The following is a 203,660-nucleotide window of genomic DNA, read 5'->3' as shown; positions in this document are numbered from 1 at the left end:
ACAGTGAAGTGCATTAATGAGAAATGCCACAAAAGAAAAACAGAATATGATATTATTAAGGATTTTTACAGACGGATTGTTCAATTAGATTCATACTTAAATATATAAGTCCAACTAACTGTGCATGGCGGACGAAGCTAATAGTTAGAAACTCGTGTGGAAGAGCCTCAAGGTGCAGTTCCACTAATAGCCACTAGATGTTGGCTTCAAGCAGAACCACTTGTTCGAACAGATCTCGTCTTTCGCGGCTTGTAGGAATGATTTAGGAGAACTTGCCCCACTCACCAACTTTTTTGTATTTTGAATTTTCTCTTGGCAACAAAGATAATATACGATCAGGCCGGACGCGTCGTCGCAGTCGTGTGCAATTAGTCTGCTGTAATCCAAGCCTACATTTTTCACTAACATAGTTTAAATGTCATTACTTTGATGCAATTTTAAGTTTGACAACCCCATTCAGGTTACACCTCATGATGTTGACGTTATCCTGTTTGACTCTGCAATCCGAATGATAGGCCAATATCATTCTGAATGTATTATTATAGCCCAACAATTTCACCATTTATTTAAATTGACTATTGATACAATTGTTGCATAACCCTACAATATCAATATGAACATTTCAAAGGCCAAAACGACTTAAATTATATAGTCATCGATTGGCCTGATGGGTTCAATATTAGTATCAGACTGTATTGAAATACGTCAACAAGAAAGACAAGAGGAGAGTTCTTCTACTAAAAGAATATCGGCACTTAAAAGCTAATATCAAATGTATTTCTGTATTAGTGTGGCTGTAAAGAACACACATTTTTACAGTCACATCAAAGCTCAAGTGCCAAATCAAGCTTTATGATAACTATGATTCAGTTTCATCCTTTTTCACTGAAGGATTTAAAGCTTATTACCAAGGCTCATTTCCTGCCATCTCTGTCTTCCCCCTTTCACACCATTAGGTTGTTACTCCTTATTGCATAACACATCTTGTCTCAAAGTCTAAATCTGCGGCCCCGCCTCTGTGACACGGCTACTCGTAGCATTAGCACTGTGGACGCACTGCTGCCCGAAACTGGGACAGACACGTTGAAGTGAAACCGGGGTGGCCATCTCTGCTACGAGAAATGACTGAAGGAACACTGGTGTGTTCAGTGATCTAGATTCTGGGAGCACGCTACATTACACTGTGCGCTCGCCCCCCCCTCCTCTTCCGATCCTCTGCTTTTTCAGCCCAGTTCTTTCACTCCGCCCCTTGCTTCTCATCCGTGGCCTTCAGTCACATTAATCAAACTGAGCAGAAAAAAAACCACGTTACAGTAAAATGCACCAAAAAAAAAAAAAAAAGGACAATCAGCACAAGTTATATTTAACAGTATAGCGCTGAAGTGCTCTGACGATGCGTTGGACAAATGCGGTATTCAATTTGAGATGTTTCACTGGATTTTAACGGGGGCGGGGGTTAGCCTCGAGGAAGACAATTGGGCTCAGGACTGAAGGGTTAGGGACTCTAAATAATTGCCAATGTATAGTTTTGAGCAAGGTATTTTACTTTGAATGGCTCAGGGCACCGGTGTAGTTGCTGACAGCAGAAGGCCGTGGATGTATCAGTCAGTGCTGAGGTATGTTTGTGTGTAACTGAGTGACTGTGAAGAAGGATGACGTTAAGATAATGCATTGACTTCTTTTACACTGTAAGGTAGAATGTTAAACCCAATCTGAAACTGACCTGTGAAAGATCAGACTTGTATCAATAGACTTTTTTTTTATTTTTATGTTTGACCCGTTTACCTTCACTCAGGGTTCAAAATACGAGTATGAAGGGTTTACCCAAGATGTCAAACTGATTCAGCAGAAAAAGAAAATGACAGATGCTAAAGCCTAGAGATCCGAGTGTAAAAGTGAACCCAATCAACTGGAGATTAAGACAGAAGTCAATGTTCCTGTGACGCATGGCAGATCTTAGTCATCTGTCACAATCATTCAAAAGCAAAAGCAGCGTTTGTATTCAGTAAACCTTCGGTGGCGAGCTTAGCAAAGATGATGTGCTTACGTATTCTACGAACCATATGTTATGACTCTGAAATGATCGCATGAGAGTCAATGGAGCAGTTGTGGGACCTTGGTTAAAGCTTGCCAATGCTCCGCTAAGATCAGCCATGACTGATGTTCCGGTGATGACCTCATGGCCTGGGATGGGTTGGATAATTGTGTTGTCTCGTTATGTTTAAAGAATTTATTCATTCAGGGTTTCAAACATGTGTTATGCATTTAACTAATATATATATATATATATATATATATATATATATATATATATATATATATATATATATATATATATATATATATATATATATACATGCACATTTGCCAAAGTAATAATTTAGGTGACATGAACTGACAAGTTTGCTTAGCAATCCTGCTTTTCTACCTCTGGCTACTGGAACATACATGTGACATCTTCTCTTTACTTGATTTCAAAAAACAATGTTGCACCAAGAGGAGGAGCAGTAGTGAACCATTTTGTAAGGGAAGCCACGTTCATTCTAATGTCTCGGCCTCTCATCAGGGAGGCATTTTCTTAAGCTGCCGTTCCCACGGTTCTGACGTGGGTTCGCTGTGGGGGGAAAAAAGATTAATCAAGTTGTTTGTATTTACAAATATCTTTGATGGCACTCTGCAGAAACCTTTTCCCGGCATCTCTGGCAATTAGCCAACTGCATATAACATTCCGAGAGAGATGATTGAAGTAAAGCTCATGCTGAAATGTGGGTATTTATTACTTTAAAATATCAAACAGCGGTAGGACGTTGAAGAGGACGAAAGGGCCTGTATGAATCATAAGAACATGCTCGTTCCTTCCTGTTGTTACTTGGAGACGGTAAAAGGTTGATTTGATAAAGATAACTTTCATCCTATCATATTAAACATTAGCCGAGTTCACATCAATTACATTTACACCTGCATATTTCCTTAAATCTACTTTTCCTATCATGCAAAATCAGATTAAACTGAACGGTGGATGTAGAAGTCTATTGATTGTGTTATAGATCCACACTTTTTCTCTCGGGACGACACGCACACACACGCACGCATGCGCGCGCTTGCAGAGGAATATCAGCTTTCACCACAACACAGTGTGTGCGCTTGTAATCTCATATACTGTATGCCATGCTATTCTCTCCATCTGCCAATGGAGCTTCACACAGACTCAACAATGCAGTGCAGGGTTTCAGCACTCTGACAATAGAGAGGGCAATAAAGCATGTTGGTAAAGGGCACACCGTAACAAGATTGTGTTTTATTAATGACCGGCCTGCTGATGCATAAAGATATATCCAAAATCCAGTAGTACCCGAGTCTGAAGTGAAATATGTATGAGGCCGATCTAAAGTTGAGATGACCTAGCTCTTTGATTGCAGAGGACATACGCAGGAGGCAATCTGTAATTTTTATTTTTGCACCTGCACCCTTAATCACAAATCCGTTGGACTATTAGACTACTGATATTATAGAGCCATATATTCATAACTTGTACAAGCCTCAATCGGGTGGGCAGAAAGACTTAGAAGAGATCTCTGACGGACAGACGTGCAATTACATGCACATCAAGGTGATCGGAAATACAATAACAAATGTCTGCACGCTGACTCTGAACCACACATTTATTCATTTCATAGTAACTGGACACGTCACTTAAAAACGCTTTTTTTTTTAAAAAAAAGGCGGTCGCCACACTCGTATCAGTATAAAACCCGACGACAACGGGGTCAAACCATGAAACGCCGCCAGGGAATTAAACAAATGCAATTCCACTGAATGCCACGTTGTAACAATTAGTTTTGAAGCTCGCTGAAAATCGACACTATGACCGTTATGCCTTTACAAAAGTCCTACACTTCCTAAGAGTATGAACCAAAAACCAGTCAAAGAGTCAAAAACCAAAAAGTGCTGGGCTCTTTTCATCCCGTTGGCATGATCCGTTCAAGCAGAAGGAAGCCATCTTTTCATAATGAACATCCACAGTGTGTATTCTGTACTTCAGAGCTCTTTTCACTACATTTGTGAGAGGAATGATAGTCACACTCCAGATCTCCCTCTTCAGCACTTTGCCAACTGTCATGACTCCTCTCTCTGGCACTCGGTTAAGTGTCTCAGTGGGCTTCAAAAGAGTCTTCCTCACTTCTCCCTCCTCACTGTACTCGCTTCTCCCTCCTCACTGTACTCTATCTGAATAAGTACTACAATCTACTTATTGATGGAGCCGGAGTCACGCTGAGACTGCTGCGTGTGTGTGTGTGTGTGTCTGTGTTTTGTGTGTCTACGGCGTCATTATTCAAGAAGCTTATTGATCGGCGGGTGTTTGGTTTCTCGGCGGCTCCTAAGCGGTGGTCTCGTTTCCATGGCAACCTAACAGGCTGGCCGCGAAGCAGCAGCCTTGGCTGTGATCAATGTTGCTGGAGAGACTTGCAAACGGCCGTTCACACACGCACACACATACACACACACACACACACGCAAAAGACCAGACAATGAGAGGTTTTATATACTGACTGTTTCCAGTGCTACATACATCCCCCTCCGAAGTGACAGACATGTGACAGACAGGAAGTTGATGCATGCACACAAGCGAGATGGCCGGTGTGTGACCATTGCAAACTAAATGGATTAATAAACAATGGAAGAATAATGCTCTGTATGCATCTCATGACATTAAAAAGTTAAAATTGTGCCACGCTGTTCCCGTGATGACGAAGATCAGGTCTGAACAGTACGATGAACACATGACTAGATAGGTAGAGCACGCGGCACTTAGAGAGCTAGCTGATGGTTGGTAAATACCTCTTAAATGCACCAATATTTCTTGATAAGGAAACACAATTCCAAATATTCCACGCATGCAGTTTTATGCACATTTCTCTGCTAAGATTTGAAGAAAATTGTTTCTCTGAAGAAAAAGTTTAGGCCCAATGTATGCACAAATTAGTTCAAATAAATAGAAACACGTCCACATGCAGCCTGTATTGTGTGGAAGGCATGCTGGTCCGCTGCTATAAATAACTTGGCTCGTGAGGTTGTCATAGCAACCAACAAACTGATGCCAGGGTGGGAGCGCTGAGCTCCTTGAAGAGAAAAGCACATTCAATGGAGGGACACACAGTGACAAAGGAGAGGGGAAGGATATAGAGCACGAGAGGGACGTCTGAAAGGATGAACTGGTCAATGTACAAGAGAGACAGAGGAGAGAGAATACAGAAGGTGAGGAATGAGAGGGAAAGGAAAGATGGAAATCATAAGCGAGGAGGAGGAGGGGAGAGGGTTGGACTGGATACAGAAGAACAGATGTAGAAAGAAAGAACTCGCGGTGATGAAATGCAAGGTCAACGAAAAGAGCGGGGCGAGGGAGGATTGGAGGAAGATCAAGTACGAATGAGAACAAGAAGATGGTATGAGGAGAGGATTGAAGAGGAGAGGACGGGGCACTAAGAAGTAGAGAGGAGGAGGAAATAAGTAGGACGAAGAGAAGGAAAGACGGAAGGAATTGGTGGCTGAAGAGAGGGAACATAGGACAGCTTCAAAGCAAAAAATAATAAAAAAGGTGGATATGGTATTGGCCTTTTAGTATGGCGTCTCTGTTCCAGTTAGAGGAACAGTTCGATGTGTTTTGGGAAATAACACTTTTTTGCTTTGTATTGCCATGAGTTAGATGTGAAAATTGACACGGCTCTTATTTGTCTGGTCATTGTGAGGCTTGTTAGCTTAGCATAACAGGTGAAAACAAATAGGGGTAAAGGTTGATTCAAAGGTATTTGATTTAATCCCATGCAGTCCTCTTATAGTATAACTCCCAGCAAGAAAGTGAATGAAAATGAAAAAATAAATAAGATATCATAAGTTTTCAAAAGGTCAAACTATACTCCAGCTTGCAAGGTGTAAAGTACAATCATCCTTACTTTAAATGTTACTATAAACCAACGAACAACCCACTATTCCTTCCCATTTATATTGACGGACAGATGCTGGTGCTGACCTCGACTCTTTCTGCCTCCAACTCCCAGACGCGCACAACTGCTGTCTGGCTTAATATGTGGCACGCCGCTGTGTGAACCGACACTAATGCTGACACGAGGCTTTAACAGGATCACAGGGAGAGGAGGGGAGGGGGTGGGTCGTGGCCGGGAAGCCAAAAGAGTGCAGAGGGCAGGATGGATGTGCGCGAGGGGCCGATAGGGGAGAAGGAGATGTTCAAATGAGTGGCTAGAAATCCGACGGGGGGGGGGTGGGGGGGTTAAAGGGGAGCGAAGGGCAGAAAGAGGGTGCATTCGACGGGAGAAAGATGTGAGGAGAGTGAGAGGGATGAGGGGGAAACGGGTTGAGGGCATGCGGGGAGGACGTGGGCTTAAGGAAGAGAGAGGAGGGGGTGCAGGGAGGATTAGTGAGGCAAGACAAAAGCCCAAAGCTTGCGGAGGGAGCAGCAGCTTTTCATCTGCATCAGCCATAAATCATCACACCCATTCTGTGGTGGGGTTTCTTTTTTTTTTCTGTCCCGCTTCATTCTGCGTCGATCCGTTTGAGCACCAACACAGCCGGTGGAGAAGTCCTCACTGTCGTGGTTGCCTCCGACGGATGAAGAGAGATGTAGAAACAACGTCTTTCACCTTTCTCCGGCTCGTTCGATGCCTCGCCACTTCTCGGCTTCTCCCCTGAATCCTTTCCGGTTCTTGGTCGCGTGTATCCATTTCAAGCTGAGGGGGGATTTCCCCAGAGAAATCCCAGAAGATCGAAGCCCTCCAGAGTGTTGATGTTAAGAAGCCATCTTCTTCTCTTTGCAACACAATGCCACAATTATAATCCCACCAGAAGTTGTGCCCCAGAGCAGCGTTAGAATATATCTTTTCAAACAGTTATCGAGGCCAATCGCGATCAAAAAGTCACGTTGCTGCACTTGAACTACACCCCAAACTATGGGATGGATTTCGTCCAGAAGATTCTTGCAGTTTACATTACGGCTTCTTTATTTAGGCTCAAAGTGTGGCAGGACTTCGCACTGTCGCAAGAAAACAGTACATTTTGCCACATGAATGCCAGTTTGTAGTGCTGAGACCACATAAACTAACGACTTTAATTAGAGATTTGGGGAATATTAAATAATTCACATTGAAAAGAAACACAGAGGTCAGTCTCTTTTATTCTCGGGGGTTACGCAATTTCCGCACATTGAGTGTAAAGCTCAGCAAAATCAAGTGGCCCAGTTTTCATCCTCATCAACGTGAAGACGCCGTACATTCAGAGCCAACGAAATACAAACGGATGCTGATGCTTTGGGCTCTCCTCATTTGGATGTTTTGTACTTTCTGTGACCGCCACAAACAAGTCACCGGGGTTAAAAATCAAGTTCAAAAGCTCTCTGAAGATCGTCCATTCGGCCTCGCTTTTCCAGTCGCCGATCTAAACCTCACTGACTCTGGGTCTGTGTGCGGTGAAGATGATCAGACGTCAACACTCGAGGCGAACAATTTGAACTGAATGGGAGCAGATGTTCTCTGAGAAGCCTAGCGTGGATGGGGTTGTGATGTCAATGGAAGAGGACTTTAAATGGTTGCCTTGGCAATGCCAATTAGGCTGCGCACTTTGAGTTATAATGAACATAATCGACACACACAAACAAAACAATTTGGGGGACTTTCTTTGACTGAATTCATTTCCTAAACTGCAGCACTCCATCACGACCCTGCAGGCTGAAATGTAATCTTAGCCCCAATCATCCACATCTTCATTCAAAACCCAAATCTTAAGTCTTCAGTATCCTTCCCTTCTTAACAAACTCATATCGTATGCTTAACCTCACCTCGGGCAAATTAGTCATAATTCTAATCTCATCCGTGACCTCGCAGTCAGACCCAAAAATATGAGGCGCTGCAGTATGCCCTCAAAACACAGATTACTCTCTCTCTCTCCCTCTCATGAGGGCCCTCATAAGTATGGAAATATTCACAGACATTTTGTCGTACACTATGTACATGTTAACACACAAACACACTGTGTCGCACGCTCTGGTGCAATTTCGTATGGAGGCCTTCTGGTGCTCTCTGTGCCATGTGGTTTGACCTAAACAATGCCTGGGGATTACACACACACACACACACACATACACACACACGCACACACACCAAGGTGAGTTGGGTTGCCTATTTGTGTGATTAAATCAGTGTTGTGAAGTGTAGGAGGCAGCATTCATCTCCATTAGAGAGTCAGAGGGCTGATAGCTCACTGTGACTCAACACACACACACACACACACACACACACACACACACACACACACACACACGACACACACACACACACGACACAGAGATGCAACCCCATTAGTAATGGAGTTTGCTCAGGGCACTGAAGTGTCCAAAACAAAAATTAAAAAATCGTGAGAACATCCCAAAAAAAACAAATTGCTTTGTTTTTGGAGAAGTTTGCTGGATTGAATCCCGCATTGTAAGAGCACACAATGGGCTTCCAGCCCCTCGCAGAGGATTTGGACTGTGATAAAAAAACTATCCTCCACACACAGGATGTAATTTATTGCCGGCCAGAGACGAAATGTGTTCCCCATGAGGATGAATAATGTAGACTTACATCTGCAGGAGATAAATAATACACCATGCAATCTTTTGTTTCCTCCCTCTTTCCGCATCTACAACCTTTTCTTCCCTTCCTCTGCTCTCGTGTTTTGTCACCTCTCCTCCCCTCACACAGTCTCTCAGGTCAGCGAACACAGCACAAGCACAAATGTGATGCAAATGTAGCAGCCACCCGTCTGTGCATGCACATCCTCCATGCTGTTACCTTCATGTGTCAGAAAAGAACACAATGGAAGAGAAGAGAGCGGGATATCAGGTCAGCTTATACATCTTCAGAAGCCCGGAATGGTGATCCACCCCGCAAAGGTCACTGGCGTCGCATTGAAATGACCGTCACCATAAATGCAGTGAACTGATATGAACATGATTCGTGATTGCCACGGTACTGTTTTCAGTCACTTTGACGTCACGCTGCTGACATTATGAATGTCAACGCCGCAGTAATTACAACACCAGTATGTGTGAGGTTGTGTAACATATTGCGAATGGCTGGACATTACTGTTCACTGACATCACCAATGAAAGGACTCCACTGGGAGACATTTAGGCATCCAATCGTCCATCCAGAAATATGGACAAGACCAGTCAGCAAACCCTGGACGATTGTTGTGACTCGCGGTCTCTCGAAACACAGCGAACAATTGAAACAGCGTGGTTAACACCTTCAAAGCCGTCTAGTCCGGTTGATGGAATCCCTGGAGCGTTGACGCCATTGGTGCTGGTCATTTTGAGCTGTGTGTATGCTGGACTTGAGCTCCGGTGCGGATTGGCGGGCGTCAAAGGGTTGGTCTCTGACCGCTGTCAAGTGAACTCCGGAGCAGTCATTACTGATGTAAATACCAATCCAACCAATCACAGAAAGATTCATATTTATAGAATTATCCACATACTCCACTCGCATTGAGGAAAATTTACAGTCCTACAATTTCTGGACAATTTTTGGAGTTTATGTCTTTTTGAACATGAACCAAACCGGTTGCAACATTCAAACAATGTATGATTCTCGCATTTATTTTGAGACTGATCTCAATGGACAGTTTGTGTGGAATTAGGTTTTTATCCAGCGTCACAAGGTGGTGACATTTAATGACCAATCTCCACCTGGTATTATCCTACCATTATGCTGTGTGCAGACTTTACTACTCTAATTATCTCATTCAAACATTTTCACCTTCCTCCCACACTCACCATGAATACAACGCAGGAGCTAGTTTTACTGGGATGTGGACCCTGAAATAAAAACAAAACGTACGCAATTTGTAATTTTGATTCTTTGATTGTGTCCTATTGCTGATGATTCACTCTCCTGTATGATCCAACCCAAGCAGACACTGTCTGAAAGCACCTTTATAGCATCAAGTTGTATGTGACATCACACCGACCTTCTCTGCTTTGTCTGCGTCCTCTGAACATGCTTACAGTCGCATTCATAAGTTGGGATGACTCCACCGACATCTGTGCCGTGACTCGCTGTGAAGTCATCAGCTGTAGTGTCAGTCTTCATTTAGGAAGCCTTGATAAGAAAGGCTGGATAATGATCCGTCAAAGTAGCACAGCGTTAACTCAAAAAGAAAACAAACCAGGCAATGGCTGGAGCCAAGCTAATGTTCTGCCAAGCTTTCTCTGGAATCTCTTCTCTGTTTTCACGATCCTTTGAAGACGAGTCGCAGTGCAGAGAGGAAGGTGTTCAACGTTAATTACACCCTGCTGCAAGACTTTGTTGTGTGTCACTCTCCCCAAAGCAACCACAGGTAACTTCCTCTAAGTGCAATTGGTATAGATATCATGACAAACCACCCTCCAGCAAAGAGACTGTAGATTTGCCGGCCACCTTCTGTCCACCTGTGTGCATAATGTGACAACACACTGACTGCATCATGATGTGGCAGCACCATGTGGCACCATGTGCTTCTTGCTCATGACAAGCTAAGTGATAGTGAGATGAGGGGTTTCCTGGTGATGTCACGCCAACGCTTGCAGAAATCTGACTGAGTGAGCTTACACGTCTTTGTCTCTGATTACGTCTGAGTGGCATCACAGCCTTTTGAGATCTAATGCTAACAAATCATCAAAAATAAAATACAGATGAAAAGGTTGTGAAATGACTAATAATGGACTTCACATATTTAGGTTGAAAACAACTGATCTTTTTTTAATGGACGTTGGAAGTGGAGAGACGCTTCCCTTGTCTGTGAGGATTTATGACAGCAAGAGAAAGAAAGCTGGAGGTGCGGTCTAAATTAGGGAGAGAGGATCAAAGAAGAAAGGAGAGGGGAAGAAAACAAAATAGATATGAAGGCAGGGTGATCCAAAGACTAGGATTATGCAGGCAGCAAAGAAGCAGTATTACGAAACTGATTTTTACAGCTGTGGCCTTGGGCAACGACGTGGATGTATGAGGTCGAACACACAAGTCTGGTCAGCCAACTGAAGAGCACACACAAAGACAGACAGAGAGAGACTGCAATAAGGTTCATTTAGGAGCAATCTCCTCTACCTCAAAGCTGCAGTCATCCTCATACCTTTTGTTGCAAACCACTTTGCTTGAATGCATTTCCTTTTTTTAGCAGAACAAACATGTACGTTACCCGGGATTCAAGCGTTTGGCCTTGAGGTTTTCTATAACATTTTAGTTTGACCTTTTTTTCGTTGCGGGTGTGTGGACTGATTACCTTTGCTTGGGCTATAAACACACAAACGAATGAATTCATTTCTGAGGGGAATCCAGCACGGGAACATTCCTCTGCTGTCAGACATAAATCCACCAATGTAAACCAGCAGGATAATGCATGAATGCAAAGTAAGCTTACGGTTGTCATCTTGCAATTCCATATACATGACTGCAGCATGAATGGATTAAACAGTGGCTTACGATTTTAAACATCACAGGGCAATTGCACAGATTTCTTTTTTTTTTCTCATCAGAGTTGTACTGACGTGTCACATGACCTTATTATCTTCAGTTCCCAAAACCTGATCAATATTTCTAAGAATTGGCCTGAATCGCTATAAAAAAAATAATTCTGGTTATGTCCATAACACTAATCATAAACAGGTGCACCAATTTTGGTCTTTCAGTCTTCCAGCACAATAATCAGACATACAGACATTAAAGATTATTTTATTAGGTTCCCGTTTAAAAAAACAAGCCAGCAGCAAAGAAAAAAATTTTTTTTTTTTAAAAAGTCAGCAGTAGCCAATGTTTTCAACCAAATCACGAAGCTAGCGTTAGCTGAATTATTAAGCTAGCTATAGCTGACAATTGTATTTTAGTTGAATCCACCAGCACCATTGTAAATCTGCCCGTGTTAACATTTTAAACTGCATATGTGCTGTGTGACTACAGGAAGCCTGGAAACAGTAACCAGGAGGGAGGGGCTTAGTGATTAACGTAAATTGAGAGGTCTTCCTCTTCTATAACTTCATCGTTATGAACATGTTGTCTGCGTAATCGTGCATAAAGAGTGCAGAATCGACAGCCAGTGAACTCGATGTTGGTTGTCTCAGAATCATTGTGGTTTCCTTCATAGTTAGATTAGTATTGACCAAACACATCGGAGTGGAATCTGGTTGCATGCAAGTAAACCGGCCGTATCCAGAGGAAAAAAGAAATGCACTCCCATCTCAAATCCCACCAGATGAGACACACACACACACACACACACAGCGGTGGTTTTAAACACATCACACCTTCCAGCACTGATGCAGAGGAACCCTACAACTGTGTGAGATTTTAAGCTTGCTTTGTCTTCATGTGAATACATTGTGTGTATGTATGTGTGTGCAGGCATGCAGTGGTGTGCTGCTCTCCATTTTAATGGCAATTCCAACAGAGCCTTCCCCATCTCCCCGTCGCCATGGCAACCGAGCGGGTAAGCGGCCACGTTTGTCTCGGGGGCCCTGGCCTTCTTTTGCGTGCCACAGCTGCGCACACATACCAGGACATACATACACACCCAAGAAATCACGATTATAAATACATTAAACCCATAATACAAACATTTACTACTCCACACACACACACACACACACACACACACACACACACACACACACACACACACACACAGACACACACAGACACACACACACCTCCCCAAAATCACTCCCACACGCCTCCCCCTCCTCCAAACCAGTGCTTGGGATTTCCCAGTTAAATGCAAAAAGGGCTTTCCCAACTGTCCCTCCAATTACAGGAAGCTCTATAATATCTCCATCTCTCCTTCTCTCTTGGTCTCTCCCACACTTATACACACACATACCGCCCCGGTGCTCTGAACTGAGCCATTAGCATGGTCTTTGTGTGCATCTATAGAAGCTGGTTGGCCAGTCAATGGACTGGAATGAAGAATTAGCATTCTCCTCTCTGATGGTTTATTCCCAACGCTCATGAATGGAAAATTGTTGAATGCAGCGTGGCGCCACCGATGACTCGCCCGACCTCGCACTGCACCCCGCGTGAGCCACGCACAGCACGCAGAGCACACAAGCTCCGTTTTCTACAAGGAGTGAGCGCGCAAAACATGATCAAGGATCAAATGGAAGCAGGAGCCAGAGGGTGAACTGGTTAAAATAATGGGTTAACTAACCACCTCCTGAAACAATTAAAGCTTGAGATCAATTATCAAAACTAAACAGGCATTGTATAAAAATATTAAAGCTACAATCAATATTTTATCAATAGTTATTATCTTCAATATTGTTATATTGTATTGTCCTGTTTCAAAGGCTTGTCTTTTTTTTTACTTATCCAACTGTTAGCTCTCTATTCACATTATTGTTTATCACGGAAGCCTGATTCTTTAACTACATGCCTATCCCTTGTTTTGCCAGACAATTTCTGAGAAACAGCTGTCATGGTTATATAGAGAGTGAAACGTGGAAGCAGATGCCAATGACAGCCAGACAGAAGCGAACAGGTTCATGTTGACATCTCACTCGTCACTTCTCTCGTGACAAGGTGAGCATTGTGACTTTTGCAGACGTAAGGCATTTGCATGCAAAGCCTTTTTCGAGACGGAGGAATGGGAATCTTCAGCTTCCCCCTGAATTGTTTTTCTATTTTCATTCCATGATAGTTTTTGTGGCTCTGACTTTCATCTGATTCAATTTAGGGTCAAAGAAATTGCCCGAGCTTAATTAAACCTCTTCACAACTGTTGGGATCATGTCCACAATGCAGTGAAAACAAGTATTTTTAGCATGTATTTATATTGCGACGGCAGTCTGGACCTTGAAACCAAGACGTGCGGATACACCTGCTGATAGGCTGAGAGTGGAGCTCTTTGGTTTAATATTTCATTTGTTTCAATAACTGTGCACTGACAAGAAGGATGTCACCGTGCTTCATCATCACCCAATTCCTGCCCAGGATGTTAATGAATTGTTTATCATCCCCATTGTTGCAAACACATAATTGCACAACTGAAGTGGGTCACAGAGCCGTCCTCCTTGGAATCTGTGTAAAAGTTTATATGTGAGGATAAACCTACAACTGAAGTAGTATTACAGTGATATGATTAGAATGAGGATTACATTTCCTCTATAACTGACCTCTATTGTGAAAGTCAAATCGATCCGTCTCCAGCCTCGGGGTATGTTGAATATGCTAATGCGAAATAAATTGCTCATGAATCTTTTATACATTACACTACGTTCTTCTTGCATTGTGCGTACGTATGTTTAAGACCATTTACAATACATGTGGATTCGTTCATTTTACCGGAGGAAAAAGAAAATGCATTTTGTGTTCATTAATTTTGCTGTAAAATACAGTATTGGGCTGTTTCATTGATATATGAGCCGTTTGAAGCACAATGTATGCTTTTAATTAAAGAGGAGCACCATACTGAATGTTTAAAGGCCTTGATGGAGATCCTGATCGGTAGTCATGCAATTATATTAATGTGCAAAGTGCTAAGATGTCTGGCTCTTAAGACTGTCCTTTTGAGACTGTTTTTAATAACTTCGATATAGTATTTGGATAACACACATTTTAACTCTTTATGGCTGTAAACCTATATTTGTATATGAATTGTAAATCCCACTGCCGTTTAACTAGTTAATTATTTGTTGCTACATGGTACTTGTTTTTTAAATGGTAATAAAGCAGAAGAAAAAAAAGACATTGATTTCAGGCTTTCTGAACTGAATGACATAAATACATGAAGTAATAGTCATGCATCATTTTGTACCAAACTTTTTTTCATGTTTAAAGCCTCTTTTGTCCCCCGTGTAGGGAGATGTCAGATATGTGCTGTAGTAAACCAACGTGGAGCACTTTTGAAGTGGGTCAGAGTAAATCCCAGTTGTGGCTCCCGTGGTATCGCTGGTTTATCTAAGCTGACAGACTTTCTGGATCAACGACTAAAACCCACTGGAGCGTGAACTCTGTCTATTTGCCAAAGTGTGTGCGTGTGCTTGTCTGTCTGTCTACCTGCCGATATGGCTGAACGTTTAGGAATCCGACCTGCCAGTATTGCTTGTAAAGACGTGCGCAGCCTGCATTCGAAACTAATGAACGAGACACAGCACAGGACACGTGGAATATATGAAGACAAATCACAGCAGGTGTACAGCATCGGATGGGAGCATCACTGGAGAGAGAAAAAGTCCTTTTGTGTCAAGACATTTTTATAAACATGTTTTTAAAGAGTTTAAAGTTTTTGATCCCTGTTCATTCATCAATTTATTTGCGGTAAGACAAAAAAAACTTTACTGGGCGGTGTTTTTATACACTTTCCACGATTCCCTTTCTCATGCTGAACACTTATGATTATGGCATCAATCCCCTCCAAAATTTTCAAACGGACAATAACAACAATATTTTCAAAAAGATCATGGCAAAGAGTTAGAGTGACCTTCAAAAAGTCTCAGTATAAAAGTATTAATGAAACACGTTATCTTCCCTTTTAAATATGACTTGCACCGCCCTCTACTGGATGTCCCCTGATGGTACAGTTACTGTGTAATTCCTTATTCATCATGTACATTTACTTCAGACCATGCTTACATCATATGTTGAATATGACCTACATTATTTCAAACGTCTTAGAATCCCGGCAGAATTATGAACAAAAGAAAGTTAATCGAATACACAGCACAGCTTCTCTTTTAATGTGCTTTCTGGTTACCAGCAACTTCACAGTTGTCACGGTCTTGGGTTTGGTTTAGTGTGCTGTTGTCTTATTTTGACTTCCCCTGCCCCCTGTGTCCTCTGTTCACTCCACTTCCTGCCTTTGTCGGTTTTCCCGCCTTTTTGATTGTCTGCCCCGCCCCTAATTAAATCCTCCTGTGTCTAATCACCTGCACCTGCTCAGTGTATTTAAACCTGGTTGTCTCTTGTCTCAATGTTGATTCATCCGTGTCTTTCCCTCAGTTAAGGTTTTCTAAAGTGCCTCTTCTGTTTTATGTTTCGTCCGTTCTGTGTTTCCTTCTGATTTTTTTATATATTTTTTGCTGTTGCTTCCCCCGTTGCCATTGTCACCCTAACCCTGTCGTGACAACAATGGGTTCACGCACAATATTTCCATCTTTGAGTGGTTTTTAGTCAATAAAGAATCAGGAACAAACAAACTCCTTCCACTCCAAAGACTAAACACACCATGTGGTCTATTTCGGCACTACTAGCCAAAGTCAGATTTTCATTTTCTTTAGTTTAATATACCACAAGATGGCAGTACACCCCATATTTAAAAAAAAAAAAAAAAAAACTTTAGTCGCAACCACCATCCCCATACTGGATTACACACTTTTCCAAGGCATAACATTCTCTGATTGCAACTCAATGAGGCACTATATATAACTTCTTTTTTTTTTTGCATTATTTAATTGAAATGAACACAAATTGTCCAAATGGACAACATTAAAACTTCAAAAGCAATCCACATTTGTCAAACAAATATGTTCAGTCAAAGGAGATCCTAAGCAAGTCAGTTATGAGGGTGGCATTATCTATTTTTCATTATCTTAGTGAGAATCCTTTTTATCCACAGATCTGGAATGAAGACGCACTGGATAACATACACATGATCAGATGTTAGAATCCCGACACATAACTTTATGCGGTCGGCACGGGTCAGTGTGGAGGGGTGGAGGATGCATGTGTGATGCCCATTTAAGGTCGCTACCTCGACCTGAAGAGCAGCTGAATAACTGGCATACCGAACAACATGATAACCATGAGCTCTCAGGGAAGAGAGAGAGCGGGAGCGAGCAGAGGGAAGGCAGATTAGTCCGGAAGAAACAGACTCTACAAGTGTAAACAGCTAAATGTGGGACAGGCAGGAATGTGAAATGCAGAGGCACTGGGAGATGTGACCTTCACTTTGTCCTTTGAGCCTGGGAATGACATGTGTTCTACTCTAATACTCGTACTAAACAATAAAGAATGAATCAACTGGTTTGATTTGCAATATTGGGCTGTTACAATACAATTTCAGCATTTAGTTAGTACTTTTTTTTTGGTATATTTTCAATCTAATTGCATTGATTTGTTGCTTCGAAAATGTCCGATGAGCCTAATGAACATAGACATAAGTAAAGTACTCTTTATGCGGGTTCTCCCTTCTGTATATCCCAACCTGGTTGGACTGATTCATCCCCCGTTTGTACACTTACGAGTCTGAAGAGTCCGACTACAAGTTCACTTCAGAGAAAACAAAGGAAGATGATAGGAATTGAGGGGGAAGGAAAAGAGAGAAGAATAATGATGGAGTGAAGACGGTAAAACAAAATCGAGAAAGTAGAAGAAAAATGGGTAGGGAAAGAAGAGAAAGATCAAAGAAGAAAAAAGACACAGGAAGGGCAGAAAGATGGAAGGAAAAGGGGATTCGGGCTCTCCCCTCCAGTCACTGCTGCTAAGTACTCAGCCAGCAGTTTATAGATCCAATAAAAAGTCAGCTGAGCTTCTTGTTTGGATAAGTAACTAGACTTAACTGTTCTCATTGTACTGCACCTGCAGTAGCAGCTGGATTTGTGTCTCTTTTATTTTCGGTATGCCAAATATACCGTACCATCAGCTAACTGTGGGTGTTGTTTATTCACTTTAACTCTGCTGGTCCTTGGATGATTGTGCCCAACTTGACATCCCCGCCACGTTTGACGACGACCGTTCATATGATGTCATCAGTCAGCTCAAAATGCAGGCAGGAACATATTGTTGTCGATGGATTGCCATCAGTGTGACAGAATATCTGGTCATGACCTCATAAATTGGAGATATCGGATGGTTCAGGCTACAGTCCGGGAAAAGACAGATCATCATTCAGCACGCGTTATCTTTTAATAGACTATACGCTGAGAATGCAAATTTCTCGCCAGAAGATCATCTGCAGAGTCGCCGGAATCCAGCTGTGAAAATCTGGCATGTCTGACGTCAACATGACAGCTCCAACTCCATCTGCATGATTTCAGTCTGAGAGTGCAGCCCTCCAAATCTGTAGGTCCGTGGTGACGTGTCCCAATTCCTGCAGACTTGTGTAGCCGTGGTCAAACCACGATTGTGAGGGACTGTTTTTTTTTAGGGTTTTTTTTTAATGATAATTATTTAAAATTGTTTCGAATAAAATCACACATCACTGACAGGCTTCTTGACAAATCCTGATCAGTATCACTCAGTCTATCCTCCATACCTCCATCCATTTTCTGTTATCCCGTTTAAAGTTGCAGGACACCAATTTTTTTTTAACAAAGGAGCTCTTTTTGAGGTATCATCTGGCTCTTTAAATGAATCCCTCTCCACTCTCAGAGGGGAAAGGTTCTCAGGGTAGCAGCAGGGAAGAGACACGTTGGCCACTCCTTTCATTATCCTGTAACTCCCCCAGGGCTCTCTTTCTCTCGTTGCCGTCCTCTGCTCTCCATCCGGCTCTCTCGTCTCGGCCATCTCATCCTCCTTCCCTCGCTCTCATCGCCATCACACTTGCTCCCATAGTTACCGCATCTTCTTACCTACAAATCCCTCATCCCTTTCTCTCATTGACATCATCACCTGGACATTTATACACCACTCTTTCTCTCTCTCTCTCTCTCACTCACACACACACACACACACACACTCTCTCTCACAAGCCATCCCCTCCTGCCGGCAGAGCAGGTTGATGCAGGAGCGGCGGCGGCAGCAGCTGCTCTGACACATTCTGGCGTGACAAACACACTGAAAAGACAAGAGGAACGAAGAGGAGGAGGAGGAGGAGGAGATAAGAGAGGAAGGGAGGGGGAGAGGAGGAGGAGGAAGAAGAAGAAGAGAGAAACGAGGTGGACACAACTGTCAGAAAGGACAGCGGTGGACAGGAGAAGGCGAGGAGGAAGAGGGGAAGGAGAGCGGAGGGTGTTGCAGTCATGTCAGACACACCTTTGCAGAGGAACGGCACAGCAACGGCCCCGTGAGTAGCAGATGTTCCTTATCCCTTTTTTTTTTTGGTTGTATTTCCATCTATCTCTGCCTCAATCTCTCCCCTCGCCTTGCCTGCATCCTTTCACCTCTCTCTCTCTCTCTCTCTCTCTCCTCTCCATCTGACAGACTGTGTTGTCATGGGAACGGGAGCTCCGTCATGGTGAGGCTGCTGCTCAGTCATGACTGGCGAGGAGACCCACCGTACATCTTGTACACTCCTCCCTCTACTCTTTCCTCCCTGTCGCTGTTTTCTTCACACACACCCTCTCGCTGCAAAACCTCTCACCTTACAACACATCATCCCCCTCATGGCTTTACTCTCCTCTTTTACTCTTCTTTCTACCTCTCTCTTCTACTCATCTTTTTACTGAATCAGTCTTGCAGTCCTTCCTTAATATCTCACTGTCGCAGTTTTTATAACCATGGTACATACTGTGTGTGTGTGTGTGTGTGTGTGTGTGTGTGTGTGCGCGTGTGTGTGCGTGGTGTATTTCAGCATAGTCAATGTGGAAGCTGCAGGCTTGGGCCAGCCTCTGTGTTCCAGCACAGTCCGCCATGCGGCAGATCGTTTCTTCCTGTGTGCGAAATTTGTGTGTCTGCTTGTGTGTGTGTGTTATGTATGTGTGTGTGCGTGTGCATGTGTGTGTGTGTTCATGTATCTCTCCATGAGAAACAAATGTCCATGCAAAGACAGAAAGACAAGTCGCTCTGTGATATGTCATTTCTAGTTTTCTCATCAGGACAGCGTGAAGATCAACCTAAAAAAAACGGACTTGCATTTGCATTTGTGACTAACGGATAAAATCAGAGCAAGACAACAACAAGCAAACACTGGCAATGCGTCGAGAATCTTTGTAACTTTGGGGGGGGGGTCTGGATTAAAAGAAATGTGCTGCTCAGCTCCTAACTGTCAAGTATTTGATGATGTGTCCCACAAGTACCAGAGAGGCACAAGATCAGCAGATTTTCAAACCAATCCGACCTGCAGCTGCATCTCCAGACTAAGAGTTCAGATTCTTTACATATCGAAAAGGCCCAAAAGAAAACCATATCAGTAGAAGATAAGAGAAGGACCCTTGTTTTTCTACAATACTTCTGTAACATTTGTGCTTCCCAATACGTTACAATAAAATACCATTGCTGTACTGGCCAAGTGTGATACTTTTCTTTGAAAACTATGATTGCAAGTGCGTTCAAAGACAAGATGTCTCTGTTTTCCTCTTCCTTCAGTTGCATGTTGTTTGTAGTCTCAATGTTGCTAGGCTAAATAACAAGTACCGGCGTGCATTTCTACTTTAGTCAGTCATAAAACTTTGAGTTTGACAGTTTAATTGTGAGTATTCTGCCAGCTCATGTAACGAGGAGAAACGAGCGCTCTATCGACACAAAATGACCTGGAGAGGTCAGTCTAAAATAAAAATGCTAGCAGTCCAGTGAAGTCGTAACGTGGGCCAAGAATTTAGCTTCCCTGAGCGATAAAGTTAGCTAAGCATCATGATTGAGACTCCCACACTATGAAGCCCACGCACAGGTGAGCCACAGTAACATGTGACTGTTGTGAAGACAAAAGCTTTGGGAAATAATCAAGCAGCTGTTTATTCCTGAGTCCCATTGACACACAGAAAGCACTGATATTCTTTTGTGGCACCTGAACGTGCTCCCATCAGCTGCTAACATGACTTAGTGTGGAGAGAAGTGGTGACGGTGATGCTGAGCACGGATGCAGAACAGGAGAGTGGGAGTTGTTCTTTACAATTCCAAGCGCAGTGGGTGTTTTGCATTCTGCAGAAGCTAAAGTTACAACGACATGGAATTCTAAAATTCTTGACTTATCATGTTTCCTATTTGACCGTGTGATGTGCTGATGGGTTTTTTCTTGAAATTCAAGAAAGCTAGATAGAGTCTTGTCAGTCACATCTGCAGCTGCTTTGTTTTGGAGGCATGTGCAACTTGAATATCCTATTTATTTGGTATTATACATATATATTATATACAGAATACACCCTCCAGATGTTGCAGATTAGGGGATGCTGAGCGGTAAGACGGTTTGAGTGATGAACAACTTGTTCTGCTGCGGCTCACCTACAAGCTGAGAGTCTCAATCAGCTGTCTGAACGCCAGTTTGAGTGACAGCTCGTAGTGACTTCTGCGTCCCTTGTGAGAGCCGCGCCCATGAAGCGGTGCAGGGGAGTGTGAAGCAGACACTCCTCCCTGATGCATCAATAGTTAATGTTTTAATTGGGACAATGAGACGGCGCTGTCGTGATTTAGTCGGTCCATCACAATCCTATCTTCTCTTTGCTCTGTCTGTTTTTCCTCTGTGCTATGGGATCATTTTTTCCTTCTTTTTTTTTAAATCAGCATATGCAGCGTGCTCTCTCTGGGTTGTCCACTGAATCAGCAGAAAGACAAGGTAGTATTTGTGGTCATGGAGAGAGCGCAGACACCACAATGGCAGATGGCCCATTCTCTGCTGCTATTTATTGCACACTCAGGGAAGTCTTACAGGAAAGAGGCTCTCAATAGTAATAGCTTGAATTGAGCAGATCCACTTCTACTGAGAGGCAGAAGAGCAAGGCTAACCGCCATATTTCCATTTTTCTATCTGTCATTATCCATTGTTTGGTCTCATTTTAAAACAAAGTACAGTTTGACGTCTTGAGGGTAGTTTAATAATGGATTAGTCAGTTATCAACCAAAGAAAATTACTGAAAAATGGCCACTTGGCTCCCAAGGGATTTTGATGAGCATGTTTCATTATTTGGGGAAATTTCCTTGGCTAAATAATTAACGATTAATCAAAACGTAGTCAACAAATTGATTGGTAATGAAAAAAATTATTAGTCTCATCACACGTAGTCCCCTGTGTATGTATGACCCTGAGGGCAAGTTCACAGGGTTGTGTGCGTATTACTGAAATGATATGATGACACAATAGGTTGTTTTTCAATTTCCATTTCGACTCCATAAAAAGAAGAACTGTAAATACTAGACAAACGATGGAGGAGAGTGAAAACGGGAGCAGAGGAGCAGAAAGAACGTGCTGAGGTGGCGATAATCTCAGTGTCTGGAGGCCAAAACATCTGCTTCTTATCTACAATGCATTTTAAGATGAAAATGATTAAAAGCTACTTTACTCAATAATGATTGTATTTTTTTAAACATCTTCTAACTGCATGCAGACTCACGTGCATGTACTTTATTTTCTTTCAATATGAAATATTAAGAATTAAAGCCAGTGAGAGAAATATAATACAGCAACAACAGACTGAACTGCACACAAAGTTCAGCACTCTTAACCATATGAAATGTTAATCAATATGCTAACTAAATCTCCATTTCGATCACTTGGTTAGTTATTTGGTCAATAATAGAGACCCTGTATCAAAGTTCTCTCTAATTTTTTTCAGCACTGAGCAATATTTTTTTGTTTCTGAGCGCACAATTCAGCACCGTGAGCAACTCACAACCACCAAGGTCCCCCTGAATGAGATTGCCTTGTGATTTTACTTTACAAATTCAAGGATCTCTTTTTTATAGCCATTTGAATATTGGAAATTGCGACATTATGAATACCATTAAGTCATTGAAGCTGACTTTGAAGTCACTTTTCTCAAAAACTGTACAGTAAAATCTCAAAGCCATGGACATGTGAATAGCAGAGGTCAGCATGAACAAGGCTGCATTGGAGCTTCACTTTACAAGTTTAAGGATCTGTTTTTATAGCTGTTTGAATATTGAGATATTGGGAATTTACATTTGAATGCTTTTTTTTGGCTATCTTAGCCACCGTACACCACCATACCGTAACACCAGGAATAGACGGTCATTTATGTTCATGAGCGCTGGCAGAGGTACAGAGACAGCGTGTCGAGAAAGGGGATGCTAATTGGCCAAGAAGACTCAACACGTCACACCAAATATCTTCTAATTGTGGAGATGGCTCACTCCTATCTCAGAAACACTGGCACAAAAAAATATTTGAAACCCCTGAAAAAAAAAAACGTTTGTGCGGTCTAAAAAATGTGCGGCAGAGGGAACACCGCCCTGTGTGTTGCTACAGAATGTAGTTGCTCCTGACACAGTTTAGGTTTTTTACAGTTTTTTTTTTTAGAAGCTATCAGTTTCTGTCTTTACATTGAAAATAAAACAATCTGCTTTGTGTGGCTGCAGCAGACTGAACTACTGAAGTGGAGTATAAGTTAGAAAGAAAGATGTCTGATGAGCTGCAGAAAGCCAGTGACTTCCAAAAGTTCAATCATCGTCCAACTTTTCGGCAAGGCTCGCCTGGACAATTTAGTTTTGTTGTTATATATTTCTGACCAATCTTGCCGTGGAAAAATAAAGAAACTTATAATTAACTGTGTGTGCAGACAGACAGACAGACAGACAGACAGACAGACAGACAGACAGACGAGCAGACGGGCAGACAGTGGGACACCCAAACAAAGCTTAACCTCCCTCAGTGATGTATAAAATATGAATGAGATCAACGTCTGGCACTCACATAGCCAGAAATATGTCTGTTTGGGTTACTTTCTCTTCCCCACAGCCCCCACCCACTTCTCTCTCTCTCTCTCTTTTCGGGAAGGGGGGGGGGGGGGGTAATTGAATGGGAGTACAAACACACATGTATAGTCTGACTTACGCTCTTTGTCCATATTTTCTAATTCCCCCCTACTCACCCTTTTGCATGTTGTTATATATGTGTGTGTGTGTGTGTGCGTGTGTGTGTGTGTGTGTGTGTGTGTGTGTGTGTGTGTGTGTGTGTGTGTGTTCCTGCCTCTGGTCCCACATCTGGAGGCCATTACCTCTGGGCCGGGATGATGGGGGGAGGCGGGCCAGGGCTGGCTGTGCAGTGAGGTCATTGCGTCGTCGTGGCGATGCAGAGGAACAATGATGCTGTTGTCTACAACGACGACCAACCAACACAACTGACGCCAGAATTAAGGAATCGGAGGGGGAGGGGGCCTGCATTTTAGGAGGTCGAGGAGAGAGTTAACAGAAGCGAGGTACAGCAGGAGTAGAGCAGTGTTGAAGTAAGTATGCTTTGTGAAGTCAGCATCACGACGCAATCGGTGTGAATCCAGATCAAACAGAGACGGGCCAGCAGTCCGACGGTATGAAGTCAGACAGCTGCAGAGCTGAGCCTGGTTTTATAACATAAAGTATATGTCGCTAACCCAAACAGGTCACGCTCTACAACCTGCATGTCCCCGCATTAAAGATGGAGCCCCAGGGGGAAACAGTCCAGTTTCTATAAGTTTGTATATATTAAAGCTGAACCACAGTAAGCCTACATGTTGTGTTTAACTTGTGCAGAAGAGGATACAATAATTCCCCAAAAAATACAGAAAAATCAAAGATAACATAAGTTATCGCTCATCAGTGCTTTTTGGAAATACTACAACAAGCAATGGCTGTTAGGTCCGGACGACGTGAATGTTTGTCACATGCAAACTATCAAGTGAGGGAAATTCCAAGAAAGAAATTCAAACTTAACCTCTATGAATTGTTTGGCCATTTTATGGCAGCGCAACAAGCAGCAAAGACAACTATATGTGTGTTTTGTCTCAAGTCCCGAGAGAAATATCTGGCAGTAAATGCTTCACATGTTCAGCTCATCAACTGACTTTGTCTGTCTGCTGTTTGGTGGTTTATGAGAGCTTTGTCACTGAAAACACAAAAACAATGAGCGGAAAGACGTTTAAACGCTCCACGGAGCCGAGGGGAGGGACTCCTCTCTCACACGTGTGCAAGATATTGATAGTGCAGCTTTGAACAGCACCGATTTAACTTGTCAGGACGCAAAAAAAAGTGAGGTCTAAAGTGTCAAAAAGTCTCATGATACAACGTCTCCTCAGCTGAAGGGTTGCACGGTCAAACAGAGTCAAACAGCGTCGGTTTGTCAGCTTGAGCTGAAACAAAAACGAGGCGTTAAATACAACAGATTAAGCCAAAGCATGTATAATTTATATTACATATGTTCGACAGTTCATTCGTTTGATAATGCCATTCATTTGAAAAGGTTTGGTTTTAACGATTGTGTTTGTTGAAAACTTCAACGTTCATAATATGTGTAAACTTCATTAAAAAAAAACTTACTCAAAAACTCAGAATACCACCGATATCGGAAATATTGAATAAACAAAATACATGATTACTGCCCTGTGCAAAAGGACAACATTTGCAGTAGATAACAAATGTCAGCACTCCTAAATCCATATCTGCAAGCCTGTGCATTGGTTTTGGAAACAATAATAACAACAACTTATGGAAGCTGAGGGGCTGAGAACGACATCTTTCTGATTTATTTTCTTTCTCGTCTTTCAGCTGCTCAGGGGCTTTACGGGACAAATGCTCTCCAGCTGCAGTTATTTATTGTACACCTTTTTTTTCCTCTTTCTCTTGGAGTAATGCGGAAGCTGTTATGTCAGTGTGTGTTTTTGTGAGTGTGTGTGTGTGTGTGTGTTTTTGTAAGTGTGTTGCATGCTTCTGTATTCCCAAAAGAGTTGGCAAAGACCGCGGGCTGCCGTTTCTCCTTATAAGGATGTCTGCTTTGTGGAAGGAGGGATGGAGAAAGAGGAGGACAAGAGGGAAAAGAGGAAGAGGGGGAACAGAAAGTGTGAGGAAGAATTCACACAGATGGGAAGGAGGGACATGTGGACGACGAAGAGGAACGGGGTGTACGGAAGGAGAGGATGAGAGGAGTGGGAAGGGAATCAGGAAGGAGACAAGGAGGGATAGGAAGAAAAATGAAAAGAGGAAGGATGGGTGGAGGAGTGAGAGTTGAAAGGGAAAGAAAACACAAGAAATAAGGAGGGATGACGGGCCGAGGATGCAGTTAAGGGAGAACTTGATGGATGTGAGGAGAAAGTGTTGGATAAGTGAGACAAATGTTGAGAAACAGGGCAGCAATGCAGCAAAGGAACGAGGGAGCAAGAGGAGGAACAAAGTGAGGGTCTGTAAGGAAGGATGGAGGAAGGAAAATCAATGTTGTTATAAGAGAATAAAATAATAAGGATTAGGATGCAGAAGAAGAATGCATGAAACCCATGCAGGTGAAACTCAAGAGTTAAAATGGGGAGAAACAAAATTGGAACACAGTTAATGACCCATTTACACACACACACACACACACACACACACACACACACACACACACACACACACTGCTTCTTTCTGTGTGTGTGTGTGTGTGTGTTTGCACTTGAAGATGTGTCTTGCTTTTTAAAGAGTTGTTTTTGGTTGCCGTTTGTATTTAGAACGATGTTCCATTGATGTTTACGAAGTGACACAATTATGGTCATTATTTTTTTTTTGTCTCTCGCCTGCTCTTGTTTTTCTAAAGTAGAAGACTTCTACTGATGTCTCTGCTATTGAATGAAAGGAACTTGAATAAATGTATGACCGGAGTGACCAGAAATAGAACCTGAAGAGTCAGCTGAAGGAGTGTGTGTGTGTGTGTGTGTGTGTGTGTGTGTGTGTGTGTGTGTGTGTGTGTGTGTGTGTATGTGTGCGTGGGCGACATCGCTGCATGCACTCTCATAGGATTGCATTAATAAAAGAGCAGAATATATGGAAACAATAGTAACGCGCTAAGTACTAGTTTGGGCCTTTTGTCTCGGTTGGCCTGTGATTGGCAGCAACAAAAGCACTCGTTGGCAGAGCAATGGCTCTCAGCAGCAGCAACTGGTTGCAATGAATAATTGTGTAAGCAGATGTTTAATTGTGAGATATACTTTCTTGACCATTGAGCAAATAAAAAACGTACCACTAAAATCTGTGAAACTTCTTTTTCCTATCTCACCTGCAACAAATAATGATGTCGTTCCAGATCATTTTTTGATTCGCCTCCTGCTTTGAGCCCAGAAGTGAGTGATCAATGTTTATGATAGAAGGGAGGTGTATTTCTATTGATGTACTGATTTATCAAAGTAATAATTTGCCTTAATCCATGGCGAGGAAAAGTAAAGCTGTGGGACTGAAAATGTAGGACAAAATTACGGAAAAGAAGAGTAATTTACTCTTCAAACTGTTCCTGTCCCATTCCCCATAGTCTCACCCCAGCTTTCAAAGATGACAAATGACTCCTCTCCTTCCCTTTTTCCTTACTTCTGCAAATCTTCTCCACTCTTCCTCCGACGTTCCCTCGTTCCCTCTCTATCTCTCCCTCTCTTCTCACAACCCCCTTTACCTTTGTGCCATAACTTCTCTCTTCCTCTGCTTCTCTCTCTCCCTCTCAGCTGCTCCTCCCAGCTGTTTAATCACACATGGCTCATGCCTAAAAAAAAAAAAAAAGGGAGAGGGAGGGAGGGAAGGGACAAATGGGAGGAGAGACGGAGCGCAGAAGAACGAGTGGGTGAGAGAGAGAGAGAGAGAGAGAGAGAGAGAGAGAGAGAGAATGCGAGCAGTGGGCTGAGTGTGAGGCACATGGCCAGTGAATGAGAGATCTTTGCTTTCCCCTCAGTGTGAGCTCCTTCTCCCACTGTCTCCTCGCTCTGGTTGGATTACCGCTGAGGAAGGACCTCGTCTGGATACTCCTCCTCCTCCTCCTCCTCCTCCTCCTCCTCCTCTGCTTCACTCTTCCCTCACTGCTCCACACTTCCCTTGCCCTCTCTGCCTCTCTTATCTCTCTCTGAGGGACCCCGGGGCTCTCAGTCGTCCCAGATCTCACGTCTCTTTCTCCTTTCGCCCCCCTCTCCCCTGCTTCCCCCCCCATCCAGGATGTCGTGTGAGGAGGCTCAGCTCCACAAAGAGAGGCTGCAGGCCTTGGCGGTAAGTGATTTTTAAAACTGTGTGCCTTTTTTTGTTGTTGTTTTCTTTGACCTTCCGTCTGTTGTTGTTGTGTTTCCCGCCCTCGTCTCACCTTGACGTCATCTCTTTCTGTCATTCACAGTACAATGTCATGCCAAACTGTGTTCGTCTCTCTCTGCCTCTTTCCTGAGTTCTCCCCCCCCCCTTCTCTCCTGTTCTCTACCATGCTGTCTCCGAACTCCTCACATTATCCACTCGCGTCAGTTCAAACACATGTACAGAGCGGGCAGAAGAGTTATCTGCTTGTGTCTCTTTGCCCCGTGCCAAAGTTCAAGTTTATCGAACTGTGCCGAATGAATTCCTGTGACGTAAACGGTAGAGGTGCTACACGATCACAGTGACCCCGTGGCTGTTAGTCCCGTAAGTGTGCAGCAGCAAACATGAGGTGAAGATGAATTAGACATTCAACAAGTTAGCTGGCGGTCAACTACCTGGGAGATACTGACCAAAGTGACAAAAGCTTGAATAAATGGTTGCATGTTTTAATCACAATTGCATTATTGTTTAGTTTAAATAAAAGATGAATAAGCTTACCTTGTCGGGAGCCCTATACTTCATGACATCATCGGCCCGCAACAGCCTCCCTCTTTCACTATCCCTTCACTATGTCCTAGATGCTGCTGTGTTTGTACATTTTCATCTTCCTTCCATGTCTTTTTTTGTGTAAACCAACTCTGAGGAAGGTTGGTGGAAAATCTGTTTTTTTGTGTGTGTGTGTGTGTGTGTTTTTTTTTCTACTTCTTTTTTGGCCAGATGTCTGAGATTTTTAAGGTGTTCGTGCTTTTCCAAGGTAGCATGATCTCAGCCGCGAAGGGGTCCAGAATACGTTCCGACAATCTCCGCCATGTTTCACGATCACGGAGGCATTTGTTGAAGCGCTCGGCTCGCTACTGATAGGACTTCAGAGCAACAGTTAGACCTGGATTCACTGCCTGGGACTAAATTTGGCGCCAGCGAGCAACCACAGCATACCACACACACTCAAGACGCACAGAGGCACAGGAACACACAGACACACACACACACACACACACACACACACACGCATTCATACGCACAAGTGGGGTGAACAGCAGCAACAGCAGCAGATGGAGAAACTATTTTGGCCACGTCGAAACATGGCAGCCGTACCAGGCTGCATGTACTTAAACCAGTCAGGCACTCAAGTAAAAAGAGAAAGTGGAAAGTTCTGACAGTTTTGAGCTGAGAGGAACAAGCGTTTCTGTTTCTTGCGTCATTCTTGCATGTGTATTGGACAAAGCTCTGGGTTGGAGGGAATCATCGATTACAGTATCGCGTAAATGCGTTTTGCTTTGGCGCACCAGGCCAAAAATAACAACAAATGTCGCCGAATTTTCTGGCGGCAGCTGTCGTGCCGCTACGCTGTCTCGTCTAATTCTGTCCTGAAGTACAATCAGAGGTCCTGCTGGAAGTGCCAAGAGCCCCGGCACAAAGCAAAGTCAGTCGCTGAACGCAAGTAAAAGTTTGTCTCCGTCAAATGAGCATCTGTCTCGTCTCAGCTCCGTGTGTGTGTGTACACACACTACATCAACGACAATAAGGGGCACTAATAGCCCTCAAGCCCTACCAGGCACTTGAATAGAGCAGCGTTACTATTACACTAATAGTACTCACAACCCTCTGAGGCAGCTAAGCGCTCTGTAAGCCACGGACTCAGCCAAACAACGCGGGGCCAGTGTAAATACAGAAGCTGGACAAAGTTTTCCAGAGCGTCTCAAAGGGAAAGGGAGAAGAATCCTATAAAACCTCTTTTGCCTGCCAATCAAAAGCAAGCGTTTCTTAATCCGTAGGCCGCTTCAGCATATCAGAATCCCTGGATTAAAGTCATTCAAACTGGTTTATATGGTGTTTATGATATAATATATAATGTCTGACTATTCTGAAGAAGTAGTACTGAACTCGTGTAGAGAGGTGTACAGTATAGACACACACACACACACACACTCACACACTGGCTCGGGTCTGCAGCTGACATGCTAATGATTTCATCAATAATGAATACTCCGAGACCTCATCAATACTTTAGCAGATCTCGAGCCAAATTGGAAGCTTCCGCTAAACTCCGAGCCAGAGGTCGGTCCAGTCCTCTGTGCATCTGAGGCGCCTGAACACACCACTGCTAAATGTCACACTGATTTTAATTAACGTGTCATTTTGACTTTGATAGCTTTGAGTTCTTTGCCAAGCTTCATTTAAGGGCCCCGATCGGAAGATAAGCAGCGTCAGGTAGCAGACAGACCAGTCTCTGTTGCAAATAACACGATGATGACGGCTGTGTGGCTCATGAATAAAGCACGGCCATAATGGCTGTGAATCACCTTTCTTTTCTTCTTTTTCGGAGCTTATCAAAAGGACAACATACCTATCTGTTCAATCACAGCGCTCAGTCACAGTGTTGGGAAATTACAGAAAGTCTTCTTTACGATTGCTCAAATCACATTGTACAGGGACTTATGTGAAGGTGCCTGCAGTCTGTCTGCTCGCTTATGATATAATCCCTATATATGTGACTTTTTTTCCTGTAAGCACTTTTTTTTTATTTCTCATGAAATATTGAAGGAGCAAGAGTGCAGCAACCCCCGAGTGGCATCTTTTCCACTTCTGCACAGTTAATGTACCGTCGGTTTACTGCATGCGTTCGTTTCCCACCATATCTTTTGTTAAGCTTGACTTAACTTAGCTCGCTCCTGTCTGTGACTTCTGTGAGCGGGTCCGTGTTAATCATTCAGGGTTTTAATCAAAGCGTTGATTAGTCAATTGGCACGTTTGTCCGCGACACTTGCAAACAGACAAAAGATTCCCACAGTCTGACAGTGATTACGGCCATGTCAGCTGCCAGCGGTGCGGGTTTCCATGGTTACTAATTGGCCAGATTAGGGAGAAGTTGTGATGTCATGTTGTTAACCCCAGACCTGTAATTGGTATATTATTAACATGTAATTACAGCCAGAGGATGGAGTGCAGCTTGGTCCGGGTTTCCCCCCAAAACCAGATAACGTGCGTGTGTGCGTGTGTGCGTGCGTGCGCGCATGTATGTTTATGTCTGTGTGTGTTCTGAAAATGTGTGTGTGTTCACCAAAACCCGGTGTGCGGTTTTGAGACCAGCCAATGAATGGTGAGTGCTTCAGCGTTCTAATTAGCTGTTGCCCTTGTGGCCTGCCAAAAGGCATCGGCGTGGCAGAAATACATACACTAAATTGTGTGTGTGTGTGTGTGTGTGTGTGTGTGTGTGTACCCATTCACTGACGTCTTTGTACTGTCTGTGACATGTATACACAGATGACATCAGCCCTTTGGACTCTCAGCTAACCCGCCAAAACACACTCACTCATTCACACACACCCACACACACACACACACACACACACACACACACACACATTAGACCGAAGATTGTCTGGGGCCAAGTCTAAGGGGAATTAGGAAGTGGTCCATGAGGATTGATATGATGGCGCTGTGTGTGTGTGTGTGTGTGTGTGTGTGTGTGTGTGTGTGTGTGTGTAGGTGTGTGTGTGTGTGTGTGTGTGTGTGTGTGTGTGTGTGTGTGCGTGTGTGTGTGACTGCTGCAGAAGCAAAAAATTAACTTTTAGCTCAAAATCTAAATCTCTGTGCCTGTTGTTCAAGGTTGTGCTCTTTTTTAAAAACCACGCAAGACTAATGTGCAGTTTTTAATGGTTTTATCACCCACAGTTTGATCTCTTTGGGTGATCTGTGTGAAGTAATCAAGGTCGTTGTGGAAGCTGGTCTCTGGTGCTCTGGATCCACTTAGTGAGGTCTGACAGAGGGAAGTGAGAGGGGCAGGGTGAAGGTCGGGGGGTTCTAGCTAGACCTTGGCATGCATGAGATTTGCGACTGTGGCATGCAGCGAGGGCCGGGGTAATGGGCTGCGTTAAGAGAGGTAAATAGAGTGGGGGGCTGGGCCAGCCTGCAGGAATGTCTAGTTTCAGTTTGTGCAGTTGACTCATAGGTTGACATATTGGCAGCATTTAACACTTGAAACCGATACGGACAATATTGATTCAGGTTGCCAATATGCGGCCGCTTTTCTACTTTCGGCTTTAGGCTGTGAATACAATTCTAAACCTGCTTACCCCTTTTTTCTGGTTTTACCCTGCCTTTGGGGTCCTGTTGGTGTGAGTGTACACAGTATACTCATCTAAAACTAGTCAAACTTTTGAAAAACCTGGAAGGACATGTAGCAGCTCTTTTGATGTAACTGCTATTAGGTAATGATGAGGTAACACAACTTTCAGTCCCTGGATAGGTGCAGCTGATTCAAATCTTTCCCGCCTGCATAACAGATGTTCATCATCCTTTAAGCTTTCGTTTAGTTAACACCAGATCTGGCTTATTTGATCCAGTTGGCAAAAAAAGGGTTGCCAGATCAACCCTCGTCTGCTTCCAGAAATACTGCATATGCAGATGGCACAATGACACAGCTGTTGGTTTATGATAAGTCACTGGAGTCGCTGCGTCAGTTTCAGTATATAGCCAGGTCCGACTGCCAGTCCGCGATTGCTCGGAAGGATTCCTGAATTCTGAAGGTTTGGAATATTTGTGGCTTTTGCCAACCGCCATCTGAGAAGATTGGTGTCCTGTAGAGGCAGGAGAGGATATAGGTGGCCAGTGGAGGCTTGGTTTATGGTCTCCAGCACTTTATGGGGGTGGGGAGTGTGCTCGGGGCAAAGTCATTTCAGGCGGAGGGGGGGGGGGGGGTTGTCGAGTAACAGGGGGTCTGGGGCACGCCAGGCATTACATGCCGTCTAAAATTAGCAGCAGCTGTCTTGGACCTATTGGACATTCTGGCGTTTGTGTTTGTGTGTGCGTGTGTGCGTGTGTGCGTGCGTGCGTGTGTGTGCGTGTGTGTGTGAGAGTTGCATTAGGGCTCACAGAGACTTGAGACTGGAATGCAGCTCTAGTGGGCACTGCCGGTTTTGAAATTATTGTCGTGACATTTGAGCTGAATTTGATAGTAAACCATGCAGAGTGACACAACACAACACAGCAACAGCGAGGTTGGCACACAGCGAAGGGAAATTCTCCGCAGAGACACAGCCATGAATCAAACACAACACTATCGCCCCAACAACAGAAAGCGGAGGAATTGTTGGTGGACTCCTGCAGCAGACGACGGGAGGCATTGAAAGGTTTTGGCTTGTTGTGTTTGCGTACGTCCATGTGAATGGAGGGGCACACGCACGCTTGTGTCTCTCCTCCATATGAACATGGTGAGTATAGTCACCAGCTGCTGCTATCGCATGACAGCGGCATGCAAGACATTTCAGCCACGTGCTACGACTGCATTTATCGACACCACCATCGGCTAAAGAGTTGCCAGGTTAGCCCGTTTGGAAGCCACAAATTAGCATCGTCTGGGGAGGACGTCACATTCAGACGGTCACCGCTCAGGGCAAAGTGGACGCTTCGATTGATCCATTGATGCATTCACATTAATTGGCATCGGCTCATTCGTTCATACTATTATCCGAAAGGTCTTCCCAGCACGGTAAGTGCAGAATCAAACCCATGACCTTTAAACCACATGTCCATTTCAGTCTCTGTTCTTGAGTGTTCAGACATGGCTGCCCGCTAGATGGAAGACGATCTCCTCAGTGAGATGTCTCCGCTGGGTGTGTTGGCATGGGCAGAATGTGACCCATCTGATCGGCAGCTCGCGCCCATTCCTAATCACAACGCCAGCACAACTTCTAATCCGACACAGTTGCATCACTGTTTTGTCACATTATAATCACGTCTGTGTGACCTCATGCCTCATGGCTGGGAAGCTTGTGTGCATCATTAATGGTGGATGCGGCTTTATACGCAGGTGTGTGTTTGCAATCAAGTGCCTGCTGGTACAAATTTACTTAATACACATTTGTTTTGCTAATTCCAAAAAGAGAAAATGGCATTTTATTGATGTGAAGAACGTATTTAACCTGTTTTACTCTACTTTAAATTTGGGACATGAATAAGAAGTACATCTTAGATTTTTGGACCTTCTGATCAAACTTTCCTTTAACTGATATTCTGTTGAATGTCCTTCTGTGTACGTCTCACGAAAACTGTGAATCCTCTTTAAGTCTGGAATTTGCTCAATGATTCATAGGTTGCATTCACACCAGTCCTGTCTGGATTGGCTTCTCTGTTTCCTGCTTTGTTCACTTTATTTCATTGTCCAGAAAGCGAGACCTTTTTCAAATCTTGGGGGCTGCTTGTATTCCGTGTGTTTATGCGACAATGATATTTGGAAATGTGAGTGTCAGTCCGCTTAACAAGAGTACCGTTGCACAATTTGTTAGGGCTGAAAACATTAAACAAAACAACAGCTTGTGTTTAGAAACGGACATCGGATCATTTCTGGTGTGGACACCAACGAAGAAGAGTGCGAGAACACCAGTTTACAGGAACTGTAACCAAATACTTGGAGGCTTGACCCGCTTTCTCCACTCCGAAAATGTTTAACCTTTTAGGATGGAAGGTTACTAAATTCCACGAAGCCCATGTAACTTTTCATTGGCTTCTGAAGCTAAAAAAAAAACATGACAGTAAAAATCTCCAATAAGGCTTAGCCATTTTAAATATAGAACACATAATTGTATATTAGTGTCTAACTGGTTGTAAGGTGTCCACAATACTGGGATGTCCTCTTTATGAGAGGTAAGCAGCAAGCCAAGTGGGGCCAAACTCGCAGTGAGTCAGAGTGTGGGAAGTCGTGAGTGTGTCGCCAAGAATGCCAACATATTTTCCAGAGTAGGACGGCTTGTTCTCCGGCGCCAAATACAGTGAAGAGAGCCTCCTCCTCCTCCTCGTGCCAATTCAACTGCACAAGGCTTTCATCTTTCAATTAACTCGTCAGTTTTAGTCAAAAACACTTCTTTTTTTTTACCCTGTTCTCGCAGACAGTGAAGATCCCTCCCGACAATTAATGTCTGTTATGATTGAGATGTGATAGCTGGACTCGGGAACGGATCCAACAACTTTTTCAGAGGAACTCTCTGACCCCAGGGAGCTGAAGAGTCCTCCACAGTGAAAAAAACTAAACACTATATTATTAGAAATATATTTGTAATATATATTTTCTACAGATAAAGTATCATGTGGAAGCTATATTGTGAAGACATTGTTATATATTATATTTAGATTTTCAACAGCACTCAACAAGCAGTAAAGTACTGTACGAGTAAGCAGGGCCTTAACCTCTGACTCTACATTCTGGGATGTTTTATTTAAGCTAGACCACGGTGGGTTCTCTTTTGAAGCATAACTGTATTGCAGTTTTGTGTTTTCCATACTGTGTTGCAAGATTATGTTGCATTGCGCTGCATAGAGCCTGTGTCAGCTTTTTTTTTTTTTAACCTCCTTTTGTTTTGTGGTTTTTCCACATCCCAAAGCACCCGCGCTGCTTTGCCTCATGTAATGAATGAAGAGTCTGTATTTATCTGCCGCAGAGCTATTGTCAACTTAAAAGTCCTGCGCTGTACAGCAACCGCCGAAAATAACTATTTTCTTTTTTGATACAATACTTTGTTTTATGCAGGGCTTGCCCATTCTACAAAATCCGCCTGCCGTACCAGTTGACTTTGAGAATACCGTGTCTACACTATCTGTGTGTACATATCCGTGACTGTATTTGCTTGTGTGTGTTTTCTCTGGATGTGTATTTGCATGTGCGTGCGTGTGTGTGTGTGTGTGTGTGTGTTTTGCCCCATTCCTCGACCACATGTCCTTTACAGTCCTTGACATCTGGGGACCATACCCCTGCACGGGCTCTCATACTGCCATGGGAATGCTGCTGCTGTGTGTGTGTGTGTGTGTGTGTGTGTGTCTGTGTGTGTCTGTCTGTCGGAGAGAGAGAGAGAGAGAGAGAGAGAGAGATGACCTCAGGTTTTCTACAGATGTTTTCACAGCCTTTGTGCAGCTTTGTGATGTCTTCTCCCAACTGGTCTGTTTTTCCTGATTTATTTTATTTTATTTTATAAAAGATTGGATCTGTTTGACCTCTTTGACTCCACCACTCTTTGCTGTAGACCCCTTGTTATCTTCCTTGGGGGGGGATAGCAGGTCAGAAGTATATGCCACATATACGATTGATGATGGTGTACATCATATGAAAACTGAGACTAATTTGAGATGCAGGTGTCAAGCTCTTCTAGTCATAAATCTGGCATCAGCATGGTGTTTCGTTCAGGCCCCTCATCAAAAGTTGAGGTTGTTCAGGCGCTTAGAACATTATGGAATTATATGATGGCCAAAAAAAGGTCTCATATTTTTAAGACATTTTGGTGTTTCGACCAATTTTTACACAGATGTGGTGCAAAGAGATAACAAGTAGTGGTCTCTCAATAATTGATGCCTTTTATCCTGATCTTCCACTTTCAAGGTTTGTTTAAGTTTCAGCAACTACAGCAACAAGGTTACAGGGAAATATTGTGTGTACTGCTGTATTACTGTCGGTGGGGGAAGGGATGCAAAGAGCAGACGGACGGTGTCAAAGTCAGATGCTTGCTATGACCCCAACCTTCAACCCAACCTCATCCATAAGCTATACTTTGCCAGCGTCATAACAATGTCACGCGATTACATTTGCTTCTGACAGGCATCAGTCATTATTCATACAACAGGATGATGAAGATGTGGAGAAAATGCATCAGTCCCGGCGTTTCAAAGTAACATAAATGATAAGATTCTCCTGTTTTCTGATCCATCAATAACTACTCCGTTCTGTTTTATGTTTCTACGATGACGTTCTGGTCAGCTCTGGCTTTTCTGCTTTGTTATTATATACACTCCGTTTTTCATCACTCCGTTTTGAGAGGTGGTCTAAAGTTTATACACATTTTGAGGTTTTCCCCTCAGAGCTAAATTTATCCAACAGGAAATGTCCCAGAAAAAGAGAGAGAAACACACACACACACACACACACACACACACACACACACACACACACACACACACACACACACACACACACACACACACACACACACACAGTATCCCATGCCCTCTAACCCCAAATAGAGCTGTCCTGGGATCTGCGTTGTTTATATTCCCATGCATTTTCCTCAAAGTATATTCGAAGATAGTGACTCCACATTGCTTCTGTCTGTTGAAAATTGTATTTATTTATGGGTTTTTTTTCAGTTTCAAACCTCCCACTCACCGTGCTCCCTACAGCCCGGCCTCCAAACATCAGCCTCATTCATCCACATGAAGTAGAGGATTGTTCGCCCCACCCCAAGTTCAATCTCAACGTCATTTAGAGGCTTCAAGGCCTAATCCCTCCTCTTTGGATAGCCTGTCCCGTTGACCCCTCGCAGTCCTCAATAAGCCCTGACCTCTAATACTTCATTTTCCTCCCCATCTTGGAGTACAGATGAAGTGACTGTAAGGAGGATAATTGTTGTTAATTATATATCCTTTCAGAAACATATCCTGGAAGTGAAATCCCAGTTTTAGTTTATGTTAATTTCTCGTTTGCTGTTCTGTTGAAACCACAAACAATTGGAAGTCTCTTCTGAAACTTTGCCCACCCAGTAGACTAAACAAGACCGTATCAGTTTAAATTGAGTTAGGCAGAACGTATTGTCGGAGAGGCCATTAAGTCTCTGCTCACCTTGTAAATTGAATGTATGAAAATCCTAATTGGCCCGAGGGGACGTTGTCTCGCCGATCAGGAGCATTAACATTAAAACACTCAACCAATACACCAGCGTGCATTAGGGAACCATCATGCTCAACTTCTTCAACTGTGTTTTCTTTTGTTGTTTTTTCACTGCCCGCTCATGAAATACAAATACGTTTTTTCTTTTTATACTGACAATATAAATCTGACGTTTACTGATAGATAATTGGATTTTCCTTTTGCCTGTTAGGAGAAGCGAAAACGGCAAGCTGAGATTGAAGACAGAAGAAGCCAGCTTGATGACCTGGTGCTACAACTCCAGCATCTCAAGGTTTGTGTGCATGCGTGTGTGCGTGCGCGTTTGAATTACAGAATTATGAAAAGGTTATGGTAAAGACTGCATGTTATGATGACCAGGAGGATTTAGGAGATTAAGTATTTAGTTTATGGTTACATTTGGAATTAGCACAATGACGGTAAACAACTACAGAGAAAGTCCCAGCATACGTAAAACATGAGGCTTAAATCACAGCAAGTCCTGCTTCGCTCCATTATCGAGATGCGAAGATTACATTAAAAAGAAGCAGCGAAGACCCATTCCGCCACGATGAGGTAATGGACATTGTCTGAATTCATTGTCTGAATATGTGATGACATATTTACTGCTGAACTTTGCTTAAGTCTGGGCTACTGTATGTGGGAGACAAGAGACGAAGCCTTGTCTCAGACTTGATGTTCAGTTAGTTTTAAGGTCAAATCTTGAGTTCAGGGTGAGATGTGAATGAGGTGATGAAGAGAATTCATGCGAGGGTTAACTAGAATGAGTCAATGATGTTGCTCACAGAAACGCTTTACAAGTGTGTGTGTGTGAGGCCGTCTTTTATCTCCCCTTATCCAATCAATCCCTCTATTTTTTTCGAATGATAGTTCTTGCCTTGACCTGAAATGTCATCAAGAGTTAAAGAGACAGAGTGCGCTCTAAAAGATGTATCGTGTGCCTTCCTTTTTTTTTACAGTTTTGCTCCATTCCTGCGTGCATGTGTGTTTGATTACCTGTGTGCAGGGTGAAATGTGGAAGTCAGTTTCTGGCTAACAGGTAACGAGTCCATTCCATCGAAGCGTCCAAATCTCAGTGCTCCTGCTGTGTGTGGGAGAGTTTCGTTTGGCCAAGCAGGGCAGGCTTAGATGTTTTCTCTTCTTTTTTTCCCCCAGAAAAACACTTAAATCCAAACGCACATAAACATATCCCCGTAATAATTACTGCCAGCCGCTACCGGTGAGCCAAGATTGTGTTTGGAGTAAACATTGATTTGACGTTCAAATCGTCGGTGAGTGCGTAAACGGAGACACTGCTGACGGATTGTGAGTTTGAAAAACAGCTTACAGACATCAGTAATTTATGTGCAGTGCTTGAACCTTTCAAACCAGTGACAAATTAGTCCCTTGACCTCTCGCTGAATCTACGAAAAGCACATGACCTGTCCTGTCAGGAGGAGACACACCAGATATAGGCATCCATACGTTCTAATATTGTCGTCTTCTGCTCATGAAGTTTATGAACTTTTAGAAGGCACACATGAGTAAATGTGAGTTGCACTTGTTTGTTGCAGGCTAAGGGGAAACTGTGCAGGGCGGGTTGGAAAACAGCTGTGGGTACCCCCTTCTACTACAAATATATATGGTGGCCCGCTTTAATATTTCCAATAAAAATACATTCCATTCTCTAATTAGAGTCTTTAAACACACTTGGCGTGAATGAGTCCTATATTAAATAAGTTTGATTCCCACATGCCGGTGTTTTCCAGCATTTAACACCCACTGATGGAATTATCGACAGGAGAGAAACAATGATTAAAGCCATGCATGAGGGTTAAGCCGTAGTACCCGGGTTTGATCACAGTCTTTAGTCCAGATTTATACAGTATGGGCGCAGCTGGAAAACATACAATTAAACTACTCAGCCGTACTCGTCAGGTTAGTGTAACTGACCCAGACCTGTCTGGATTGATACTTATGACTTTGACTTGTTCAAGCTGGTCCAAGAGGCTTTTTAAATAGTTTAGTAGAAGGATCTTCCCAACACATAAAGGAACACTTTAAAAAATGAACTCATTTGGAGATTCATGGTTTTCACTGGACAGGAAAGGGAAGAAGAAATTGTCAGACAAATGTAGTGGAGTAAATTCTACAATATTTACCTCCAAAATGAAGTGGAAGTTAAAATTAGCATAAGATAAAAAAAAACATTGGGTACATTGCACAACCCTCCTGGGGAAGTCAAGATAAAGTCATTACAAGCTGCATTTTCATAACTGATAATAATTCAACCAATATCCAGAAAAAAAGCTTTTCCGTTCGCTGTTTTAAAAGCCTAATGCTTTTATTAGTAAGCTGGCACTGGGGAGATGACAGGAAGTGAGGGGAGAGCGACGGGGAAAGATGCACCACAGTTCACGGTTCCTGCCCTCCAGGCCACGAGAATGCCTCACTTGGCTCGGCGTCCTGGTCGTCTCCTATCGATTCCCTTTGTACTTGCCGTGCTCCCTGGAGAAAAATTCAAAGTAACACACGCCATATAACCCAAACATGTTCGTGCATTGAGCTATCACTTGCTGAGCTAAACAGGGAGGGCAGGCCCCTACGGAGTCTAGTTTGCATCCATACGACACCAACCGGCTTGAACTCCAGATGTAATCAGCATCTGGTCACACAGTCCCATTTAATGGCCATTACCTCTGAGTGCCACGCTGCCAGGCAGCGTGAAGCAGGCTTTGTAGTCGTCTCTCCAGAGACGTGGTGGCCTGGGAGAGGAAATGGAGACTGGAGCCCCAGAGATTTGATAAGAACTTCTTGGCTACAGGAGTCAAGCCTTCCAGAATGGAGGCGTTGATCTGAGCCCAGCACCATGTAAACAACGTGATGGTTTCAGAGTAAAGTTATACCCAGCGCTTTCCATTGGAGCACGGTCCCCTCCGTTTATGTTTGATTCTCTCTGTAGCAGATATGCATTTTAGCGGCTTGATGCTAACTGTTCAAAATTGGTTATTTCGCTATCTGATGAATGGCACTCGGTGCACCCCCCCTAAAGCTTCCCTTTAAAGAGATTCCAGCCCAGAGTAGTTATGTGTTACAGTTCAACAGGAAATGGAAAGTATATTAAACAGCGTGAGAGTGAGAGAGCAGAGAGCAGGCTGGTTCTCAGAGGAGACAACTGGTAAATTATTCAACACAATTTTATTCAACACCGTTTTGACTTCTTAAATAGTCCAAAAATCCTCAATGTACATGTGAATATGCTTCTTTGTGCTTTATTGTAATAAAATGATCAAATTCCAGAGACGGGTCAGAGGTCAAGGTCAGCTACAGGCCAACGTTCTCCTTGGTTGAAGAATGTTTTCCAAACCCCACATGCAGAAAAAGAAAAAGCACGTCCATTCAGGCCAGTGAGTCTCTTTCAAAAATGTTCTTGACTGACAACACAAAACTAGTAATGAACAAGATCTCTGTGAGGTTCGCTTGGCTGTGTAGGTGTGTAGCAGCCACACTCAAACAAACAAACACGCAAACAAACGGCCAAGCTTCCACATTCTGACAGCAGGTGCTGAATTGCTTTGGAATCATTTCCGTGGTGTGTGTCGGTGTGTGTGCACGTACTGCTAATTGTCAGCTCTAAAGGCCTCGAGCCAAGCCGACAGTTTGACAGCAAACAGGCAAAGGTGAAGCTAAGTGTTCCCGCTCAGCTCTGTTGTGGTAACAAAACAGAGCTCCAGACAGAGACGAGACATTAGATACATAAACACGCTGCTCTGGCGTTCATCTTTAAGACATTAGAGACAAACACTAAACCCCGTGTGATGAGACGACTGCGGCTTTCACCTCTGCGTTTAATGCACCGCGATGCCGACAAATACATCAGTCTATTTAACAAGAAACTGTAGTTCTCTTGGTCCGATGCCGAGCGTTCATCAAGGAGTGTTTTCCTGTGAAAAACAGCTGAGTTTAGAGTTTATTTGTTGTTATGTGAGAACTGTGTGCATGTGTGGGACTGCGTGTTTGTCTCTTTATTCGTCGTAGCTGTGCTTGGCAGTCATCTCACAAATTAACTTCCTTAATGGCTGTTAATAATGTCACAACCAGGCTGGGGAAGAAGTGCTATTTGGAGAGCGTTGTGGTGTTGCTATAGATCCGTATCAGCAACTGTCAGTGTAACGGTCACAGTCACTGTCCAGCTGAAGGAGGAGGACCTCCGACATGGCCGCTCTGGTATATATAACATCACGTAACGTGTCTTTGTTCCCTCCACAGTCCAAAGCCACGCGTGAGCGATGGCTGCTCCAGGGAATCGGAGTGGAGAAAGAGGAGGTGCGGCGGAAACAGCTGGAGCAGGATGAAGAACAAGGGAAGAAGCTGGAAGACATAATACATAGGTACACTAACGGAAACCACAGTGACACTTGTTCTGGGCTGAGAATGAGATTTCTGGCATTGCAGATCTGGTCTGACGGACACATCTGTTTTTGTTACGGCACATCTGCTTCTCCCTCTGGCAATATGTAGTCTTGTCAGTGTTATAGTTAACACCTGGCACAGTTGTTTTTTACATCAAATCCACACAGTCCAAATTGGAAATACTAAAATAATATATCAATACATCAATAACACACAGCGTGCACCGCATTTTCTGCTACAAATGACAGAAGAGAGCTTCATTGCTATATCAAACACAGGGGACGTGAACAATAGCTTAAATTACATTGGCCACGTTTGAAGCGTCAAACCAAACTCCCTGTATATATGTAGAGCTCTAATTTAGTGAGACGAGGTGTGGGATGATTCTGCGGGACAGCTCTCAAATCTAGCAGTTCTGTAGCATTAGAGCGAAATCTACGTTTTCCTCGTGCACCGGCGCGAAAACCAACAACGAGAGCTGCCGTACGCATACTCGTCGTCTCTAAAAACAGACGCAACCAGAGTTGACAAGGAAAGAATACAGAGAAGGAAAAGGGAAAGAAAGATACGAGTGAAAGCAGGGCGTTATTGCCAGAGGAAGACAGGGGATATTGAGAATGTTGGAAAAGAGTGATGCGATTCCGTGGGCACATCCTGCGTTTGTGTCTCTAGGAGGAGCTTCCTGATTCCCATCAAGCATTGCTGCGTTTAAGTCGTTTCTCGTTCCCTAATGAACTTGGGGCATGAGATCATCGTCGCTCTGAAAAACTGACCCAGCCAGCTCTCGCTGTCCTTGCTTTTTGTACTCGGCTGTGTTCTCCATTTGCTGCGTGTGACATGTGGGGAGGGCAGCACTTTGTCATCTTTGAGAGAGGACAAGCATTTTGAGGGGTTTGGTATTTTTGAAACGACTTTTAGGAGCCGGCCACAAGCAGTACGAGGAAGAAAGAAAATTAATTAGATTCATTCCAAAGTGATGACTAGGCACTGAGGTCTCATGTGAAATTAAATGTAAGCCCCTTACCGGCACTTTTTCTGGTGGACTGGTGGCTATTTGTCGAGCATAGTTTCCTTTGGGCTGAAGACCGCACTATTTCTGACATTTAATGAACAGTATTTCTGTTTATTTGCATATCGGCACGTATTCATGTGCTGACTTGGCGTAATAGTGTATGCACGGGCAAGAGCGCCTTTCAGAAGCTCATGATATTCCTGAGAAATTAAAAATGAAGAGGAAAAGCCATCATTCCCTTGTGTGTGTTTGGCAAGACAACTAGCAAGAGCACAGCCTAGAGCAGCGCACACTGTTGGCCCCACGCAGAAAAAGAGTGGAGGAAAATGTGACACAGAGTATCATCGGTTTCAAGCAGAAGGAGCCGAGTCAATCAGCCAGCACCCAATGCAGATTCATTATTTCATACTTTATACATTCAAGCAATGGAGATCAAAAGCTCCCTGGGTAAAATTAGTCTCGTGGAGAGGCTCGGGGGTCAATTTGGCATCCGGCTCACGCTCAAACTCCTCAGCTATCAAATCTCAAGATGAGAGAGTCTCTGCCAGCCAGAGCAGCTACTGTAGCTTATCACCCGCTCTGGAAAATAATATCAACACCATACGTGGCCAACGAACACCGGGAGAGCATTGGCCCTGCCGTTAAGAGGGCGGCAGTGAATGGTCAAAGAGGGAGCATTGTGGCCCAAAGTACAGTTGTGATTGTGGGGCTGCTTCGAGTGAATCACTTCATTCAGCGGCGGCTGAATAGACTTGCTGTCTGGTGGTCTTTTTCAAAGGGGCAATATGGTAGTTTGTGGTTTTGATTACTTACAAAAGCAATTAAATCCACAAAGATGAATGCATTGCGACGCCATCATGTGTTTTTTTTAGTGTGGTTTCCCTTCTTTATTTTTTTTAAAGAGCGAACAGAGAGTCGCCAAATTCTGCTTTTCCCCATTTAGAGACAGGCAGCAGAAAACCAAGTCAAGTCAAACTAAAAAGTAAAAGTAGAAGTATACCACATAAAACTAAAGCTCCAAGATGCACAACCACGAAACCATCCATCATTGACTAGCAAATGCCTCAGTCTCCCCGTGTGTGTGTGTGTGTGTGTGTGTGTGTCTGTGTTCTGGTTCATACTCTCAACAGACCCAAAGTTTAGCAATGATCCGTTAACCTTGCCTTTTTCCTGCTTGTATATACATCATGCAACGCAGCGGAAGCCGATCTCCGGCAATTGCCATTGTAGACCAGGGTCTCAGATGTGTCCTGAAAATTGCTTTAAGTGGAGCTCAGCTGTCTGGGATTAAATTCTCAAGGCTTTCAGGGAACGGTCTTCTCCAGTGGGCGACACAAAGTCACAGAGCCCACGTGTGGGAGCCTAAGGAGTGTCTTCAGTCACACAAATATTAAACCCTGAAACCTTTGGACAAAACAGTTTTGCACAAAATAACCTTAAAACGCCAATTTGAGGATGTAAAATTGTGTAAATGAAAAGACTAAAGAATGTTATTCTTTGAGGTGTGTCTTGTTGGGAAGGCGGTTGATATTTCTGTTGCGATGTTTTGAACAGGAAGACACTGATAGACAGCTCACGCCTGTGTGTGTGTGTGTGTGTGTGTGTGTGTGTGTGTGTGTGTGTATTTCAAGCAGAGGGTGTGCCGTCTATATTTACACTCTGTGGGACACCATCCCAGAATATCCCACAACCAAGGCAACCAGATACTTTCCAATACTGATAGGGGCAGTGGTGGTTAGACAGGACGAATATGGACACATTATCTGTATGTGTGTGTGTGTGTGTGTGTGTGTGTGTGTGTGTGTGTGTGTGTGTGTGTGTGTGTGTGTGTGTGAGATATTATGATTCATGCTTCACCATCAGATGCGGTCTTCTGTGTGGGTTCTGTTCAATACTAAAGATCAAAACTTTTCTTTGTCATATAGCGTCCTTGCTTAAAGATTAATAACCGAGGCTTGAAACCATAATCACATGTAAACGTGGATTCCTAGTAAAAGAAACTCCTTCACCCTCCACCTATAAACACTTCTGAAACAGATTCCTCTGTCTTGTGACTAAAAGCACAGAAGCCTAGACGTCTTGTCCTTCCCAATTTTATGGCTGCTAGACTAATAACACATGCGCTGGTGGACATTTTAATGACTGAAAGGGACAAAGACGAGGCGGCAGCTCTTTTATGCACTGGAGGAGGATACAAAAGGAAGTTTGAAAGAAAGAGGGGGAACATCTGTATCTGTCCATGGACAACAACCGCACTGAAAAGATGCACGACACAAAAAAGAAACAAGCATCCATTCAGATTATATGATCATGCAATCCTGAAAAACACCTAAAAAACACAGACAACAGCAGTGTCTTTGTGTGGAGTTTTTTTTTTGTTGTTTTTTTTACAGTAACTGCTGCCTGCTGTTGACTTTAAACTGGAAATCGCATAAAATGACGGAGAAAAAGGAGAGAACAGTGCAATCTTTTAACTTTTCTTCTACATATACCTAAGGCCATCAAACCCTTGGAGCACAAAGTAGTAATTTCTCTCTCCGTTGTAACCCAACTTCAGGCCTCTCACAAAAAGCGATGAAGAAATAGCAGCCATTGTGTGCAGGCACTCTTACTTCTGACCTCGCAGAGCCCGGAGAGCAAACGGCCATCAAGAGACTGAATGAGAGAGCGTGGCGGCAGCAGCAGCGGTAGTTTTACAGACGTCCCTATCATTACATGGACAAGCGACGTAAACAGAGAGAGGAAGAAGCAAAATGAGCTGCAAAAAATGTGGCACTGACCTGACCCGTACCCACACCGAGCTACTTTTGGATTATTGCTCGTCTCGTGTTAAGCGAAGACGACTCCGTGCAGATGTAGCCGTCATTGTATGGGAGCGGGGTGGGTTTTTTTTTGACACAGCATGCTCTTTGCCGCAGCCACAGGTCAACTTCTGAGAGGAGCCGTTAGGAGCCATGTTGTTTCCTAGTTTTTCAGAAAATGTGGGATCATTTCAGACGTTCAAGTTTGGATTTGAGGGGAATTCAATTCGGTGTTGCACCAAACAAAAAAAGAGAAGTCCGCTGCAACTTTGCATTCCTGTTTATCCAGACAATTAATCGTAATTCCCCTGCTTAATGCTGCTGCTGCATTGACCTTTGTTGTGGTGGAGATCGATAGACTTCCATCTAATCAATCGGTTCCCAGATGAGAGAACCTCTGCTCTAAACTGTTAGTTTGTAGAGAAGGATGCATGAGGTCCAGCATGCACTGTGGCAACAGCAAGCTATACTTATTGCAACAAACTCGTTGAAGTGCCCTGTATCGTGTTACATAATGTTCTAAGAATACGTGTATTTTTCTTCACAGTGGCAGTATGAGAGCACATGGTTTTTTTATCTGACCAAGGAGAAAGAAAAAAAATGGTGCGGCAGTTTTCACTTCTGAGCTTATCAACCGTTTTAGCTCCAGCCGAAAGTAACTACAGTGCAAACAAAGTGAAGACACGCAAATTGTACCTGGAAAAAAAAGGACTTCAGAGTACACACCACACCAAATGAGGCGTAGGACACACCGAGACACCATGACAAGAAGGACTTGAGTTGAAGAGCACAAGATGTCTGCTGCAGATAACATCCGATCCAACACAGCCTCCTTGTTTCTTTTTTAGCTCTAAGCTATCAACGTGTTTACAACTGATGACTGATGTGGTAATGTCGTTTTGTTGGGCTAAACTTGCCATGTAAAACAGACACTTTCGTAAGGCAAATAATGGAGTTGCATCAGTGTTGATTTTTTTGTTGTTCAGCTTCAAGAACTAGTGAAAAATGAACGCCATCAGAGGATGCATTTCTTATATTTTGCACCCTCATGCTGTGAAAGAGGTAATTGATGAACTGCCATAGGGCAGTCCATCAATTACCTTCATGGACTGCTTAGAAAATCTCTGGCTCCTTGACTCTGCCAACTGATCTCTCCCTCAGCCAATCGGATGTGTTCATCACCCAAGCGGCTTCGCGTCTTGAAAGTGCACAAGCAAAACTCCAGAAGAGCTGTACCTAGAAAGCTCCTATCACACACACACACACACACACACACACAGTATCATGTATTAAAAACACAATGTGGTCAGACTTCCTCTCTTGTTCTGTCTCTGGGCACGCACGTGCACACACGCATGTACACACACACACGCACGTACACACACATAAAAACAGATGTCTGCTTTTCCTCTTTCTGTATGATGTGGAAAGTGGTTGCTCCCCCCCCCCCCCCTCCCCTCCTCCCGCCCCTCGGGCGTATCCATGGGAACAGGCCTGCGGTGGGACGGTGACGTCACTGGTCTCTTTCTGGATTGCCACACAGAAGATAGTAAAGGCCACAAGTGTAAGGAGAGGAAGTGGAGGATGGACAATGTGAGGTCATGGCCCCGAAACTCTCTCGCTCACACACATAAAACATAACCCATCCTGCAATATAGAAAATCTGAGACATTTCAGGTTGATTAGGTGTTTTATACACACAGCGGTTAATACTGTATTGTATTTAATTATGTCACAAAGTACTTACTGCATGCTCTGATAAAGGTGCTGGACTATGTAAGGAATTAAAGCAAGTATAGACAGAGAGGTGACGTCTAGTGACAGGTTGGGCAGCGAGTAGTGTGTTGTCCCTCCAGAAAGATTCCACTCCTAATAGGGAGCATTGGCATATGTATGTTGTAGGAAAGGGTAAGAAACAAGCCATCAATCATGTGTAGGTCTTCTGCTTCCGGTTCCAGTCATGTTTAAGGTTTGATCACTAGAGGGCGCCAGACTCAAATCTGGGCAGTGCCAGTATGTTTCTCTTTGCCCTGCACATAAGATGAAGACCACTTGGTGGGTGTTGGCACATCCTTTCGACCTTCTCGCTCACCTACTCAATAGCTTCTGGAATGGAAAAACTCAGGTATCACCGACGCATTTTGCATCCCTGCAAAGGGTGTTTGACAGAATGTTTTTGCATCAGCTGTGACAGGTCGTGCTCACCGAGAGGATTTAGAGGAGATTTGAATGTGTATGTATGATCAGACGATTTATTCCAGCGTTATTACGAATGTCCCGTTAGTGAACATTGCTAAGGCCGCGCCTTCGCAATGCAGTACATGAAGTAGCAGTGATGTAACAGGATCAGAAACCTGCGTCCTCCTCCGGTCACATTCTTGCCCATTTTGGCATAACTTCATGCAGCTTACAGGATGCAGAAGTAAAATCCATTTCCCTCAATCCCCCAAGAAAGGGGGGTAAAGGAAATGAGAGGGGGGGCGGGGGGGCGGGGGGGCGGGGAAGAGCAGCCACATGAGAGGCAACGAGGTCCAGCATACGCCGCAAAGTGAAAAGATATGAGGGTGAAACAAGACGTGGGGCATTTTCCCACGGCGACCCGTTTTGTGTGTGACGGAAACTTTTCATGTTCACTTTCCAGCAGGGTGTTTTTTGTTGAGTTTTGTGATTGGCTTTCAAGATGGCGGCTTAGTTTGTCTTAATGAAGCTGGGAGACAATGTTTTGCTTAACCTCCATCCTATTCGCCAGGGCAACATGTGTCAAGTGGGATTAATCTGACCCCACCACCTGTATCTACATATATATATATATGAAGTATAATCAGAGTTATTTCAGTTCACGACAGCTCGGAGTGAGTTGAAGATGAATTAGCTTATCACAATAAGTAAAGAAAGGCGCCTCAGGATGTCATACTTTGAAAGGATAATAAAAACTATTGAACAGTATATAAATATATATGTCAAGTGGTCTATTTACATGATCTGCGTCATATTGCGGTGTCCTTGCAATTTGAGTCCAACGTCGGGCCATTGTTTGAAATTCCAGCAAGGCTAGAGTTGACCGTATGTCCAGTCCTGCATTACTGTATTTATGAATAATTACTGTTCCACTCCTGTCATGACTCCTACAGGCCACGAAATACACTTGGATATTAAATTGGAGAAAATACTTTGAAGTTAAACAAGAATAGAGGAGAGCGCTGACAGTAGTTGTATCATGTAGTCACGGTTCAAACAAACTTCCACCTTCACACTACGATCCTCATACAAACAATAATTGTTTCATCATTCAGTCATCAGGGATTTTGGGTACAAAAAGGCTGAAATGCAAATATTGTTGACTGGAGACGTTTCTACATTACTTGGTACTGGTTTATAACCCCAAAGATAGCGGACAGTACAGTAGAGAAGCTGGCTCTCTTCAGAATTGACCGCAGTGTTAAATTAGCTTCCGTGCATGTTGCTATATTTGTTTTTACGTTCTTGCTGATTATTCTGATCCAGACAATGGCTCGAGGGCACAGTTATACGGGGCCAATTCCACGATAAGAAATCTGCTCTCCTTTTGTTCAGTCCTCCGATGCGAACTCGATGTCATCATTCAAAGTGGTGTGCGTGATAACATTCAGCGAGGACAAATGCCAGATTGGTGCGACAGATGCAGCCAACAAAAGCTTTTTTTCCGTACCGCAGAGCAACCCAACACACCACAGCTTCGGCCGTGTGCAGGCGCACTGCTCTACTGCACCCAGGCATCTCGTACAAAGGAGATCTTATAGAATTACAGCCATCAGAGCTTTGAAAGCCGGTATATCTAGTGCAAGCGCACAGTCTTCGGGTAGCATTCAAACCGCACACGGCTGAAAATGAACTAGAGTAGGAACACTGGCAGATGGTGAAAGTGCAGACTGTGTGTCTTTGCTTAGTTAAGCCTCAGCGATCGGCGCCAAGATGCCAGAAAAATAAACATTACACACACATTCTTTGATTTTCTTAGTACCAACAGATCGAAAAAATATCCCCTCCCCATGTTCCCTGTTGATATTTAGAAAACTCAACACAGTTGACCTTGGCCCAGTCCCGCTGACAGCCTACACATTTGTGTTCCTCCGAGATGCTTCAGATTTACGGCCTCTCCAATGGTCCAGTCATGAATGAGGCTTATGGTTTCCGAGTTACGGTGGGAAGATTGACTGTTTGCAGCCTTGTTATGAACCCTTAATATCTTTATATCTCACACATGCCCACAGACACACTGACGCACAAAATTCCTCTTGTCCCCGAGGAGTGCAACCTGAAGTATTGTGAGTGCTGGCAGTGAGCGAGGAAGCAACCCCCGGTCCTCCTCCCTGACTGCTTCCTAGTATTGTTGCTACATCCATGTCTTAAATGTCCACGCGAGCGTGCATTCGTGTGTGTGTGGGTGTGTGTGTGTGTGTGTGTGTGTGTGTGCAAGTCTGCTTTAAGTGCAGTTTTAGGAATGGTACTGATCCGGAAAAGAACCATGCAAACTGGTTGGATGGACATACCTAGGACTTATTGTATCTTTCTTACTGGTGCAAAATTGAGCCGACTGATCAAAATCAAGATGTAGGTGATTACTAAGCCTCTGAAAGACCAACACCATGACACATTTTAACCAGACGCTATTGTGAACAACCGCACACATCCTACAGTGAAGGAGAAATATATTATTATTGGGAAGCAATCTATGTCCTCTTGTACAAATCTTTACTTGACTTCAAGAACATGGCAACTAACTCCTGTATGACTTTGTGCTTGCAGGCTGGAGTTTGAAATCAGCACTCTGGAGGATGAGGAGTCTCAGATATCCGCCAAAGAGCAGGTTCTACGGGAGCGTCTGAAAGAGACGGAGCGCTCGATAGAAGACCTGCAGAAGGTGTGAAGAACATGGACCTTTGAGAACCTTTTGTAAACTTTTTGGGTGCTTTTACAGCTAGAAATTGGTGGCTTTTGGGGAGGGGACGTAATACTAAAATCCTTCTGCTCTAACTTGTGGAGGCATGGACTGGCGTCTGCGTTGTGGAGACACCAGTCCATCCCTCCCTTTGGGAGTTTTTCAACTCTTGTCATCAGTTTCTTGTTTGATTTCAGTTTCGTTTTTTTGTTAGAGCAAATAAAAAGCAGTGAAAATGGCATGGGTGGGTTTATAGACCTGGCTGCTAATTAAAAGCACAAGCGAGCTATAAAAGAGATGAAAGAATGAATGTTGTGTTTACAAAACAGAGCAGTTACTCTATAATTGCATTGTAAAACACTGATAACTTGGCACTCGACCTGATGCAATTGTTGAAGAGGGCAGCGCTGAAGAAGTGGGCTCGCTGGCATTTGCTTTTCAAACCGAGCTGGTTGTTTTTGAAGTGTGGTGAATACTGTATCAATCTAGCATTTATTATCTAAAATCCTTGAGCAAATATGATTGTATGAGGGTGGAAAACAAGAAAAGACAATTCATGTTGGCTCTTGAATGCTCTGAAAGCAGAAGTATTATGTCATTATTTAATAGTTTTTGTTACATCAAGCCTTTAATCATGAGTATTTTTCATAAACTATACCCCGAAAAAAATATCCCTCTGCTATGGCTCATATGGAACTTCTGTCTGTCTTTCAGAGTCTGATGACCCATGATAGAGGTATGACACACACATACACCAAACACACACAATGAAAACGCACGAACACACCTCTTTAGGACGATGACCTCCGCTGAGTTATTGTTGTTTCCGAGCAGTGGGGTCCCTCTCTTTCTATTTCTATGTCTGTGTGTGTGTCTGTGTGTGTGTGTGTGTGTGCGGGGGAATAATAGTCTCGCTGAGGCAGGAGGGATGCAGGCCAGAGCGCGCTCCTGAACGTCCAAATACACACTCAGCCATACCCGCGGACTCTCCCATAGAAATACATATACCTGCACACCAACACACACATGCACCAAAAAAGGCCAAATACATACACACACAGAACACGGCTCAGCGAGACTATAGAAGCACGCGCACACACACACACACACACACACTCTCTCTCTCAAACACACACACACACACACACACACACACACACACACACACACACAAGGCCATGACTCTGCAGCCTGCAGTCGCTGGCTTTATCCCTCCTATTCAGCCCTGTAAAGCCCCTAAAGCTTTGTCCCTGCAATCACATACACACACACACACACACACACACACACGCACACACACACACACACAGACACGCACACACACGTACACACACAAACACACGCTTCTGCTGCATAAGCACTGAACCTCAGGGGTGCTAGAGTTGCCGTGGACACAGAAACAGAGAGATGCAGAGAGTTAGATGTGTGTGTGTGTGTGTGTGTGTGTGTGTGTGTGTGTGTGTGGAATAGGGACGGGCAGGGTCACTCAAGAGGGTGTGGTTAGTTTCCCCAATAGGGGGCTGGGCTGTATGTACGTACGTGTTGCGCGTGTGTGTGTGTGTGTGTTTGTGTCGGGGTGTGGTTACACATCACTGAGGTGTGTGTTTGTGGCTCTCCCTCACGGCCTCTAACGTCCCCCTGATCATGTGTCATTTCCCCCCCGTTGCTCCCGCTCACTAGCTGCCACCGGCTGCATGTCCGGCCCGCTCTCGGACTGCACGGACCCCGATCCTGACCGCGTCGTCCTGGCCACGCAGCCCAGGACTGGCCCACCTGCCATACCAAGACCTGGTAAGATAGAGGGCGGGAAGACTAGAGAAGAGAGAGAGAGAGAGGGAGAGAGGGAGGGACGGAGGAAGGGAGGGAGGACGGGAAGATTTTGGGACGCAGCCAAGTTGGATTATAACCAGGACAAACTCACACGCACATGGAGGGTGGACGGGTCGCACGGTCCTACAAATTGCGTCAAATCTCATGCGGACTTTTAACGTAAAGGATATGCAGCCGACACAGTCATGAGCTCATAACGACACACACTTAATCAGTGTGTGTGTCCACATACTGTATATACTGAAAAGCACATGAGGCTCTAGATCAATATTTGATTTGACTTTGGAGAATGTGTGCTGTCTCCATGTTGGTACCATAATAACTTTATATATTTGGATACCACTCAGACTGTAGAATCAAATATAATAATGTATTTACATTACTTTTAGTCTCCGTGTTAGTTTTAGTATATTTTTTTAGTTGACTTTGACTAGTTTTTAGTACTACTTTGCTACCTTAATGCACAAGGTCAATCATGATTAGCTTTAGTTTTGATCCTAGGGGGTTTAAAGTGGAAATAACTAACCTTATCTTCTATGATTGTCTCATTGTACTCAGTGGTGCTGACTTTGCGGTGGGGAATAGCTGTACAAAATAAAAGCTCAGCTTTGGTGCCGTAGTGATGACATTGTGCTTATGACTTATCTACATACGATAAAGCTTATACGTCAAAAGACCAGTCTACGAACATGAATAAACCTCTTAATATTTTTTACTATAACATGCAAATGTTTGTAAATTATTTTATTGACAGTCTTTAAGGAAGGTGATTACTATACAGTAGTTGTCACTCTAACTAGCAAGGTATTTCATAGTGACTTAAATGCACAAAACACCTATAGTTGGCTACAGATAGTCCCATCTAGAATATATTTGTCTTCACTTAGATTAGACACAGCCAGGGAACGTTTGGTATTTTCATTCTGTGTTCACTCACCTGCATCTTGCTTCTCGAAAAGCAAGGTAACCTTTGGTGTTTTACTAATTACACATACAGCAGTTTGAATAAGAAACATATTTAGCAGTTGCAGATATCAGCTCATCAGAGAACACGTGTCCCCATCCTCATGCTTCACTCCCTCCACTTTGTCTCCCAACACCCTCCCCTCACCTCCTCCACTGGTTCCTCCCCACCCCATCACCTTTTTACTTCAACCCCCATCCCTTCTGCACAAACCCCTCCCTCCTCCCTTCCCCCCTTCCCCACCTCCCTCCTAACAGCACTGTTTGCCATGGAGATCAACGTGCAGCATGACCCGCAGACCGGCGAGCAACGCGTCCTGTCATCCAACCGGGTGAGCCCGCTGGATGCGGCGTCGCGCGGGGTCAAAGTCTACGATGATGGCCGAAAAGTGGTCTACGAGGTCACGTCCTCTGGGGGCGTGTCCACCAGCAGCATGGAGAACGGTTGGAGCTCCGCGCAGGTCGAGCAGCTCATCCAGCGGGCTGCCAGACCCGCCGTGCAAGCCGGTGATAGCAGCAAGGGTCAGGTGACGGTGACCCCGGCCACCCCGCAGGCTTATGTCCCCGTAGGAGATGACGATCTGTCTCCGCCCTCCTGCGCCCCGCCATCTGTTCCCTCAAGCCCACCAGCCCAGGTCACCCTCCAGAGGGAGACCCGTCTTGGCATGATGCCCCCCACCGCTCCCATCACAACCCAGCCCGGCTCCTCAGCCCACCCGGGCGGCGAGCTCAACTCCCCGCCGCAGGCCAGCGAGGAGCACCCGATCACCATGGTGTTCCTCGGCTACCAGGACGTTGAGGACATGAGCGAGAGCGGGCAGCTGCTCGGGTTCGACGGCGCCGTGAAGGCCGAGGTGGTCCTGATCGACGAAGACGACGAGAAATCGCTGAGGGAGAAGACGGTCACTGACCTATCCATCATCGACGGCACGGCGGCTGACCTCGTGTCGGGGCGGCCGGCCACGTCCGAGGCCATCAGCACGGAACTGTCATCCGATGGCCGCGAGCCTGACAGCACCTCCTCGCCCCCCGCCAATCCCGACGCCAACACGGCCCCCCCACCCGGCCTCACCCCCGCCACAGGTACAGACAAGAGGAAACGCTGCGAGTGCTGCATCCTCATGTGACTGAATCTTCTCCCTCTTCCACCCTTTTATTATTACCCACAACACCCCTCTCTTCTCCTCTGTCTCTGGATGGCTACTAACAGAAGCCCCGCCTTTCTCCTCCTCCTCTGGACTCTGATCGGCTGGCACACACATGCACGCACGCACACACTCTTGACTGACCTCTGACGTTTTACTCCGTTACGTTGTGACCTCTACATCCCTGCTGTTTCGTTACCCTCTCTGGCAACATGGAGGCTCTCCTCAGACGACACAGTTTATTTCATAACTCCAAATTACACTGGAATGTAGCTATTATTACGCTGCTATATTAATGGGGAGACGTACAGGTGGTGAAATGTGTTGTTGTTGACAAACAGCTTAACCCAGGTAATATATACAACTACTCAGTGGTCAATAAGAGCCATGCTGTCCAACCAAACCGTATGTTTGGACAATCATTCATGACAGTTTAGAAAGCATTTAAAAAGACAGACACAGTCTCAGTAATTTCATAATCTCTCAATTCGGTCACCTCCCAGTTCCTTTTCTCTCGACGGATTCTCTCCTGTTGTCTCCACACATACACAGACACACACAAACAACCGCACACCCAACCTACAAACTCAACCCCCCTCACCTTCCTTGTACCGACTCTCCCCCGACCAGGGCGGAGAGGAGGGTACTCGTTGCCTTGGTTTCTTCATGTGCCTCTTCATTCTTCCACATTGATAGTCCTAACAAAAAAAAAGAGAGATAATTAGAAGTTTCTATTAGGCTTTTATTTCAGTTTGCCGTTGTGATCTGAACTTCAATTTTAAGTTTATTTTTTTAAAGGCCATTGAATTGTTGCGACGGCTGTTTCCGTGGGAAACTGAGTTTTGTTTGTTTTACATTGTAGTTAGTAGTGACATGACTTTCTCTCTCTATCTCTCTCCGTCATGTTGTCCACTTACTCCAGCTATTCCACTGCTGAGGCCATTTCCTCCTATTCTAGTAATTCCTAGCTCAAAGAGCCAATGAGAAGCAGTGGTACACCACCAGTGGGATCTATACAGCCAACATTTCCAGTGTGTCTAAAGGCCGTGGAGCACAGGAAGTAAACGGCAGCTTAATGATTACACTGGCAGCGAAGGAACGCGTCTTTCCACCTATGAAAACAAACATGGGTTACTGCCACCAACAGCAGAGCACAAATATTTGCGTGATAAATATTCAGGAGCATTACCATATTACAAAACAATGTATGGGGAGCAGTGCTCAAATGAGCTTTTCGAGAAAGATTATGTCCGATTCATGTATATCTTTTTGTCCATTAAATTCCCTTTGTCGCTGCAGATGGCCACCAGAAATCCATTATACTCTTTCCAATTCAAAGAGACTGAGAACACTGCCAGCTCATGCTGTCGTCACCAACCAGGCCCTCGTTTACAAGGGTGCTGCAAATAATGTGGCCTGGGTGTCATTATAACATCCTATATAGTACACTTCTGGTCATTTACTTGGCTTTTTTTTTTTTTTTAAAGAAAAGCCCTGAGAAGCAGTAATCTTCCTCATTCCATTGAATAATGACGAATGCTCCGAAATAATTTCAAGGGTCTTTGATAATACATGGAATAGAGACGATGAAGATGCTGAATCTGGTGGATGGATTTTCGGAGAGTTAATGACTTTTCCGTTGTACACTATACAGAAGAAATACCTGTTGTTGGAGTGAGTATCAATAAAGCTATATGGGCCAGATGTGTGATCGAAGAAGATGTCCGCACATTTACAAAAGAGGTTTGAGAGGCCGTTCAGATTCTTATAATGTGATTTGATGTTGTTTGTGTGGCTCAGGTGTGCTTCACGGGCCGAGATGTCCTCGGCTCAAACCCATCCTGGGTCCTAAAATAATGTGTTTGCGTCAAAATGTTTTCATTCACATCGTGAAAAAACAAAACAGGGGGGAAAATGGCAACTAACGCTTTGCTTCAATAACCTGATGAGCCTCAACCTTTTTTTTCAAAGTGCGGTACATTTTCTTTCTTCCTCTCTCGACAGCTTTACTGGCCTCGGACATTTTGTAAAGAACATATTTCTATGCACCGTGTACTAACTCTGATAATACAGATAAAAGGAATGAAAGGTGGACACTATATTACTTGGCAACAAATAGGCATATTTCCAGCAGTGGAAGGTTTATGAGTAAATCAGTCCTCTCCTTACACGGCTCTGAACACAGCTCCATCCCACCTCGAAGCTGTCCTGTCGGAGCGGTCCTGTGCTTTCGTGTGATTGGCCACTGCTGCTGTCAGTCAGTCCAGCTGGCTGTGTGATTGGCCACCACCGGGCCCTGCAGGGTCTAGTTTCCTGTGTAGATACAGAATGTAAATACGCTCTATATTCTATTTAGTGATTTTATTTTCCACATCTATATAGAGATCTAGAGGTTAACCTGAATATTATGGGTACATTGTTCTGATGTCCTGCGATGCCATATGATGACTGTATGAGTGCACAAACGCCAGTTTGTATATTTTCATTCTCTTAGCTTCACTGCTTTGCTGTCTGTAACCTCACAATTAACCCCCACACAACCTGTCCCCCTCTTCTAACCACCACCTTCTCTGAACTCTTGGCGGCTGCTACCATTCCCAGACGTGTCGCGGTTTGGCCACGAAGGCATCCGGGGAGCTTTAAACATTGAGCAGAAGCGGAATCTTAAATGAACGTACTATTGGATTTGCATGGTAAAAATGTTAACCTTAAACCATCTGATATTTCTGCCACTGACTCTTTTCCAAAGCATGATACACATTTGTACACTTGACGCACTTTTTCCCCTTGAGGCAGCCAATGGTTTCATTTTGGTAGAACATTAACATCGATTTAACTTCAATTAGTTTGAGACAGGTAATTACAATTTTACTTTTTTAATTGTTGTTCACTTGCAAAATAATAGTTTTATCAACAAACTAAAAGGATACAATGCAAATTTACATAATCCTCTTCACCATGTTTATTCTCTTGGTTTGAATTTACCAAAACAGATCTCATGGGGTAAAAAAAAAAACACAGAGATGGTTCTTCAGAGCAGTTTACCGCTGTTATTGTCGCTCATTAAGATCATCTCCAAACTGCAAGTCTTGTGTAATCCAGGGACAATTGCTAACATCGTCCCGCTCAGTGTCCCAAAATCAGCCAAAACCTATTCTTTGCATGCCTGTTTGGTTTTAAAGAGTGAGGAAGCTATGCAGAAATGACAAAATGTGTCATGTTAGTTTCTCCAAGGTGTAATACACACACACACACACACACACACACACACACACACACACACACACACAACACACACACACAATGTACAATGGGGCGAAGAAGCACTTAACTGTTTGTACCCACAGTAGTAAATATAATCACAATCTCAAAACAGAAGAAGAAACGAGTATGGCTGAGATCTAGTTATCGGAGCCTGAACAATGCAGTGAGCCTGCACAAGTTTTTGATGCGATGGAAGGAGCTGTACGTGAACACCCGACTAGTTGAGTCTACCAGCCCCACTGCCACGCCTGCAGTACTCCTCTGAATCTGTAGGGGTCTCTCTTTTTCATGTCTGCCTGCCCTCACAGTTGTATGGACTGTTAAAACAAAAAAAGGAGCCATTTTCTATTGTTCACACTTCTCTCTCTCTCCTTCTTTCCCTTTCTGTGGGTATGACAACTCTCTCTCTCTCTCTCTCTCTCTCTCTCTCTCTCTCTCTCTCTCTCTCTCTCTCTCTCTCTCTCCTCCCCTCCCCTCTCTCTATCGCTCTCTGATGTCTGTATCCTCTCTCTATCTTTGGTCAATAAAGCTGAGTTTCTCCAGTGCCCTCCTGCCGTCTCTTGCTTGTTGTTCTTTCCATCTGTCTCTAACATTCACTTTTTCATTGGCTGCTGACAAAGAGAACACACGCTGTCCTTACCGCACCCCTATCTGTCTTAATACCCACTGCCACTAACAAACACACATACATGCACACAATTACACTTGCATTTAGGTGATACTTTCTTCAAAGTGTCCGTAAGACACAATAAAAATATTCAGGTTTGGGTTATCAATCACTTTCCAAGCTGTGCCACAAACTCACAAATGTGTGTCTGTCGTACAATTTATTCACATTATAATAAAAACACTTTGGTGTCAAATACACTAAACTAAAGCCCCAGTCACAGTGAGTCGAACATGAACTAATTACTGCTTGAGTGTTTTGACAATATTAGTTTAATAATTTCTTTTACTATATTCAGACAGCACATAATGCAATATAAGCTTGAAAACCATCAAAATAAAACATTGTTTAATAAGATTAATATGACAATGTGGCCTGATGGGGAAACAACTGTGGTGTTCTTGTGCAAGTCCCAGTGACTGCAGCTTTAGATGAAAGCCTGATACTGACATGGATAATTATATAAAGGTAAACTGTGACGTGGAATCAGTCTGCTTTTGCTCGACATAGGAATGATTTGCAGTACACAAGGACTTGGATGCAGGGCAGAGTTGTATTGCTCTCTTTCAGTATGACTAGTCACCGCTCATGAGAAATTGCTTTAATATCACTGTAACATTCCTGTTGGGACTCATACTGTGTCTGTGGCGTCTTGTGAGTTTACACACTACAAAGATTTAGGGGTGTAGGAGGGAAAGGACTTCAGGTTAGGGAGGCAGCTGGTGCTCAAGGAAGGAACAGAAGAAAATGTGCAGATAAACAGCTCCATAGATAACTGGATCGGTCCAGATACACCCATGCCGCTTTGCAGGAGCCCTGAGGCGCCCCCCAGGTATCAATATTAGGTATTGCAAAAAGAATATTTCACTGCATGCTCGCTCATCTAACTTTACTGATGCCACACAGCACTGAACAGAGAGGACAAGACAGAAAAGCAATACGCCCGCCACACTAAAACACTGCGCATGCACTCTATGAGACTCATTTAAAAGCACAATGCAAGGACATGAATGGCCACACACAGCCTTGTTCCAAGGACACGCCTGAGGATAACGTCCACATACGACACGTGGTGTACATACAATACACTATTCAGGACATCAGCATCTTCTAAAACCAGAGATAGATAAAGATTCCTTTGACATGTAGCGGTCTGTCCGGGACTGGCCGCTATTATTTCTGCTTTAAAACAAAAACCCACTCATGATCTGGAGAGGGGCAGCGACGGGAACATGACGCACACTTCACTCAGAGGACATAATACAAGGTGATAGATGATTATGTTACAGACGTCATGACAACCAGCATCTGAAAGCTGGGCTCACAAACACACTTAGACACACACACACACACGCACACGTTCTCTCTCTCTCTCTCTCTCTCTCTCTCTCTCTCTCTCTCTCTCTCTCTCTCTCTCTCGCTGTTCCTGCGCATCGGATGGGTGTGTTTTCCGTGATAATAAGCACTAATAGATTTCTCTTTTCACAATGACAGCCTGGTGTCTTTAACAGGAGCTATGACTGCAGATAGTTATTACAACCTCTCGCATGCACTCTCTCACACACGCACACACACACACACACACACCATCAGTGGTGGTTCTACCTTCCATCAGTGGTGTAACGTGTATTCAGATGATTTAAAATTAGCAATAACTCATGTGAATATACTACTTAAAGGTAAGTATTATTCGTAAAATGTATATTATTAAGCAGCATTTCTGAGTGTTATAGCTACTATGGATGCTGCAATATTATTAATGGACAATTATTCATCATCAATTACAATTTCATCAGCATTTCAGTGTTAAATCCAACTTTTAAGTTTTGTGTTTGAAGTCTACTTTGCAAAGTAAAACATTTGTTTGTCCATAAAATGTAGCTGAAGCATATAGTAGCATGAAATGGTAATACAGAAGCAAATTACACACACCTTCAATTACTGTAAATTGAACAACAGTATTGCATGAGTAAATGTATTTTCCTCCACTGGCTAATACTACTACTACTACTACTACTACTACTACTACTACTACTACTACTACTTCTACTACTATGCATACTTCTAAATACTGTGACATTGGCAGTAGTAGTAGTAGTAGTAGTAGTAGTAGTAGTAGTAGTAGTAGTAGTATTAGCCAATTTATGCATACTGCTAAATACTGTGACATTGGCAGTAGTAGTAGTAGTAGTAGTAGTAGTAGTAGTAGTAGTAGTAGTAGTGATCGTGATGATATCACAGCTGAAGTAGTATCGGTGCTGGTAGGCCAGTCACAGTAATAGTACTGTATCAACCTGTTTTGACAGATTCATGTTGATATCCTTGAACAGCGGTGTTATTACTTCAGCTGCAGTGAGTGTGGGTGTCAGGAGGCTTCAGATGATAAGATGAAATATGGAATCAAATGAACTTGACATCTTGAAGTGGAACTCAATGGAGCAGCAAAGAACATAAACTAAATAAAAATAATTACAGCCAGGGAGTGCGGTGGAGACTTCTGTTATTAGGGGTTTATGTTGAGTCATGCAGACACAGTTGCTCTGGTTGCATTACCAACAATTCTCAATTGTAATAACTAAGTGACAGATGATTATATGTGAACGTTACTAGCTCATCATATCATCATATGTACAAGTCAGATGCATGTTAGCGTCAGTAGCTTTTCACGGCGACACTTACAGTTAGAAGACAGATGGATTTTCATGTTTTCAGAATTGCAGGATTATATATTCCATCCTGTTGGGTGTTTATGAAACAGGATAAAATGGCCAAAAGGTCACCCATTGCTGCAAATGAAAATGAAAGGAGATAATGATTACAATGATGAAAATGGTGGCAATAACTCAATCTTCTTTTATCATAGGTTACGGCACAACGGGGGTTGCCCAGACAACAGCAAATGGGTATCAAGCTCCCATTTCGGCCAGGCATCCTCACACCGCCATGGTGAGTATCTGAATCCCCGCGAGTGTGTTTCTAATGTGCATCTAATAGAGCAATTCTTAAAAGTAGAGTTTAAAACAGATCATAGGAAGAACAAGACAAGCATGTACAATTGAACAACGATGAAGATTGAACGAGACAAGCATGTACACTCATCATCATAGAATCACAGATTGAGGACTTCTGCCATAGTTAGCTAATTTAGTTGATTATACTTTTGGGAATTTCCTTTTGGGTCTGTGATTTGCCGAAAAAATAGAGAGCATCGGGCACCTCAGCGCCCAACAACAATCACCAATAATACAAGTATATCAACTAAATGCAAGTGACACAACTACAGTCTCATATCTCAGATTGTTTTTGTTTTTTTTTGGAGCAGAAGATAAGGTTAATGTGTTTGCTTCAAGGGAGATAATCATTGGGTTTGTGAGTTCAGGCTCCTGCACAGTGTATTGTGTGTACTTTCACACAGACGGTTTGTGCTGAATTACATCTGCTAGGGGGAGGGGGCGGTCACATTGTTTCCTTTCTACAGTATTTCTGTAATGTTTTTTAGAACTACCCATTGTATTTATGGCACTCAGTGAATGTAATATGACCCTCCTGTACTTTTGGGCATTCATATCTTCAATATTCAATACTGTAATGTTCCTCCAGGGAGTTATGTTCAATCATAGAGTGTAGTAACTTCATAGTGACCATATAATACAATTGGGTTCTATAACTCGTATATATTGATTTAAGAGTGTTTTGGCACACAATAGCCGTGCTGTAATATTTATTCATTCATTAATTTACATCATTGTTAATCCATATTGTTTATTGTATTGGTGTCCTTATTTTTTATATCAGGGTAGGTCAGCTGTTTTAATTAAGTAAATGTAGCTAAAACAAATTATATTACCAGTAAAAGTTTTATGTTGTAGTTAGGTATCCTTAGCATAATGTATTTACATGTAAAACTGTTTCTGCAGAATGGCCCCTTGAGTGTTATTATTAAGTACGGTCTTAATCTGTAAAGTATAACAGTCAACATACAGTACACGGGGTGGGTAAATGGTACAATATTTCCCTCAATTTTCCCTATTTCCTGTACTTAGGCAATTTCGTTTCACACTTCCATAAAGCTGGGGCACTGATTGAAAATAGAATGAGTCTTACCCCCCAAAAATGTAACACTGGATCCAACATTTCCCATGATGCATGTATACAGCGAACTTGCCTTTATGCTTAAAGTCGATAGTGCCCCTTTAAATGTAGTGGAGCATGAACCGACTTTTATCTAAACAGAGTTGTTATAGGTCACCTGTGTGCCAAATGTTGGCTAGCTTTCTCTTCTGGAGGGTTCCGAGTTTGGTTTTGTTTGTCTAAAAAAAAAAAAAGCCCACCTGAGCACATTCGACTGAGGGAAGGTGTAGCCTCGAGGTGGAGGTGGGGGAAACAGAGAGGTGGGGTACAGGAGCGCTGGCTGGGCTGCAGTCAGATTGTTTTGCAGCTGAATAAATGAATGAAAGGCAGTACGGCGGTAACCTGATCCGTCCGGGTCGGCCGCATTGTGCTTGGCTGGAGCTCGCGCTGGCGGCTCGCTCTCTGATTGTCTCTGGAACGGGACAGAAAACACTCCCGGGACCTCGCGAGCGCTGCATTATTCAGCGCGCGTGCCTACAAAAAAAAAAAGAAAGAAAAGGGGGAGAGAGATAGAGAGAGAGCGAGTGGATAGAGAGGGAGGGAGAGAGAGAGAGAGAGGGCGAGTGGCTAGAGAGAGAGGGAGGAGGGAACCGCCGGTTGGAAAAGCTGGCGCGTAAAAAAAAAAAAGAGGAGCTCAATGTCATCCCAGAGCCTTCCGTAACCATTAATACCGCTGCTGAGGGCACGCGGACACCGGTTCCTCTACTTCTCCTGTACGGTTGTCCCCCCCCCATAACGTCCCGCCGGTCGGTAGTGCAGCCGCTGCGGCCACGGTTTGTTTTCTTCTTCTCCCTACCCCACCCGTGGTAAAGAAGAAGAGGACAATTAAGGAGAGGAAGCAGCAGGTAGGTTACGCCTCCGCCGTTAAAACCTAATCCCGGCTATGAGCCGCTTCGTCGGCCGCGGGGAGCTCCGGGGCATCCGCGTGTCGCTGCACCTATTTTTTTTTTTCTTTTTTTTTCACACAGGTGAATTAAATTAAAACTAAAATAATGCTCAAAGCGCAGAAGACTTGTATTTATTTGTAACTTAAAGTTACAGAAGGAAAGATAAACTCAAACGGAGGGAATTGTCGGTGAAAGTGTAACGTTGCATTTTGTAGGTGGTGGGTGTGTGCGTCAGTTTCGGGGTTCGTTTGGGGTTCTTCATCTGTCTGCTTTTTGCATGCTGACGATGTGTTTCACTTCGCTTTACGCGTGTTATATGTACTGTGTGCTGGTTAACAACACAGCCAGATCCTGTAATTACACTGATTGGCTTTAAAGTGGTGAGGACACAAGATACTGCACCGTTCTCTCCTGAGAGAGAGAGAGAGAGAGAGAGAGAGAGAGAGAGAGAGAGAGATATCCAAAGGACCAGACTGCTTGCTGCAGTAGTCTCTATGTCTCTCTTTGTGCTCCTCCTCTGCATCACTTTACCCCATATATTGAAGTGACCTTCACCTGGTTATCATCATCATCCACACACTGAGTGACTTGGCAGAGACAGCAGAGAGAGAGAGACAGCGTTGCTGGTGCTGCTACATGTTACATCCTCTCCAAAGACACCATTAACTTGCTGTTTTTACTGGATCGTTTTGCAGTTTACTCACTATTCATTATGTCAGGTTTAGTGGCCCATCCTGTTGGCAGCACACTGTTCATGCACTCACTGTGGTGGAAAAACTTTGATAAAACCTCAGCACACGGTCAAATGGCATATTGCACACCAGTTCAGTGCCCATTCCTACTGGGGAAAGAAGAAGCACTTATTACAGATACAAAAGAGTGGAAAAAGTAGAGTCCGCCACAAATGTGCAGCTATGTCACAGAGTAGCAGTCTATCAAACCAGAGAGAGAAAAAGAGAGAGAGAGAGAGAGAGGGAGAGGGAGAGAGACACCTGAGAGGCCAGACTTCATTTGTTTACTCCAGATTTGCTTGTTTTGAGTTTTAAATCTTTCTCTTTGCCTCTAGCTGTTGCCATGCAACTTGCAATTCTTCGGTTGCAGACTCCTGACAGCATTTGGACATTGCTGGGTTTAGTCGGATGATGTTATTTGTTTGCACAATGTTACAGTCAGGCAAAGAAATCCAGTGTGACCACTTATCCTAAAAATGCAGAGTCATGGTGCAGATTGAGTCAAATCAACTCTCCTTGACCCTGATTTCCCACCAATTCCAATCATGCTGATTGATTTCTACTTCGCTGTGAGAGCAGCTGACCGGCACAATGTCAAAGGGGGGTGGGGCGGGTGCAGGCCCCAGATATCAAACGTGGCTCTTTGAATATGCTTACGGTTCCTTCATACCGACAGTATAAAGAGTTCAAATCTTACTCAAGCTTTTATTTATTTGACACAGAGTTTACAACAGCAGTGTCCGTAAAACAGGCCAACACGTCCACCATGGATTATCGTTTTAATCAACATGTCTCATCCAAGGGAGGACAATATTAATGTGTCACTTTTTAAGTACATTTTTAGAAAATCTGTATGAGTGAAACGACATTACAAATTGAGGGGTTAAACAAAGTCGCTTTTTATTGTCCCCGCTCTATTTGGAATAGCTCCCCGTCCGTGTTACGTTTGCGGTTTTGTTTGGTCACCGTTTTGGAATTACTCGCTGATTCTGGAACTAACGAAGCGAAGCAGCAAACTGCCAATTCAGACAGAATATTTGCCAATACCTCTGCTGAGCCGGGGGACAGAACACTCATAACCAGCTCACCATTTGATTAGATAGTCAATGACGGGAAGTACCTGCCACACATTGAATGTCCCACTGAGACAGCCAGCGGAGCGTTTTTTCTGTGTTTATGTAGTGTGTGTGTGTGTGTGTCTGGTGGAAGTACGTTTTCCATCCCCACCCCTCTCAGCACCGTGGACTGTGAGAACATTGACAGGAACAACACACTTATCAACGATGTCTTCTTCCTCCAGACCTCTTCCTTTTCCCAGAATCCACACACACACACACACATAATCACAGGTTACATCAAAGTTGTGTGGTTGATGATGCTAAAGCTCGGTGAGCTTAGAGTACACAGGAGGTGGAAATGGGAATGAGGTGCAGGAGGAGAGACGGGATGAGAGAGGCCGACGTGATGACAAGGAGAGATAAAGGGCAGTGATGGTGTGTGTGTGTGTGTGTGTGTGTGTGTGTGTGTGTGTGTGTGTCTCGGGGGTAGGTGGGGCGTGGGATGTGAAGGCGAGTGAGGGAAAAGGGAGGGAGGGGAGGCAGAGAGGATTGCTCGTAGGAAGTCGGTTCAGCCTAGCACTGCTCCAAGCGTTGTTGACATTAACTGGCTGTTGGCAGTTCAATGGCCGCTCTGCGGATGGGCCTCTGCTGGCCGCCTTCCAGGAAGAGAGTGATACTCTCGCCTTGTGTTGTTGGATAAGGTCGCACAACGTTACAGTTCGATCAGTGCCGTTCAGATGAACACTACTTTCACAGATACACAATTGTGGTCTGAGTAGTACTACATTGTGGATACGCAGTAAGCCACGCCCTCCCAGTTAACCAATGTAATGAATGTGCAATCAGCTGACGATCAGTGGGTAACATGAAGAGGAATGAAAACTTGTGGCTTGGGTGTTTGTTATTGGAAATCATGTGAGTGTTCCTCAGGCCAGCTACGACACTGGGCCTTGAAAACGCAGCATTTTCCACAAAGCCTCCTCGTGTTTGTACGTCTGAAGTAGCGTGGGATTTATGAAAAGTTCTTAGGGCTGTCAATGACACTTTTCTTTTTCTTCTATTTTTGTTTTTCTCTGGGGAATGGATGGCAGCTAAATATGGTGACGGGAACACAGCAGCATCTGTGTGTGTCTGCCGAAGTTCAGGTTTATTTCTGGTGATTTCTTTGATAATGCAGCACAAATAAGTCACTCTAACAGCGAAGAGGCCCTTTTTTTTATAAGTTCCGAAAATGCCATGGTCATCATTTTAAAAAGTTTGGATTCTTCAAAGAAATTCATCATTATGTCCTTGAAAAGCACAATAATGGATTCCATCAGAGTCTTTGGCCTGGGAGCTGTGATGTTTTTTGATAACATTTAATAATCAAACTAAATTGCCATCTTGTTTCACTTCATCATGCAGTCTAATGATGCTTATTATTGTTGATCAGGAGGGACAGAAATGTCGGACGGAAGCTGCTGAAGAATGCTTAACTCATCATTAGTCATGTCAGTCACAGGATTATGTCGACGTATTGCTGCATTAATACCACCCGTGCTTGTGTGGAATGCATTCTGGCTCTGGCACAGGAAGATAACTTCCTCATTCATTCTTTCTACAAAACTCGGATTCACTCAGCTAAACTATTTGGTTCGTTCTTTTCCCTCCGCCATATTATTTTGAGAGTCAAGTCACTTTGAAGATGGCAATGAAATAAAAAGAAATCTTGAATTCAGTGCCTAACAAGGTCACATTCCGTGTTCTATCAAAGCCCTGTGTCCAGTGTTTTGGTATTTGTGTTCCAGAGAGGAAGAGAACTGAAGGGATGCAGGAAACGTAACAATACCACCCAAGCATGTGATGGCCGCTGTTACACAGCCCCCACCACCCGCTATTGTCTTCCACATCCACCGACTATTGTTTATGCCATGAAACAGAAGTCATTCATTTAACACAGAGCAAAGCACAAACCACCTGCTAGCACGAATACCGTGTTGACAACAAAGACGCACACGACAAAGTAAAACGCCATGCGAGAACACGGGGACACAATTAAGAAAACGGCCTTTGAACGGAACATTCCTAACTTTTAAAACTATAAAAGGCATTGGCCTATACTGCGAGAGAGCTGCATTGCTTTCATTTTTCCCCTCAATAAACAAGGAACAGTTTGATCAGATACCGTATCTGTAGTTCCGGGAAGTCAGAAGGGAGGTTGACCTCTTATGTGTTTTGGTAGCGAAAAGCTGCAGAAGATTCTTTATCACATTCCAGCTTTAGACTGGAATGTCAGAATGCTTCTTGGGCTTTAGGTGTATGGGTGGCATCGTTTCTTATTCTCTTTTTAACCATGTGAGAGATCAGGCAAGCTGTGGACCCACAGAGTCGGAGCATCTAGGAAGTGAGGTCATGTTGGCTCTTCGAGGGTTTCGAGTTTGCGGTTGAGGCTCAACCATCTGCTCTGTGGGAAATGATCCATCAGCATGTGATCCACTTTGAGTTCCCTGTGCCTCAAGAAAAGTCTACATTTCGTATGAGGCAAACAGATTTGCAGGCGGTAGAGTCCTGCAGACTTCGAGGGTGCAGCCCTTGTGTTTTTCAACCATAAAAAAAATGTCGCTCTCTGTAGTTATTGCTGCTGTCACGATTTCTCTCTTGGCTTGCGGAAATATATTCGAGAACTTTCCTGTGCATTGTTGTAAGCTTGTTCAATGCAATAAATCCTGAAGTGAATCAGAGGAAGATTATGTAGCTGCACTGAAGAAGTGAAAAAACAAACGATAGATAACACTTCATCACAAAATTATTCCTTGAATGTGTTGGGTGTCACCGGCTGTCTAACAGAACCTGTGTTTGTGTGTGTGTGTCTAAACATTGTGTTTGTTATTTGATTTGCAACCATTTCTGGTGATATGCACTTCAGGAATTTACTGGGGTGGAATCAGTAGAGACATTCTGTTTATAGTGGTAACAAGCAGAGACGGGAATACGTTGAATTCAAAGCTCATCAGCAGGTCTTACTTCAGGTCATGTCATCCTAACTCTCTCTAACCACACGTTGGCTTCAACATGTATAAATATATCTTGTTTTACTCAGAACGGTTGCTGTATTCCAACATCGTACTGAGTCCACGATGTGTCTTTGAAACCACAGGAAGTAGCACACATGGGAACAAAGTGTGATCTATATAAATGCTGTAATTGTCAGGTTTAGACATGTTTACTGTCACCATGCAGGCTGTTGTCTCCCAGTGTGAAGCCTCCATCCTCCTGCTGTTTAAATACTGCAGGGCTAATTTGCTGGTTTCCGGAAATAGACCGGTGATTAACACACTGAGGCAGAGCAGTGAGCTAGTTAATGCTATAAGCTAACAATGCGAGGAGTTTCAGTCTCTTAGGACGACGGTGCTAAAATGCCTTCTGGTTTTTTACGCCCTGCTCCGGCTGGCTCATCTGTGGCCATGCAGCTTCAAAACATGGAGCCACGTGCGGTCCCTTCTTGAGAAAGCGCAAACACTACTATGTTACAAAAGCAATGTACTCATTAAAACTACTATTTGATTTCAATTTAGATCTGTTTTTATAACGCGCGTTGGCATGCAATCAAAATGTGCTGCGTTCGACAAATGTCGTTCTCCAGTCAGCGATATGCAGGGATAACAAGTCAGCTAATTACTGTGGCTGACCAGCGTGGGGGTGTTTTTTTGGGAGGTAGGTGCGTCAAAGCTTTCTAAACATAGCTGGCTGACATGAGTGTGAGTATTCGGGCCAAGCAGAAAGTCACTAATCTAATCGCTCTCCTCTCTCAAACAGTGCATTTAAGGCCTCGCTAACTTTGAGGTGAGGATGTGAGCTAATTGTTGGGAACATGATATCATCATGATTTGGCTGATGGTGTCGATGATGTTGATAGACCCCGGTGGTACAGGCGTGCGTTTGTGCTACATCTGTACTTGCAAAGGAAATCCAACCAGTCCAGCGACAAATAAAAGCTGCTTTGCACTGTTTTTCAAATTTAGTGTGACACTAATGGCCTCTTTTCTCGCTTGATTAAATCCAGGAAAAAAAAACACAATTAATCTTACCCTGACCACAAATCAGATTTTTGTTCAGAACCTTCAGCCCTTTGGCCGGTGAGCCTCATTGTGTGGTCTCCACACAGTCCTGTGGGACAAAATACTAAAACGGGCTGCTTCATGCTGGGAAAAGATTACAATTATATGCTCGGTGGCTTTTTCTTCAGACACACACACACACACACACACACACACACACACACAGCCGCGGCCACATCCTCAGAACCCCTCAAACTCAGCCAACCATGTGCGTCCCCTGCTCCTCCAGAGACGACGTGTTCCTTCACGTCTGTCCTCAGCTTATTTCCTGCTCGTTCATCCTGTTGTCTCAGGTTCTGATTGTCTGTTGAATTTCACGAGGCTCATCTTTTACCTTTCAGTTTTGAGATTACAGTTTAGAGGCTGACTTCATTTAGGAGTCAAGGTTTATGAAGGCTGGCAATAGATGAATCAAGGAAGAGCCGTTTGAAAGGGTGGTGCTCATAGAAATGTTATATGCACTGTGTCCACGGGCGTGTGTGTGTGAGTGTGTGTGATAGGAAATGAAACAAAAAGGAATGTTACTTCCCAGCAAGTGTCCTGCTGAATTAACAGCAGGAGAGAAGTGTTGCATAAGAAAGGGAGGCCGAGGAAAGGGAGGGAACAGTTTTTGTTATTTGGGTCGTTACATTTTTTGTATTCCTATCATTCGTAGACGATCACATTCAACAGGGCAGAGAGTGCTATTTTCAGTCTGGCTGCGGTGGAATCAAACAGTAACGGCAGGTTTTAGTGTGATTTCCTCAGAACTAAAGAGCAAGATTTGCTTTTTCACAAAACACCATTTCAAATTGATTGCCATTTGATTCTCAAAATAGCCTGATCAAAATGTACGCCTTGTTCCGTCTAATATAATATTGTTCCGTCTATATTAAAAAATTTCTCCTTGGAGATTAATAAAGTACTTTTCATTCATATTCCTACGTACGGGCAAGTTGTATTATACAGTTCATTCCAGGCTGCGTTTAATGCAGAGTCACAGTTCTGCAGCCCTCTGTTACTTCTCATCTAATATGGCTGGTCCATTTAGTTGATTAGATACTAATCAAATGAACTAAATACATATCAGAACTCTGCAGCTGTTTTCTTGGTTCCTGTGATGTCTTTGACTCTCATCAGTCAAGTCTCCTCTCAATATTTAGCCACGTTAGACGACTCTTCCTGACATAATGGTCAGACATAACAGGAAAACACATATTTCGTTCAAATAAGGTAACACATTGTCTTTACTGTACAAAGCTGACCGTAATTAATGCTGTGAGTACTGCATAGTCGTCCCCTAAAGCCATAAATAACCCTGAAGATGACCTCTACGTATAGGGCTGTCCATAAGGGTCTTTAACGAAGCTTAATTTCACAACAATGATGTCTCACTGTGCATTAACTGTCACATTGTACTTACACAGTGCACCTTTTCACCGGGCACCCGGCCGTGCAGAGTACAGTTTGTTCTGCTGTCACAGTATGAAATATTGTTGCACACACACACACAGATCTGCGCTCCAGTGAAATAAACCAGTACAGTTGGTGCTTGGACTCGGTCCAGGGCATAACTAATAGTGGATGGCTGTTCAGTGTTAGTGCTCCACTGTGTTTTGTCCCCGTTAGTCCTGCACTTGTGCCGGGACTGTTGATCTGGCTCTCCGTCCTGTACTTGAAGAGTGGTCACACTCTTTGACTACAGACCTTTCTTGTTAAGAAAAGCCCTCCATCTGTGAGCATGTAAGTGTGTGTGCGTGCGTGTGCGCATGTGTCTGTGAGTGTGTCTGTGTGTGTGTCCAGCGTATAGCATTAGTATTCAGGCTCGAGAGTCTCACTGAAGGGCCCTGTCGGGGCCCTTTGTCGTTGTTTCGTGAAGGGGTCTTAGGGGGTCTGTGAGTGGTGTCATGAGAGGCTTGGAAAGGGACTCAAATAGCTTCCATGAGTCCAGACATGCAGCACATTCCTCTGTGACACTCAAAAGGGCTTCTGAGCATGATTCCTGTCTGGGTGTTGTTTGGAGCTCTCTGGCATTGGGTAGGTGAAAACTAATTGTTATCCGTTTGCAGCGCTGCAATATGGCGCCACTGCGTCCATGGCGCCACTGCGTCCACGGCCCTTCTTAAACACGGACATTGCTTTATTGACGCTGCGCTGTTTGGCGGTCACCCGTTTACTCAGTAGCCCTTGTGTGGGTTAGCTAACAGCCAACCCACAAAATTGTCAAACTAAAAAGCAAATAAGCCAATTTACAAACACATTAAAGAGAAAATGCTGTACTTCATGTTTTCTTTATTTGTTAATATGCCTATTTTAGATTCACTCAGCTGATCTGGGTGTTGTCTTTCAGACTATTTGTTTTGCCAAATGTGGCCCCCCACTTTTAGTCTGTTATTGTGTGTGTGTGTGTGTGTGTGTGCATGTGCGTGTGCGTGTGTGTGCGTGTGTGTGTGCGCTTGTGTGGTCTTGTGCAGGTGGCCTTAAGTTTTTGGTGTATTTCCTGTGCTGAGGGCCATTTCCATGGATACAAGTTAGCACAACTTCCTGGTTTCCTGTTTAGATAACCTGCGAGCTGTGATAGGCTTTAATCCAATCAGTCGCTTCCTTTACTTTGCAGCATCATTTGTTTCCAAGTGTCCACCACCCTTCTGTAAATACATTGTGAATATCTTGAGGGCGTTGCCCTTCACTGCGGTCACTGCTGGACGGAGCGATCGGCAGCTTTTATTTGAGGAGGGTTCCATTTCTAGAGGATTCCACGTTGTGGAAAAGCCCTTACACATTGTTAATGGTTGAATTTGCTTGAGGCAGATGTTGTATCAGTTAGGAAATGATTGACATTTTGCCTCATCTCAGACGTCATAATGAACCCTTCCTTCCTGTTCTGGAAATGTTGCTTAAATATTTACAGAAATCTGTCTAAATAGTTTAGACAGAATGTTGCACCATGCTGCATTTTAAGACTCGTAACACTTATGACTACTTCTATTTTATCACATTAGAGAAGCAAATAGTAATTATACAGCAACACCTATCTTTTTAAAAGCCTTAGGAATGCTCACCCCATGTCGACAGTGGGAATATTTGGCTGAATTAATAAATGTCCATTAGACTTTAAGGAATACTTCAAAAACCTATCATTTGAATATTGTCTTCAGGCTTTAAGTCTTTAATTTTTTTATTATTTCTCTCCCATATTGTATGTAACATTAACCCATGTAGAGCCATGTAGGACATGACCTAATTATTGCAAGAGCAAACCTGGTTTCTGACTGGACGTGGACCTTTCATGTGTCTGTACTGTGAATTGTGTCATTCATTTTGTTTCTGATCAATCATGGTTAACTTCCGTGATATAAGACTGCTCTGGGCACTACACGTTATTGACAAGCGTTGACCCAGATGCATGCAATCACATGTGGACACATGCTTATGAATATATAGTCCTGCTGTCTTCCTCCTTTCTATTTTTCCTCTTGTCTTTTCATTTTCAAAAACAATGCCTCTTTTCATCTTTTCACAGCTCGGTCCATTACCGGACCCTGTGGTCGTTAAGCTAATTCACCAGCGCTGGCATGATGACCATCACGAGTCTGTCTGTGTGATACAACCCATCCAGGAATTAAACTCCCCAGTGCATATATGCGATAATTGGGTTACTGTCCCAATTTCCTGTGACCGATTTCTCTTCCTCATACGACTCAGAGTTATTTCTAGCCTGGGAACTCTGACTAAAAATCACAAGGTTGTGTAATTTTAAAACAGGGACATTAAACAGAAATTAGCTTGAGAGGCAAAGCTCACATTTAATTCACCTTTTTTTTTTGTCACTGACGTTAACCAGACAGTCAGTTCATAGGGACAGCTATCGTTCATCAGACTGACAGGACACACAGCAGCTCATGGGCACATGCTGGTTTGTGCTGGCCTTCCTTTGCAAATACTGAGTGGGATAAGTAACCTCTTGACCACCCTGTTGTTTCAAACATGACCCCAATTTCTAGTAATCATGTCAAGAGCATTGAAGCTTCAGTAAAAACACCTTTAAAGTAACAATAAATATCCTGCAAAATACTTATTTGTTTATTTCTTTACCTTTGATTTTATATTCCATTTTACCCATTGTGGTAAAATGGGATAGTCCACCCTCGTATTTAAGGAGGACATTGATTAACTGTGCTTTTGTCCCTCCGTGTGTAGAACACCTGGTTTTATTTGTTGTCGCTGACACAAGGTCAGTCTTTCTCAGAAGTGAGGAGGCAACAAGCTAACGAGAGCAAAATAGATGCCCGGGGAATGGGAAATATATCATTCTGTCAAATACTTCAGTAAAACTGCTTTGTCATTTTCCTTATCTGTTTTTTTTTCTTCTTTTTTTTTGTAAATGAATCTCGACAGAACTAGCGCTAAAATCATGACAATGGTACCTCTCTCGCGGCGCCGTCCTCCGTCATTTAGCAGCCGCTGACACAATATTGCTAATTGCCCTCGTAAACTGGTGAAGTGTTTCCAGCGCGTCTCGATGTAGCGCTTGTGAGGAGTGAAAGTGAACCGTGACTCGGGTCCGCTCTAGTTTCAACTGGCCCGATCCTGTGACCCGTCAGGTACACAGCTCACACACACACACACACACACACACACACACACACACACACACACACACACACACACACACACACACACACAGAACGGACGAGAAGCATGGGACAGCAACGCCTGTTTCTCTCACTGGTGTTTACTTTTTTCATTTTTGGCATAGAAGTTACTTGTGATTATAGTTTTAATTAACTTTTTATTAAAAGGTGAATACAACTCATCAGTCCAACCCTCAGACTGAGTCAACAGGTTCATGCTCATGATGACAGAGGAAAATACCACGACCCCCCCTTATCACCTCCTCCCTCTGTCTTCAGTCATCGTCTCTTCATCATCGCCCCTCTGCCTGCCTCTTTGACTCCGTCACCTCTGAGTTTGAAAGGAGCTGTAGGTTGAAGGGAAAGTGGGCGAGCGACGTACGTGTGGAGCGGCGAAAGAGAGGGCTCGGTCTTACACAGGAAAGGAGGAGCAGGGAGCCACAGGGTGGATGTTTTTGGTGTGTGTGTGTGTGTGTGTGTGTGTGTGTGTGTGTGTGTGTGTGTGTGTGTGTGTGTGTGTGTGTGTGTGTGTGTATTCGTACGACGGCCTGCACAGAAGGGGTCTTTGTGAGTGAGGGCATCTGGAGAAACATACACACACACACACACACACACACACACTCACACACACACGTTTAGCCCATGACATCACAGCTTACTGAGCAGTCGGCAGGAATGTTGCTGAGAAAGGAGAGGCTTTGTGGAGGAGAGGAAAGAGACGGGAGGGGAGGAAAAGGAGGAGAAGAAGAGGAGGAAAAGGCTTGGCCAGGGAAAAGTCTGGCACTCCCACTATCTGGAACGGGACTGACCAAGGCTTGGACTGAGGTGAACAGAGCTAAATAGTAAAAACAGATAAAGCTTATTAAAATAAGTCGCAGACACGGATGGGAGAAATTATTAATAGAAATATACAAATGAAAGAAGCTTCCTCTTAAAAAGCACACCATGGATTTACAGATACAACTGAAATCGACTAAGTGTTAGCGCAGCAGGTGAGTACTGACCCTGATTTAACTTTTTGTGCAGCAGTTTTGTTTTGCTGGAAGCTCTGTATTTTAAGATACGTTTTAGTTTATTCGACGAGAACCCCACATTGATTTTGCAAACTGCTGACAAACCATTAAACCTTCGCTTCAGATGACCAACAGGAACTGGTATATCGCAAGGGAAGAGATTAGGAAGTATAGAAATAGCAACTGGCAGTTCCTCAACTCTGTGTCAATCTGGCCACGTTTAGTTTGCCAGTGACGTCCCAGCACCGCTCCAGTTCAACACCTCCAAACTGTCTTAAGCGGAGACTGACATCATTAATGCGACGAACCAGATAGCTTGGTTTGGCCTGGGTTCACAATCCAGGCTGTTCGGACCTGAGAACGCCATGCTAAACCAGCGGCAGGCTCCTGTTACCACACAGGATCATATTTAGCCAGGAAACGGAGCTGGGGACTGCACGGGGTTACACCGGAGCTCAGCGTGTGTGTGTGTGTGTTTGAGGACGTACATCATCAGGCATTCGTTTTTGTTTTTCTTTACATTTGCAATGTGTTCTGGCTACAGTGTGTGCTAAAAGAGTGTGTTGCTATATTAATCATTTTTATGTGAGGTATTTCATAATCTGGTAAACTCTCCCAGCCTCTCAGGCATGCAACCGAATGTGTATGTTATTAGTGTGTATGCTTGTCTGTCTGTGTGCGAGTGTGTGTGTGTGATTTTTGTGCATCCCAGTCAGAGGGTAAGCATTTCCAGATGTAGTGGTAATGGCGACAGGCGGAGGAGACAGAATTTTAGACAGAGCATATGAGACATGAAAGCTGAAAAAAGCTGAGCTGTGTCATTTTACTTGTCACGACTTTCCATGTAATTCCCACCCCTTGTAATGTTAACGTCCACACTTCCAGTTTACATTGACCTAACTCCTGGGTTAATATATTTGAACAACCTAATCTTATTTTTCCGAACTAATTCCAGCCATACTATAATATCTTCATCTAAACTGTGCTCTAAACCTCAACCCAAACCCTAATCACCCTCAGCGTAACCCTTTTCTCTAATCTGACCGTGGCTCGTCAGCCAAACTTAAACCCACTTAATGCTGGTTTTAAATCTCTAACCCTAACATAGATCCGTTTATTAGGAAAGGCTGGTGAAACGCTTTGTCGGACATTGCTGAACTTCCCATCCTTTATTGGAAAAGGCCGAAACAACAACACAGCTGGTGCGACTATTTAGATCATTTCCAAATTCATGTGACTGTTACATTGACATTTGTGTGTATTTAAATATTCGTGGAAAAGTAACTCCTGGTCCAAGAGTAACAAAACATTCTGGTGTTTTCAGACAATAAACCACGAAGAATTTGAGCTTTTTCACTGAAGTTACATGATTTTTTGCAGACTAAAAGATTTACTCTAACACACACAGACACACACACACACACACACACACACACACACACTTTGCTCCCTGCAGGGTGTACAATGTCCCTCATCACAAGTATTAGAGTCCGAGCCCTGAAGACAGCTAGTTATGCCTGGAATGTCAGTTCACCTCAAGGAGAATCAGAAACACACATGCGAATACACACCTCTGATACAAAAACACACACTTGAAAGACCACACTCACACCGTCACGCACTGGTACACTCACACATGCACACACACTCCTTTTCTTGTGTGTTGTGTGTAGCAGAATAGCATTGCATATGAGACATTCCTGTACCATAGTACTATTTCCCTGAGGCACTTAAGGGATATCATCCCCCTCTGTACTGCCCTGCCTGCTGGACACACACTCTTACACACAGACACACACATTCCTGCACACATTCGCACATACACACGCAGTATACAATGAGTCAAATGTGACAGAAGACAGAAGACCTCATCTGTGTGAGCGTAAATAGAAGTGACACCTGGTCCTCACATCGTCATTAATATCAATAACTGGGTGAGAGAATCATGCGGGTGTCTGAGAGTGTGAAGAAAACAAAAGAAACTGGAGATGAAAGGGGAAATGGTTAGTGTAGTTTAAACATGTCTGTAATACTGTTCCGTGTCAATCATAGATAGTGTGGTTAAAGTTATATTTTGAACGGATTGCCGTAACATTTGGGAAATCTCGGTATAATTGTGCATAGATTGTATCACTTGGACTTGGAAATGAGGTGTTCCTTTAAAAGGTGTTTATTCTGACTTGTATATAACCACACACTCCATGAGGCAGCATGAGCATGACTGAGCCAGACGGGTCAACAAAATGCCTTTTTCTCACTCAGTAGAAACAGGAGACATGAGGATAAAATGTGCTGAAGAAAACAATGGCGAGTAGAGGGTTAGTTTCTTTTATACAGACAAAACTGGGCTTTTTTTTTTCCATAATCCACCATGTGACTTCACTCTAAAAATCCCAGAGAAGACTGAGGAAGCAAGAGAAGACAGAAAAAAGCAGTTGAGGGGATTCAGCAGAAGAGATCTTGAACTAAGAAATTGAAACGGCGTAAATAGAAAGAAAGGAAGAGAAAGTAAAGAAAATTATCCAACTTAAAGGCTAGAACGCCTCTTTATGTTGGTACTAAGTCGGACCAAAGTATTCCACTGATTTCTGCAAAATCGCCTCATGTAGAGGGTTCACATAGAAAGAAGAAAGAAAGTAGAAAATGTCCATGGATATCATTAAATGGCTAGTCTGAGTCTTGAAGTGTGAGAGTGGGTACAAAGCAAACACTTCCTCCTTATGGCTGCGTGTGCTTTAACTGAACAGTGGACCAATTCACTGAAGTGGTCCTCATTAAATCCCCACACACACACACACACACTCTCACATGCTACAAAGACGGGGGTCAATAACCCCTCGTGGAAGTAAACACACCTTTTGGAATTGAGGTGTACTCAGCACAAGGCAGTAAAAACAGGAAGCCAATAGAGTATTTGTGAGTTGCCTCTGGAGAAACACGAAGGGCAGTAAAGACAGGAGTGTGTAAATGTAGCTCCTTGCTAACTGTGGGTGTGGAATGTGTCAGATGGATGGTTCACAAAAACAGAAGGTCACGGGGTTTGATCCCAGAATGCCCGTGTGTCCAGCGGCGTGTCCTTTAACCAGACACTTACCCCCGTTTTTACATTTCAACACAACGTCTACGACACTCGATGAGTCATTTAATGTGGCTGGAGTGTACACATTTGTATTATTTTATGAGATGATTAATGTATTTTATTAAATCAGTATGGTTTTCAAAATGCAAGTCCTAAGTCCCACATTATTGCTTCATAAAGGTGTGATATAGTCTTCAGTGAGGATAGTAATTGCATTAAGTATCTGTGTTAACTGTTATTATATTATAATAACATCACTGGATGAAAGTGTTCCACTCTTTATGAACTTCTGCATGTTTGTTCATAATGTACGCAATATATTGTAGTTCATTTGATTTCACTTTTTTATTACATCTATTTGGTCATCTACTGTAGCATCTATACAAGCCATTTCTACAGGCTGTGTGACCAAGTCAGGGATTTGGTTTTGGAAGATTTCTCATTCCTCTCACAACAACTCCAGATGCTGATGCCTTGAGTCAGGCTCCTAACCCAATGACACACCAGGGCACCGCCCCTGCGAACAGCTGAGGTCCAGGGAGTGAATGTGTGTAACGAAGCGAACGTGACGCTATTAACATGGAAATATCTTTAAAGCTGCATAACCTGGAGTAATTGACAACTTCCTCTCCAGTGATACCAGACCAGATACTTAGATCCTTTAAATAACAAGCGATTAAAACTTTTTAGTGACACAAACTGAAGAGTAACATACAGTTTTGTAGAAGCTCAAGATACCTCCTTCCTACTTTTCTTGTTTTCTCTTCCTCTACAATCACACTTATTCCAGGTAGTCACCTCTCTGATTCATGCACAGAACTGTGAAGTTCTTTATACAAAGTACTTTCAGTATAGGATGTCTGGTTTTGACCTAAAGCAGCAGAATGGGAATTGGTGCCCTCTAGTGGTGAGAACCAGTCAGACCAGATTACTACTGCAATGCAGACAGACCGACAGACTTATGTCTTTGGAAATGAGAAATTCTGAGCTCTGAGAAAAGTAGCAGACGTTGCTTTTATTAAAGTAAGCATACAGTGTGTACAGCCTCTCCATACTATCTCTGAACCCTCTGGGTTTTTTTTATTTTTATTTGTCGACAGAAATTGTGGCGGGCAGCCGAGGATGTCAGTGACGCGATACCAAAAGAGCGGGCCTTGAAGAGCGTCAGTTTCCAGGAATCGGTCAGCGTTATCACTGACAGGCCTGCAAACATGGAACTGGAGAGCCAGCAGATCCAACATGGCTCCCTCAGCAGCCCCAGTAGCCGAGCTCACAATGCAGTTGGTGTGAAAGTAGAGACTCCCGAAAGCGAGGTGGCGCAGGTAAGGAGGTTTATGACCACAGCACAAATTCAGTTTTTTCACCCAAAAACTTGTTTTGACCTCAATTGCCCTTCATTTTATTAACCTCGACCATAATTCTAGGTCAGTTGAGCCTAGACTTTTGATGGTATAAGAGTTTCACAGGATGATGCCGAAATGTACACAAACTATTTATGATATGCTGTAAGGTTTTATGGCTAACTATCTCATCTGCTTTGTTCCGCAAAATATAATAGCATGATGATGTTTATGAAACAATGAACATTACCGTACAACAGTTTTACACAACAGCAATTTCATTGTCTGCTGTGTCGACAGGAGATCCGCTACCTGGACCAGGTTTTAGACGCCGCCTCAGACCCGCCCACCAACGGAAACTCCTCTCCATCTGAACACGCCAAGCCGATCAGCATCGATGGGAACTCTCCCTCTGTCTGCGTGTCAGCCTCCTCTCCTGTCAATCACCAATCCATTGTCGTGGAGGGGCTGAGGCAGTCCACGTTCCTCCACCAGGAGGACTCCGCCTTGAGGACCAACGGCCATGTGCAGGGAGAGGAGTCGGGGAGCGGCAGGGCCAAGTTTGAGCTGAGAGCGTTTCAGGAGGAGAAGCGGCCGGCGAAACTCTTCACCCCCGGAGAGGAGCAGCAGGTCAGGGTGACGAGGAGGCGACCCTCAGGGGAGGTAAACAGCTGTTAATTATGTATCAGTATCAGATGTAACAGACGCACAGTAGCAAAAATGACAGAGCAGCAATGGTATTGCCAGTCAAAAGTTAGAATTAAGAGTTCTGAGGAAGGCTTGTAATTATTACAGTATTCCTGAGTAAGTCTGACTAAATTAACATCATGAGATCAAGCATAAGCTAACTTATTTAATCTAAATACAACTTTTAGAGTGAGGCAACAAGTCTAAACTTCTTGTTTTGTTGCACGAAACGGGATGAAAGGCTGCCATATTAAAACAAAGTACACTTTAAATGAATGCTTAATAGTATGGAGTATGACTCCTTTTCCTACAATGAGTCCCGTGGAAAACAGGATCATTTTCGGTCAAGTCACACTGTTTAGAATCCTCTATTTTACCTTTGGGTGTTACATGGATTGCTCAAGGGCAATACAACTGGTTGAAGAGGCAATGGAGAACATGTATAAGTGCCAGCAGGCCTCGAACAGGCCTCATGGGACTGTACCAGGCTCAAAATATGCAAACATATCTTTGTCTACTCCCGTTCTCAGGTTGAGGAGCTGGAGCGTGAGCGCCAGGAGCTGATCAAAGACCAGGCTGTGAAGAAAAACCCAGGGATCGCCCAGCGCTGGTGGAACCCTCCTCAGGAGGTAGCCTCGCCTTTTGATCTTTGTTTTCTATTTTTTTTTTACTTCCTGACAAACGAACTGATTGTTTATTTGATTGGTTCATTCATTCATTCAAGGTTCCTTTGGAAAATCAGCTGGAGGCAGATCAGCTCGAGTCTCTCAAGAAATACCAGGAGAGGAAACAGCAGAAACAGAGTCCCACTTACACCTACACACAGGTAACACACAACACACACACCCATAAGTCGAGTGATGTGGGATATGTTGATGATGCATTCGATTTTGAGCGCCAACGTTGTTGTTATAGTTCCGTCTCTATTTCTTTTCTCCTTCGTTTTCTCTCCTCCCTTCTCCATTTGCAGCCCCAGGTTTCAGGTCCTCCCACAATGGTGACCTTTGACCCGGAGCTAAACAGGAGGGAGGAGATTCTTGAGGACCAGATCAACTTCTCGTCTGCCAGAAAGCAGTTTCTGCAAGGGGAGGCGACCAAGAGGGATGTGGCTCCTCACATGTATTCTGCCAGGCCCTTTTCAAAATCCATAACCAGGAGCAGCCAGGGGAGCGGCGACATTGTGGCGGAAACCGGGGACGGCCACGTGACCTGGTCTGATGAAGGAATTGCCGCCGAATTTACCTGTGCACGAGCTGTAATGACAATGCTGCCTGATGAGGAGGAAAGGAAGAGCCCGTTCTACCCAGAGGAGTCAGACTCGGGGTTAGACGAGTTCTCTGTCCGCTCTCAGGACACTACTCTGTTCAGCTTGGATAATATTTCTGACAGCGGGGCTTCACTTCCGCCCACCCCGCTGCCACTCACCCCGGTGTCACCGCCCACGCCCCAGCCCTCCACCCCAGTCAACGGGCAGACCAGTGGCAGTCCAACAGAAGACGAGCTGGAGTACCACGCAGGGGTGCTGGTCCAAAATGCCATCCAACATGCCCTGGCAGCCCAGGACGGAGACGAGTGGCGGCCGTCCCAGTTGAATTCTTCACAACTGAGCACCCCGGTCTCTCCATCCTCGACTTCAACAAGTAGCCCAGTGCCAGTTTCTTCCTCCCCGGTGTCTTCCGGTGGAGCTCCCAGTCTCCAATCGCCCTTGTCCTCCAGTCCAGCTTCGTCCAACCTGTCCCCTCAGCCAGACAGATGGCCAGAAGTCTCATCCAATGAGAAGCCTCCAGAATCTCAACACGCTCTGCAGCAGCAGCAGCAGCAGCCCTCCAGTCCAGCCCGGCAACCGCAGCTGCAGACGCCTTCTCCGCCTCCTTCTCAGCCCATCTCGCCACCACAGAGGCCCAAAAACGGAGGGCCCAGGATCAAAATCCAGTCCTCTTACGCCAGAGCACTGGCCTCCTCAACCCCGTCTCCGGCTCCGGCACCTGCCTCGTCCACGGCCGCTCCAGTTGCGAGGCCCACCCCGGTCTACCGCCCCCCTTCTCCTCCGAGCCCGGAGAAACCGGAGTTCAGCTACTTCAGTAAATACTCGGAGGCCGCTGAACTGCGCAGCACAGCGGCAACGTCGCGGGGCCCCGAGGCGGACGCGGCCAGCGGTCCCTTCCGCCTGCGCTCCAAGAAGCAGCGAACTTTGTCCATGATCGAAGAGGAGATCCGAGCAGCTCAGCAGAGGGAGGAGGAGCTGAAGAAACAGAGGAAGGAGAAGCCGGTCGTCATCGTCCGCCCCAGCAACTCTTCCGGCAACAGCCTCGCGCCCGTGAGGTCGGGGGCGCGACCAACCAAGATTTCCCCAGCAGATAAGATGAAGAGCAACAGCCTGCCAGCGAGACTCACGCTGACGGCGAGGACGGCGCCAGGTTAGTCACGGCACACGCGTCGCTTCGCCAGGGCGCCAGGTGGTCGTGTACGAGGATGTTGTTGTTGTTAAGCTCCATGTGTGTTTTTCTGTGACGTACAGGAAAGATCGAGAAGGTTCGACCCGCACCGCCTGTCTCGCCCTCACCTTCAGAGGGCGCCCTGTCTGACGCCGGCAGCGAAGACTCTGGAGGGAGACCCAAGAACTTCATGCAGACGCTCATGGAAGACTATGAAACACACAAAGTAAAGAGGAAGGAGAAACTCGAGGACAACAGTGTAAGTATTTGAACCTGGAGAAACAACATTAGTTGGTTAAGTGTACGTTGGTTGAATGCTTCCATCACCGGCCCTTTTGGCAGGAGCTAGTACAGTACAACATCAGAGGGAACTTCCCAGCCTGAAACAGGAAATTAAATTGAAAGTAATACACAGACGCTGGGGGCGTTTTCTGTCCTGTCTCTATCTTTTTTTAATGTCTTGTATCTGAATATGTCCTTTCATGCCAGATACGTCCGGTGGTGTGTCATTACTAAGAATGCGGTCTCGCTTGAGAAGAAAAAGATCATTTATTGTGAAAACAAATGTTACCAAGTTAGTTGTCAGGCATTTTTTTACAGATATATAACAGAATTGACCTTGAACATGCAGTGGGGATGATGTTACCGCTTTTGTTGTTGTTGTTGCCGATGTTGTTATTGTTTATCTATGATGACATCACATGTTTTTGACTTTGTTTACTGCTGCTTCTCTCCTGCTGGTCGGCCAGTATGCCCGTTTGTTGCTGGTTAACGAGGTAACCACTGAGGTACCTGTCCCACTTCAAAACCTGTTCACTCCATGAACGGCCTTTACTGTCAGACCTGGGACAGAAAAAATTGAAAACCTTTATAAAAACTAATACATACCAGTGTGTATTTGTACTACTTTTGTTCCGGGTTAGATGGAGATTGTTATGTTTCTTTTTTTATAGATTGAGACAAACTCTGGTTCCTCCCATCAGGGGGGGGCAAAAACACCCTTATCACATCCTACTGAAGGAACTCATTATTCACAGCGAAGATTATGAAGCAGGGGTCATCTCTGTTCTTGTTCTCCATTAAATATGCACAATGTTTTAGCTGAGTCTACAACAAGAAACACAAAGTACGTCAGACTCCCGGATATGAAAGTGGTCCAGAACAGTGAGAACGGGGATGTATTATGTCAGTTAGAAAGACTCCGTGAAGGAAACCAATCAAAAAGGGTTATATCTGATCCCAGGTCTGCTTGTGGTCTCACTGCATTACTGTTCTGCTCTGTGGTGTTGGTGCTGCATGTGCTTGTCTCCCCCATGCTTGACCCTGACACATTCAACAAATAATGATGAATACATTGTTCCATTGTTACAAAGTTAACAAATACACTGCAAGCTTAATTCAGAGAAGAACACAACTGGTAAAACAATATGAAAAAAATGCTTTTCTGAGTTGTGACACATGGTGGATGTCTATGTTATGATCGTCATATACAAGCATTAGCATTACTACTGAAGTAAAAGATTAGGCAGGGCTCAGTCAATTCAAAATATTGAAATATCCATAATTTGTTCCCCACAATCTACTCCTCCTTCACCCTGGATCCCTGCTCACAAAGACGTCTCCTGTGTGGGAAGATGTACTTATGTGTTTGTAACTGTGTGTGTGTGTGCGTGTGTGTGTGTGTGAAATTGTGTGTCTTGGCATGAGTGTGTGAGGGGGACAATGAAGCATAAAAAAATGGAACAAATCTAGTGTTGAAGCATGACACTTCCCCTGAAATGGTTATTTTGATGGATACAACTCAAGGACTCCTGTACAGCGGGATGCTTCAACCAAGCGCTCCCCTCAGTTTTTGATACACATCGCATGCCATATTAAAGTCACCGTGGTGTGTTTTCTTTTTGTGATTGTGTTGCCGTTAGTCCCTTTGAGGCTGGTATAAAAAAAAAGCATGGGTGTTTTTATTTGTGAACTGTTGGCTCATTCTGACCGTTGTGTTGCTCTGACGGTTGTTTGCACCTGTTGGGTTGTGTGTTAATCGACAGGTTCTGGAGGCCACCCGCGTCACCAGGAGGAAAAGCGACATGGCACGGAAGTGGGAAGCCGGCATCTACGCCAACGAGGGAGAAGGGGAGGGGGAAGAGGAAGAAGAGGAGGAGGAGGAGGAGTAAACGGCTCCTCTCAGAGGACGTTAAGGGACTGAGTGGAAAGGTGGAGGAAGAAGAGGATGACGAGACTGAAGGAGGAAATGCAGCGCGGATAGGAAAAGGAAACAGTATTTATTTTACTCATAGTATTCTGGTGATCACATGACCCGCTGGCTCGACCAATGGGATTAATGCACCGAGTTGTGGGTTGTTTTTTTTTGGGACCTGAGGATTGAAGGCCAACAGTATGTTAGATGTTCGAGCACGTGAGAGACATTTGAGGTGTTGGAGCTGAGTTTGGAGAAGACAAAAAAAAAGGGTCAGTGACGAAAGAGACACTTTGAAAGGGTTTCATGGAGGTTAAAGAGCGCCGTTCAGAGGTGTATTTTGGTATTAAAGGTTTTTAAAGGTTCTAGTTGATAGACGCTGAATGACTTAAATATTCATAGGATTTTTGTTCGCCTGTAATTTTTCTTAATTTAAATATGGGCTGAGATCTAAAGATTTTATTGTGGTTGCCCGAGACTTGTTGATGAGGGTGTTGGGAATGGATGCTCGATAATAACCCCCAGTCATCTTCAAAACGTGTGGAGAGACGAGCAAGCGTGTGAGTTGTGACTTTCAAGAAATGTATCTGACAACAGGAGAAAAGGCATTTCTGTAATCTCAGAATATTTTGATGACGCTGCAGTAAAAGGCCGAGGCGCTCTCAGAAGCATCGCTTTCAGAGCCCATGAAGGTTCATCCTCTGCGTCTCGCAGTGCCACAGTACAGATTGAACACACACACACACACACACACACATGTGACGTGTTGGTGGGATCTTTTTCAATCCTTTTCAGCATCCGTATTCCATCTTAAGTGCCGACTTGAATGGTCCTTGAACTGTTGAATGCTAGCGAGAAAAATAAATCAAACTAGCGCCACGGTTCAACTTTGCCTTAGACCGTCAGTAGATTGTTGCAACGCGCGATATGGATGATGCGTTTGATCTTCTCCTGTTCCGTATTGCTGCGGTTTCAGTAGACTTTAGAGAGTGACGGGACAGACGGGGACGGGGGGAGCTAACTGAGGGTCATGTTCGTGTCACTTCAGTAAGTGTGTGTATTAATTAAAGGGCTGGGTCTGGGGTTTTTATATTCTACAAAATCACTTATTTTACATTCACTCGCTATGTCGCTCTGTGATTTCTGATGTACGCAGTTGTTTCATGTATTTAACTGAGGTAGGACTGTGCATTTGCTATATGAACATGTATGTTGATATTCCAGTCGGGCCACAGCCATCGTATCTACTTTACCTTGAAGCTAGCTGAGGATAAACTTTGATGAAGATGATTGAGCAAGCTTTTTTATAAAATGTTGTTATACCAAAACAGAATGATGCTACTGCGAGAGCAGTCAGCTTATGCTTTTGAAATATATTTAACGCGTGCTGGTTGTGCGCATGAAATGACACTTCTTCCCTTGAACACAAGCACACACAAACAAGCAGCAGGAAGGTGATGACATAACGGGCGGGGTGCGGGAGCTTTGTGTGCCGGAGTCGTCCTTTTTTTTTTTTATATACAGATTATATCGTGAGCGTTGATTTTGGCGGGACGTTGTGATTTCCTGTTTTGTTAGATGGTCACAGAATAACTGCAGGTGCAGGAAGCAGCGCTCGGCTTTCGTAAATGAAATGAGAATTTGTAGAAATGTGTCAACGTGGCTTTTTAAACCACTTTAACTTGTCTCTGTCGGCTTGTTTACTGAAGCCGTGGTCGATTTTTACTTCTTCTTTTTTTTCCCCAGCATGTCAGGAGGGTGGTGAGAAAGATTTCCCCGTGAACGTCACAGGTTTGATCACCGCGTCCGTTAGTGTGTCCTCTTCAAGTGCCCTTCACCCAGGAACTGAGCCTTTTTGTCGGCTTTGCTCACAAACACACACTGAAGGACATCTATATAATTAAACATGAGGTAACCTTGCACAAAAGATAAAGGAGTGCAGGACACATGCTGACCCTTTGGCAATAAAAACTCTACTATATTTATTGTGACAGTCCCATCCTGAGTGTGCAACTTATCTGACTCTATTTAATTATCTATTTTAATGTTCTACAAGGAAACATAGTGCCAGCAGCCACCAACCAGACGTGTGTGACGTGTCCATTTCCCCCCCCCTGAAACAAAAAACCCACGTTGGTTCCAGAGAATCCTCCTGGTTCTTGTTCCTCGACACACGTGCGGTAATATTGTATAAGAAATGGTATTTAAAGGACTACTGTCCCATTGAATGAGACAGACATGTTATTGGGCTGCAGCAGATAGTGTGTAGTGCTGCAACAGAGGTCGAGCTGATGATGATGAAGGTGATTATTTTGACCACACGAGTTGAAGGACAAACACGATGCTATTCCGATGTGAGAGATGTTCGATTCTAGAGGAGCTTGAACTGACATCACCGATTCTTTGTGACAGCTTTTTTTGTTGTTGTTTTTTTACGGGATGCCAGCTGAGCTCCTGCTGTATCTCAGCTTCAGTCCAAGCGAGTTTCAAGCGACAAAAGCAAACGGCTTCCTCCCTGGTTGGCTGTAGCTGCTGCGACACCGTGTGAAACTGCATTATGTGCACATTGCCCTCCATTCACCTTTTATGTAGGACACAATCCAACCCCTAACTCCTTTTGAGTCTGCATTAGATACACTATAACGCTTTTAAAATGGTGATGACATCATGCACAGGCAGGTTGAGTTCTAATTGTGTGATTTATTATAATTCTGATTATGATGCTCTTGTTGTTTGAATGAGTTGATTTATTTATCATTTTAAATGCTGGTAGCTTGTTTTGGCCTGAAGAAGCACCTGAGCGTGTGTGTGTGTGTGTGTGTGTGTGTGTGTGTGTGTGTGTGTGTGTGTGTGTGTGTGTGTGTGTGTGTGTGTGTGTGTGTGTGTGTGTGTGCGCGTGTGTGTGATAAAGGAATCTTATTATACAGTATATCCTCTGTTCCTATGTTAACCACTTGTATGCTCATACTCTGCTTTGTTATTTTATAGCACATGTAAGGCTCACGGTTATACACCTACGATACATATTATGGATATTTTCTCATTAAAAACAAAACCTGTAAATGTGGGGTGTCTGTCTGGTTCATTCGGGTTTTGAAAGCCATAGTTGTGGTTTTGCATTCTCAACCAATTAACTAAAAGCTATAAATACATATAAACAATCACCAATCGTTCAAGCACGATGTAACAAACCAAAAACAATATGACGGCCATGTTTTTACCTTTTTACACATCAGAATTAATTGAAAAACTACAACCAAATCAGAACATTACAGTGGTGGGCTGATATAAACTACCGGTGTATTGCTTGATTTTCATTGTGTCCTGACATGCTTTTACCAGAACACAGAGTCAGCAACAACTGTTACGATTGTGTTTCTCTTTGATGGCATTATCCAGTTCAGCAAAATATATACGTTTCCTAAACTGTTAAAAACAAAACACAGCAAAAAAAAAAAAAAAAGCATGCTTGTTTTTATGAAAACAAACAGTGGAGCACTCTTTTGGATTAACTCTGAAATACATAATGGGACGCAGGGTGGTTTCCAATCTCTCTCTCAGAGAGAGAGAGAGATTGGAAACCACCCTCTCTCTCTCTCTCTCTCTCTCTCTCTCTCTCTCTCTCTCTCTCTCTCTCTCTCTCTCTCTCTCTCTCTCTCTCTCTACTTCTCCGTTTTATCACGCCCGTTTCGGTAAAGAGAAGGAGGAAGTTTGGACGTGAGAGTTGTATATCTCCCTCTGTGCTTTCATTGCCGCACACTAACTCCATGCCTCGGAGGGAGGGACACACGCGTGTTACAGAATAACGAGCACGTCCTCTAAAGAGCGGCCAGTGAACGTCTCATCATGGCCACGAACCTGTGCCAGAGCGCCTTCGCGCTGCTCCGGAGGATCGAGCCCACGCTCGTGCTGGAGCAGCTCGGCAGCTCTCTGTTCGCCACCGCCCTGCAGATGGTGGTCAAGGACCGCAGTGTGAACGCCACCTACCCGGACGCCCGCCTCTCCGAGGAGGCCAGCCAGCAGAGAGCCATGACGGACTTCTACATGACCTACGACCTCCTGGTCCGGCTGGTCCCGATCTTGCCCGCGCTGCTCCTCGCCAGGCTGGGCGACCGCGGCTGGAGGAGAGCCCCCATCGCGGTGCCGCTGTGCGGGTACGTGCTGCTGAGTCTCGCCCTGCTCCTGGTGGTCGTCCTGCGGCTCCCGCTGCAGGTGATGTACGCCGGGGCGGTTGTCTTCGGCCTGTCCGGCGGCTACGGCGCCTACTGGTCCGGCGTGATGACGCTGGCTGCGCTCTCCTCCACGGCCGCGGAGCGCTCCAAGGTCAGTACGTCAGACAGGGGGATGGGGAGGGGGGGGGGGCCTTCATGCAACAGGTGGGCTGACTCACAGGGAGCTTATGTTAAGGGGATCGTGAAATCACAACGTCGTTATCGAGGGCTGTTGTTTCGTTGCAAATGTGCATAAATACAGTCTGGGGGGAAAAAAATGGCACCAAATGTGTGTTTCCCCTGTTAAGTGAAACACTTCCCCTGTTAAGTAAAACACTTAACGCCTCTTCATACATCAGTCATATCCAAATGATTTAACCACAAAAAAACCACAATGCATCTACTTCTAGTACAAAAACAACAACCCAATTAAAACAAATGCTATTTGTTTTAAGTTGTAATAAATCAGATCATGAGGTCATCCTTTTAAAAAATAAGTCACATGTGTGTGTGTGTCACGTGTGTGTGTGTGTCCTGTGTGTGTGCCATCAATGCAGGTGATGATGAAAGTGGAGCTGCTGTACGGGATAGCGGGGCTGGTGGGCAGCCTGGCCTCGGGTCACCTGTTCCTGCTGTACAGCTCCAGTTTGGGCACTGGGACCATCCTGATCGCAGTGGGCGCTCTGCTGCAGCTGCTCTGCCTCACGCAGGCCACCGTCCTGCTGCAGGTCAGCGTGCATTTCGGAGCGTCGCCCTGTGTTCTCTGTCGTGTACGTTTTAGACTGTCGCGTTCTCGGGGGCGGGACGATGTCTGAGGAATCCAGCTCGGCAGGTTTTACGAGCCAATCGTTGAAATGGATGACGCGGTCTGACCTCTGTGGATCAAGTCAAACCTCTTCTACTCTTTTTTTTTTTAAGAAGGCTGTCGTTGCTTATACTGTGGTAATGAAGAGCCACAAAAAAGAAAGTGGGATTGACTGACTCCAGTAAACTGTGTGCGTTTTAATAAGAACAGAAGAAACATTTAATTGCGTAGAGTAAAAAAAACAAAAAACAAAGCAGTGTCACATCAGCTTTTAATCCCACACATTCACTTTACATGCAACAGCTGAGCGGCGTGCAGCTCATGCAGATGTTAAATGTGTCTGTGCTCTCCCTCCCATCAATTTAAGGTGAAGCATGAAACCCCCCAGGAATCCGAGGACACCAGCCGGCTCCTTCCTGATTCTCCTGGTGAAGTTCCCGCTCCCGTCGAGAGAAACCGGGTGAACGTCGTCCTGCTGGTTGCAACCGCCGTCCTGTACGTCGCCGCAGTGGGTGGAGCGGTCGGGATCATGGACGCCTTTGTGCTGAAAGAGCCACTCAGCTGGAGTGCCACTCAGGTGACATGGTCTCGGATTTAGGACGTTGACGCATAGAAAAATAGATTATTGTGAATTATTTAAAGTTCGTCTTCATTTGGCCCCTCTTCCTCCAGGTGGGTTACGGCCATGCAGCCGGCTGTGTGATTTTCCTCACCAGTTTCCTCGGCGTCGCCGTGTTCCGCCGCTGCGTCGGCGACGTGGCGCTCATCCTGATAGGCATGCTGTCGTTCGCCTCGGGGATTTACTTCATGGCCTTCGTCAGGACAACCCCCATGTTCTACCTCGGTAAGCCTCTCAGACCGAGATCGTGATTAATGGACATTTGAACTCATATGAAGAAGAAAAAGTAGCAGTTGAGGCGATGTGTTCTTCCTGCAGTTGTATGTCTTCAAACTTGAACACTGAACAGAATACAACAGAAACATGCTATGTCATCTCTTCCTTATAATCTGTTCCATTATAGAGTATCCTCAGGTTAAATGCTGGAATAATAATGCTGTTTTTTATACAAAATAGTTGAACTTAAATGTATTAAACTGGGTTACACTGCCTTTTGAAGGTCAAAACCTTTGATTGACTAAGGATTGAAATATGTTAATGTACATTATTTTGCCAATTAAAATAGTGAGACACCCGCCCCCCCCCCCAAAAAAAAAAAAAAAACCTGTCAAAAAAGCCATTAAAGAGTTATAGCATGTTTAAAAAAAAGTTAGAAAAAGTCATGATTACAGTATGTTTGAAAAAAGGAATAAAATAGCTCTAGTTTAGTTTGTCAGAAAAAGTTATAATATATATAATTATAACTTTATAATTATAATTATATAATAATTATATATATAATTATATATATAATTATATATATATATATATATATATATATATATATATATATATATATATATATATATATATATATATATATATATACATGAAAACAAGGTGTGCTGGTCAGAACCCAGGGGAGTGTCATATTCTCTCTAGTCACAGGTCGAAGTAAAACAAAAGGCGTATTGTTTCTAGGACGAGGAGGTCAAGATGATACAAATAGAGCTGGAGGTGTGCAAACAGGACGTTGTGGAGGATTTGAGATCAGAATAGTTAATCAGTGTTCATGTCTCCGCAGCTCGCTCCCTCAACTTGTTTGCGCTCATCCCGATGCCGACTATCAGGTCTCTGCTCTCACAGCAGGTTCCAGCTTCCTCCTGCGGTGAGTGTGAAACCTGTGTGCAGGTTTGTAAAAGCACAAAAAGATAACAATAATATGCATATTACCGCTAAAAAGAGATCTCTGGCGAGATAAGAACCTGTACATGTACGTATGTTTCCTTTGAACTTTTTTAGCGTCTCTTTGTGTTCTCCTTCCCATCAGGCACCACTCTCACCTATCTGCAGATAGCTCTGAAGTTTGCCGGCCTGGCGTACATCCCTGCCTTCACTAAGATCTATCAGAGAACCCTGGACTGGTTCCCGGGCTTCGTCTTCACGCTCTCCAGCGTCATTACAGTACTGGGAATGATCCCCATCAGGTGGGTTCAGTTGGCTGGCAGCGATTGGTCCATTCCCATCACGGCTCTCATGACTCATTGTGTTTTTATTCTTCGGTTGCCTCAAAATACAGAAATGTATTTGGGTTGTTTCGTTCCTGAATATTTCTTACAGTCTCTGAACATGAGATTAGTCTCACAACCAACATTTAGGAGCACTATTTACATTGTAAGCACTCTGTAGCACTCGGTTGCTTGAATAGTTTTTAACCACTCCCGTTTCTGTCCATCGAGGATGAAGGCGGAGCCACGAGTCAATTAGCTTAGTTTAGTTTAAGATTAGAAACAGGAAGTGCATTTCAATGTATTTGTATTTTCTTCAGTTTGTCTTTAATTCTCAGAGGGACTGAGATTTATATCCATAATCAATTGTATCTATTCCCAATTAAGATAAGTTCAAGTTAAAAGACATCGAGGTTGTTGTAAAGACCTGCTGTCTCTACGTGGTCTGGTGTCCGTGAGCTTGATGACTCAGCCTTGAACAGAAAAACTGACTGGAACACACACTGCCTCACCTTCTTAAAATGTAGACACTATGTTATAATGACGTGTATTTCCTCCCTCCAGTATCGTCAGCTGCAGATTACGTCAGAAGCAAGAGTACACAAGGATTCAGGTCGTTTGACGGCACCGACCTCGCCGCCCGCGGCGGCCATTCGGTCGAGGCTGACGGGAACCGAGACATGAAACGGGCAAAAAGGAGAACAGTACTTTAGTCTCACTTCCTATTTTGTTTGGAACTTTAGACACGGCACAAGAGAGGTTCCCAAACGGCTTTGGCTGTTACAGGACGAACAGACGGCAGGTTCGGCCCAGTTTGACAACACTTTCGAAACGATTTGACTTTTTTTTCCCCCAGAGATGCTGGCAAAATGTCATCGACCAATGGGATCGATTGGAGAGTGGAATTTGTTAGAATCAAAGTCCTGTCCTCAACGACACACCAGAGGTTGATTTCGACATCTCGTAGACGTGTCATTGAGGGTGTCAGACATTGCGAGCATATCCTAATGGGGACTAAAGGTGACTGACGCATTTAAACAGGTTTCCTGTTGCTGAATCGCATGAAGCCGTGAATAGAAAACGTGTTCGATTCCATCGTGACTCTGATGCTCCATTTGGAAATGAGAGATTTCAGCCCGCAAGCCTTGCAAATAAAGACTAAGCTGATGGACAGAGGTTGGAAATTATAGTTCCAGTAATCAACATTGTGTACTTTGGCGTTCTTTGTTTTTTTTTCCAGTGTGTCCATGCATTTGATTATTTGTGACTCCCTGACCTTTGCTTTACTCCTGGTGGGTCTGAAGGGAATGAAATGCTGCCTGTGCTATTATTTTAACATGATGCTGTCAATGTGTTGTTACATCTAAAAAGATTATTGCATCTCAGGTACATTGTGAGGGTTTGAAGAACATGTTCAATATTTGCAGCGATGAACTGAAGCGGCATGTTTTGTAAAAGTCTAGTTTTCTGTATGTTCATCATTTGACTCACTTTTTTTAAGCCGTTCCAAAATGTTTAAAATTGCTCAATACAACGAAAATGTTGAATGAAGAATAAAGAAAACAGACATTAGCAGACAAGTATCAAACGCATTCTTTCTTTTTATTATTGGTCCAATATATCCAAAAAAATCATTCGAGGTAAAGATAAATTGCATCAAAACGACATCAATATACAAGCTTATTTATAATTACAACAAGATGTTATTAACATCTGACTGTACAAGAAGGGCACAACGTAAACAGTACACACTGGGGAGGAACAGAAATTTAAAAAAGACAAACTAAATGTGCATTTGCATAACAAGTCAGATGTATCACCTTTCATACAGGTTTGATTGATCAGATGTATCTTGCTCTGCTGATCAGATTCTCATTAAGTGTGAATTTAAGACAGGAAGTAAAGACGGGGACATTTTGGCTCGGAGATATTTGATTTATATATTAAAAGAAAAACAAAAAAAATGCTCTTACTCCCTCGTTTACAGGCTTGTATAGTGGCAGCCAGAATCGTCCCTATTTGGAGATTTGACCTGAATCAGCTTCGCAGGCGACGCCCTTCCTAACATTACAGAACAAAGTCAAGCCTCCAGATTGTTAATTGTCATATTTGGCAACTGAAAAAAAACGCTTATTCAGTTGTTTTTTTTGTTGGAGTTGGAGCGACATATATAGTGCAAAAGTAAATCAGCAGGCACACAGTTGGAGATGGGATTTACAATGGCTACCAGTGAGGAGAAGTAAATGTATTGGAGAACTATTGTTGGGGTTCCAATGAGCATAACGAATAATAAATGAATGTTTAATTGCTCATATTTTGTTTATGCAAGATGCATCTCCAAAATCCCTTCATATGTTGCTGTCATCTTTACACACATTGGAAAACCAACAATGATCCCCTGCTTCTTTTATAGAAAAATAGACTCAGCTGTACCGTATAATTCAGCTGTACATTTGGTTATATTGAATATACAGTATATTGTCATTAGAGCAAAAATAAATTTCAACTCCCTTCTCCTGCTCAGGTCAGTTCACCTGAGCAGGAAAGTCTACAGGCGGCCCAATGCCTCTTTTATTAAAAAAAAAAAAAAAAAAAAAACACTGCCACAATTCACATTGCTCAGCTATGAACAGAAAATAAAACAACTAAAAGAGGAACGAGTGACCCAAGTCGCTTTTTATGTTCTGTTCAAGCATTTTTAAGACTTGTATTGGGTTTGCTACATTTACTTTTCCTTTGTCCTTCATCAAGTCAATATATTAAAATGTATTTGGGTTACAGTGAACATTAGTTAATGATTGAAATCTGAAAAATGAAGAAACCCAACGTCTTGCGGTCGTATTTCTTATTGGGGTCCAGAGTACCAATATGAAAACACATTTTAAAAAGGTTAAACGGATAAGTCTGATAAAACAATCTGTTTCCAAAGCGTTTGCTAACAAAGTTATGTCCACATTCAGTCTTTGTGCGTTTCGTTGAGATACAAACACAAAACCACTGCTCCAGTGCTTCTAGTGGTCGAGAACGGGTCAATTTCTTGTCTGAATCTCTGCTGTTTCTAATTCAATAACAATGACTCTGTCTTTGAGGTTTGGATGGACCATTTAAAAAAATATATTGGGACAATGAACATAAAAATGATGGAAAATGTAGAAATAAAGCAGTCGTTTACAGATAAAAAATTGGGTGGTATTCTGTACATTTTATGAGAAAGATACAGAGGCTTTGTTTCGGTTTCTAAACCTCTCTGGCTGTGGCTCTTTGCAGGGGATTTTAATATTTCGGGGGGTGGATACCATCATTTAGCATCACTGCCGGCTGTGGCTGCGTCGACACTGGACCACACTGACTCAGACAGTGTCTGTCAATCGTCATTTTTTTTATGCCTGAATAATACATAAAAAAGCATTCACTGACTTCTGGAAGGCAGAAACGGTATCTGCTTTGTGCTTTTAAAACACTCAAGGGGAAAATAAGAGGGATGAATACAACTGTGACAAACGGAAGCGTAATAAATCTGGTTCACCAGCAGGCACCGTTCCTCCTCGTCGCCGTCTTACAGCACTTGCGTTTGGCAACAGGCTCAGTAAGTGGACACGAGGATCGTTCAGGGACAATTTGAACCGCAGAACATTGAAAAGGAACGACTACAACACAGAGGCCTAAGAGCACATGACCCGAAACCTCAAGTCAGCACCGTGTTGCTGAAAGACATCCAATTATGCCGAAGAAACTCCTCATCAAAACACAAAATGATCATGACACGTGTTGGAACAATGAAAGTTTTTGTAGTACGATGAAATGAACAAAAGCTCGAATCAGTCTTTGTGAATGTGGTTCCTGGAGTAGCTGGTGGGGTTTGCACCGCTTTGGCAGATTACTGCAAGAAAATGACATTTGACTAATTTGTTTAAAAGACAATAAATTGTTCTTTCAACTCCCTTTGTTTTAATTTTATTTGGGTAAATCTGCCCTTTAGCATTATCAACCAACATTAAGGGTTTCCTTGAAGAGCTGAAATCCCTCCAGCAGGTAGAAATGGCCTTGGCAAAAAACAAACAAAAAAAACACACACAAAAAGGTGATATCATGAGAAACCAACAGAAGTAAGTAGCATGCACTGAAGCCACGGTTTCAAAAGTATGGAAACTATTTTCATCTTTACCACCAGGTGGTGCTGCTACGACAAACGCACACAATGACCCCAAACAAAAGCACTTCCCTGCAAAAGGGGAAGCCCACACTTTGCCTTTGGCTTTGTTTCATGTCTATTCATCAGTTTTTTTTTATTGACGTTTCCTTTTGACATTTCTTGCCCCACCTCATTTTTTTAGGCCTTTGCGCTACTTGATTCAACACAAGTTGAAAAAGTTCTGATGACACGGTTCGTTTAAGGTCAGAAGATGATAAGATGATTCATGATAACAATGGTTGCGGGGAAGATAGGGAAAATCTGATTCATGAACTCTTGGAAAAAAAAAAGGGCAACAATAATGGCAAACATGAGTTTATGGGCTGAAACCCGCAAAAAATAATAACAGGTAGGACCCTTTAAATTAAGTATAAGATGTTGGATACTAATTTACAGTCAATATGGTGCCTTTGAGAGATGAAAGAGAATTGCAAGAGTATTGTTTGTGTTACATAAAAAACATCCTGACAGGAAAAAAAGGAATAAGACCTCATACTTCACACTCGCGCAACATTCCGTGATCTTATCGGTTTTCTTGGTCGCCGAAGACTTATCCTTCACTTTTGGCTCAATGCGAACATGAAGAGCAACAGACAGAAAGCGTGCCTCTCTGAGACCGCGGTTAAATAAAAACACCTGCAGCATTGGCAACCGACTGCAAGTTGGAAATGTGAAGTAGAAAAAGGAAAATGTCTGTACAGAGTAGGTCTCTCCAATGTCCACGAATGTACCTTTTGTTACCTCCTTAGCAGGTCAGATCTCAGAGAGACGACTCCTCTCTGCACAATCATCTCCCTGGAGAGCAGGGGGCAAAGTCCAGCATTCAAATCTGCTGGCTGGTTGTTCCTTTTCCTTGGCATGGGAGGGTGTGTTATACAGAGAGAGCGAGAGAGGGAGAGAAAGTGAGAAAGAGAGAGCCAACGGCAAGAGGGGTTCAGTTCGTCTCGCTCGTTTTGTCTTCAGTCTGTTTGTCCTGGAGGAGAGTTATGAGGGACTCCCACCCTGCTTGGCACTGCAGAGGGTGGAGAAGGATGAAAACAGTGAGCAAAGGAAGAGGAAGGGAAAGAGGTGGATGCAGTAATACAAGAGACATATTTAACCTGTTGTAGCTTCATGTAAATACAGTATTTATCTATTCAAGGTCACTAGTTGGATCTCGTTTGGGGTGACGAGATAAATATGGGAGAGAAATTGAAGACATTCAGTGCCCTTGAGAAATGAATTGGACTGTATATTGCTGCTTCAGACTGTTGTTGTACTGGGCAACTCTCAGGTGTGAATGTGTGTAACTGTGGCAGTGAGAGCAGGATGATATTTATATATATTTTTTTTTACTAACGCGCCGTCATATTCAGTGAATCTACTGCGGATGAATATGAAAAGGTCAACAGCAGACTCAGCAGCTCTGTTGGATCTGCTTACTACAAACGGTCTTCAAAATTTGAATCCCCCGAGAGCTAATTTGACTAAATAAAAAGTAGCCGAGAGCTACCCGTAGAACGGAGTCATTTCGGTCTTACTTTCATGTTCAATAAAGTTGCAGCCGGGGCAGTCGTTGCCTCCATCACCGCCCTGCGAAGACAAGCGGCCTTTTGTGTTTGTGCGGAACTAAACAAAGCTCGATTTGGTAAACAAGGACTGCCAGTGTACTCGAGATCCGTCTCGGTCTCAAGACCACTGCTTGGGTCTCGGAACGGGAACGACTGTATATTTTTACATTTTCCTGTCTCGGTCTCAGAGAAAGAGGACTCGGGATTAGTATGTTCATGGCGCTAAAAGAGCTGAATGTTCTGACATCACTATTCCATTATTGATGACTGAAACCAACTCAGCTCACTATTTGCACAGTGGGACATTACCACAAGTAATTTGTACCAAATCAATCTCAGCAAAGCTGGCTAGCGTCTGGCGAGCAATAAAACATCAATCGATGCGAACAATTTAGGTTGCCATCGGACTCTGCCGTGTCAGGAGTGGGCGGGATGTCTGTGAATTTGATTGAATAGAACTACAAAACAAAAAGTTACTTGTTAGAGCCGCCCTGCACCAGATTATTGAACTGTTTTCTTATCATAGGTGTTTACTATGGACCTGACATCTGAAATATAGTTCGCAGATTTATGAGAAACGGGGTCTGACTCAATACTACGCTTTTTAAGTAACAACTGAATTATTTCTACAGTTCGCCTTTATGTGAAGAATAAGATTGTGTCAAAAAAAATGTTTGTATCAACAATATGTTGGCCTCTCGGGTATCATAATGGCACCAGAATCACAATTTGTCGGCTCGGGAAAAAACAGCCGTCAGAGGTCTGTGCTTTGGCCACAGCTCCGATGTCAAAACGTCCACATCGGAGCCCTGAAGCGCTCACTCGATACAGAGAATATGATCCGTTTCTGTTTGAATCTCTTGTATGAAAGTGTTTGGATCAATGATTACAAGACAATCACGTCTTCCCACGGAGATTTAAAGTCCAGGTCCTTTTAATGTCATTACAGCAGCCTGCGTACCTTTTCATAGTGGTTGATGTTTTTGTCGGCCATGCCGGTGAGAAGCTGTTTGAAGTCTTGTCTCTTGTTGCTCTGCCAGCGCTCCCAGTCGGCCTTCAGGTCAGCGTTGAAACACTCCACTTTGTCCTGGCACTTCTCCACCTCAAGCGGCATCTACGGCGAAACAGAGAAAGCTACGGCTACAGGGGCGTTCAGGGAACATTACACACAACTACAGGCTGCAACCGGGTGGTCTAGGTGGTGCAGGGGGGTTTTGGAGGAGAGGGTTGTGTTAGAGATATGAGAAGTTTAACAAAGTGACAGAAGACTTTGACCACTTCTCCCTCTAAAACCCAGAACTTTTTTGTTTATGTAGTACGGCATCGGGACTAAAGATATCCAGCAAAATTCAATAAGCACTAAAAAATTGCATTTCTAAAAGATTAGCCATATTTCATTTTTTCCATTTTCCAATGTAATACTATACTCCTGACAGAAAGTAATACTGTGACGGGAACTACAGATACTCTCGAAAATGGTAACAGTCAACACAGCAATGTTAAGGCCTGTGTGTGTGTGAGGTAGGAGCTCCAGATTGGGATTGAGAGGAAGGAGGAGGCTTACTGGCGTTCTGTCCTCCTGTTTTCGTAATACGGCTGCTTCTAGTCGGCCCTCGTACTCCGCCTGGCTCTGGTCTCGCTTCCTCAAAACGTTCTGTAATCAACCACAAAACATCAACTGTTTTATTTTGTGTTATTTTGTGTTCATTGTGGTGTTAATGTGCACTATTCTCAAACAAAAAGAAACAGAGGAGCAGCTCAAAGCTGGGAGACATTTTTTTTTTTTAGCTGCGTGTGAAACGGTTCTTTCCAATTCTTGCTTGTAACAACTTCTTTAAAACGTGTTGGTGGCATCAAATTCAGAGTAACTACATATTTACAAAAATCTATAAATACTGTTTTACGTCTGTTCTGGGTTGTAAACTAACGGCAACCAGGTTGAATTGCTGTCGTGCATCCAGCTCGTTAGAACACTAACAGAACTAAACTAAATGTCCTGTGTGACATCGCTCGTCCCGCTCACCTTCATGGACTCTATGTACAGGACGTACTCTCGGAGTACGGGCAGGAAGTCCTGGCTCATGCCCTCACCCAGGTCCTCCAGCGCGCCGCAACACGTCGTGACGCAGCCGCCCACGCCCTCCAGGGGGCGCCGCAGCTCATCCTCTGATCCCATCCAGCTGGAGTACACGGTGCCGTACTCACGAAGCTCCGTCAGGTATTCTAGTTGGGTTTAAGAAAGAAGAAGAAGAAGAAGAACAAAGTGGTGGTTAGACAGGAAATAAAGACGAGTTATGCTCTTATTTTCTTTATACAGTTCAGATTCTTTTGCCTTTTTCATACTTCTTAATGACCTGTGGATAATCTGTGTCTAGGTTTCGAGGCTGAGCAGAAAATACTTTATTACACTGCTGGACTGGAAGACCAAATTAAAGCTAAACTTTCTCTCCTTCCTCACAGGCGATATGGAGGGATTGGCATGTTCAATGGAAAAATCTGGATTGCTAAATTACACATGAGGGTGATCGCTAAACACTGGGCTGCTAAGTAAAGCCTGCACGGCATTTGCTTTTTAAAAAAAAATATATATATATATACACTCTGCGTCAGCTCATCGACAGTTCTGAGTTTCCACCTTATCTCGAGGAATAATGTGGAAACAAGGCTCTTTCTCAAGGCTCTGACTAAATCACATCAAAACCCCCGAACAGATGGTGACATCGTCTCACACGGCAGATGTCAGGTATTTACAAGATCACATGTCATGCATGAGTTAAGACTGCACTCATCAACCATGCACCTGCGATGCCAAAGGTCTGTGGCTTTTCCGCTCTGACCAAACACACAGCGCTGAATCAATACTGCAGATAAATTCACACAATCTAGTTTCAGCCGCCCGAGTGGAGACGGAACGATTGCTTGTCGTGAGCTAACCACAAGCACAATGTAACTTCGAAGAGACAGATATCTGCCAGTAGGTAGTACTCGAGTATACGGACTACTACTTGAGATCATTTGCAAGCAGCGTACATAACGGTTTCAAAATGTCGCTTCCTGGTGCCTAAAATACATCCAAGTAATTATGAAGAAGTGGCTTCAGTTCTCTCGCCAGGAAGTGCTGGTCCCAACCCAGGGCTTCTACAGTACGCAACGTTCATCCATGAGGGAAGATAATTAGTAACTGAGATAAAAGTATTATTGCAGTTTGTATTTATTATTGTAGTTTTAATTTAGCCAATTATGCATTTAATTAATTACTATTCTTTTCACATTTTTTTCTTTGTATTAATCCCTCACTTCACTGCAAAATTACCATCAAATCAATTAACTGGTTTATAACCATTTTCAAGCCTGCTTGTCCCTCAATAACATTGAAAAGATGACTCAGCATACAGAGAGGTATGATATGCAACTAAAGGTCCCTTTGCAAGTTCCAATAGAACTAAAAAGTGTCCAATAAAGCCAAAAGGCCCTAAACTAAATATATAAAAGAAGAATCCATCAGCAACCTCCAGGCGATACAGGCGATCTTATTATGATATATCTGGTACCCGACTGCTCTTTGAGGATCCTCTGAGCAATGCGGTCGATGGTTCCCAGTTTCTGGTTGAAGGTGTCCAGGTATTCTCCCATGGCGCAGTACTCGGCCGGCCGCGCCCGCAGCTTGTAGCCTCCGGCCACGTGCTTCACCGACTCGCCCACCTTGGTCAGCAGGGCCAGACCCTGACGCTTGTTCAGGTCCTGCAGACACAGTGACAACAGGCCTCATCCGATTACGTCGGTATGAAGCGGTATGGTCGCAGAGCAATACAACTTGTTTAGTTTTGGATGTAAAACACAAAAATTACCCAATTTATCCCAATTTTAAATCATAATCTAATCCACAGATGTTAATATCACATTCTTTTCCTACAATGAATGTGCTGAAATTGTCAAAGGTGCATTTAAAAAGAACCCCACAGCTGCTATCGTGGTTTTATTAGCTAGTATTTTATTGTCACCCATTTTACATGAAATGTTGGTTGTAGTATGCTTATGCTCCACTTTCTCTCTTTCTGAATCCAATTATCTTACTGCTGCAACAATATTATTTCTCTGCTGGGATCAATAAAGTCTTGTCTTTTGTCTCAGCTACTTAGAAACTAAATGTTTCTAAGTAGCTCCAACACGCAAAAGGAAGCAGAGGGCCCGTATTTTCTGGTTCTGCATATTACTGAAAAAGCGCTGCTGGGATTATTTGTAATTAAATGAACTGCGCTCAAGCATGTGACAGGAGAAGCACTGACCGACCTGAACGTGTCTGTGTGTTGATTATAGTGAAAAAATCCAGTTTGCTTTTTTCTAAAATTAAAATGGTGAACTGTGCGACTTTGCGTCATCTCACCTTGGCAGTTAGGAAAGAGTTTAAATGAGGGTTGAAGGAGAGTACGGGGTGGTCGGCAACCCGCTTCAGGAACTTGTCCAGAGCTTTCATCCTCGTCTCCACAAACTCCTCTGAAAAACGATCCACCACGCCCTTCATCACAAACTTTTCTGGCAGCGGCTGGAGATGAAGCGAGAGATCGGACGAGGAGGAGGAAAGAGGAGAAGCAAACAGTGAAGTAAATAAGGCGCTTCTCAGCGGAAACCAGGACGTTAGCGTGCGCTGTGGCTCATTTGACCTACAGGGATGAGGTGGGTCGGCTGGCTGTCCTCCAACTTGATCCTCAGCCAGTCGAAGTCCTGGTATCGTCGTCGCACGCAGTACTCCGGCAGGTCAAACTCTACCCGTGAGGTCTGAAGAAGAAAAAAAGAAAAACGCACACAAAACACATTTGATTCGTTAGCTCGGAGGACACCGTATATTAATGACCTCCTAAAAGAAGACTGCACTTGAGGACACAATTCACAAGCACGCATTAGTTTGGAGGGCGGGCGTGTCTCTCGACATCTCAGCCAGTTTAGGATAACTGAACATGCTAACTGACCTTGAAACCTAGCTGACACAAACACATTCTCTCTGACAATACTGTGTGAAAAAGACAACCCCCACCATGCTCTTAATTAACACTCTGTGTTCATAGTGGGCTGCGATATTTGTCCACGGCCTCTGAGCCCAAGCACCAGAGCGCACATAGCAACTGTCGTCGCGATGCGACCCGGCAGCTCCTGGCAGTGTCGCCCTCTGAATCCGTCTCTTTCATTACTCCAAAGCGACGACTCCCCGCTGAAGGTCAGAGCAAAATGTAGTCCCGTCGGGCTAAGTGGTGCCGCGGAGAGCTGCCGCTCGGTTTACTAGCAGACAGATGTGAAGGATGGAACTCGGTAAACATAGGTCTCTGAATGCATCCGCCCTGTGGAATATACGTCTTTTATGGCAAGACGTGACTTCCTAGTTAGAGGCCCATCTGTTCAATCACCCCTGGGTTACAATCTGTGCCCAAAGACGTTGAGATTTGCATGTCTGGAGTTTAAAACCGCTGCCTCTGCTGTAACTTTCCAATCCTGTCGGTGGCACATGGTGGCATTGTGTAGAACTGGAGGGGGGGGTAAACAACGGCTTAAAGTGAGTCAGTTTCAAACCAATACCACAAGGTGGTTTACCTCCATCCACCACAGCGGTAGTTTTGCATGTTTGATCCCATTAAATACTCATTGTGTGTGTATTTAGATTACAGCACAGTAAAATAAAATTCTCTTTCATCAGCCAGCTCATAGCACTTTGGTAAAGAAAAACAAAACAAAAAACTTGCCTTGAATATCAAGGAGAGTGTTTTTCTTTTATGCAATCATGAAACACAACAAAACATGATGAATAAGAGAAAATAGGAATAATAAAAGGAAGACTAAATTCTCCATGGGATGATTACCTACTCCAAATGCTGCAGATATATCAATTGTGTGCTTTGAAAAAAGGTTGGCTAAAATATAGTGAAAAAAAAAAATACTATGACGCCATGAGTTTATCACAAAGCAAAGTGTTACCATGACACCAGCCAATAGCAGACCTTGGTGGAGACTCTGTAGGTGATATAGGTCTCCATGGTGGACACGTGCTTCTTTGGGTCGTCCACTGTGACAAAAAGGTCCCGGGTCTCTGCCGTCTCGACGTAGGGGTCCCGGACGTCTGCATCCAGATCGTCGTCCAGCTGCAGCCTGTTGAACAGCGACGACGTGGAGGCGGGACTCGACGTCTCGACCGGCGTGCCGTTGGTCAGCCCCGCTTCCTGCGCGGAGAGAGACAAATAGTGACATCGAACTCAGATGCCGCGATGGGAAACGCTGCAAAACAAAGAGCTGATAGATTGACGGCCGATGGCGATGCAGTTGTTTCAATCTTTCAATGGGGCTCTTGTTGAGGCTGCTGCCGCTTACACACCCCACATCGTCTGACACGACTCCCAGCGCTCTAATTGAATGATGGACGGGGGCGTAGAAATGCAGCATTTGTGGACTGGGCATACTTTTCTACAGCCCTAAAGCAACAAAAAAAAATCCAACTGTGGGGAATAAATGGCTTGCTAAACCAACTCTAGATTGACAACAAACCAAAAAAAAAAGATTTCATTTTGTTTTATTGTATTTTGTAAGAGACTGTTAGAATGTTAGCTTGTTTTTCTCCATTAACAGATGATGACTACTTCATAAAAGACAGATACGTTTGCCTGTTATGTGCAGTATCTGTTCAGATTAATATTACTATCAAACTGATGGGAAACTATAGATTATTCCAAGATGACACACTTCCATTAATGGCACATCATTTGGTGTAAAATATGTGCCGTCGTACTTGTTCTATCAATTTCACGTTTTCAGTGTTTTCTATAGCAGCAAGTAGAGAGCGAACAACACATTTGCCCTGCAGGCTCCATCCCAACACAGCGAGAGCACTCAAAAGAAAGCTATAAAAAGAAAATAACTGGACAAAAGTGGAGGCTGTGGAAAGTGTTACACCGACAATGAAGGGACAACCTGTGGTGTACAAAGGATATAAGAAAAGCACATCTCGACAATGGATTGATATACGCTATTGCCGCACACTTAAAAAGGGACTCTGAAGATCTTGTTTAGCAAACAGCCGGGACTGCAGGCAACAGAAGGTTAAGTGCAAAATTAAAATAAATAAAAAATAAGTTAAAATGTAACCACTGCACCAGGAAGGTAGGCAAAACAAAGAGTCAGCAGGGCAGCGTCATAAAAACTGGGTCTGAAAATAAAAACAAAATTTAAAAAAAACCTCACTAGAACAACCTGTACATCCACATTTTATCTGGTGAACACTTTTCACCAGAGCAGGTTCAGATCGCCTCACACGAGGAAGGAACCCGTTTGTTCCAGGTTATGGTGCAAGTGTGGGAAAGAAGCTAATGTTCAACCTTTAGCACTTTTTCTGACACACACATTGTATTTACACCTCTCTCTCTGCCAACTCTATAGACAGCGAAACACACACACAGACAAGATGCTGACATTGTACATATGCACTTTTTACACTGTGGTGCAAACCTGCACCGGTAATCACAGTTCAGATAATTGCATTGCGTTGCATCATTACACCACTGTGAATGAACAACCAGGACACCCTCACACCCCACACTCACACAGACAGTGAGGAAAGAATCTGAAAATATTATATATTATAGTGTGTGTGTGTGTGTGTGGGGGGGGGGGGGTTAGATGGTTGTCATGCAAGTTGGGGGAATGTATGAATGTAATAATTATCATCATCGTGTAGTACGGGAAGGGATATATCGTGGTGTTCTGCTTCTCGTATTATCTGTGATTAGGCATACGTGTTGCTTTTCAGGGCTTAATTCAAAACATATTGGACAGATTTTGCTGAGAAAAAGCTGAAAAACGTGTATGTGGTCGCTTGCCATGTCCACATAAGCATCTAAATTGGCTGCTTTCTCAGCAGACATTTTTACTGGTCAGAGTGGGGAGACCACAGGTGTTACGCATGACATTAATGATGGCTCTGTTGTGTTCAGGCGGTCCAGGTGGGACAACGAGCCAGCGTGTCCGAAACCGAAGCAGCTCAACGGAACTCAGCCCTTATTAATTTGACCATTTGAGACTGTTTCAAACATATCTCCGGTGAAAGGGGCCTACTAAATGAACCCAACCTCTGCTGAAATGAGATAAGAACATCATAAGTGAAAAATATTGCATAGTATGTCTATGAGTTCTAGTAAAAAGGGTTTGGAAAAAATGGGTTTGAAAGAAAATCTGAACCACACCAAAGAATAACTCACTTGTTCCCAAGCCACATAATCTAAATTTCCATCTACTTTTATTGAAGCGTGTTGACAGACGGCTTGAATATTGTGCTAACAGACCAGAACCATTGCCTCCTCGGCCCTGGGCCTTATACGATCTATGGCATAAACAGGCATCACATTTTCAATTAGTGTGGAGGTTCTTCTTTCCTCTGGTTGTCTCTGACTATTCATAAATGAACAAAGAAAAAGTAAGACTGCATCACAGCATCTCATACTGCCAATAACAACTGCACAACCAAACTGTCACTTTTCAGTAAAACAACAGAAAGAACCTACGCTTGTTTTGTTTGGTTCATCCTTGCTTGCAGATGTCAGGTCCCTTTTCAATAAGTGGAACGAGAGAAATCTAACCAAGAATATGTGTAAACAGGAGTCACTATAACGCAACACGTGTAAACACATCATCCAGTTTAAAGGTCTGAACACGGTGACCTCGCGTTTGTGTCATTTGTGAGCATTGGGGAGATCCTTCCCGTCACTTATTATTTTCTCTGTGTGTTTGTTTTAATTGATGTACAGCAAACGTAAGTCATTTGACGAGATATAACGTGAGCTCGCTAAGACACTGATTTTGGTTTATGAAATATGGCGTTCATGAAACAGGGACTTAAAGGGTTCAGCCAGGCTTAAAAGGGATGTGTATCCTGTTTCCTCCGTTAAACTTCCATCACTTTGCTCCTACTTATTTGATGGGTTTAGCCACAAGTACTGGGACCAGACTGAAAACAGGTTGGTGTAACGTTATACAGTAGTTTGGTGTGCCGTCCTCCTCTCTCCATCACCTCGGTCTGTCTCAAACTGGTCTCAGAACAGCCCCAGCGACCCTACCTTGTCCCCTTCGACGGTGACGGTGACGGAGAGCTGCTCCTCGGCGGCGGATAGCGGGTGGAGGATCTCCGCGATGGGCTTCTGCCCCGAGCTGGCCAGAGCTCTCGGAGCACCGACACTCATCCTGCGGAAGGCGGGAAGACGTGGCCGGTTATCTGGGGATAACGTCTGTCCGGTTCTCCGCCGTTGATACGGAAAGTATAGAGAGGAAGGTTTTTTTTCTATCCGTTCAGCGTCTCTTCAGTATGTTACACCCGCTGGTTGGTTACTACTGTCAGCTGACTCCCATTGCGCAGCTCCGGAAGTTAAACTACACGAACCCGGATGTAAACACATGCATCACGTGAGAACAGGCAACGAATTGAATTCTAAAGATCGTCTATTAGAAAGACAGGTTCACTGTTATTGAAGCCGCGAACCTGTTCATTTTTTAACTACGCTTTTAAGCTTGCACAATAGCACAACATAAAATGCAGAAAACACAAATACAAATTAATTATTATTTTTAGCAGTTTTTTGGGTTGTTTGGCACACATTCATTATCACAAAGCCATTGTGTCAAAAGAACTGAGCAAACTCACTCCGCTAAAGAAGCCCAGGAAAAAAATGCGAGCAGCTAGACCTTATATAAAAACTTTATGTTTATCAAACTATTACTCACACAGGCAAGATTGAACACTCATCCTCAAATGTATTGATAAAGTGTGTAATAGTCAGGTGTAAAATGTATCATTTGTGCTATTAGTTATGTGTGCTTTAATTTTTAGATGTATACTTAAATTCCAATTTGCACATTGGTTATTTGTAGGTATATACAAATTATCATGCACGTTTACTAGTATTTCGTGCCTTTTCATTGTTCCTCTGTATCACCCTTTTGATTACCGGAAATACAAGAGAGTGATACCTCCTGTCTTTTTGCTACTATCTAACCTACCTATCTGACAAACCGGTTCATGGTTTCAAGAAGTAAAATGCGACTCATCACCCGTACATAAGCAAGAGTTTTATCGTTATTTTAAACTTTCTGTTAACGTTACTGTTACAACAGCAAGTCCTGTGTAGTTTATCCAGGTCCAGTTCAAGGGATATCACCCAGGGGGACTTTTATCGTTGTCCGTTATCCACCAGTGCAACATTAGCTGGGTGGAAAGAAACACACACATAAAACGTGAACCATTAGCTAATAATCCTTTGTGTAGTTCGTTACACAAAAGTTCGCTACCTGCACAGACATGGCTACTAATCCTCCAGGACAAGGTAATTGGTTTGTTTCGGGACAAACGTTTTTAATATTGAGGTCTTTGTCTTTATCGCGCTGTGACTCCAGGGGCGTAGCTACAAATTCTGCCCCCCGGAAACATTTTGCTCTCTGGTTCCCCTTGAGGACAAATGTCTGGCTTTAATTGTCTTTCAGCTTCTGTACATTAGTTTAGCTCCCACATAAAAGCTGAAAAAAGTCTATATGTTTATAATGATCCACCTTTGCTCAGCTCTACTCATCTGCCATCTACTTAATTCAAGACAAGAAATACATGTATATATTTGTGTTACTCAAAATGTTGCCTGTCTTTAGATGCATAAAGTAATGTAAGCTGATGCATGTTGTTCCATCCCTTTGTCTCCCCTTACTGTCTTTGTTTGTTTCTTTTTTTTTTAACCATCCAGCCTTCCCAAACAAGACACGGGTGGCGATTCTGGCCGAGCTGGAGAAGGAAAGGAAACGTCTTTTGAGCACTCCCGGAGCTAGGTAGGGATGGTATCCAGCCATGGAGCAGGGTAACAGGAGTCTCAATCCTTTTTATGGAGGGGTTAAGCATTGTGATAGTGAATCCATATCCATAGTATGTATATCAATATTATTTATATTGTTGTGTTCCCACCTCTGCTCCTTCTCATTCTGTAGCATCTCGCTATCCAGACCGAGTCTGAAGGAGTTCAGGGATAACGCAGAACAGCAGCACATTGCTGCTCAGCAGAAAGCTGCACTGCAGGTGGGACAGTCAAACACAAATCACATCTCCATGTCATTTTACACAAGTTTTACGACGACCTATCAATACTCCAGTTGCTAATCCCATGTCTTATGTTGTTTTAGTCACATAGTAGTCATGCATATAGTTGTTGAGAGTAAATGTCCAGTTAGGTTTTCAGTGTGTGTCACTGATTTCCTGTGATTGGCGTCTTGATTTTTTAGACTGATTTCGAGAGTTAATTTAGCACTTTCTGACTGATGCATGAAGCATTTTGGAGGACACCTGTACCAAGTCATTGTTGAATACAAGTTCAATACTGGCTTAAATAGAGGTGTGAAAATCATTATTTGAGTGAGAAAGAGGTGTCAGGACAACATGAAACATCTCCCAGAATATAAAGCGTCCTGAGAATCATTGCACTGGTGCTGGTGCTCCATCTTTTAAGGTGGCGTAAAAGTCCTGGAAATTATTTTGGCAAACGCAGTGGCCACAGGGTGGTTAGCTTAGCTTAGCAAAAAAAAGGAAATAAGGGAAACATCTAGCCCAGGTCTGTCCAAAATGTAGCAAGAGCAAGCTACCGCCACCTCTATTGCTGAACTGTGTTTTGATTAATTAAATGATAAAAAATGTGAATTTAGTCTGAATTAACACAAACCTTTGCCTAACTGTGTCTTCTCTTGCAGCATGCACACACACACTCATCAGGCTTCTTCATCACTCAAGATTCTTCGTTCGGGAACCTCATCCTCCCCGTCATTCCACGCCTGGAGCCAGAGTCTTGACCTTGTTACCTTTCGTCGTCCTCCTGCTGCCCGGTGTGACACAAAGCATTCAAACAGCCCACAGTGCACACCCGACCCACATGTCTCCCACAGACCCTCTTTTAAGTCTTTGATTAATGGACAGTTGTTAGACGCGTCGTAAACAATCTCAGGGGAGTGTGAATCTGTCTCTCTTTTTTTTCATTTTTTTTTTTTTTACATTTTCCAGACCAACAAGCTGTCTGCTGAATTTAGAAAAGCTCTCATAAGAGTCGGAAGAAGGTTCCAGATAGCTGTGAAACATCCTGTGGAGCTGTGCAGGGGGACAAAGACGTTATCACAGACATTCTGTAAATGCCATCATGCTCTGTTGCCTTTCACCACACCGATCCATAACATGCACATTTGGTCAGGGTTTTTACATAAATGGATGTGTGTCAATATTTGGACAATAAAAATGTTACATTCAATTGTAGATGTATAGAGAGAGAATTTCAGTTTGTAATTTAAAAAGTAGTGCTTAGAAGCATGGTCCATAGTTATGTTTACATTATAGGATATAGAACAGTAGTCCTGAGTTTTTACTTATTCCAGTTTTTAGCTTTTCTAAAACAAAAGAACACTTGCTTAACTTCATGACGCTCACTGTTTTAGTGGATTTATTGTAAAACTGTTTGGCAGACCACAAAACAACCCATGCAACATAGGATCACAGACTCAAATGGCGCAGTGTCTAACAGTAAAATTGAAGCTTCCATTTTAAACGTAGGCCTACAAGAATTATTCACTGTAACTTTCTGATTCAATCAGTACGGTTCGTCACTTTGACACTATGGGCAGTAGCTCGCCTTTTGCCTTCATGGTTTTGATCTTGGCCTTCGTGTTGTCATCCATGGCCTGTCGGCAGCGATGGGCATAATGTGCCAGCGTTTCCTCTTTCTCGTCCCACGGCGCCAGAGCGTGAAACACCTCGGGAGCCGCCAGACTGAGCTCAGCTATGGCCGCCGTGCGGGAAATTGTGTTGCGGTCCACGCCGACCCGGTCAAAGGCCACCTTCATGGAAACACTGCAGCGAAACTCCTGGAGGGCTGCCATGTAGCGCGCTATTACGCCCACCACGTTTTTCACTGGAGAGGAGAGACACATCAGTACATGTACAAAGTCAAATGAATGCCGTATTCAGGATCAACAATTCCTTCTGTTATATGGGTGCTTTTAAACCCGGTGTGACGTCGTATCCTTACTCCGAACGCGGGTGTTTTCTCCGTCCCGGCTCCTCTTGCTCTTCGGGGTCCGGTGGCGGTCCAGAGGATGGAGCTCCATTTCCTCAAATGAGTCAAAGATGGTCGGGGAATCGACCCCAGCCACATCGTCAGAACAGGGCATTTGTGAACTTCCCGGTTCCATCGGATTAGAGTAGCAAGGCCACCTCTTCTCTAGAACCAGAAAAAGAAAAGTTAACTCTGAATTTGACTAAGAGACCCATGCAGTCAAACAGTGCGGCAAAATTAACATGTTAGCAACAGTACTGTAGTTCAAATTAATAGAAGGTATTTTTTCAATGGTGTTTTCATTTTGATTTGAATATTGATGTTTACCAATTTGCTGATCGTTTATTTAACTTGTTTTACTGCAGATATTTTCAGTACTATTTTTTTTACTTTTTGCATTTATTTGATCAATATTTGTATCACTATTACGAACAAATGTTATCTTATCTGTTATCTTAAAGTGCCAACACACTGTTAAGCTGCCATTTTCCATTTTCTACCTGGCCGCAGTTTGTCTTGCAGGAAGTCACAGATGAGTTCTGCTTTCTTCGTGAGTTCATTCTGCAGCAGCTCTTTGTCCTGCTTCAGACCGGAGATGATCTCCGTCATCTGCTGGTTCCGGCTGCGCTCAGCACAAAGTAACACGTGCAGATTCTCCAGCTCATTCTGCTCCCCTGCAGATGTACGCGAAAAGAAACAGGAAGCCAGACAGTTGGATGCAAGCACACATATATATTTGGTAAAAAAATATTTTACGTATTGTTTTTTTTATTATCATAAAACAATACAGTGTTAACAATATTAATATCCTATTGTGTCTTAACTTATTTCCAATTAAAGCTGGGGTAGGCCGTTTTTATTATTATTATTGGGCAAAAATGCCATAAAACCCTTACAACATATTGCATTTAATTTTCTCTCCATCCCTAAAACACTTTGCTGATATTGTTAGACCCTCTTTTTGATAAGTCCCTCTTCCTGTTTTGGGTTGCTTCGCTGTGCAGGATATGCCTCTGTTGAATCACGCTAGATTTTCTGAGCTAAGAGGAGATGCAGGAGTCTAGTTTTTCTTGATTTACAATATACTCAAAGGTAATTATTGCTGAATATCGCAGTGCAGTCAAATGCAGCATCATAACATCTGCTTATCCTTTTGTCACAAAGATGGGACACCATTGGGACATTTTAATTAACCTCCCCATGACATTCAAACTAAATCCATTTAAAACACATAGGCTCTGTCACTAAAGGTATTTTCAAGCCTCACAACCAAGCCATACCTGCAGCCTTCTCCGTCGTGCAGCTGCCTCCTCCTCCTAGCAGCTCCATCTCTGGGTCCTCTAATCTCTCCCAACTCGGATCCTGTTCTTGCAGTGGTTGAGGGCCCCGTGGGAGAGCCTTCATCGGCAACAGTGTGTGCGTGATTGGAGAGTGTGTGTTCGGGGCCTGACAAGCCTGTGACACATAGCTAGCGTCCGTCACTGCCGGCCCCGTGCTCGCCGTGTTGGCAGCAGCGTCATGATCATCCGCCGAGGTCGCTTCTTGCTTGACCTTCTTCCTGGTTACTGCTCTTCCCAGTGTCCCGCCTCTTTTCCTGGATGGGCGGGGCTCGTAGTCGCCGTCTTCATCCGTGGCCGACGAATCACACCCGGCCATGTCAAACAGCCGGCTGCTGAACTCCTCCCCCTCGGATGCTGCTTCGCTATAGCAGAGGTCACATGGCGCCTTCCCTGTCACCTGGAAGGTAATAAAGAGGAAATAGATGAGGAATTAAAGTTAAAGATGGGAGTCTCCATGTGACGCTAACAGAGTTTAACGAACAGTATGAAACGTAAAAAGGGGCGTTCTACCAAGAAGAGCTGTGTAATGTCTTCTGTGGCTTGGGATGAGCTTTCTAAAGTAAACAGAATATCTTGCTTTTTCAAAAAGTGTGGCTCTTTTAGAGAAGACACTTGGGTAGACGGCAAATGAAAACTGAATCAATCATTTCTGCAACTCAATAGTTTGTTTTGCAACACATGTATTCATAACTGATTTCTGGTGGACAGTGTAGAAATTAGAAACAAAGACCAATCACTGCCACATGTAGATGCCTTTAATAAGCCTAAGTAAGTCTAAATTAGACATTTGTGGCTGCAAGGGTATGAGCGTCAACGCTGTTATTACCATGTTATCACTGTTATTACTATACAGAAATCTATATCCAGTTGAACATTTGGATTGCCCAATTGGAACTGCATTTGAATACAAGTCTTACAGTTGTACTGCATATCTCAAATAAACACGAGAACATAGACAAAGTACCTCAAATCTGGGCTTTACCTTATTGGACCGCCGGCCTCCAACAAACCTTTCCGGGCCCTGGCTGGTATTTGCTGAACCTCTACAGCCGTTGCCGTGGTCACTGAGGGGCCAGTGGTACGAGTGTCCAGCGGCACAACCCCACAGGGCGACGGGGACACTTCCACCATGGAGACCCGGTTCAGGTGTCAGCGCGGTACCGTGGGAACCACAGGTGAGCTGCTGCAGGCTGGGGATGAGGCTGCAGATGGTTCCGTGGCTGTGAGCCCAGCGGACCAGCTTACAGAGACCGTCGGAGGTGGTCTGAACCGGGTCGGACATGATGTACACCTGCAGGAGAGAGAGAGGAAAGTGTCTGCACCTCTCAGCCATAGGTGGATTATTGTGTAGTCGCTGTGAAGGCTGACAAAAGTTAAATCCCTCCATGAACGGTTACCATTTTAACTTCAACCGACTCACTTTTTATACCAGAAACACGTTCAAATGTTTTTTCTTCAGTTGGTTCACTATATTTAATATCCAGCTGTGCTCACATGCAAAGAGTTGTCTGTTTAGTGTGCAGTCTCTCACAATCCAGCTGATACATAAGGAACTGTCCATCATTGTTTATGAATGTATGTCCAACCAACAGATCGAAATACAACGAGATTGAGGTCATTATCGTCTCATGACAAAGAAAAGCCTCACGTTCTTATATTTGGGAGGCTGGAACCAGCACATGCTTCGCATTTGACACTAAACTGATTATTCTACCATTTAAAAAAAAGCAGTTCATTATGGTCGGTGCATTTTCTGTTAATATTGATTAATCAATGAATCATGGCGACTTTATAATACAGCAGCAATATTTCAAATAGTGCCAAATAATACAAAACACAACAGAGCCAACCTCTCTATAAGAGCCGCTTCAGTTAGCACTTGCAGAACAACAACACGCAGCTGGTTTAGGGACTTGAACGAGCAACTTTTACATTTCGCTTCAACTACAGTCAAACCAACACCGCGGACAAACGGACACGTTGTGTGCATCATCAGCCTTCACGCCCATCACATCTGTCTGCGGGTAAACACCATAACTCATCACAAGAACAAAGCGGCAGTTCATTACCATGTATTTTATATTTACCTTCTTTCTTTTTTTTAAATACTATAAATTAATACATTCCGGCTCATCGCAACGTCCTCATGTATTCCGTCGGCCGCTTCGACGAGGTGGCTAACAACTATGTTACGCAGCAAATAGTGTTTGATGAATTATCATGAATATCGCATCAGATGAGTAGCGTTTGTTTAATTATTACATTCTTTGTCTGGAAGCAAATACTGTTACCGGAATCCAACGAGAAAGTCGCTTTACTGCCACCTGTCGGCCAGGAGGAAGAACTGCTGTCTACTCCTCCTGACGGGTTATAGTGACCTCTAGTGGCCGGAGTGGGTCAATTCACAATATTTATATATTTTATTTAATATATATGATATGATATTATCTAACATTATATCCTACTATATTATATTACATTGCATTGTAATGCTTAGTTTTCGTAGTTTGGCATCCTGTGCATATATTGGAGCAAAAGAGTAATACAATGCAATACTAATTTAAACGAAAATAGCATCGTAGGCTGCAATACAATGCCGAAACTGCACATATTTAGGCCAATAGTATTTATTTATTTATTCTTACATGCATTCTTATTTGCATAACTAGTTTGATACTTGGGGCTGTTAGAAAATTCCTTTGTAAAGGGAGACAGTTTTCATATATTCGGTGTGTTTCGATAAGGGAGAGGACAGATGTGCTTTTTGGAATATGTCATGTGTTATATATATATATATATATATATATATATATATATATATATATATATATATATATATATATATATATATATATATATATATATATATATATATATGTGTGTGTGTGTGTGTGTGTGTACTGAAATGTAGAGAGAGAAAAAACTTTAGACACAAACAAGGAAATAGCAAACCTAAGGATGATCTCTGTACTGGAGAGATATGATAGAGAAGGAAAACAATCTAAAACATACATTGTCGACTTTGTATTTAAGTTACATTGTGCAGTACAACTGCAAGATAATACCCAACGTAATACGTGCACTTGTGTAATATATATATATATATATATATATATATATATATATATATATATATATATATATATATATATATATATATATATATATAGGATTGCATTGAATAAAAACATATATCATGATATGATAAATAGCCATTTAAATGTGTATTTTGAGGACATGACGTGTCCGCAGCCTGCATAACAGGAGGATGCAGTACTCAAATGACGGAGCTATGTGGGTTTTATTTCCATGTATGAATTCAGAGACTTGACTGAACTTGCTCCTGGCTCCACCCTCCGTTAGGCAGCCGTCTACTACGTGTTAGAACGGTTGCCTTTAACTCACGAGCATCTCGGGGAGAAGAGGTGGGGGGAAAAAAATATACATATATTTTCCCCGGTTCTCATCTGGAGGAATAAAGCCGCTTCACAACCGTCGCTACTTCGTCAACTTTAAACTCTCAACGACATCTTCCCCGCGGAGAGAAAACAGCCCATAGAAACAAGTTTCCTCTGTGTTTTCCGCCTCGGATTAAGTTCTGCATGGAAACAAATGATATCGGAGAGAGGAGGTGGGTGTCGGGTACAAGCCCGTGTGTTTCTCTTCTTGTTCTTTCATGCACGGTTCTCCGATACAACCCTGTTAAGTGTTTGACAAAAGTGGGAAAAGTAGTCCCATTTGTTGCTGCCGCTGCGTGATCTAAACCATCAACATATATCTGGGATTTTTAAAGACTTCATCCCGGATTGAGGGGGGGAAAAATAGAAAAACAATCCTGCTCCAACAAAAACGCAAATAATAATTGTGCTAGAATCATGGTGTTAAAGGCCAAAGTGTTGTACGACTTCCACTCTGAAAACCCAGGAGAGATCTCCATAACAGAGAATGAGCTGGTGACTCTCTTCAGCGAGGAGGAGCTGGATGGCTGGCTGGAGGGAGAGAACAGTAGGGGGGAGGCTGGCCTCTTCCCTGCCTCCTATGTGGAGATCCTCAGGGACCACATCACCTCCAACACCAATAATAACGGCCTGTCCTCGCCCAAAATCAAAACCCAGACCCCGACACCGACGCCCACCCACACCTCCCACGCGTCCCCGGACGTCCAGTCCCAGAGAGGACTCGGGGCCGGCAGCGGGGGCAGCGGCGGGGGCAGCTTCCACACCAGCCAGGGCAGCGATGACGACTGGGACGACGACTGGGACGACGGCTCTCCCGCGGCGGATGCGTCCCAGGGTTTCGGCAGATCGCCCCCCTTGTACCCGGTGACCACCTCTCTGCCCGGGCGGCGCGAGAGCACCCAGCAGCATCAGCAAGCCAAGAGCTCGGCAACAGTGGGGAGGAACCTCAACAGGTTCTCCACCTTTGTCAAGTCTGGCGGCGAGGCCTTCCTGCTCGGGGAGGCCTCTGCGTTTGTGAAGGACGGGGACAGGATCTGCGTGGTGATGGGCAAGCACGGCCCCGAGTGGCAGGAGGACCCGTACCCGTTCACGTGCACCATCGACGACCCCACCAAGCAGACCAAGTTCAAAGGCATGAAGAGCTACATGTCGTACGGACTGACCCCGGCGCACACCAACGTACAAGTCAACCGCAGGTACAGGCCGGCTTCCTGCTTCTCTTACCCCTCCTCTTCCCTCTCTGGGGTCTCCAAACTTATTTCAGGGATTCCACCTCGTCCCCATACGCTGATGATGCTTCTGGGGCTTTTCCTGTAGCCACAATTGTTGCCACAAACTTGTGAAAACTGCGTTGACTGTGGCCTTTTGCCCTCTTGAGGTTTCAGGAATCTCCTCTTTTCTTTCTGAGATTCCCTCTGCACCTTCCACATTGTTTCCCTGTCAGTAGCTCTTTCATTACACGTACATTTCCCTATATGCCTGACTCCTGCTGATTGGGGTGGAAAAAAATCCTTACAGTTGCTCTCCTTGCATCCGTCCTTTCTTTACCCTTCTAACTATCTCTTCCTGCCGTTGACCTCACTTCCGTATCTCCCTCGCTCCGGTTTTCCAATTCTCATCCAGTCGAAATATCCCTGATAAGTCCTCCCACCCGCCTCCTCTTGCATCATCCCTGCAGGTACAAGCACTTCGACTGGCTGTACGCTCGTCTTGTGGAGCGTTTCCCGGTCATCTCGGTCCCCCACCTGCCAGAGAAGCAGGCCACGGGCCGCTTCGAGGAGGACTTCATCTCCAAGCGGAGGAAGGGGCTGATCTGGTGGATGAACCACATGACCAGCCACCCGGTGCTGGCCCGCTGCGACGTTTTCCAACATTTCTTGACGTGCGGGGCGGACGAGAAGGCCTGGAAACAGGGCAAGAGGAAGGCAGAGAGGGACGAGCTGGTCGGGTCTAATTTCTTCCTTACGATCAGGTAGGAGGCTGGTTTGTGAACTGCTGTTTGTTTGTATTACACGCTCGTAAAAAGCATTGAGCGCTCAACCGACATGTTTGACATTTAAATAAACTGATGATGTCAGGGATTTGCTGTCTGAGAACAAGGGCTTCATTCTAGGGTTACTATTTTCCAACAGCATTCCACGATTGTACACAATCCATTGTTGAAGCGGCACAGAGATCCAGTATCTCCCCCAATAGGAGCAGGAAATAGACCACAATGCAATGCTGCTCCAACACAGATCAGGTTTTCAATGAGGCCCAGGGACCTGACCTTCTTTACTCGATAAACTATCACTGTGCACTGAATGTATCAAGTTACAGCCCAGTGCCCTGGAAATTGTTAAGGGAATTCTGGGAAATGTAGGCAATCAGTAGCTGAAGTACAGTTCATGATCTGGTAGGTTGAGAGAAAGATGGTTCACCAAAACCATAAATTACAGCACTTTACACTATGTTACAAACTGTGAATAATGTGTGGTGTACTGAAGGTGGACAAAATAACAGGAACGTTTGGGGAAGTTTATCATTTTGGTTCATAGTGTGTTAAAAAGGAATTATTTGGATTTGCTGGGATACATTAATTATTGTGTCCACCCAATGTGAAGCGTAGGAAATTTACCCGTGAGCAAGATGCTGTTATTAGTTCTCCTTGTTTGAACTCTGCTGTAATGGAAAGCTTTCATCCTTGGGCGGGGCCTGATATGGGGGAGAGATAAGCAGAACACAGAAATAATATAAAGATGCTGTAATGCTTCAACAAAAAAAAAATCATAAAAGACTTTCAGAATAAAGCCACAAGATCTAAAATGGCTGCGACTTGCCATTCTTGTCTGCAGCACGCCCGCTGTCCCGCTGGACCTCCAGGAAGTGGAGAACAAGATCGAAGGCTTCAAGAGCTTCACCAAGAGGATGGACGAGAACATCGTGGTGGTGAACACCACCATCAGCGAGTTCGCTCGCAAGCAGATGACGGGGTTCAAGAAGGAGTACCAGAAAGTCGGACAGTCCTTCGCGCTCCTCGGGCAGGCGTTCGAGCTGGACCAGCAGGCCTACTCGGCGGGCCTGAACAGAGCCATCGCCTACACCGGCGAGGCCTATGAGGCGGTGGGAGAGTATTTCGCTGAGCAGCCGCGCCACGACCTGGCTCCCATTTCTGACCTGCTGGACCTCTACAGAGGACACCTGGCCAACTTTCCTGACATCATCCACGTGCAGAAAGGTGAGAAAGGGTTTTGCAGTCTGAGCTCTTTTACACGCCTACGGCTGCCCTCAGGCTTTTGGTGCGGGATGTGAATGCCAAACATGTCATAGCCTGGGTAGAAAAACCGGAAATTGTCGAAAGAAGTATGTGAAAGGGGTGACTAGCAAAATAAATGCATTAAACCTCCCGACATACTTGCAAGAAATTAGACAGATGCCTGGCGTGGGATACTTCTCTTTACAGGGAGGTCAGAGGTCAAGGCTTAGCTTCAAATGGAGCGGTCATGACTCAAGGATGTCTCTGCAGGTCAGAGAGTTTCAATACAGGGAGGATTCATCACTCTCGCTCTTAGCTTCCATGCGCCAGGCTGTATAATCTCTTCTGAAACAAAATACTCTGAGATTTGTTGACTTTTTACTCTGATAAATCATTTATTACGTTTCCAAAAGGAATCCAGCCTGCAGCCTGTCTATGTATGAATCATTTCAATTGAGATAACACAAAGAGGCTGAGATTCCCCATGTTCCAACATCTGTTTTCGTTTTACTTGAATCGTCTATCCGGGTTGAAAACTGAAACCTGTACGTCGCCAGACCATTGTAACGCTCTGGTACCGTGCGAGAGGCTGCACTCGCTCACAGGAAAAAACACAGAAACACCCACACACCCACACAGACGTGTACAAAAAAACTTGCAGAGGAGTTAGCTAGTTCGTTCCCTGCAGGTTGGGAGGAGGGAGTCGCTCCTGGCATGCAAAGTCCTGACGTTTGCCAAACCTAGAGGCACCGTTTCTATAGACCGCTGAGCTCTGTTCTCTAGACACAATCGCAGCTCGAGCTATGGAAACACAGCCTGAATCCCAAAAGTCCCCGTCACCCACTTTCTGTTTGAGAAGGAACACAATGTTTCACGTCCCACAAAGAGCGTCCAAACTTCAAACAGCTTTGGACATTCCCCTCATTTCCGCCGCACTGCGAGACACCCTCGCCCTATTATGGATTTTGAGTAATACGCTTAAGTTTAAACTTATAAATGTGAATATGTGTCTCTGTGGAGCATGATCTGTTCACTTGCCGACTTTCTCAATAGATTAGGAAACCTTCCGAGCCAGTGCTGCTGGCTATTAAGATTTTGCAACACTGGGTCGGATTATGTTTTAATATCTAGCATACCCATGCTTGTTTCTGCAACGTTACCGACCCAAGCTTTAATCAAACTCATGGTCATGTCACTCGATAAGATACCACCATTTCTGCTTTTGTAGAAATGTATAAATTGCACTGTCATCGGTTTTCACTTCTGTAAACCGTCACAAGTGGTGCTTTCTGTAAAACGAGTTAGATTGATGGTAAGAAGAGGAACAGGAGTCTTTCTTTCTCTCTGTTTATTTTATTGTTAAATACAAGGTTATGAGCTAGACACAGGGAGTCATTAACTCAGAGTCTGTGCTTCTATCTCTCATTAAACTTTGAGTAATCAACCACTGCTTTTCACAGGAAACCTTTTTGTCTGCCCAGCAAACACTCACGAACACACTGCAAAGTCGGCACTTCAGCCGTAGTTAGTTGGGAAATAACTACATTTAACAAAAGATGGATGGTTTGGTCACAGTTTCCATAACAGTCAATTTGGTGAATGATCCTCAAAAATGTTTACGCTAGTGCAAAGATTTAGCTTTGTTTCTCTTTTTTGTTGCTTTCTCATCAAGTAAAACATTGGATTACGTACTTTTGTTTTACAAAAAAAAAAAAAAAACACAAAAAGAACCTGACAGCAGGTTTTTACATTCCACCCAAACTTTTATTTCCCCCTTTCCGCATTTCCACATTCCACTAATATCTATCTCTGTCAAATAGCGCTGAACATTTCTGCCATAACCCCATAACAAAAGCATGGCAACAGTGCGGTACAAAAAAAAAACAAACAGCTGATGGGCTCTTGAGGGCGGACAGCTTTGTTGACCTAAATGCGGCCATACAGTATCATCCGACTTCACAGGGTTTAGTCTGCGAGGTCCAAAAGATACATCTGATTTGAATGAGCAGAGAGATTCTCGGGCCTCTTGTCCTGTGTTGCCCTGGGACTGCAGGAATGCAAAATGGAGCAGTCTCAGGATTAGTTTCCCCTCCTCCTCTTTTCTTCTCCCTATTTCCTCCTGCAGTGATACAGCGAGTTAACGAGAAGAAGGAAGAAGAAGAAGTGGAAGAAGGGAGGGTTGTGTGTGTGTGTGTGTTTGTGAGTGTGTGTCTGTGTGTGTGTGTGTGTGTGTGTATGCAAGAGGGTCGGTAGTTACAGAGCTGAACCAGTTTCCCACCAGGCAACAACACAGGAGTTCAGATTACAGCTCCGTAATCGCTTTGGTAGCGAGGAGAGCAAAGTCTGAGTTAATTTCCGTTCGTTAGCGCACTCGAGCAGGTCTGGTGTGTGTTTTTGTCGCCCAAGAGAGAGAGAGAGAGAGAGACAGAGAGAGATCTAGAAAGAGAGGGCAACGGGGTCATGAATGAGAGCCGTGCCAGTTTACAATCCGGCTCATCATTTCCTCCACATGCTGCTGCCATGTCAGAGCCTCGCTCTGGAGTCAAACGCTGCTACTTCCCTTCTGAAGGTTTAGTCACACTAAACTGTACATTCTGAGTCATTCTGACCCTGGAAAAAGTGTGCAATAACCAGCTCGTTTATGTTGTGTAAAAAACAAAATTGTTGTAGCCAGCCTTCCTTTCTCCCTTGTAGCCTTTTTCTCTCGAGGTTGCGCTAGCGTGTTACATCCTGGCCCCAGCTGCCGTCCCGTTAGCTCCGCTAACTCAATGTCTCTTCCCACCCCCTTACCACCTTTTCCCCCCCACCAGGTGCACTGACCAAGGTCAAAGACTGTCCAAAGCAGGAAGGCGAGCTCCACGACCGCTGCAACATCATTTCCTGCGCCACGCTCGCCGAGATCCAGCACTTCCACCGCACGCGCGTACGGGACTTCCGCTCCCAGATGCAGCACCACCTCCGTGAGCAGATCGTCTTCTTCCAGAAGATCACCGCCAAGCTGGAGGATGCGCTTCAGAAATATGACGATGACCAGTAGGAAGGGGTGGGGAGAGAACAGAGGAGTTGGACTTCAAAAAAGGGGGGATGGGGAGGGGTTTGCTTGAAGAGAAGTCCAGACAGAGATTGTCCTTTTAAGAGAGATATGTTTCTGATGTGGTGAATGCTGGGTCTGGTACAGGCGTTGGAAGAAATATATCACTCTTTAAAAAAAAAAAAAAAAACATATACTGGTCCCTCGACTGCGGAAAGACAACTTCTTGGATTATCTTGACGGCCTTGATGAATGTACCAGTAACAGGGATTCTGCTGACGCTCCAGGCACATCTTGCAACTCAGCGGGACCGCGACAGATATTCAAAACAGCTGCTCTCAATGCGACGGGGCTGCCTCCCAGTTCCCGGTTCCAGGGTCACGTGGTCGCACCACGCCTCTTTACTGCCTCGCCGCTTTATGGAAACCTTCTGTTCTGGAGCACGGTAACTCGACAGAGGCATCGGGCGAGGAACGCCCCGAATCCCTGAAAACAGGATGTTTTCATGAATGCGTAAGAGGACTTCATGAATATTAATGATTTCTGTTTTCCCTGTATGCGTCTGTTTTTACTTGAATGACCTGTTCAGTATTGTTTCGATGGGCCATGACAGTATGCAAGTGTGAATAAGGACAGAGGACACATGGGTGTAATCTCGTCTAAAGAATGAGTGCAGTCGTTGGATTTTATTACAGCTTGAAATGTGACCTACTTCTGATGTCTAACATCTGTCACAATTTGGATGCTGTTACATCTTTGCTATATTAGAATTTGTGCCGCATTTTTGTTTATGTCTTGCTGGACTTAAAACAATAACTGATCTCCGACCGATTTTTAATTTCTATACAGACTATATTCTTGTTTGGGGAAGTAGCTCCACAGTTGCAGTCCTTTAGTTATTAAAAAGTCCACATCTGCGTTTCTCCTTTCGCTCATTCAGGAGAGCTTAGAGGTCAGGCTCAGGGTACAGAAAACCTCACCATGACAGATGTTTCCTGGCATTCAATCTTTAAATTCAGATTGTACAGTTCAAAGACACATGTGGAGCCTTTTTCTGTGATTATAGCGTATTTCATTTTATTTTCCTAAAGGTATAGTTTTTTTTATTGTGCAAAAAAGGTTTTAAGACAATCTTGTTTCAAGTCCAAGTGTTTCTTTTCCCCTTTCTGTCTTTCGTGGTTCTACCATTAGAGGGGGCCTAAGTTGGACATTTTCATATTCTGCATAGTAACTTTAATGATGGTTGCTCTTCTAGGTATGCTAACCTGCAACTCTAAAACATTCCTGTTGAACCTATAAGTAACCAAAATAAGCACAAGTACTGTTTGTTGTAGGTTCCCAATCCATCACAGTACAGTATTTTGAAGCTTAGGATGGTGAAGATCATCAATATAAATTGACCACAGAGATCGCTGAGATACAATAGTGAGTCACAATAATGAACTACAATAGTTTACGGTATGTAGTGCAGTCATTTCTATGCTCACATAGAGAATATGTTTTACTTCACATGGTTAATAATAGGATTCACCACCAGGTAGAGAACAGTGTTCTTCACAAGCACGCAATTCACTACAATGAAATTGTTCCTTAACACTGTTTATGTAACACATTGGAACAGTATTTCAGTCAATAAATGAAAGTCAAATCATATATTTACAGTTTCACTTGACCCATTCTGTGTTTTAAGGGGTGTTTTCATGAATATTAATGTCGTTGTTTTTGAGAGCGGTCAAAGGCAAACGCTATTTACTAAAATCAGAGAAGCTCTTATCTTCTGGATATCACACCAAATGTTTTTGCTGAACAAGATAGCTGCTCTATAATGTTTTGATTAGATTTCTTTAATCAGGTTAGTTTGTCGAGTATGAAACTAATCTTCATGTTGTGTTTTTAGTGCAAAGTATTCCCCAAAAGAAGCTTGTTATCACAATTTCCTCCCGCGGAGGCAGCAGCAGTCCAGCCGCTGACATGTGACACCAGAGGTCACAGACTGCAGGTCAGATGGCTGCAGTTGCAGGCTATTCATTATTTAGACTTGCTTCTTTCTTCCTGTTTTCCTTTTCTTATTTCCTGGTTTCCCTCATCATTTAAAATGAATGGCCAACACGTGCAATTCATGAAGAGGTTCAAAAGATGACATAAACAAAACAATGCCCCCTTACTCTCTAAATGCTGCACCTAATCCATTAAGCTTTCAGAAGTACCTCTCAACATGAGTCCCTGTCGCTGAGGCGGATGACAGGGTCATTTGAAACATTGAGAAAGACAAGCGTTTAGTGGTGAATATATGCAATATACATCTGGTTCTGCAATGACAGAGAAGTCTTTAGGAAATATTTTTTTATTAAAAATACATTTTTCACAGTGCATGGCAAAAAAAAAAAAAAGGGTCACGGGTGACAAAAATGTTAAAGTCAATCAAGAAGTGAGGAAGCTACCAGTGTCTCTACATCTCACTGTGTATTGTTAATACTGTATGGTTTATCAGAAGAGGTCACATGACAACCTTCGGCTGTCACGACATCACACAAGGGAAACAGAAAAGTGTGCGGAGCAGGTAAAGAGGGGCGTCATAGAAAACAGTGCATACAGCACGCAAAGACGAGCAAGCTTACAGTACCTTTAGTCACATGTACAAACAGACAGTATGGCATACAAGGTTTTGAACACATCAGTGCTGTACAGTTGCAATATTGTAGGTGAGTGGTGTCAATAACCAGTTACACTACTAACACTTTTGAGCTACATTAAATTGTTAACATTAACTTCAATAAACCTCTGACTATGTTTAACTCCCTTGTTCAGCCACACTTCAAAAGTCATGCTTTCTTCGTCACAGCTGTAGGAGTTACAATCAATGTTTTGAGTAATCAGTCAGACGGATCGCTGCAAAATTGTGTGTTACTTAAAACACTCATAAAATAACCAATGGTGCTAGTGTCATACCACGGCAGTGCAACTACAGCTCCTATGTAGCAGGGAGATGTTCTTACGGATTAAATAACAGTTTTTCAGTACATTGTTACGACAAAATAGTTGATGTGCCGACTTAGATGACTATAGATGTCCCCTGGATAGTACACATGTGCTATAAATACACCAAAATACACCTCTAAGGCACAGTTCTTCTTTAGATTTCTTCTATCAAACCCAGTACTGGTTGTCTTTCAGAGTCGGCGTAGGGGACCTCGATCTCAGAGCCGTTTGGAATCCTGCAGTTACCATTTCTTTTGCAATACCACCTGCAGTAACCATATCTTTTGCAATACCACCTCTATTATTTCCATCACCACCTGCTCCATCGGCTTCAAACGACCCCCAGAAGGTCATCCCGGGGGCCAGACTCCTCCTTCTGGGACTTAACGGTAGCCTTGGGGAGGTCGGGCAGCTTGCAGGGCCCAGCGGGGTGACCACCACAGAGGGCATAGCCACGCTCCGCTCTGCCCGGCCCAGGTACGGGCTGCCCTCAGTGGGCGAAGCCACCGCAGCGAGCTGCTGGAGGAGCCGCAGACGGGCCTGTTTCTCCTTGCGGCGGCGGAACACCAGGATCAAAACTACGAGGATTATAATGAGGAACAGACACGCCAGCAGCGGCAGGATAATGAGGAGAGGGTCGGATGCGGGGCGAGGGAGGATCTCAACGTGGACCGGGTACACGACGGGAGGGACTGCAGGAGCGTGCTTGTCTGAGACGGAGGGCGTGTGGGGCGGTGGGCCGTGACTATGACCCGCTCCCTCAGCACGACCCCCTGATCTTCCTCCCTGGCTGCCGCCGCGTGTTTGATTCCCCAAGCGGCCGTGAGGCCTCAGCTTGTGCTGTGTCCGGTTCTTATGTGACAAAATGTGGGGGGGCAAGCCCACCCCGTCGCCGCTGAGCGCCGTGGAACCCCCTCGCCCGCCTCCCCTTCCGGGAGCAGTCTTATTCTGTGTGGGAAGTCGGGTTGTGGTTTGTTCATGACTTGCACCGTCTGTATTTGAACTGCTTGGACCATGATGCATCTGGTGGTGGGGAAAGATGGTGAAGTGAAGCTCGCCCTTCGCTGGTTGGACGTTTCCAGCCTTCAGCAGGAAGATGAAAGAATCGTTGAGAGGTCTGGCGGGGGCGTGGCCTCGAGCTGTTGAGAGTGCCGATTTGTTGTCGTGCTGCCGGCTGTCGCTGTCACTGAGAGTCTCCTCGATGGCGACCCGGCCCTGCACCACATCTCTGAACGTGAACGACTTCAGCACCTGTGATGCTCGGTTCGGGTCATAGGTCATCTGCATACACGCACACACAGACAGAGTGGAAGAAAGAATGAACAGAAATTAGATGCATTTGTTATCCTCCATTATATCATTGATTGCATCCATATGGGATGTCCCTTTAAACTTTGTCAGAAGATCACAATGAACAGCTCTACCTTGACTAGCTTCCCGTGTTTTGGTGGCGACAGAACCTGAAAGACCGGGTCGGCTCGGCTGATTCTCGCCAGCTCGGAGGCATCGATCATGGCTTTCCCGAGCTTCACGGCGATACCGCTGGGCACTCTCACCGGCTCCCTCAGGTAGATCAGAGGCCTCACAGTTACCGTCACCGTCTGTGCCGTTACATTTCCGTAGTCGACACCCGGTGACGAGGCTGACACTGAGACTTGGAAGCTGTCCTCTGATTCGCTGAGATCAGTCATGTGATAGACGACGCGTCCCGACTGCACGTCCTCGTGACGGAAGTTCGTGACTTCCTGGTCGTTGATGGCAATGCGTCCGTGGCGAGGGTGTGCGGTGACCGTGTAGGTGATGTTGACCGGCCTGCGGTTGTTGGTCTGAGCTGCAAACTGGTTGGTTGTCAGGACCACAGCGGTCCTGCCTTGAACCAATGACAAGCCGGTGTTGTTCACCATGGAGACAGAGGGCTTTATCACCTCCAAACTAAACAGTTTGTAAAGTGGACGATGGTGACCGTCGGTGACGTTGAAGTAGAAAACACCTGTTGAGGGCTCTCCCTGACAGAGGGAACACAGGAAGGAAGGGTTCAAATAAAACAACAAAGGGTAGCCCACTCAAACACACCAACACAAAGACAGGAAATCAATTGAATCTGAAAGTCAGGAAACATTTATATAATTAATAAAACACCTATGATTGAGGGGCAGGGCTTGCACATGTTCTATCAGACGCTGTTGTACAATTGTAATCACATCCAAATTACACATATTTGGGCTTCAATTGGACAACCCTATCACACACATTCTCAAAAACTAGCTTCATATCCTTCTGACTGAAGCTTCACCTGCTGTATGAAGTGCAGTCGGCCGTGGTTGACGTCGTACTGGGTGAAGGAGGTCACCGGCTCCAGCCGCTCCCCCAGCGTCAGGTAGCCGTTGTTTGGCTTTTTGATCACGAGGTAGTGCAGCTCCTCTGGAGGGGTGTCATGGTCCTCAACCTGGACATGTCGATTGTATTTTACAAGACTCGAAAAGGAACAACGCCAAAGTAAATATACATGTACAAGTATTGTTGCTGCTTGTCTAAATAGATCTAAAAAAAAGGCTACAAAAAGGCTTCTACAATGAAGACACAGTGGTGGGATATTGGCACTTTGCTGAATTGAATAAATCGCAACACTGATCAAATAAAATACTTTGGACAATAAATATGCAGCCCTAACCACTGGCCTCTGAACCCGGGCTCACCTGCAGATTGTCTGGTCCCAGTACGACACTCTCTCCGGCAACGACCTTCATACTCGGGGCTCTGCTCCTGATGAGCGGCGGCTGGTCGTTGACCGGTGTCACTGTGATGTTGAACGTCTCTGTCACCTCCAGGCTGTCCCTGGCACGGCGTTGAGAAACCACATCTAATGACGAAAGGGAGGAGGATGAAGCCGAATAGAGAGGGGAAAAGGAAGAAGAGGAGGAGGAGGAAAAAGCAGATAAGGAAGAAGAGCTGGAAGAGGAGAAGAGATCCAAAGGAGCCACCCAGGCCCGAAAAGTGAAGTTGTCGCTCGTCGTCTCCGAGTCATCGTGGACATATGTGACGCCGAACTTGTTTAGGGTGACTTGAGAGAAATCAGGTTGGTTCCTGTGAGAAGACAAAATATTTCAAAAGCTTTATTTTTTAAATAGTATCATTCTGCATGTGGGCCTTGGATTTGGTATGACTCCTTTTAATATTGTTAGTTGCATCTCTTGAAGCAAGCCGAACGGAGCAAAGCACCTGGTGAGGTTATGTCCATGTATAGACAGAGCCCCGTGGCGCGGCGGGGAAATCAGGCGGTACAGGATGTGGTGGTCCTTCCGGTGCGGCTCGGGGACTTTCCCAAGGAGATTGGAGGCATCGAGTTTAGATCTGTCGATCGTCACCCTGCCTCCCTCGGCCACCACAGCACCTGAATGACACATGCGAACACCTCACTTGGTCCACTTGAACTTGCATTCTTCATGGTACTAATACATATCAAATTAAAGGGAGTACCTGCGTTGCTCAGCAGTCTGGTCTTGTGTGGAAGGCTGTCGTGATGTTCCTTGGACTGATCGGAGATTAAGATGGTGAAGGTGTGCGGAGGAAGGGAAGCAGGAGGAGAGGACACGGTGAAAGAGAAGGCGTCTGCAGCCGACCATCCCGCTGACTGTGGCTTGTTCTGATTGTACAAAACAACCCCATCGTTCACCTGAGAGACGAAGACATGACAAAGCACCAAGGGCGTTGTTTTATTTACTAAATGAAAGCTTTCCTTTTGTTACGAAGACACACGCGCCCCTACCATGCTTTGTGTGAATGTCGAAATGTTTCTCGTCGAGTTGTCGGGCATACGTTGGACCAGGCTGCCAAGTTTAGGAGGATCAGTTACCGCAAACACCACCGAGTGGTTTCTTCTCATGTCGCTGACATCGTTGGTCACGACCTGAAGCTCCCGCTCAGAGATTGGCGTCACAGAGCCTTTGAAGGTTGGAAGAGATACAGCGAGAGCGATGAGAAGCTCGCAACAGAAAAGAGGCAATGAATGATCCTGGTGAAATGTATTATCAGTACACATCATCACCATGCCTCAAACTCAAAAAGCCACAAAAATGGCAGGAGCGAGGCCAGTTTAGTTTTTTCTAAATGAAAAGACAGATATTGTAAAGAGTAATGGTTTCACTTCTGTAACCTTGACCAGAGATTACTGATAAATGAGTGTGTGTGTACAGGGTAGAGGCACTATCAGCCTGGCACTGACCGGGCACAGAGGTATTGTAATCTGTTTGTGGAGGCAGAAACATGAGACGAGTGAGGCCACACAGCGCCGTTGTTATATAACTGCACTGAAACGAGGCCACAAACTCTTAAACATTTTCAGCAGAAAATGGGGAAGAAAATGTCACAAATACATTGATGATGACACATTAAATCTTCTTCTGAACCCAAAGAGTGGTCCGATCTAGAAGTGATAGATCAACAGGCTGGTTTTAAGTTTACACTTGATTATATAATATAAAAAAGCAGGGAAAAGCTTGACCACAAATCCAGGGTGTCAAACCAGGTTTTGTTCTGTAACACCATACCTTGGTAGACCTCCATGGGATGATTTCTCTGCACGGTGAGGACCAGAGAGTGGGCCGTTGTGCTGAAAATCTGTCGCGGGGCGAAGTTCACGCCGTCGTTCACCTGGAAGTGAAAGCCACCGGATAAGGCACCTACACGTAAAAAAAGTCAACGTCAAGAAAAAAGAGGGGTTATTGTGTTGTTTATTCCATTCTCATCTGTTCTCATCTTTGAATATAGTTGTATTTATATGTCTGAAAAACCATTTCAAGATGTTACTCACCACTGTGCACGAACATCAATTGTCCGGTTTGTATGTGATTTTGGGTAAAGTTCAGGATTTGTCTGGAGGGGGCCCTCTTCAGGGCCAGGTGTCCGTTGCTCGGTGGTGTGACAATGAACTCCAGTCCCTCAGGCTGAGCAGTGTCTGGGTCCTCTGCACTAAGATCATCTGTGGTGATTTCTGTCACTGAACCCACCCACACCTGAGGAAAAGAGAGCGAAGATGAGAGGAAAGTACAGGAAGCTACATTTTGGCTGGGAAATGAACATATTTACAAAGATCAGTATCTTTGGCCTTTCTGTACTGCAATGCATTGTTACATATCGGCCAACATATAAAGCATATCAATAACCCTATATTTGAAGTAACTGAATGTCGGCCAATGTATCAAAGTAATCCTATAAATAAATAAAGGTGAAGCAGTCAGACTCATTTGAGTTGAAAACAATCACTATGTGCTATGGATGTAATTGTCAATCCCCACCTTCAGACCCTTGTTGGCCGTAACAACAGGAGTCTCATCATTGACAGGTGTGACATTGATGTGAGCAGTGAAGGGCAGACTGTGCTTCCTGATTTCCGTCTGATTGGCCACAAGAGTAAAGTTGTCCCTCAGTGTGTCGCTGCCATCATGGATATAGGAGATGTACTCACGTTCCACCTGGAAGAAGAAGCCATTGTTGTAACTCCCAATGTGGCTGATGTAAAAAAAAATGCAGGAACAGAGCAACACGACGAAGGGAAGTGTGTCTTTTGACAAAGCCAAGTGTTTTCAAAACGTTTGCATCATTAGAAAAAGAAAGGATGAAAAAAGGTTTTGGTAAAGTTTAGATTTTATTTGAATATCTGCTTTATACATAACGTAGTTTCCAAACCAAACTTTGAAAACATGTCTCTGTGTGTGTGTTTGTGTGTGTGTGTGTGTGTGTGTGTGTGTGTGTGTGCTCAGTCAAACCTCAGTGTGAGTGAAAGCAGTGATGGGCATCCCCGGGATCCGGCTGTGCTCCAAGTGTCCGTGTTTCGGTTGAACGATGACCTGGTACAGGAAGTTCATCCCTGAGAAGTGATGATTGGCCACCTTGATGATGTCAGTGGTCAGTGGCAGGGACGACCCCTCATCGAGGGTCAAGTCAGACACCTGCAGAACAGATGAGACTCCTGACTGACTGTGATCCTTTCCTTTTTCAGGGTCCTCTAACATCGAGACACACATTCAGTACCTGTAGAGGGAGCAGGATTGGGATGATGTCGATCTCAAGCCTGATAGGTGCGACCCTCGTGACCCCGTTGGTTGCTTCCAACAGGACAGAGTCGTTGGTGCGTCCTGCAGCCTGCTGGTGGTAGATGAGCAATCCCTGGTTGAGATCCTCCTGGGTGAAGGAATTTGTTGGTTGCTCTCTGGTGCCCTGCACAGAGGAACGTGGCAGACAAACTCATCAAGTGCTGTTTCTGTGCAAAATCTTTCAACTATAAAGCTGCAGTGCACAACTGTTTGTCAGCTTCAAACCTACAGTTGGCTGTATTTGATGGAGGTGCGGCTGTTCTCCGTTGTTGATCTGGTGCGTGTTGTTGGGGGGAACCCGCTGTAGAAAGCCTAAGGCGGGAGGACTTTGGACTGTAAAAACTATCTCTGAGGGCTGGCTGTCCTCATGAACCACCTGTTCAACAACAGAACAGAACAGATTTATTTATAAATATTAAAATGAACTTTAGATATGAAAAGACCATTTGTACCTGTAAACAAATGAAACATCTAGGTTTGTCTAGGTGATGTCACTGGAGTGTATTCAAGTCCAGATGAAAACATTTGACTTAGAAATCTGACAGTAATTGCTTTGGAACTTGGTAACAAGCTTACCTCCAAGTGCTCTTTGCTTATGGAGACATTCTGTCCCTCCGCCACCACCACGAGTCGGTTACTTACGACCGCTGGTGGCCTCTGGTGGCTCTCCAGGTAGATTTTCACCATCACTCCAATGTCCAGATGTATCTCCCTCCTCTCTCTGACCAGCCGCCTCTCTGTGCTCTTCTCACTTGTTTTTGCCGTCACATTGAACCCATCTGACAACTCATGGCTGCCGTCATGCTGATACGCCAGGCGCCCCAGCACCAAATCTTGCTGGGTGAATATTGAAATTGCACCCGCCGCTGTTACACAATCTCCATCATTAAAGCAGAGTATGCCGTGTTTAGGAGGACGGAAGACCTTAAATGTCACTTCCTGTGGGTCTCGGATGTCAAGGTTGCTGAAGATGCTGAGGTTGGCAGAGGTCAAGGTTATGAGCCCTCCTCGCTGGACCATGAGGCCCGTGTTGTTCTCGACCTGTAGGTAAGGATCCTGTGCCATCACCTGCATCAGTACAGTTATACAACAGAAAGAGAAATAATTGATTAATAGCAGCGAAAATCAATAAGCTTTTCATTATGCATACTGCTATTTAAATACAAGCAAATCCTTTTGTGAACGCTATAATTAACCTGTTAATGGAAACTACAACACTAAATTTAAACTTCTAATTAATAACACAAAAATATAATCGTAAAACAAACTTAAATGTTGATCGCATATATTATATATTTCCTACCGAATACTGCTTGACTTTCTCTTCTTAGTTCAATGGCTAATCTACAGTGAACTTGACCAACATCACTGTAAAATATAAATAAATAAAACATTGAATACATTGCATTAAGACATTATAATCACCTCCAGCAGTGTTGAAACATAATGTTTGCCATCTGACACGAAAAGCACAAAACGCCCAAAACTCACTCCTCTGTGGACAAACAGCACCTTTTTCTTCAAGAAGAAAAAAGAAAAAGAGATGATGATAGAAAAAAGGAAAAAGCAGAAGCAGAAGAAGAAACACCATATAGTGGTCAAAAGCAGCAAGATCTTCTGTTTTTAATGTGATTTTCGAATCTTCAAACAGCTTCTGAAGCCCCCTCCCTCTATACCTTTCAAACACTGGAAATGAGAAGCTGCGTCATTATATTTTTTGCAATTTTCCAAAAATTAGAATCCAACAATATTTATGCAGCAATTGGCTCATTGTGCAAAGGTGAGAATCTTATTAAGGATTTTTTTTGGTCCAAAAGTCTGCGCCCCTATCTCTATTTGTATGCATGTAAAAACATGGCATTCCCTGTAGATATAGATTTTGCATAAACGCCTTTTTCAAATGGCATTCTCCTCCCCTTCCCTTATCTCCTCTATATGTTTTGCCGGTGCACTTTTTGCTGCATCCAGAATTTAGCTTAGCCCAAGACGGTCGTAATTGGTTTAAAGAAATACAACCCACAGTGTTTTCGCAAGACTTTCAACCTATTTTGTGATCAGTCAGACAACGAAGATCACGTGAAGGTCGTTGACATCATGAGACAGAAGCGTCTGAAGACTAACCCTTGAATTACTGACTTTGAACAAGATCTTTCACATATAATTTCGCTAACCTGCTCGAGGTCCCGCTGTGTGAACTCGTACAGCTTGTGACTGGTATCGCTGGACAGCACCAGGTCTCCCATGGGAATCCCCCTCCGCGTGTACACCAACCAACTGTCATCAAAGTCAGAGTCGTCGTCCCGGAAGCGAAGGTCATTCAACGTCACCAACCTCTGCGCGTCGCGGGCTACATGGAAAACTTTATCGACAACCCTGACAGGTCTTTCATCGTTGACGAGCTGCACAGAGATGTTAAAGGTGTGCTCGGCTGTGTTCCCGTCCTCCTTCTTGCTCGTGCGTTTGTTCGGTTTGTAAACCATAGTATGAAAAGTGAAGGAATCCTGCTTGCTCTCGCTGTCATCGTGAACGTACACGATTCTCTCCGCAATGATATCCTGATTTGTAAATGTCACAATGTTGTTGTTAATGGAAGTTGAGTTGGAAAGGTTGATCCTCCTTAGCTGCCCGTGCCTCGGGCTCACCGTAATACTGTAGTGCACCTCCCAGTTGCTTGCTGTGTGAGTGAACAGGATGTCTTTGTTGATGACTCTACTTCCTCCTTCCAGGGTTGAAAGGCCTTTGTTTACAACGGTGATGGCGGTCGACTCGCCTCTGATGTTGATTCTGAAGTCGTACGCTGTTGATTCGGCATGTGTCGAAAACACCTGAAAGCTGAACGTGTCCCTTGTGTCATCCTGAAGCATGTTGAGCAGCTCGTACTTCATCAGGCCATCTGTGATATTCTTTTGGCTGAAGGTTGAGTTCCTTCGTAGAGCTTTGTTGTCAAGGAATAGCTGCCCTTTCTTTGCCACTGTTAGAAGTCTGAAGTGGAGGTCGCTCTCATTGACTTTAACACCCTTGGAGATCACATGAAGGTCCTTGGGAGTTATGGCAGTAGACTGAACACCGTTGACCTCCATCTTGCTTCGCGTGACCTTGAAGTGGATCCAGCGTACCGTGATGGAGAAAACAGCCTCCTCAGTAGCTTGAGGACCGATGCTGATTTTACATTTGAAGTAATCAGTGATGTTGCTGTGAGTCTGGATGCCATGGTAGGTGCTGAGGTATCGGATCCGTTCTTTTTCTAGCAGCTTCTGAGAGAAGGAAGTTGACGGTTTCCAGTCGCCACTTGAGTGCAACCGCTGGAGCTCACCGAACTGTGGCAGCTCTGTAATGTCATAGCGGATTTCCACTGCCTGATGATTCACATTGACTTGTACTGCAAGGTGAGTGGTTGTGATGATAGAAGCCTCGCCTTGGTTCACCTCCAGTCCGGTGTTATTCACCAGTTTGTGTTCCAGTGACACCGCCATGATCCTCAAAACTACTGTGTTGCTCAACTGTGCAAGGAGGAGGGAACAGGGAAACAAAGAGGATGAGATGAAGGTGATGGAGGAGATACTGTATGTAATGTGTGTGTCTGTGTGTTTGTGTGCATGTTTGTGTGTGTGTGTGTGTGTGTGTGTGTGTGTGTGTGTGTGTGTGTGTGTGTGTGTGTGTGTGTGTGTAATAAAACAATTACCGAGTAAACAACAGCTGTTCTTTGAGCTCCATGCTAATGTCAGTATGCTAACATGCTTACAATAATAATGCAAATATATTGGCATTGTCCTTTATGGGACATTGTCCATCCTTTATGTGACAGCTTATAGGTTTATTGCCTCTTGGGCAATATAATACATTATTTACCTTCAGCCCATCGCTGGCCCTGAGTGCCAGCCGGGAGGTGGGGACCCCAGTGTGGACAAAGCAGATCTTACCCTCCTCCAGATCATTCAAGGAGAACAAGTTAATGGCCCTGGAAGTTAGACGCAAACCTGTTAACTTCCATGTCCTGTTTCCTAACTCTCAAACTTTATTTAAAACATTAACACATCTCACAGCTGCTTCCATGACTTTCGGCTACGTAGTCAGGCGCAACAAGGTAACAACAGTGGCTTAGACTGAATGTGGAAAAGCCACAGTACAAACCTGCCAGGGTATTCCTGGTGCTCAAGGTGTCCAACCCCCGTGTTGAGGTTTCCCAGGGAGCTGAACACTAGCTCTGCAGGACTGCTGTCAGGGTCCCACACCCTCAGCACATCCGTTGTCAGCTGGAAACATAGTGGCTGTATTAATTTTCATTATATAATTATGTCGCGAACATCCACGGAAAGATGATGAAACTGAAAAACAATGACAAAATCTTCAATCACATCACAATTTACTACTAAACTTCTTTCAGAAATTTCTCTGCTCTAAGTGTTTGGACTCTAAATGCATCATGTTCCTGGATACACTCAAGATTAGACTTGTGGTCAATCCTGGCACTCAAACCAACGTATAAACTATACAACTGTAAAGGATAAGATTTAAAGTAAAAACATCAGTCACTGATTCTACCCGGTCATATGCAATACTTTTAATTTACGGTGTGATCATTTGTTATTCTTTGTACTCTTCGTCATATTCTTTATTAATTTCATTAAATGTGTTTATTTGTATTATCTATTCATTCATTTTCTATTTAGTTATGTCATTAGTCAAATACATATTTAACTTATAAAGAATTTTCTGATTTCCTTCGTGTGTATATGTAATAGATCCCTATACATTTTGAGATGTTAAGATTCTTTTAGCTATATTATTGGTGTTGAGTACTAGTTTTCCTTGTATACTAATTTATGAGTTCATGATTCATTACTAGTATAGGTCTGAATAAGCATTACATGTTGATATAAATGAATTATTATTTATCATCTGCTTCAATCAACCCCTCTACACTTAACTGACTTATACTTCAGAGTGTTCTGATGTACTTACCTGTCGTTTGGAGTTCTCAAGCAGCGTGAACAGGTTTCCCTCCGGCAGGCTGAGCACAGGCGCATCATTGACAGGACTGATGCTGATATCAAACCGATGCAGGCGCTTAACTTTTAAAAATACAGGAAGCGCCTTTTTATTGTTGGAGAATACTGAAAACATGAAGAAGTCATTCTGGTCCTCTGAACCGCTGTGAACGTATATCACACGGCCCTGCCACAAGTCCAGCATACTGAAAGTGCGGTCGATCTCTCCTGCTCCTATTGTGATAGTCCTCTCCTGCCCCTCGCCCAGAGTCCCATCAGGGTCCAGACTGAGGTCCAGCCGGAGCTGGCCGTGGACGGGCTGCCCCTCAATGCGGAACATCAGTTGGGACGGATGAATGCCCAATTTCCGAAAATCCAGATTTACCTAAAAGACAATGCAAAAAGGAACTAACTTGGTGCTGTTATGTGAAAACGACATACCTCAAAGTGAAAATCAGCACGAGCCAACCAGTCCTACCCTCATGTGTTTGGGCTCCAGTGGCGCCCGGCCTCCCTCCAAAACATCTAACTTTCTCAGCAACAGAAAGTTCTTCTTATTGTTGGCAATTGGTTGTGCGGTTGTCACATCCAACTGGGGACGATCAGTTGGGCTGGTGGTGGTCGCCGCATTTGGAACTTGCCCTGTCTTACAACCTACAGTGATGTCCTTGGTGATGGCAGCATGAAGGAGGCCTGTTCTTTGAGTGTTCACCCTGATTTCTCGGAGACAGCCTTTAAAGGAGCCTCCTCGCCCAGCCGGTTGGCCCCCAGGCACAGCGGAAACCAAGCCGGCGCGTCTTGCCTCTCCCCGTGCTTCTTCGTCCAGTCCTCCCAGGAAGAGAGGCCCTTTGAGCTGGACGACCTGGAGCTCCAGACTCAGGGTGGCCTTAACCAACTCCTCACCCACCTTCAGCTGGATGCTGTTGGGCAGCAGGTGCATCCGGATGGGGTACCACGTGTGGTTGCTGTGAACATGTGTTAGAGATCGCAGCTCAGTCTTACTGCTCTCTCCATTTCCTACCGTTGCCACCAGGTTACCGTCTCTGATCTCGATGGAAACAAACCCCCCCTGGTTGCCAGAGCTATACAGAACCATGCCATCTTCTTCTCTTGCAGAAGGGTACAGTTCACATTCAAACAGCCCCTCCTGTGGCCCTTCCCATGGTGGGAGAGCGATAAAAGATTTAGAGCTGAAAAAACTGACAGCATCGTCTTCCGTTGCCGAAAACTGTGGACTACAGCCCCGAGAGACCTCATGGACGCTCTTGTACCCAGAATAAGGTCTTAGGCTAGACAATAGGTTGTGTTCATTGAACACAGCTTCATCTACACAGCCTCGAAACCCAGCGGAGATGTTGAGAAGGAATGGGCGGTTCAGCCCAGCTGTCCCGCCGACAAAAAGCCCGTCCTCCACACTGAGCTCCAGATCTGGTCCTGGCATACGAAGGCTGGTATGCGAGTTTCGGTCCACGGTCATGTTGACGTTGTGCTGGTCGTGGGTCAGCTCCATGGAGTGCCACGCCAGGTCACTAAGATGGATGCCCTTTTCTGAGCGTAGGGAACGTTCACCTGAACCCAGGTCCATACGGACCTGAGGAGGTGAAGGGGGAACAGGGAAAGCAGGAATAAAAGGTGATAACCAACACCGATGAAATTCAATGTCTTTGTATTGTATTTCATTGCTGAAAAAAATAGAAACTTTATATAGTTAGAAAGAGCAAGAAATAAAAACAGGCATAGCATGGTGGTGAGATCTTGAATGTGTGAATTTAAAACTGAATTTAGGGACTTGTTAACTGTGATAATGTGTTATTCCACATAAAAGCAACCAAATGTACACTTCAAACTTTTCTTTTCAGTGTACGTGGAGTTTTTCTCTCTTTACGTTGGTCATGAAGGAACTTGTTCTGAAGGTGCCTGGGGGATTTATTTTTTCTCCCTGTGAGCAATCCGACACCGAGCTGTGTGTGCTCAGACCTCTCTCTGTCTCTCCTTAGGATAGTTATTGGCAATATGTGAGCTTGAAAGGCCCATGACCCTCTTAAATAAAAATGATCTTTTCCAAAGTCAAGACCATTATTGTACATTAAATGAACCGTAAACATGTCTTGCTTGTTTGTCACCCATGATTAGATATCTGTCCAATGCTTTAGACGTGTACTACTGTCCTAGTATGTGCGTATGCCTACCTGCAGGCGCCCAGAGAGGAGCTCCAGCAGCAAGAAATCTCTGCGTCCGGCTGCCAAAAACAGCATTCCCGCCGGACTGGAGGTGCGAAAACGCACATGGAGCAAAGTCTGAATGGACGCCTCCACCGTCCGCAAGTGGATGTATCCATCCCCGTAGAATGAAACTATAACAATGAACAAGAAGACAGGCAATAAGTAGCAGTTTTGGCTGTTACCAGAGTAGTTTGTCATCAAGGTAAGTCATGAAATGGCATCATATGTATCTGTATATCTATTTTTAAAACACCCAAATAAGTAAATGACCATTTCATGACCAAAGGCATTCTCCCAGCAAATGCGGTTCCATTGATCTGTATCCAGCTTTCCAATCTGGTGTCTGCTCTGCACTTTACACCTGCTATCCGAATCAATAACTGACAACTAATGCATTTTGGAGTGGGTCATCCTGAAATGTTTCGGATGCTAATTAGAGTTCACTGTTGAACCAAATGACGCAGATTGGACATTTAGTCAACATTTCTTCGACAGAGCTGCTCTGAAAGCACAATAACACGCCCGTCACAGCACATGAAGCTCACATAAATTAAGAACCCATGATCCAAATGAACCACTAGTTAAATTAATTAATGACTATTGCTATTGCATTCATATTCAATCCTCATGCTAGATATCAGCTAATTAGAATTAGTAACATTTTGCCTAAGTCTACAGCCACAAACACAAACTACAACTGAGGCTGATGGGAATGTCAACAGTGGTATCTTAAGGAATGCTACCTGTAGTAAAAACAATATAAGGGATATTGGTTGAGATACCAAAGGCATGGACCAACCAACCGTCTGTCCATTGTCCCAGTAGTCTGAAGCCCCTGAATACATTTTGTACAACACTTTTCCATTCAAGGGTTTTATAATTGTGTCTATACGTAATTACACTGTACTTGTATTTAACAGTAAAGCCAGGGTACCCAGCACTCATATCTGTGAATGAAAAAACAATGAAGCAGTCTTCAATTCAATCAATTTGACCTACAAAGCAGCTGTTGCAGCTATTAAAGCACTTTGTTAAAATGCCTGTCAATTTGGTGGACACATAGCAAATAGAGGTCAGAGAGAGGAGGAGGGGGGGGGGAGGACTGACATTTTAAAACTCAATAAAGCTCTCTAAACAGTACAGCATTATGAAGTGCTTGTGAGACTGAACACCAGATATACATTAAGGAAGTATCGCAACGATTCAAATGTGAATCATTGAGAGTTAGTTGGCCAGAGGGGGAGAAACACAGAAGCCGCAACATTTAATGACCAAATTACTCTCAAAAGCTGCTGTGTGCAGCTCAACAACCCGACAGTAAAATTGCATGGCAGCCAATAATTTACATTTCCACATCACACACACAAACAATAAATCATAATATTGGTTTTATTGAAGGTGTTTAAAGCATCTGCCAAGTTGGCCAACATTGCTTATTCATTTGTTGCCTTTAAATCCCTTGTGGTTGGGAAATGCACTACCTGCAAAATAAATTAAAATAAAAAAACAGTGGGTACACGACTGGGCCCAGTGAGAATCACGCAGTCAGCAGGCTGGCCCAGCATGCCGCGCTGCACAAAGCCTATAAGCCTGCTGTCAGTATAACCCATGGCTGTCCATCTATTGCTAATCTGCCTCTATGATACCAGTGAATATTGGATTATTAGTAATCTTCCTACAGTGACACACCTTGAATGTGAATGCAGTTCTTTAACGTGCTGTCATGAGCAGATGCACGGATTGAGACGTGTGGCAACTTGTGTTAGGAAGTGTTTGTATTGTAAGAAAAATCCTTTAAATTTGATCAGAAGTGTTGACTGGGATCTTAGAAACAATTTGGAAAATGCTCTTTTTTAAAACTATTTTCCCATAAACAATAAAATGCTCCAAAAAAATGTCCGCAGAAACTTTTTAATGATGATGACACTGTTTTTGTTGCAGTTGCTTTAAGCAAGTTATATCACAAGTGGATAATTATTTTTTAACTCATTTAGTGAGAAGCGTGACATCATATCAGGTATCCGGGTCCCTGTTTATGTGAATTATATCTAAACTTCAGCAGCATATTGCCATATGTCTTAAGACAATATTAGACTGGATTTAACATCAAGCTGCCAACTCATACAGACACATTTAAACTTCCATCTAACATACCACTTGCTGTAAACTGCATTCGCAATATTATTCCTCTCCTTCATCTCCTGCACCAATTTGTGAAAAGGTGATGGCATTAACTTCAGCAACAAAAACCACAGCTTGCATGTGAATGTAAAAAGTTAACTTTACTATATGAAACCATTAAAAACTATAGCGCATGCAGATGGCATGTTTCTGTAAGGGAAACATTTCCACAGCATTAATAGCTGTAGTTTAACAATGCAACACATCATTCACCTGTAATTCTCAGTTCTCAGGTATCTTTTGCATCTCAGTGAAGATACACTGTGACTATGTCTCCTCTGCAGTGCCTTACCTCCATAAACGTGTCCCGTGGAGATCAGCAGGAGCAAAAACAGATCAGCAACAAGATTCCCCATTGTAAGTTAGGCCCTTAAAATTGAACTGGCATTTAGTTAAGAGCAACATCTGGCTGCTTGGTTGTGATGGTCATTGTCTTTACTGCACAGCACTGGCCCTCATTTCAACCACTGGCAACTTCCAGACAGCCTCTACTTGCAGTCTTAAAAAAATAAAAAGATTTTACCTGCGCCTGCTGGCAAAGCATAGAGAGCTGGAGCTCCACCCTTGGATCCTCCCCTTCGGCTGATGTAGTGCTTAGTACCTGAACATGAGCACAAGGGGGAGATGTCACACATACAAAGTCAGAGAGGACAAGGAAAAATACAAATAAAACAATGTTTGAATGGGGCTTCATAGAAAGTGCAGCAGATTGTTTGTGTATTTCTGTTCTTGTGAAACTGAAACCGGATCATAACTCTAGTTAGACGATTGAAGATGAAGATGAGACTCATTCAGAAAAATATAGAATGGTAGCATATTCTCAATTGAGCCCCCACGGCAGCTTCAGCTGCTGTCACAGAAACTGAGCAGTACTGATCGAAGACCATTGTTTAGTATGTTATCATTTTTCTCTGTGATTCATTTATTAACATGCGGTGCTGCGATTACATGTTTATGATTTAGACCACTTGGTTACAGTGAAAATCCTCCTGATTGGACCACAACAGTCGGCCTCCTGCAATCGTTGTTCACTTTTTAGATTATAGATTTCAACTTTAAGGGTCGTTAATCATTTTATTAAGATGTTGGTCCAGAAAATATTGACCCTGGGTGTACCCCAGCTCTCCAAGAGAATAGATATGTGGACAATGAATAGGAATCTGTGATGCTGCATTGTACTCCACACCCCCAATGTTCAAGACAACGTCACACTCACTATGGGGACACATGAACACAGAATCGATACTTTGCAGTGTGCAGACTTTGGAGTTTTATGCCATTTGCAGAAAGATCTGACGCCGAGAGTAGTAGTGGTATAAAGCAATAAGCCAATAGAAGAGTTGGTAGGTTTTCTGATGGATCGATTATCAGCAACTTTTATGCTTCCTCTAGCTGCTGTCACTTGCCAGCGATATACTTTTTGTTGCAGTGCAGAACGGACCCTATAAGTTAGTGTGACGGTTCTGGCTTTGTTTTCTTTACTTTTCTAGTGTTTCTTGTTTTTTTTGTGTCTTCCTCCTCTATCCTGTCCATCTCTTCCAACCACTTATTCACACTTAACCCACTCAGTAAATTAAAATGTGCAAAGATTAAACATTCAACCTGACATTTTGTAACAATAGGTGAGTCTTTGGCACAGTGATACTATCACAATGCGGTCAGAGCCTTGTGGTATTTTATGGGGTCCAACGTGGCTCAGCCAATCGTAATCAAGGACCGGAACTATCCATTTTACGAATGGTATTTTTCACTCACATTTATAAATTGTCCACTCAGTTGCCTTTATCATAAATTCAGCTGAGAGTATAGGTACAAAGTAAAATTAGGGTTTTACCTTTTCTTAAAAGAGAACAAGTAACCCCTTAAAAGAAAACACTCAGTTAGAGTAACGGCATTGTCTGTAATGTGTGACTTTCCACCTCAGTAGAACCCATGGATTTGAAATGAATTGACCTGCGTAAGGGGAGAGGAGGATGGGGAGGGGGGGAGAGAGAGAGAGAGAGAGAGAGAGAGAGAGAGAGAGAGAGAGAGAGAGAGAGAGAGAGAGAGAGAGAAAAGGGGGGGGGGGGTAAAAGGGAACACAAGGTTAAAGGAGGGAAATGGCCTGTGGCCGATCGAGGTAAAGTGGAAGTTTGGGTGTGATTGTTAAAATTCAGGACACCCTCCCATGTCTGTATCCTGAACCCCTCCCACCCTTTAACCTACTACTTCTCCACGGACACACACACACACACACACACACACACACTCACACTTTGAAATGGGCTGTGAGGCTGAGAGAGTTTGGTCCATTTAAATGTAGAAAGAACACACATAAGGGCTTTTATTCAGCTGCTGATTCAAACTCTGCTTGGCTCGCACATGAGAGGAGTGATGGGTTGAGGTTTAGTTCCCAGGGGGTTGAATAATAGACTCTGCAGCCTGGTTTCTTAGACGGAGGGGTCACACCCAAAAATGGGTCACAGTTCAGTGGTGACGGGTCCTCTCATGACGAGAGAGGTGGTGTGTTTTAATGAGCCTGGCTCCCACGCTGAGAGGATTAGCGTCTTGTCTTTTGGGCTGAAAAAAGTCTTTTAAGTGTTAACGAAAGCAAAAAACTCAAGCTAAACTAACAGACAACTGAATGTATATATTGAGCTTTGATTCCTGCATGTCACAGGAATGATCTATTCAGGCATCGGGACCCATTCAAAGGGGAATTTCCGACACAAAATGCAAATGATGTAACAAATTAATCACATATACGTTATCTAGATATTGATGTTAAAGTGGTTTTGCAAAGTTTTGTTAGCATTTGGTGCTATTTGGTAACTGCTGTATTGTGCACTATTTTAAAAAATATTTTCATTATCAAATGAAAGAGAGATCAATCAATTAATCGTTCAATTTACACCTGTAGGATTATTAGCCGTCTGTACATGTTTTCCTCTTTTAAAATGCTGCGACATGCTCTTCAAACTGAGTAATGCTGTTTGCTATTCAAGATGTTTGTTGCCCTTTGAATTTCTCCATCTACAAAACAGTCAAGCTACAAAACTGGTATAATACAAAGAAGAGAACAGGAACCACCTGGATGAGGACAAGGCAAACAGCGTAGACCAGGAAAGAGATGAGGATTTGGGACAGATTTAACTCTAGCAGCAGCTAAAACAACAAAAACACACCACACAGCTGGATGGACCAACCTAAAAGGTCACCGCTTCAGTTGTTGCTTGTTGCCAACAACTGAACATAGAAAAGAAACGGAAAAGAAAAGAAAGCAGAAAGCAAAAAGCAAAACCTACTTTCTTCGGGGAAAAATAATGAACATAATCTTCCTTCCTTCCTTCCTTCTTCACCTACACGTGTTGGCACATTTGCTCATGCTTGAACACATTTCAGCTTCAGTTATCACGAGGATTTTGATATAAATCTATCGATTTTTGAGGTGCTAAACAAACAAACACACACACACACAAAACAGCACATTATCCACCTGTGCAGCTGAGATAAATGAGTCAGAGTGTTTTTGAAACTGGAGTAAAAATAAAGTTAATGGAAGAAGGCATAAAACCCTGTGTGGGCTCCGGTAAAAAACCTTGGCCTGCGCTTGTAGTCCACTTCCAGTATGAATACAGTAATTGAGTGACACATCTATTTTCTATTTATGAGCTTGTTGCATAAGAGAGAGAGAGAGAGAGAGAGATCGAGAGCGAAAGGAAGAATAGGGCTGCGGAGAGAGGCCAGAGTCTCAGACCGAGAGAAAGAGATGCAGATGGAGAGGCTGTCAGAGAGAGAGAGAGAAAGAGGGCGAGATCCATGGAGAGACATTAAACCATAAAGAGCGCTGATGATTAACACGCTGCCATTTTTTTTCTTTCTTGTGCTCTGGCCATTTTTAGCATCGAGTTTAAATATCATGACATTTCCAACAAAACTCGAGGAAGAGCAGCTCAGGACATTTGACCCTGACTCGTGAGGGGCGTGCATGTTTGCGTATTTGTGAGGGAGGCCGGAGCTTAGTCAGACTTTCATTAAGTGTTTTCTCTCTCCATCCGTAGCTACGAGTTGTAAGTAACACACACTGCTATTCACAGCCAGTGAGTTGTTGTTCTGTATGTGTGTGTGGAGGGGTAAGGGGGGGTGGGGGGTGTTTATATCCCAGTGCTTCAAATGTTTCAGGGAACCTTTTAGATATTTGATATTTCTCTCCTAAAAACATGAAACGTGATGCTGGTACCAGCTGCTACCTTTGCTTGGGGACACATAGAGTCTTTGTTTGCGTGTGTGCGTGTGTGTGTGTGTGTGTGGGTGTGTGTGTGTGTGTGTGTGTGTGTGTGTGTGCGTGTGTGTGTGTGTGTGCCCATGTGCGAAAGTGATTGAGGTCTGAGTCACTTTGAGTCATAGCTACTCAATTTAGCTCACTTGTTAAAGGAGAAGAAAAGACAGAAATAAGACACAAGAAGAGAAGACGTGTTAATCATTACATGGACTAAACATAGCATGAGACTATAACAGTTAACATTAAATCAATAGCCAAAGAAAAAAAAGAGAAATAGCAGTAGTTCTATAGGTGTCTTGAGCAAACAGGTGTCCATTATCATCTCTTACCGCCGATTCAGTTTAGTTTCAGAGCTCATCTCGTCGAGGTCTTTGGTTAGCCATGCAGTGTGTTAGCGTTCCAATATTTGGTAATTTGCACTAAACACAGCTGAGGCTGACAGGAATGTCATTAGTTCTGCCAGTGTTGATCCTCAACTTGTTTCTACCTGATGATGACGTGAGATAAAACGTTGAGGAATCCCTACATGTATAGCAGGTCCTCCTACCGGAGGACCAATAGGCCGACAGGCCGGCATTGCTGTCAGACAACATCCATCGGCTCAGATCCCAACTGCCGTCTTAAAAATCACTTTAATTCTCCTCTCAGCCTTATCGACCTGTAAAACATAGATTTGTTCTGTGAAAACAAAGACGACATCTGCAAGATCAGCACTCCCGGTGATGAGTGACGGGAAGGGAAAGTGCGGGGAAGGAAGGAGGGGACGGGAAGAGAGGAAATGACCTGTGGTTGTCTCACCATGTTTTAGTTTTCTTTTCCAACAATGAAAAAAAAAGAAATTAAGTGGAAGAAGCCTGATTTCTTTTCGCAAAGTTCAGCTGTATAAACACATGTAAGAGTTGTGATTGTTAAGTTTCACGACGAGTGTCCAAGGACATCACATCTTGTTCTTTGTCTGAAATAATTATCAGAACGTATAATTAAAGTATTTTCATCTTTGAACACACACACACACACACACACGTTGACAAGCTTACAAGACACACTGTGAAATACAAAGACGTGCAGGTACTCACACAAATCCTTAACTTCCACGTACCATTTCGCTCTCTCTCACACACACACACTTGCTCCCCTGACACAAAATCGCGCTTTCAGCTGAGGCTTGTTTTGCTCTCATTTCAAATCTTCCTCTCCATCACTGTGACAAAAGGCCAGTCCCCAAATCACAATGGCTGCCTGCAGCTGGCGGCCTGACTCACTGCCAGACCAATTGACCCTGAAGCTTATCAGACATTTAACATCATTAAAGACTTCTCAGCAAAACATGATCTGAGTCACTGCTACTGCGTAAGTCAGAACAACAAGTGTACTGGAGCTGAAGAAGATATGCAAGACACGGTTGATCGTGCCACTCACGAAGCTAGACTTCCAAATGCTTGTTGCACGCATTTAGAATTCAAAGCACCATTCATTCATACAACACAATCCATGACACGCACAGGACACAGTAGTTTGAACTGTGCAACCTGCCGCAACTTTGCGGGATTGGTTATTTTTCAAACATCTTAAAACCTTCCTGTGTTCTCAGAAGGGAGCCTGAAAAACAAGCTTTGTTTGTGAGTTTGAAAACAGGAAATAGGTTTCACGTCATGTGCTGTACCCAGAGCTAATGTCTGGGCCCTCCCTGTGATCTTTTTTTCCGAGCAAAGTAACTAACTGGATTATCTCTGGTGATACAATTTCTTACCATACGATTCCCTCACCAAAGTATTTCTCCTGGAGGGTTGAGCATTTCTTAGTCTCACGAGTAAGAAACAAAAACAGCCTCCTGCTCGAAAACACGATCATGACCATGACAGAATTCAAAAGCACACTGTGTCAAAAAATGCATGTAAATAAAGTATTAGTTTGATAAACACCCAGCAGCTAAAAGACAATTGTAAATGGAATATTTAACAGGAATTCTTATGTACTTCTAAGTTATTATTTATGTCTTTTCACACCTCTTAAGTGCTGGACTGCAACCCATATAGTTTTCAAACCGGAATTTCAGGGATTCCTTCGTCCCCAGTTAAACTAGCACAACCAGTAGAAAAACTCCAGTCTGTCTTGTCTTTTAAAAGACAACGGTCTGGCTGAGGAACATATGAAAGAGCCAATTGTAAAGTTGAACTAATTAGGAGGCAACACATGAGAGCTGATGGACAAAAACTGGGGTCAGAAGGTCAAACTGCAACCTGCTCATTAAGTGAGTTAGATATGAATCAACTATTGTTGTCTCCTAAACTGTCTCACTTCTTGGGGGAGACTTATAATTGAGTTTTACTCTACTCCAACTATCATTCACTATGAACTTGTTTAAAAGAAGCATGGCGACGCTAAGCATGAATAAGAAGTTATAGTGTGAATTGTCCTAGTTCATATTAATGCTCCCCCATTAATTTATTTATTTATTTATTTATTTACAACAAGTTATCCCATTTAAACCACAAAATACAAGTGTTTTCTATTTAAAGATCCAATTGGTAGGATTCTATTATTTGTGTGGGCCTTCCAAAAGAGTTACAAACCCAAACATATATATATATATATATATATATATATATATATATATATATATATATATATATATATATATATATATATATATATATATACATTTTATGATGTGCCAAGGCTATGGTTATGGTTTGGTCATGTTTGGGAAACATTGTGGATCGGGTTCAAATTACTTTCACTTGTTAAGGGTTGTGAAAGGAGTCATGTTTTGACCTTGCTCATATATAAAATTTAAATTTTCATTAACTGAGCCTTCAAGCGTTAGACCTGCTTTATTGATTCGTAGCATGCTAGGTTGCTATCTCCAGTGTGTGAACAACGTGCCAGCCGACTTGTGAGGACAGTCTCCTCATTTCTTACATTTAAAAACATTAAAAATAACCTAATTATTCTCAGACTACTGTAGCTCGTTATAATAGCTGTTCTTTTGTAATATGATGTTGCTTCACCTTAAGGTAACCATAGCAGATTCAGTATCTTTCTCTCTCTCTTTCTCTCTCTCTCTCTCTCTCTCTCTCTCTCTCTCTCTCTCTCTCTCTCTCTCTCTCTCTCTCTCTCTCTCTCTCTCTCTCTCTCCACAGGAATGAATCACTCCCACGAGAGGAGCTGGAGTGGCACTTGACTGAAAACAAACAAACTCTTCCCTCCCTTTTGGTGCCAAAGAACCATTTGTGGCCCAGATTCAGCTCACAAATAGTTGATATATGAAAATACATGAATGCGTCCATTGTTATTGATTGTTAGAAAGAACCGTGAGTCAACTGACAATGATTTCAAAAATAGATTTAAGTGCTTTTACTTGGCAGGCTAAATAGAATGGTTCTGTTTAATTTTCAGTTTTAAAAACATGACATTTGAGAGCTGCAATGTCTCCCCAAGACATCTACTGTGTAAATATAAAAGAAACACTTCTAAAACTGAAGCGATCCGAGAAACTGTCTCACCATTAATGTAGTACCAGCTAAATCAGAGGATTCAGAACACAGATTTCAAGGCTTTCAAATTGTTTGAAGAAAATCATTTGAGTGAAACACACAGAGACCCTGTCATGACAAACCGTCTGTCCCAAAGCACACCTCTCAAGTCTGGGACGAAGTGGCGGAATGATTGGACGACATGCAAACGCAGACGGGCAGGAATGTTTGTCGGGACTCGTTAGTGACGCACTATTTGTTGTCGAGCCACGCTGCAGTGCACTTATTGTTGAGGAGGGACCCTTGTTGGGACAGGAGGAGGAGGGGGGTAGTGGGGAGTTTTTTTTTTTGGGTGAGAATGAAAAGTCGAGGGTGTTCTCCTGTCGTTTCCTCCTTTCCCTGAAAGCCACCACCCACTCCCTCGGCCTGTCTCCCTCCCACTCCCCCACATCTCATGTTGTTCCTAATGTCTTTCCTGTACAGGGTTAGGACCTGTTCCCACACCATGTAAGACACCCTCGGATACACACACACACTCACACACAAAGACACACACACAAGGAAAACACGCCCTGCGCCCTGTCTCCTACAGTCCTACTAACAGTCTGCAGATAATTCATGTGGAGAATAAACCTGGAGGTTTGAAAGGTGGTCCAATATATTCTAAACATTTTAGGAAAAGCTCTGAAATCATTTCAATCATAAAAAATGAAATATAGTTTGGCAATACTTTTATTATTTTAAAGGGGAAGCGACTGTTTTTCAAGCTTTATAGCTCTGTGTATGGTTAGAACTTCTTGCCCTTCATAGCATTGGCATTTTTGCACTACTGTTGTGACAGCGTTGGTTTTACTTCTTCAGGTTCAGTATTTGCTGGTAGTCAAATTCATTTCATCCAGAACACATTAAAGTAGACTTGTCTGGTCTATTGCCAACGGTGGGACGAAGAGGATGGTTGTCCCATAATGACCAGAAACAAATGTGAACATGCTAAGGAGGGACTTTCTTTCCATCACTCCACTTCAAGAGGCATTTCCTAAACTTCCGCTGGCATTGTTCCCCAGATCGCCCATTAAATGCTCACACAGTGTGAAGATAAAAATATGATCAATGAGAGATCCTTCAATAGTTTCTGTTATGTAAGCTCATGACAGAGCATATTGTGCTAGATAAGCCAACAAAGTAAATTGCACAAGGGCAACATTTGGAATAAACCTTTTGTGTTGACCACTGAGCAGGAGGGAACACAAAGCTTATTTCCTGTTTGTGTCACATTCAAACCCTCCCCCCCCCCCCTTATTTCCTTCCCTTGGGTTGGATTGTGCACCTGCACCTAAAAGCCAGCGTAAACACTATTAGCTGCCCGGCGCTCCAGTGGACGTTGGATTCATCTGCCGCACGACAACACATGCGGAGAAACAATACAGCTCCTGTGCGAAAACAAGTTTGTTGTTCAGTGATCCTTGACGGAATGAATAGAAAGTTGAGGAAGCCCCTCAGATTCCTTTGCATTCTTCTCGTTTGGCGTTGACTGTTTACATTTGGTCACCGGGATGGATTTAGATGTTACATCCATCTTATTATGTAGAGGAATGAAAGGAATGTGACCAGCTGCTCTACTCCTTGTGAAAACATCAGAATTGGAGGTCACAGTTGCCGTCTGCACTGCAGTTGTTGGACACGCTTCTTTGAAATGTATCTTCAACTTTCTTGTTCTGTCTTTTTCAAATGGGATTTCAAGATGGCACAAAGTGATCACAGTATCCAGCCACTGTTTGTGATAGATAGATGGATTAGCTTCTTCATTGTACAGAGTCTGACAAATTGGCTTCACTACAGAGTGAATAATAAAAGACCATTGACATTTATCTTCCTGACAAGTGAAAGAATGTCACTTTGCTCGCTCCTGAATCAATTTTACGAGATAATTCGGAACAAGTTATAAGGTTATAGAAAAATAATGCAAGAACAGCAAAGACAACAGTCATTTATGAGGTCATGGAGTGTTTATGTTTACATACGGTTCATTCATGTTGACACAAGCACTGAGCCGTCATTCACTTGTTGACCAAGTTTGAAATTTGCAATAAACATGAACACAGCACAAGCCAATAATAGAAGGGTTTGTTTTTTCATGCTTTTTATATTTCACTGTGCCTGAAAACAGTTGCACGACCAAGATAGTCTTGAAAAAAAACATTGTCATTAATCAAATGTTGTTTACATACTTCTTTTCTCTTATGTCTTTTGAAGCAAAGAAATCAGACTTTTTTTTTCATCTAGTATGTGAAATCATGGATTATAGAGTGTGCAGTCTGGTCTCAACAAACGGGCATAAGAACAATACGCCCATTTCTTCAGTCATTTTGGGCACCATCACATTGCCGTTCTTGCTTTTTGTGGGATTTCGCACAGTTTATACTGTACTGACTGCAATGTCAAAGTATTGACCAAAGAAGACATGTCATTTTGAAGAGGGTTGTGTGACATGCGGGTTATTAAAAGTCCGCTTGGTGTTTTACCGTCTGTGTGAATATGCTATGCTCAGAGATAAAGACGTGGAATAACTCAGACCAAGTGAGGAAGAGCAATGAAGTGGATATATTCAGGACTTTTACCCAGGACCCCCGTGTCCAATGTCCCATGAGAAACCCAAATAGTTGTTGGCTTTTTTCGAAGTCACGTTGCGTTTGTGACTATAGATTATGTTGTTGAAACCACTAAAGAGTTTGGGGAAACAAGTCTTGCTGCATTTTTAACTGTCCCGTAACATCCTGAGTAATTGATCAACCATCATGAAGAGTAAAGGTCACTTTGCGTTGAAAATAACAACAGAATTCCCGGGAAAGAATCCAATTTGATTTGGACATGTAGCAAAACACACACATGCACGGACGCACACACTCACCCATACACACACACACAGTACATGTAAATTCCCTCCTCCCACTAAATCCAGTGCCACATCTGCAGACAGTGTAGGAGTGGTTTACAGTAAAAACCACCGGAGCTGCAGTGAAATTACAGAAGTAAATCAAAACACTCACAGACTGCGCTCACTCCCAGATGTATCTTTACTTTTGTTTTTAGTAAGAGCGTGGGCAGCTCACATCCCACCCCAGACATCTATTGAGTTTAACACTTTATTGGGAGGATTTGGTAGCAGCAGAGGGGGGCACTTTCATACAATTATAGAACTGAAAGAGAGAAAAGAGTGCCTAAACAGCTCCATAAATATGTGTTTCACTGATTCCTTTTAAATATTTACTTTTCATGGGGTTGTCAGGGTTGTTAATTAGACAGTAAATTGTGTAATGAGAGGAGGGATAATTGAGACTAAGAGAGGCAAAGAGACAGGAGACATGTGAGCTGGTCTGAAGTCAGAATTTAACATTACAACTGAGCAATAAAGCCACATATGGATTTTTAGTGTTTCGGCTATAACAAAATTCTGTCCATACACTGTTTTGCAAGTTTCACCCACACACCATTGTGCAAGTTTTCAAAGAAGTGCAAGTCGTAGCTGTGCTGGTAACAATTTAATAGTCGCCATGTGTTACTTAAAGGTTGTGTTTTTAGTCCCCCAGAAACCCAAACGTAATTTCCCAAAAGTAAAGTAAAAGTTGCACTTTAAAAAAAAAAAAGTCTTGGTAAATGTAAGCACAATAAAGGAGCTTTTATATAGCGTGAATAAAATAAGTCACCAAATTGAACCATTTGTCTTTCCTCGACATGGACAACACACACAGTAGGAGCATGTTGCTGGAGTTGGCCATTGGCACAGTGCAGTGTGACTGAGGTTAAGTCTCTGTGGGGATTTTCTGTGCTGAGATTCACATGTTTTTCATGGATTGTTGGAAGCAAGTTTGTACTTTTTGGCAGAACATTTACCCTCAGGGTTGGGTGAAAGGGTTCACCTGCTTGACTTCTTTTCACAAGTACTTATCATATTTTATAGGCTCACAGTACTGAAATATTACTTCAAAAAATTAGAATGGCTGCACAGAGGTGTCAGGTAGTCTGACACCGTAAGAAAAGAGAAAAATTAGCTTCAATATAAAAAACAGCTTTGGCTCTTATGTTATGTAAAGCACATGTAGGTCAGTGAGGTATGTAAGGTTAAGAGAATGTAAAGCGTTGTGTGTGTGTGTGCGTGCGTGTGTGTGTGTGTGTGTGTGTGTGTGTGTGTGTGTGTGTGTGTGTGTGTGAGACCACCTCCCATCCTCAGAGGATATCTGTGTGAGTGACATGGAAGTTCAGGGCACATCCAGGAAACAGGCCCTCTGTCCGACAATCATCCATCACCCGCGACCATCACAGAAGTCCCACGTGAGGAGGCGGAGGGCTCAAAACCGAAGATGGAAGAGGAAGAAGAGGATGAGGAGTTAGTGTGTCTTTTGGCTTCATTCAGAGAGCAGGCCTAACCAATTTCTTTCCTCAATTTACAGGCCAGTTCAACAGTTATTTGTTCAAGTATCTTGAGGCAAGTGGAAAGTTGATTATCACGAACGGCGCAATCACACCAATTTAATTATGGCTTCTCTTTGAATTCAGGGAACAAATACAGATGAACTGGATTGCAGTATTCTCGAACAATTAATCCGCACCATGTCCAGAAAACACCAGAACCCAAAGGATTATAGAGCATACGCCGGTATACGTCTGATAGTCAACAGGTCCCATCGCTTGATTAGATGCCGCTTCATATGTTCATCGCTGTTCTTTGCAGCAGGAGAAAGAAAACACAGATGACGATTGATGTTCATACCTCCATCATCAGTTATGTAATCAAACACCTGCATGTTTCCTGTTGTTACCTCATACAAGGCCTCACAAACGCCCAAAATAGAGACATTTAAAATGCTGTAAGAGTTGGCGTATGTCCATAGCTGTCATTGAGTCTGATTCATAATGGAGCATGTGACAAGCAGTCATTTCATGGCTGCTGTCGCCGTGGGTGAAAGCTATCCCCTTTCTCTCATCTTAATGTCACTATAGCAACGCGTATGCGCAGGTCACAAGGTTCAGCAGAAAGACGGATCGCTACAAAAGCGACGGCAGAGCCGTTTATGATTGACTGCATGAAAGAATGCGCACACAAATGGATGGGGAATGGTATGCATGAGTTGTTTTTTTCTTCGCATTCTCAGTCAAAGTATCTTCAAAACTGATCTGAGGCCTTACGACTTGACTGACAAAAGTATTTTTTTCTTTGTTGTCTCTCCAGTGACCCATGAAAAAAACTAAAGTAGTGAGAGCTGTACAGCATATATAATCCATTTCTTATCTTCCATAATACAACCTTTGGGGTCGCTCTCTTTTTTTCCCCAGCAAAGTGAAAAAAACACTGATTATTGGCCACATATTGTCTCCAGACAGGTCAAGAGGCTTCTAGTAGCTGAGTCAGACCTCTTCCTGGAAGCCCGTGAGTCACCCGTCTCCCCCCTCATCCACCCCTCTTTTCCCCTCACGCCCCTCCTGATGTATCCCACATATCATCTACTTCACTCAACCTGAACCATCCTCATACATGTCTCTCGCTTCAAGTACTCCAAGCCCGTAAACAGTAATGCAAAAGAACAGCTCGAGCATTTTGGGGGTTTTGAAGCAGGTTGGTGTTATTTGTGCAGCTGGGGGTTTTTTTCTTCTCTTTAACTTTTCTAATATACATTCTGTAGAGTAAGGAATGTCACCACAAAAGCCTCCCACCCCTCTGCCCCAACAGCATTATACCCCGACCCCTCCCCCGAGTCTCGGGTTTCCCCCCCCCCCCCCCCCTCCTCTTATCCCCCCTTTCCCGACCACAATGATCTCCCCCAGCTGTCACTGTGTAATCCCACCCACACGCACTACAGCACATACGTCTGCTGTTGCTGCTGGTGGCCGCTGACATCATTTGTTTTGTGTCGCAGTTTCCTGGAAATCCAAAACAAGCTGCCAGTCAGAAGCTTTTGAACAATGGTTGTTGGCCATTTGGGTTTCACTGTTTGTAATGTGCTCATTATAAATGCTCTAAAATGTTTGTTGGATATAAACAGGTTTGTGAAACTGGGGTTCAGATTAGAAAGTTGAAATCCTGTCGATCCAAACAAACAAACTAAGCTATCCATCGTACCAAATATCACATGCAATTCGATTCAATGCAGTATAACACAACAGCAATTATGGCCTCAAAAAAGTTGCACCAGCAATAATTAATTTCTTAGCCACTTGTGCAGAAAATAACACTACACTTTGAAATTGATACGTCACATTTGTCAGCAGTAATTTTCTTATTTAGACAACAACATTTGGAGGACGTGGAGTCATGTTTCTTGCTGCCTGATAGATTTGAATCCAATATTCCCTCTACTTTTAGCTTTTCCTTTGATCTTGACCGACACCTTTGCTGCTAAATGCTCCTCCGGCTGGTAGCTACTTGTATCTGTATGAGCAGGCCGTGTTAGAGTTGAAGATTTAGAGGTTTTTTTCCTGCCACCAACAGCTGCCTGCTGCGCCAAAATGGACACTATTAGTGGTGAGAGTGAGTCAAAGCACTAAAGTAGCAGGATAGAAAACAAAAACAGTTCCACTGTCACCCATTGTTAATACAAAAACATTATTTCTATCCGACTAAATATGCTAACCTTAATAAGGTAGCACAATCCAAGTGAATACATTCAATACATTGCAGGTTGAATTGGATAGAACAGGTGTAATAAACTGTAACCCCAAACACAAATACACAATTGGTGCTTTTTGCTCAGTGCCTTCGAGGCGACCACTGTATATGGACCTGTATATGAAGACCAGGCACTGGAGCATCTCCAATATAATAAAGAAAACCCTCACAGACATTTCTCTGTTCCTTACTTATTTCCTAATTTTAGGATATTTACACTGTGTATACAATTGCATTACATATGATTTTCCAAGGAAACATTTGCCTGATAGTGTAGGTTGCCATGGTGACTATCAAAGATGAGACTCTCCTCACAAAGCTTTCAGTTTCTGTAGTTTTACTAAACAACAGGGTAATCTGAAACATCTGTTGCATTATCTTGTCTGAGTCATTGTGAGACACACAGACAAAATGCTGAGCGTGCTCTTGTTTAGTTTTCCGGTAAAAACAGAACAACTTAAACAAAGTGGCCTTTATTCTAAATCCTGTACATCAGCTCTGTGCATTTACACAGGAATGCAGATTAGTTTTTCGTGACTTCTCTTCACTAACGGTCTTCTAGCGAGACAATGTGGGCGGACAAGAAGCAGAAACAACCTAAACTCAATTGAACCACTTTTTCATTTAAGGTTCTATGCTCTGATCTCAGGGTTCTATGCTCTGATCTCAGGGTTCTATGCTCTGATCTCAGGGTTCTATGCTCTGATCTCAGGGTTTTATGCTTTGACCTCAAGGTTCTAAGCTCTGACCTTTGAATCTTGCTGCATGTTCGACATGATGTTGCCGTACCTCTACAATTTAGCCCTTAAAGTCCAACTAAAATACAGTGAATGTTCCCTTTTGTTATGTTTGTGAACCATTTGATGTGACTCATACGAGGATAGATGCTTTCAGAAGGTTTAAAGTAACTGCCAAGCACATCCATAGCGCAAATATTTGGGTAGTGGCGGGGGTGTTGACCACTAGTGGAGGTTAACCTTTTTATATTGACTTCCTTCGTCTACCACTCTGACAGTAAGTCTTCCCCAACGGCTCTATGGCAGTCGTGGGCGTCAAGCAGCCGATCGAAAAGCCAAATCTCAAGAGGGCCCTCACCGAGCGTCGCCGCGGTCAAACATCGCCGGAAGTTCATGCGCGCGGCGTGCTCATTGGGCATACTACGCAGCCGGAAGCTGTGCGCTCGGGTGCCTTGTGTGGGAGTTGGGTTATTGAAATGAGAAAACCCCGCAGCCTGTAAGACACAGAGATCAGCTATTCTTGCCTCCACGGTGATGTGTCAGAATGTAAGAGGCGTCAGTGTTGAGCGCCGCCCACAACATAAGGGCCAGGCCTCGCTGTAAATCTAACGCTGTGTTTATGTAATTGGATGTTTATGCAATGAAAAAGGATTGGATTTTGTTGAGGTGGATGGCAGCGATGCGGTGGCAGTTCAACGGGTGGGTATTGTGTGCACCCACCTCGCTTTAATTACCATATTTTAGAGGAAATTAGACTGTTGAAGGGAGCATAGTATATATATTTGGAGTATATTCTAAACATTTAGAGAAACTAAGAGATGAGGTGTGCTTTTAAACTTTGCCAAAGATGAATGTGAACCTGTTCAAAAAAGATCCAGGACCGCATGGGAGTACACAAGCAGGGCAGGCCTGCACATATGTGCCTGCTGTTACATGAACACCTTGATAATCTTCTTGTTTTCACTGCAATTTAAAGATAACTCTGTGTTATGGGTGGAGTAATTTCTCCAACCTTGTGGGGTTGCTAAATCCTTTCAAATCCCCATCAGGTATCAAGAAAATGACTGTCATCAAAGCCGTTTTTGCTTAATTCTTGAAAAAAAAAAAAGATAATGCAACAACATGTAATCAATGCATTCTTTGTAAATAAAGAAACATCCTGTAAATCAACACCTGGCCCTCGCGGCCTGCTGTGTTGAACAGTGTACGAACTACGGCCGAGAGTCAATAACTGTGATTAGAGATTTTACTCAAAGGTACAATTTAATGGTTTACCAATAAACAGTGAGCGATCCAGGTCTTTTGAGAACGGCCATGACCAGGTGTAATTACCTGTGAGCCACAGTCTGGTACGAATGACCGATGCAGTCTGAGAGTGTGTTCATTACCCTTTCACACACAAACAACTAAAAGTGGGGCAGTATGTGGCGTGGCATGTAATGTGATACGTGAACTGACCTGCAACTATACCATCACTTGAATAATCCTGCTTTCAACTGCATCACCACATGATGACACAACAAAAAAGCTACGCCAACCAATATATTTAGTCGTTTAAATGACTGCGTAACATGAAAGTAGCCACGATTCCCACATGGAATTATCATCCCACTCTGCAGTTCACCTCCGGTTTTATGGAACAATGTAGTGATTTCCAGCTTTTTTTGGTTCTTCAGCCAGCCAACTATTTCACCAATATCCTTTTCTATGACAACAGACAGCGCTTTTCCTCCGAAAAGCTCTGATAAGCACGCCGAATGCTACTTTCCTCGAATCTGATGACAGACAGACAGACAATGTGAGCGACTGGCTGGTGAACACAGTGAAGCATTTAGCAGCTAAAAAGTTTGATATTTTTTCTCAGGAGTTGGTGGAAATTTCCTTGTCTGCAGGATGTGTAACCGGACACTTAACTAACATGTTTGACTTAACAACTTTATTAGCCAACAGTGCTTCTGATGTGTTTTCAGTTTGTCCGGCTGCCCCTAAATGACTACATAAATGAATGAATGCAGCTTTAAGCCAACAACATTTCCACTGTAATGAGTTACCTATACTGGAACTGATTTCAAGATGCCATCCGCCCACTGCCATCATATTTGCACAGTGCTGAAATGAATGGCAACCTATGAAAGGAAGAAAAATACTCCAATGTTCAGCAGTAATGACGTAGCAAATGCCCTTCATATTCAAAAGCATTGCTACTATATATGTGTATACACGCTTCAAGCCTGTTTATGCTCCCTGTGACCTATATTAAATGTATCAATGTATTCTTCTCACAATATAATAGCTATATGCTGGCTCAATACTGTTCTTCTTCGGTGGATATCATCCATCTATCTGTATGTTGTATTTCTTCAGCTACTACCAACTTAATATTGAACACGATACAATGTTATGAACACAACATAAACTAGGAAGCCTAAACTTTTACAAACCCTTTGTTTTTAAAGCTACTGAGACCGACTTACAACCACACACATACACACATTCCGGGAGGAAACCTTACACCTTCCATATTTCAGCTCTCCAACAAAAACATGCACTGCCCCTTGAGCTGCGGTTGAAAAGAAAGAATTCGACAGACAGACAGCCAGCCAATCAGAATCTCCAGAGAGTTCGATTTTTCGCCTTCTCTGTCGTGATTGGTCCGCGTTTCCCCGCGAGAAACCCTCCCCCGCGCAGCGATTGGCCGGTTTTCCCGGCTCAATGGAAGTCATTTGAATACGCCTCGCTTTGAGGCTCATTACGGCGCTGCTGGTTCAAATTGACTCAAATATCAGGAGCAGGAGACACAATGGAGGAGAGTGCGGAGCAGACACACCGCTGAAAGTCGTATCTGCTGCGCGTTTGAACACCAGGATAGAAGCTGCACGGTGCACGAGCAGAGGGGGTTTCTGACTCTTTGGATAGTTTTTGTTTTCTCCGCTTTTTCAACTGTTTTCTGCCAATGAACGGCATTGCAGTCGGACATTGAGCTGCATCCCATCAGCGGTAAGTTGGCCGGAGTGTGGATGATGGGGTTATTCATGGCAACAATTCACATGAATCTTGCTCCAATCAGGCGTCAGAGTCAGAACAGTATGTTTACTAGAGCGCCATTAAGTTGGTTATAGCCTAACTAAGGTTTACCTCTCGGCTGTAACAAACTTAACTTTCTGAAATTGAACTTTATCGGCCAAAGACACCCAATTATGTGTACTTTAAAAGCCTTGTGGTGTTTGCACACCCGGCGTTATATTCCTCCTTCGATTCTCTTCTCTTCCTCCTCGCTACATTTGTTGTTGTTGTTATTGTTTACCGCCCATGTGAGTTTATAATTAGGCTGGCTGTCAGACGCACACAAACGTTACTCACCAACAGCACCTGCGATGGGACTGTGGTTACACAGCATGGCATCTTCACAGCCAGCCTTTACTTTTACTGTGTTATGACTCAGTTAGAAACCCATTATTTGGACCAGGCATGGTGTGTGTGTGTGTGTGTGTGTGTGTGTGTGTGTGCGTGTGTGTTTGTGACAGAGAGAGACCAACAGATTGTGTATGTGTCTGTAGGGAAAAGACAAAAAAGAACGAGAGAAAGCGTGTGTTGTTCTGCCCAAGCGGACTTTAAACAGTTTTATTCCCTCCGCACACTTATATATAAACCAGTAGTCCCTTAACTTGTTGTAATGAGCTGTGGGGGCTGCTTAAATGAACCTCAAATTAAATGGTTTCACTTACATGAGGAAGAACACAAAGGCAGTCTGAGGAACACAGGCAACATTTTGGGGCTTCGACTGATCTAAAAAAAGATCAGTTGAAGCCCCACACGTTTTCCAACTAAAATCTTAATATACTGCGCGTGTGGTAGTGGTGTGTGAGATTTGAGGGCTTATCGGCAATAGAAAATGTGTTTCTGTGTGAAAGAAAACCCCTTACACAAGCTTATAGGTTTATTATATCCCAGAAGCAGAGGAGATAATGGGTCTTTATCCTTTCTGACACTAGGTTAATACTGTACTAGCCCAACAGATCATGCAAGGGACAGGTGCGGGTGTGTTCCTGTGTGTCTCTATCTGCACTTCTAACCTTGTGTGTGTGTGTGTGTGTGTGTGTGTGTGTGTGTGTGTGGAGCCTACACACAGGGGAATGCGTGTTTGAATGCAGTGTGTGTGGGAATAAAAGATAAAAACAGGACCAGCAGTGGGTGAATTGTATTCCACTTATCTTTTAAGCCAATCTGAGCATGGGGTCTGTATCCGGTTTGCCCGTCTATTAGATGTGGTTGCAGGTGCATGTTTTTTTCTTTTAAGTGGTCAGCGAGTCCCCAGCGTCTGGTGTTTTCATAGAGGCTGGAGGCCTCATCTGACCCATGAGATTACTCTTTTCAGCGCCACGCTGTTTCCTCCTATTTTACGTGTTGCTCGTCTGGTCTGGTGATAACGATGCTTAAAGTCTGGTGGCCGGCCCGGAGGTTGGAGGGTCAGACCTCAAACATGAGAACCGCGGTGGAGATTGTCTTGAATCCCATTCATACTTCTTACAAAGTGAAAGGGAAAGGACCCCAAAAGGATTATGGCTGTAGAAAGGTGGATACAGGTTATTATGCGTGGACAGCCAACGAGCAGAGAATGACGTCATGATGCTTGTTCAGTAAATTGTGTGTTCTGACATCCAGATGAAGAGACAGACAAAGGCTAAAACATATTTGAATTATCCATTATTCTGCATTATTCTATGATTTGAGGAATGGATTAATTGTTTGGTCAAAATAATGAAGATGTATGTTGTGTCCATCCGCTAACTGTTTCACAGGTTTTCCCCCGGTCGAATTGAAACAAACTCTGTGCCGCCTTCCCCAAAACCTGACAGTTGTCACAATACTACAGAGGGGCCGATCAAATGCACCACTACCAGCTGTACTCCAACAGCAGAATCAGTGGAATGGAACGGGATGATACACAAGATAATCACAGCCATCGCATATGTCAATGGCATAATTCAAAGTATCCAACAGGACGTGGTGAATTAGTCGGGGCCGATCGTATTTAAAAGTTTCAGTCGGCCACTCTGGAGGAACATCCTGGAGCCATGAAGGATTCATCCTATGTGGATTAAATGGCATTCCTAAGTCAAGTATACATTCACTTCTCCTCTTACAGGAAGTAACACATTAAATTGGACAGTGAAACCCTCTAAATGGCCGTGAGCGAGCCCCCTCTTCCAGAGCAAATTGGACTTTTCTTCTCTTTCTCTTTGGTGTAAGTGCTCTCAGGTGCTGCATGTTACCGGCCTCATCTTACTGTACAGCGTTTCTGTGTGCTGTTTAAAGGGTTAACTAGTGTACGCGGAAAACTTGTCCAGTGTACAGCTTTGACACAACCACGAGTAAGTGATATGAGCTCAGCCTGGACTTTAACCTCATTTATTGTCACGAGTAAGACTGTGAAAGGGTTTCTCTCAGACGAAGACGCTCATCTTGCTCACGCGGCTGACCCGCTGTAACTTATCAGTGTCAAAGTACATACGGTGCAAAGTAGAACAAAGATAGCGATGCATAGGGCTTTTACTGCTCTGATAAATTGTTTTACATGTCTTCTTATCAAGGGCTTTTCTCTCACGCCATGTGTCCACATGGCTCTAAGGACCTACGTGCTGAACCTTTTGCTGAATGTGTGTTTTCTTGCTCCTGGACTTGCTTAAAGACCTTAAAATGTGATTAGACGTCACACAAAAAAAAACTAGGAGTCCTTGCAAACAAATCTTCTCTTGTTCCTTTCAGCTCCTGTTGTGGTTAAGCATCAGGGGGTTTCAGCCGGTTTCAGACCGGCTATTATTAGGTCAGTTTCTCTCTGTGGTCAGTTGGCATTGAATAAGTACAATTAAAACTGACTAAGATAGCCACAGGGTGCCTCCACAGTATGACGCACGATTAAACCTGTCAAGTTTAAGAAAGTATTTAGCGTTTTTTTTCCCTCGTCACACTAAATTAGAGCCGCTTCAGGAACCTTAGCTACGTGAAGTTTCATCTGCGTATGTTTCCATATAGGCTCCTCGGCAGAAGATGGCTTCCTGTACACCTTCTGTTGCACTTTGCGCAAATACAAGTGTAGATTTCTGGCCCATGACCTCACAGTAATTAATGTCTGTCACAGGTGTAATAAGAGTTCACACCTTACAGAAGGGTTGAGAAACTCTGCTTCACGTCGGGGAGGTGAAGATGAGCCCGCAGCCTCGAATTCCGTGCAGACGGAGCGTCATGTGCCCCGACGGTGGCCTGGCCGAGTGTGTGTGAAAACTGCCGTGTGTGTCTGATGTGCTGTGATCTCTTCCTGGGGGTCTTTGTGCGGTTGTTAATGCCATGACAGGAGAGATAATACCTCCATTGTTGAAGAGCCCCACCCCACCTCCTCGTTCTCCCCCTCCTGTTATAACTGGTCTCAGCATTGCTGGCTGTACCTTTTTTTTTTTTTTTTTTTCTCTTTTCAAAACCACATTGTGTGATTTGGAAGAAGAAGAAAAAAAATCGCCTGCCTCAGGTTGAAAGATTTAGGTGGTTTTCTGGAACCGACTGGAGGGAAGTTAGTCTTAAGCCATCAATGCTTCAGCGTATCTGCAGGGATCCAAGAGGGAAGCTGGTCCAGCTGCAAAGCAAATGCACCTAAACAATTCATTCCTTTCATGGTTTTAAGAAGAAGAAGAAAAAAGCTTTCATAAAAGCATTGAACACTAAAACTACTAAAAGGCAGCATTCATATCATTTGACAACCGTCACATTCATTAAAAACCTCCATATGTTGTGTCTTTGAAGCGGCTTGGACAATTTCCCCTGGTTTTAAATCCATTAGCCGATGATATTTGCCTGCAGCTCCATCAAACGTTCAATTAGTTTTAACCTTCTGATGAACCAGGTTATGGCATTTTCATATCACACCGATATGTAGTGTCTGTTGCCTGAAATGCCATTTGTCCCACAGGAGATAATGTTGTCACAATATAAGAATATGAATCAGATGCCAGTGGCAGGGAAAATGCACGATAGAACGTGAAATGCTTATTAAGTATTTTAAGAACGTCGGTACGAGAGCATGAAACTGGATCTTTTTCGGTTTTGTTGGGATCATTTCCGCTCTCTCCCGTATTTTTATTACCATGTGAAATCCCATTTGTAAGGCTGCACTCCTTCAAAGATTACAAATAAGAGAATTTAAACAATGCTTTCAATATGAAATTATGCTCCCAACACCATCATTACGGCGTCCATTGGAGAGCCCAACCTATGATTTAGAGAAAGACACATTTTTGGTGCTGCAACACGGAAGCCGCAAACTATCCGAAGGGTCAACTCTTCAGGAAGTCAGTCTGGAAAAACAGTTTTCCACTCGCCCTAAGGTCAACCTTTTCAACGCAAACAGAGGTTTGGAGAGAGAACAACTGTTGTGAATATGACTCAGTCGATGCCTTATCTCAACTTAACCACCGGAGCTTTTCCAGATTATATTATATTGTAACTTCAGGAAGGTAAAGCCAGTGTAATCTTTTAACCGAGTTAGAAGGAAAACAGCAGGCAGAGATCACAGAGTTCAGAAGACGGGCTGGCACTGGACTGGCTGACACTGGCACAACGCCAGTGTGTGTATGTGTGTGTGTGTCTGTGTGTTTGTGTGTCGCCCAAGCCATCATTTGTTCATTTGTTCATGTGTGACATGTGTGTGTTTGGATTATACCGGCAGTGGGGCTTGGCGCCATGGTGGACATGGGTATGTGTGTGTGTGTAAGATGTTGGCTCAGGCAGACACTCCTCTGTCGGGCGCTGCGATGGACAAACAAAAGTCGGCTGGATTCCTGCAGGGTTTTGTTTTCTGGCACAGTGTACGCGCATGTGCGTACGGCTCGATTTACGCTGGCATGTGGTTCCTAGACAGACAACAGTAGCGGGATAAAGATGGCTCCAGAGTTAAAGCACGCCTTGGTGGTGATCTGGGATCAGCTTACCAACCTCAAATCCAATTATCTACACCATTAAGTCAAAGAAAATCATTGCTGTCTTGAGATCGTCCATCTGCCGGCCTATTCTGTTCCCCCTTTGTGCCGCTCCGATGGCGAAAAATACATAATTCAATGTACAATATAGCAGAACACAGTAAAAACTGTGATAAAAACTGTTTGTACAAAAAAAAAAAAAAAAAAAAAAAAGTGAAGGTATTTTCAAAAAAGGTATCTTTCGAAATTCAATGCCAAAACTGTAAACAGAGGAGAGGTAAAATTATGTGATTAAGTGTAATTACTTTCACAGACGCTTCTAAGGCTCCGCTTTGCGTGATCAAGTTGCTCAAACAGATATTTTCACAACATGTGGACGCAGCTCAAACACCGACCACATTCCTCGGGAGAGAGGGAGGCGGTGTGAAAGGAGTCTTGACTTAAGATAAAGTAGAGGGACTTCTAAAGGGGACTGGAGGCTAGTCGCTCAAACAGTGGATATTGGTGTTTGATGACATCGTGAAGGGAGGAAGTGTAACTTATAACCATGAAGCATGCCGACGATTACTATGCCACCGTGTAGTCACACGATTGCTTCGCTGATCAGCAGAAGATCACTCAACAGAGGCATTTGTTACTATGTGCTGGTTAGAGCTTCATCAATGTGTGGATTTTCAGGTGTGAAATGAGTATAACTTAAAAGCATTTTGGCTACTTTGAATACAACCTATGAATTAAAAACAATACTTCAAAATTCCTAAAGGGAACAATCTACACTTTGGTTCCTCTTTTTGATGGCTTACTTGCAAGACGGCTCATGAGATGATTATTAGGATAGGACATACTCAAAGCGTATTCTTTGACACAAAATCAATTTTCTCAGCTCTTACGATGATGTGTGCTTTTCTATTCTCCCCTAACCTCCCGTTTTTTCCCCCATCCAGGTCAAGATGCCTCCCACGACCCCGTATGCGGGGAAGTTCGGCTCCTGCGCGCCATACGGCAACAACAACAACAACCACCCGCAGCCGCACAGCCCGTACCGCAACGGCACCGACCCGAGGCCCGCCAAGGAAAACGCCTACAACGGCGCCTACTCCCCCGCGGAGAACCCCTACGACGTGCCGCAGCCCCACGGCGCGTACCGCAGCTCCTCCGTCTCCTCGGCCACCGCCAGGGAGCACCACTACAACAGCAGCTGCGCGGTGTCGGAGAACCCGTACTCCTCGCCGCAGCCTCACAGCCCCCGACAGCACAGCACTTCCTGTCCCGGACGCGCGTACCGCCACACCACCACCGCCGCCACCTGTGCCCCTGCCGCCGCCGCCGCCCCCGCCGCCGCCGCCACCAGCGGCAGCAGCGGCGGCAGCAGCGAGCAGTCCTCTCGCAACAACTCCGTGGCAGCGAAAGGCCGGCGGTACGGACACGGCGTCACCGCCAGCTACGGGGAGATGTGTTACCATGACAACAGTTTGGTTTCCGCATCCCTCGAGGCGCTGATCCAGCACCTGGTCCCCACAGTGGACTACTACCCGGATGTAAGTGCCAGTCAAGTGCTGCGAGGAATGTGTTGTTGAAGCAGGCTCGCCGACTTTGTTCTTGTGCTGAGAGCGTGTTGTGTTTCCTCGCCATCAGAGGTCGTATGTCTTCACCTTCCTGCTGAGTTCGCGCCTCTTCCTGCACCCGTACGAGCTCATGACGAGGGTGTGTCACCTGTGTGTGGAGCAGCAGCGGTCCGGAGACGCCCTGTTGGACAAGGTGGGCGGACAACACACACACACACAGACATACACACATATGCACACAGCTATAATTTGTCTCCCCAACAGAAACTCACACCCACCACAGCATCGCTGAACACTCTCACTCACAGACACAAACCTGCGTAAATCTTTTTTTTTGGGGGGGGGGGGGGATAAAAAAACAAACAATCCGACGAACAACAGCGTACGTTATATTCACAAACGCTACGACATGGTGACTTCCGCGACACTCAAACAAGCCGCGGGGCTGTTTTCCAGATCCGCTTCCGAGAGGTGGCGCCCAAGCTGGTGCAGCTGCTGACCGAGTGGACGGAGACGTTTCCGTACGACTTCAGGGACGAGAGGATGATGCGCTGCCTCAAGGACATGACGCACCACGTGGCTCGGGGAGACGAGGTCAGTGCCGAACGTGGTTAACCGTTCTGTCGCGCCAGCTCGTCTTGGCCGTGCGAAGTCGTCGTCTCTTTGCATTCGTCACGCCGCGCGCGATTCCTTCGTTCGCCAAGTGAAAACTATAGATGGACGGATCGGTATCTAAGCCTCTGTGTCTCCCCCCTCCCCCAGTACTCCTGGCGAGCCATGCAGCAGATGACCCAGCGGCTGATCAAACGCCTCTCCGCCCTCGGGCAATACGAGGAGGCCGTGTCGGCGCTCAACGCCGTGGCGATGGAGCGGCCCGCCTCCCTGAAAACCAAACAGGCCTCGGGTCAGCGTAGCGACGTGATGAGCGCGTGCGACGACCCCTTCGTCCTCGCCCAGCAGCTCACACACATCGAACTGGTGAGGATGGATTTGGGACGCCGGTTTGGAAGGACGTCTCCCGTCTGTCTGTGAGATCAGGAGGCAGATCTGCAGTCGCGTCTTCGATGTCTTGACGTGCGGTTACGACTTTACGGGCCTCTTTCTTTTTCACTCTATTAAAATGTAGTGAATTTATTATGTCGGTGGTGTAAAAGCAGCGTTTAATGAAAACAAATTATAGACTTAATGAAAACGCTCGAGTGCTAAGTGTCCCGCTCATGTGTCGACTTATTGAATTCATGTTGCACGCTTGTTGTTTCGTAGTTTTATTGCTTTCCCATAAACCCCTGTGTGTGGTCTTTTTAAAAAATCAAAAAGTTTATTCATGTGCGGTTCAGTCGTAATAGTTAAACGAGTGTAACTTGTTTCGTTTGTGTGATGATGCTTTTCCATAAAATCACAGCTCTCCTCTCTTTTTTCTCTCGTGGTGTTTTCATCACGATCGCCCCTTTTGTTGTTTTTTTCCTTGCGCTCAGTCATTTCCCTTCTCTTGTTCTCATAATGTTTCTGTTCTTCATCTCCCTTCCTTCTTGACCACCTCCCTCTTGTGTATTACTGTCATTATTGTCCTTAATGCTTCCCGTCCTTGTTCTCTGCCTTCAGGACAGGCTGAGTTTTATCGGTCCGGAGGAGTTCATCCAAACATTTGCCAGGAAAGATCCTTTGGACAACCATAAGGTACAATTGAGTTTCAGTTTTGAGAAGGATTTGGAAATGAATAAAGCCTTTCTACTATCAGATTTATGGGTGATGTCAGTCAGAGTTAGTAAACAGATACTTCTAACAACTCCGGCTTGCTGCATTTAGATTTTTCTGTTTAAAGACGGCTTAAGAATACAGCAACATGAACTGCTTTATTACTATTATTATTACCAGCATCAAAGGCGTGATAAAGAAAAGTCTCACATCGTAGTTATTTTTATTGCAAGCGTCTCAGCTTCAGTTCTGCTTTGATAATGCAATTTGTGGTCCGCTTCAGTTCAAGTTGATTTAGAAGCCACATAAAAGATCCTGCTGGCAGATTTGGGGAATTATTGTTATTTATTTATTTATTTTTTTAATGTAGCTTTTGAAAATGCATCAAACACGGTACGAAAGAGCCGTGATGCGTACGTCTAAGTGTGTCTGAAGGGCTCTTTTCCTCCTAAGTGGCCCTGTGAGTCAGCGTAAGGGTCGCTTTCAATCAGCGTGGCTGGGAACAAGCTTTCAGTCGCTGTTTGTGACCGAGCCGCGCTGCAGTCCTCCGCGGTGCTGAGGCGGTTATATAAGACCCACTTTGTATAAAAGTGCGGTTGAGTCAGCGTTAGGGGTCCCGAAGTGTAAAGGGGAAGTTTGGAGTGGAGTGGGCTGCTGGTGTTGTGTAAGCAGTTAATAGAGCCATGAAGCTGCAGGATTACATCATCACAGCCAAACCGGAGTTTATTTATACTGCGCCTTTCTAATGTTTATTTCTATAAAAGGGCCCCCCTGGCAAACAGGTTCACCACCGATTGTCTCACAGAAAACCAAAAGACCCAGAAGCAGATGGAAATGAGATGAAAATAACAACAGACACGTCACAGGCTTCACTGTGCAGGACCACAGGTTGTGTGGGTGTGAGGGCTGTCAAGATCCATTTGCGGAGGAAATAACAGACGAGCAGCACCGCTTCCTTCTAGTTCTTCTTTTTTTCTTCATGCAAAATGTCAAAATCGGAATTATTTTTGGCAGGTTTTGATATAGAAAGATGAACGTTACGATGTGCTCAAACCCCCCCTCCTGAAGAAAATGGCAAAACATATTTTATAACTACTCCAGAAAAGGCTACTAATGGTAACTCGAGTTCTTGTTTTCATTTATTACACAGATGAATGCATTCAAAGTTGTATATCTTATGTCTGACAAACAAGAACACAGTTCCAAAAACACTGAAATATGGTATAAAACTACAAAACACAACACATTTTTTTTTGTTGCTTGCATTTTTACCATACCTCCTCGCCTTTTGTTTTTCAGGGTTTCTTCCGGAAGCGTAAAACCAGTAACCTGGAGGCCTACGTCAACTGGTTCAACAGACTGAGTTACCTGGTGGCCACTGAGATCTGCATGGTACGTTGTTCTTCAAAGGAACAGTTCAGAAAATAATGCGGGCCCTCCCCGTTCTACACACACCAAAGCTTTGGTTCTTCAATGACCTTCATTCTGAAGCGCATGTGTTCTGTCATTACAGCCCGTGAAGAAGAAACACCGAGCGCGCATCATAGAGTTCTTCATTGATGTGGCTCAGGAGTGCTTCAACATCGGCAATTTCAACTCCCTCATGGCCATCATCAGTGAGTATTTGACAGAAAGCTCACATTTCACCGACAGAAAATTGGAAGCATCCAACATATCTGCCCCTCCGCACTGTTTTAATGACAGGTGCTTGCTGGGGAATGAAGTGCATTGTGGTTCCCCCACCACTTCTTTGTTGAATAGACAAAAACCAGGTCAACAAATATAGTGCCAGATGGAGTTTAGGCTCATAGTTCGAGGAAGTAAACGTGAATTAGTGGAGCAGTTCATATACTTACTTATACATTCTCTGACTTTCAGCTGGGATGAACATGAGTCCCGTGGCCAGACTGAGGAAAACCTGGAGTAAAGTCAATACCGACAAGTTTGAAATCCTGGAGGTGAGAAAGCCTTCATACATCACTGATCCCCTGGCACCTGTATTACATTGTATTTTTCCCAATACATTTTCTTTTAAGTGTCCACAAACGTTGTGCTTGTGTGTGTGTTCGATCAACGTCTGCTCTGTCCGACCTCTCAGCACCAGATGGACCCGTCCAGTAACTTCAGCAACTACCGCACCGCGCTCCGTGGCGCCACCCAGAGGTCTGAGACGGCCCACAGCAGCCAGGAGAAGGTAAGAGGGCACGCGGGAGTCTTCTGGACCAAAACTAAATCCCAATGCCCCGAGTGTAAAACGTCAGTTTGAACCGTCTGTTTTCTCCTTCCTCCAGATTGTGATTCCTTTCTTCAGTCTCCTCATTAAAGACATCTACTTCCTGAATGAAGGCTGTGCCAGCAGTCTGACCAACGGGCACATCAACTTTGAGGTCAGTCCACAATTTACGAGATCGGTTGACGAATCAGGTGGAGGTCTGTGCCTTTTTTCACGTGATTTTTAATGAACAAACTTTATCGAAAGCAAATTTCAACAGAGTCAGATTTGATCATTCACCGTGAAAAGGTGGAACTGCTCCGCAGTCATAGTTATGGCTTTGATAAGAAGTGTTTAATGGCGCCCCCTTGTGGTTTAAAACAAACACTACATTATCCAATTTCTTTAAAATGTCTTTAAAAAGAGATTATTTTTTAAAAATTCTCCTCTCACAGTGCAGTGTGATAATGTTACATAATGTTTTTGTGTATTTCCTGGATATGCATCCGTTGATTTGGTATCAGTGTGAATAAAGTCTGTCGTCCTTATGTCTCAACAGAAGCTTTGGGAGCTTGCAAAGCAGGTGAGCGAATTCCTGGTTTGGCGTCAGGTGATTTGTCCGTTCGACAGAGACCGGCGGATCCTCCAATACCTCGTCACCACGCCAGTCTTCAGCGAAGACGGTCAGTATGCAAGCTTCTACGTATTTAACTGATCGTACGTAAAATTGCGCGACAGTCATGTCGAGTCGCCAAGCCGGAGAACAAATCTAACTCCGGCTTCGTCGTGTTTTCATTGCCGCAGAGCTGCACCTGGCCTCGTATGAGAGCGAAGGGCCTGAGAACCACATGGAGAAAGACAGTCGCAGGTCTCTCAGGTGAGTGAACACACATGTGCACGTACAGGAAAAAAACAACAGCAACCATGAAACCACTTCGACTGATAATCTGTGTCGTTCTCTGCAGATCTTCCCTTCTGCATCGAGAGAATCGGTCCTGAGAGAGCGACGATCTCCTCTGCTCTGCAGACTGTAAATGAACGAGGTATTATAACACTACAGGTTCCTGCATATCATCCCATGGACACATTTTTTACATTCCCTTGGAGAACAATATCCTCATATTCTCACCGATCGACGGAGGAGGACAGTGCGGCATGCGTGCTTTGAGCGGACAGGAAGTATCAACGATTTTTAAATCCTTGAACAAACTGACGAAATGACTTCAACGCTGCCGTACTGAACCTCGGGATTCCCAAGAAGCGCTCAGAGTACTGATTTAGATCACAAGCTGGGGCTTCTTCTTTTTCTTCTTCATCCTCCGCTGTGTCCAAGGCACTTAAGAGGATTTCAAGACGACTCACACAAGGAGTCAAACGTGTGGATTTTGTTGATATTGCCAGTGGACCTCTATCATGGCGACAACATATTGTTGAACTATGGCAGCGAGCGCAAAGGGCCGGACGTGGACCCGATTGGTTACACCGCGACATGAGCACTGCTTCTCCGCAAAGACATCCGGGCTGAGTTCAGTCGGGACCCGCAGAGAAAGAGGAGATGCCCGCTGAAAGGAAGATCATTGATTTGTATCATAAGCAACAAGCTGCCTTCTGCTTTCCGAAGTGGTGTTTCCTGCAGCGTCGTCCTGCTGAGTGCTCGATGGTAACGGCAACACCGCGAGCAGCAACTGCACCACATCCTTTCCATTTTCTCTCAGTTTGCACACAACATCAATTTACAGCTCTTTCCGGGTCATTTGAGCCTTTTGATCTAATTTTTTTTTTAAAAGTAACGCAAGTCAATACACCAGCTGCACATTGCCAAACACATTCTACAGGCGCTATTGTGCACTTTGACTGCGTATTGGTGGTGCAACGTTGTGCGTCAGCAACATCGTGCTAATCATGCAAGTTAAATCAAATGCACTTCAGTGGGTTCTTGTGTATTGTACTAGAGGATGCGCTGACTCCTATTTTAAGGTATATTTCTATACAGTATTAGTTTGTATTTTGTATCAGAAGGTAAAAAAAAGTGTTTTTTCTTTGTGTACTTTTTCCAGTGTCACTGTGAGCTTGTTGCTGGTTGGCTGGCTCTGTGTGGGTAAGCTAGTTTTGTTAATGCCAGTTCATGTATGACAGAGAAGTGTTTTGGGTCTGACTGGAACAAAAATTGAGAAGTGTGTGTGTGCAGCTTGGATACAAAACAGGACCGTTATCCTCCTCTTTGGCTCATCTGTGATGATGTGATTCTTAAAAATCTGCCTATGAGTGAACGTGATGCTATTGTTATGTTGTTGTTGTTGTTGTTGTTTTTGTATTTTTCAAAAAAAAGCTCATTTTACAAGTGTTTTCTTATGTATTCTTTTTTTGTGTGTGCGTATCATTTGTGTTACCGGTCAGGGTACTTGTACTGAAAGTCTTTGAGAAAAGAGAATTATATTTTTTCTTTCAAATAAACAAAATAACAAAAGAAATGATGTGTGTTCCTCACAGGTAATGCATCTCTGATTACATTAACGGCACCAGATTATAATTAAAGACATTTATTTACAATACATGTTAAATCCGAACAAACATCTTTTGAGAGTATGTTACTCATGTCGGTCATCTTTGGCCAAAAACTGGAATAAAGTGAAAAGTGTTGACCTTCGTGGTTAAACATCAGTGACTCTGAACTCTGGTGAAGTTAATACAGCGGCCCTGGAGACAAACAAAAAACAGAAGATACGGTCAGATGAGTTCTCAGATTCTGAGTTTAGAAACAGAATATAAACCACACAAGCAAACCAGAGGCGAGACGTGTCGTGTATTAACTGATCTGACTTAATCTGTTCAGTCAGTTGAACAAAGAGGGACAAAATATGAGGAAAAGAAACAATCAAAATCTCTCCAGTAAACACTGAGGAGGAATCAATCCTAAAACATTGTCTCGCCTGCTGCCTATACAAAGCTGTGTTTGAAGTGTTGACACGTACACTGTAATTAATTACGACTAAGTTGATGCAGTAAGCTGTTAATTGTCTCTTGGGTAGATAATTAGAGGGTGGAGTTCGGGCTGTATTATGCTCGGTTATTATCTCATCAAATCCCTTTGGTGGGTGGGTGCATTTCCTAGTTAAATCCACTGGTGACACATCATGGCAAACAAAAGAAATCATGCTTATTCCTTAGGCACTACAGACAGTCAGAAAGGAAGGAATGTAATCTGAATTGATATGCGTCCGTGTTTTCTTTTATCCGACGAGTTGACTTGCGCTTGAGATAAATACTGGAGAGGCTTCTCACCTTGTCCTGAGGTGTTGGCCTCATGATTGCCACTCTGTCATACTGTCGTCTCAGTAATGCCCGCAATGCATCAAAACGTCCCTGAAAGTCAAGTCAAATTCGGTGAATTCCATCAAAAACAAGGTAAAATTGCGGATAAAGCACGGTACGCAACACAGACATCATAACAGGTATTCGCATGAGTGTGTGAATCAGTCAGGATCAGCTAGATGTCCAAGCTAAAGTTGCAGATATCTACCAATGTACCAAAATGCCCAGTGCAGCAGGTGACTATAAGAGTTGTTGCCTCACCTTGATGGGAGTGTACCATTTGGACTGGGACGGGGCGTTGCACACTGGAGGAGCTCGTGGTGGGCGTTGAGGCATGACGGGCTCCTCCACTCCCTCCGGCATAGTGACCACAGCATTTTTGGCTTTCTCGAGCCGCGCCCCTTCCTCTGTGCACCCCATCTGCCCCCAACGCACCTGTGGACCACAGGTACAAAAGGACAGACGTCAGCGACCCGTCTGTTGGTGGCGGCACGACAGCTCAATAGTTAGCTGCCGTGCAAACGCACAAAGATTCGCCAATAACGTGTGTGTGTGAGTGTGTGCGTTTGTCAACGCTTTGCTAAAATGTTAAGTTTAAGCCTAAACATAAGTAACAGTGATACAAAACAGAAAGCAGAAGGGCACAATTATACAACTCTCTTCATTCTATTACCTCCATGCGTTTGATTCCTCCAGGGCCTCTGCCTCCATAGTATGAAGCATCTACTGTCGGCCACCTGTGTTTGGGCGAGAGATCTTCTTCTGGCTCCTTGAAAACAACACAAGTCAATTTAAATAACTATACAGCGATTTCCAATTATGGGCTAAAGACTTTAGAACGCCGTACAGAATTGTAATTGTTCATTTAAAGGGCGAGGCATTAAGCCTTCCACTTAATGATATGATTTAATGTCGTGAGTAACATTTTCAAACGAGGCAAAGCCAAGACAACCTCGCTACCACGGCATATATAAGTATAAGTATATAAGATGACAACGTGATGGAAGAGAAACAGAGTTTTCAACAGTCGGTGGTCGACTCACAATGACGGGAGGCGGCGGTGGTGGGCGAGACGGGGGTGGGTCTCTGATCACCTGGAAGAAATAATGTGAAAAAGTAATACACTTAACATTGTCAATGGACATAAATAAACAAGTGTCAGCATTGCAACACTGGCCAAATTGCAACCTGTGGGATAGGTCCATAAATTCAAAATAGCACTGAATTATGGCCTGTCCTTCTCCATTGGAGGGTTACACGAATACATCGAGGCTGAAGTGCTCACCACAGTGCAGCAGAGCGGCCAGAACCACCAGAATAAAACCAGAGCCAGCAACAGCAACAGAGCCAACAGCAACCAGAGCACCCAGATCCCATCGGACTGCAATAAACACACACGACGCAACTGTCAACATTGTGTAAAAGCTAACGGTACAAGGCATACTTCAGCAACTCAATGCTGTTGTCGTGATACTATTATAATCGCTGGCAACCTGTCACAAAAAGCATTTGGCACTATACGCTTAATACTCACACACGTTGTGGCATAGATGGTGATGGGACTGGAGATGTAGGATTGTCCGTTGTTCAGGCTGACCAGCACTTCGATTGATCTGCAATTATGAGACAGAATCACTGAAAACAACACCAGAAGTTTCAACTATTAGCAGCTACTGTTCGCTGAGCCATCCGCGTGATGGAAAGTACAGTGAAGGGCATGTGGAGTGTGTTCATGGTGCTGAAATGTCACGCTATGTTGAATTATTGACAATTAAGGGGTTAAGTAATAACCACAACATTTGAGAAGCTCTGCCACAGAGCTGTGTTTCTTGGTGACCTTGTCAGTTGACCTTCCACCAGTGCCAACGTTGACTCACTGAAAAAGGAAGTGCTTTCGATTCCTATTCTTATCGTTTTTGGAGCAGATTTCCTTGTTTTGCCCTTGTAGTTTGCCGTTTGCGAGACCGCTTCAGCTTCGTCCCTGAGAATCACAGTAGTGTGCATGAGTGTTTCAGGGAGGCGGGTGCGTTACAGAGTGGGTGAGACATGATGGGAAGTGAGAGGCGACTGGGGACAGATGGAGGGAGAGAGAGAGGGCGCTGTTTGAAGTGGGTGGAGTTAAATCAGCTTTGGCTCGCTCTCTAAATGCCACAGAGATATTCTGGTCAAACTGGCTTCAGTTCATGCAACACTTTGAGAGGCTGATAGTTCTACTGTAAACATTGTTCCCACTCTCCATTACAGAAACAAAACAGATTTCTCGTTTCTAATTTCAACCTGCGGCATTTGCACAGGCCTCATGTTCTGATTGGACGAAGGGAGATATGTTGATGGGTTGAAAGTGATACATTTGAGCATGGTGATCTCCAAATGTAATTTCATAGTTCTTTGAATTTACTTTGAAGAAAAGACATTCAACGTATCACTTTTCCCTTTGACACTGTCGCAAAAGAGACATTTACTATCCATAAGCTCTGTGGAAAGCTTCCACACGCAAGCGTCGGAAAGCGTTTGTTTATAAACCTGTTGTCAGAGAAACACTGTGGTAGTGAGGTTATAAAATCAAGTCATGCCAAATTGTGTTTCACAGAAATACACGTCTTGTTCTATTTAAGAGCAAATACAAGCTCAGTGTTGGCTCGGCGGCGGGAGAGCAGTCTGAGTCTGATGTCCACGAGCACTTTAAGCAAACTCACAGCCTTTAGAGATTTTAATCACAAGCGTTTTGCTGTGCAACAAAGAAAAACAAGCACAGAAAAGACTGAAAACTTACTATACATGAACACTTCAGTCACTACTTTGTGGTTCCTTCGTTGCAGATTAAGGAATTCTACCACTACTATTTATTTTGAGGGCAACTGCAGCTACATCATTGTATTTAAATGTTATATTGTGACTATATAATACTTTCACTGTAATAAGTGAGTTATTTTGCCTTTTGAGTGAAACTTTGTGCTGACATTAAGCTCAGTTTAATTTTTTACAGCTTGTTAATAGTTAGACACGGTTACGAACACTGCGTGTCACATGACTTACTGTCCGACCTCTTGCAGAACAGGAGCTGGACACAGCAGATAGCCGTCTCGAACCACTTTTGGTTTCTGGTCTGAAAAGAGACAGACACACCACCTGTGATAGTTACTGCCCCTAAGTAAAGGATTTTCTTACAAAAGTATGAAAAAACAAAGAAATACACAACATCTAGTTGTAAATGTAAGCAAAGCAACATCCCTTTGGCTCGCAAAACTAATTAATGTCGGTGTTCATGGCGTTTAAAAAGACAATTGTTCAAGTACGAGAGTACAGCCATAGCGTTGGTACATCATCTAAATATAACCACTGCAAATTCATAAACTATTTTAGTCAGGAACTATTTTAATTGTATATATTCAGATGCCCAGGCAGTATAAAACTTCAGCGAAACCTGGCAACGGCAAAAGAATAAAAACCAAGGAAGAAATACATTCCAGCAGAAACGATCGAAACAAGCTGGTTAGAAGTCCAACAGGAAGATAATACACAGCTGTGTGTTATCCCTTTGTGTCCTCACCCTCCTCTCAGTGACATGAGGAGGACATCGATCTGTTAATAGACTAATGAGACAGAGAGCATGTTCTCCCTCCTCTGCGCCTCATAATGCCTCCTCTGTTCTCTGGCTGAAGTCAATAAAAAGCATCCACTGTTTGTTTCTGGACGCCATGACTCTGTCTTTCCACTGCAGCACAGACTGCACATGGTATCACGTTCCCCTTCAGAGAAGATGTTATCCCAAAGTGCATCGCAATATAGGCGCACATTTGATCCTCATTGGTAAATAAACTTCTTAAAGTGCTTCATGCCACCAGGGTTACATAAGTGCATCCCGAGTGTTCACGGTTGAGTGTGTGGCATTCACTGACCGTACGTCTTTTCATTGACTGTGAGGACGCAGAGTATGTTGTCCGTCCTCCTGGATCCGCTGAAGCCGCTGCCCCTCAGCACCACACTGAAGGACTCTGAAAAAACATCAGACACATTACCTTTGCTGTGACAGAAACAGCATTTATTGAAGGGCCAATAAGGTGATCGAGACGATGAAAGTCAGCTCGACAAAGAGTCTACAGGCTGGCTGGTGGCTCTGTGAGGTTAACTAACGTCATATTAAAGCTAAATGGATGTCAAATGCTGAGATCAGGGAGGCAATTTGAGGAGGAATGAGCAAAATGCCCCCGCCCAACCCACCTCTATTAACCTGCCAGCCCACCTCTCCATCCCTTTGGAGCAGAGACAGGTCAGCGGGGCTGTCTAGTGGAATATGTAAGTCTTTTCTGCCTGACTTATTGATTCTTTATGAGCTTGAGGTTTGTTATTGGTTCGTCACTGACAAATCCACGGCACTGTCTATGGTGCTGAACGAACGGATGCATTTGTTTTCCTCTCAGTCCCATCCTGCTATCAGTTTCGTCTTGGATCAATAATATTCTCTAAACTATATACTATAAATACCACAATTCTATATTGTATTTTAACCTGTATAGTATACTGGAGAGGAGGGTCACCTTCATGATTTAAGTGACAAGTAGCATTGTAGTGCGATAGAGTTCATAGAGTCACGCCGCTGCCTTTAGTAATCCTATAATTTAATTCAACCGTCATTCAGTACGTCTGTGCGGCTGAAAGTACATTCCCCAGACCGAGACACCTCTGGAACAAAATATTTTAGCGTAGACAAGACCACAGTTATGGCTAAGGCGTCCTGCAACTATATCCTTCGGGAGGTGTACATCGGCATGCTGGTTGATAGTTTGAAGGAAAACGTGTTGCCCCCATTAGGACATGACCCGTTAAAATAAAACAACTTCAAATCACAGTTCTTTAGGCGTCATCCTCCGGGGTACCATTTTTGTTTCCCTGCGTCAAAACTCTTCACCACTAACTCACCATTCACGCAGACACTGGACGGCTCGATTGTGAAGACGTCTGCGCACGTCTGCCTCAGGATCTGTGTTTGGGGATACAGATGACAAGCTCAGGGTGTCACTCTCCCACAGTGCGCCATGGTGTGCGTTGATATATCTGATGGAGCTCACCGAGTTGACGACGTCTTTGAGGGCATGGAACCCGGACAGCACCGGGAAGACCTGTTCTGTGCCGTCGGCTATGTCAGCAAGCTGAGACCAAAACATATTTAGCCGCTTTTAAAAATGTTTAGTTACATGTGATTTAGCTGACGCTTTTATTCAAACCAACTTTCAACACATTCACACACCGCAGGCACAGCGACAGGAGCAATTAGGGGTTAAGGGTCATGCCCAAGGACACATCAACAGAGACTATACCGGAGCCAAGGATCAAACCACCGATCCTCTGATTGAGGGACGGACTTCCTCACCAACGAGCCACAGCCACACTTCAGAACAACTTCTCCTTTCACTCTTGCGTTTCTCGCCTCCTCGTTGGGAGGTCTTCTGCTCGTCACGGTTCAGTGCTTCGGCAGCGTTTAGGGAGGAAGAGCCTGTTTCTGGGAGATGAAAGCTCTGGACAGCTGGCTGCAGCATTTATCTCCTGCCTTAATGATAGCAGAACAGGAAGCTGGCCTGGCATTACATAATTGGAGAGTGATTTAATTACTTCCTCCTCGGACTGCAAAGTGCACTCGGTCAGTAACCGGGCAGAAGAGCGCTGGCACCCGTTGACGGACGAAGACTTTTTTAGCCCTGAGTTATGAAAGTTTGAAGCCAATCTGATATGCTTATTCATACTTATTTTACAGATCAATACTGTCACTGTAATGTGATTAGAGAAGAATTCAGGGTGGGTGTTGTGCAACATTGGATGTCACTTTAAATTAATTATATTGTTGTCTCACATTTCTCAACAATTGTAATTCAATTATTTTCACTGCAAATTTCGTTACGGAAAACTATGAAAAATGATGCTGACTGTTGGAAAGATAACGTCTCACAGTATTGCTACAAACACGGCAGATTCTCAATCATTTAGGTGTTTTATAGAATAATGCTGTATTCCTTTTTTAATGCTGTATTCCGATTTATTAGCACACCAAGGTCAAGGTGTGCTAACAAATCGGAGCTAAAGACAACTCCTTTATTGAGGATCTGACCGCAACCAACCCTAACACACGCTGACACACACACACACAGAAAGACAAATACAACTGCAGTGTTTACTCAGCCAACAGTATGAGTAACAGAGAGAGAGGTTTTTCGCACAGTGCTGCATGGCCGTCAGAGGCCGAAAGCGCGTGAAGGTCCTCCTACCTGTTTGTGGTCAAAGTCCATGACCCCGACACAGTACACTCTGGCTCCAAACCCTCTGGCTTTGTCCGCCTGGGAGGCGAAACACAGAAAGTCCTGAGTCAAATTCTGCTTGTAACGAACACTAAACCCATGGTGAGGATCAGTTCTCAGAAAAGAAATAAGCGATGAAATATCACACAAGCGTTCTCTTGTGGGCTAGAAATGAGCGATTGGAATGATCATAATTTACTGCTATGAAAACCATATCGTGATATATTGGGTTTCCTCCATGCAGACACTTGATTAGAAGCATTTGAATGATCAGCAAAGCGCCAAGGCCTTTAATACCTCCTCTACAGTCAGTTCATAGGGGAAGACCTCCAGCTTGCCATCCGTGAGGACGATGATGATGGTGGAAGACGGTGACGTTTGTGTCTTCATCTGCTCCGACGCCTGAAGAGTGAGAGTTGACACAAACTCAGTGCAGCTCACACACACACACACACACACACACACACACACACACACACACACACACACACACACACACACACACACACACACACACACACAAAGTGCTCTAAAATGATGACACTTTTACTGTTGTATGTTCCTGAAACACTTTCTGTTCCCAGACCCCTTCGGAGCTGCTTGAATTACCTGATAACACACTTACTTTGTGTCTTTTGTTGATCTATTATAATTTCATGTTGCACATCGAGACCGAACAGACCAAGGCACATAGCGGCAGCAGTGTTTCGGAGTAATCAGACGCGTGTACCTACCGCTATCATGCCTTCGTGCATGTACGTTTCACCAGCAGGTTTGATTTGGCTCAGCTTCTCCAAACCCTCGTCTATCTTTGACCTGTACATCAACATGGACAACACAGTTTAGTAGTTCGGCAGATAATAAGAGAAAGAGACGAAGGAATATTTTAAATAATGAAACTGGTACCTGTCTCCAGTGAGTGGTAGTATTACAACTGCTTTGGCTGAGAAGACGATGTAGGAAACCCTCATCCTGGGACTGAAACACACATTATGCTATAACATCATGACCTCATGCTAACATAATATGACATGACATTGTATTACTTTTCAACGTGATATAATTAAATGTATTGTGATGAAATTACAATACACAGCACAACATAATGACTTTACATACTTTTACATAACATGGCAAAGCAGATATGCAGCAAAATATTACATGACATAAATAAACACTTCATAAAATTGATATTACACATCCAGCAGCATTCGTCTGTACTTGGTAGGGAGTTAAACCCTTAACTTTTGTCACTGTTAATTCCTTTCTCTGCCCTTCAGGCTGTGAATGGATACAGGACTGTCTATGTGGTCAGCACACACACACACACACACACACACACACACACACACACACACACACACACACACACACCCTGTTGACCATTTCCCAGAGGGGTTTTGGAGCAGTTGGTGTCTGCTACTCTAAATAGATATGGCCTACTTTACTCACTACAACTGTTAGTATTACAATGTTAAGACCTGTAACCACTCCCTGATGTTTAATATAGTTATTTTTTTGACATTATTTTCGTTAGTTGAACTGCGATATATAAAGTTGTATTATTCCATATTTGCTGAGAATATTTATAGAGAGATCTACCCCTAACATCTGAGATGGGGATGAGAGGAGAAGACATGCAGCCACTTCACTCACCTGACAAACCTGTTGGTGAGCTGCTCCACAAATCCATAGATCTCATGCCAATGTCCAAAAACACTGCCTGACCTGCAACAACAGGCAGCACCAGGGCAATACATCACAGTCACCCAGACATCAAGGTTCTAATATATCCACCAACACAACAAACACACTTGAACTATGAGCACAGGTGTGCAAAAATGCATTTGTAGATAGATAGATAGACAGATAGATACTTTATTGATCCCCAAAGGGAAATTCAATTGTATTGCTTTTATTTTCTGTATAAACTGCACAAATGAAGTTGTGATGCTGCAGAATGGGTCTTGGTCAAAGTATTCTGCTGTTGCATATGTGACATGAACAGAAAAGTGATCTTTTATTCTGTTTTTCTTGAAAAAGTCTGTTCTGGGCTCCGTTTGTTGACTCAACAACAAGATCGAGAGGAACTCTGAAGGCAAAGAAAGTGAACTTTCTCCAAGTTCAAACATTAGACAATACACTCTGTCCAACTTTGCAAGGAAGCAGCAGAGGAACCAAACTAAACACAGCCCTACATGGAGAGGACCGAGTCAGTCCCTGCACCTTGGTAACACACATTGCATGAACACATTGGTGTGTCCCGGCTGGCTCCTGTCCTCCCTTCCAGCAGAACACGTGCACGCAGACAGACACGATCGGTGTTCACTCACCTGTCTAAAACAAAATAAATGTCAAACGCTCCATCACAAGACGCATCATCGCCATCACGCGGCGATGAATGCACGCAAACACTGAGACAAAGTAGGATTTGACAACATATCCACATCAGATCCATAATCCATGCGTTTCATAGCAGCAGTGTGTTCGTCAGCTGCGAGTCTTTCATCATCTTCTCTGGTCAGCATCAGCCCGGTGGTTCACATGTTGAATCACTGTTGCGCGTAACAGTGCCACACACAGGAGCCCGCACGGGTTGCCCGACTGCACACAGTGGTAATGTAATAAACGGGGCAGGGCAGCAGCTGCTGCGCTCCTCTATCAAACCTGCAGCGGTGCAGACAGAGCACAGCTTCCCTCGCGATTCTTCAAATTAAACTGCACATGTCGACACCAACGTAGTAAACATACTACTCCACTACGGAATCACGGCAATACTCGTGATCATGTCTTGAATATGTCTTCATGCTGTTATTTGAGTTGACATAATTCTTTATTTTGTAGGCTATTCATGTTTATTCAGGTGCATTCACGTTGATGTAGATTAGCCAGGCTGAGTCCAAAGTGTGTCATCTCTGTCCCTGGATATATTTATTTAAAAAAAGATTATACTATTACAAAACAGCTATTAAAATAAGTAATAAGCTTGCAGAGGGTTAAGAAAAATATGAAATTATTAATGTTAGTAAATATCATGTAAATTGATTGTGTAAATTTCCCTACTAAGCTAAGGGGAAGATGCATTTATATTATGGAAACAAAAAGTAGAATGCCATTTAGTAGGGTTATGTTGTGAACAAACTCTTCATAACGTTTTATTTTTTTAATTGTATGCCTGTCGGCTTTATTATACTCCATTATGCTTTTATTTTGAAGGCAAAATAAATACACATGTTCCTGTGTTGGAGATGACGTCTAGGACTTGACATTTGGATGCCAGAGCAGCTGGTATAAATATAGAGACCGGCTGAGATAATAAATGAATATAAAGAATGGCAGACAGGTCAACTATATGACCCAAGAATATTATTGTGTTTTAAAACAGAAGGGAGCCATTTCCCCTCTATAAGACAATTAATTCCTATTCTCATTAGTATTGTACAAATGTTTTTATCAGGGTGCTGTGTTTTAAGGTTTAATCAAAATTCGCTCCACAATGAATGGTCAGTTAGTTGGGGAGTGGTTCATGACAGTACATTTCTTACTGACTTAGAAATCACACCCAATAATTATCTCTAAATGCCACATGTGTCTTTTCTTCTCAGATCAAACGAGTGCATCATGCTCCAATAAATCTGTTGCAGATGGAAAAAATACATTAAACATAACGCCTTTGGTATGTCAGAGTGATTTGAGTATGATCCAAAATGTGACTCCCCAAAAGAAATACAATCTACTCCTTTGTCTCACAAGAAAGAAAGAAAAGGAAGACTGAACTCAATTTTTCAAGCATGTTTCGTCAACACTAAAACATGACCATGTCCTCAAAAGCACATAATGTTTGAAAACATTAGCATTGCATTGTGTTGAAAACATACATAATAAATCTAAACTCATTCCATGAGATATGTGGTGGTGTAGCAGTAATCATACATTGTGTTTGCAGGGATGTAATGCAGCAACTGCTTGCTGCTTCCCAGTATGTTAGATTTCAATGTGTTAAGGAGGGTGTAGTCGTAACATACCAAAGCCATTGTGTCAGCAAATTGCATCTATTCCGTTTAGTCTTGCACTACAGCAGGGATCCCCTTTCGATATATTTCATGGACGGCTGTTATGGATTATGTGGTCTGTGTTTTTGGGGTGCAGCAGTTTGGGCTCCAGGTGCAATGCTCCGCATTCACCAGCTGGCGGCAGTAACGCACCGTCTTCCTCCTTTAATACTAGAAAGAAGAAGACAGGTTCGGCGTCAACCAGGAGCTTAGCCGAGCATATGTGTTTCGTTTGTTTTCTTTCACTAAAATGTTATTTATTTTGTTAACGCAATGCCAGCTTAATAGTCACCTAGGTATGGCTGAATTGTCCGAACAAGGATGTCGACGGTCCGGCTAATGGTGAGCTTTGTAACCCGGTGTGTTTGAATCAGTTCATTGGGTTCCGGTACAGAACATGACGGCCAAGGTGAGCGTCGCCTTCCCTTTGCTCTTCGGGACTCGCTATTAATGAGACGGCCATTCATTCATTGTTTTTGAAGAGATGCCAGTATGTCTGTTTGGCTGCTTTATTTCCAAGTGAAATGGGTAATAGCAGCTGCGTTGAGTCATGGCGCTGCGGGTGTTAATACACTGTAGTAAATGCATGTTTTGGAGAGGATGAAGGAGTCAAGAAACATGGAGACCAACTAGCTAGCTTCCATGTAAACACACGTTTGAATCAAATTAAACAAACGCACTGCTTTCTGAGCCTGAAAAGGTGTAACATTCTAAATTCAGAGCATTTATAAAGCAGCAAATAGTTAGACTGTAAATATGATTGTAATAGGTACTTGAACAGAGAATGAAGTCTCTCTCTCTCTCTCTCTCTCTCTCTCTCTCTCTCTCTCTCTCTCTCCCTCTCCCTCTCTCCCTGAACCTTTCCCAGCTTGCCAAAGGCTGAGAGTGAGATTCCCCTGAATATGCCTCATAAGCTGCTGAAGTCTGCCCACTACATAGAGCTGGGCAGCTACCAGCACTGGCCGATGCTGATACCCCAGAGGATCCGGCTGTACACCTACGAACAGATCCCCCTCTTCCTCAAAGAAAACCCCTTCATCACAGGCGGCTACAGGGCCCACCTGCCCTCTAAACTCTGCCTGAGAAGGTGGGAGTCATGTTGGAGATATGAACTTTTTATAGAGGAGTTTAAGACGTAAGATAAGATAAGATAAGACATTTACAGGACTCGTTCTTATTATTTATTATTGGTGTCAATGATGAATCATATATGGTTATGCAAGTAGTTATGTATGTTATAGCGAGCGTTATAGTGATATAGTGATAGTTATAGTGAATGTTGGTGTGTTCACGGCCTCGTTGATGTCCATTTTCTTCTTCTCCGTTGCAGTATTTTCATTCTATCCAATGAGACTGTGAACATTTGGAGCCACCTTCTCGGTTTCCTGCTCTTCTTCTCTCTGGGAGTCAATGACCTCTCATCCGTACTGCCAGCCTCTGGAGCGAAAAGAGAAGACTACATCATCTACGTTATAGGTCTCTTCTGCTTCCAGGTAAATAGGATTTGGCTAACCGTCCTCTGGAAATGTCGCTGATATCAGAAAAAGTCTTACACACTCGTCCAGATCTTGTTGATCACTGGGCTGTTCAGACTTAAAGCTGAATGCAAATCGTTCCAGCTTAATGTAACCAGCTGTCTTTGGTCCTCCCAGTGTCCATGCTCGCAAGAAACATTGTGTATGTGTCTGTAATTGTGTTACTTTAACAGTAAGTTAGTTACTTAAACACCAGTTAATTAAGAACATCTGCATTAGCTGAGTATTTATACTGTATATGAATAAAGTATGTATGGCTTAAACTGATTCATGAAGGTTCACATTTCCTGCCGCAGCCGCGCAATCAGTTCAACTCAACCCACGCAGGTGTGTAAGATGTGTGTAGGTGTGGCTGTTGTATAAAGTTGGGCACAGTATGTTGTACTATAAAGAGCTACAATAGCAATGGTAGAGCTGTTCAAAGGTTTATTGAGACGGCGTTAGCTGTGTCTGTTTGTTGTGTGCGTTTCGTGTTCTAGGGTCTGTAGCAGCTGATAATTAACGCTTTGATGAAATAGATTACAAGTCAGTATGATCGCCACTTACAGTAGGTTTATAGTGTAGTATTTGTGACCCACACACCCTCTTTAAACCCATTTATTTGTCCATGTAAGTGGCTATTGTGAGTATCTGGATTGTCCTAAAATAAATCTCTATTCATTGATATAAGTTAATGTATTGCAGTCGCAGAAAGATTGTGTTGATTTACGATCAGAAAATGTAAAGATGTATTGGTGAAACCAATAATTACAATCACAATGAAAGCTCTAAACATAACAAAATAATAGTAATTGTGTTCGATGTCATGAGTGCTTTTTCTTTCCAATCTGTAAATGGTACTGTGTTGTTTTTTTTACCGCAGGTGTGCATGTTGTGTTCTGTGGGGTATCACCTGTTCTCGTGCCACCGGTCAGAGAAGACTTGCCGTCTCTGGCTTTCTTTGGACTACGCAGGCATCTCTGTTGGCATCCTAGGCTGCTATGTACCCGGGATCTTCTACGCTTTTTACTGTAACGCTGTAAGTGGGAATCGTCGAAGTTGACATTTATTTATTAATTTACTCAAATTGCTAATAAAGAAACAGATGCTCCAGCTCTAAACAGACCGTAACTAATCTTGTCACTCTCCTGTCCCGCAGTTTTGGCGACAGGTCTACCTGCTGACAGTGCTGTCCCTGATACTGGCCGTCTTCTGTGCTCAGGTACACCCTCATTACCTCAGCAACGAGTGGCAACGGATTCGGACGACCATCTTCTGCTGTGTGGCTGGCATCAGTGTGATTCCGGCATGTCACTGGGTCTGGCTCAATGGAGGATTCACCACTGACGTTGTACAGGTTAGAGAACAGAGTGTTCCTCTGGTGATCATGTGACCACTCAGGAATCTCAGCACTTTTTCTCACCCCCGACTGTACAGCGTTCAGCCATACAAACGTACCTTTTTTGTTGCACGTGCAGCTGTTCCTGCCTCGTGTGCTTGTGATGTACCTGATAGCTGGATCTGCCTTCTTGTTCTACGTCACCAAGATCCCTGAACGCTGCTTCCCTGGTGAGTTAACCACTAGAGGTCATCATATCTGAAGTTTACCTTAAACATCTGTTCAGGGAACTGATGTAAAAGGTAAAGATACAAAGGAAACGCTACGATAAGTTTTAAAATATTGACACCGTAAGTACACTGAAACAGTCTCACAACTACCTTCAATTAATTTTGTTTAACTCAGAATATGTGACAGACTAATAAGGTCAATGTGTTCAAATGCATTACTATAAGTCCAGTACGTGTAAGGTAGTGGACATGTTGCAAGTACAGGACATACAAAAAACTCTGATATTTTGACAGATTATTAATACTGTGGTGTCATTATTGTAGAAGGAAACAAGTTGCACTGCATTAGATTTGTTTCCTACAGATCAATATGTACTTTCGTGGTAGTCAGCAGTGCAAGTAGACTCATAATGATATGTAACCGTATTGTTAAGAAGCATTTGTTAAATCCTTTCCAGCTGACATGGAAAATCCAGCAGCTGAAACAGATTTCCTTAATTACCACTCAACGAGGCAAAGCCCAGTGCTGTGGGCTCTTTGGTGGATATGTTTGACTTGTCGTCACAAAAGAATCTCAGGTGTTGCTAATAACGTTAACGATGGCACCATTCTGAAACCCGCACTGTGTATGTGAGAATATAAAGTTAGACCGATGTATAGGACTTGTTTACGTCCTGTTTGTAGATATTTCAATGTTGAATAACCGCCTCAAAAATTCATATATTGTCATTTTTGTACATCGTGAAGAAAGTATGTGAATAAACAAAAACAATACGAACAGTATTTAGAGCCGTTCCCCCCTCTTCTTCTAGGCCAGCTGAACTACCTGGGTGCCAGCCACCAGGTGTGGCACATACTGGTGGTGGTGATGTTTTACTGGTGGCACCAGACAGCTGTACACATCATGCACTTCAGGCACAGGCAGTCCTGCCCGACCAGCAGCAGCAGCTAAGTTGAACTGATCCAAAAATGTTCTGGAAAGGCAATGGGATGCAGGCTTAAAAGCTATAACTGTTTGTAGACATCAGTTGTACTCTCTTTTTTTTGTTAATACTCAACCACTTCTTACCAGTTAGCTGCTGGTTAGAAGTTGCTGCCTCAAGGTTTTTATCAACCACCAGCTGCTAAGTTGTAAAACTTAGTGTCATGGTAGCGCTTATCTTCCACTGAGCTGGTACTGTTTGACTGCAGTTAATGGCCAGCGTATATACATTAAGTTTACTGTCTTCCAACAGTAGATATCAGCTGGGAGTGGATAGACGATACTGTACACCTTAAAATCACTTAACCATTAAGATGCATGGAGCTGGATTTTAAGTTAATTTGTAGAAACAGACTAAGGTTTGGTGTTTTTTTTTAAACTGGTAATCATTTTTATCTCATGGTTGGTTGAGTTTGGGATATTTTTTGTGTTTGTATAGAAATTTTGAAAAATATCTACGAGGATTCTGTTGAATCAAACAATGCCTGTGTGAACAATTACTTTTACTTTCTGTTTGTTTCCTCATTTCCTACGAGGTTAGCTTGTATGACATGTCTTGATAGAATGTGGGAAGCAAAGAACAGAAAATATGACAACTGGAAAATCCACATATGAACACTGTGAACTCTGGGATGTCTAACGTCTCAACGCCTCGAGCATTTGAAGCTTTCGAACAAATAGCTAAAGGTCAATCAACGATTAATCTGCAATACGTACGAACCATTTTTAACCTTTTATTTTCTTAAAACTGCTTGATTTTTGTGTGTGTACCCTCTTTGGAACAAATAAGGTGGACGTTTTGAATAACTCTACAGTGGCCAAATCCAGTATGTTAGGCCAGTATATACTAGGCAAGATGTCATATCAGCCTTAATACCAGAGCAACATAATTAGTCAACATATTGTACAATCAGCTCCTTTTGATATAAACTATTCATAGAGTATTTGATTTAAACCAGTAAACAGGATTTGTCATCACATCCTGTGGAAAAAAGGCTGACTCAGTGACTAAATCTGTTGATCATCTCTGGCCCACATCGGTCTCCTGACATCATGGTAAATGATTCTGGAGTCACCGACTACTGCATGTTTTGTTAGAAAGTGGAGTCTGCATGGCTAAAATGAGAGCAAAAACGTTGATTGTAACATGGATGAAATGACCCTTTAACAACAGCTTGAACTGGATAATTAAGACATTCTTGCTGATAACCAGTAAGTAGTAGCACTTTTAACTCTTACTTATTGGTCAACCCTTGTGGCTGATAAGGCAGGTAGCTAAATCCCAAATTGTTATCAGATGTCACCTTTGCAGCCTTTTTATCATATAGTCTACCATAAAAGCTAAGTGTGTGAAACCTCGTCGTTATTGTCTATTTGACGCTGTTGTTTAAATGAGTCCAGTGTCAAAGTGTTACACCTACCTGGAGCCCCCCTCCCCCTCCACTCCAGCTCCGCACACTATGGGACATATTTAAAGGTTTAGTGTTTGCTTTATTACATAATTCCAATGATATTTGTACATTTTTGCCTTATTATCTTTTGTGTATTACAACTGTATACACACTTACTGTTACAATCCATTTGGTTAAAAAACAAATGATCAAACTCAGAGTGATTTCATCCTTGCACTTACACAACAAGGCCAGTATGGTATTTAGTCAAATTCAATGCTTGTAACAAGTTATGAATTTTAGTTGAGATCACTTACTGCTGCAGAACTAGAAGTGGCACAATGAAGAAAGTGACTTTATTTTCTGCCTTTTTTGAGTGTTTTTATCTAATATAAACATCAAAGTCATCTGATGATTGTTTTCTGCCGTGATTGTGTTTTCCTTGAATATAATTAATATGATAACACACTGGCGCTGATATACTAGATGTATAATATTTATTTCAGTGCCTATGTGAAATTATATTTTTAAACATTTAGAATGAATAAAGAATGCTGGGAAATAAATTGCTGGGTTGTCTTTTATCAATAGCTCAGGAATACTTTGATTTTTTAATTGATTTTAACATCTTAACCTTATCCATATCAATGTGCTCATTTCTGCTGTTCATATGATTAAACAATAGAGGGCAGTATCGGTACAAAAGTTCCCAATTCACAAGGAACAGTTAAAAGAAATTGTTGATGCACATTTTCAGATTTAACTATCTATTGTCTTCTCAGAAGGTGATTTCTCAGACTGTTTCCCATATGAGGGCTCTCTGCTCAGCCGGTGTCGAGGGTTTCACTTCAGTTAGCAAAATGAAAATGGCATGCTTGTTAAACACAGGGCTCTCCTGATGACTCAGCAGGCCAGCGGTCGGGTCACTTGCTCAAAGTATCGGTCTCAGAAGCAGGAAAGTTACGGCAAATCATCCTCTGTCTATATCGTGCATTAAGATCATCTAACTTTCAAATGTATTTAAAACCCAAACAGTAATTTTGTGATTTAGTTCCTGTCTGGAGGCAATGCTGTCATCCTGAATGTTTGTAATTTTCCTTTGCAGTGGCTTTATTATGATAGTTATGTTAGAAAAGTATATACCATCACAAATCACCTTATCCAGTAATTCATATTTGTGCAAATGGTGTCTGACACAGTAATGACGGGAAATCTTTGTGAAATTACAGTTGTCTCTTAATTCATTTTCCCTGGGGTTACTGTTAGTAAGGAGAATATTTTATTATGAGATTGAATACTTTTATTCAGTTTCTTACTATGATAAATGTCTGTTATCAAAGGCAATAATTCAGTCCGACACAAGCTTTTTACTAAAATTGTATCAGTTTAGTTCAAGAATCAAACATTAAGGCAGTGTTTGTACTGTGTAGGAGTGTTGAATGTCAACACTGTCAATAATGAAAGTCGAGCAGACACGTTTCACATTTGATGACAAAATAAATGTATGAAAATATAAAATGTTAGGTTTCTAATTTTACCAATGCAAATGTGTATTTCACAATGGCAGTTCATCACAACTTTATGATAAAGTACTAAAAGTAATAAAAAAAACATCCTTTATGAAGTATTACATATATTGGAGGTACTTTCAAGACAAGTTTTGCACCTGGCAGCCACCGAATAAAAGATATAAGAAAAAACAATGATTTCATAACAAAATGACTAAATCTGTTCTAATGGTGGAAGTCAACACACTTGAATGAACAAACCAGTATTTTGATAAAACGTGTGGCATCACCTACTGCTATTAGTTTAGATACACATTTCAAAAGCACCAAATGATAAATTGCTTTCATCCAGAACCCGAGAAGAGATTAGGGATGAGTGTAAATCCTTTATTTTTTTTACGAGAACAGACCTAAGAGCAGATATAGCTGCCATTGCTGGGTCACCAGAGAACAGGGCAGAAGTACACGCGTGTTGTGATGAGCCAAGCTTCTCAAAGCAAGACTCTCACATGTCTGTGAGACTGTGGCTGAAGCACTCCTCGTGAGCCACGAACGAGTGCTTCTTTCAGTCAGGAAGAGTTTGACTGGCCTTTAGGAATGTTCAGAGCTCCAATGTCACAGTTGGAAGATTTGGGAAAACTGTTAATAGTGGCTGAATCTTCATGTGTGAACTCTGGACTCTTGGATTACAGCCATTATAGATTTTAGCCCAAGGCTTCAAGCGATAGAAAAAGTAAAAACAGCTTTTGTTGCAGTCAACGTTGCTTTCGACACAAATTTGTCATGTGACTCAGATATTAATCGTCACTGAATAGGAACTGACCAGTGAGTTTGACTACGTCAGGCATGTTTACCATGACCTGATGGGGGCAGGTCGTTTTGTAATATTTTCATTTGCGTCTCCTTTATTGAAAAAACTGACATTCAAAAATCTTCTGGGTACTCAAAGCTTGGATTGCAGTAGTTTTTTAACCACATGCTGTATTTTCCTATTTTTTTATTAGGCCAACGTAGAGGACAGTTAAGAAGAAGCATTTACTAAACTAGAAAAACAATCTGTCCACAAGTTAGATTTTTTTTTTTTTGTTTCTAGAACTGATATTAAAATTCCAATGTATTTGGAGAAAACAGTTGTATGGTTTATGTCGGAACCAAATATGCAGGTATTGAACGGGCACAAACCATCAACCAAATTACTTGATCGGATACTCTTCCTCCTTGAATCCTCTTGGTTACCCCAAGTTTTCTAGAACAAAGCTTCCTCGATAACGAATCCTAACTTGCAGTATGCAGTATTGTCGTAAATGGCTTGACAAGAGCATGGCTCAAATCATGATAGCATATCTAAATTGCTTCTTCTTCTAGCCGTTCTAAACCCCAGAGTCTTCTGACCTGCTTTCTGCAGCTGCAGCTATACTGTTTGCATGAAGAACTGCCGCGTGAACGCTATGAAACAGCAGGCTGCTCATGTCTTTGTCATTTTTCCCAAAGAATTGTCCTTTCTGGAGGTTATCAATGACTGAGGTGTTACAGTTTGCTAGGAGCACACTCACATTTATCTCTTTGTATTCATTGACCAACCCTATAAATGTGGCCATGCCTGTTGTGTCCATGAAGGGTATGGCAGAGCAGTCTAAGACGATTGTGTGGAAAGCCAGTTCTCTTTGTACAAGTCCTATAACAACCTCTGACGGTTTTTTGTCCCCATTTGCCTTGCCCAGCTTTGAGGACATCTCCTTGGCCTTCTTCTCTGCCTTCCTCCTCTTAGTCAGCTCCAGGAACGGTTCAACTCCGACAGCTTTGTAGAGAGATTTGAGGAATGATTCCTTGTTTGCGTAGTACAGCGGAGCCTGGAAACGGAATACGTGAACCCGAGGTGGCGCCATCAGGTTCTTGTACTCGTCCAGGTCCTCGTAAAGATCTGTGTCACTGGCTCGGCCCAGGAGAGAGACCTGAAATTGAACATCAGATCAGATGAGATCACGAGATAATGCAAGGCCAATAATTGCCTTTCCACATTCTGGAATTATTGTCATTTGCATCAGCTTTCTAAAAAGCATTATCAGCATAAAGTGTATTACTCACCTTAGGGTTCTGGGTCATAAAGATGACGCAGATCATAGAAAAACATATTCCGACCACAAGGCCAATCTCCACACTGATCAGAGCCGTGGCCGACATGGTGACCAGCCACACAATGCCGTCGTTCCGGCTCGCGCGCCACTTAGCCGGGACATCTTTGAACTTCCTCAGTGCCCCACGAAGGCTCACAATGATAATACAAGCTAGAACACACTTCTGGAGGGCGTAGAAGAAAGGTGCAAAGAAGAGAAGGACGAGTAGGACAACCATGGCGCTGATCAGACTGGAAATCTGAGGGAGGAGCAGAGAAATATAAAGATAGACAAAGGAAGAAAGTAAGATATTATAGTGAGCATCTTCCACAGACTTAACATGAACAGATACAATGCGGTATGTTTTGCTCCTCTGAATCCTCGAGACTGACTTTAGTGAATGGTTTCAATTCACCTGTGTCTGGCAGCCCGTTGAGTCCTTGACCATGGTTTTTGCCAATGCTGCGCTGGCGGTGAAACAGTGGAAGAAGGAGGGGATGATATTACAAAAGCCGATGGCCAGCATCTCCTGGTTGGGACGAACCGTGTAGCCATTTTTCTTTGCAAACATCTCTGACAGCGACACCGTGAAGGCAAAACTAAAAGTTAAAATGAGAGTTTGTTTACCAATTGAGCCTGTGAATTAAGCTTTGCTCTTAAAAGCATGCAAAGACAATCTGTAACAATCTATATAAGAGACACACAAACTGAAAGTCTGACACATTACCTAATGACGGCCAAAGGTACGGCATCCATTAACAACCGTGACATCAGGCTAAAGCTGGGCACCTGGGGAGAAATGAACCCTGTGGGGATGTGACCGGATACACTGGTGCCATATTTGCTGTTCAGCTCCCCAAAGTGACTGGCCAGTGTTGCTCCTGCCACGACTACCAGCTCAGTAGGCAGAGGGATCTTAAGACGACCCTTGAAGCGCTCCTGGATCTCTTTCCCCGCCACTACAATCACAAAAGAGACCGCTTATTAGAAAGAGCTTTTTAGGCTATAAAAATGTATGGCCAGGATTGGACGCCTCATCCCATGTCATGAACTGTTGTACCATTAACTTTGAAGCACATTCGGCCGTTTACAACTTTACCTAATACAGAGATACAGATAGCGCTTGTGATGAGGTCACACATGTTGGCACTATGAATATTGGCGAAGATGTTGAACCAGGTGACGACAACTGTGCCGTAGCCCTGGTGACGGGGGATCTTTAGACCCAACAGGTATTTAGCCTGCACGGTGAGGATGGTGAAAGAGGCTCCCGTGGCAAAACCATCAAGCATTGGAGCCGAAAGATATACAGAGACGAAGCCCAGCCGAAACACGGCCATCATCACCTAGTGAGGAGATTAGGAGTTGTTGGTTACTAACCAGTGATCCCCTGACTTTTTATTTAGCACTGTCATGAGGTCAAGACTCTAGATACTAATAAAAAGAGGGCTTAAAGCATTGTCCATAGCGCGAAAAAAAAAAAATGCACTTGCATATATTACCTGATAGACGCCGACCAAGAAGGTGAGGGCAGCAGCGATGCTGATGGAGTAACACTCCTTCCCACACTGCATACCCATTAGCTCCACACTGTGAAGTTTACCAGCCGTGAGGTTAGTGTCCAGTGTGGCATTGAACACATTAGTGCCCAACGCTTTGGAGTCCTCATTGAGGTCAAAGCCTGCCAGGAACATCTCCTTGTACACCACCTGCAGTCAAGTACAAGTCTTTTTAATTCATTAAATAAAACATAAGAAATACAACCGTAAAAAGTATTATAATTCAGTGTCATTAAGTAATCAATTATCATAATTGACCTCTTCCCAGTGACAAGAGGCCTGTTGGAAATAATTAGAAAAAATGTAAATGTCCTAACAATGTTTTAAAAATTGTTAGCGCAAATAATTATTATCCATTTAAATCTGCAAGTGTTAAATAATAGTGTGTTATTTATTTCACATTTTCTTTCAATGCCATCATCCAAACAACTTCTTCAGGGTCTGTTTCCTTTATATCTTCATTTTAAAATAAATACAATTCAATAAAATACCCAAATTGCGTGACCATTGCTTGCCACCTGCGATGCATTGCAGTACCTGTCCAACCATGAGGCTCATGAGGCTGAAGATCCCCACAGAGACATGTCTGGACGTCCCCATGAGGAAGTAGATGATGTTGGCATAAAATGAGGTGTATAATCCATAGATGGGCTCCACTCCTGCCAGCAGGCAGTAGGCGATGGCCTGCGGCACCAAGATGATACCGACGATCACCCCGGACATCACATCGCCCCAGACGTACTCGCGGAGCTTGTATTTCGGCAGCCAGCGCACAACGGGGAAGAACCCGGTCAGGGTGGATCGGACTCTGGGCACCGAGCAGGTCGCCCCCTGCTTCATCTTGGATTTGAGGACTGAAACTGCGGGCTGTCGCTGGCGAGCCCGACGTTCCAGGACAGGTGGCGTGACCTTGGTGACCTCCTCCATGGTCTTAGGGTGGAAGGGGAGGCAGCAAGGCGAGAGGAAGAAGGAGGGGAGGTGGAGAATGTGGTCAGCTGTGCTCCCGTAAGGAAGGCAGAGAGGGGAGGGAGATATAGAGGACACAGACAGGGAAATGGAAACAGTGAAAATCATTAGAGATGACTTAAAAAGTAAAATATATCTTCTAGTGAGGTCACTCTCACACTATGCATGTTTGCTGTGGTATATTTTAATTTAGGGGCATTTACACATTCACTTTGTTGCTATTTGTAGTTTTTTTGGGCTCACTTTTAAACTTCTCAATCAGGATTATAAATGTAATGTTTTACGGTGGTTGACTTTCTTTTTTCCAAAACAACTCAGTGTACTCATCAAATAGTAAACCCAAGACAATTGTGCAGTTAAACTATAATGAATAGTTGTGCAACAGTACAGGCTGCACAGCGTCTTTCATGGTAAAGGTGGTGGACTAACATTGTGTCCGGTGTTAATGAGCGCCTTCTCCAAGGACACAGGTTAGTCAGTGACTGAGAAGCACTGTTGGGAGCAAGTCATAGCACTGTAGCATCCATATCTTTGCAGGTCCTTCACCTGAATTGCGTCCATGTTTTGACACTTTCACTCTTCAATATACGAATAGGCCTACCAGTGCCACACCCATGGCTGGTTATCTGTTCCTGTGTTATGATGTGTTGCAGTCATGTGGGCTGAATGAGAACACGGCCATTATAAAAGTATGCCAGAACAATGAGAGAAGAGAAGAGAAAACGTCTTTATATGGACTGCAAGAAAACCGTGAATAGAAACATGTTTAGCCCTGTTAGCTACATCGCTCCATGGCAATTTGATGGATTGCCCTCACATTTGGAATTAGAGAGTTTGGACTTGTTCTGGGCTGCTGTAGAAACATGGACCTCATAGAGTAAAGGATTCTTTTTAAGCTGACATCTCTCCCTAAATGTTGCACACTGTTCCTTTGTTTAACCTGTTAGCGCGTTGTCGCGGGCCTCTGACTGGCTGGCTTTCCTTTAGGTATTTAGACAAGATGGGGTTTTCAGAACAGAACTACTCGCCACCCAAATGCAGAAAAATGCAATTCCCACAGGAACCTCCAAATGTGTAGTAATGGACCCCATATACTTCCATCATAATGTTCTAAGGTTTATACATTTTCAAAATACACTTTAATTAAATGAAGTAATTCATATTAATTTCTGGTTTATGAATACCATAATTTGTGCTTCGTGTCAAATTAATCTTCAGATGGTGTATACCACTTTTATGTGGCATATACTGTTGACCTTTCATCTTCTCCTGAACATCCCGCTCCCTTCCCCCTACAGTAAAAGTAGCAGGATGATAAATGGATTAAATTATACTTTAAAGCAATAATGTATCCTACAGTTGAAATAGTATCAGTGTTGCATGATGGTCTTAATTCTGTTTGTGTGTTACCACAGAAAATGATACCATGAAAACGGTTTCAATTGCTTTTTAGAAAACAAAACTGACAAGGCCTATTTTACTTACATGTCATCAAATGAGAGTTAATGTTTAACACATTCACGACACTCGTGAATGAAACTATGATCGACGCTTGCATAAGGCCTTTCTCACAAGGTTAGCTGTTTGCTGTTTGCAGAAGCAGCTGCGTCTCGGCGGAGATGGCCATGTCACAGAAACCATTAAACACTCTCAATGATGTGCTATCAGCCACGGCCATCACGACGCTGGTATGTGCTGTAATTTAGACTTCCTGTGTCGCCACGGACTGATATGACGGGGTGAAGAATACTGGAATGTTATATTTTATGTGTAAATCAGATTTGTATCTTTGCATGTGTTTTAATTCAATTTAAATTACATGCCGTTTTTCTCTTCCACTCGCTGTTTTGAGGCAGTTTTACTTTGCTTGACATTACTTGCCCAATTTGCACGGAAAACAAAGCAATACAGAGGCCAGTCTGTGTTCATACGGGGCTTGTAAAGCCAGCCGGACCTTTTTAACAGATAAAAGACACAAGAGATAAATAATGAGCCTGTCACAATTTCACCAAAAAAGAGACCAAGACCTCACATTTGTGTTTAACACTAAATGTCCACCTGAACAAGGTTTTCTTTCAAAAGGCACACCTGATTGACTGCTGAGCATGGCAGAGTCCCACTGAGGACCTTTTGGAACCAAATAATAAGATTTACTTCAGCGTCAACCCTGAACATTTGATCCAAGCTGTTTCTGAAAGCTGTTTCTAATCAATGTTCTCTGCCTTTAATCATGTGACAAAGGAATCACCATATAATCCTGAGACATTACCATAGACTGTGAAGCTTTCTTTCTTTGCCTTTCATGTAAAGTCTTTTATATCCAGTCAAGTTACAAGTCTAAAGGAGTGAAAATAAATGGCTTCAAGGTCTTCAATATAACAAAACATTTCAATTTTTAACCAAAAGTATGAATATATCCTTATTTTATGACAACAATTATTACTTTTAAAAACCTTAAGCATCATTTAGACCCTGAGATTCTGACTTTTCAAACAGTGCTAAACTACTGAAGCTAGGACTATTGTCCCTCGACGCAACAATACCGGAAGTTTCACAACTTGACAACCAGATAAAAAGCAGCCCAATACTCTGACTTCCAAATTTGTTTAGCGGTTGATTTGGAGGACACGTGTTTTTGAAAAGGTGCAAATCATTCTCCAAACCTTAATGTTTAACTAAACTTGCAAAGCCAAGAGTCGAGAGCCGGTTTTCAAAAGACTTGATGTTAAAGAAAAGTCCTAAAATAAAGTGTTTACCTCTAAGAAGTTACACTCTTGAGTTCTTGACTGCAATAAATTAAATAAGAAATGGTTTTCAAAATAATATAGTAGAATATTTTCTTAGCAGAAAACTCTGAGATGGGATAAGGGCAGAAATGTAGGATTTACTTTAATTCTTACCGATTCAAAAGTAGTTACTCCAACAATTATTGACTGTAGATATTCGTAAAATAGTCCATGAAAGAATGTTGATGGCCTTACAGCTTTAATATAATCTAAATTACCTCTAATAGAACATTTGTACCATAAACATCTTATCACCTGCAGATCATCAAAACTGTGCCTGCAACTCTCCAAAAGTAATAAAAACCAACTCAAAAACCATCAGTGGACACACAGTTACAGTCAGTAATGTGTGACAACACACTTACCTGCAGAGTCACCGGCACAGGGACAATCAGCACCTCGAGACTCTGATGTGTCGTATCTAAATCAGATCCGTGTTGATTGCCCTTAACGTCTTCTCATGCTATCTCTCTCTCTCTCTTCCACTCTTCATAGGTCTCTCTCTCTGTCTTTGTCTCTAATGTCATCCGAGCAGCCGGACAACAGTTGATGTGACTGGGATCTCAGCTGGATAAATAGTGAGATAAGAGCAGCCCTTTGCTCACCCAATCAGTCCCCTATTGGCTGGGGCACCAAGAGTGGGTGGGGCTTGTCAACATGTGCACCAACTAGAAAGCAGTCGTGTTTGTGTGCGAGTGTTTGTGTGTGTGTGTGTGTGTGTGTGTGTGTGTGTGTGTGTGTGTGTGTGTGTGTGTGTGTGTGTGTGTGTGTGTGTGTGTGTGTGAGGCCACTCTGGTCAAGAAGTTAAATCCAGTCAATATTTTACTGAATAGCAGTGTCTGCCCTGCAGACGGTCAGGGCCTGCGTTTACCTTTGCAAAGTGAGCACAGACCCCCTATGTCAGCAAGTCATACTGTTCAAATACATCCTTGCAGCGGACTGCAAAGCAAACAGGAGATAAACACCTGCGATCGGTGTGAACGGTGGCCAGAAACAACCTCCATAGGTCTTCTAGCAAATACACTCAGATTAGACCAGTGTCTTGTGGAAAAGGTAAACTAATAGAGAGTTTTATCTGCCAGGTTGAATCCAAACCAACACACTGTAATCTAATGAACCTAATGTACATATACTGTGTGTACATAAGTCTTTCTTTTTTCATTTACATTTCTACAAATGAAATCTGAGCTCAGAATCAGAAGGCCATGCACCGAAGAAAATCTGACCTGCTAATTCACTTGAAAAAAGTAAAGAAACAGTGGGAAAGTTGTTTAGTAATACTGTCATTAAATGCTTTATAGTTAACCAACCAGAGCAACACAGAACACACTGTACCTTTAGTCATTCAGCTAAATAGTTAATTAATAATTGAAAAAGGTGGATAGTGCTTCTGAATAAACAACATGTTGGACGCAATTTAATTGAAATGAGATAAGATACATAGTTCCCATACTATCTACTATGCCATAATGTTACTTCTAACCTGAGAGTGATTTGATATCCTTGTCTTTTCCAGGAAGCTGTGATTCAGTTTATTTCATATAAATCCTGATCTAGACTTGCTTGAATCCTATGTGTAAAAAAAATCTTATTTTTTCTTGAAAGCTAATTCGTACATTATGATAGCTGCTCCATTACCAGCTGCAACATTATGATAGTATTTTTGCATTGCAGTTTATTGCTATTTTTACTTAAGTAATATATCTGAATACTTGTGTTGAGCCCCCATTTGTTTCTTTTTTTGTGGGTTATTGATGTGAGAACTCTAGATCTAGAGTTTTATAACTCTAGAATGTGTGTGACTAAAAAATAAAACCAGTTTTGTACTACTCTACATTGCCAGGCTTCAGTGCACTACGATCCAATGCATGCTGCAGCATTTCGCTCACTTTTCCCATTATAGCCACCACTTTGGAAAGACAGCTGATTTTAGCAATGTTTAGCAACAATAAAACACCCCAGCATCCCTTGCATGCTGGAAATATAACTTGATAAACACAACATGTGTCTTGTGTAAATAATCTTCATCAAAGCCAGATATAAATGATGGTGCTTCCTAGATGTTTTATCACATGACAACAATGTGCACAGTACAGGTCAACTGCCTACTAGCCAATCCTACCCCTCTCCGCATAAGGTATTTTTAAAATCTTTTATTTTTGTCGGCTCAGCAGTAATTACTGAAACACTGAATGGTATTAAGAAACAAAACCCAGAAATTAAGTGATTTCAGGATTGTCCTTATAATCATGACTAAAATGAATTATCTATGGATCTCTGTGTGTTTCTGCAAGTGTGTGGGTGTGTCTTTGTGTGCATTATGTGCTGGACTGAATGGCATCATTGTCAGTGTGGAAACATTGCAGTTTACGTCTTCTAATACAGTCGGTCACAGTTTAAATTGGTGTCACAGTAACACTACAGACCTATCAAGGGAGAGGGGCCTTCTTTTTGGAATATGTGTGTGTCTGTGTGGTTAACATGACAATGTTCTACGCACAGTAAGACTGGCATATCCCTTCTGACGGACAAAAAGCAGACAAAACCAAACAATTCGGAACATGTGAGGAGTTTCCGCCTGTCTTGTCGCCTACGCTGACCCTTCTCCCTTCAGCGTGAGGGGATTACCGCTCTGCTCCTTTAAATCCACCGGCAGCATCATCGGTCTGCTCCACATGTCTACGAGCTGCATCAGCTGTACAGCAGGAATTTTGGACCCGTGGTTGTCTGTTTTCCTTGTAATTGACAAGAGAAACGAGGAGGGACTCACCCGAAGGAGACCAGAGGAGCAAGCAGGAGGCGGCATCAGCCATACCTCCCTGACTGGTGCCTCTGCATCTACATCAGTCTGTGTTTGTCTGTACAGCCGTCCACTCGGCTGCTCACTGGCTGCCTTCTTCCTGCTTCCTTCTGCAAAGCATGATGGGAGCAGCAACCACCCGTCGTGTTCCTGTCTGCGGATTGGAGCCGAGCAGAGGGGGAGGGGGAGAGAGGAGAAGAAACGGAGGGAGGGAGGGACTGGTGCCAGTGGAGGATGGTTTCCATGGTGACTAAGCGGCTGCTGATGCGCGTGTGTGGGTGTGTATTCAGATTGCGGCTGCTTTAGCTCGTGATTCCTATAATAATAATAAAAAAAGTCAATTAGCACTTCAAATTTCTATGTTTATGCACCACATCAAGAGCTCCATCATCATTCAAAAACCAGAGGATATAACAGATCTGGCTCTTGTATGAACTTACTAATTCTACAATACTACTTGTATCCTTAGAGCTGGAATATCGTTATTTATATTGACTGTGACGTTGACAAACCAACAGATCAGTAACGTTGACTTATTTGGGTCATCACTTCTGTACTTGAGCACCAATCCCATATTAGTTCATCCCGAATCTCAATCTTTTCTTAACCCTAAACATGTAGTTGTGTTGTCTAAACACTGCATGGGCTTTCACAGGCACACATGTGTTGCTGGACATTGGAAAACAGAACATAATAATAAAAATAACTTTTTAGCAGGATGAGCTATTAAATAAAATCAACCTGTGAGAACTGTAATACGCTGCATTTGTCAGACATTCTCAAAACACATCGAGGATGTTTACCTCTACTTCCTGATAACCCCCATGACATGCCACCACTCACCCTCCTCTTCTCCCCTAACATTCCCGAGTGTTACAAGGGTCCTACAGCAGAAATGTGAAGAGTCTACTTATTATTAACCCCTTGAAGTGTCTGTGAGGAACGTAAATGTTTAAAGTAGATAAGCTGTAACATAGGAAGAGCCACGCACACAAAACGCCTGTTGTCTGGTCGTCGCTTACTGTAATCATCTCTAAGAAAGTCAAAGACCTGGTATCAGTGTTTGAGTTCAGTTAGGTATAAAGAGAGGCATCCTGTTGACTCAGCAGAACAAATCAGTTAAGTTGAATCTTTCTCACCCTGAAACTCGCAGGTTCTTTGAAACGCATTCGACAGTTTCCTCAGAACACATTTGACACGTTTGGTGTCTTGAACCAAGTTAAATTTCTGTGTTTGTGGTGACCAGGGGCGGACTGGGAGAAAAAAGTGCTCACTCAATGCACGGCGCGTTGCCCACTCAATGCATCGCACGTATCAACCAGTCATTGGCCTACTTGGAAATATACCCAAACACTTAACATTTTTTTGGACGATTTCAAAGAAATTACATTATATAGGTTTTCCTTTAATAACATTTGGATCCACCAATTTGCCTGGATGGACACATGGAATAAAATAATACTGCAATTGTAACACTTTCAGGTAGGTATAGTTTGCTAGATGAATTTGCTTAACTCTGGGCTAGTATCAGATGGTTGATTGTTGTCTTGGCGTAGGCTCCGCCCACAATAGCCTGTTCTTGTTACCGGATAAACAACACAATAAGCAAGCTACCGTCTCGTAGCTTTCCTAACCCAGGGTTGCTGCAATACGATGGGGTATGAACATCAGTTGTATCAAGAGTGTTGCATGCTGGGTGTGTCGTCGTGTGTCTATTTAAGGTGCATACAAATATGCTAAGCCTTCTCTGGCGACCTAAACAGAATTACAAAGCTATAGCTATTTAATAATGTAATTGTTTTTCACAAATACCCTACATGTTTTATAATTATTTTTTTCCTTATTAGCTTATTTTCTCATTGCACATCTGTTCTTCTGCTCCTTCAGGCCTCTGGCGTGGCTGGCTTGGGAACTGGTGAAATGCATTTTTATCCAATCACATTTCAGCTCTCTGCACGCTGTTAAACAGCTGATCCATTAAAGGCTTAGGTAGGAAAACCACGGCCCGCCACTGCTGTGCATCGCAGTAAACGGAATATTCCACGAGTAATCATTGTTTAAGTTAAAATGTTACCAGCAGCATGAAAACATGTAAACGTTTGCTATTTGCTGATCAACCAGGTAAATATTAATTTTTAACCACCTACAAGGTTATTTGCTTTCACTGACAAAAAAAATGATCTAAACCAAATGGCTTCCTTGGGTTTAACCCTCTCACTCTTTCATGTGTTTTGGCTAAAATCATACTGTTAAGCATTGCATGCATTTAACAAGTCTTTTTCACAGCTATTCGGCAATGAACCGTGACTGACAGCTTCAATAGAGGGTGCAAGGAAAGAAAAGAAAATCTAAATCTTTAATTTAAATGCCAAACACAAATGTCAGAAACGTTCTTTCCTTCTTTCTTTCCATTTTAACAAGTCATTCCTCAACTGAATTGACTTGATTGCTAATTGATTGCACCTGTGGCAGGTATGGTCACGTGACCCTGAACCCCAGAAGCTGTACATCTGAAGAATGAAATGTTTGCCATCGATATGTGTAAATAATTGAACACAAATTGGCAATTTGCTATCAAACTAACTAATATATTAAATTTACATCAGCAATAAAACCCGCTGAGGTTATCAAATAATGCTACAATAAAAGCAAAAAATGACTGTTTTGGTTGTGTACTAGCTGAATGTGTTGCACACCATTGCCATAGTTTTAACCCTTGTGTGGTGTTCATGTTTTTTTTTATTCAGCCAGTGTTCGTGGGTATGGTGGACCTGGTGCATTTTGGGGTTTTTAATTCAACACAATCACACAATTTTAAAAGCATAGAACCCTGAGGTCAGAGCATAGAACCCTGAGGTCAGAGCATCAATATTTCATCACTAGCTGCTGACGGATTGGTCTTGATGCTCATCTTCATTTTGGAACTATCTGAAGCTTAATCTCATTCTCTTCTTCAAAGTTACTGTCAGACTCTGAATTGTCCATAAATGTGAGCCTCACATTCTGAAGCCTCTTCCTCTCCATCATCATCAAAAGCTTCTCTCTCTTCCAAAATCAATTTCAATCATGTGCTTGGATCAAACGTGTTGCAACCTTGTGCAGGAACGGCATGGGCATTCAAACTAAACTCAGAGACGCACGCACGCACACAGACACACAGACACACAGACACACACACACACACAAACACAACACAATGGTAGGCCTTTTTAAAAAACAGGTGTCCTTGACAACATGAACAATGGCTCTGTTCAATTTAAGTGTCCCAAAGTCATGCCAGTGTGCACAGTACCTGGAACCCTGAAACCGAAGCGGATGAATGGAACTCAGTATTTGAGTTTTGACTGTGTCCACAATATTAAGTCACAGTCAACCTCAACCAAAAACAAACTATTTGAGTTGCTTGTATTGTAGCTACATCTAGTGGCAGTGTGGACATACGCCGGCAGGGTGTTATAGTTGACATGACAGCAGCTGATGCTGCTTTCTTTCTCCCTGCAGTCTGATAAATGAACACCTCAATGTCAGTTCTGTGCGCCAATTACATCATTCACCCATTCTTCATGCAGGATGGTTACAGTATTCGTGGGTACAGCAGGGTGTGGGTCTCAGAGCTCTTTCCATGTGGCTTCTTGTGTTTGATTTGGTCTTATTGGTTCAGTCAGTGAATTAATGAAAGGTTAAAACATTAAAAAACTTTAGAAGACATCTTTCACTGGACCTCTATTAGAGTGATGAACAGTCTCCCAGCAGGCAGCTTATAACCCAGAAATTCTTACGCATAAACACTTTTCTGTCTTCTTTTATCCTTCCTTCTGTTAAGTAGGTCCACATGTTGGCATAATTTATTTTCACCCGAGTCTTTGATAATATCCTGTTTTACAGTTATGAAATAATTTCTGTTGGGCAGCTGGTTCTGAATGGTCTCAAACCAGATGTTCATTCAACAAAA

General features: G+C 43.5%; 11 protein-coding genes across 14 annotated transcripts; 6 read left to right on the top strand and 5 right to left on the bottom strand.

The window, feature by feature from the left end:
- Nucleotides 1–18,745: 18,745 nt before the first annotated feature.
- Nucleotides 18,746–87,275, top strand: palm2akap2 (PALM2 and AKAP2 fusion). Of its 2 annotated transcripts, XM_068573406.1 has the most exons (17): nt 18,746–19,016; nt 27,754–27,805; nt 37,741–37,821; nt 41,796–41,917; nt 50,538–50,652; nt 51,385–51,406; nt 52,351–52,461; nt 53,722–54,546; nt 61,403–61,485; nt 79,249–79,470; nt 79,789–80,151; nt 80,706–80,804; nt 80,900–81,001; nt 81,146–82,592; nt 82,694–82,869; nt 83,360–83,398; nt 84,656–87,275. In XM_068573406.1, the coding sequence occupies exons 1-17, from the start codon at nt 18,973–18,975 to the stop codon at nt 84,779–84,781; spliced, it is 4,029 nt and encodes a 1,342-aa protein (XP_068429507.1). In that variant the 5' UTR covers nt 18,746–18,972; the 3' UTR covers nt 84,782–87,275. The 2 variants fall into 2 exon arrangements, with proteins under 2 accessions (XP_068429507.1, XP_068429508.1); XM_068573407.1 differs by lacking the exon at nt 83,360–83,398.
- Nucleotides 87,276–88,553: 1,278 nt separating this feature from the next.
- Nucleotides 88,554–93,455, top strand: LOC137784095 (solute carrier family 46 member 2). The gene is made up of 7 exons (XM_068574533.1): nt 88,554–89,127; nt 89,573–89,743; nt 90,188–90,397; nt 90,493–90,664; nt 91,503–91,586; nt 91,749–91,905; nt 92,491–93,455. The coding sequence occupies exons 1-7, from the start codon at nt 88,651–88,653 to the stop codon at nt 92,546–92,548; spliced, it is 1,329 nt and encodes a 442-aa protein (XP_068430634.1). The 5' UTR covers nt 88,554–88,650; the 3' UTR covers nt 92,549–93,455.
- Nucleotides 93,456–93,530: 75 nt separating this feature from the next.
- On the bottom strand, nt 93,531–107,030 carry snx30 (sorting nexin family member 30). Its single transcript, XM_068573552.1, has 9 exons — nt 106,758–107,030; nt 103,656–103,874; nt 102,334–102,444; nt 102,053–102,211; nt 101,220–101,409; nt 99,692–99,891; nt 99,233–99,322; nt 98,630–98,782; nt 93,531–97,130 (listed from the first exon to the last, which is right to left on the bottom strand). The coding sequence occupies exons 1-9, from the start codon at nt 106,878–106,880 to the stop codon at nt 97,053–97,055; spliced, it is 1,323 nt and encodes a 440-aa protein (XP_068429653.1). The 5' UTR covers nt 106,881–107,030; the 3' UTR covers nt 93,531–97,052.
- On the top strand, nt 106,932–109,969 carry inip (ints3 and nabp interacting protein). The gene is made up of 4 exons (XM_068573553.1): nt 106,932–108,017; nt 108,426–108,507; nt 108,664–108,751; nt 109,417–109,969. The coding sequence occupies exons 1-4, from the start codon at nt 107,993–107,995 to the stop codon at nt 109,513–109,515; spliced, it is 294 nt and encodes a 97-aa protein (XP_068429654.1). The 5' UTR covers nt 106,932–107,992; the 3' UTR covers nt 109,516–109,969.
- Nucleotides 109,970–110,121: 152 nt separating this feature from the next.
- LOC137783528 (coiled-coil domain-containing protein 106) lies at nt 110,122–114,391 on the bottom strand. Its single transcript, XM_068573551.1, has 6 exons — nt 114,193–114,391; nt 113,088–113,396; nt 112,046–112,502; nt 111,266–111,439; nt 110,739–110,930; nt 110,122–110,621 (listed from the first exon to the last, which is right to left on the bottom strand). Exons 2-6 carry the CDS (start codon nt 113,385–113,387, stop codon nt 110,314–110,316), a joined length of 1,431 nt encoding a protein of 476 aa, XP_068429652.1. The 5' UTR covers nt 113,388–113,396; nt 114,193–114,391; the 3' UTR covers nt 110,122–110,313.
- Nucleotides 114,392–115,695: 1,304 nt separating this feature from the next.
- Nucleotides 115,696–122,715, top strand: LOC137783527 (sorting nexin-18-like). The gene is made up of 4 exons (XM_068573550.1): nt 115,696–116,759; nt 117,242–117,535; nt 118,398–118,780; nt 121,609–122,715. The coding sequence occupies exons 1-4, from the start codon at nt 115,981–115,983 to the stop codon at nt 121,833–121,835; spliced, it is 1,683 nt and encodes a 560-aa protein (XP_068429651.1). The 5' UTR covers nt 115,696–115,980; the 3' UTR covers nt 121,836–122,715.
- Nucleotides 122,716–124,837: 2,122 nt separating this feature from the next.
- LOC137784130 (chondroitin sulfate proteoglycan 4-like) lies at nt 124,838–140,647 on the bottom strand. The gene is made up of 22 exons (XM_068574580.1): nt 140,584–140,647; nt 138,078–138,241; nt 136,367–137,479; nt 135,863–136,273; nt 135,032–135,153; nt 134,750–134,858; nt 133,072–134,400; nt 132,326–132,418; nt 131,477–131,968; nt 131,119–131,276; nt 130,839–131,016; nt 130,574–130,756; nt 130,103–130,279; nt 129,619–129,820; nt 129,356–129,487; nt 128,575–128,750; nt 128,286–128,481; nt 128,028–128,199; nt 127,505–127,892; nt 127,102–127,254; nt 126,233–126,814; nt 124,838–126,089 (listed from the first exon to the last, which is right to left on the bottom strand). The coding sequence occupies exons 1-22, from the start codon at nt 140,645–140,647 to the stop codon at nt 124,977–124,979; spliced, it is 7,707 nt and encodes a 2,568-aa protein (XP_068430681.1). The 3' UTR covers nt 124,838–124,976.
- Nucleotides 140,648–158,200: 17,553 nt separating this feature from the next.
- On the top strand, nt 158,201–171,499 carry LOC137783459 (ras-GEF domain-containing family member 1B-B-like). The gene is made up of 14 exons (XM_068573401.1): nt 158,201–158,423; nt 164,338–164,931; nt 165,029–165,151; nt 165,415–165,552; nt 165,721–165,936; nt 166,561–166,635; nt 167,953–168,045; nt 168,167–168,269; nt 168,532–168,611; nt 168,752–168,847; nt 168,945–169,040; nt 169,425–169,548; nt 169,670–169,742; nt 169,831–171,499. The coding sequence occupies exons 2-14, from the start codon at nt 164,344–164,346 to the stop codon at nt 169,862–169,864; spliced, it is 1,839 nt and encodes a 612-aa protein (XP_068429502.1). The 5' UTR covers nt 158,201–158,423; nt 164,338–164,343; the 3' UTR covers nt 169,865–171,499.
- On the bottom strand, nt 171,376–182,564 carry LOC137783460 (anthrax toxin receptor 2-like). 3 transcript variants are annotated; one of them, XM_068573402.1, is made up of 17 exons: nt 180,801–180,954; nt 180,124–180,195; nt 179,374–179,445; nt 179,202–179,283; nt 178,765–178,869; nt 178,438–178,506; nt 177,247–177,327; nt 177,098–177,158; nt 176,077–176,172; nt 175,214–175,283; nt 173,712–173,790; nt 173,463–173,558; nt 173,221–173,271; nt 172,851–172,946; nt 172,439–172,612; nt 172,148–172,228; nt 171,377–171,562 (listed from the first exon to the last, which is right to left on the bottom strand). In XM_068573402.1, the coding sequence occupies exons 1-17, from the start codon at nt 180,923–180,925 to the stop codon at nt 171,524–171,526; spliced, it is 1,449 nt and encodes a 482-aa protein (XP_068429503.1). In that variant the 5' UTR covers nt 180,926–180,954; the 3' UTR covers nt 171,377–171,523. The 3 variants fall into 3 exon arrangements, with proteins under 3 accessions (XP_068429504.1, XP_068429503.1, XP_068429505.1); XM_068573404.1 differs by lacking the exon at nt 180,801–180,954 and adding an exon at nt 182,493–182,564 and having other exon boundaries at nt 171,378–171,562; XM_068573403.1 differs by lacking the exon at nt 176,077–176,172 and having other exon boundaries at nt 171,376–171,562.
- Nucleotides 182,565–182,695: 131 nt separating this feature from the next.
- On the top strand, nt 182,696–186,624 carry LOC137783461 (progestin and adipoQ receptor family member 3-like). The gene is made up of 7 exons (XM_068573405.1): nt 182,696–182,861; nt 183,388–183,606; nt 183,850–184,012; nt 184,917–185,072; nt 185,193–185,390; nt 185,512–185,602; nt 186,415–186,624. Exons 2-7 carry the CDS (start codon nt 183,422–183,424, stop codon nt 186,552–186,554), a joined length of 933 nt encoding a protein of 310 aa, XP_068429506.1. The 5' UTR covers nt 182,696–182,861; nt 183,388–183,421; the 3' UTR covers nt 186,555–186,624.
- Nucleotides 186,625–189,373: 2,749 nt separating this feature from the next.
- Nucleotides 189,374–199,776, bottom strand: slc26a1 (solute carrier family 26 member 1). Its single transcript, XM_068573400.1, has 8 exons — nt 199,679–199,776; nt 193,694–194,151; nt 193,100–193,306; nt 192,697–192,943; nt 192,325–192,556; nt 192,013–192,196; nt 191,569–191,856; nt 189,374–191,435 (listed from the first exon to the last, which is right to left on the bottom strand). The coding sequence occupies exons 1-8, from the start codon at nt 199,719–199,721 to the stop codon at nt 190,854–190,856; spliced, it is 2,241 nt and encodes a 746-aa protein (XP_068429501.1). The 5' UTR covers nt 199,722–199,776; the 3' UTR covers nt 189,374–190,853.
- Between the last annotated feature and the right edge of the window lie 3,884 nt (nt 199,777–203,660).

Source organism: Clinocottus analis, unplaced genomic scaffold (genome assembly GCF_023055335.1).
Source record: "Clinocottus analis isolate CAN_PGR_092001 unplaced genomic scaffold, fCliAna1.0.p SCAF_13, whole genome shotgun sequence".
Classification (NCBI taxonomy): domain Eukaryota; kingdom Metazoa; phylum Chordata; class Actinopteri; order Perciformes; family Cottidae; genus Clinocottus; species Clinocottus analis.
Note: the sequence above shows the minus strand (reverse complement) of the source record. Positions and strands in the feature narration are given on the sequence as shown.

What these genes read in the sequence shown, in the direction of transcription:
- palm2akap2 (XM_068573406.1), top strand. Translation starts at nt 18,973, where the DNA reads ATGTCAGACACACCTTTGCAGAGGAACGGCACAGCAACGGCCCC. An exon ending in GGTGGAACCCTCCTCAGGAG is followed by an intron (nt 80,805 to 80,899) that starts GTAGCCTCGCCT and finishes CATTCATTCAAG; the next exon opens with GTTCCTTTGGAAAATCAGCT. An exon ending in TTAACGAGGTAACCACTGAG is followed by an intron (nt 83,399 to 84,655) that starts GTACCTGTCCCA and finishes GTTAATCGACAG; the next exon opens with GTTCTGGAGGCCACCCGCGT.
- LOC137784095 (XM_068574533.1), top strand. Translation starts at nt 88,651, where the DNA reads ATGGCCACGAACCTGTGCCAGAGCGCCTTCGCGCTGCTCCGGAGGATC. An exon ending in CGGCCGCGGAGCGCTCCAAG is followed by an intron (nt 89,128 to 89,572) that starts GTCAGTACGTCA and finishes CCATCAATGCAG; the next exon opens with GTGATGATGAAAGTGGAGCT. An exon ending in GGTTCCAGCTTCCTCCTGCG is followed by an intron (nt 91,587 to 91,748) that starts GTGAGTGTGAAA and finishes CCTTCCCATCAG; the next exon opens with GCACCACTCTCACCTATCTG.
- snx30 (XM_068573552.1), bottom strand. Translation starts at nt 106,880, where the DNA reads ATGAGTGTCGGTGCTCCGAGAGCTCTGGCCAGCTCGGGGCAGAAGCCC. An exon ending in TCACCGTCGAAGGGGACAAG is followed by an intron (nt 103,875 to 106,757) that starts GTAGGGTCGCTG and finishes CTCTCCGCGCAG; the next exon opens with GAAGCGGGGCTGACCAACGG. An exon ending in GATCCTCAAAGAGCAGTCGG is followed by an intron (nt 99,892 to 101,219) that starts GTACCAGATATA and finishes AAACCCAACTAG; the next exon opens with AATACCTGACGGAGCTTCGT.
- inip (XM_068573553.1), top strand. Translation starts at nt 107,993, where the DNA reads ATGGCTACTAATCCTCCAGGACAAG. An exon ending in TACTAATCCTCCAGGACAAG is followed by an intron (nt 108,018 to 108,425) that starts GTAATTGGTTTG and finishes TTAACCATCCAG; the next exon opens with CCTTCCCAAACAAGACACGG. An exon ending in AGCAGAAAGCTGCACTGCAG is followed by an intron (nt 108,752 to 109,416) that starts GTGGGACAGTCA and finishes CTTCTCTTGCAG; the next exon opens with CATGCACACACACACTCATC.
- LOC137783528 (XM_068573551.1), bottom strand. Translation starts at nt 113,387, where the DNA reads ATGTCCGACCCGGTTCAGACCACCTCCGACGGTCTCTGTAAGCTGGTC. An exon ending in GAGGCCGGCGGTCCAATAAG is followed by an intron (nt 112,503 to 113,087) that starts GTAAAGCCCAGA and finishes ATTACCTTCCAG; the next exon opens with GTGACAGGGAAGGCGCCATG. An exon ending in AGAAAACACCCGCGTTCGGA is followed by an intron (nt 110,622 to 110,738) that starts GTAAGGATACGA and finishes TCTCCTCTCCAG; the next exon opens with TGAAAAACGTGGTGGGCGTA.
- LOC137783527 (XM_068573550.1), top strand. Translation starts at nt 115,981, where the DNA reads ATGGTGTTAAAGGCCAAAGTGTTGTACGACTTCCACTCTGAAAACCCA. An exon ending in AATTTCTTCCTTACGATCAG is followed by an intron (nt 117,536 to 118,397) that starts GTAGGAGGCTGG and finishes TCTTGTCTGCAG; the next exon opens with CACGCCCGCTGTCCCGCTGG. An exon ending in CATCATCCACGTGCAGAAAG is followed by an intron (nt 118,781 to 121,608) that starts GTGAGAAAGGGT and finishes CCCCCCCACCAG; the next exon opens with GTGCACTGACCAAGGTCAAA.
- LOC137784130 (XM_068574580.1), bottom strand. Translation starts at nt 140,647, where the DNA reads ATGGGGAATCTTGTTGCTGATCTGTTTTTGCTCCTGCTGATCTCCACG. An exon ending in CTGCTTTCACTCACACTGAG is followed by an intron (nt 130,280 to 130,573) that starts GTTTGACTGAGC and finishes TTCTTCTTCCAG; the next exon opens with GTGGAACGTGAGTACATCTC. An exon ending in CATGGACATAACCTCACCAG is followed by an intron (nt 127,893 to 128,027) that starts GTGCTTTGCTCC and finishes GTCTTCTCACAG; the next exon opens with GAACCAACCTGATTTCTCTC.
- LOC137783459 (XM_068573401.1), top strand. Translation starts at nt 164,344, where the DNA reads ATGCCTCCCACGACCCCGTATGCGGGGAAGTTCGGCTCCTGCGCGCCA. An exon ending in ACGTGGCTCGGGGAGACGAG is followed by an intron (nt 165,553 to 165,720) that starts GTCAGTGCCGAA and finishes CCCCTCCCCCAG; the next exon opens with TACTCCTGGCGAGCCATGCA. An exon ending in ACGGGCACATCAACTTTGAG is followed by an intron (nt 169,041 to 169,424) that starts GTCAGTCCACAA and finishes ATGTCTCAACAG; the next exon opens with AAGCTTTGGGAGCTTGCAAA.
- LOC137783460 (XM_068573402.1), bottom strand. Translation starts at nt 180,925, where the DNA reads ATGGATCTGATGTGGATATGTTGTCAAATCCTACTTTGTCTCAGTGTT. An exon ending in ATGAACTGACTGTAGAGGAG is followed by an intron (nt 178,507 to 178,764) that starts GTATTAAAGGCC and finishes TTCGCCTCCCAG; the next exon opens with GCGGACAAAGCCAGAGGGTT. An exon ending in TCAAAGACGTCGTCAACTCG is followed by an intron (nt 177,159 to 177,246) that starts GTGAGCTCCATC and finishes CCCCAAACACAG; the next exon opens with ATCCTGAGGCAGACGTGCGC.
- LOC137783461 (XM_068573405.1), top strand. Translation starts at nt 183,422, where the DNA reads ATGCCTCATAAGCTGCTGAAGTCTGCCCACTACATAGAGCTGGGCAGC. An exon ending in TAGGTCTCTTCTGCTTCCAG is followed by an intron (nt 184,013 to 184,916) that starts GTAAATAGGATT and finishes TTTTTACCGCAG; the next exon opens with GTGTGCATGTTGTGTTCTGT. An exon ending in CCCTGAACGCTGCTTCCCTG is followed by an intron (nt 185,603 to 186,414) that starts GTGAGTTAACCA and finishes CTCTTCTTCTAG; the next exon opens with GCCAGCTGAACTACCTGGGT.
- slc26a1 (XM_068573400.1), bottom strand. Translation starts at nt 199,721, where the DNA reads ATGGCTGATGCCGCCTCCTGCTTGCTCCTCTGGTCTCCTTCGG. An exon ending in GTACCTTTGGCCGTCATTAG is followed by an intron (nt 192,197 to 192,324) that starts GTAATGTGTCAG and finishes TTTAACTTTTAG; the next exon opens with TTTTGCCTTCACGGTGTCGC. An exon ending in TTATGACCCAGAACCCTAAG is followed by an intron (nt 191,436 to 191,568) that starts GTGAGTAATACA and finishes GTTCAATTTCAG; the next exon opens with GTCTCTCTCCTGGGCCGAGC.